The sequence below is a fragment of the Heteronotia binoei genome, chromosome 20, assembly GCF_032191835.1.
Source record: "Heteronotia binoei isolate CCM8104 ecotype False Entrance Well chromosome 20, APGP_CSIRO_Hbin_v1, whole genome shotgun sequence".
NCBI lineage: Eukaryota > Metazoa > Chordata > Lepidosauria > Squamata > Gekkonidae > Heteronotia > Heteronotia binoei.
This window is the reverse complement of record NC_083242.1, coordinates 26,656,005-26,944,362: the sequence shown is the minus strand read 5'-3', so window position 1 is coordinate 26,944,362 and position 288,358 is coordinate 26,656,005. Positions and strand designations below refer to the sequence as shown.

The following is a 288,358-nucleotide window of genomic DNA, read 5'->3' as shown; positions in this document are numbered from 1 at the left end:
GGCTAAAACAGCCCAAGAAAAACGGCTATCGTATAATCAGCTACTAAAAATACAAAGTGGAAAAATAGAACTGAAAACTGCAGAAGAACTGAGTTACAAGTATGATTGGTTTCAAATGCAACAAATAAAAAGTTTGGTGGAGAATGATATTAAAACTGAAGGAATAAGGAAGGAGCAAACAGAAATGGAAAGAGTTCTGCTTGGAGACAATGAGAAATTAATTTCAAAAGTATACAAATTACTTTTACAATGGTCTACAGAAGATGAAGTAGTGAAATCTCAAATGATAAAATAGGCAATTAATGTAAATAAAGAAATAAAGATGGAATCTTGGGAATGTCTGTGGAAGAATTCTATGAAACTCGCAACATGTCATAGTATTAAGGAAAACTGTTTTAAGATGATGTATAGATAGTATATGACTCCAAAAAAATTAGCAAAGATGAACAATAAGATGCCAGATAGGTGTTGGAAATGTAAAAAGCACGAAGGTTCTTTCTACCATATGTGGTGGACTTGTGAAAGGGCTAAAATGTTTTGGCAAATGATTCAGCAAGAGGTTTCTAAGATCTTGGGATATGAATTCAATAAAGTGGCAGAGACTTTTCTGCTGGGATTACAAATGGAAAAATTTCCAAAAGAAGACAGAACTTTAATATGGTACTTGCTCTCAGCTGCTAGGACATTGTATGCGCAGCTGTGGAAGCAAGAAAAAATACCAGAGAAATGGGATTGGATTACAAAAGTTATGTCATGGAGTGAAATGGACAAATTAACAAGAAAATTAAGAGACTATGATTTGGAACTTTTTAAGTTGGAGTGGAAGAAATTCAGAAGATATGTAGAAAAAGAGTGGAAAATAAAAGGACATTGGACAATCTTTGATAATGATTAAGGTTTTTAAAATAAGAAGATAACTTGTGGGGTTTTTTTTCTTTCTTTTTAATAGTTAAGGGTACCTTTAATATTTGCTTCTTTAAGTAATTAGCACTGGTGGGGGTCAAGTAACGGGGGGAGGGGTGGGGGAAAAGTAAGATATGGGGTAGAAAGTTTTTTCTTTTATTTTAAGTTTTTATAAGTTGTAGATATAGTTTTGCTACCATATGTTACTAATAAAAATTGTTTATCAGAAAAAAAACCTTGACAGGGCACCAGAAACGCAACAAATCTGACAACTTGTGACAGCAGCTTCACGGCATAACAAAGCAGCGACAAGATTCTGTAGTAACTATTCCAAAGTTCTGTGGTCTGCGGTTTGCCATGTGCACTTTCAGAAATGATCCCGGTGAGCATTTGCTCTATAACAGAGGTGGCCAGACTTGCTTAATGTAAGAGCTACATCAAATAAATATCAGATGTCTGAGAACAGGAAGGAAGGAAAGAAGGAATATAGATGGGGAGGGAGAGGTAGAAAGAAAGCAACTTTCACTGTACATGCATTCTCCAGACTGCTGACTGGCTTGGCTTGGAGAAGTGATTTAAAGAGAGAAATGCCTTCCCCAAGCCAGCCAACAGGGCAGTGGGGGCTTCAAGAGCCACACAATATGTTTGAGAAAGCCACATGTGGCCCCCGAGCCGCAATTTGACCACCCCGCTCTATAAGAAGAACATGTGCTCTATAAGAGAAGCTGTGTTGGGTCAGGCCCATGGCCCATCCAGTCCAACACTGTGTCACACAGTAGCCAAAACCCAGATGCCATCAGGGCCAGAACTCCAAAAGTTCTCCGACTGTTGCTCCCCACAAGCACCAAGACAGCATCGAGGTTCCAATCTGGACCTTGTGGCTAATACCCACTGTTGGGTCTCTGCTCCGCATGTTTATCCAATCCCCCTCCTGAAGCTGTCTCTTCTTGTAGCTGCCGCTGCTTCCTGCGGCAGCAAATTCCACATGTTAATTACCCTCTGGGCGAAGAAGTGCTTCCTTTTGTCTCCAGGAACAGCTCTGGAAGGAGGCCCATAAATGCCAATAAAGTCCTATTTCCTTGGCTCATTGAAAACATCAGCAAAGTGAATCAGGCTTAAAGCACCCACTTCCTAAACACAGGGTGGAGGAAGAGGACACTCAGTTCTTCCACTACTATACGGAGAAGACTGCTAGTGGAGGAATGGGCCATGAAGTTGTAGTGGACTTACGGGCTGATAACACGCCGCCCCAGGGCTGGGAGGCAGGTGGATCAAAAAACATGTACACACATGCACATCTGCCCTCCATCCCCATTTCAACCACAGCCTGCCTGGGGCTGGATCAAAGCCACCTCGGAAGTGGGGCCTAAATTCTGACGCAGCTTTGAGCCATTTCCTGGCCATCAGGACAACCAGGAAGTGCCTGGGGAGCAGCTGGAAGGTGCATAAGTGTTCCGGAAGCTTCTCTGGGGCACACAGAGTCTGTCCCTGTTCTGGGGGATGGCCACAGGCCATCTAGAGACTACCCACTCTGTTTCTAGCTGGCTCTCTTTGGGGAGGCTTCATGCTGCCCTGAGCCGGACATCTGTTGTTGGCCATGGTGACCCTTCATAGGGTATTCAAAGAAAGAGGCTATGAGTGCGGCCCTGGGGGGTGCCAAATTGGGCAACCCCCCCCTCCCAGAGGTCGGGGGGAGGAATGAGCCAGCGAGCGAGGAAAGGAGAGCATTTCACCCAGTGCATAATTCAGTTGTGAGATTTGGTGGCTATGGGGTGGCCTACTAGCCTCTAATGGGGATGGCTTCAAGATAGGCTTCCCAACCCTCCTGCCCTGGCGGGGGACCCCAGGATTTCCACCCTCTTCCCCCGCTCCCCAAAAAAACGGAAGCGGGGGGAAGGGGGAAACAGCACCGGGGAGCATGGCAAGCTGCCCCATCCTGGAGCGGGCGAGGCCGCCGCGCTGCGCTGCCGCCGCCCCCTCCCCACCCACCGCAGCTGCTCCTCCGAGATGGGCCCAGGCTGAGCCCATCTCGGAGGAGCAGCCAAGAGGCGGCAGCAGCGCAGGAAAAACCAGGGGAGGGCGGAGGCAGGCCAGGAGCATGGCGAGCCGCGAATCTGGGCCCTTCTAGGACCCGGACTTGTGGCTCGCCAAGCCCCCCGCCCGCCTCCACCCCCCCTCCGATTCCACCCCAGAGGCGGAGCGGGCGAGGCCACCGCGCCGCTGCCGCCTCTTCTCCACTCGCCGTGGCTGCTCCTCCGAGATGGGCTCAGGCTGAGCCCATCTCGGAGGAGCAGCCACGGCGAGCGGAGAAGAGGCGGCAGCGGCGCAGCGGCGTCGCCCACTCCGAGACGGGGACGGCTGGCCACGCTCCCTGGCGCCGTTTCCCCCCCTCCCCCTAGCTCCATCCCAGTGTTTCCTGGCTCCACCCCCAAAGTCTCCTGGCTCCACCTCCGAAGTCCCCAGATATTTCTGGGGTTGGACTTGGCAACCCTACTTCAAGAGGAGGTTAGATATGTGGGTGGAGAAAGGGTCTATTAAACATCCAGAACTTAAGAGTCTGTTGGATCAGATGAAAGGAAGCATCAAGTCCAGCATTCTGCTCTCACAGCGGCTGATCAGTTGCCTCGAGGAAACCCACAAGCAGCATTACTGCAACAGCCCCCCCCCCCTGCCCCTGGTTCCCAGCAACTGATACAAAGAGGTATTCTGGTTCTGGAAGAAATAGATCTCCATCACAGCTAGTAGCCTTTGATAGCTCCATTCTCCGTGAATCTGACAGCTCCCCTTTGAAAGCCTTCCAAGTTGGCAGACATCACCAAATCCTGTGGCAATGAGTTCCGCAGTTTCACTGTGAGCTGTGTGAAGAAGCAGTTCCTTTTGTGCCACCCTTCAGGCTCAGTGGAGGACCCCAGGGTTCTAGTATTAGGGGAGATGGAGAAAAGCGGAATTGGTGCAGAATTGTTTTCTGTGGCCCCAGAAGGTAGGACTAGAACCAACAGGTTGAAATTAAATCAAAAGAGTTTCCGGCTCAACATTAGGAAGAACTTCCTGAGAGTTAGAGCGGTTCCTTAGTGGAACAGGCTTCCTTGGGAGGTGGTGGGCTCTCCTTCCTTGGAGGTTTTAAACAGAGGCTAGATGGCCATCTGACAGCAATGCAGATCCTGTGAACTTAAGGGGAGGGATTTGTGAGTTTAGAGTGATTCCTCAGTGGAACAGGCTTCCTCGGGAGGTGGTGGGCTCTCCTTCCTTGGAGGTTTTTCAAAAGAGGCTAGATGGCTATCTGACAGCAATGAAGATCCTGTGAATTTAGAGGGGGAGGTGTTTGTGAGTTTCCTGCATTGTGCCAGGGGTTGGACTAGATGACCCTGGAGGTCATAGAATCATAGAGTTGGAAGGGTCCCTCCCAACTCTATGATTTTATGATTCTCTGTCCACTTTCTCCACACCAGGCGTAATTTTTTAGACTTCCATCTTATCTCCCTTTACTCAGCTTTATTTCTAAGCTCAACTGCTCTTAAGTGTTTTAACCACCGAACCAGTTTGGTGTAGTGGTTACGTGCGCAGACTCTTATCTGGGAGAACTGGGGTTTGATTTCCCACTCCTACACTTGAAGCTGCTGGAATGGCCTTGGGTCAGCCATAGCTCTCGTAAGAGTTGTCCTTGAAAGGGCAGCTGCTGGGAGAGCCCCCTCAGCCTCACCCACCTCACAGGGTGTCTGTTGTGGGGGAGGAAGGGAAAGGAGATTGTAGGCTGCTCTGAGACTGTCCTTGAAAGGGCAGCTGCTGGGAGAGCCCTCTCCAGCCCCACCCACCTCACAGGGTGTCTGTTGTGGGGGAGGAAGGGAAAGGAGATTGTAGGCCGCTCTGAGACTGTCCTTGAAAGGGCAGCTGCTGGGAGAGCCCCCTCAGCCTCACCCACCTCACAGGGTGTCTGTTGTGGGGGAGGAAGGGAAAGGAGATTGTAGGCCGCTCTGAGACTGTCCTTGAAAGGGCAGCTGCTGGGAGAGCCCCCTCAGCCTCACCCACCTCACAGGGTGTCTGTTGTGGGAGAAGAAGATAAAAGGAGATTGCAAGCCACTCTGAGACTTTGATTCAGAGAGAAGGGTGGGGTATAAATCTGCAGTCTTCTCCTGCCCCCCCCGCCCCTAGCCACCTTGGCCATCATTCACAATGATGTCTAAATGGAGCCTTCATATCTGGAGGCAGTGTGCCTGCAAATGCAAGCAGCCAGTGGGAGGCTATGGCTAAGGGGGAACACAAATTATACTTGGAGTGGAGAAAGGGAAAAGGAAGCTTTGTCAGCTCTGGGACTATCCTCAGTTAAAGTCGACCTCCAGGATTGTCAGAAAGTTGGCTTTATTGATAGAGTCAGTAGCAATACAAGCCTGTGTCATATCTGGCTCTGTGTGGTGGCCAGAGTTTTGTACTCCCTCTAGGGCCATTACGCCGCCCGCCAAATATCACAGTGCAAAAAAGGCCACTCAAAGCAATACAAATTGGTTCACACCAACATCATGCCCCTTCTAGACAAGAAGCAATTTGAGCTGGCTCTGGGATGAGATAAGGCGGCCTTGGGAAGGCAGCTCAGATCTTCTCCACAGGGTAGAAATAACGACTTACAACCGTTACACAGACGGAGCAACGCAGGTACCGTTCCCCCTCCCCCCAGATTCCCAAGACAAAAAAGCAAGTCCGAATACAGTAAAACCAACATGGCACGGCCCTTTGACAAGTTTACCTGACTGCTATAAGAAGACAACGAAGACTGCAGATTTATACCCCGCCCTTCTCTCTGATTCAGAGACTCAGAGCGGCTTACAATCTCCTTTCCCTTCCTCCCCCACAACAGACACCCTGTGAGGTGGGTGGGGCTGGAGAGGGCTCTCACAGCAGCTGCCCTTTCAAGGACAGAGTCTCAGAGCGGCTCACAATCTCCTTTCCCTTCCTCCCCCACAACAGACACCCTGTGAGGTGGGTGGGGCTGGAGAGGGCTCTCACAGCAGCTGCCCTTTCAAGGACAGAGTCTCAGAGCGGCTCACAATCTCCTTTCCCTTCCTCCCCCACAACAGGCACCCTGTGAGGTGGGTGGGGCTGGAGAGGGCTCTCACAGCAGCTGCCCTTTCAAGGACAGAGGCTCAGAGGGGCTCACAATCTCCTTTACCTTCCTCCCCCACAACAGACACCCTGTGAGGCGGGTGGGGCTGGAGAGGGCTCTCACAGCAGCTGCCCTTTCAAGGACAGAGTCTCAGAGCGGCTCACAATCTCCCTCCCCCACAACAGACACCCTGTGAGGTGGGTGGGACTGGAGAGGGCTCTCACAGCAGCTGCCCTTTCAAGGACAACCTCTGCAAGAGCTATGGCTGACCCAAGGCCAATCCAGCAGCTGCAAGTGGAGGAGTGGGGGGGGGGGGAATCAAACCCGGTTCTCCCAGATAAGAGTCTGCACGCTTAACCACTACACCAAACTGGCTCTAGAACTTGGTAGTATCCAGTGAAGCTAATGAGCAATAGATTTGTTAGAAGGAGGGATGTCTTAACTCCGTGGAAGTTAATAGCTCCAAAAGGAGATTGGACTAAATCGTTATGGAGACCAAAGGGAGCCTCCACAATCCGAGGTAGTCAATCTGTGAATGCCAATGCTGGGAGGTAAAGGCAGGGAAGGCCTTGACCTCCATGGTATGTTCATTGGCACTCCAGCTTGTCTATTGTGTGGGAAAGGATGCTGGACTGGTTGGACCAGCTGTCTAATCCAGTGGAACTCTTGCTGTGTTCTAATGGCTTCTGAGCCCATTCACCGGGCCTTCTGGAGCTCTGGAGCACCGGGCCTTCTGGAGCTCAGATAGGGTTGCCAATTCTGGAGTGGGAAATTCCTGGAGATTTGGGGGTGGAGCGTAACGGTATACAGTCCATCCCCCAAAGCAGCAATTTTTTTTCCAGGGGAACTGATCTGAAGATCTCCAGATGCCACCTGGACATTGGCAACCCTACTATTATGGGAAACAGGAGGGTAGACTAGATGGACTGGTGGCCTTATCGAGCAGGGCCCTTCTTACGTTTGTTTGGCATAAGGTAGGAAATATGTCCAAGACCCTCCAATCTGTATGACTGAGTGGAGATTTGAATCCAGGCCTCCTTGGATCTTACCACAAACGTGGCGCGCCAGCCACTCCTGTTACGCATTTGCTTTTTCCGTACCGTACAGCAAGACCCGTTTTGCCTTTTCATGCTGCAAACAGAAACCGGTTTTAAGAGGATCTTGTTTGCTGCATGAAAGAGATGAAGCGAGTTGCAGCCCCGGGGCAGAGAGTGTGAAATCCGACGGAAGCCCCGCGCAGAGAAGAGGAGAGTGAGAGCGGCATAAGGCTAGTGGGGAATCGGTCCAAGTCAAAATAGCTTTCCTGCATTTCCAAAGCCGCTTGGTGCTTCCGGAGCGCGTGCTTTTAAAAGAAAGATTCAGGCATTTTTTAAAAGAACGATTCTGGCATTTTTTAAAAGAAAGATTCAGACATTAAATGCCAGGCTCAAACTTTCCGCAGAAACAGCCTACAGAAACCGCACTCAGAGCCCCCTGTGGCACAAGCGAGGCACGCCCGTATTTGGAAAGGCGCTTGGGAACAGCACACTCTGCCCTGGCTTGCTAGAACGGGTGAATTATACAGGTCATCTTCATTCAGAATTGCTTGCTACTCGCTGGGGTTCCTTCCTGCCAATAAGCAGAGCTACTGTTACAGGCAAGGCTGTAGCCGTTCCTAAAACTGCTCGGACCGTTTTAGAATCCAGGGACTCGTCTGATGGACTTTTATTGCCTCCGACGGATGGCTGAACAACCAGGCTTCCCCTGGAGCTCTGTAATTAAAATGGGATAAGTGGTGGGGTGGGTAATTTCAGCACCTTGTAATTGACAGCGCTTATCTTTGGCTGCGTCACTCACCCCAAGGGATCTCGAATAAAGCTCAAGAAGTTTGCAGAGGAAACTTTCCCCGAAGGTGTTGACAATTTGCAGGATGCTGTTGCAACCTTATCCTTCTTCGAGTGAACCCCGCTTAGGGTTGCCAATCCCCAGGTGGGGGCAGGGGATCCCCCGGTTTAGAAGCCCTCCTTCCACTTCAGGGCCATCAGAAAGCGGGGGGAGGAGAGGGAAATGTCTGCTGGGAACTCTATTATTCCTTGTGCAGACTTGTTCCCATAGGAAATAATGGAGAAATGGTTTGCTGGAATCTGGGGCTCTGGGGGGGGGGCTGTTCTTTGAGGCAGAGGCATCAAATTTTCAGTATAGCATCCAGTGCCTTTCGCCAAAATATAATCCAAGTTTCAAAAGGAGTGGACCAGGGGGTCCAATTCTATAAGCCCCAAAAGAAGGTGCCCCTATCCTTCATTATTTCCAGTGGTGGGAAGGCATTTAAAAGGTGTGCAGTCCCTTTAAACATGATGGCCGACCCTGCTTAGTTTCCAAGCTCTGCTGAGCTGAGGCTAGCCTGGGCCATGCAAAGTACGGGGGGGGGGGGGGCGGTCCTGAAGACAGAGTATTCTAGCATCTAATGACATTTTCCAGAAAATGTCCTTCAAAGGAACAGTCGTTTACCATGGACAAGGCCCAGAAAATCAGGATTGTGGCCAGCAAACAAGGACTGTTGGAGCATGTGCTAAGGGAATTGAAAATCTCAGATCCTGAACCTAAAATCAGGACTGAAACATTGCAGCAATTCTTCTAGCACAGGGGTGGCCAAACTTGCTTAATGTAAGAAGACAAAGAAGATGAAGAAGATATTGGGTTTATATCCCACCCTCCACTCCGAAGAGTCTCAGAGCGGCTCACAATCTCCTTTACCTTCCTCCCCCACAACAGACACCCTGTGAGGTGGGTGGGGCTGGAGAGGGCTCTCACAGCAGCTGCCCTTACAAGGACGGAGTCTCAGAGCGGCTCACAATCTCCTTTACCTTCCTCCCCCACAACAGACACCCTGTGAGGTGGGTGGGGCTGGAGAGGGCTCTCACAGCAGCTGCCCTTTCGAGGACAACCTCTGCCAGAGCTATGGCTGATCCAAGGCCATGCTAGCAGGTGCAAGTGGAGGAGTGGGGAATCAAACCCAGTTCTCCCAGATAAGAGTCCGCACACTTAACCACTACACCAAACTGGCTCTCCTATGTAAGAATAAACAGCAGATGTTTGGGAAGGAAGGAAGCAAGCAAGGAAGGAAGGAAGCAAGGAAGGAAACTTTAAATACATTCTCCAAGCCACTGGCTGGCTTGTCTTGGAGAAGTGATTTAAAGAGACTCCAAGCCAGTCAGCAGGGTGTTGGGGGCTTCGAGAGCCACACAATATGTGTGAAAGAGCCATATGTGGCTCCCAAATCACAGTTTGGCCACTCCTCTCCTAGCAGTAGGTTTTCATTTGGCTGCGTTTAGGAGGTCTCTCTCTCTCTCTCTGGCCGTGTTTTGCTTCACTCCCCTGCTTTCCAGATGGAGTGGATGTTAGTTAGGGAAGAAATTGAAAAATGAGCCCGGTGACCTATCAGATGTGGATGATTAATTGTTTGGAGATTGCAGTCATGATTACAGAGCCTTTCGTCTCAGGTGACGCTAATTAGGTTTCTCACACTTCTGCAGATCTCCGTGATGCCCCCACGTGAACATCACGGCTAACGGCTTCGGCTGGGGCTGCAAAGACCAACCGCCTCTGTTTTATTAGCAGTGGCAGAGCAGTATTTTAACGATTCGGCTTCTTAAAAATTAAAGCAAACATACAAAAAAAAGAATCATTATGCAACAGAGATCAGTAAATACCCAAACTACTGTCTTAGTTGAGGCTCAAATTCCCAGCCTCAGACCTGGTTTGGGGAGATGTTTGGCGCTCTTCTAGTTGCCATGGAGATAGAATTCTACCCGTATCCAGTTGCTAATTGAGGTGTGCTTTGGGCTGCCGGAATCAATACAGGACAGGCATCCTGCATCTTTTGTGGGTGATTCAAAGAGAGGTGTCTCAGATAGACAGTTTGTTCCGCCAACATGATGGGTCCTGAGAATTATTGGACTACGGGGGGCGTTTCTGAGAATGGCAAGGTTCAGCCAAGGTGACAAACTGGGGGCTGTGGATATGCCGTAGAATTCCCATTCTGCTCATGGGCACCACAGTTGGCTGAAGTCCTCTGCCCTTCCTGCAGGGTTGCCAGGCTGAGTGTGATGATGTCACTTCCAGGAAAAACCTGAAAGCAATGGCGGTAGCTCTAAGAATTGCCGGAAACTCTATGGTTTTTGTTTTACCTTGACCGCCCCCTTGGAGCCGCAGAGGGCAATGGGAGCTCAGGGCACGGGATCCCTGCCTTGACTGGAGGCACTTAAGCCCCACCTTAATGCCCTGACCCAGAGAAGAAGAAGCCCAGAGCTCCCTGAGCAGCCATGAGAAGAGCTTTCTTGGCTCCTGTGATAAGGTTGCCAACTGTGGGTTGGGGAATTCCTAGTGATTTGATGGTAGAGCTGGGGAAGACCTGGTCTTGGGGAGGGGGGAGGCCTCAGCATAGTATGATGCCATAAAGTCCGCCCTCCAAGGCAGCCATTGTCTCTGGGGAGAAACCAACAAAATGGGATCACAGTTCATATTACAAAGAATAAGAGAAACAAACACTGTGATGTACTGGCCAACAATGTTTAGTAAAGCCTTTTTAGAAAAACTATATTATTGTTGTTGTTGTTGTTTTGTTGTTGTTTGTTATTGTTATTTATTTATTTATATTCTGCCCGTTCCCCCATAGGGGCTCAGAGGGGAGTACATCATAAATAACAAAATCACAACATCATAATAAAAACCAATTACAATATTCGGTACGACAATAATCTTTTTATACATTAAAACAGCGCGAGAAAGGTCCATTCTCGCTTTACGAATTTTAGTAAACCTTGTCAGCCGGTACACAGAATTTCCAGTGGTTGCTACAGCTACCCCGGGAGTTTTACTGAACATTTTTAGCCAGTACAAGTAGGAGCGTATGATTCGTTTATAGATTTTTATTTGAACTGGGCCTCTCTGCAGTAAATTTTAAAAGATGGATGCATAAACAGCGTGTACCCCTTTAAGAGTTTCCCGGTGTGGAACTTGTCACATCTGGAACCACATTAGCATTGAGAGATCATTCTATGGAACAACCTTGTCAGAAGAAAATTTCCTATTTAGAAGATTGAGACCAATGTGGATTGGTTCATTGGCCTTAGTATATAGTTCATCTAAAAAGGTTTTATGAAACATTGCTGGCCAGTACATCACAGTGTTTCTTTCTCTTATTCATTGACTGATTTCACACTAGGGCTTGTTCTGGGCGGAGAGCCCCTTTGCCCCCAGTGGTTCTCTCGGTTTTTGCACGAGCTGCTCCGGAGCTGCGAGTTGGCGTGCCGGTTTTCCGCAACGAGCAGAAACCGCTTGTAGGAGAGCCAGTTTGGTGTAGTGGTTAAGTGTGCGGACTCTTATCTGGGAGAACTGGGTTTGATTCCCCACTCCTCCACTTGCACCTGCTGGCATGGCCTTGGGTCAGCCATAATTCTGGCAGAGATTGTCCTTGAAAGGGCAGCTGCTGTGAGAGCCCCCTCAGCCTCACCCACCTCACAGGGTGTCTGTTGTGGGGGAGGAAGGGAAAAGAGATTGTAGGCTGCTCTGAGACTCTGTCCTTGAAAGGGCAGCTGCCGTGAGAGCCCTCTCCAGCCCCACCCACCTCACAGGGTGTCTGTTGTGGGGGAGGAAGGGAAAGGAGATTGTAGGCCGTTCTGAGACTCTGTCCTTGAAAGGGCAGCTGCTGTGAGAGCCCTCTCCAGCCCCACCCACCTCACAGGGTGTCTGTTGTGGGGGAGGAAGGTAAAGGAGACTGTGAGCCGCTCTGAGACTCTGTCCTTGAAAGGGCAGCTGCTGTGAGAACCTTCTCCAGCCCCACCCACCTCACAGGGTGTCTGTTGTGGGGGAAGAAGGTAAAGGAGATTGTGAGCCGCTCGGAGACTCTTTGGAAAGGATGCCGGGATATAAATCCAATATCTTCTTCTTCTTCTAAGAGGGTCTCACTTGCTGCGGAAAAGCAGCACGCCAACTCACAGCTCCGGGGCAGCTTGTGCAAAAACATAGAGAAGCACTGAGGGTAAAGGGGTTCTCCACCGGAACAAGCCTCGTGCAAAATAGGTCATTGTCTTTGGGGGAACTGATCTCTGTAGACTGGAGATCAGTTGCAATGCCAGCAGATTCCTCAGGTCCCAGCCGCAGGACAGGACATCTACGTTTGTGGCCTGCGTCGCAAACATGCTGGCCTGTGGGGAGGGACAGTGGCTCAGTGGTAGAGCATCTGTTTGGGAAGCAGAAGGGCCCAGGTTCAATCCCCGGCATCTCCAACTAAAAAAGGGTCCAGGCAAATAGGTGTGAAAAACCTCAGCTTGAGACCCTGGAGAGCCGCTGCCAGTCTGAGAAGACAATACTGTCTTTGATGGACCACGGGTCTGATTCAGTATAAGGCAGCTTCATATGTTCATATGTTCACCTCAGAGGGAAAATGGAACATAAATGTAAAAAAACCCAAAACCCAAGAAAGAGAGGGATGAGAGAAGCTGTCTCTATGAGGATTCAGCGTCCCTGTGCAATTATTAATGACACAGCAGGTTGGTCTCCCGCTGATCTTCACACTCTCTGGGCGGCTCTTTAATGTTCTACATGCTTAATGTTCTGTGTGGCAGCAGATTTAATAGGTTGAGCCAGCACTGCAATCTGGGCTGTAGGCAAAGGTCTGGTCCGCAGCCTTGAAGGGGAAGAAGAAGAAGAGGAGGAGGAGGAGGACGTCTGAAGATCCCTGTAGTCCTTCAAAGTGTTTTGAGTGATTGGCATTCCTTGTCTGACTGTCATCAGCCCCCTCCATGATGGAGCAAGGCAATTCCTCCTAGTGGGGGTTCAACATCCCACCCAGGAAGCTGGTCTGTTCCACAACAGCAGGCCTGACCCTCCCCCTGTAGTGTATCAAGAAATGTCATGCGACCCGACGGGGGGGGGCAACTGTCCCCGCCTATCTCCAGCTGTGGCGGGAAGTTCAACGGGGCTGGATTGGCCCAACCAACCCAGTAGGCTGTACCCGGGATTGTACATAAGCGGGACCCGGCCCGCGTGTTCGCTCTCTTGCAACGTGCTCCTAATAAACCATGTTGCCCTACTCTCGTCTCCGCTTCGAGTACGTTACACTGGCGACGAAGATGGGATCCTAGCCGCAGCGGCTACGACGGAGATCTGGGCAACAAGCGACTGTCGCCGCCATCATGGCCAACCAAAGCGGAATCACCGGCTACCTCGAGCCCTTCGACCCAACCAATCCAGAGGGATGGGAGTCCTACGCGGAGCGGGTCGAGTTCTACCTCCGGGCCAACAAGATCACTGACGCCGGAGCGAAGAGGGACGTTCTCATGAGCGTCTGCGGGCCTGCCACGTTCGAGATCGCCAAGGGTCTCTCGGCACCCGCCCGTCTGGCAGAGAAATCCTACGACGAGATCATCCGACTCCTCACGGGACACTTCTCACCACAGCCTTCGCGGGTGGCTCGCAGGTTCCTGTTCCACAAACGGGACCAGATCGCGGGCGAGTCCGCCGCAGACTACCTGGCGGCCCTCCGTAAACTCGCCGGGAACTGCAACCTCCCCCAACTGGAGGAAGCCCTGGCGGACAGATTCACGTGGGGCCTCCGCGACGAGAGGCTCCAGCAGAAGCTCTTCGCCAAAGAAGAGCTTACTCTCCAGGCCGCCTTCAGCGAAGCGGTGGCATGGGAACGAACCGCACGAACGTTTCCCCGGGCCAAGATGGAAGCTGCCCACCACGGAGAGCTGGACCAAGACGGCCCCGAGGAGGAGGAAGCCCATCAGCTACGCCGCCCAGCCGGGCCACCCAACCGAGCGACCCAACGCCCCCGAGCGACCGACCGACCACCAGCGTCGGAGAGAGCCCCGGCCACCAAGTGCGCCAGCTGCGGCGGCCCCCACGAGCGGAGAGACTGCCAATACCGGACCTGGGACTGCAGGAGCTGCGGAAAGACCGGCCACATTGTCAGGGCTTGCCGAGCCAAGCCCAACCGCAGGAAGCCGACCGCGTACCACGAGTCCGCGGAGTCCCACGCGGTAGACTCCACGTCCCTACAGGTACTGAACTTGCCCCACGATTCCCCCGATAAAATCAAAGTGGCGGTCCTTATAGAGGGGAACCCCTGCCAAATGGAGGTGGACTCAGGGTCCTCCATTTCCCTTATTGCGGAAGAAACCCTAAGAGAACTGTGTCCCCGCCAGCGGCTGCAACTTCGGCCGGCAGACTTCATACTCCGGGACTTCCAGAAGAACCCGGTGCAAATTGCGGGGTGGGCGCGGGTACAAGTCGAGCGGGGGTCCTTCCACGGCCCGCTGGACATCCTGGTGGTTAAGCGCCAGCTGGCCACCCTGCTAGGTCTAGCCTGGTTCAAACCCTTGGGAATCCGCGTGGAGGGGGTGGGCCAGACCATAACGCCCCGGGGGTTCGGGGAGATTTGCAAGGAATTCCCCGAGGTATTCGATGGGTCCCTAGGGAGCTACCGGGGGCCGCCCATCTCCCTGCCCCTAGACCCCACGGTCAGACCGATTCGGCTCAAGGCCAGGAGGGTTCCGTTCGCCTTGAAACCTAAGATCGAGGCAGAGTTAGACCGCCTCACGGCACAGGGCGTCCTGGAGCCGGTGGACTACGCCACCTGGGAAACCCCCATCGTTACCCCCATCAAGCCAAACGGGGAGGTGCGGATCTGTGCCGATTATAAATGCACCATAAACAAGGCACTACAGGACAACCCCTATCCAGTGCCGGTGGTGAGCCATGTCCTGGCCGCCCTAGCGGGGGCTAGGATATTTGGGAAGCTAGACCTGGCCCAGGCCTACCAGCAGCTCCCAGTAGACAATAAGACGGCGGAGGCCCAAATGATCGTGACCCACAGGGGGGCTTTCCGGGTAAAGAGGCTTCAGTTTGGGGTTAGCGTCGCTCCGGGGATTTTCCAGAGCCTAATGGACGCTCTCCTTAAAGGGATCCCAGGAGTCCAGCCGTTTTTCGACGACGTTTTAGTCGCCGCCCCGGACCCCGAGGAATTCGGCAACCGCCTTCAAGAGGTGCTCCGCCGGTTCCAGGCAGCGGGGCTCAAGGTCAAGAGAGAGAAATGCTTGCTGGGGGTTCCACGGGTAGAGTTTCTGGGGTTCGCCGTTGACGCAGCAGGAATCCACCCCACGGAAGAAAAGACCCGAGCCATCGTGCAAGCCCCGGCTCCCACTTGTAAAGCGGAGCTCCAAAGCTTCTTGGGGGTGCTCAACTTTTACCACTCCTTCCTCCCCCACAAGGCAGCCCTGGCGGAGCCCCTTCACCGGCTGCTGGACAAAAAAGCCCCTTGGGTTTGGGGCAAACGACAGGCCGCGGCGTTTCAGGCGGTCAAGGACGTCCTGGTGTCCAATGCGGTGCTCCACCATTTTGACGAGGCCCTCCCCGTCATCCTGGCCTGCGATGCGTCGCCGTATGGGGTGGGAGCAGTCCTGGGGCACCAGCTTCCGGACGGGAGGGAGGTACCGGTCGCATATTACTCCCGCACGCTCACTTCAGCCGAGCGCAACTACGCGCAGATAGATAAAGAGGCCCTGGCAATCGTGGCAGGGGTCCGAAAGTTCCACGAGTATCTATATGGGAGAAGGTTCACCATTGCCACGGACCACAAGCCCCTCTTAGGTCTACTGGCCCCAGACCGACAAACCCCCCAAATACTCTCACAGCGCGTGTTGAGGTGGAACCAATTCCTCAACTCATACACGTACACACTGGTTCATAGGGCCGGCAAGGCTATGGGACACGCGGATGCGCTTAGCCGTTTGCCGCTTCCGGAGACGGGTCCGGACCCCGCACCCGCACACCAGGTCATGATGATAGAGAGCCTCCCAGAGCCGCCCCTCCACGCAACGGAGGTGGCCAAGGCCACCCAGAAACACAAGACACTGGCACGGGTGCTCGACTGGGTGGTGAGGGGGTGGCCAGAGGGAAACATGGGGGAAGAATTCAAGCCTTACAAGGCGAGGAGGGAGGAATTAGCCGCACACAAGGGCTGCATACTTTGGGGCAGTAGGGTAGTGATTCCACCTCCGCTCCAAAAGCGTGTTCTAGAATCCCTACACGAGACTCATCCCGGCATAGTGCGAATGAAGGCTCTGGCCAGGAGCTACGTCTGGTGGCCGGGAATGGACGGGGAGATCGAGGGCTGGGTCCGCGGGTGCCAGACCTGCCAGGAATCCCGGCCCGAGCCGCCCAGCGCCCCCGTCACTAGGTGGGAGTCCACCCGGAAACCATGGTCGAGACTCCATATCGACTTTGCGGGCCCATTCCAGGGGCAGACCTTCATCATAATAGTGGACTCCTACACCAAATGGCTGGAGGTCATCCCCGTAGGGTCCACCTCGTCCACAGCCGCGATCAGAGCTCTGCGCAGGGTCCTATGCACACATGGCATCCCGGACACCATAGTCTCTGATAACGGGGCCGCCTTCACCTCAGCCGACTTCCAGGCGTTCCTGCAAAGATACCTGATCAGGCACATAAGGTCGGCTCCCTTCCATCCGGCTACCAACGGCCAGGCGGAGCGGATGGTCCGCACAACAAAGGAGGCCCTCGGCCGAATTGTACAGGGGGACTGGGACCACAGGCTGGCCGCGTTCCTCTTCGATAATCGGATCACCCCTAACCCGGTCACAGGAGTCAGCCCGGCTGAGCTCCTCATGGGACGCAAACTCATAACCCGGCTGGACCGGCTGCATCCCGACCGGGCTTCAGACACCCGCGGGAGCCCCGAAGTCCGAGACGCCGCCCGGGGCTTCTTCGCGGGCGACCCAGTTTTCGCCCGAAACTATGCAAGGGGCCCCGATTGGGTGGCGGGGCGGGTACTGAGGGTAACCGGGTCCCGCCACTACGACATATCAACGGAGGGGGGCCAGGTACTACGGCGGCACATTGATCAGTTGAGGCGCCGCACCCTTCCGGAGGCCCCCACGGACACGGACGAGGCTATATCCAGCGAGGAGCCTAACGGAGACCGCCTAGATGACGCGATCCCAACATCCGTGATGCGGGCGCCGGAGGTACCGGAACCGACCGAAACCGAGGGATCCGCGGAACCGGACGGGCCGCCCCCGTCCACTCCAGGACCTACCGAGGCACCATCCTCGGCGGCCGCGCCGCCGCCACCGGGACCCCCCAGACGGTCCACTCGGGAGCGCCGGCCCCCCGCATACTTACAGGACTTTGTACATTAACCAGGGGGGGAGGGGTGTAGTGTATCAAGAAATGTCATGCGACCCGATGGGGGGGGGCAACTGTCCCCGCCTATCTCCAGCTGTGGCGGGAAGTTCAACGGGGCTGGATTGGCCCAACCAACCCAGTAGGCTGTACCCGGGATTGTACATAAGCGGGACCCGGCCCGCGTGTTCGCTCTCTTGCAACGTGCTCCTAATAAACCATGTTGCCCTACTCTCGTCTCCGCTTCGAGTACGTTACACCCCCCATACAAGTCAATTGTTCTATCACAGCTATGGAAGTTCTTACCATAAGTGGCAAATAGTAGCTCTCAGAATCACTGAAAACTCTGTGGTCAAACTAGGGTTGCCAAGTCCAATTAAAGAAAAATCTGGGGACTTTGGGGGCAGAGCCAGGAGACTTTGGGGGTGGAGCCAGGAGACATTGGGGGTGGAGCCAGGAACAAGGATGTGACAAGCATAATTGAACTCCAAGGGAGTTCTGGCCGTCACATTTAAAGGGACAGCTCACCATTTTAAATGCCTTTCTTCCATAGGAAATAATTAAGGATAGGGGCACCATCTTTTGGGGCTCATAGAATTGGACCCTCTGGTCCAATCGTTTTGAAACTTGGGGGGGTATTTTGGGGAGAGGCACTAGATGCTATACTAAAAATTTGGTGCCTCTACAGCAAAAAATAGCCCCCCCCAGAGCCCCCAATACCCACGGATCAATTCCCTATTATTCCCTATGGGAATTGTTCTCCATAGGGAATAATAGAGTGCCTAGTAGACATTTCCCTCCCCCCCCCACGCTTTCTAAAGGGGGGGGGGGAGGACCTCCAAACTAGGGAATCCCGTGCCCCCTCCCTCTCTCACACACACACTTACCAGATCTTCCTCCGGACAACTCTACTTCCCGTGAAAACGAAAGCAAAGAAAGGGAGGGGCCGTTCTCCGAAGCCCTTCCTGTTTCCTCCTTCCTGCCCAGCCTTAAAGGGGCAGACATTTACAAACTGCTCAGGATCTCTTCACCAACATGAACCCTACAGGTATGTTCTCCCCCCACTCCACCCCCCACTCCCCCCACCCCCCGCTTCCTGATTTCTGGAGACTGGGGGATGAAGCTGCGAACCCAGAAGTCTCCCGCCAAAGTGGGGGGGGGGGGGAGCCTAGGTCAAACTGTATAGTTTCTGGCAATTCCTAGTGTAGTGTATCAAGAAATGTCATGCGACCAGACGGGGGGGGGGGCAACTGGGCAGTCCCAGGAGCCCCAGCGCCGGGAGCCAGTTCCCCGCCTATCTCCAGCTGTGGCGGGAAGTTCAACGGGGCTGGATTGGCCCGACCAACCCAGTAGGCTGTACCCGGGATTGTATATAAGCGGGACCCGGCCCGCGTGTTGGCCCTCTTGCAACGTGCTCCTAATAAACCATGTTGCCCTACTCTCGTCTCCGCTTCGAGTACGTTACACCTAGAGTTACCCTTTTTAACTCCCAGGGTAGCTGTAGTAACCACTGGAAACTTTATGGTTTTACCCTTGAGTTCCCAGAGATTTCTAGAGCTATTCTTAGTAACTTCCTTTTTTAGAGGAAGTGATGTCGTGCTGCATAAGACATTGTGGGCCCCCATGGACTGATCAGCAACCCTGCTGGTTGTCAGGCACTTCCTGGCAAACTTGAGATTGACATTCTTGGTGGGTGTTTAGGCCTCATCTTACCCACATGGTGAATATCCTGTGCTTGACTGGGGGACTTGACTCTTCTCTGGACATTCTTTCCCCTGACAGACTCTTCAGAAAGCCTGTTTCTGTGTTTGGAGGCAGAGGTGCTAGAAGGGGGAGGACCCTGGAAGTTGAATTCCCTGGCCAAGGAAGTTAAATATCAAATCACAATTAGGAGGCAGCACTGAAGACGGACTACCTAGGAAAAAACCCTGGCAGGGCTGACAAGACTGAAGCAATGCCAGGAAATGTCATCCGACACGATCGACTCTTGTCGGGCCCGGAGCTCTAGCGGGAAACTCTGCCAACGGAGTGCAGTAAACAGCTTGCTACTCCTGAGTGGCAACTAGCCCAGGACAGGGTAAGCGAGAGCCGATGATGTAATGTAGAAATTGCCAAAAGAAGATGAGGAGAGACAAATTTAGAGGAGGAAAAAAATGGTTATAAAAAGCACGCCGGCAAACACAGAAGAGAGAGCATAACGAGGAGCTCGTAGCTCAAGGACAGAAGAAGAAGAAGAAGAAGAAGAAGAAGAAGAAGAAGAAGAAGAAGAAGAAGAAGAAGAAGAAGAAGAAGAAGAAGAAGAAGAAGAAGAAGAAGAAGAAGATATTGGATTTATATCCCGCCCTCCACTCCAAAGAGTCTCAGAGCGGTTCACAATCTCCTTTACCTTCCTCCTCCACAACAGACACCCTGTGAGGTGGGTGGGGCTGGAGAGGGCTCTCACAGCAGCTGTCCTTTCAAGGACAGAGTCTCAGAGTTGGCTTACAATCTCCTTTCCCTTCCTCCCCCACAACAGACACCCTGTGAGGTGGGTGGGGCTGAGAGGGCTCTCGCAGCAGCTGCCCTTTCAACCTCTGCCAGAGCTCTGGCTGACCCCGCGCCATGCCAGCAGGTGCAAGTGGAGGAGTGGGGAATCAAACCCGGTTCTCCCAGATAGGAGTCCGCACACTTAACCACTACACCAAACTGGCTCTCCCTAGATAGAGTGCATAGTTTGCACACAAAAGGTTCTGATCCGGATACATCCCAGTTAAAAGTATCTGTGAGCAGACAAGTTGCCTAAGACTTCAGGGTTAAACTTTGGGCTGGGAATCCAGGACAGCAGTTTAGCAGGATGTCATTTCTAGAGCTGCTCGAACACAGAGAAGTCTACCACTAAATCATTGTGAGCTTGTAGGAGTTTCAGGTCCCCCGTCATGGCAGGGGATCCCCTACCCTGAGTTCCTGTCCCCTCCCCCCAAAAGTAAAAATTAAAAAGTAAATAACTGAGACTTAAAAATAACTCACCTCTGTCCCCACACAATGATGTCACTTCCAGGGAATACCTGGAAGCAACAGCAGTAGCTTTCGGAACTGCCAGAATCTCTATGGTAAAATCATAAGAGTTTCTGGTGGTTCCTAGAGCTGCTGCCGTACTCTCTGAAAGTGAAATCATCATGCTGGCAACATGGCACCCCGCACCTTGTCCTCACTCTCACCCCACACCATGTCCTCACGGTTGCCTGGCAACTCTATGACTTCATAACAGAACCACAGGGAGATCTCAATCTGGTGTAGTGGTTAGGACTCTAATCTGAGAGAACTGGGATTGATTTCCCTCTCCTCCACATGCAGCATCTGGGTGACCTTGGGTCAGTCACAGTTCTCTCAGAGCTGTTCTCTCAAGAGCCGTTTCTGTCAGAGCTCTCTCAGCCCCACCTACCTCACAGAGTGTCTGTTGTAAGGAGCAGAAGGGAAATGAGATTGTAAGTCACTCTGAGACTCCAAGTGAAGAGCGGGGTATAAATCCAATCTCCTCCTCCAACTCCTTGTCTTCTTCTAGCAGAGGAGGCCAACCAGTGAACCCTTGCTATGCCCAGGGGTCGTTTTGTAGAAAAATAGGTGGAGACGCTCATTCAAGGATTATTATGCAGCTGCACCTACTATTCAGTGGACAAGACATGGAGGAGGAGGGGGAACCCTCAGAAAGGTTCAGGAGCTGCTCTTCTGTGAGGTCCTGCTGAATCCGAGGTCTGGCTCTGCCAATGGACACAGTGAGCTAGGTGATGGAACCTGATCCCCAAATAGAACACCCAGCTCCAGTTTCCTGACTGGCTTGAGTAGGGTTGCCAAGTCCAGGTTGAGAGATTCCTGGAGATTTGGCAAAAGGGAAAGTGGAGTTTGGGGTGGGAAAGGACCCCAGTGGAATATAATGCCATCAGTCCACCTTACAAAGCAGCTATTTTTCGAAGAAATCTGGGCTTGTCACCTGGAGATCTGTTGCAATTCCAGAAAATCTCCAGGCCCCACAAAGAGGTTGGCAACCCGAAACCCTAGGAATCCATTCTTTGCTCACTATAGATGGTCGGTGTATGAGCCAAACCGGACGTCCTCCAACCCCTCTCCTGGAGACGTATTGAATAACCCTCTTTTCTTCTGGTTCTCCAAGAAAAGAAAGCATTGGGCTTTGGTTACATTTAATTTAAAAAAAAAAAAACTGGCCATTTGCAGCTCGTTGTCTCCCATCCCATTAAATGGGTAATGTTGATTTATAGCACTCGGGTGTTGTGAATTCCTTGTATATCCTTCGCTACGGATGCCATCTGTTAAAAAGCATCACTGCGTCGCCGTGCCATGTGCTAAGAGAGCTGTAACAGAAAACATTTTCTCACAACACCACTGGATGTGGTGTCATTCTCTCTCTCTCTCTCTCTCTCTCTCTCTCTCTCTCTCTCTCTCTCTCTCTCTCTCTCTCTGCATACTTTCAAAGCTATCTGATACCCCAAGGCAATCTGCATTGACTCAACAAAACTGTGGTTTATACTGGGGGGAAGCAGACAAGGCTGCAAGCAGCTGGAGTTTGGGGGAGCAGGACTGGGGTCCCGTGCAAATTCAGGGCTTAATCTGAAATCAACAAGAAAGTCCTCAGCAGGCTACGTTTGCCCCCTGGATGCTCAATTTTCTCATGCCCATTACAGCACATTGGGATGAGAGCCAGCAGAATAGTGGATCACTTCTCTTGAAAACACAAGCTCTTTGGCAAGGAACAAATTGCAGATGGAAGCTGGCTGGCTCTCTCCCTCCCCTGCCACTTGTAATTCTGCCTCTGCATCCCATGTGAGTTTTTTTTTTTCTTACCTAGCCCCCTGTGGCCTTCCTTTTACTTCACTGCTGTCATGCTAATTGTCAATATCCGTACTGTCCATTGGACTGTTTGGGGAAATTCCGTAGCTTCAATGAGCCTCAGCCAATGGCAAAGGGGGCTTTAATTGCACCTGAACTAGGACTGTACCAACAAGGATGCAGGGCCAGTGCTAGGGTTTTTGGTGCCCTAGGTGAGCTGCCCACTAGCGCCCCCCCCCCCCAATTTAAAAAACAGAATTGTAGGAGAAATGAAGAAACTTGAACCTATTTATTTTATTGCATTTATATCGTGTCTTCCCCTAACGAGTTCAGGGTGGCTAACAACATTTTTAATTTACAGGGGGTTTTTATTTTAAATTTTAATTTTTTAAATAAAAAAATAGTCAGAGTAAACAATAAAAATTGTGAGAATACTACTTGATCCTTATAGCTGGGGGTGCAAGGGCCAAGACCTTCACATGACGATTTCTACTAGATCCTTTTAGCTGGGGGTGCCAGGGACAGGACCTTCACTTGACTATTTCTACTTGGTCCTTTTAGCTGGGGGTGCCAGGGACGAGACGTTCACATGACCATTTCTACTCGATCCTTTTAGCTGGGGATGCCGGGGACAAGACCTTCACACGACCATTTCTACTCGATCCTTTTAGCTGGGGGTGCCGGGGACAAGACCTTCACACGACCATTTCTACTCGATCCTTTTAGCTGGGGGTGCCGGGGACAAGACCTTCACACGACCATTTCTACTCGATCCTTTTAGCTGGGGGTGCCAGGGACAAGACCTTCACATGACCATTTCTACTCAATCCTTTTAGCTGGGGATGCCGGGGACGAGACCTTCACATGACCATTTCTACTCGATCCTTTTAGCTGGGGATGCCGGGGACGAGACCTTCACACGACCATTTCTACTCGATCCTTTTAGCTGGGGGTGCCAGGGACAAGACTTTCACATGACCATTTCTACTCGATCCTTTTAGCTGGGGGTGCCAGGGACAAGGCCTTCACATGACCCCTTCTACTCGATCCTTTTAGCTGGGGGTGCCAGGGATGAGGCCTTCACATGACCATTTCGACTCAATCCTTTTAGCTGGGGATGCCAGGGACAAGACCTTCACATGACCATTTCTACTCGATCCTTTTAGCTGGGGGTGCCAGGGACAAGACCTTCACATGACCATTTCTAGTTGATCCTTCTAGCTGGGGGTGCCAGGGACAAGACCTTCATATGACCATTTCTACTCGAACCTTTTAGCTGGGGGTGCCAGGGACAAGACCTTCACATGACCATTTCTATTCGATCCTTCTAGCTGGGGGTGCCAGGGACAAGGCCTTCACATTACCATTTTTACTCGATCCTTTTAGCTGGGGATGCCAGGGACAAGACCTACACATGACCGTTTCTAGCCGATCCTTCTAGCTGGGGGTGCCAGGGACATGGCCTTCACATTACCATTTCTACTCGATCCTTTTAGCTGGGGATGCCAGGAACAAGTCCTTCACATGACCATTTCTACTTGATCCTTTTAGCTGGGGATACCAGGAACAAGTCCTTCACATGACCATTTCTATTCGATCCTTTTAGCCGGAGGTGCAGGGACAAGGCCTTCACATGACCATTTCTACTCGATCCTTTTAGCTGGGGGTGCAGGGACAAGACCTTCACATGACCATTTCTACCCGATCCTTTTAGCTGGAGGTGCAGGGACAAGACCTTCACATGACCATTTCTACCCGATCCTTTTAGCTGTGGGTGCAGGGACAAGACCTTCACATGACCATTTCTACCCGATCCTTTTAGCTGTGGGTGCAGGGACAAGACCTTCACATGACCATTTCTACCCGATCCTTTTAGCTGGGGGTGCAGGGACAAGGCCTTCACATGACCATTTCTACCCGATCCTTTTAGCTGGGGGTGCAGGGACAAGACCTTCACATGACCATTTCTATTCGATCCTTTTAGCCGGAGGTGCAGGGACAAGGCCTTCACATGACCATTTCTACTCGATCCTTTTAGCTGGGGGTGCCAGGGACAAGACCTTCACATGACCATTTCTACTCGATCCTTTTAGCTGGGGGTGCAGGGACAAGACCTTCACATGACCATTTCTACTCGATCCTTTTAGCTGGGGGTGCAGGGACAAGACCTTCACATGACCATTTCTACTCGATCCTTTTAGCTGGAGGTGCCAGGGACAAGACCTTCACATGACCATTTCTACTCGATCCTTTTAGCTGGGGGTGCAGGGACAAGACCTTCACATGACCATTTCTACCCGATCCTTTTAGCTGGGGGTGCAGGGACAAGGCCTTCACATGACCATTTCTACTCGATTCTTTTAGCTGGGGATACCAGGAACAAGTCCTTCACATGACCATTTCTATTCGATCCTTTTAGCCGGAGGTGCAGGGACAAGGCCTTCACATGACCATTTCTACTCGATCCTTTTAGCTGGGGGTGCCAGGGACAAGACCTTCACATGACCATTTCTACTCGATCCTTTTAGCTGGGGGTGCCAGGGACATGGCCTTCACATTACCATTTCTACTCGATCCTTTTAGCTGGGGATGCCAGGAACAAGTCCTTCACATGACCATTTCTACTTGATCCTTTTAGCTGGGGATACCAGGAACAAGTCCTTCACATGACCATTTCTATTCGATCCTTTTAGCCGGAGGTGCAGGGACAAGGCCTTCACATGACCATTTCTACTCGATCCTTTTAGCTGGGGGTGCCAGGGACAGGACCTTCACATGACCATTTCTACTCGATCCTTTTAGCTGGAGGTGCAGGGACAAGACCTTCACATGACCATTTCTACTCGATCCTTTTAGCTGGAGGTGCAGGGACAAGGCCTTCACATGACCATTTCTACTCGATCCTTTTAGCTGGGGGTGCCAGGGACAGGACCTTCACATGACCATTTCTACTCGATCCTTTTAGCTGGAGGTGCAGGGACAAGACCTTCACATGACCATTTCTACTTGATCCTTTTAGCTGGGGGTGCAGGGACAAGACCTTCACATGACCATTTCTACTCGATCCTTTTAGCTGGGGATGCCGGGGACAAGACCTTTTGCATGCGAGAAAGATTCTCTGTCACTGAGTTATGGCTCCCACCCCGGGGCTCTGTTAAAGCAGAGTAGGAAGGGTGAGTGGCAGCATCCAACTTCAACAGGGGCCAGTTTTTAGAAACTGTAATTAGTTCTTCTTCAGCTTTTACAATCGGTTAATTTATCCCTGCCGCATTTCGAGGAGCACACTGCGCTGGCGCCGTCTGCTTTTGCATTTCCTGATGAATGCAAAACCGGCTGGGCAGTGCCTGTGCTCTACCAAGCCCGCTTTCCATTGAAGAAGGCAGGCTTCAAGGAGCGCACACAAGCTGTGCATGGGGAGAGAAGGTGCCTGGCGGCGCCCCCTAGGCCAGGAGCCCCTACTTGGCCTACTCCCATGCACCAGCCATGTCAGGATGCCATACCTATACAGGGGCAGTGTTAGCCAATAGGTAACAGGGGCGGCTTCCTTAGGGTCCCCCGCTGGATAAGTGACAGCCCCCCAAAGAAGGGGGGAAAGATGAGCAGGTTCCAGCTGCTGCTTGCACCTGCCCCATCTGGAGTTTGGGCATCTCTCTTCTGGTACCAGCGATGGCCCCTGCCCACCTCACAAGGACACCCCTGATTTGGACACCCCTGAATCCATCCTCTTTCTTGGGCTGTTCAGGATGATCCCCTGAGTGGTTTGTGACAAGACAAAGCTTCATTTTGGGAGGTAGCGGTGCACTGTGTAATGAAACTCAAAGTCTGTTGAGCAAGAACTGTAAAGAAATTACCAGCAGAGTGCCTTGCATTAAAAGATCAAGATATGTGACCTGAAATGTTTTATTGAACGAGGGAGAGAAAAGGTCAAGTGGAATCAGGTGTAGGATGCCCCATTTTGACCTGGAAACAACAACATGGTGGGCAAAACCGGTCCATCAGCCAGAAGTTTTAGAAATTAAGGATGAGGAAAACAGCCATTTGACAAGAATCCAGAGGTGTGAATCTTGCAAACTCCTCTCTCTGCCTATATTTGCCATCTCATGACTTCAAGGTGGCCTGGTTGTAAACCTGTTCATGAATATTGAACATACGAATTGGAAATCAAGACAACAGCTGCAAACTTCCACAACACTGTCCGAACCCTGGCCTCCAAATTTGCAGACGGCATATAAATTTGGCCACATTCGGGTTTTCCAGCTTCTTGTGGAGAGCTCCCAGAATGATGAATGATCTCCAGGCATCAGGGAGCAGTTCCCGTAGAGGAAATGTGGTCTCTTTGGAGGTGGAGGGTGGTCTCTATAACAAGGGTGTCAAACTCATTTGTTATGAGGGCCAGATCTGACATAAATGAGACCTTGTCGGGCCGAGCCATGCGTCTCATTAAATGTAATGCCAGGTGGCAGAGATATAAACTTTATAAGGCACAGGCAAACACAACTAAAGATTTTTTTACAACCCCAAAACGTTAGCACTCAGTCTTATGTTCTTATAAGGAAGTACTTCTTCACCCAAAGGGTGATTAACCTATGGAATTCACTGCCACAGGAGGTGGTGGCGGCCACAAATATAGCCACCTTCAAGAGGGGTTTAGATAAAAATATGGAATACGGGTCCATCAGTGGCTATTAGCCACAGTGTGTGTGTATATATAAAAAATTTTGCCACTGTGTGACACAGAGTGTTGGACTGGATGGGCCGTTGGCCTGATCCAACATGGCTTCTCTTATGTTCTTAAAGCATCTCAGTGGGATCCAGGACACTGGGCAAAGGAAGCTCTGGCTTTTTCTTTCCTTCCGCAAGGGACCAAGAGGAGGAGGAGGTACCCCTAGCCAATAGAAGGAAAAGAGGTTTGACTCAGTAACTCTGCTGTGCAATTGAGAGAGCCTGGCAAAGTAAGCTCTTCCCCCACCCTCCCCAAGGGAGGAGCCTCAGTCAATGGAGAAAATAGCTCTGTAGCTCCTGTGCAATTGAGCGAGCCTTGAAAAGCAAGCCGTGATGCAGCAGGAAGCAAGAGAGAGGGAAAAGGGAGGCAGACAACAGGCAGTTGCTTGGGAGCCAGATTGGAACCCTTCGAGGGCTTGATTCGGCCCCCAGGCCGCATGTATGACACCCCTGCTCTATGGCATTATGCTCCAGTGAGGCCTCTCTCTTTCCTAAACTCTGTCCTCCTTGGGTCCCACTCCAAATCTCCAGGAATTTCCCAACCCAGACTTTCCCAACTTAGGTCAGATAATCTGTCATAATAAAAGTAGCAGGCACACACACGTTTATGTATAGAGTCAGTAGCTATGAATAGAATCAACTGCATCAACATTTGTTTTGCATTGGACATCTGTTGTCTGGTCCCCGGTGGAAGCTGGGTTTTCAGGTAGCTGGCCCAAGGTTGACTCAGCCTTCCATTCTTCCAAGGTCGGTAAAACGAGTCCCCAGCTTGCTGGGGGGGAAGTGTAGATGACTGAGGAAGGCAATGGCAAACCACCCCGTAAAAAGTCTGCTATGAAAACGTGAAAGCAACGTCATCCCAGAGTCAGAAACGACTGGTGCTTGCACAGGGGACCTTTCCTTCCTTTCCTTTCTTCCCAATACAGATCCAAAGCAGATTATGGCAGCATTTCCTCCCTCCATTTTGTCCTGCCACCACCCTGCGAGGTAGGTTGGGTTGGACAAGAATGACTAAAATGACTGAGGAAATGGAACACCTTCCCTATGAAGAAAGGTTAAAAAGGTCAGGACTCTTTTAGCTCGGAGATATAACAATTGAGGGGTTACATGATAGAGGTTTACAGAATTAAGTATGGGAGAAAGAAGGTAGACTAGCCCCATAGTGCAGAGTGGTAAAGCTGCAGTACTGCAGTCGAAGCTGTCTGCTCATGACCTGAGTTCAATCATGGCGGAAGCTGGGTTTAGTAGCAGGTTCAAGGTTGACTCAGCCTTCCATCCTTCCTAGGTCGATAAAATGAGTACCCAGCTTGCTGGGGGGGAAGTGTAGATGACTGGGGAAGGCAATGGCAAACCACCCTGTAAAAAGTCTGCCATGAAAATGTTGTGAAAATGTCCAGAGTTAGAAATGACCGGTGCTTGCACAGGGGACTACCTTTTTTAAGAGAAGGAAAAATGTACTTTTCTCCCTTTCTCAAAATATAAGACCTTGTGGGCACTCCATGAAATTAATGAGCAGTGGGCTTAGAACAGATAAAAGGACGTCCTTCTTCACCCAAAGTCATTAACAAGTGGAATTTGCTGCTGCAGGAAGTGGTGGCAGCTACAAGCATAGACATCTTAAGACCATAAGAGAAGCCATGTTGGATCAGGCCAATGGCCCATCCAGTCCAACACTCTGTGTCACACAGTGGCCAAATATATATATATACACACACACACACTGTGGCTAATAGCCACTGATGGACCTCTGCTCCATCTTTTTATCTAACCCCTCTTGAAGCTGGCTATGCTTGTAGCCGCCACCACCTCCTGTGGCAGTGAATTCCACATATTAATCACCCTTTGGGTGAAGAAGTACTTCCTGCTATCTGTTTTAACCTGACTGCTGAGCAATTTCACCGAATGCCCACGAGTTCTTGTATTGGGAGAAAGGGACTTCTTCCTCTGCTTTCTCCATCCCATGCATAATCTTGTAAACCTCTATCATGTCACCCCGCAGTCGACGTTTCTCCAAGCTAAAGAGCCCCAAGCGTTTTAACCTTTCTTCATTGGGAAAGTGTTCCAACCCCTTTAATCATTCTAGTTGCCCTTATCGGGACTTTCTCCAATGCTATAATATCCTTTTTGAGGTGCGGTGACCAGAACTGCGCACAGTACTCCAAATGAGACCGCACCATCGATTTATACAGGGGCATTATGATACTGGCTGATTTGTTTTCAGTTCCCCTTCAAGAGGGGATTGGAGAAACATCTGGAGCAGAGGTCCATCAGAGGCTATTAGCTACAAGCAGGTCCAGCTCTAGACTCTCTGGTATCCCGGGCAAGGCTAACTTCTGGCACCTCCCTCCACATTGATAACATCACTGAGTCCAGGGGAGGTGCCCAATCCGGTGCCCCCAGAAGGCTGACACCCTAGGCAATTGCCTAGTCTGCCTAGCGGCAGGGCTGGCCCCGGCTACAAGGTATGGAAGGAACACTCTGTCTGGGGCAGTGATGCTGTCTTCTTGGTGCTTGGGGGGGGGGGGCGCAGTGGGAGGGCTTCTGGAGTTCCGGCCCCACTGGTGGACCTCCTGAAGGCACCTGGGTTTTGGCCACAGTGTGACAGAGTGTTGGGCCGGATGGACAAAAACTAACCAGCGCTGCAAATATATCTTGCTCCCCTTTGTGTTTTGGAATATCCCCCAATTATTGGTCATCTGCCTTCTTATCTATCAACTCTCCACGTTCCACAATTGCGTAGATGTAATACTATCCCATCAGCAGTTACGTATGGCAGATATTAAAAAATCCCACTCTCGTTAAGACTTTGTACGTGCAACTTAAAACAAGTGGATTCGTTGTCTCATATTCTTCTTTACTGCTCCCGTTATGATACTACACACTTGAGGTTTCTAGACCCAGTTCTGCTCAATATGACAAGATGCTCAGAGGCTGCAAAGGTTTGCCGTCTTCTGAATGTCTTGTCATCTGAAATAACTGGAAAGGTTGCTTATTCTTGGGTATGGTAATCAAGGATCGATTGTCCAACATATAGCTGTATATGACTGCCTGTTATAGCATCCGAAAGACTTGTTTTACTGCTTCTCAGTTTTAAGATTTTCTGTCCTAACTTGTGTCTTGATGTAATTTTTTATACTGAACATATTTAGAAGAAGATGAAGATATTGGATTTATATCCCGCCCTCCACTCCGAAGAGTCTCAAAGCGGCTCACAATCTCCTTTACCTTCCTCCCCCACAACAAACACCCTGTGAGGTGGGTGGGTGGGGCTGGAGAGGGCTCTCCCAGCAGCTGCCCTTTCGATGACAACTTCTTCCAGAGCTATGGCTGACCCAAGGCCATTCCAGCAGGTGCAAGTGGAGGAGTGGGGAATCAAACCCGGTTCTCCCAGATAAGAGTCCACACACTTAACCACTACACCAAACTGGCTATTAAGACAATTGTCCATCCTAATTCTTGTTGTAGTACAGATTTTATCTTCTGCATTAAAGATTTTATAGGGTTTTTTTTTTTTAACTTGGTCTGGGATCATAAATAAACTGACTGACTGATGTATTTTGTTATTTCTGTATTTCTTTTTTGCCTTATTTATAATCTGATATATGCCAATAAAGGCTTGTGCTTGCTTGCTTAGCTGGATGGGCCAGTGGCCTTATCCAACATGGCTTCTCTTCTGCTCTTCCGTCCTTACATCGACTGTTCTCTGCCATTCTGCAGCATGAAAAGTCTAAAGCAATTTTAGGCAGCGTCCGAATCAAGTTCTCCTGAGCAAAAATGTTCAAAAATGCCCCCATGCGTTGTTCACAAATTTTGCTGCCCACCTTCACACAGGCCCCAGCCGTTACAGGGGAGGGGGGGCTCTGGGGAGCCAAACCCCCCCTCCAGACCATGCCCTAATCCATCTGCCTTTGGAGCCTGAGAGTGGCCCATGCATTATCTAGACGACACCCCAGAGGTGATTAAAAGGATCATCCATAACATCATATTCCCCGATCTCTACAGGAGAAAAAATATATAAATAATGCTTTAATCACATCTCCCATCACTCTCCTGAGGCAGGGCTGCCAGCCGTACAAACAGGCGAGTGGTCGCGGGAAGCTTTTTGGAAATTAAGTTACACGATTATCTAATCTTATCACCGGCAAGTCATGATGATAAACTGAAATGTACGAGTTTCGGTAATTTAATGCTATCCATGTAACTGTTTTTCAAGGTCAGAACTAGAGGGGTTTCTCTCTTTCTTCCTCTCTTTCTTTCCTGCCGATGGAAACAGAAGAGCAATGAGCCTTCCCATTACAGTTGCCAACTCCAGCCTGGGGAATTCTTGGAGATTTGGGGGGGAGACCCTGTGGAGGGGGGAATCCAGACCAGTGTTCCCTCTAAGCTGAGCTAGTGTGAGCTAGTTCACAGTTTAGTGAACTAGCTCACCAAACTGTGAACTAGCCAGTTTGGTGTGGCGGTTAAGTGTGGTGACTCTTGTCTGGGAGAACCGGGTTTGATTCCCCACTCCTCCACTTGCACCTGCTGAATGGTCTTGGGTCAGCCATAGCTCTGGCAGAGGTTGTCCTTGAAAGGGCAGCTGCTGTCAGAGCCCTCTCAGCCCCACCCACCTCACAGGGTGTCTGTTGTGGGGGAGGAAGATAAAAGAGATTGTGAGCCGCTCTGAAACTCTGAGTGGAGGGCAGGATATAATTCCAATATCTTCTTTTTCTTAGTCTCCAGCTCACACACTTTTCTCTTAGATCAGGAAAAGTACTCCCAAAGTCAAATAATTTATGCAGTAGCCAAATCAGTCACTCACACTTTAATGCCAGTAGCTCATGAAGTGGAATTTTTGCTCACAAGACGGCAGACTTTTTATGGGGTGGTTTGCCATTGCCTTCCCCAGTCATCTACACCAGGCATGTCCAACTTCGAACAGGTCATGATTTATTTTTTCTGGATAAAAGTGCTGGTGATCTATCACAATGAAAATTAAGTTTCAAATTAGTTTCGAATTAGATTTTAACCCATCAAAGTTGGGTTCCACTCCCCCCCCCCAATTTACAATGCACCTTCTGTCATTTACTGGTAAGCAAAATAAGCAAAAACAAAACAGAGAGACGAAGGTCCAGAAAGAACTGCGAACAGTTTTTATTAAAGTTTTATTGTTATAACTTTCTTTAACTGTCTTAATAATAATAATAATAATAAATTTTATTTCTATCCCGCCCTCCCCACCTCGGCAGGCTCAGGGCGGCTAACAACACTTTATAAAAACATACAATAATAGATAAAACTTTTAAATTTAACAATATAAAAACATTAAACTTAATAACATTAAATCCAATAATCCAATACATACGGTTAAGTAACTTTGACTGACAGTGCTGATGGTGTTTAACGCTAGTTCTGCCAGTTTATACACAGCGGTATAGGTCTTTAAAACCGCATTGGCGGATCCTTGATTAACAAACTTCTTTAGCAGTCCGAATGTGCAAGTTTAAAAAGGGTGGTCTTGCAGGCCCTGCGGAACTGATCAATGTTCCGCAGGGCCCGCACCTCCTCGGGGAGTTGGTTCCATAGGGCAGGGGCCGTGATTGAAAAGGCCCATGTTCTAGTATTCTGGTATTTACTCTCCTTCGGCCCAGGGATAGTCATTAGGTTTTTCCCGGCTGACCTCAGTGCTCTCTGGGGTTCATATGGGGAAAGACGGTCCCTCAGGTAGGCGGGTCCTCAGCCATATAAGGCTTTAAAGGTAATGACCAACACTTTGTACTGGACCCGGTATGTAATCGGCAGCCAGTGCAGTTCACGCAGCCCCAGCCGTATATGCTCCCGTTTCGGGAGCCCCAACAACAGCCTGGCTGCCGCGTTCTGCACTAGCTGCAGTCTCCGGGTCCGGCACAGAGGTAGCCCCAAGTAGAGGGCATTACAGTAGTCTAATCTTGAGGTGACCATTGCGTGGATCACTGTTGCGAGGTCCCGGCGCTCAAGGAAAGGGGCCAACTGCCTTGCCCGCTTCAGATGGAAGAATGCTGACTTGGCAGTGGCTGCTATCTGGGCCTCCATTGATAATGAAGGCTCCAGTAAAACACCCAGACTCTTTACCTGGTGCGCTGCTTTTAATGGCGCACCGTCGAAGGCCGGGAGAGCTATTTCCCTTCCCAGAGCGCCGCAGCCCACACAAAGGACCTCTGTCTTCGCTGGGTTCAACTTCAGCCCACTCAGCCTGAGCCATGTCGCAACAGCCTGTAAAGCCCGGTCGAGATTCCCTGGGGCGGAGTCGGGCCGGCCGTCCATTAGTAGATAGAGCTGGGTGTCATCTGCATATTGATGGCAACCCAGCCCAAACTGCCGGGCAATCTGGGCAAGGGGGCACATATAGATGTTGAACAACATCGGGGAGAGCACTGCTCCCTGAAGCACCCCACAGTCCAGTGTGCGCCTCCGGGACCGCTCACCCCCAATAGCCACCCTCTGTCCCCGACCCAGGAGAAAGAAGGAAAGCCATTGCAAGGCCGACCCCTCAACCCCAATGTCGGCGAGGTGGCGCGTCAGTAGCCGATGGTCGACTGTGTCAAATGCAGCCGACAGATCTAACAGCATCAGCACTGCAACGCCGCCTCGATCCAGTTGCCGTTGGAGGTCATCCACCAAGCGACCAACACCGTCTCCGTCCCATGGCCCGGCCGAAAGCCAGACTGACATGGGTCTAGGACAGAAGCGTCATCCAGAAACCTCTGTAGCTGCAATGCCACAGCCCTCTCAATAATTTTACCTAAAAACGGTAAATTAGACACCAGACGATAGTTCACCAATTCGGCCGGGTCTGCTGTAGCTTTTTTCAAGAGAGGGCGGACCAAGGCCTCTTTCAGGGGTGTTGGAAAATGTCCCTCTAGGAGGGATCTGTTTATGATGTCCCATAAAGGACATCTAAGCTCCCCCTGGCAAGCTTTAATCAGCCAAGAGGGGCACGGGTCCAGATCGCATGTTGTCGGGCGAGCAGCAGAGAGGATTCTGTCGACTTCCTCCAGGCTGAGTGGGTCGATAACTTCCTTTAACTTTTATTGAGGCCAACGCCATGCTGGGAATTATTAGGAAGGGAACTGAAAACAAATCAGCCAGTATCATAATGCCTCTGTATAAATCGATGGTGCGGTCTCATTTGGAGTACTGTGTGCAGTTCTGGTCGCCGCACCTCAAAAAGGATATTATAGCATTGGAGAAAGTTCAGAAAAGGGCAACTAAAATGATTAAAGGGCTGGAACACCTTCCCTATGAAGAAAGGTTGAAACGCTTAGGGCTCTTTAGCTTGGAGAAACGTCGACTGAGGGGTGACATGATAGAAGTTTACAAGATAATGCATGGGATGGAGAAAGTAGAGAAAGAAGTACTTTTCTCCCTTTCTCACAATACAAGAACTCGTGGGCATTCGATGAAATTGCTGAGCAGACAGGTTAAAACGGATAAAAGGAAGTACTTCTTCACCCAAAGGGTGATTAACATGTGGAATTCACTGCCACCGGAGGTGGTGGCGTCCACAAGCATAGCCACCTTCAAGAAGGGGTTAGATAAAAATATGGAGCAGAGGTCCATCAGTGGCTATTAGCCACAGTGTGTGTGTGTGTGTGTATATATATATATATATATTTGGCCGCTGTGTGACACAGAATGTTGGACTGGATGGGCCATTGGCCTGATCTAACATGGCTTCTCTTATGTTCTTATGTTCTTATTGAGTAATTTGTGTTAAATGTAGGTCAAGTATTGATCCCACACGTTCCCCAGAGAGCACTGAGATCGGGAACTCAAAACCTCCTGGTTGTCCCCGAGCCAAAGGAAGCCGTTTGAAAGCTACAAGGGACAGGGCCTTCTCCGTAATGGCTCCATCCTGGTGGAACCAGCTGCCGGAAGAGGTAAGGGCCCTGCGGGACCTTGCCCAATTCCGCAGGGCCTGTAAGACAGCCCTCTTCCGGCTGACCCACAACTAACAGGCACTGAACTTGAACTGAGTGTAGCTGTAAGACCGCTGTATGATTTTAATGTTTACGTATATAACAAATGTCTAGATTTTAACTATATAAATTATGAAATGTTAACTTTTTAATGCTTAATTTTATATTTTATGTTAGTTTTTATATGTTGTAAGCCGCCCTGAGCCACCTAGTGGGAAGGGCGGGATATAAATTACAAATAAATAAATAAATAAAATCCAGGCTGATCTTGTACAATCTTTAAAACTTTGCTCTTGCTAATTATTGAGACGTCTGAGCCGGCATTTCATCCACCAGCTTTTTGAAGTTAGGTGAATATTGCGTGAGGATCAGTCTCAGGAAAATCCTGGAGATGTTCATCCGTCATGTTGGAACGCTGTGCACTCTTTGTCATTTTCAGATGGGAAAACCCAGATTCACACAAATAAGTTGAACCGAAACAGGAGTGTACAGCTTCACTGCATCTTCTCAAACTGGGAAATTTGTCTCTAGGCATTAGCTTCCAAAATGATTCTTGCTCAGCACGGGTCTTGAGAAGAATGTCATTTTTAAGGGTTACTATTTCGTTTTCAAGAGATGCCTTGTTCAATTAGTAATGTTTACTGATAGCAGCTGCAGTTTCCTTAATGTCCATATCTGCTTTGAATGGGTATGACAAGTACTCCACAACTTTTTCATTTCCTTGGAAGTCACAGAATCTTGTTTCGAATTCCTGGATAACAGAGCAGATTTCTGTCACATCCTTCTCGTTCTGAAAAACAAAATTTGGATATTGTCCCAGATGGTCCTGCATATTAGGAAAATGATCAAAAGTGTTGTTTGCAAGGTCAGTCATCATTAGCTTAAATTTGCTCTTGTAGGATGAAACTGTACTCATCATCTCGCCAATGCATTTGTTTTTACCTTGTAGTTCAATGTTCATATCACTTAGTTTGCCTGTAAAGTCAGCGAGAAATGCCAGATCACACAACCACTCCTCATCTTCCAGCTCTGCTTTGTCATCTCCCCTCTCCTTCAAAAACCTTCTCATTTCATTCAGCAAATAATGAAATCTTTGCAGAAATTTGTGCCTACTTAGCCATCTTACATCTGTGTGCAAAATGATTTCTGCTGCCCCTTCATCAAGAGTAAGATTGAAAAGCCATCTTTGAAGTGATCTTCCACGAACTGAATTTACAATTTTGAAAGTGATGTCCAGGACGGTCTTTGTATTGAGTCTCTTGCTTGCCAAAACTTGCTGTTGAATGATGCAGTGGTACGAAAGGAAATCTGGAACGTCGTCATGCTGTCTACAGAAGCCTATGAAGCCGTTAACCACACCTGTGATTGCTCTTGCTCCATCAGTAGTGATGGAAACAAGTCTATGCAATGGAAGAGTACACTTTGTCACAAAAGAATGGAAAGAGCTGAATATTTCCTGACCGGTAGTTCTCCCTTTTAAAGAAATCATTCCAAGTAGTTCTTCTTTAACACATAAGTCTTCAAAAACCATCCGGATAAAGACTAGTAACTGGGCTATGTCTCTTATGTCTGTAGATTCGTCCAGTTAGAGTGAGAAAGCAACACAAACTGAAACATCCTGCAACAATTGTTCAGTTGTGTCTCCACACATCTTTTCTATTTGCCGCATGACGGTGTTTCTTGACAATTGTACATCTTGAACAGCAGCTTATGATCTCTTTCTTATTCTTAAATCCTTCACAAAGATTGTCTGCTGCTTCAAGAAAACAATCTTTTACAAATTCTCCTTCAATGAAAGGTATGCATTTCTTTGCGATCAGGTTGCTGACCTTGAAGGATGCCATGGTTGCATTGACGAAATGTGACTTTGGCTTCGCCATCAGCTGTTGCTGTGCAGCCAATTTAGATTTAAGTTCTTTGAGCTTCAGTTTACGAATTTCACTTTTTGGGTGGAAAATCAGCATCAAACTTATTGCTATGCAGAGCCTTATAATGATGCTCCAGTTTACCATTTTTGGGCAAGGATACAATGGCGTTACAAAGTGGACAACAACACTTGTCTTTCACCATGATGAAGAAGTAGTCCATTTCCTATTCATCATGAAAGTAGTAGGTTTTGCTCTTCTTTGGAACACTCATCTTCGTTATACTAGGGTGGCTGGGGTGCTAAGTTAACACTGGCTGAATCTGGTCCAAAACTGTCACTGTCCCAAAGTATTAAAGATCAACAGGAACTGAAGACCTCTGGATGATGCCAAAACCACACATGCAGTTCTAAAAGTAAAAAAAAAAAGTCATCATACTGGCACCAATAATCAAATACCACCACACCAAACAATCATCCAAAAAACTCAAACACCTGTCCAGCAAACCATGAGACCAAGTGGGGCTGGTGATCTACCTCTGACCCTTCCACAATCTACTGGTAGATTGCAATCTACCTGTTGGACATACCTGATCTACACTTCCCCCCCCCCCCCAGCAAGCTGAGTACTCATATTACCGACCTCGGAAGGATGGAAAGCTGAGTCAACCTGGAGCCGGCTACCTGAACGAGATTGCGCTGGGATCGAACTCAGGTCGTGAGCAGAGGGCTCCGACTGCAGTACTGCAGCTTTACCACTCTGCGCCACGGGGCTCTTAAGGAAAGCTTTAGTTGCTACCAAAAGACTGATAATTAGTTCACAACAAATTTTGGGAATGTTCAATGAGTCCCAGATGTTTAAAGTTCTGGGGTGAGAGGTAGTTGATAGGAGATAATATTCTTGAATATTTGAAGAATGCCCTTCCAAAATGTCTGTAACACCGGGTATAATATAATAATAATAACAATAATAATAATAATAATAATAATATTATTATTATTATTATTATTATTATTATTATTATTATTATTATTATTATTTAAATCCCGCCCTCCCCACCTAGGCAGGCTCAGGGCAGCTCACAGACATAGAAAGTGCCATGAATTACAGTAAATACATTATACGATAAAATACAATAAAATACGTTAAATTAATTAATTAAAACCACAACAGATAAGGTGCTATAATACAAAACGATGTATATCAGATGGCTGGATGTCATTTCAGGATTCAATCTTATAGGCCATTTGAAAAAGGATAGTTTTACATGCCCTGCGGAACTGATTTTAGTCCCGCAGGGCTCGAACCTCGGCTGGTAGTTGATTCCACCAGTGGGGAGCCGTTACTGAGAAGGCCTGCTCTCGAGTTGTTTTCAGTTTGGCCTCCCTTGGTCCAGGGATTTTTAAGAGATATTGTGGGTTCCACGCAATGATGAGGCGAGGTGGTAGTGAGCATAGCTCTTTATTTAGTACAGCATCATATAGGGCTGCACTCAAAGACTAACTCCTGAGTCAACAGGGCCAACTAGATATACATTCCAGGTTCCCGTGCTAGCGTCCTATTGGACCATTCAGACCACCAGGGGGCCCATGATTGGAGCAGGGATTTGGATCCTACTTCTCACTGTTCCCGATTCCCCAAGCTCTGTCCTACAGGCTCCAATGAGCCAGGCAAGAACTCCATACAGTAGACACATTACCAATCACATATATAACACCAAGCATTCCCACCAGCAGTGGGCATAGGTGCCAAGTTGACCGCAGTTTTCCCAACAAAGATGGACTTAGAGGTGGATGCAAGACAAACCGGTGTTAGATACCAACGGCGAAGAATTTTGAATGATTGCAGTCTAGTGCTGATCACTGGTGAAGAAAATAAGGATGAAGTGTATACCACAGGCCATTGCTCAGATGACAGTGAGATATTACAGAACCTGGGACTTCTGCATGCCAAGTAGAAGATAGAAGAAGAAGATGATATTGGATAAATATCCTGCCCTCCACTCCGAACCTCAGAGTCTCAGAGCGGCTCACAATCTCCTTTATCTCCCTCCCCCACAACAGACACCCTGTGAGGTGGGTGGGGCTGGAGAGGGCTCTCACAGCAGCTGCCCTTTCAAGGACAGAGTCTCAGAGCGGCCGACAATCTCCTTTCCCTTCCTCCCCCACAACAGACACGCTCTGAGGTGGGTGGGGCTGAGAGGGCTCTCACAGCAGCTGCCCTTTCAAGGACAGAGTCTCAGAGTGGCCTACAATCTCCTTTCCCTTCCTCCCCCACAACAGACACCCTGTGAGGCGGGTGGGGCTGGAGAGGCCTCTCACAGCAGCTGCCCTTTCAAGGACAGAGTCTCAGAGCGGCCGACAATCTCCTTTACCTCCCTCCCCCACAACAGACACCCTGTGAGGTGGGTGGGGCTGAGAGAGCTCTCACGGCAGCTGCCCTTTCAAGGACAACCTCTGCCAGAGCTATGGCTGACCCAAGGCCATGCCAGCAGGTGCAAGTGGAAGAGTGGGGAATCAAACCCGGTTCTCTCAGATAAGAGTCTGCACAACTTAACCACTACACCGAACTACACAAAACAGGTACAAACTACACAAAACAGGTGCTCTGCCACTGAGCCAATTTCATCTAGAATCTCTCATGTACCATACAGTCTGCCCTTCAAAGCTGCCATTTCCTTTGCGGGGGGTGTGTGTGACAGATCTCTGTAGTCTAGAAAGCAGTGAGAATATCAAGCCCCACCGGGAGGTTGGCTACTACTCTACTGCAACACCACCACCCCCCCCCCCCGCAAATTAAAGTTTCTTTCTCAGTTAAGTACATTCTAGCACTTGCTATTGCACAAAGAGCTTAGAAAAATAAATGGCATTCATTTTGTGGAACTTCAACCCGGCTCATAAAAGAGCAAATGTCCACATGCAAGTGAGCATAAAAAGGAACTTTGTATTCATCAAATAAAACCTCAGGGGGGGTATCTGAGGTTTGGTTTTGGGGGTAGCTAGAGGTCACAGTAAGTATGATGTCTGTGTTGCGGGGGGGGGGGGTGCTCTAGTTCTTTCAGATTTTGGTAAAAACCTTCTGAGCAAGCAGCTGTAAACAGGGACTGAGGTAAAAAGAATAACTCCTGTAACTTCCTTTCCACCCTAAAGTTTAACTGAGCATGCAGTCCAAAAGAATCCCTTCGTCACTGCCGGTTCCCGCAAAAGCCCACGCAACCATCTGTGAATGTTGGACTCAACAGGTAAAAAATTAACAGTGTATTTAATGATAAACCCTTGCTCAGAACAGAAAACAGCGGGGGGGGGGGGTCACCGAGGGTAGCATACATATGAGGTATGCATGAATACACTTTCTGTTTTCAGGTGTGATCCAGATGACCATTTTCATGCACATGCCGCTTTATTTCCTTTTTGGCAAATTTGCCACCTCTGTTGTCCTCCTTTAGGGCCACATTTTGTGTGTGTGTGAAACAGATATTTAGTCTCTGGGAGGCCCGCTGAGTTACTTTAAGCCCACTTCATAGGGCGGGAAGCAGAAACAACTGGGCCAAAGGCAGAGGTTGTTTCTCCTCAAGCCTACGATCATCTGACACATTGGGTTGCCAACCTCCAGGCAGGTAAACCAAGTAATATCCCATGAACTGATAACTATGAATATATAATCACTACATTATGTATTCTTAATCACAATTTATGCAGATTTCATAAAAAATACTTTTCTATCGTAGACAATATGTCACTACATTCCAGCTACCAGTATCTACAAAGATGAATCAAATGGTCAACCAAAAGTCCAATTCATGTCTTAATCTCTCAGTGGATTAAAGAAGATGATATTGGATTTATACCCTACCCTTCACTCAGAGACTCAGAGCGGCTCACAATCTTCTTTATCTTCCTCCCCCACAACAGACACCCTGTGAGGTAGGTGGGGCTGAGAGGACTCTCCCAGAAGCTGCCCTTTCAAAGACAGCTCTGTGAGAGCTGTGGCTGACCCAAGGCCATTCCAGCAGGGGCAAGTGGAGGAGTGGGGAATCAAACCCAGTTCTTCCAGATAAGAGTCCACGCACTTAACCACTACACCAAACTGGCTCTCCTTGTGCTAAAAAAATTAGTCCTTAATTTTCAATATGTTGGATGCTGGATTGATGGAAGGACACTCGCACTCCGTCTCACGAGTCTGCTAGCCTGGGATTCCATTCCCTGAATGCTTTTCCAAAATGTCACCCCCTATGTCTGTTTTCATGTCCTCAGACTGGACTTCTTTATTCACTTGCACAACTGTGAACAACTTGCTTGTAGCATCAGTGGGAGTATCCATTTCCAGTCCTCACAGAAGTTGCTTAATTAAGACGCAAAATACAGCTTATAATTTCACAATAGCAACCAGGCGGGGAGGGGGTTGCCCTGTTGTCGTTGTTCAGTCGCACAGTCGAGTCCGACTCTTTGCGACCCCGTGGAAAAAGTCACGCCAGGCCCTGCTGTCTTCCACCATCCTCCGAAGTCTGCTCAAATTTGGGTTTGTTACATCAGTAACACTGTCCAGCCATCTCATCTTCTGCCGTCCCCTTCTTCTTTTGCCTTCTGTCTTTCCCAGCATCAGGATCTTCTCTAGGGAGTGCTTTCTTCTCATTGATGTTGATTTTCAAGCCTACTTTTGTGCTTTCCTTTTTCACCCTCAACAAGAGGGTTGTCAAGGTAGACAAAAACAGATGTTAAATACTTTAGAGTGTTGTTAAGTACTCAAGTCTTGTGTCACCCTGGGGCTTTTCTTTCATTCTATAGCTGAACAGACTCCCTGCAAGGCAGATTTGTGTCTTGATGTTCATCACTGTCAAACTGGATGACGTGGGGCCTGCCCGTTCCAAACTGGGTGATGCACCAATGCATGGATGTCTGCTGGCACCATTGATATGGGATGGCACACCAGGTGGGCATGGAGATAAAAGCATCCCCCCCTACATACAGGATGGGGATACACTAGTCTGTATAGTCAAAGCAAAGGTATTCCCAGAAGTCCTGTATGGCTGTGAGAGCTGGACCATAAGGAAGGCTGAGAGGAGAGGAATAGATGTTTTCGAGCTGCGATGCTGGAGAAGACCCTTGAGAGTAACTTGAACTGCAAGAAGATCAAATCAGTCAGTCTTAAGGGAAATCAACCCTGACTGTTCCCTGGAAGGTCAGATGCTGAAGCTGAAGCTCAAAGACTTTGGCCACCCAATGAGAAGGGAGCACTCCCTGGAGAAGCCCCTGATGCTGGGAAAGATGGAAGGCAAAAGAAGATGGGGACGGCAAAAGATGAGATGGCTGGACAGCGTTACTTATGAATTTGAGCAGACTTTGGTGGAAGACAGGAGGGCCTGGTGTGACTTTGTCCATGGGGTCACAAAGGGTCAGACACGACTGTGCGACTGAACAACAATAACAACAAAATTTCAAACCAGCCCTTGAAGAGTGATGAAAGTCTGGTTCCACCCTAAATGACATCATTTCATATTCTAATCCCTTCAATATCCAATTTGCTGCTGACCTTGGTTACCATCTCCATTGGAAAGTGTGATATCAGAGGGGATTTGAGGTTGCATGGAATGGAGTCTGAAAAGCTTAATTCATGATGGTTCTTGAACTAGGCGGGGGGGGGGAGGACAGAGACTGAGCATCCAGAGGGGTTGCCAACTCCAGACTGGAAAATTCCTGGCGATCTGGGGGTGGAGCCTGGGACAGGACCTCAACAGGGTATAAAGAATGACAAATGACAGGAAAAACAGCAGAAGAAAGAAGGGAAACTATATAAAATAAAAAGAGACTTCTGATTTTCTCTGTGACAAATATAAGTATCATTATCAAAGATTTCAGGGTTTCACGGCTGGTAACATCATTAGGGTTTGTAGAATCTTTCGGGCTCAAGTGCCGTGTTCTACTGGAGAAAGGTTTTCTTCCAGAACGAAACGTCTGGAAGAAAAACTTTCTCCAGTAGAACACGACACTTGAGCCCGAAAGATTCTACAAACCCTAATAAGCATCATTATAAATTTTCTCTTACTCTATGCTTCAATCATAGGGTTGCCAGTCCCCAAGTGCGGGGGGGGGGGGATTTCCCAATTTTGCAGGCTTCTGCTTGCTGCTGGACAACCCCACTCCCAACAGCCACACTCTGCTGCAACATCCCCAATGTGATGGTATAAGTGACGTCATCACATTGGGAACATCATGCATGGTGATATCACCCCACTCCCTCCCAGAAAACTCCTTCCTGCCCCCCCTGCAACCCTAGGTGACAAAAAGGGCTCTTTTTTTCCATTGTCACCAGGCACCCAGGCTTAATTCCACCCAAAGCTAAATAGAAGCCAGCAACAGGACTAGTGTGATCCAGGTGCCAGCCTCCAGGTGGGTGACGGGAGAAAACCCTAAGGTTCCGTGATAACCAGCCTCCAAAGAAGCAAGAAGACCAGGCCTCAGATTCAGTGGGAGCTCACAGGAGCACAGCTCCTGAACCTTTCTGAGAGTTCCACCTCCTTGTCCATTGAATAGGAGGTGCAGCTGCATAACAATCCCTGGATGAGCTCCACCACCTGTTTTTCTACAAAACGACCCCCGATAAAGACACTTACACAAATATACAAAACATACTTCTATGCGATTCCAAACTCTCTCAGACAAACCATCTTATAAACTTACCCTGATATACAGGACACCTCAAGTGAAAACAAAGAAAGGACACAATCTAGGACGTTCATAATAAACAGTCCCGTGTAGTCAACATTCAGTCCTTCCACATTCAAAGGAATCTTCGGTCCAGTTGCTCCTGAGGAGAGCCTCCAGCTGAGGCCTGGGAATCCCCCAGAAATACTGCGGCTCTCCAGACAACAGAGATCAGTTCCTTGGACTAAATGACCTCTTTGGAAGATAGACTATATGGTACTGCACCCTACTGGAGTCCCTTCCCACCCCAAACGCTCCCCCCTTCCGTGGCTTCACTCCCAAAATCTCCAGGTTTTTCTCAGCCTGGAGTTGGCAACTCTAGCCAGTGCTCAGTCTCGGAATATGCGCAGTCATGCTGTTCTCCAGCGTTTTGATGTCTTTCAATGAGGCCATTCTCAGCCTGTAGCAGAAGTGGCCAATCTGTGACTCGGGAGCCACATGTGGCTCTCTCACACATATTGTGTGGCTCTCAAAGCCCCTCCCCCCCCCCATCGGCCAGTTTAGAGAAGGTATTTGTCTCTTCAAATCACTTTTCCAAACCAAACCAGCTGCCAGCTTGGAGAATGCATGTAAAGGTAAGTCATTTTCTGCCCACCTCCCCCTGCCTTCCCTCATCTATTTTCCTTCCTTCCTTCCTTCCTTCCTTCCTTCCTGCCTTCCTTCCTGCCTTCCTGCCTGCCTGCCTGCCTGCCTGGTGTAGTGGTTAAGTGTGCGGACTCTTATCTGGGAGAACCAGGTGTGCGGACTCTTATCTGGGAGAACACTCCTAGCCAGTACACAAAGGAGTTAATACCAGGTTATCCAGTCCTGATTTTATCCTTACAACCTCCCTGTGAGGTACGCTAGGCTGACAGAGAAAGAGACAGACAGACAAAAAGAGGGAGAGACAGCATGGGGTAGCAGTTAAGAGTGTTGGCCTAGGACAGGGGAGGCCAAACTGTGGCTCAGGAGCCACATGTGGCTCTTTCACACATATTGTGTGGCTCTGGAAGCCCTGCCCAACCCCATCGGCAGGCTTGGGAAAGGCATTTCTCTCTTTAAATCACTTTTGGCAAGCCAAGCCAGCCAGTGGCTTGGAGAACGTATGCAAGTTAAAGTTGCTTTCTTTCCATCTCTCCCTGCCTCCCCATCCATTTGCTTTCCTTCCTTCCTTCCTTCCTTCCTTCCTTCCTTCCTTCCTTCCTTCCTTCCTTCCTTCCTTCCTTCCTTCCTTCCTTCCTTCCTTCCTTCCTCCCTCCCTCCCTCCCTCCCTCCCTTCCTTCCTTCCTTCCTTCCTTCCTTCCTTCCTTCCTTCCTTCCTTCCTTCCTTCCTCCCTTCCCTCCCTCCCTCCCTCCCTCCCTCCCTTCCTTCCTTCCCTCAAACATCTGTTGTTCATGTCTTATGGCCCCCAACCATTTACTCTATGTGGCTCTTACTTTAAGCAACTTTGGCCACCCCTGTAGCAATGTCAGGTTATCATCTCCAAGAGCAGGGCCTTCTCTGTGGTAGCCCTGAAGCTAGGGAATACTCCTCCTTGAGAAGTTACTTTGTCTTCTTTGCCCAGCCTGATCAAATAGGTCACGCTCACGCTGAGATTGTTTGACAGTGGCTTCCGTGACCAGGGCTACTGTCTGTCCTTTCCCCCAGCCAGCATTGTTCAGCAGCTGCTTCTGACTCGTCTGTATTTGGATGGCAAACCCGGCCGAAGAGAAACAGAAAAGAAAGAGAAACAGAGTTATTAGGTCACTTCCAGCCACAGGCCAAACCCAGAATAGTCCTCTGCCCACATCACTCCCTGGGGGCCTTCTGTCCAATCCAATTTTCAATGAGTCATGGGCCGCCTGGGCTACCCGGAATTGCCATTTGGAAACAGAAATGGAAGGCTGGCAAATGGCAAATGTTTCCCCTTTTGCTGAGCTTCCCTGCAGAAGTTTCCCTGATGACCAGTTCCGGAGTCACTTCTTCCGCACCTGAGCAAGGGAACTCTGACTCTCAAAAGCTGATACCCCAAAAACTTTGTTGGTCTCTCAGCTGCTGCTGGACTCTGAGGGTTGCTGGCTCAGGGTTGGGAAATACCTGTGGATTGTGGGGGCGGAGCCTGGGCAGGGGAGGAAGGTCAATGGGGTAAAATGCCACAGAGTCCATTTTTCAGATCCAACTCAGGAAATATCTGGGGACTTTGGGGGTGGAGCTGGGAGCAAGGGTGTGCCAAGCAGAACTGAACTCCAAAGAGAGTTCTAGCAATCATACTCAGGGCCAGCCCTCCCACTAGGCAAATTAGGCATTTGCCTAGGGTGCTGGGCTGGGGAGGGCACCAAATTGGGCCCTCCCAGCCCAGTGCCATAGGCAAATGTCCAAATTTTGCTGCCTGGCGCCCTCCCCCCCAGTCTCTGATGACTCCGATCATCAGAGAGCGAATGGGGATGGCGCCCGGGAGTCACACAGTCCCTGCAGCATTCTCTGAGCATCAGGTGCTCAGAGAACACTACAGAGACTGCGCGCCAACCAGGCACCCTCTCCACCCACTGGTCATCAGAGAGCGAATGGGGAGGGTGCCAGGCCAGCGCACAGTCTCTGTGGGGAGGCAGCGAGGGTGGGGAGGCAGCAAGCCTGCCTGGTGTGCCCCATGCCCTAAGGCCAGCCCCGATCACATTTAAAGGGTCCATGCTCCTTTTAAATGCCTTCTCTTCCCTGGTCCAATCTTTTTGAAACTGGTGCTGTGCTGAAAATTTAGTGCCTCTACAATAGCCACCCCCAGAGCCCCAGACACGCACAGATTGACTCTCTATACAGATTGACTGGTCTTCGTAGGGTATAATGGAGTGCCCAATGGACATTGAAACTCCCCCCACACACACACTTTTTGATAATCCTGAAGTGGATGGAAGGCTTCTAAACTAAGGCATCCCCTGCCCCCCAACTGGGGATTGGCAACCCTACCTCCAAAAGTAGCCATCTTCTCCGGTTGTCTCTCTGTTGTCTGGAGATCAACTATAATAGCAGGAGATTTCCAGGTTCCACCTGGAGACTGGCAACCCTCCAAGCTGTTCTTCTGAAGACCAACGTGGCTGAAACTCTCTTCTATGTTGCATTTTCTCTCTCACACACACTAGTCCTGGCATCTCTTTGCCTTTACTCAGCAGACATCCTTTGGCACTGCAAATCGAGTTCCCTTTGCCAAGGGGGTGGCAGCAATAGCCGGCAATTTCCCGAGGACTCCTTTCGATTACATTTTGCTTCCAGTTGCCTGAGCGTTAGTTCCACATCTCTGTGGCTAATAGTTCTGCTCATAGTCAAATACCCATTAGCACAAAATCAACACTGTTATTTTGCCTGTCTCCCTGTGTCGTTAACCTATTTAAAGGCTGCGCACACCAAAGATGCTTAATTATGGACTTAATGACATTGGATGCCTCCGTGCGCTCCAAAAAGGGGAGATGCTTTTTCATTTTTGTGCTGTTCTTCAAGCTTTTCTTTTTCAAAATTGTCCACTTTGAATCAGAACTCACTTGCTGCAGAGTGTCATGGGTACTGGGGACCCTGCAGAAGAAGCTGAGCCTGCAGAAGAAACTGTGCCCCTACCACCTGCACCAGTGCCCCTGCCTCCTGCTGGAGAGGATCCAAGCCCCCCTGCCTCGCCCTCTCGGGTGGCTCGTGTGCATGACCGCCTTTGTCAGGACCTCAGGGATCGGAGGAGGGTGGCACGCTCACGAGCAAGACACTCCCTGAGCCCTGAGTTTTGAAAGGATTCTGGCCCTTCTAGGAGTGAGGATGTTTGAGTCTCAGCAGGATCCTGGCTGCCTCTCTGACCCAGCAATTAGCCCAAATAGGCAACAGACAGCAGAGGGCTATATAGCTGTGGGCTTTGGGAGGAGGCTTTGTGGAAGCAACTAGTCACTTACCTGATGTTCTAGCATCCACTTTGGCTTTTGACTTTGGCTTCTGGACCCCCTGACTTTGGTTTTGACTTCTGGACCCCCTGACTTCGGCTTCTGAACCTCTGACCTGATACCTGTGATTCGGTTTTGGCGCCTTGGACCCTCTTTGCTCACCAGCTACAGACCTTGGACTGCCCCTGGACTTTGCCTGACCCGGCCCCAGCCCGTGACACAGAGTTTCCTTCTTCTTTGTCTCCCCCCCACCACCCTTCCTCGCATCCTTTAAACGGGGGGGGGGGGGAAATGATGGTTCTCAAAAGCAGATTGTCCCATTTAAAGATATATGTAGTGGGTTTTTCCTCCAAGCAGCAGTCCTCATTCTCCCCTTCTCTACTGCATCCCCCTCCCAAAAAACAAACAACCCCTGAAAGGTAAGTTAGGTTGAGAGGGAATGACTGGGCCGAGGTTGGCCATGTTGCCAGCTTCAGGTTGGGAAATTCTGAAAGATTTGGGAGGGTGGAGTTTGGGAATGCTGGAGTGAGTGACTCAGCAGCTGTTAACAGACGGGCAGTTTGGGGCGCATGGGAGGCATTCCAAATCAAGCCGGCTCAGAATGAAGCATCCTAAACCGTCCACACGCTCCACTGCAAGCCGTTCCCATCCTGTCTGTGGGGTGACTTGGCACAATTTGGAGTACTGTGTACAATCCTGGTCACCGCACCTCAAAAAGGATATTATAGCATTGGGAAAAGGGCAGAAAAGGGCAACTAAAATGATTAAAGGTTTGGAACACTTTCCCTATGAAGAAAGGTTAAAATGCTCGGGGCTCTTTAGCTTGGAGAAATGTCGACTGCGGGGTGACATGATAGAGGTTTCCAAGATAATGCATGGGATGGAGAAAGTAGAGAAAGAAGTCCTTTTCTTCCTTTCTCACAATACAAGAACTCGTGGGCATTCAATGAAATTGCTGAGCAGTCAGGTTAAAACGGATAAAAGGAAGTCCTTCTTCACCCAAAGGGTGATTAACATGTGGAATTCACTGTCACGGGAGGTGGTGGCAGCTACAAGCATAGCCAGCTTTAAGAGGGGATTGGATAAAAATATGGAGCAGAGGTCCATCATTGGCTATTAGCCACAGTGTGTGTGTGTGTATATATGTGTGTGTGGGGATTGGCAACCCTACCTTGAAAGTGCAGCTGCTGTGAGAGCCCTCTCCAGCCCCACCCACCTCACAGGGTGTCTGTTGTGGGGGAGGAAGATAAAGGAGATTGTGAGCCGCTCTGAGACTCTGAAATTTGGATTGGAGGGCGGGATTTGGCTTGCCAATCACCAGGTCCCAGCAGGGGTTCTTCCACTTTCCCAGGCTCCTTCCCGCCCCCAGTCAGCTGGCCAGCGGGAGGAAACCAGGCTCCCACAGGATCATGTGCCTTTCCACCTCCGGAGGCTTCAGTCTCCAATTGGAAAGGGTTCTTGGGATGGGGTGTCTGTGTTACTTTGAAGAAGTTGGCAGCAACTCATGAGTAGAGAGGCCAATCCGTAGCTTCAGAGTCACCAGAAATGGGGAGGGGGACGGGGGGGAAGGGAAACGTCTGCTGAGCACTTCATTATTCCCTATGTGGAGATCGATTCTCATAGGGTATAATGGGGAATTGATCTGGAGGTTTTTGGGGCTCTGGGGGGGTTGTTTTTTGAGGTAGATGCACCAAATTTTCAATATAGTATCTAGTGCCTCTCCCCAAAATATCCCCCAAGTTTCAAAACGATTGGACCGGGGGTCCAATTCTATGAGCCCCAAAAGAAGGTGCCCCTATCCTTCATTTTTCCCTATGGAAGGAAGGCATTTCGCTGTAAGCTTTATCTAAGCCATTGCTTCTTCCAATATCTTACCCATCTCTTCACACAAAAAAACTAATTTGATCTCTCACACACCAACAAGGTGTGTGAGATATTAAGGTACCATTCATTGTTGGTGTGTGAGAGATAAAATTAGTTTTTGTGTGTGAAGAGACGGGTAAGATATTGGAAGAAGCAATGGCTTAGATACAGCTTACAGCGAAACAGGGGGGAAATAGACCGGTTTTGCCCGTCAGCTTTACTCCCTTGCGGGAACTAATTTGTGACTTTGAAGAATTTTCATACCTTTGTGATTGTGGTTTTCCGCTTAATTAATTCATAAATATTTTTTGGACATAATTTCAGTTTTTTGTATCGGTCTGTCAAGGGTTAACTCTGTTACAGGAGTCAGTAGTACACGGTGCCTACACTTCTCTCTTCGTATCCTGTATGGAGGTTGGCAACCATGATGGCTCTGAAGCCAGGCTTTCTCACTCTTCTCCAAAATATTGCTGAGTGGGTTGCAAATATTACTCCGTCTGTCAGTCTTGGATATATAATTTTTTCCCCCCCCAATAAATCCATCTAACATTCTGAGGCTCTTCCCTGCTCCTCGTGGTCTGTTTTCCGCCCCCTCGTGAGCTCTGCGTTGCCTTCGCTTTCGGCGGGGGCTGTAATATATTTTCTCAACACTACCTTTTAAATAATTTTTGTGCGTGTCTGTGATAAAAAATGAAGGGAGGCCAGACTCTGAACTTGATTGGTTATTGCTCTTGGTTTAAATCTTATTTCCCTGGTTGTGGATCTGTTCTTTTTCAGTTTGGGGAACGTATCTCCCCCCCGCCCCTGCCCAGCCCCATCCCCTCGCTGTGTATTTTATAGAGTGGCAAGATGATTTAAAAAAAAAAAAAAACCATGCAAAGGTAATAAAAATGACAAGGAAGGAAGTTATGAAAGTGTCCTTGACATTCGGAGAAATATTTCATAGGTATTAGACAAAAAAGACCCTCTCTCATGGCCTTCCTAAACGTTCTACAGATTTTTCTGCAATGATCGGTCATTAGAAGCTGTAGACATGATGGAAAGCTTTTATGATAAACACACTGACTGATTCTGGCTTTGGTGAAAAGGATTCAGAACAGGGGTACGAGCTGAGGTTCTCGTGGGTATACATACATACGCGGCTTGTTTTGTAGTAAAAGCCCAGCAGGAATTCACCCCTGACATCACCATTGTTCTACATAGGGCTTTTTTAAATAGAAAAAGCCCAGCCGGGACCCATTTGCATATTAGGCCACACCTCCTGGTGCCAAGCTAGCTGGAACTATGTTTCTGTGCATTCCTGCTCAAAAAAGCCCTGAATACATACATGCATGCATGCATGCATAGGCGGGGTGTGTGTGTGTGTGTGTCTGTGTGGGAGCACATACGGCCGGGGTTGCGCGGACTGCACTGGCTGCCAATTACATACCGAGTCCAGTACAAAGTGTTGGTTATTACCTTTAAAGCCTTACATGGCCAAGGACCAGCCTACCTAAGGGACAGTCTCTCCCCATATGAACCCCAGAGGGCACTGAGGTCAGTGGGAAAAAATAAAATGGCGATCCCTGGGCCGAGAGAGGTCCAGCTCCAAAACACCAGAGCTCGGGCCTTTTCAGCTGCGGCCCCTGCACTGTGGAACCAGCTTCCGGAGGAAGTGCGGGCCCTGCGGAACCTGGACCAGTTCCGCAGGGCCTGCAAGACCGTCCTTTTCAAACAAGCGTATATCGACATCGACTGCTGAACTGCTGTGAATAAAGGATCCGCCATCTACACTATTATCGAACCATTTAAACTGGCAGAATCAGCGTCACAGAATTAACCACTACTACTGCCGGATAAACTTAAATTAACTTAAATTATGTATTTTAATCTATTAACGGGTTTTTATATGTCTAATTTTTAATTGTTAAATTCACAATTTTTTATCAATGTAAATGTATAAAATGCTGTTAGCCGCCCTGAGCCGCCTAGGCGGGGAGGGCGGGATACAAATAAAATCTATTATTATTATTATTATTATTATTATTATTATTATTATTATTATTATTATTATTATTATTATTATTATTATTATTATTATTTACACCCTATTGACCCCTCTGGAACAAAGGGCTGCTGACAAACAGCAGGAAGCTCATGGGTAGGTTGCCAACTTCCAGGTGGAGCCTGGATATCTCCTGGGATTACAACTAATCTCCGGACCACAGAAACCAGTTTCCCTGGAGGAGACAGATGCTTTGGAGAGTGGAGTCTGTGGCATTCTGCCCCACTGAGGCCCCTACACTTCTTAAACCCCACCCTCCCCAATTCCAGCCCCCAGAACTCCAGGGATTTCCCCATCCAGAGTTGGCAACCCTAGTTATGGGCAGGGTTACAAGGAACGGCCTGCCAACTAGCTGAAGACTCACGTGGGAAGTTATCATCAGTAACGTAGCAACATGGCCAGATGGTTTTTTTGCCTACAAGAGCTGACGTCACTGCCTCATGCACCTGGAAGAGACATCAGTGCATCACAGGGGATGCTCTAGCATTCAGTACAAACTCTATGGTTTTACAATAGAGTTTTTGCTGAATGCTCAAGCTTCCTGTATCGCTTCTGGTTTAACTCCACCAGGATGCCATGTGTTTCCTCCCTCTGGTCAATGCCTGAGACACAGACAGACTAGAGAGGTAATTTCCTAGATAACTGCTCTGTCTAAACAATAACAGCATCATCTGTGCTGCTACATCACTTTCATGGAAAACCCGGAAATGACATAGGACAGGGAAGAAGAAGAAGATGAAGAAGATATTGGATTTATATCCCGCCCTCCACTCCGAAGAGTCTCAGAGCGGCTCACAATCTCCTTTACCTTCCTCCCCCACAACAGACACCCTGTGAGGTGGGTGGGGCTGGAGAGGGCTCTCCCAGCAGCTGCCCCTTCAAGGACAACTTCTGCCAGAGCTATGGCTGACCCAAGGCCATTCCAGCAGCTGCAAGTGGAGGAGTGGGGAATCAAACCCGGTTCTCCCAGATAAGAGTCTGCACACTTAACCACTACACCAAACTGGCTCTCCATTGGCCAAGCTGGCTGGGGCTGATGGGAGTTGTAGGCAAAAAAACATCTGGAGAGCTACTGTTGGCCACCCCTGACATAGGATATGTCTAGGAGTCACATAGAACTCTACAGAGCTGAGTGATTCCTAGAGCTAAGCTATGTCATTTGCAGGTTTCCCCCAGAAGTGACACAGCAGCGCAGAGGATGTGGTTGGTTCCATTTCTCCTGTTGCCGCTTTGAGCAGCAATGATAACTCAAGACAGCTGTAGTCTGGAGAAGAAAGGACTTTGGCTCTGTTCTTACGTTTATTGGCCCTGTGTTCGGATTCAGGTGGCGGTTCAAGGAGTATGCGTCCTTCTGTTCCACCCTGCATACTCTGCAGCATTTCCACTGGCAAAGGAGGGAGGAAGAGCCTTTCATCATGACTGAAAAGGGTATGCTGGTAACTCTCATGGACAAAAGTCATTGGGGGTGGGAGCGGCAGTAAGGGGAATCAGGCAACCCTGGTAGGATCCAGCCCCATATATCTGGTAACCTGATCTGTGCAGTCTTATCCCCTGGGGAAAGAATCACCTCAAGAAATGTCCTTTTGTGCATGGACTCTCAGCAGCACAGCGAATAGGCCTGTCAACTCCAGGTTGGGGGATCTCCAGGTCTTTCCCAACCCAGAGCCATCAACCGTACAATCTTGTAGGCCAGTCACTCTTTGACAGCCTAAACTTCCTCACAGCCACGTTAGTCCAACTGTAGGAGCAGGAAAGAGTAAAAGTCCAGGAGTACCTTCAAGGCTAACAAAATTTGTGGCAGGGGACGGGCTCTCGTGAGTTCTTCATATCTGAAGAAGTGAGCAGTGACTCAGGAAAGTTCCTTCCCTGCTGCTTTCCAGATTGTTGTGAGGATAATCTGGGGGTATATGTCACTACGGTCCTTGGAGGAACATGTGGGACAATCAAATGAATCTGCGTAATTAGTACATCCATTGTGTCCTCACACGCCACATGGTTCCCACAGGCAAGGGTTTTCCATCTTCCAAAACAGAGAGAAGCCCATGTATTTGCTGTGTTATGTATTGCATCTCGCTGGGTTATTATTGCCTGAGCTTAAGACAGGAACATCTTGCAAACCAGGATCCTGGAAGAACTGGCCAATCAGGATGCTAGGCATGTAACAACTTGTAACAAGGAGATGCAAATGAAGGATTCTGGAGTGAGCCAATAGGAGTACCTGTTGCCTGCTTGCGGGGGGGTGGGGGGGTTAACCATGGCCAGAGTATATATAATGAGTGAAATCCTTGTGTTGTAGGTGACTGTTTCTTCTTGCAATAAAGTGCTCTTGTTTGATTCAGAGCTGGCTAAACTCACTTTACAAGAACCAGATTGGGGAGGGCAGCCTGTAGCAGCAGAAAAGAGCAAGAGTCTAGCAGCACCGTCAAGACTAGCAAAACTGGTGGCAGGGGACGGGCTATCGTGAGTCATATCTGAAGAATCGAGCAGTGACTCATGAAAGCTCCTTCCCTGCCATTTTCCAGATTGTTGTGAGGATAATCTGGGGGTGGGAGATCCGTTTATGCCACTATGGTCCTTGGAGGAACGTGTGGGACAATCAAATGAATCTGTGTAATTAGTACATCCATCTGTGTCCTCAAAATATGCCACGTGGCTCCCCCAGGCAAGGGGTTTCCCTCTCCCCAAGCAGAGAGGAGTCCATCTTTGCGGCACCGGCATCCAGCCACACAAAACCGTCACAGACTTCCAAAGCAACAGGCTTCCGCATCTCATTTGCGGCCCGTCAGGCAGGATGACACCGGATCAACGCAGTCGGCAGCTGCGGCTCAGAGAACAAACAGCAACATTTATCTCGATTCAGCAGCAAATGTTAATTACGCAAATGGGTTTCCATTTACCCTGAGCGCGTTTGCACCAGCATTTTGTAAAGAGATCATGAGAAAGGATATTATAACACCACAAGGACAAGGGGCTGCGTCCTAGGTCAGGAGGATGGCCAGGTTCGTCTGGAGCAGTGAAAGAAAACGGGCCCGGAAGCACCTCAAGAGTGCACTTTATCAGATGGACAGAGGGTAAGGTTGCCAACCTACAGGTGTCAGCTGGAAATCTCCTGCTATTACAATTGGTCTCCAAACGGCTGAGATCAGTTCCCCTGGAGAAAATGGTTGCTTTGGAGGTTGGCCTCATGGCATTGTACTCTGTTGAGACCCCTCCCTTCTCCAAACACTGCCTTCCCCATGCTCCACCCCCAAAATCTCTAGATATTTCCCAACCCAGTGCTGGGGCAACTCTATCTATCTATGACTGCTTCCCGAAGAAGAAGAAGATATTGGATTTGTATCCCACCCTATACTCTGAATCTCAGAGTCTCAGAGCGATCACAATCTCCTTTACCTTCTTCCCCCGCCCCCACAACAGACACCCTGTGAGGTAGGTGGGGCTGAGAGGGCTCTCACAACAGTTGCCCTTTCAAGGACAGAGTCTCAGAACGGCCTACAATCTCCTTCCTCCCCCACAACAGACACCCTGTGAGGTGGGTGGGGCTGGAGAGGGCTCTCACAGCAGCCGCCCTTTCAAGGACAGAGTCTTAGAGCGGCCTACAATCTCCTTTACCTTCCTCCCCCACAACAGACACCCTGTGAGGTGGGTGGGGCTGGAGAGGGCTCTCACAGCAGCTGCCCTTTCAAGGACAGCGTCTCAGAGCGGCCTACAATCTCCTTTCCCTTCCTCCCCCACAACAGACACCCTGTGAGGTGGGTGGGGCTGGAGAGGGCTCTCACAGCAGCTGCCCTTTCAAGGACAGAGTCTCAGAGAGGCCTACAATCTCCTTTCCCTTCCTCCCCCACAACAGACACCCTGTGAGGTGGGTGGGGCTGGAGAGGGCTCTCACAGCAGCTGCCCTTTCAAGGACAGAGTCTCAGAGAGGCCTACAATCTCCTTTCCCTTCCTCCCCCACAACAGACACCCTGTGAGGTGGGTGGGGCTGGAGAGGGCTCTCACAGCAGCTGCCCTTTCAAGGACAGAGTCTCAGAGAGGCCTACAATCTCCTTTCCCTTCCTCCCCCACAACAGACACCCTGTGAGGTGGGTGGGGCTGGAGAGGGCTCTCACAGCCGCTGCCCTTTCAAGGACAGAGTCTCAGAATGGCCTACAATCTCCTTTCCCTTCCTCCCCCACAACAGACACCCTGTGAGGTGGGTGGGGCTGGAGAGGGCTCTCATAGCAGCTGCCCTTTCAAGGACAACCTCTGCCAGAGCTAAGGCTGACCCAAGACCATTCTAGCAGGTGCAAGTGGAGGAGTGGGGAATCAAACCCAGTTCTCCCAGATAGGAGTCCGCACACTTCACCACTACACCAAAACGGCTCTCCTGAGCAGAAGACGTAAGTGTTAGGCAGAGGTCTCCAAACATTTTGAGCCTGTGGGCACCCTTGGAATTCTGGCACAAGGTAGTGGGCGTACAACAACAAAATGGCTGCCAAAGGAGGCGGAGCCAACCACAAGATGTCATTGATTCCGGTTATGCATAACTCTAATAGCAGCTCTTCAACATTTCAGGCAGAAGTTCTGTACACTGGTATTTTTTAAAATGAACGTATAGTTTTAAAATATTTTCTTACGGGCTCACAGCTTACATCAGTTACACAGTGAAGATCCTTGCGCTGGGGTAGCTGCCGCAGCCAAAGCAATTTTAAATTGCAGAACCAATCAGATCTCCAATTGCAGTCAGAAGCCTTGCTGGGCAAAAGCTCCTCCCACTTCCTAAAAGGACTTGGAAGGCGCCAGGAAAGGGGTTAGTGGGTGCCAAGGCACCCGTGGGCACCCTGCTGGGGATCCCTGGGTTAGACTAATCTCAGGAAATGGCATCACCATACCCATCACGGGTAGAGAACGGTTGTGACGATCGCTAAAGTAAGACCATCTTTATACCATAGTTACATGTTATTCTTTTGTGGAATTTTGCCTTTTTAAAATCATTGCAAAGCCTCTTTTTTTCTTTTTTGCATTTTTATAGGTGCATGTGTCTGTGAGTGTTTGCATGTGTGTGTGTGTGAGAGAGAGAGAGAGAGAGAGAGTGGGCGTTTTCGCACTTACCTTAAGCCGGAGCGACGTCCCTCTTCACCGCGCAGCGTCCGCACGGTTTTCGCACTAATTGCTCCGGAGCACCTGTAAGAGCCGTCACAAATGTAAACCGTTTTTTGGCGGTTTACATTTGTGACGCAAAAGCCGCGGGACTTTGCGGCTTTTCCAGGTGCTCCAGAGCAATTAGTGCGAAAACCGTGCAGACGCTGCGCGGTGAAGAGGGACGTCGCTCTGGCTTAAGGTAAGTGCGAAAACGCCCAGTGACAGAGAGAGAGAGAGCACATCTGGAAGTCATGGTGACTTCTGGTGACAGACCTCTATATTCAGAGAACCGCTGAATAAATCCTGCCTCTGCCTCCCAGGCCTGGTATTCAAGGAGGTCTCCCCTCCAAGTACTTGCCAGAGTCGGCCCTGCTTAGCTTCCGAGATCCGACGAGATCATTGGGCTTGCCTGGGCCGTCCAGGCCCGGGCTGCAGAACCTCTTTTGAAGACCTTCTTTAGGTGGAACGGTTGCTTCAATATTTTCTCAGAGAAATCAAACTGGGCTTTTTTTCCCTGGACATACTGTCAAGTGGTAGCATTACCTCATTAGCCCATAATCCTCCTCTCTTTGTCTCCTGGCAGCAGGTATTCATCGCTGTGGTCATTTCAGCCACCGAGTTGCCGAGGAGTCAGCGTTTGGTTCCAAACGATACCCAGTCCTAGCAGGACAATAACTACAAGCTCATCCTACATGTCCAAAGGGATTGGTATTTATGGAATGAGATGACTCAAGACCAGGCACGACGGATGGAGTCTTCATGGGGCCGGATCCCCAGCTGGTCACAGGAAGGGAACCACCTGTTGCCAAGGAGATTACCTCATCCCTGCCTTCGGAGGCAGGATTTTTGCTGCCCAGGGTGGCGTCCGATGTGTCATCTCTGCCCAATTCTCGGTGCCAGGTTTGCTAACAGCCTGTCATCTGCGACACCGCTGTTCAAGTGTCTCTTTCATCCTTTGCCAGCACAACATTTTAAGATGAAACCACATCTCGTTTTGGGTTGGTTTGGCTTTCTCTCTGCCGTCACGGGCGGGGGGGGGGGGGTTAGCGAGAGGCAGGAGGAGAAAAAAGCGAAGCAAGAACAATGAGGAACGATTGGAAAAGGCACAAAGGAGACGGGATCCGCTCACTGTGCTCCCGTGGTTGCTTGTTAGCGACAGACGGAATCTGCCCGAACCAAGTCCAAACCGCTGGCACGTCTAGCTGATGGCTGGCTGTTCTGGCAGCGGTTCCTTCAGGGCCTCAGGCAGAAAAAGGATGCCCCCAACATCTGCTACCTGAGCTCCCTAACTCGAGGTGCCAAGGAGTGAACCTGGGAAACGCTTCCTGCCAAACATGTGCCCCGCCATTGAGCCGCAGGGCTTTCAGCCTCGCTAATTAGACTGTGCTCTACCAATGAGCCACTGCACCTCTGGATAAAATTTAATTGTTTAATTCATCCATTGATTGGTACTCCACCTTCTTCCCCAGTGAGGACTCAAGGGTCTTGCATCATTCTCCTTGCCTCCTCTCAACAAACCTGTTAGCTTGCAAGGACATAGAGTTGCAAGAGCCAAGGACAGCATTAGGGACAACAAGCCACAGTAGCAATGTCTACAGGCCCTGCTGGATTAACCAGTTATGCACTTTGTTTAACAAACATGACATAGAAACATAAGAAGAGCTCTGCTGGATCAGACCAATGGCTGTTAAACCTCCAAGGATATTGGTTGGCCACTGTGTGAGACAGGATGCTGGATTAGATGGACTAAGGGAGAGAGCACAGATAGGGTCATCAGGTCCCCCAGCCACTGTGGGGTGGGATGCCATATCCTGTGGTTGACTCCCATCCCATCAGCACAGTTGAACAGACTGAGTTTGACTGCTGAACACATTTCTGCCAAAATGCACGACATCCCGGGTACCAATTGAGACCGTCGGACCGATCTCCTTCAGTACAGATGGCTCTGATTGGCTCCACCATCTCAGGGAGAGAAAGGCCTTGTTCAACCTCTTCTGCTGGAGATACCTTTACAGGGCTTTTTTTTTTGTAGAAAAAGGCCAGCAGGGACTCATTTACATATTAGGCCACACCCCCAGATGCCAAGCCTGTCAGAACTGCGCTTCTGCTAAAAAAAAAAAAGAAAAGAAAAGCCCTTCTTGGAGATGCCAGGAAAGGAAATGGAGATTTTCTGCATGCTACTCAGGTCTACTTTGAGACGCCGAGGTCTACTTCAAAACACTGATAGTTGTTCTAAGCTATGTTATCTATGATTACTTCTTTTTTTTTTTCAAATATACCTTCACCCAGAAGAACATTTCTAATATAATTTTAACAAAAAGAACAAACACTTTCTTGGCTTTTAAATCAGCAGAGGATAAGCGATTGTGCAGAGTAAACCAATATACTTCCTGCGATATTGAATAGAGACTATATGAAGTTTGGGGCGGGGATGTTTGACGTGGGAATTGGGGTCCCAAGCATGTTCCTATTTTTGTCTATGAAATTTTGTAGGGAAGATATTTTAACTAGGTCTTTTTCTACTAAAAGAAAATCTTCAGGAATGAGCTCAACAGGATAATATAAGGTAATTGCACATAATATATAGGGTTTATGGAACTATCTCAGTAACCCTTACGCTACGTTGAGTCCAAGATTGCAAAACAGAACCCTTTTTTCTGTTCTATTTGTTGTTGTTCAGTCGCACAGTGGAGTCCGACTCTTTGCGACCCCATGGATAAAGTCACGCCAGGCCCTCCTGTCTTCCACCATCCTCCATAGTCTGCTCAAATTCATGTTTGTTACATCAGTAACGCTGTCCAGCCATCTCATATTTTGCCATCCCCTTCTTCTTTTGCCTTCTGTCTTTCCCAGCATCAGGGGCTTCTCCAGGGAGTGCTCCCTTCTCATTTGGTGGCCAAAGTATTTGAGCTTCAGCTTCAGCATCTGACCTTCCAGGGAACAGTCAGGGTTGATTTCCCTTAGGACTGACTGATTCGATCTTCTTGGAGTCCAAGGGACTCTCAAGAGTCTTCTCCAGCACCACAGCTTCAGCATCTGACCTTCCAGGGAACAGTCTGGGTTGGCTTCCCTTAGGACTGACTGATTCGATCTTCTTGGAGTCCAAGGGACTCTCAAGAGTCTTCTCCAGGGAGTGCTCCCTTCTCATTGGGTGGCCAAAGTATTTGAGCTTCAGCTTCTGCATCTGACCTTCCAGGGAACAGTCTGGTTGATTTCCCTTAGGACTGACTGATTGGATCTTCTTGCAGTCCAACGGACTCTCAAGAGTCTTCTCCAGCACCACATCTCAAAAGCATCTATTCTTCTGCGTTCGGCCTTCCTTATGGTCCAGCTCTCACAGCCATACATTACTACTTTACCTTTAAACAGATAAAGTTCTACGTGTACTGTTAAAAATAATCTAGCTCTTTCTGTCCTGCAGCCAGTTCATGAGAAATGACTGGGGAAGGGGGTGCAGGGACTAAGCGATAAGTACAAGACACTTCCCATTGAGTCATTTGCCCTCCAAAATATTCCACCCACGCTGGCAGTGGTGTACAGCGCCGTTAAGTTGCAGCCACCTTATAGCAGCCATTTAGGGTTTTCAAGGCAAGAGACAAGCAGAAGTGGGTTTGCCCTTGCCTGCCTCTGCCTAGCAACCCTGAACTTCATCAGTGGTCTCCCATCCAAGTACTAACCAGAACCAACCCCTGCTTAGCTTTGAAGATCTGATGAGATCGGGCTAGCCTGGGCCATCTAGGTCAGGGCGTTCCATATGTGCCCATTCAGAAATAGCTGCCACCCATCGTTTGACTTGGCATTGTTTTGTGATTGGCCCCGCCCACCATGGCAGCCATTTTGTGGGCGTACCCACTGCCTTTTCACAACATTCTAAATTCATTCACAGGTTCAACAAGGCTAGATACTAGGGTAGCCAGTGGGGAAGAATCCAGAGATCTCCTGGAATTACAATTGATCTCCAGACTATAGAGGTCAGTTCTGTTGGAGGTTTGTGTTTGGAAAATCAATTTTAATATCCCAGACAGTTCAATGGATCGTTGGATCGAAAAGAGATTTAAGCGCCTTTTAGTATAAAAGCAAAAACATAACTTTATTTCTATAGGGATGGGGAACTGGGATGGAAAACAAGAAAGACTAAGAGCTATATCCTATCACTATGAAAGAAACATGGCTAAGAATGGAGATCACTCCTTCTTCTTGACCTCTTGGATACCTAGACAAAGGAAGTCACCTGACTAACTGACCAATTAACGCAAACAAACAGTCTTTTCCTCACCTTTCTTTCGATTGGCAGGAAGATCCTCTTCCTAGGCCAGGCAGACAATAGAGAACAGGTAAACATAGCCCCATGGCACAGAGTGGTAAAGCTGCAGTACTGCAGTTGGAGCCGTCTGCTCACGACCTGAGTTCGATCCCAGCGGAAGCTGGTTCAGGTAGCCGGCTCCAGGTTGACTCAGCCTTCCATCCTTCCGAGGTCGGTCAAATGAGATCCCAGCTTGCTGGGGGGAAAGTGTAGATGACTGGGGAAGGCGATGGCAAACCACCCCGTAAAAAGTCTGCCGTGAAAACGTGAAAGCAACGTCACCCCAGAGTCGGAAACGACTGGTGCTTGCACAGGGGACTACCTTTACCTTTAAACAGTTTTAACCCTAAAATGACTGGAACTTAGACCATTGCAAAAGACATGCAGAACGGATACAGGATTCCAACAAGTTCCCCTAGAGAAGATGGCAGCTTTGGAGGGTGCACCTTATGACAACTGAGGCCCCGTCCCTCCCCAAAACTCACCCTCCTCAGATATTCAGGAATTTCCCAATCCAACCCAGAGTTGGACCCCTGCTTTTACCACCACAAAACACTGCCTTTCTGGGGTGGAATTTACCTTGCTTTCCTGTAGCTTTAAGACTGCCCCTTGCGTGGTCTCAAAAGGCATACAATCGCCATTTAAGATTTCTGAAATCTGCGCTGACCTCAATGGGATTATTTTGCCTGGGCCTTCGTCACCAATGCAATTTGCTTCCACGCTCCGGATAAAGCCTTAAAAATCCATTTTACCCTGTGCTTTGCTTTTCTGAAGGTGACGGAGTCAACTCAAATTCCCACAGTCCCGTTACCGGCAAACACTGAAGCCCTGGCAGAGATTAAATGACATTTTCAAATAATACTTGCTCCTGATAAATGGTCTCTCTCTCTTTTTTCACCTATTGCCAACACAAAGCATTTCAGCAATAAATAAACATTATTGGAGACTATCTGCCATTGAAGTCCTTTAGCAATGGCGCGTGCTGACGCTCTCTTTTTTATCCCTTTTGCTTCTCAAAAGAAAGTGGCCCATGCCACACTGGGCTGGACTGCTTCAAACTGATCTACTTGGGGCTACCCTTGAAAATTTCCCCCCCAACTTAATTTCATTTAAAAGTCATGGTTGTTGACTGATGTTAGTCTCTAGAAACATATTGGTCTTTTAAAAGGCATTTTGTTTACTTCATTAATTTTGGACAGGTTGCTGACAAAGTTATTGAGGTCCTAACATGGCCCAGATCATCATCATCATCATCATCGATATATCTAATTCTGAATTTCTAGGATACTGAATTTCTAGAATAGAGACTGAAGCCATGAAGTGACAAGATCGATCTTTCTATAAACCCAGGGTGGGGGACAGGTTTGCAGAAAAATCTGAATTGTAAAAAGTACATGGAGGAGTTAAAATCGCCCCAAATAACCGAAGCAGTACCTGTGGCTTTAAGAAATGAATGCTCTTCGAGCAGCCATTGTGGCTGTTGCTGGGCAACCCCACCATTATTGCTAGCTTTGGTTTCAGTCAGTAAAATGAAGGGGATGGGCAGGTTTTTCCAGGCTGTTTTGGCCCTTAAGAGAGGGTGGTTAAGTGCATGGAGTCTTATATGGGAGAACCGGGTTTCATTCCCCACTCCCCCACTTGCAGCTGCTGTAGGGTCACCAAGTGCTTTGCGTGCAATGAAATGACATCACCCGGAAGTGATGTCATCAAAATAGCGGCGCCCACACGGGCCACTCTAGGTACCATAGGGTTTTAAGCTCCCAAATGGCTAGAGTATCCAGGAAAATCATAGAGTTTTCCTGGAAACACCTAGAGTGGCCCTCATGGGCGCCACCATTTTGATGACATCACTTCTGGGTGACGTCATCACGGCAGTGATGCAGGGGGAGGTTCTCCCCGCCGGCTCAATGTGGGCTAGTGGGTTGGGAACCTCCCAGGCAGGGGATTCCCCGCCCGGACCGGGAGCTTGGCATCCCTAAGCTGCTGAAATGGCCTTGGGTCAGCCATAGCTCTCACAGAGTTGTTCTTGAAATGGCAGCTTCTGTGAGAGCTCTCTCAGCCCCACCCACCTCACAGGGTGTCTGTTGTGTGTGGGGGAGAAGGTAAAGGAGATTGCGAACTGCTCTGTGATTCAGAGAGAAGGGTGGGATATAAATCCAATATCTTCTTCTTCGGGACCAGGCCCGGCAGCAACCACCAGGTGACTTGATACTATGCAACTAGGCCCAGCTCCTGGCTGTCCTTATACAGCAGCCCCCCCACGAAAGCCAACATGGCATGATGGTTAGCGTTTTGGACTAGGATCTGGGAGACCAAGTTCAAATCCTGAATGTGTTGTGGAAGCTCGCGGGTGCCCAGTCATTCTCTGCCTCACCTATTCTCAGAGTTGTTGTGAGGATAAGACGGGGGAGAGGAGAATGACGTAAGCGGCTCCAAATTTCCATTGCGGAGAATGGTGGGGTATAAATGAAATAAATAGTAAATTTGGTTGAAGATGGGGGCAGTTAAAAAGGCAGAGTGGTCAGTCAGTGGGTGGGCAGGAGAAAAGGAAGTAGGAAAGGCAGAGTCGCCAGCTCCTAGGTCCGGGCGGGGGGTGGGGTCCCCTGCGTTGGAAGGCTTTGGCTCAGTGCTAGCCAGCTGGCCCGTGGGGAAACCTCATCCCCAAGCAGTGATGTTGTGCTGGGGATAGGGGTCCCAAATCCCCCGCTAGGCCTGGAGACCCCCGATTTGGAGCCTCCTCCTCCCGCTGGCCATAAAAGGGAAAGCGGGGGGGGGAGGGGGAGAACGGCAGCCCTTCCCACCCAGCCCCGATCGCAGCAGCCAGAGCTCTTCCGTTTTCTCAGGCTGCTTCCCGCCCCCAGTCAGCTGGCCGGTGAAGGGAGGGGAGCCCAGCCACGCCCCCAAAGGACCATGTGCCTTTGCACCTCTGGAGGTGAGTGAGTTCTGTCCCCTGCATCAGATTTCCCAGAAAGGGGGGGGGGGGCGGGGTGGAGGGGGTGGAGAGGGAAACGTCTTCTCATAGGGTATAATGGGGAATTGATCTGGAGGTTTTGGGGGCTCTGGGGGAGCTGTTTTTTGAGGTAGAGGCACCAAATTTTCAATATAGTATCTAGTGCCTCTCCCCAAAGTATCCCCCAAATTTCAAAACGATTGGACCAGGGGGTCCAATTCTATGAGCCCCAAAAGAAGGTGCCCTTATCCTTCATTATTTCCTATGGAAGGAAGACATTTAAAAAGGTGTGCTGTCCCTTTAAATGTGATGGCCAGAACTCTCTTGGAGTTCAATTATGCTTGTCACACTCTTGTTCCTGGCTCCGCCCCAATGTCTCCTGGCTCCACCCCCAAAGTCTCCTGGCTCCACCCCCAAAGTCCCCAAATATTTCTTGAATTGGACTTGGCAACCCTAGCTGGGGACGTCACGCTGTGATGCTTTGGGGAAAACTCTATGCTTTAAAAATAGGGTTGCCAATCCCCAGGTGGGGGCAGGGGACTCCCCAGTTTGGAGGCCCTCCCCCCACTTCAGGGTCAGCAGAAAGCAGCTGGGGGGGACTTCTGCTGGGCACTGCATTATTCTCTATGGAGACCCATTCCCATAGGGTACAATGGAGAATTGATCTGCAATATCTGGGTCTCTGGGGGGGAATGTTCTTTGAGACAGAGGCACCAAAATCGCAGCGTAGCATTTGATGACTCTCCTCATAATAGTTTCAAAAGAGTTTCAAAAGGATTGGACCAGGGGGTCCAATTCTATGAGCCCCCAAAGAAGGTGCCCCTATCCTTCATTTTTTCCAGTGGAGGGAAGGCATTGAAAAGGTGTGCGGACCCTTTCAATGTGATGGCCAGAAATCCCTTTGGAGTTCAATTGTGCTTGTCACAATCTTGCTCCTCACTCCACCCCCAAAGTCTCCTGGCTGCACCCCCAAAGTCTCCAGATATTTCTTGATTTGGACTTGGCAACCCTATTTTAAAACCAAAAAAAAAAAACAACAACCCAACAACAAAACAAAACAGGAGTCGATTGCACCTTTAAGACCAACTTAGTTTTATTCAGAACGTAAGCTTTCGTGTGCAGGCACACTTCTTCAGACGAGGAATGAGGTACAGTAAGCAGAGCCACACATAGCTGGTTGGGTTTGGAATGCCAAGTGGTACAAAGTTAAAATCCAATAGCAGAATAGTAAAACTGACAAATTCAGAAAACCTTGGATCTGGTTTGCATTAGCGTGGGAAACCATAAAACAGTAACATGTCAGAATGTGAGAATGCCTGTTAATTATTCTATTGCTAATAAACCTGGGTCAAAATGAGGGCATTTCTTTCCCAGAAGTTTTTCCTGTCCAACTAATGTACCTTTTAGCATGTAACATAAATATATACATCATTCTAGTTTGCCATTAGGAAAAAATGCATTAAAATATAGTGGAAGATGGGTTTAGTATATGTAATGAGCAGTGTTCCCTTCAGGCTGAGTTAGCATGAGCTAGCTCACAGATTTTTAGCCTCCAGCTCACACGTTTTTGTCTTAGCTCAGTTAAAAATGGCCCTAGAGCACAATAATTTAGCAGTAGCTCACAACTTTAATGCCAATAGCTCACAACTTTAATGCCAGTAGCTCACAACTTTAATGCCAATAACTCACAACTTTAATGCCAGTAGCTCACAAAGTAGAGTTTTTGCTCACAAGACCCTGCAGCTTAGAGGGAACATTGGTAATGAGATAAACAGCCAATATCCCTTGTTTGAGTATGTCAATACAAAAGCATTATTCTGATACACTATCCTAAAAGAGAAATACATTGGAATACTGTGGATATATCGCCATACTTGGTGAAAGCGGGTTTAGAATATGTAATGAGATTTAAAAAAACAAAACAACATCTCTGTTCAATCCTGGGGAGATGTTTGCACCAAATTTCATAATAGTTTGTAATTCAGCAATTCCCGTCTTCATTCTGTTCTTGAAGTTCTGAGAGCGGGTTTAGCATCTGTAATGAGATAAAAAAAAAACCAATATCCCTGTTCAGTCCTGGGGATGTTCCAAGTTTCATAATAGTTTGCAATTCAGCAATTCCCCTCTGCATTCTGTTCTTGAAGTTCTGAGAATGGGTTTAGCATCTGTAATGAGATAAAAAACCAATATCCCTGTTCAGTCCTGGGGATGTTCCAAGTTTCATAATAATTTGCAATTCAGCAATTTCTCTCTCCATTCTGTTCTTGAAGTTCCTTTGCAGTAAAACAGCTACTTTGAGGTGACCCATTGAACACTTTGGAAGACCAACACGGCTGCCTACTTGGATCCCCAACAACAGAGTTTTTGCCTCAAAATCAGTGTCACAGACAATGTTCTGCTCACCCTGGAACACCTCCCAAAATCCCACCCCCGCTGCAATGGTAAGTGGATCTGGCAACTCTAAGGGGAAGTTAAGGGTTTGAGGGTTGCCAAAACCAAGGAAAAAGGAAATAGTGTGGAGGGGGGGAGGGATACAGGAGAAAGTGAGAGGCCACCACAAATGTTTATAGGGCAACAAGGCCCAGATGGGCGGTCAGCAGAGCTTTCCCAGGGAGACGCAGTCAGAGGGAGGGAATGAGGGAAACCTGAAGACGGGGGTGGGAACATAAAAGTAGTTTGGCTGGCAAGTGGGAAAGAGACAAGGAAGAAGATACTAGATTTATATCCCGCCCTATATTCTGAATCTCAGAGTCTTAGAGTGATCACAGTCTCCTTTTCCTCCCCCCACCCAACAGACACCCTATGAGGTAGGTGGGGCTGAGAGAGCTCTTAGAGCAGCTGCCCTTTCAAGGACAGCTCTGTGAGAGCTATGGCTGACCCAAGGCCATTCCAGCAGCTGCAAGTGGAGGAGTGGGAAATCAAACCTGGTTCTCCCAGAAAAGAGTCCACGCACTCAACCATTACACCAAACTGATTCTCAAGCAGAAAAAGGGGGGAGGCTATGGGGCTTTCAGGAAAGAGAATGTAGAAGTGGTGTATGGGGATGATGATATTGGATTTCTATCCCGCCCTCCACTCCGAATTTCAGAGTCTCAGAGCAGCTCACAATCTCCTTTATCCTCCTCCCTCACAACAGACACCCTGTGAGGTAGATGGGACTGAGAGGGCTCTCACAGCAGCTGCCCTTTCAAGGACAACCTCAGCCAGAGCTACGGCTGACCCAAGGCCATTCCAGCAGGTGCAAGTGGAGGAGTGGGGAATCAAACCCGGTTCTCCCAGATAAGAGTCTGCTCTTTCAAGGACAACCTCAGCCAGAGCTACGGCTGACCCAAGGCCATTCCAGCAGGTGCAAGTGGAGGAGTGGGGAATCAAACCCGGTTCTCCCAGATAAGAGTCCGCACACCTAACCACTACACCAAACTGGCTCTCTTATCCATTCCCTACAACTCCTTGTGGGTTTTCTGCCTGTTTCCCAGTAATACAGGCTCTTTTACATCCCATCCATATCTGCAAAATTCTCTTTTCTTCCAGCCCAAAGAGATGGCTCTATCTTCCTGCCAGCCAGAAATCAAATTCCTCTTGTCATTTCTTCGAGACTTTGTTGTTTCTTGCCGATTTCCCCCTTTAATAAAACCAGCCGAAGAAGAACATTCAAGCAGCACTTGCAGGCATAGGCCAGGTCTGAAATTCGATTTGGCATTAGCCACATTCCGGCTGCCTCTCCTGAGTTGTTTCGAGACAGAGATCGAGAGAGGAAGTAAGGCCTAGTGGACACATGATAAGATTAGGAGCCTGCAGAACTGGGGATAATTCTATTGACCTACATTCCAGAGCTCTGTAGAATCACATTTGCACGTGTGGCTACAAAAGGATTGGAAGTTCATTAGATGGAGAAAGTACAAAGCCTTTTTTTATATCTCTCCCCCAGAAAAATCCCATATATTTCAAATCTACCAGTTTGCTAGCAATAACACCACTTGGTCTCACAAAGGAAACCCTTCGGAAAGCTGAAGATAAAGAGGAGCTCTGGCTGCTGCCCAAATTCTGATCCAGCCCTCCCTCTAAAGCAACCGAATCCAAACTTTTCGGTGACCCAGAAGTCCAAATTCACTTAGTGTGGGGACCAGTGTTCCCTCTAAGTTGAGCTAGTGTGAGCTAGCTCGCAGTTTTTTTGTCTCCAGCTCACACATTTTTTTGTCTTAGCTCAGGAAAAATGGCCCCAGAGCAAACCAATTTATTCAGTAGCTCACAATACTCATGCCAGATGCTCACAAAGTTGAATCTTTGCTCACAAGACTCCACAGTTTAGAAGGAGTATTGGTGGGGACCCAGCCAGTCCAGAGTTTTTTTGTCACCCTTGACAAACCTTGACCTCGGCACCCGTCTACTTAAGCACTCCATTTTCTACAGTGCCCAACCAGATGTTTTTGAGAAACCAACAAACTTCACACAAAGGGTGCACTTTCCCCCATTATGAACCTCAAGGAAATGGCATTTTGTCCTTCCACATGGAGGTTAGAGTTCAACCTCTGACCAACGTCTTCTTCTCCATTATTCCCTTTAATCCCCCCCCCCTAAGATTATAAGACTGAGCGCAGAAGAATAGATGTTTTCGAGCTGTGGTGCTGGAGAAGACTCTTGAGAGTCCCTTGGATTCCAAGAAGATCAAATCAGTCAGTCCTAAGGGAAGCCAACCCAAACTGTTCCCTGGAAGGTCAGATGCTGAAGCTGAAGCTTAAATCCTTTGGCCACCAAATGAGAAGTGAGCACTCACTGGAGAAGACCCTGATGCTGGGAAAGACAGAAGGCAGAAGAAGAAGGGGACGGCGAAGGATGAGACGGCTGGACAGCGTTACTGATGTAACTAACACGAATTTGAGCAGACTTCGGAGGATGGTGGAAGACAGAAGGGCCTGGCATGACTTTGTCCATGCATTTGCAAAGAGTCGGACTCAAACTGTGTGACTGAACAACAAGATTATAAGATACTCATCCTAGTAACAGGACATGTTTTACTTGATCAATGTGTATATAGCGGGAATTAAAAATACCAACTAAGGCAGGCGTGTTGAACTCATTTGATATGAGGTCTGGATCTGACATAAATGAGACCTTGTTGGGTCAAGCCATGTCAGGTTGGGCCGGGCCATGCATGTACCTACTTATGATTCGATTGAAGAGATATAAACTTTATAAAGGACACAGACAAACACAAAGAGTTTTAAAAAACATTAAAACATCCCTTACAAATTAGCACTCATTAGACTTTGATAAAAATGCCCTCATAAGCAATCATAATCAAGTACAACTCTTGGTGGCAAGATCGGCATGCGGCAGCTCTGCTGGCAGGTGAACTCCCCTGTCACTTACATATCTGCTCAGCAGCTCTCTGACCAATTCCTCACTCGCAGTGGCTCTGCCCTTGGGCTTCTGGTTTCCTCTGTTCAAGAAATCAATTCCCCACAGGCTGCTGTGTGAGCACATTTTGATCGGCGACTCCCTCCAGTTTCCCTTGCAGCTTCCGGATCTCCCAAAAACAAGAGCAAGAAGCCACAAGGAAAACTGGAGGGAGCCCTGGATCAAAATGTGCCTGTGCAGCAAGTGGTGGGGAATTGACCTCTTGAGGCAGAGAGAGCAGAAGCCCCGAGCAGAACAACTACTAGTGAGGAATTGGTCTCCTTCTCTCTCTCTCTCATCTCCCTCTGACCTTCTTTAATTCTAACTGCCAACACCAGAATAAGGGCCAGAGTCAAATATTGCCAACTGGTATTCAGTTCTTAAATTTGGATTTATTCTCATAATGATATCAAAGAATGGGATTATTCTGCTCATAGGCAGGTTACCTAAATTCCATCTGAACATCCCAAGCAGGGAGCTGAGATCTGGAAGGATTAGGGTGGGAGAACTCCAGCAAGAGTACCAGTTTGGTGTAGTGGTTAAGTCTGCAGACTCTTATCTGGGAGAACCGGGTTTGATTCCCCACTCCTCCAATTGCACCTGCTGGAACGGCCTTGGGTCAGCCATAGCTATCACAGGTTTTGTCCTTGAAAGGGCAGCTCCTGAGAGAGCTCTCTCAGCCCCACCCACCTCACAGGGTGTCTGTTGTGGGTGAAGAAGATATAGGAGATTGTAAGCCGCTCTGAGTCTCTGATTCAGAGAGAAGGGCAGGGTATAAATCTGCAGTCTTCTTCAGTCTTCTTCTTCAAAGCAAGTGACAAGCAGAGATGGCTTGCCTTTGCCTTCCTCTCAGGGGTTGCCAGCCTCCAGGTTGGGCCTAGATATCTCCCAGAATGACAACTGACCTTCAGGCAACACAGATTAGGAGAAAATGGATGCTTTGGAAAGGAGACACCATGGCATTATACCCTGCTGAGGTCCTTTCCCTTCCCAAACCCTGAAGTCCTTTCCCTTCCCAAACTGGAGATCCAGTTTGGTGTAGTGGTTGAGTGTGTGGACTCTTATCTGGGAGAACCGGGTTTGATTCCCCACTCCTCCACTTTTGGCATGGCCTTGGGTAAGCCATAGCTCTGGCAGAGATTGTCCTTGAAAGGGCAGCTGCTGTGAGAGCCCTCTCAGCCCCACCCACCTCACAGGGTGTCTGTTGTGGGGGAGGAAGGGAAAGGAGATTGTGAGACGCTCTGAGACTCTTCGGAGTGGAGGGCGGGATATAAATCCAATATCTTCTTCTTCTCTCCCAAGACTGCACACCGCCCCCCCCCCCAATCTCCAGGAATTTCCCAACCTATAGCTGGCAACTGTAGGCTGTTGCCCAGTGTGATTTCTACTGGCACCATAGTAGTGAGCAGGGGTGGAATTCTAGCAGGAGCTCCTCTGCATATTAAGCCACAAACCCCGATGTAGCCAATCCTCCAAGAACTTACAAGGCTCTTTTTTGTAAGCTCTTGGAGGATTGGCTACATCAGGGGGTGTGGCCTAATATGCAAAGGCGCTCCTGCTAGAATGCCACCCCTGGCGTGAGCCTTGGGATCCCTGAAAGGTCAACAAAATTGCAGTGAGACTGAATTTCACATATCAGTTTGAACAAACCAGCCAGTTTCTTAATCTCCAAGCTTCTCGTGTCTTCGCATTGATACCCGATCTACGCTGAAGCGGAGCTAGGGTTGCCAATCCCCAGGTGGGGGCAGGGGATCCCCCGGTTTGGAGGCCCTCCCCCCGCTTCAGGGTCATCAGGAAGTGGGGTGGGGGGGAGGGAAGTGTCTGCTAAACACTCCATGATTCCCTATGGAGACCGATGCCTGTAGGGTATAATGGTGAACTGATCTGCAGGTATCTGGGGGAACTGTTTTTTGAGGTAGAGGCACCATATTTTTAGCATAGCATCTGGTGCCCCTCTTCGAAATACCCTCCAGGTTTCAAAAAGTTTGGACCAGGGGGTCCAATTCTATGAGCCCCCAAAGAAGGTGCCCCTATCCTTCATTATTTCCAGTGGAGGAAAGGCATTGAAAAGGAGCATCATCCCATTAAATGTGGCCAGAATTCCCTTTGGAATTCAATTATGCTTGTCACAGCCTTGTTCCTGGCTCCACCCCCAAAGTCTCCTGGCCCCACCCCCAAAGTCTCCAGGCTCCACCCCCAAAATCCCCAGATATTTCTTGAATTGGACTTGGCAACCCTAAGCGAAGCAATTGCAGGAAGGCCGCATGGGTTCCCCAACACAAAACGGAGGAGCAACAGGTAAGCAAATGCACACTTTTGAGCTTGTCCTCTTAACGACTCTGTGTTCCTGGTCCTTCCTATCCCCTGAGAGTCTGAAAGGGGATCAGAACAGAGGGATGGATTTATCACCAGCGAGTGAATAGAAGCAGTCAGTGTGCTCAAAGGCAGTGCAGAGAGAAGCCAGGCCACAGCGAGGCCGGCTTTTGAGTCAAGGGTGGCTACTATAAAGACAGGGCTTCGGGGAACAGGGGACTGAGCTGTGTGTTCCTTTTATTTCCCACAACTTCAGTGAGGACTTGGGACCTGAGATCAGTATCTTCCTTCTTTGGATTTCCAGGAACTTCGCAAGTTATAATATAACCAGTATGACACCTCCAGGGGGAGAAAAGAGGGAGGAAAAAACAGAACTGGGCTGGTCAGTTTGAGTCCAAATGTTGGAGCACATTTTATTCAACTGAATTGCTCTTTCAACAGGCCTCGTTTTGGGCAGGAGCTCCCCCCCCCGCCGCCCCCCCCCCCACACACACACACATGCTTCTGGGCTCCATTGTGAGAATTTTGCTGAACTCTAAGATTTGACAAACTTTCTAATATTTTTCCTTACAAGAAATGGGAAAATAACCAAAACCTATAAAGCAGACTGATGGGAATCTTCCTCATGCCACAGCGGCCCCGTAGGAGAGAGTAATTTAAGAAGTATGATAAGGTTTTATGATGACAATTCGAATTCAAGAAGCATTGTAAGGGAGATGCAGAGCTGATATAATTTAGCACACCTTCCGGTGGTGTCCGGTAGTGTCAGGGGCACTGAGAGATCCACTACAATTCTTGGGGGATGGCCCCATCTGGAGGTTCTAAAGAAACAAAAGGGGGGGGGAGCACAGTAAAAATATCTCAAATGCAACAAACCCAAACACTGTGTTCAATGATGCTGCAAGAAATATATAATTATGTACAAAGAAATATATTCAACAAATACTGATACTGACACAATCCTTTCTGTATGCAATAAAGACCTTCTCACTCAAGCAGTCTCTTCATGTTGTTCACTGTTTTCAGATGAATATATATTCCTGGAAAGTAGCCTCAAAATATAATTCCAGACAAGTAACCTCAAATTATAATCCCTCACTACGCGATTTCCAGATTTTGAAGCGCGTTTCAGTCAGTGGCCCTTCATCAGGTAAGGTATATTTCCTTCCAGGGAAACTCTTTCGTATACTCATTCCAAACACTTTCACAGAAAAAAATTTAAGCGTAGATTCCTTTCGGGGTCCCGATGAACAATGTTACACAGTGTCCCGCCCAGCCCGGGCGAGGACTACGCAAGGGGGACCCCCCCCCCGGCGCCTGCCAGACACTCCCAGCCCCTGCCGCCGCCCTGAGAACCTCCCATGGGGGGATAAAGGGAGGGAAGGAGGAGGTCGGGGAGGAAAACTGGCCGGTGCTTATGGAGGCTGCCTCCCGAGAGAGAGCGACAGGAGCCGCAGCACAGCCAGGAGGGGAACGGGGGCCTGTGGTGAAGTAACCTGGCACCCACCCCTGTTTCTGAGACCTCCGGGGAACGCCCCAGAGTGCCCGGGAGGGGCGGCGGCGACGGCCGGGGGAGACCGGGGGAGGTACCCAGAGCGTGACACACAGTTTAACAGCTTCCCACGATTCAGAATTCTTATCTGGAGGTGGCAACTCCCAGGGACCCTTTCTCCAAAGTGACTGAAATGCAGGCTTGGGAAAGGGAGGTGGGTCAAGATGGAGATTTGGGAACTGAGTCCCTCCCCGACAGATGCCTGTCTTATGCCTGGTATCTTCAGGGAAAGAGGGAGACGTTTTGAAGGACGGGGGCGGGGGTGGGGTGGGAACCAAAGAACTGGAGGCCAGCTTGCTGCATTGATTCTTCCCTCTTTGGGAATACATAGCCTATGTTTTTAATCTTTAAAAGGTGTCCATGGACTGACTAACAAGGTTAGGCCTCTGCCGTTAGCTGTCAGCACAATCAACCTTGTTGCTCAGACCAGAGAGGAAAGGGTTGGAGGGGGGGAAGGAGGGAAATAATTTGATCTGGAAATGTTAAAGAGTTCGTGTCCATAGGGTTGCCATGTTCCTACATACAGTGGTGGAGATCCCACTTCCAGACCCTGCCACAGCTCTATTGGCTGGAGGGGAGAAAATGAGATTTTAAAAAGTGATGTTGTACCAACAGTGGGACCTCAGCTCCAGGGCAAGCTGGAAGTGACATCATGCCAATCTAGGAATTCGATTCAGTGGGAATCAGTTTGGTGTAGTGGTAGGGTTGCCAAGAAATATCTGGGGACTTTGGGGGTGGAGCCAGGAGACATTGGGGGTAGAGCCAGGAACAAGGGTGTGACAAGCATAATTGAACTCTAAGGGAGTTCTGGCCATCACATTTTTTTTTTTTTTTTTTTTTTTTTGGAATTTGAATAATTTTATTTCACATATATAGTCAAAAATAGTCATACATATATTCACACATACAATACCAACATATACTTACTACCTAACAAACACACCTAACAAACCCTACCAAACAACACATGACAGACAACCCCCAACAACACTTAGAGGAGCGATGAGTCAGTAAAAGATTTACAATTTCAATATTTCCCTATCATTTCAAATCCTAGCGTCTTAGCCCATTCATACATCGGGCTCCATGTCTCCTTACATTCTTCCATATTTCCTCCTTTCAGTCTACAAGTTAGTGTATCCATTTCAGCTGCTTCCATTAATTTAGACAGAAATTCATTCTTATTTGGAGTTTGCGGCTTCTTCCAGTATTTCGCATACAATATTCTAGATATTGTTATAATATGCAGTAACAATCTTTTGGCTTTTTTGGGTAGTGAAGTTTGACAAATGTTCAATAAGTATAATTCAGGTACATGAGGGATTCTTATTTTTAACATCTTTTGCGTCCAGATAGATATTTGTAACCAATATTTTTTAGCGTAATCACATTTCCACCACAAATGATACAACGAGCCCTTAACTTTTGCGCATTTCCAGCATTTATCTGAACTATTTGGAAACGCTGGCCATCACATTTAAAGGGACAGCACACCTTTTTAAATGTCTTCCTTCCATAGGAAATAATGAAGTATAGGGGCACCTTCTTTTGGGGCTCATAGAATTGGACCCCCTGGTCCAATCGTTTTGAAACTTGGGGGCTATTTTGGGGTGAGGTACTAGATGCTGTACTGAAAATTTTGTGCCTCAACCTCAAAAAACAGCCCCCACAGAGCCCCAGATACCCATGGATCAATTCTCCATTATTTTCTATGAGAATAAATCTCCATAGGGAATAACAGAGTTTCCAGCAGACATTTCCCTCCCCTCCCCCCCGTTTTCTGACGACCCTGAAGCGGGGGGAGGGCCTCCAAACCGGGGGATCCCCTGCCCCCACCTGGGGATTGGCAACCCTATGTAGTGGTTAAGTGTGTGGGCTGTTTCCCCTCTGCACTGAATGAGGGCTTGGGATGCATTTCGTCCAACTCCTCAGCAGAGGTTGCCTACCATGGGTGGCCGTACCGGCGCTTTGCTGCTGATAGCATAGCCCTCGGCAACACAGCAAGCAACCCATGGAGGCGGGATCACAAAATAGAGTTAGAGCTCCTCTGGGAGAAGAAGGTGACCATTGTGCAGGGGTCATTTGGTAGAAAAAATAGGTGGTGGAGTTCATCCAGGGATAGTTATGCAGCTGCGCCTACTATTCAATGGACAAGGTAGCTGGGAAGGAGGAGGTGGAACTCTCAGAAGGGTTCAGGAGCTGTGCTCCTGTGAGCTCCCGCTGAATCCGAGGCCTGCCATTGTGCCAGTTGTCATTGGAGCCCTTGGAACAGAGTCTAGAAGTCTCAAGAAACACCTGGACACTCTGGGCATTGAGCAAATTACACCAGCTCAGCTTCAGAAGGCCGTGTCACCTGGAACAGCAAGAATCCTGATAGGTCAGGGGTGGCCAACAGTAGCTCTCCAGAAGTTTTTTGCCTACAACTCCCATCAGCCCCAGCTATTGGCCATGCTGGCTGGGGCTGATGGGAGTTGTAGGCAAAAAAACATCTGGAGAGCTACCGTTGGCCACCCCTGCTGTAAAGATACGTCTGCAGTTCCCAAGAACTTGGCTAGATCTTGAATCGTAGAACACCATCTATTGGGATGGACATTAACTGCATTTTTGCAGTTTGGTTCGTGGCTGAACCATGAACTGAACTACAAACCGATATGTCAGTTCACGAACTGGTTCATATTGGTTCATGATCCCTGCTTTCTGCTCCCCACCACTTCGGGCGGGGAGAAGAAAGCATGAGTTTAAATTGCTATGAGTCATTTACACCAAACAGCAGGAAGCTCTTCATAAACCAGCACAAACTGCCACAAATTGCCTTAAAATTTGTGGAAGTTCATAGAGGCGCCTTTAGTGCATGAACATCACTTCAAGATCCACAAACTAGACCAAAAAAATTTTAGACCACAGATTTATAGACTACAGATTTATACCCTGCTTTTCTCTCTGAATCAGAGTCCAAGAGTGGCTTAAAATCTCCTTTATCTCCTTCCCCCACAATGGACACCCTGTGAGGAGGGTGGGGCTGAGAGAGCTCTCCCACAAGCTGCCCTTTCAAAGACAACTCCTCTAATAGCTATGGCTAACCCAAGGCCCTTCCAGCAGCTGCAAGTGGAGGAGTGGGGAATCAAACCTGGTTCTCCCAGATAAGAGTCCGTGCACTTAACCACTACACCAAACTGGCTCTCTGACGATGACTAACTTTAGTTTGTGTGCTCATCCCTAACCACCTATCCGTCAAATATCTGACTGTGACAATTCATAATAATAACAATAACAACAGATCAAGTACCACACAATCTGTTTATAAATTCTGACTCATTTTTTTTTCTGTTCAGGCTTTCTGAACTTCCTAAGGGCCATGAATAGAAGAAGAAGAAGAAGATATTGGATTTATATCCCGCCCTCCACTCCGAAGAGTCTCAGAGCGGCTCACAATCTCCTTTCCCTTCCTCCCCCACAACAGACACCCTGTGAGGTGGGTGGGGCTGAGGGGGCTCTCACAGCAGCTGCCCTTTCAAGGACAACCTCTGCCAGAGCTATGGCTGACCCAAGGCCATTCCAGCGGCTGCAAGTGGAGGAGTGGGGAATCAAACCCGGTTCTCCCAGATAAGAGTCCGCACACTTAATCACTACACCAAACTGGCTCTCCAAATAGGTGCTGTTCTTCCTATATTTAGAAGGAAATATCTATATAAACCCCATTGTTGTACAACTGACAACAGCAGGCACCTGTTGTGCTGTTGAGAAACTAATTCAATTCTACATTTAATTGTGTATTTTTTTAATAAAAATAAAATAAAATTATCCGAATGGCTTTCCTCCTGAATGGTGTGTGTCAAACTTAGCTCATACAGAACGCTTTTGTGCGTCAGCCGCGTTGAGGGTCTATATTTCACATACTCCCAGGGAGCCTTCTCATGTTCCATAATCTCCATATATAAGCGTCTCCAAGGTCTCGTTACGGCAAATTGGAATTGCAATTTTTAAGCGTTTTTAATGGAAGGCAAGGTCAGTAATGTGCATTGTTAAAAAAAAAATATTTTGTGAAAATTGAGCATCGCTGGAGGAGATCTATGTACTCGGCATTTATGGCTTTTCTCAAAAAAGGACAAAGCGTCTGGGAAAAGAGGAAGCAGAAGCAAATGCCTCGCTTTTAGTCAGCAGAGAACAGGGGGGAGGCAGCTGATGGATCCCAGCGACATCCATGCTAAACGCTGTCCTCAACTCTCACAGTTTGCAAGAGGATACGGCGCAGGAGTGGAAATGTGGCGCAAGTGCGGCCCACTGGGGAGTGCTGAAGAAGAAGAAGAAGATATTGGATTTATATCCCGCTTTCCACTCCGAAGAGTCTCAGAGCGGCTCACAACAGCGGCGTCACTAGGGCGGGGCCAAGGGGGCCATCGGCCCTCTCCCAGAGCGTTCTCATTGGCCCCAGGCACTGACCCATGCCCCCCCCCAACAGGAAGGGGCTGGCCCTGGGACTAGAACGCTGCTGCTGTGTGTGGGCTGGCCGGGATTCTGAAACCGGGGCCGCGCTACCGCCGGCTCAGCTAAAAGCGTGTGGGTGAATGGGGGAAACTTAAATGCTGCAAAACTGGTATCTTGGATTACGGGGGCTGGTCACGTGACCAGAGGGGGCTGGTCATGTGACCAGAGGGTGGATGAGGGAGGGGCCATGTGAAGTGGGCGGGGTTGTGTGCGGAGGGGGTGACGCAGCCCTCCAAAAGGGGTGATGCCCAATGGGGGGGTGTGACTTGAATCAGTTACACCCCAGGGTGCAACCCACCCTAGTGACGCCTCTGGCTCACAATCTCCTTTCCCTTCCTCCCCCACAACAGACACCCTGTGAGGTGGGTGGGGCTGGAGTGGGCTCTCACAGCAGCTGCCCTTCCAAGGACAGAGTCTCAGAGCGGCCTACAATCTTCTTTCCCTTCCTTCCCCACAACAGACACCCTGTGAGGTGGGTGGAACTGGAGAGGGCTCTCACAGCAGCTGCCCTTTCAAGGACAACCTCTGCCAGGGCTATGGCTGACCCAAGGCCATTCCAGCAGGTGCAAGTGGAGGAGTGGGGAATCAAACCCAGTTCTCCCAGATAAGAGTCCGCACACTTCACCACTACACCAAACTGGCTCTCCAGTGCTGCATAATCTCCAGCAATAATGACCTCTATGGTGAAATCAAAGTAGGTTTATTTATTAAATGAAGATGTTACAGGTCAATCACTTCATCTTGATGAGGCTGGGGCACTCGGCTCCAGACCATCACAAGTTTGAAGCATTAGGCAGCTTTTTCTCTACCAATGAAGCATCCCACCCCCACCCCCACCCCACACATTGTTATCATAACCAGCTCAAGCAAGTTGCCCCTGAAGCAAAAATCTCCAAGCCGTGGCCTTCAACTCAAAGCTGTACTATGCATTTAGGGTGAGAAAGTTACTTGTGTAGTAATGCAGGCATAACACTGTTGATAAAGCACCAAGCAGGTTAAACATAGCAATTTCCTACTACAGCAGTTCCCACTACAGCAGGAGTGGGGAACATCCGGCCTGAGGTGATGGCCCTTGAGATCACTTGGTCTGGCCCTCAGGGATTGCTGGGCTGAGCCGAGCCTCGTGGCGGCCTCTAAATAAAAAATCCTGGACCTAGGCATTTGACTAGGGCAGCGGGCCGGGGGTTTGTTTGTGTGCTAAATTAGGCTCTCCCCACATGACTTCAAACAGAAAAACAATTATTTGCATTAATTTTGCTGGCCTGAATTGTTCTCCCTTGGCGGACCACTGTTTTTTAAGTTGATAATTTTGTATGGCCCACAAATGATGTTATAAATATCCAAATGGCCCTGGGCAGAAAAAAAAGGTTCCCCACCCCTGCACTACAGCATTTGTCTGACCCTCAAAATGGAGGTGCTTATGGCAAGAAGCATTCAATGGAAGAGCCTCTGTTTTGCATGCAGAAGTTCCAAGGCCAGCCCTAGACCAGGCAGGCAGGCAGGCAGGCAGGCAGGCAGACAGACAGACAGACAGACAGACAGACAGACAAATGGATGGATGGATGGATGGACGGACGGACGGACAAGATAGACAAGGCAGACGATAGATAGATAGATAGATAGATAGATAGATAGATAGATAGATAGATAGATAGATAGATAGATAGATAGATAGATAGATAGATAGATAGATAGACAGACAGACAGACAGACAGACAGACAGACAGACAGACAGACAGACAGACAGACAGACAGACAGACAGACAGACAGACAGACAGATAGATAGATAGATAGATAGATAGATAGATAGATAGATAGATAGATAGATAGATAGATAGATAGATAGATAGATAGATGATAGACAGACAGACAGACAGACAGACAGACAGACAGATCTGCCACCTCCAGTGGCCAGTCTGAAGCCTTACTGCGCAAACATTGGGCTGCTTCCAGGAAAGCTATCAGCAAGCATGTGCCATGGTGCCCTGCTGGGGATCCTTGGAGTAGACCAGTGGATTTGACTCTATATGATGCAGCGCTGTTAATAAAGGGGCTGTGGCCCAGTGGTAGAGCATCTGTTTGGCGTGCAGGTTCAATCCCCAGCATCTCCAATTCAAAGGAGGTGATGAGAAAGACCTTTCTCTGCCTGAGACCCTGGAGAGCCGCTGCCAGTCTGAGTACGCAAGACTGACCGTGACGGACCGAAGGCCTGATTCAATAGAAGGCAGCTTCACATGTTCAGAGGGATGTTGTGGCTCAGTGGCAGAGCATCTGCTTGGCAGGTCAAAGGTCCCAGGTTCAATCCCCAGCACCTCTAGTTAAAAGGATCAGACAGCAGATGATCTGAAAGGTGGTCATGGCTCTAGGTGGAGCGACTTCCCCGCTCCCCTCCTCCTAAGGTTGCCAGCTCTGGGTTGGGAAATTCCTGGGGATTACTGGGGGGGGGGGAGTCTGAAGAAGTCTGGGTTTGGGGAGGGGAAGGACCTTAGCTGGCTACAGTTCCACCTTCAAAAGCAGCCATTTTCTCCAGGTGAACTGATTTCTACAGCCAGGAGACTGGTTATAGTTCCATCCAGGTGGGATGGCGAGAAAAAAGCCAAAGGGCTCCGTGTATGATCAACTTACACACACTCCTTATAGTCGATGTGTCCTTCAATAAAGTCAATTTCACCGCTCTTATGTTGCAATTCCAGTTTATTATAGAGGCAAAAAACAATATGCCTTGAAAAAAGTGTGGACTATCCCAAGCGTCTATACATTCCCACTCAATACGTTCTCTTTCTTAGGCTGCTTTCAAATGACATTTCCGCAGCCGCTTACACAGAGCCGTTTAGAAGATATTGGATTTATATCCCGCCCTCCACTCCGAAGAGTCTCAGAGCGGCTTACAATCTCCTTTACCCTCCTCCCCCACAAAAGACTCCCTGTGAGGTGGGTGGGGCTGGAGAGGGCTCTCACAGCAGCTGCCCTTTCAAGGACAGAGTCTCAGAGCGGCCCACAATCTCCTTTACCTTCCTTCCCCACAACAGACACCCTGTGAGGTGGGTGGGGCTGGAGAGGGCTCTCACAGCAGCTGCCCTTTCAAGGACAGAGTCTCAGAGCGGCCTACAATCTCCTTTACCTTCCTTCCCCACAACAGACACCCTGTGAGGTGGGTGGGGCTGAGAGGGCTCTCACAGCAGCTGCCCTTTCAAGGACAGAGTCTCAAAATGGCTCAATCTCCCTTCCTCCCCCACAACAGACACCCTGTGAGGTGGGTGGGGCTGAGAGGGCTCTCACAGCAGCTGCCCTTTCAAGGACAGAGTCTCAAAATGGCTCAATCTCCCTTCCTCCCCCACAACAGACACCCTGTGAGGTGGGTGGGGCTGAGAGGGCTCTCACAGCAGCTGTCCTTTCAAGGACAGAGTCTCAGAGCGGCCTACAATCTCCTTTCCCTTCCTCCCCCACAACATACACCCTGTGAGGTGGGTGGGGCTGAGAGGGCTCTCACAGTAGCTGCCCTTTCAAGGACAGAGTCTCAGAGTGGCTCACAATCTCTTTTACCTTTCTCCCCCACAACAGACACCCTGTGAGGTGGGTGGGGCTGAGAGGGCTCTCCCAGCAGCTGCCCTTTCAAGGACAACCTCTGCCAGGGCTATGGCAGACCCAAGGCCATTCCAGCAGGTGCAAGTGGAGGAGTTGGGAATCAAACCCGGTTCTCCCAGATAAGAGTCCGCACACTTAACCACTACACCAAACTAGCTTCTTTTCTCCATTCTGTCTATCTGCGTGACTCTTTAGTTGTGGCTGAATCCCCAGGTGGGGGCAGGGGATCCCCTGCTTCAGGGTCATCAGAAATTGTGGGGTGGGGGGAGGGAAATGTCTGCTGGACACTTTATTGTTCCCTATGGAGACCGATTCCCATAGGGTATAATACAGAATTGATCCATGGGGCTCGGGAGGGGGGGCTATTTTTTCAGTTGGAGGCACCAATTTTTTCAGCATAGCATCCAGTGCCTCTCCCCAAAATACCCTCCAATTTTCAAAAGGATTGGACCAGGGGGTCCAATTCTGTGAGCCTCCAAAGAAGGTGCCCCTATCCTTCATTATTTCCAATGGAGGGAAGGCATTGAAAAGGTGTGCGGTCCCTTTCAATGGGATGGCCACAACTCTCTTTGGAGTTCAATGATGTTTGTCACAACCTTGCTCCTGGCTCCACCCCCAAAGTCCCCAGATGTTTCTTGAATTGGTCTTGGCGATCCTACTTCAGGGTCATCAGAGGGAAATAATAATAATAATAATAATAATAATAATAATAATAATAATAATAATAATAATAATAATAATAATAATAATAATAATAATAATTAAAAAAATTATTTATATCCCGCCCTCCCCGCCGAGGCGGGCTCAGGGCGGCTAACAACATTTCATAAAATTATACAGGGTTTAAAATCACATTAACTTTAAAACATTCCAATTAACAGATTTCCAGGTGCTAATTCCAATTATAAGTGATAATAGCGAAGTCACCCACAGCGGTCTCTCAGCCAGCAAAGGCCATCCTGAAAAGGGTGGTCTTGCAGGCCCTGCGGAACTGGTCAAGGCACCGCAGGGCTCGCATTTCTTCCGGGAGCTGGTTCCATAGGTGTGGAGCTGCGATGGAGAAGGCCCGTGTACGGGTGTTTTGAGGTTTGGCCTCCTTTGGTCCAGGGAAAGTCAGCTGGTTCTTCCCTGGGCTGGGCACTCCATTATTCTTTGCTCTGCTGGGCACTCCATTAAATCTCTGCTGGGCACTCCATTATTCTTTATGGAGACTGATTCCCCATAGGGTATGATGGAGAACTTGATCTGTGGGTATCTGGGACTCAGAGGGGGGGGGCTGTTTTTTAGGTAGAGGCATCAAACTTGCAGCATAGCATTCAGTGCCTCTCCTCAAAACACCTCCCAAGTTTCAAAAAGATTGGACCAGGGGGCCCAATTCTATGAGCCCCAAAGGAAGGTGCCCCTATCCTTCATTATTTCCAGTGGAGAGAAGGCATTTAAAAGGTGTGCGGTCCCTTTAAATGTGATGGCCCTTTGGCGTTCAGTCGTGCTTGTCACACCCTTGCTCCTGGCTCCACCTCCAGAGTCCCCGGATATGTTTTGAGTTGGACCTGGCCAGGGCTTTTTTTGTAGAAAAAGCCCAGCAGGAACTCATTTGCATATTAGGCCACACACCCCTAGCCGGAACTGCATTCCTTTGTGTTCCTGCTCAAAAAAAGCATTGGTTCTGAAGGTTCTTTCTTTCACATGTGGTGGACTTGTGAAAAAGCGAAAGAATTTTGGAAGATGATACAACAAGAAATCTCCAAAATTTTGGGTTATGACTTTAAGAAAACTGCAGAGACTTTTTTGCTTGGATTACAATTAGGAAAATTTCCAAAGGAAGACAGGACTTTAATTTGGTACTTGGTCTCAGCTGCTAGGCCATTGTATGCGCAGCTGTGGAAACAGGGAAAAATACCAGAGAAATGGGATTGGATTGTGAAAGTTTTATCGTGGAGTGAGATGGACAAATTAACTAAAACTTTAAGAGACTATGATTTAGATGTATTCAAAAAGGAGTGGAAGAAATTTAAAGGATATATGGAGAAAGAGTGGAATGTAAAAAGACATTGGACAATTTTTTAAGTATTAATGAGAAAAGAAAAATATTGAACTTTGATTGGTTAGCGGTACCTTTATAATTGAATTCAAATTTATAACTTCGGGGAAGTCAAATATTGGAGGGAGGGGGGAGTTGAAATATCATATGGGTTAGCATAGAAAAGAGACAATTAAATATTGTAACCATATGTTATTAATAAATTGTTAAAACACAAAAAAAGCATTGGATCTGGCAATCCTAGTTTTATGGGTTCTCCAGGTTCCACCCCCAACTACAGCCCCGTCTCGCTCCTAAGAAGCTTTTAAAAACATCTTTTCAGAACGTCGTCGCACAATCTATGCAGCTCCCCTGCCAAGCGCAGTCAAAAGAAAGCAGAAATTAAGAGACAGGAAAAGGCTGAGACGGCTGCAGCTTCAGGTTTACCCAGCATAGCAATTATCCCAAACACTTCTGTGACTCACTTGGGTGTAGTTTTGTGGCTTGGGTCGGTCCGGGATTTGGCCCCAGCCCTAGACAAGATATAACATCGATGTTTTCCTGGCTGGCCCATCACTGTGTGGTTATTGTCTTTCCAGGGGCCTTAAGAAAACAAAAAAATAACCCGTTTCTACCTTGAAAAGAAAACAACATAAATTGCTGTGTACGTGTGTGTGTGTGTGTTTTGAACCAGAGGATCCTACTGAACGAAAACAAAACCAAATTATAGCAGAACTCTTTCCAAAAACAGACTTTTGCACATGTGTTACAGACTTTCGGTCATCTCCAGGGCATCGGGGGACGGGGGACAGGTATCAACCGGAACAGCAAAGTCTGCAGCTTACAGTGTGCTGCGTTGCATAGGTATCAACAGCTTTTGAGGAAGGGCAGCCACCATTCCCAGGGCTTTTTTATATATATAGCAGAGCTCCTTTGCATATTAGGCCACACACCCCTGGAGCTTACAGTAGGCCCTGTACGAAGAGCCCTGTAAGCTCTTGGAGGATTGGCTACATCGGGGGGGGGGGGGGGTGGCCTAATATCAGGGGTGGAATTCCAGCAGGAGCTCCTTTGCATATTAGGCCACACACCCCTGATGCGGCCAATCCTCCTGGAGCTTACAGTAGGCCCTGTACAAAGAGCCCGGTAAGCTCTTGGAGGATTGGCTACATCAGGGGTGTGTGGCCTAATATCAGGGGTGGAATTCCAGCAGGAGCTCCTTTGCATATTAGGCCACACACCCCTGATGTGGCCAATCCTCCTGGAGCTTACAGTAGGCCCTGTACGAAGAGCCCTGTAAGCACTTGGAGGATTGGCTACATTGGGGGGGGGGGGTGGCCTAATATCAGGGGTGGAATTCTAGCAGGAGCTCCTTTGCATATTAGGCCACACACCCCTGATGTAACCAATCCTCCTGGAGCTTACAGTAGGCCCTGTACGAAGAACCCTGTAAGCTCTTGGAGGATTGGCTACATCAGGGTTGTGTGGCCTAAGATGCAAAGGAGTCCCTGCTAGTGCCCTGCTTTTGCAAAAAGCTTCGTCCAAGCTTCAAAAAAAATCACAAAAAGTCTTAAGGATCCAGCTGCTTCTACTTCTGTCCTTCTTCCAGTATGACTACAAGCTTCCTACCATCCATGATTCTCACTTGTGTTGCTATTCCCTCAGGGCTTTTTTGTAGCAGGAACTTCTTTGCATACTAGGCCACACACCGCTGATGTAGCCAATCCTCCTGGAGCTTACGGTAGGCCCTGTAAGAAGAGCCCTGTAAGCTCTTCTTACAGGGCCTACTTACAGGGAAAAAGGCAGCTTCACGTGCTCACATGACTAAGCAGGACAGAACATGATTTGCATGCGAAAGACCCCCCCCCCCCCGGTTTCCTTCTTTTTTATTTTTAAAATCTCCTGGAACTCCCAGCTAAAGCTTCTGAGCAGCTTTACGGTGAGAATGATCAGCAAAATAGGTGCAGCAAGGGGCTTTCAAGGCAAGTGAGAAGCAGAGGTGGTTTGCCGTTGCTTTCCTCTGCAAAGTCTTCATGGGAGGTCTCCTGGCCAAGTACTAACCCTGCTCGGCTTCTGAGATCTGAGAAGGTCGGGCCAATCCCATGCTGCTTTCCCTTACATAATCAGCACTATTGGGAAAGGCTAACGACAAGATAAATGCTACCGTTTCACAAAGCATAAACCTGCAACCAAGTTATTTGTGAATTTCCTGCACTGAACAGGGGTTGGACTATATGACCCCTAAGGTACCTTCCAACTCTATGATTCTCTTATTCTACGTTGATTCAATGGGTATGCAGACCAATCGGGCAATCCCCCTAAATACTATTGTCTAATTTTTCAATCCATTCAGTTGCAGCTGGGGAGAACTCAAAGAGCTCAGTCACATCTCCGTGGAAAGCACAATGCTCGCATTCCCGTGGCAGTTGGAAAATAGTTTGGTGGGCTGCACCACAATTGAATTCGGGTCCTGGTATTTCGCCCCATTTAAACAACAGGCCTACACAACTGTCAAAGGTAACTGCACAACTGCCAAAGTCACAGATTAAGAAAATGCCCTCATTTAAAATGCCTGAGCCGCTGAATTTAATGGGTAGCAAAAAGATGCGGAGGGGGGGAACCCTACAGACATCTCCTGCTAGCCATCTCCTGTTATTCTTATGAGGCCTTCCCCTCATAAGAATATCAGAAGAGCCTTGCTGGATCAGACCAGTGAGGGTCCATCTTGTCCAGCATCTCCCTAATTGTAGGGCCAAGAGAACAGATAAGTCTTTATATAATCACAGAGTGGGAATGGGCCCTAGAGGTCATCTAGTCCAACCCTCAACTCAATGCAGGATCAGCTTAGAGCATCCCTGACCAGGGTTTGTCCAGCCGCTGCTTAAAGACTGCCAGTGAATGGGAGCTCACCACCTCCTTAGGCAGCTGAACTAATCTTACTGCAAACAGGAACAGCTCCCCTCCCTCCTCTAAGTAAAAACCTTTCAGATACTTCAAGAAAGCCATCATGTCCCCTCTCAACCTCTTCTCCAGGCTGAACGTTCCCAAGTTCCTTAGCTCTAGATTGGGAAATATCTGGAGATTTTTGGGGGGGGGGGGGCGGGGGGAGCCTGAGCAGGACTCAATCTCAAACAAGGCCTTACTGTTCTTTTAATTTCTCTTCCAGGTTGTTTCCCTCCCCCACAACCCTCCTGCCAGTCAACCACTGATCTCCAGCCAGCCTGCAGGGAAAATGACCTCTTCAAATTAGGGGGGAGAGACCAAGAATGTGTGTTGTTTCCCTGGAAACCTGGCATGCCAACCTTCCCTCCAGAAAATGGCCACAATAGGGCATAGAGGCCAAGGCCTTCCCCAGGGAGAATCAGAAGAGCCCTGCTGGATCAGACCAGTGAGGGTCCATCTTGTCCAGCTTCCTGCCTCACACAGTGGCCAGTCAGTTCCTCTGGAGGGCCAACAACAGGGCACAGAGGCCGAGGCCTTCCCCTGATGAGAACATCAGAAGAGCCCTGCTGGATCAGACCAGTGAGGGTCCATCTTGTCCAGCATCCTGTCTCAAACAGTGGCCAGCCAGTTACTCTAGAGGGCCAACAACAGGGCAGAGAGGCCAAGACCTTCCTAAGAATATCAGAAGAGCCTTGCTGGATCAGACCAGTGAGGGTCCATCTTGTCCAGCCTCCTGCCTCACACAGTGGCCAGTCAGTTCCTCTGGAGGGCCAACAACAGGGCACAGAGGCCGAGGCCTTCCCCTCATAAGAATATCAGAAGAGCCTTACTGGATCAGACCAATGGTCCATCTAGTCCAGGATCCTGTCTCACAGAGTGGCCAACAAGTAGCCTTCCCAAGCCTCCCGCCCTGGCGGGAGAATACTGGATTTTCAGCCTCTTTTCCCGCTTTCCATAACTCTGGAAGCGGGGGGAGGAGGGGGGAATGGCGCCAAGGAGCATTTGCGTCGTCCGGGGAGGAGGTGCTGAGCCTGGCAAGGGAAATCTTGAGAAGGGAGGCTGGCTCGCCAGCGAGCGGGTGGAGGTGGCTGCCGAACGCAGGCGGGTCTTGACGGACTCCAATGCCCGATGCTTCTCCTCCTCCCTTCCCTTCCCACCCAGCCCCGTTGCAGCAGCCGTTCTTCCTTTTCGCAAGCTGCTTCCCACGCCCAGTCAGCTGGCTGGGGGGGGGGAGGAGAGAAGCCCCGCCTGCAAAGGACCATGTGCCTTTGCACCTCCGGAGGCTTGATTGCAAGGCTCCACTTTGGGATGGTGTGACTGCTGCTGTAAAGAAGCTGGCAGCAACTCGTGAGTAGAAAGGCCAGTCCCTCGCTTCAGTTGCCAGAAAGGGGGGGGGGGAGGGAGGAGGAGAGGGAAACGTCTTCATTATTCCCTATGTGGAGATCAATTCTCATAGGGTATAATGGGGAATTAATCTGGAGGTTTTGGGGGCTCTGGGGGAGCTGTTTTTTGAGGTAGAGGCACCAAATTTTCAATATAGTATCTAGTGCCTCTCCCCAAAGTACCCTCCAAGTTTCAAAACGATTGGACCAGGGGGTCCAATTCTATGAGCCCCAAAAGAAGGTGCCCCTATTCTTTGTTATTTCCTATAGAAGGAAGACATTTTAAAAAGTGTGCTGTCCCTTTAAATGTGATGGCCAGAACTCTCTTGGAGTTCAATTATGCTTGTCACACCCTTGTTCTTGGCTCCGCCCCAATGTCTCCTGGCTCCACCCCCAAAGTCTCCTGGCTCCTCCCCCAAAGTCCCCAGATATTTCTTGAATTGGACTTGGCAACCCTACCAACAAGTTCCTCTGGAGGGTCAACAACAGGGCACAGAGGCCGAGGCCTTCATAAGAACATCAGAAGAGCCCTGCTGGATCAGACAAAAGGCCCATCTAGTCCAGCATCTTGTCTCACTCAGTGGCCAACAAGTTCCTATGGAGGGCCAACAAACATGGCATAGAGGTCAAAGACCCTAATATTGGATTTCAGAGGCTTAAGACAGGCAGCAACCTCATATGTTGATATTTTGTGGTTGATTCCTACATTTTATCTCAGAAATCAGTCAAGCCATCTGAATCCACATGCATAGCACTTAGTCCCGTTTTGCCTTTACATTTTTTATTATTATTATTGTTATTATTATGACCATCTTCTGAGCATTTCCCCTCCTCTGTCATATCTTCACAATGACCCTGTGAAGTAGGTTTGGCTGGTAGAGTGTGGTCACCCATTGAGATGTTTGTCCAAGAAGGGATGTGAACCCAAGTCTTCTAGGGTGGTGTTTCCCATTAGCAGGGTCATGACCCGGTATTGGCCAAGGAAGCCTCAATACCGGGTCACAAGAAAAGACAAAGCTAGCCCTGCCCCCAGCAAAGTCTGAGTTCTGCTCTGCTTCCTTCCTTCCCCCGTCTCTCTGTTGTGCAGAGAAAAGCTAGCCTTGAAGACTGACACAGGCTGCAAAGCCTGAGCTCCATTTGGCCTTCCTTCCTTCCCCTGTCTCTGTGTTGTGCAGAGAAAAGCTAGCCTTGAAGACTGACACAGGCTGCAAAGCCTGAGCTCTATTTGGCTTCCTCCTTCCCCTGTCTCTGTGTTGTGCAGAGAAAAGCTAGCTTTGAAGACTGACACAGGCTGCAAAGCCTGAACTCCTGTTTGGCTTCCTTCCTTCCCCCATCTCTGTGTTGTGCAGAGAGGAGCTGGGCTGCCTCTCCTTCCTTCTCCCCCACCTCCCAGCGTTTAAGAGAAAAGCTGGAGTCCACTGACACTTTAGACCCATGAAGTGTTCTTCAAGGTATGAGCTTTCATGTGCCTTGCAGTATGTTCTTTCGGGGAAATTTCTAGGGCCTTCTATTCCTTGGCTCCATCATCAACCCCAAGGAAGACTGCACCCAAGAAATCAGAAGGAAGTTGAGCCTGGAAGGGCAGCCATGAAGGAGCTAGGAAGGATGTGTTGCTGGTGAGCAGACCAAGATAATTCATGCTATAGTACTTCCCATAATTATGTATGGATGTGAAAGTTGGATGATGAAGGAAACTGACAAGAAGAATGTCGATTGGCACTTTGGGGTCACTGATTGTCATTGATCACCACTTTGGGGCAGCAATTTTTCTCCTGGCCGCTTTGGCCAGAGATCCTGGAGGTTTTTTGCCATCTTCTGCCAGGTTTTTTGCACAGATCAAGGGATACTGGGTGTGTGTGTGTGTAGGGAGGAGTTAGTTGTGAATTTCCTGCATTGTGTGTGTGGGGGGGGGTGGACTAGATGATCTTGGAGGTCCTTTCCAACTCTATGATGCCTTTGAAATGTGGTCTTGGAGAAGAGTTTCAAGGATACCATGGAGCACCAAAAAAAAGTGAGTTCTAGATCAAATCAAGCATCAGCAGCACCATGAATCAAACAGATTTAGTACTGAAGTGGTTCCCATTAATGAACAAATTCTGGACAGACTTACCTGATTGTATTTTGAGATCTTAAAAGGACTGCTTCTGTTTTTCTTTGTTTACTTTCCCCCTCTCCCATAATGCCTAAAGAAATTACAATCATTTGCTGTTCTATTCTGTATGAAACAGTCATAAAATTATACTCTTTCCGTTCACGTTGTATTCCATTCTTGGCGTATATCCCCCTTGTAATTGTACATATTTTTATTTTGTACTTGCTGTTTAAGATGTCTGCATCTATGTTGTTATCGCACTTATGCTGCTATATGCTGTTTGTCAATCTAGAGTCATATTTATGTCAATGTTTTTTTAACTCTCCCCAGAAGCCAAAATGTCTGAACGGAGGCTATCTTACTTTGATCACACGATGAGAAGAACAGGACCACTGGAAAAGGCAGCAAGGTTTGGAAACGTTGAAGACGGAAGGAAAAGAGGAAGACCCAAAAGGAGTGGGATGGACTCGATCAGGGAAGCCCCAGTGGCCCTCTATTTGCAAAACTTAAGCAAACAGGATGTTTTGGAGGACATATAATAATAATAATAATAATAATAATAATAATAATAATAATAATAATAATAATAATAATAATAAATTTTTATTTCTACCCCGCCCTCCCCGCAAAGCGGCTCAGGGCGGCTAACAGTAAGTAATATATTAACATAAATAGTAAAACATTAGATTAACAATTAAAATTACACATAAAAACCCGTTAATTCAATTAAAATACTTAATTTACATTACATTATATATATATCTGGCAGTAATAGCTGTTCTGGCGCTGATTCTGCCAGTTTAAATGGTGTTAAAGATGGCGGTTCTTCGTTCATTGCAACTCAGCAGTCCGTATCATTATAGGCGCGTCTAAAAGTGACTAGCGCGTCAGAAGTGACTTGACAGCGCTTAGCACCCACACATTTTTAGTCTGAAACCATGACACCACATAGTCTCATGTAAGGTTGCCAAGTTCCCCCCACCCCCCACCCTCCAGGGCAAGTGACATCATTGTGCCGGCAATGGCGCGTGCCGGCTGCTCTAGGCATTTCCAGGAAACTCTATGGTTTTCCGGACGGTCTAGCATTTTGGGAGGGAAAAACTCTATGGTACCTATTGTACCATAAAGTTTTCCCTCCCAAATTGCTAGAGCGTCCGGGAAAACCATAGAGTTTTCCTGAAAATGCCTAGAGTGACATCGGGGGGAGGTTCCCCCCGCTGACCCAGTGTGGGTCAGTGAGAGAACCCCCACCCAGACCAGGGCCTTGCCAGCCCTACCGCATGTATAAGATACCCAGGAGAGCTGAAGGCAAAGTTGGCATACCAGGTGTCCAGGAAAACAACACCCGCTCCTGGTCTCCCCCCCCCCCCCCCCTAATTTAAAGTCCAAGCATCATCCCAACCAACCCTGAACGGTACACGGCTCTGTATGCTGAACAAACAGGCAACTTTCTGCAGTAACTGACAGGCAAAGGGAAGACAGAGCCATTATTGTTTTCAATGAAACAGCCGCTGGTTCAAAGGCAGGGGATCAAAGGTGGGGAAAGGAATATTAAAACGACATGGACTGTAGAGCAAAAACACAAAGCAAGGAGAATTAAAAGAAGGGGCTTCACCAAAGTGGAGAGGCACATGATGTTTGAGAAGTCCCACCATATCAATAAAGAGAAGCGTAATGAAATAATGGGCTAAGAGCAGAATAAAGAGAGACGAATGCTCTCTCCGAGTGTCGTTTGCAGAAGCGCAAATGGGCCAGAACAAATGTTTGCTTTCCGCTGATTGGCTCCTCGGGGAAACTGGCTGCTGGCGTTCTGGCTGTGGTCTCGAAGCTATGCGCAGGGAAGACGGCAACCCAAATTGGGGTGGTTTTTAATCCGAGAAGGGACAGGCTTTTAACGTTAGGGTAGGTTGCTCAAGCATTTTGCCATCCAGTTGGGATTATATAGGGTTGCCAACTCCCAGGTGGGGCCTGGAGTCAGAGATCTTCTGGAATTACAATCCTCCCAAAATTGCAGCTTATCTCTAGATGACAACAAGCAAGTCTCCTGGAGAAAATGGATGCTTTGAAGGGTGGAGTCTGTGGCAGTGGATCCTACTGAGGGGGTCCCTGCCCTATGCAGGCTCCGTCCACAAACCAGTCCAGCCATCCTAAACCAGACCCAACACGATAGCACCTCAGAGACCAACAAGATTTTGAGGGTATGAACTTTTGGGGAGTCAAAGTTCCCTTCCTCAGATATGAGATCTCTGGGAAGGAAGCTTTGACTTATGGAATCTTCTAGTCCAGGGGTGGCCAACGGTAGCTCTCCAGATGTTTTTTGCCTACAACTCCCATCAGCCCCAGCTAGTATGGCCGATGGCTGGGACTGATGGAAGTTGTAGGCAAAAAACTTCTGGAGAGCTACCGTTGGCCACCCCTGCTCTACTCCAACCCCCTGCACAATGCAGGAAATTCACAAATACTTCCACACACACACAGTGTCCCCTGCTCCATGCCCAGAAGATGGCCATAAAAACCCTGGATTCAGTTTTTGAATGTCTGGACTGTTTTAATTGACTTTCAAGCTCTCTGTTAACTTCTAACTTATCTTTCTCTATCAGCTACTACACGTTCAGTTGTGCTTTACGATGAGGCTACCCATTCTTTTAGATTATCGTTTTGTAGCCTGCTTTTTTAGAGCCCCGTGGCACAGAGTGTTAAAGCTGCAGTACTGCAGTCGTAAGCTCTGCTCACGACCTGAGTTCGATCCCCGGCGGAAGCTGGGTTTTCAGGTAGCCAGCTCGAGGTTGACTCAGCCTTCCATCCTTCCGAGGTCGGTAAAAGGAGTACCCAGCTTGTTGGGGGAAAAGTGTAGATGACTGGGGAAGGCCATGGCAAACCACCCCATAAAAAAGTCTGCCATGAAAACATTGTGGAAGCAACGTCACCCCAGAGTCAGAAATGACTGGTGCTTGCACAGGGGACCTTTCCTTTCCTTCCTTTTTAGAATATGTGGGGTGGGGTTTTTGGCTTTTTGCTTACATGTTATACTGCTTTATAGCATCATTTCCTAACATTAGCAGTAGAAAAAAGCAAGTGGTCCCTTAAACTAATAAAATTTGTGGTGGGGGTGAGCTTTTGTGAGTCACTGCTCTCTTCTGCAGGTAAGTCTCTGAAGAATAGCTCCTCCCCTGCCACAAATTTTGCTAGTCTTTAAGGTACTCCTGGACTCTGGCTCTTTTGTACTTCTAAAGACAGACTAACGTGGTTGCCCGTCTTAATCCGTCTCTATGGAAGGCACCATATTTAGCTGCACAGACTCAGACATCCATCAACCTTGTGAAGGTATCTGAGGAAGTGAGCAGTAACTCTCGAAGCTCATCCCCTGCCACAAATATTCTTATGAGCTGTGCCAGTCTCACTCTCAATGGGGACCTAAAGGGGCCTACATCCTTCTCCTCCCCCCGCCCCCGTTTTATCCTCTCAACAATCCTTTGAGGTACATTTGAGAGCCAGTTTGGTGTAGTGGTTAAGTGCGTGGATTCTTATCTGGGAGAACCGGGTTTGATTCCCCACTCCTCCCCTTGAGGCTGCTGGAATGGCCTTGGGTCAGCCATAGCTATCGCAGGAGTTGTCCTTGAAAGGGCAGCTTCAGGGAGAGCTCTCTCAGCCCCACCTACCTCACAGAGTGTCTGTTGTGGGGAGGGGAAGAGAAAGAAGATTGTAAGGCTCTCTGAGACTCCTTCAGGCAGTGAAGGGCTGGGTATAAATCTAATCTCTTCTTCTTCTTCTTCTTCTTCTTCTTCTTCTTCTTCTTCTTCTTCTTCTTCTTCTTCTTCTTCTTCTTCTTCTTCTTCTTCTTCTTCTTCTTCTATAGGTTGAGAGGATGCAAATGGCCCAAGATCACCCAAAGAAGGATAGATGTTGGAAATGTAAAAACCACGAGGGTTCTTTTTTTCATATGTGGTGGACTTGTGAAAAAGCGAAAAAGTTTTGGCAGATGATACAACAAGAAATCTCTAAAATTTTGGGATATGACTTTAAAAAAGTTCCAGAGACTTTTCTGCTAGGACTACAAATAGAAAAATTTCCAAAAGAAGATAGGACTTTAATTTGGTATTTGCTCTCAGCTGCTAGGACATTGTATGCACAGTTGTGGAAGCAAGAAAAAATACCAGAGAAATGGGACTGGATTATGAAAGTTTTATCATGGAGTGAGATGGACAAGCTAACAAGAACTTTAAGAGACTATGATTTGGATCTGTTTGAAAAGGAGTGGAAGAAATTTAGAGAATACATAGAGCAAGAGTGAAATGTAAAAAGACATTGGACAATTTTTTAATGTGAATGGGAGAAAAGAAAGACATTGATTTCTGATTGGTTAGGGGTGCCTTTTTAATTGAACTTAAGTATATAATTTCGGCGGAAGTCTAGTAATGGAGGGAGGGGGTGTGTGAAAATATCATATGGGTTAGAGATAGTAAGGACATAAATTAAATATTGTAACCATATGTTATTAATAAAATTGTTTAAAAAGAAGCTCACCCAAAGAACTTCCATGGTAGAGTGGGGATTTGAACCTGGGTCTCCTCGAACTTTGTTTGACACTACCTTGCATATAAATGGCAGAAGGAAACAGTGTAATAGAGGTGGGGAACGGGTAAAAATGCAAATGAAATAACTGGGAGGGAAATGCTCACAGCCAATATGTATAACAATGAAAAGAAATGCAGAAATACGATAAGTCATACGTCCCTCATAGATAACTACCTGCTTACATGGACTGCCGCTCGATGCTTTCCAATGGTGAGGGAAAGAGGAGCTTCAAGAACCGAAAAGGGAACCTAAAACTGAACAGGGGTGAGAAAGGCTTGGAACTGCAAGAGTCAGTGGGGGTCAGAGAATTCAATTCTCCTTAATAGAAATCAGCCTTGATCTGGTATGCGCAGGAACCAGCCAAGAGAAGCCAGATTCTGCCTGCCTGGATTTCCTTATCTCTCCCCTGACGTGTTTTTCGGGAAGCAGAAGTGAAAAAAAGGAGACTGTGGGAGGCAGACTGAAGGCCGGTCAAGAAGTTCTTCACCTCGGTACCACCCCTACCCACCCGATCGGCACATCCTGCCGTTATTCCCAGTGACTCAGGAAGTCTGAGGTCCAACCAGTGAATCACGGCTTCAGTAGAGACCTTTGTCTTGGAGGATAGGGGGAGGGGGGCGGAGGAATTAAAAATACACCCAAACCCACAAATATGAAGAGGAAACAAAAGGAGGTTGTGTGGAAGGTCACGGCACAAGCTTTGTTGAGACAGAAGCTAACTTTGTACTTGGAGACTTTGACAGGGAACGCAGAAGGGCGGCATAAGCTTTCTTGCCATGACAATCTTCACCTAAATTAGCAAAGAATTAGCTGAGGTGGGAAGGGAGAGGAGGAGACCAAGAGGCCAGTCAGTCCATGAAGAGCTCGTCTTGCTTCCATCACGGAGCTCAGCCAAATATGCAGGAAGACTCTCCAGGTTTATCTCTCCAGGTTTTCTCTTCCTCTTTATTGATCCATTTTTCAGGGCTTTTTTGTAGCAGGAACTCCTTTGCATATTAGGCCACACCCCCTGATGTAGCCAGTCCTCCAAGAGGTAACAGTAGGCCCTGTAAGAAGAGCCCTGTAAACTCTTGGAGGATTGGCTACATTAGGGGGTGTGGCCTAATATGCAAAGGAGTTCCTGCTACAACAAAAAAATGTGAATTTGATTCATTTATATCTGGCTCTCATTTTGGGCAGGAAGCTCTGACTTTTATTGGGCTCTTTCTTTCTTTCTTTCTTTCTTTCTTTCTTTCTTTCTTTCTTTCTTTCTTTCTTTCTTTCTTTCTTTCTTTCTTTCTTCCTCTTCCCCCCCCCCCAATACTTCCTTCTGGGCTCCATTGTTCAAACTGTTAGCCAAAATGCCCTCAAAACGAGGTTGGGGAATTAGTTAGGTGGGCACCTGGCTCACTAGGAATCTTTTTACCAATATATACCAGGCTCAACCATCCAGAAGGTAATGCTCAATAAAAGGACTCTAATTTAATAAAACCAATTGTGATTTATTTAGAATAATAGTTCTTCCACACAAGATAAAAATACAATACAATCACACATTCACACAGGCCTAAGAAACACAGATAGATTGCTAGGGGAACATATAAGGGTAAACAGACAGGGTAATATTTACCATCGTAGTCTTCGAGGAAGGTTCCAATGGCGACATAAGAGGACAGGGGAAATGGACCCAAAACTGTGGCCAGAATTGGGGATGGATCTAGACAGCGGAACTGGGATACTGTTAGATGCACACATGAGTGGAGTTGGGTCAGAGGTTAAATAGACTCCCTTAGACCCCTTAGGGGATGGGAGGTGACGGGGAGGAGAGATGGGAGGCTCTGTGATGACCATGAAGGCTGGACATTAGCAGAGCCAATGGTGAGTCCTTTGGTGACATCCAATTGGGTGTCAGCTTTAACCAATGAACTTCACCTTAGTCCTGTGAACCTGGAAATTTCCAAGTTGCAATATGGCCTAAGGCGGCTCCAAGGTGTTAGACTGGGGTAAGAATGGGAATGGCTGGATACTTAAGGTTAAATGGGATTATCTGAAAAGGTGATAATAGGGAATCAAATACTGGCCTAGGTATCACCCGGTTTGGACAAAAGACTTGTTTATGACAGGAGATGTTCTTCCTCTTTTCCCATCATCTTCTGGGCAGGGGCCCTTGTCTAGGGCTTTGCCAGACAATCAGGAACATTAGTTGAGCTGTTAATCCATTCATGGGGCAGATGGGTTGCTTGCGAGCCAAGGGTGACACAGGGTGTGTACGTGAGCCTTCCACTGTGAGGGAATGAAGTCCAGCCTGGCAGGAAGATGGACTCTGGTGGTGTTAGCCCTTGGTTCATGGAAAACAGGCTATAAACTGCTTGCCTTTACAGTTCATGGTGGTGTGGCTTCTGCCACTGCAGTGGCCAAGACTGGGCACACAAGGAGTAGCTGGCAGCTCATTTGTAGAATGCTACTCCTAGCCAGTAGACAAAGGAGTCAATACCAGGTTATCCGGTCCTGATTTTACCTCACAACCTCCCTGTGAGGTACGCTAGGCTGACAGAGAGAGAGAGACAGACAAAAAGAGGGAGAGACAGCATGGGGTAGCAGTTAAGAGTGTTGGCCTAGGACAGGGGAGGCCAAACTGTGGCTCAGGAGCCACATGTGGCTCTTTCACACATATTGTGTGGCTCTGGAAGCCCCGCCCAATCCCATCGGCAGCCCCACCCACCTCACAGGGTGTCTGTTGTGGGGGAGGAAGATAAAGGAGATTGTGAGCAGCTCTGAGAGGGAGGGTGCGATATAAATCCTTCTTCTTCCTTCCTTCCTTCAATTGGACTAGATGACCTTTGAGGTCCCTTCCAACTCGATGTTTCTCTGTGTTCAAAAGCTGTTCAAGTGAATAGTGAGACCATGATCTGCTTTCCTAGTCAGGTAAACTTCTTCCACAGCAGCCTGTGTTTTTAACCCCCCTTCCTCACCCAGTATCCAACAAAAGAATCATATCTTCTGCGGCTTCTTTTATTTCCATTCTCTCGCTAGCAACGAGGAGCTTCAATGCAACTCCAGTCAACCTTAGCAAAGCTGTTATAGGAAAGCGGTGACTGACCAGACCTGCAGGGTGGAAGGTGGGGGTGGAGCTTACGACCAGGATGGCATCTGCGGGAAGAATTTTCGGGGGGGAGGGGGGGGGAGCAAGAGAGAGAACAAAGCCGGAGACCGGTGGCTTCTGTTTTCCTTTTGTATGATGTCTGTTCTTGTTAAACCAGCCTGAACTGCAAACTGACAGATACGGACAGTGCTTAACGTCTATTCAACTGGAATAAGCAAACAGATATATGGAAAGGTGCCGGGAATTTTGGTTGCCACGTCCTGCCTGACCACCAGTGGAGGGTGGGTTATAGGGTTGCCAGATCTAGGTTGGGAAATTCCTGGAGATTTGGGGGGGAAGCTGGGGGAGGACAGGGACCTCAGTGGGGTGCAATGCCATAGAATCCTCCAGAGCCTCCATTTGCTCCAAGGGAACGGATCTCTGTAGTCTGGAGATGAGCAGTAATTCCAGGGGATCCCCAGGTCCCTCCTGGAGTCTGGCATCCCTCAATGTGGTGTAGCAGTGAGAGCATCAGACTACGATCTAGGAAACCTGGGTTCAAATCCCCGCTGTGCCATGAAAGCTCGGCCAGTCACACACCCTCAGTCTAACCTTCCCCATCGGGTTGTGTTTGTGTCGATAAAAACAGCTGGAGAAAAAGACAGTGAAAAAGTGGGTTATGATTATCCAAATAAATAAACTGTCTCGAACTTTTGACTTTTAAACTTTCTTATTCTGGAAATCTTGTTGGTCTCGAAGATGCTCTGGTTTATGGTTTATTAGATTTATATCCCACCCTCCCTGCCGAAGCAGGCTCAGGGTGGCTCACAACCAGTAAAATCACAATAACATTTTAACACATAATTACATCATAATTAAAATTTAAACATTAAAACGTTATGGATTCAAATCTAGCTCTTCTGCTGCAGATCCGTACCAGCTTCCTTCTGAAATGAAACTCAAAACCTGTTCTTTCTTCACATACATACCCACACACATAGATCTGTCCCCTCCTCTTATCCGCCAGTTTGGTGTAGTGATTAAGTGTGCAAACTCTTATCTGGGAGAACCGGGTTTGATTCCCCACTCCTTCACTTGCACCTGCTGAGATGGCCTTGGGTCAGCCATAGCTTTCATAGAAGCTGTCCTTGAAAGGGCAGCTGCTGTAAAAGCACCCTCAGCCCTCTCAGGGTGTTTGTTGTGAGGGGGAAGGTAGAGGAGATTGTGACCGCTCTGAGACTCTGAGATTCAGAGTATAGGGTGGGATATAAATCCAAAATCTTCTTCTTCCCTTAGTCCTTTTCTCCGCACTCTGACAGATAAGGTTGCCACCCTCTAGGTGTGGCCTGGAGATCTCCTGGAATTACAACTGAGCTCCAGACTGCAGATAACAGTCCCCCTGGAGAAAATGGCTGCTTTGGAGGGTGTGCACTGTAGTATTGTGCCCATGGAGATCCCTCTTCCTCCCCGACCCCCTCCCAGTCTCCACCCCCCAAATCTCCAGGTATTTCTCAAGGCAGAACTGGCAACCTTAAGGGACAGATATTCACAGAGCTGTGTCTCTGAGGAAATACCAGCTGACTCTTCTGACGCATCGCTCTAACAAAGAGAGGGTCAGCTACAACCACAGCATTTCGCAAAAATTGAGCAAAACGGCACCCTGGCAATTAGTCAGTGCCATAATTAGCATTAGCTTTAACAGCGGCAGGGGGAAGTGAGGACGGTCTTGCTGGAAGCAAGCTAGCAGAGCAAGCTGAGCCCCATCTGTTCTCTGCTTGTCCTCGTCTCTTGCAGGTATTAGAACCCCGGGGCATGGACCCAGGGACCCAGGCCTTGGGGTGAGCCCAAGGGCTTTTTCCCTGTGGTTCACCGTCAGAGCCTTTGGAGGAGCCAGTTACTGGATCCCAGCCAGGCCAAGATAGATTGGTCGGATCCAGCCAGCTTTTCCACTGTTGAACAAAGAATGGAGAAGTCTCCGATGACTCTCAAAAAGGTTATTCTGGCAATCATGGGACCAGCGTGGGCAAAGGCCGCGTGGCCCTAGTGGGAGGAGGAAGTCAGTCGGGCCGGAGTGAAACGGCTGGCTGGATTTTTTAAAATTATTATTCAGTTTATATCCCGCCCTCCCCACGAAGCAGGCAGGATCAAACCCAGATTTCCTTTACTTGACTCTGCTTCTTTCTGATGGTTCCCGGTTTATAAACTTCACATTTCTGGGATCCAAGATCACTGCAGACGGTGACTGTAGCCATGAAATTAAAAGACGTTTGCTCCTTGGAAGGACAGCTATGGCGAACCTGGGCAGTATAATAAAAAGTAGAGACATCAGCCTGCCAACAAAAGTCCGTATAGTCAAAGCGATGGTATTCCCGGTAGTAATGTATGACTGTGAGAGCTGGACCATAAGGAAGGCCGAGTGCAGAAGAATAGATGCTTTTGAGCTGTGGTGCTGGAGAAGACTCTCGAGAGTCCCTTGGACTGCAAGAAGATCAAATCAGTCAGTCCTAAAGGAAATCAACCCACACTGTTCCCCTGAAGGTCAGATGCTGAAGCTGAAGCTCAAATCCTTTGGCCACCAAATGAGAAGGGAGCACTCCCTGGAGAAGATCCTGATGCTGGGAAAGACAGAAGGCAAAAGAAGAAGGGGACGGCAAAAGATGAGATGGCTGGACAGCGTTACTGATGTGACAAACACGAATTTGAGCAGACTTCGGAGGATGGTGGAAGACAGGAGGGCCTGGTGTGACTTTGTCCATGAGGTCGCAAAGAGTCGGACTCGACTGTGTGACTGAACAACAGCAAATGCCCAGGTGACAGAATTCCCCATTTTGTTAATTGCACCAATTCACTCTGGAATCTGCCTTGAGAGAAAAGTGGACTATAGATAGTGTAAATAAAACATTTCAAGTAATCATGGTGGGGCATTTCTCCATGTTTACAAGCCCATTCTGACATATTATGTGGCTCTCAAAGCCCCCACTGCTCCAATGGCTAGCAACTTGGAGAATGCATTTAAAGTTGCTTTCTTTCCACCTTTCTCTCCCCATCTATTTATTTCCTTCCTTCCTTCCTTCCTTCCTTCCTTCCTTCCTTCCTTCCTTCCTTCCTTCCTTCCTTCCTTCCTTCCTTCCTTCCTTCCTGTCTTGTGGCTCTCAAACATCTGTTGTTTATTCTATGTGGCTCTTATGTTAAGCAAATTCGGCCACCCCTGCCTTTTAAGTTGCCGACAGGGATTCAAAAAGAACTCTAGCCACTGCAATTTATTTTTTTTTACTCCTTTTGTCTGTTGGGTGCGAAGTGATTAACGACTATTCTCTGCTCAAGATCATAGAGCTTTTTAGTGGATGAAAGGTATATTAAATAAATGCGATTTCTATTTTATTGCTCACCTTGTTGTTCTGAGATGCAACTGAAGTGCCGTCAAGCAGGAACTCCTTTGCATATTAGGCCACACCCCCACGGTGTAGCCAATCCTCCTGGAGCTTACAGGAAGCCCTGTACGAAGAGCCCTGTAAGCTCTTGGAGGATTGGCTACATCAGGGGAGTGTGGCCTAATATGCAAAGGAGTTCCTGCTACAAAGAAAGCCCTGCTGTCAAGTCAGAGCAGCCCAATTGTGGTGACCCCATCAAGGCAAGGGAGAAGCAGTGGTGGTTTGCCATGGCCTCCCTCGGAAGAACCTCCCTTGGTGGTCCCACTTCCAAGCACCGGCCCTGTTCAGCTTCCAAGATATGGCAAGATCAGGCTATACCATAACACCGTCCCTCCCCAAAAAGTAAGATGTGTGTGTGTGTGTGTGTGTGTGCGTGTAAATGGTACCTAGTCACTTTCAACTTAGGGTGACCTGCTGAATTAAAGACCTCCCAAACGTCCTACTGTTGACAGTCTTGCTCAGGTCATGGAGAGTGAGGGCTGTACATTCAATTCATCTCACGTTGGGTGATATGTGATTTCACTGCTGCCCCCAGCTGTGAAGAGCCAGCGGTGGTATTGTGGTGAAGAGCAGCGGACTCTAATCCAGAGAACCGGGTTTGATCCCCCCCCCCCCTTCCACATGCAGCCGGCTGGCTGACTTTGGGTCAGACACAGTTCTGTCAGAGCTCTCTCAGCCCCACCTGCCTCACAGAGTCGTCGAGGGGAGAGGAAGGGGAGGTGATTGTGAACCTCTCCAAGACTCCTTTGGGTAATGAAGGGCGGGATATAAAAACCAACTCTTCTTCTTTCCTTAGCATTATTGTCTTTGGTGTAGCAGTTAAGTGTGCGGACTGTTATCTGTCAAGTCAACCGAGTTTTTCCCCATTCCTCCACTTACAGCTGCTGGAATGGCCTTGGGTCAGCCATAGCTATCGCAGGAGTTGTCCTTGAAAGGGCAGCTGCTGGGAGAGCCCTCTGAGCCCCATCCACCTCACAAGGTGTGTGTTGTAGGGAGAGAAGATATAGGAGATTTTAAGCCGCTCTGATTTAGAGAGAAGGGCGGGGTATAAATCTGCAGCCTTCTTCTTCTTTTCTGGTGACTTTTGTCTTCTCATAATGTGTCCAAAGTACAATAGACTCACTTAAGTCGTTTTAGCTTCTAAGGAGAGGACAGGCTTGATTTGATCAAGAACCCACTGATTTGTCTATTTGGCAATCCATTAAAAAAAGCAATATACAGATATTAAAATCCTGAACAGCAGGAAGTCAATATTTTACAATCAAGAGCCTGCTGAAATCTAGATTTCCATCCCAAACATAGAGAAACTACAACAGGAACATTGACATCAAACTAGATTCACCATGTTTCAGGTACCTCCCTAGCTGTGGAATCCAGAGCTGGGACAAATTATATTTGTGGTTCAGGGGCCAGATCTGCAAGATTATCCCTATTCAGAGGGGAAAAAAATTACATGCAAATAATAATTTAAAAAATAGGCATGACAGAAGAAAAGAGGAGAAACTTCCCTCAAGTGGAAGAGCAGAATTAATCCCAGAAAAATGCTAAACTATAGAACTAAATTCATTTTACTGAATTTATCAGCTTTCCAAAAAAGAAAAAGGCATACTTGAGGCAGATAATTCCTTTAAGAGCTCATTGTTGGCTTGTGTTTATATTGGGGAGTGTAGCCAAAGATAATATTCATCTGACGCAGGAGGACGTTGACAAGGAGAACTTTTGAAGTGCCGCTACACACAGATCACTCTTTTAACCACGAACTTATAAGAACATCAGAAAAGCCCTGCTGGATCAGACCAGTGGTCCATCTAGTCCAGCATCTCATCTCACACAGTGGCCAACCAGTTCCTCTGGAGGGCCAACAACAGGGCAGAGAGGCTGAGGCCTTCATAAGAACATCAGAAGAGCCCCGCTGGATCAGACCAGTGGTCCATCTAGTCCAGCATCTCATCTCACACAGTGGCCAACCAGTTCCTCTGGAGGGCCAAAAACAGGGCATGGAGGCCAAGGCCTTCATAGGAACATCAGAAGAGCCCCGCTGGATCAGATCAGTGGTCCATCTAGTCCAGCAACTCATCTCACACAGTGGCCAACCAGTCCCTCTGGAGGGCCAACAGCAGGGCATGGAGGCCGAGGCCTTCATAAGAACATCAGAAGAGCCCTGCTGGATCAGACCAGTGGTCCATCTAGTCCAGCATCTCATCTCACACAGTGGCCAACCGGTTCCTCTGGAGGGCCAACAGCAGGGCATAGAGCCGAGGCCTTCCCCTGATATTGCCTCCTGGCACAGGGATTCAGAGATTCAGTGCCTCTGAATGCGGAAGTTCCCTTCAGCCACCAGGGCTAGTAGCCATTGATAGACCTGTCCTCCATGAATTTATCTAATCCCCTTTTAAAGCTATTTATTCCTAAAGCCATTACTACATCACTATTCATTTAGTACAGATGGAGAAAACCGTGCTGAAATAGATGGGGCAACTCAATCCACTATAAAAAGAGATATTTGAAGCACTGTTCAACATCTGACCTACAACAGAAGCACATGTGAAAAAGACCGCCCCCCCCCCCCCCCAAAAAAAAAGACAGGCAATTTTAGAAGTACTTGTGCCTGGTTTTGAAATTGTCCGGTGGCCACATATGCAGGTGAAAATCATATTCAGCTTTCATGAGTTTTCCACATCAGTGGTAAATAGATGCATTTTGTTCCAACAAAGTAAGATTTGGCCCATGGAAGTTAGGAAGATTTGGCCCATGGAAGTTAGGAAGATTTGGCCTAGGAAACATTGTTGGTTTTTAAGTTGATCCTGGACTTGAATTTTGTTCAGATACAATCAGGGGTGGCCAACGGGCGCTCTCCAGATGTTTTTTGCCTGCAACTCCCATCAGCCCCAGCCAGCATGGCCAATGGCTGGGGCTGATGGAAGCTGTAGGCAAAAAACATCTGGAGAGCTGCCGTTGGCCACCCCTGCTCTATTGGAACAGAGAACCAAGTTATCCCATCTATGCTTAACACACCCAGAAGCATGACTATTTTTGGAGAACGCGAGGGTTGTCAACTCTGGGTCAGGAAATATCTGGAGATCTGGGGTGGAGACTGAGGAGGGTGGGGCTTGGAGAAGGGAGAGATTTCAATGACATGGAATCTACATTCCAAAGTGGCTATTTTCTCCAGGTTAAATGATCTCTGTTGCCCAGAGAAATCCGTAGCCGCTACCTGGAGGGTGAAGTAACCAAAGAGAGATTGCAGCCAGGACAGATAAATAGAAATAAACAGGACCTTTTTTTTGTAGCAGGAACTCATTTGTATATTAGGCCACACACTCCCTTATATAGCCAGTCCTCCTGGAATTTACAGTAGGCCCTGTACTAAGAACCCTCTAAGCTCTTGGAGGATTGGCTACATCAGGGGGTGTGGCCTAATATGCAAAGGAGTACCTGCTACAAAGAAAGCCTTGGAAATAAAAAATAAGAACTGTGATATCTTTACGAAAAATTAAATAAAGATTTCATGTGTTTGATAAATATTAATACTTTTCTGTATGTCCACAAAGACATAAATATCAGTAAGTCAGACAACAATATATTTGTTCTATATGTTTTCTATTTTACTGTTTTAAATTGTAGCAAATTGATGCATTTTTAAAACCAAACTCTATGTTAGATTTTATATGTTGTGAGCCGCCCTGAGCTGCTTCGGTGGGAAGAGCGGGATATAAATTGAAATAAACTGAAACTGAAAACTGAAATATGAACAAATACGGTCCACTCTTCTGCTGCTCTTCTCTATTGTTTGAGTCTGCTCGGTCTTCCTTCACCTCAAGCGTCATGCGGCGCAATGAAAGTGTAACAGCTCATGAAACATTCTTTATGTTCTTCTTACTCTTGTATTAAGTTGTAGACAAATGGCATAAGAAGCCACGATTCTGCGGACAAGCTCACTCAAACACTTTTTCCAGTAGGCTTCCTCAGAGCACAATATGCATAAACCGGGGTGGCCAAACTGTTGTTCAGGAGCCACACGTGGCTCTTACACACATATTGTGTGGCTCTTGAAGCCCTCGTCACCCCATCAGCTGGCTTGGCGAAGACATTTCTCTCTTTAAATCTCTTCTCCAAACCAAGCTTGGAAAATGCTTTTAAAGTGAAAGTTGTTTTCTTTCCATCTTCCCTCCCCCATTTGCTTTCTTTTCCCTCCCTCCCTCTCTCTCCCTCCCTTCCTTCCTTCCAGCATCTGACATTCATCTCTTGTGGCTCTCAAACATCTGACATTTATTCTATGTGGCTCTTACGTTAAGGAAGTTTGGCCACCTCGGATGTAGACTCTGCAAAATCTTTTCCCGCTCTCAGCTGCCAGGCTGCATGTTCTCTCTCCTAGGCCTAGAGAGCTCTCAAAATCGATAGCTCTCAGAACTGAGGTGCAGAGCACCAAGCAAGGCAGAACTGGATGGCTGATATTCTTCCATTTCCCAGCCTTAACTGCATGCATCGGTTTTCAATCTGAAGGCCTAGGAAACGGCATCTCAGGCCTTTGCGTAACCTGCCTGGAGTCCCTAGTGGAGAAATGTGGGATTGTCTTTCATTTATTAACCCGATATTTATACCTTTTCTTCTCAACGTGGTTTAGGACCCCATTCTCCCCTTCCTCCAAGTTATTATCCTCACAACAATTAATCTGTGAGGCTGATGTGAGTGGCCCAAGCTTCCAGGGTGGCTGAGGGGAACCTCCACATCCAGAGGCCCTGATTCTCTCTATCCCAGGGCCAAGAGGCAACATCAAGGGAAGACCTTGGCCTCTCTGCCCTGTTGTTGAACCAACAGAGGAGCCTGTTGGCCACTGAGTGAGACAGGATGCTGAACTAGAAGGACCACTGGTCTGATCCTGCAGGGCTCTTCTGATGTTCTTGTGAAGACCTCAGCCTCTATGCCCTGTAGTTGGCCCTCCAGAGGAACTGGCTGGCCACTGTGTGAGGCAGGAAGCTGGACTAGATGGACCCTCACTGGTCTGATCCAGCAGGGCTCTTCTGATGTTCTTATTAGGGAAAGGCCTCGTCCTCTATGCCCTGTTGTTGGCCCTGCAGAGGAACTGGCTAGCCTCTGTGTGAGACAGGATGCTGAGCTAGATGGACCACTGGTCTGATCCAAGAGGCCTCTTCTGATATTCTTATGGCAGAGTAGGGATCAATCCTCTCATTTCCCCAATCCTAATTCAACATGGCCTGACCCAGATGGCCTGATGTCATAAGATCTCAGAAGCTAAGCAGAGCCAGCCTTGCTTTGTACTTGGACGGGAGACCCCCCAGGAATTGCAGAGCTGCTACGCAGAGCCGTCTCTTTGAAAAACCCATGGCCCTGCCATCATTCAGTCTGCAACTTGACAGCACTTTATTTGCATATACACAGTCCAGCGTTTCTGACTATTACATCACACTGGTTTTAAATAGAGATAAGGATTTTTGCTCCCTTGAAGGAACCATACAGTGTCTTTGGGGGGGAGGGGTCTTCAACAGTGATAAGCACTGGGGGGTGGAATCCTAATGAGGGAGCTGGGGTTGCCACTATGGTTGCCAGACTCCAGGTGGAGCCTGGAGACTTCCCAGAATTACAACTGATTTCCAGACGACTGTCATGCCTGCCCCTGCTGACTCAGAGCAGGTGCCTGCTTCTGACCCCGCCCCTGCTGTGCAGATGCCTTCAGCAACAGAGGACGTAAGTCCTGAAGGAGCCAGCCAGCAGCAGGGGCCACCTGAAACCAATCTGGCCACACCAGGTACTAGCTCATCTCCCCCAGACTCACCAACACCTGGGGCCCGCCTGCGCGAGAGGAGACGCCTGGAATTCAGGAACAGGCGTAGAGAGGCGCGCATGCGGGCTAGAAGAGATCTGAGCCCGGAGTTCTAACGAGCCAATTAGCCAGCAGTATATCTGGGATCCTGGCCTCAGGCCAAACTGTGCTGGCAACAAGCGAACACCCTTGGATGTGTCTGCGTCTCGCACCCCTTGCTTCGGAAAGAACCTGTGCATTCCTGACCCGGCCTGACCCATAGACTGGTATTCTGGACTCTGGCTTTGCTTATCGGACTGGCTTAGGTATCGTTTGATCTCGGCTTTGCTTCCCGGCTTCTGACTCTCGGCTCTGTTTCCCGGCTTCTGACTTTCGGCTCGGCTCCCCGGCTTCTGACTCTCGGCTTCCCTGACCAAGCTTCCGTCTCACCCTCCAGCCTGCCTGTTTACGTTATCAATCAACTGGACTGTTTTACGACCACTCCCTGTGCTTCGCCTGGGCTGTCTGCGAGAGGTCCTGGCTCGTTGCCAGGACGATAGCAGCCGCAGCTTCGTGTCAGAGACTCGGGCCGTGACAACGACAGAGATCAGCTCCCTTGGAGAAAACGGCTGCTTGGGAGGGTGGACTTTATAGCTTTATACACAGCTGCGGCCCCTCCCCTCCCCAAACCTCACTCTCCCCAGTCTCCAACCCCCCCCCCAAAAAAAAATCTCCAGGTATTTCCCAACCAGGAATTGGCACCCATGGAAGCGGGTTGTAGAGATCTGCTGGAATTACAACGGATCTCCAGGTGACTGAGATCAGTTCCCCAGGAGAAAATGGTGTCCCGGGTTTACTGATCTCTCTCCCCATCCCCCCCAGCCCTGCTCTCCCAACCTCTCTGCCCAAATCTACTGGGATTTCCCAGCCCGGGAAGAGCCTGTATTTTCCATAGGTGAAGTTCAAGCCACAGCTTTTCTGGAGTAGTAAGCATGAAGAACGACCTTCCAAGACCCTGGAGAGCAGCTACTGGCCAAAGCAGGTGACCCAACTGGATGGACCATTGCTCTGACCGGTATGAAGCAGATCTATAATATGACACACACAAGTACATGCAATGCGGCCAGACACAATGTCCTTTGCTGTTTAGAAACAAGCACACTGCCTGTTAATGGCATGATTTTAAAAAAGAGGAACCACAGCAGATGTTTTGAGAACGGACTGCCCTAACCTGGGTAGCCCAGGCTAGCCCGATCTCATCAGCTCTTGGGAGCTAAGCAGGGTCAACCTTGGGTTAGGACTTGGATGGGAGACCTAATAAGTCCAGGGTTGCTATGCAGAAGCAGGCAATGACAAACCACCTCTGGGTGTCTCTTGCCTTGGCCCAAGCTAGCCTGATCTTGGAAGCTAAGCAGGGTTGGCCTTGGTTAGGACTTGGATGAGAGACCACCAAGGAAGACAGACAGTTGCTCTGCAGAGGCAGGTAATAGCAAACGACTTCTGTTTGTCTCTACTTTGACTTGGATGGCCGGGCGAACAGGAGTGTGTCAGAGCTTGGAGGCTAAACAGGGTTGGCCCTTGTTGGGATTGGACGGGAGGCCACTGAGGAAGTCCAAGGTTGCGATGCAGAGATAGGCCATGGCAAACCACCTCTTGCCCTAAAAGCCCTACAACTGGGGTTAGCATGGCCAATGGCTGGGGCTGAAGGGAGTTGAAGGCAAAAAACATCTGGAGAGCTACCGTTGGCCACCCCTGCCCTACAGGGTCACCCCAGGTCCACTATGACTTGATGGCACTTTTCCACCACCACCGGTGGTATGACCACACCTGACCGAGCACCTGTATCAAAGGACAAAATCTATGTGGGATGAGCATATGGTCAATTTTACTGATTAACTAAATACATCCGTTTGGGGCCTATTTGGCCATCTGTCCACTCTTCCTCCCCCTTCGCACACAGACATTCTACGCCCCATGATACATACCGGGCTTTTGTGGTTTTGTGTGTTTACATTTCTTTTAAAAATTAATTTCTTCATCTACTTCTCTAGAAAGGCCCAATTCCCCAATCAAAAGGGCCGGCCCTACCATTAGGCGAACTAGGTGACTGCCTAGGGCACCAGCCTTCTGGGGGGTGCCGCATTGGGCGCCCCCATGTCATTATCAGTGAGGGGGGGGGGATGCTAGAAGCTAGCCTTGCCTAGGTTGCCAGATAGTGTAGGGCAGTCCTGCCAATCATAACCTTATTTTGGAGGGCAGAAAGAGAATGCTACGTCCGTTTTGAGAATGGACCTCCCCTCTCACCCCCCAAAAAGAGAGAAAATGCCTTCTGTAAGTAGGGATGCCAACCTCCAGGCAGGGCCTGGTGTTTCCCCAGAATCGCAACTGACCTCCAGATGACAGAGACCAATTCCCCTGGCACAAACGGCAACACCAAGGGCACACCCCGCAGCGTAGCATCAGTTCTACATGCAACTCCTCTTAGGTCGCGGCCCCCCCCACCCCGGCCAACAGCGGGGGATGGGGGTAGGGTTTCCAGTTCCAGGTTGGGAAACTCTTGGAGATCTGAGGAGGACCGGCCCCTCCGTGGTGTGCAATGCCATTGACCCCCACCCACCCCCCATCCCAAAAGCACCCGTTTTCTCCAGGAACTGATCCCTGTAGTCTGGAGACAAGCTGAAATCCCATGGGAATCCTCAGGTCCTAACAGAAGGGCCGGCATCCCTAACAAATTCTCCCTTTCACAGTCACTCACCCCCCCTCGGGGAATCTCCCGGAATCTCCCGGGGCAGGGCTGGCAACGGCAAAAGGAGAGCCCAACGCTCGCTTCCCCCGGACCGGCCTAACACCTCGCCAGGCTCTTGTCGGAGATCTCTTTTCCCCTGCCTCACCGTCTCCCCCTCCCTATTGCCCGCCCCCAACCCCGAACCTTTGGGGATCGAACCCTCTCAATTGCCCCACTCGGGACTGCAGAAGAACTGAAAGGAAACGGGGGAGAGAGCGAGAGCGGGAGAGCAGCGCCAGCTTGAGGGTCGAGGCTTTTTCTCCCCCCCCCCCTCTTTTTTTTTTTTTTTAATGTTGCAAGCTCCTGTCTCTCCGGAACGATTTAGCCAATCTCTCCACTCTGACGTCGGGATGCGCGGCGCTCGCTGCCCCCCTATTTAACACACCCACCGAGGGCCGCGCTGCCTCCTGGCTGGACCGCGCAAGCCCCTCCTGCCTTCGGTGTGGCTGGAAAGGGAAGGAGGCGGGGGGGCTCCGACTGCTGCACCTGCCGGGCACCGCTCGCTCTTTCGCCCTCGCCGCCTTCTCTCTCCCTTCTCCCCGCACGCCCTCCTTTTGAATAGGGTTTTTTTTTTTTTTGCAAGCCGCCCCGATGCCCCCCCAGAAGCTGCAAGAAGCCGCCGCCGCCGCCGCTTCTTTTGTTGCGCTTTTCCCTCCCGGGTTTCTTTCGCCCTCCAGTTTGGCTTCCCGGCGCTGAGACGCAAGAGACCTCTCGCCAGCTCGCTTCTTGCAAGAGCGCGGATTGTTCCTTCGCCGGATTTTCTGCCTTCCTCTCCTCTCCTCTCTCCCTCCCCTCCTTCCCTTCCCATCCACCTTCTCGGAGGTTCCCCCCCCCCTCCTTTCTGTCCCTGGGCTGGGCAGAGCGAGGCGCCCCCCCCCCCCCCAAGCGAGCACGCCGCTTTCTCGCGTCCCGGGCTTCGCTTGGGGAGGCCGACTCGGGAAACGTGTCCAGGAGGCAAAAAGACGGGTTCCAGCTTCGCCGAGCGGGGAGTCCGGCAGCCGGGAGGAGAGAAGGGGAGAGGCGCCTTCCTGCTTCTTGCCGCCCACGGCCCCTTTTTTTCCAAAAAAAAGAAAAATTCCATTTGTGTGCGGGCGCGCAAAAAAAGATCTGGAAGGAAGAGACGAGAGGACCGCCGAAGGCGCTGTGGATGCGGCTTGTATTCTAACCCCCCCCCCCGCGCATCTTTTCTCCGGCAAGCCTCCGCCCCCCCCGCGCCGCCGCCGCCGCCGCTTTGAAGGCTGCTGATTTCCCGGCTCGCTTCTCCCGCGGCGCGTAAAAGCTCTTTTTTTGGTTGTTGCAAGCCGGGCGGTCCGATGCTCGGCGTCGCGTCCAAGGCGCGGCTTCCCTTTTGGGGAGAGGGGCTCCTCGCGTCCTGAATTCAGCCGCTTCGCCGCGATGAGTTTGTGCTGAAAGGGAAGGGGGGGGGCGCGGCAGCCGTCCGTCGCTTGCTGGATCGGAGGGAGTCGAGTCCGGGCTGCTTCTCTCGGCGGGGAGGGAGGGAAGGAAGGAAGGAGGCATCTCCCGGTCGCTTTTGCATTTGCGCCCTTGGCTTGTGTATTTTTTTTTTGCATTTTTTTTTTTGTTGCATTTCTAAAGCTTATTTTTTTTCCCGGCCCGGGAAAGAAGAAGAAAGGGAGACCGCCGCTCCCCTTGAGCGCGTCCAGGCAGGGTCGTCGGGAAACCCCGCGGGCGTTGGAGATTTTCAAAAAATCTCTCTCTGTGTGCGTCTCCATCCATCCATCCCGCCCTCCCTCCCGCTCGCCTTTGCACTTTCCGCCGCCTTCCCCCTCCCGCCTCCGCCGCGCCATGAAACTGCTGCTGGTGCGCCGGTTCCGGCTGCTGATCGTGCTGCTCTTCCTGCTGGCCTGCACCCTCCACATCATGGTCGACCTGCTGCCCAAGCTGGAGAGGCGGGCGGCGGCGGCGGCGGCGACCGAGGCCGAGGGAGGAGCGGGCGGCGGCGGAGGCGCTTCGGCCGGCTGCTCGTGCTCGCACGCCAAGGCGCCGCCGGCCGGAGAGGCGCAGGACTGGGCGAAGCAGCAGCAGGAGCCGCAGAAGGGCGCCTCCGAGGCGGCGGCGGCTGCGGCGGGCTGGCCTAGCAAGCACACGCTGCGCCTCCTGCAGGACTTCAGCAGCGAGCCCAGCTCCAACCTCAGCTCGGCCGAGAAGGGCGCCGACGGGCCCGGGAGCCACAAGGCGCTCATCCCCGATGGAGGCGGAGGAGGCCTCCAGCAGCAGCACTTCCAGGCCGGCCGGCGGGCCTCGGGTGGCGGCGGCGGCGGCGGAGGAGGCCTCCAGCAGCAGCAGGCGCAGGCGGGCCAGGGCTCCAAGCTGGCGGCCCTCTTCCAGCAGCCGCTCTACCGGCTGGCCGCGCCGGCCCTGGGCGACCGCGACGTCCTCTTCAATGTCAACAGCGACATCCGCTTCAACCCCAAGGCGGCCGAGAACCAGGACTGGTGAGTGGGAGGAGACCCCCCCCCCCTGCATCACTGCCCTCCTCAAGGGGGCCTGGGCGAGGGTGGGGGCGCGCGGGCTCCGTTTTGGGGCGGGGGGCAGCTTGTCATGCTCAGGTCTCCCTCCCCCCCCCCTCGCAGGAATTAGGCTTGTTTCAGGAGGCGGGGGGAGAGATGGCCTTCCAATGCCCCCCCTCAATGCATTTCCTCCCCTCCAAATTCAAGCAAAACTTAAAGCACCAATTAAAGATTTGTCTTCCATCACTGTAACCCACCCTTCGTCACTCCCTTCTCAAGGGTGCCTGGGCGAGGTTAGGGGCGCACTGGTTCCATTTTGAACCCGGAGGGGGGGGAGAGTTTATCATACTGATGTCGCCTCCCCCCTCGCAGGAATTAGGTTTGTTTCAGGAGGGGGGGAGAGATTGCCCTCCAATGCCCCCCCCCCATAATGCATTCCCTCCCCTCCAAATTCAAGCAAAACTTAAAGCACCAATTAAAGATTTGTCTTCCATCACTGTAACCCACCCTTCATCACTCCCTTCTCAAGGGTGCCTGGGCGAGGTTAGGGGCGCACTGGTTCCATTTTGAACCAGAGGGGGGGAGAGCTTATCATACTGATGTCTCCTCCCCTCCTCGCAGGAATTAGGTTTGTTTCAGGACGCGGGGGGGGGGGGGGGGAGATGGCCCTCCAATGCCCCCCCCAATGCATTCCCTCCCCCCATAGAAGTTCTTTTCGAGGTAGCAGTGGGCTGATGGGAGCCCTCCCCTCCAGTTCAAGCAAAATTTAATTAAAGATTTGTCTTCCATCACTGTAACCCACCCTTTCCTGCCCTCCTCAAGTGTGCATGGGCTAGGTTACGGGGTGCACAGGTTCCATTTTGGGCTGGGGGGGGCCCTGAGAGGGAGAGTCCTCTGCAATGCCCCCCCCCCCATAATGCATTCCCTCCCCCCATAGAAGTTCTTTTCGAGGTAGCGGGGAGAGATGGGAGCCCTCCCCACTAATTCAGCAAAACTTAATTAGAGCACCAATTAAAGATTTGTCTTCTTCCATCCACCACCCCCACCCCCTCCACAGAAATTAGGTAAGGGTCTGTGTCAGGTTGCATGGAAAGATGTCTCCCACCGCGCTACAAGCCCCCCACCTGCATTACTCCCCTACCCAAAAAATTAGTTATTTTCTCAATAGCAGTGACTGTTTTCCCCAATGCAGCAAAACCCAATTACTTTGAAAGTAACCCTGGCTGATTCCCACCCCACGCAAATTAGGTTAGGGTCTTTTGGGGGTCCCTCCACCCCGCACACAATAGGTTTGGCATTCTTCCCTCTCCCCATGAAAAAAAAAATCCTTTCCAGGTATTTGTATTTTTGAGTTCCCTCAAAATTGGGCGGGGGGGGGGTTGGACTAGATGACTCTGGAGGTCCCTTCCAACTCTATGATACTAGGTAGCAATGGCTAGTTTTGTTTCTCCAAGCTGCAGAACCCAATTATTCTGAAAGTAGCCTGGGAGGGTTTGTTTCCTGTCCTCCCCCACCCCCATCAAAATTAGGTGAGGGTCTTTTAAAGTTTGTATTGGCTGGTGGGCCCCTCTCTGTGATTTGCCTTCCCTCCTCCTCTCCCAGTGCTTCCCAAAATGGACAAGGGATATACACTGACTGCCCCCCCCCCAAGAATATTAAATAGCACTGATGATAACCTCTTTCCCCTTCCCAGTCAAAACTGAATAAGAGTTTTTCTGAAGCTGTTGTGCTTCCCCCCCCTTTCTTCCCTCCAACATCCCCCCCAAGAGAAGGCTCTTCCATTGGTTATTCTCCACCCCCCCTCCCAGTATTGTCATCTTTCAAAGGTAGCTTTGGTTAATATCTGCTTCTCCCCCCCTCACACTTCCATCAGCTGCTGGAAGAAATCCCCCCTTTTCATCCCCTCTCCCAAACAAAAAATGAAAAGGAGACTTAGGCTGGCCTATTTCTGATTCCCCCCCACCCCAAACTAGATGGGGTAGAGTCTGTCAGATGGAGCATGGGCCACTCTTCAAAGGGTCAGGAGGCTCCTCTAATGTTGCGCTGCTTAATGAAAAAAAGATTATCTCTCCCCCCCCCCCTGCAAAATGAAAATGGATAGGAGGTCTTTCTAAGCCTGCCTGCTCTCTTCTCCGTGCCCTCCCCTTCTTGCCTTCAAATTCTGTCCCCATGCGCACAGATTGGATTGGGGGTGTTGTTCAAAAATAGGATGGACTGCTACCTTTCCAATTTCAGTTTTAACCTACTGAGTGTAGGGATGCAGAGAGAGAGAGAGATAAGCAGGTGGATTTCTCCTATCCCCCCTCCAATAACTGTGCCTCCCCTCTTCCTCCCCTTTTTTAAAAAAAATGCAGTTTAGACAGGGTAAGTACAGTAATTTTAAAGGTATTGGCAGATTTAATTCGCTCAAGGCAGACAACCAGGCGTGATTTTTTAAAAGATGTCTTCTCCCCTCCCCTTCCATCTGTCTGACTGCCATCCATAGCATGTTTGAATGGAACCTGCTGATGAAATCCATCAAAGAAGCCAAATTAAATAACTATCAGACGGATAAAAGGGGTTCAGCTTGGCCTTTCTGATTTAGTGTTCTTCCCCCCCCACCTTGTGGTTGTATACCCTGCCTTCCTATGTTTGCTAGATTTATTTTCATTTTAACTTTGTGAGAACAGGCTGATATAATTCCCCTCCCCCCCAAAAAAAGGGGGGGGGGGAACCTAGGCTTTCTAGATTCCAAAATCTGAATCACTAGGTTCCTATTATTCCTTAGAGCCTGCTGGTTTTGCCTTCAAAGCCGTAAGACGTGTGTGGGCATCCTTCTACCAAACTGTGCCTCTCTCCAGAAGATTTCTTCTTCCCCTAAAGAGCCAGCAAGCGAACTTATGGGGGTGGGGGGAGAAGAGAGGGTCCTATTTAGATTTTGTCAGAGAAGCTGCCATTTAAAAGAAGCAGCAGGTCATTCTGAAATTAAATTCTAGAGGCACCCCTCTCAATGCCTTAAAATGGTTTGGGGAGGGGGCTTTCTTGGATTGCGTGAGCAGCTTTGAATGGGTGGGACAGCCCCACCCCTCTTATCGGGTTACAGATGTTTAAAGAGTCCTAGTGTTGGGGACAAACTTAAAAGACGTAGAAAAACATGGTTAATGAGAGGCCTTCCTTCTCCTTTAAAGCCCCCCCTTCCTTCTCCACCCATTAGAACTGGAGACCTCTTAAATATAGTTACTTAGTTAACCCCTTCTCAGCTGCCAGAAACTAGAAAAAACTGAATGAGATCTATACTCTCCCCCCTCTTTTTGTCCTTCGAGATTATTCTTGCCTCTGTCATCAAAGAGTCCAAGGTGTCCCTAAGTATTTTTGGCAAGGTGTCCAGATGCTTTTTGTTTCAAGGGAACGTTATTAGCTCTGAAATACAAAACGGGTTGGAATCATGTGAAGGGAGATAGGTTGTCTTCCCGCACTTCCAAAAGGACGTACCCCTGATCTTGGGACACGTTTTTAAGTCATGCCTTGTTTCAAAACATACCTCCTCAGTGAAATCTCAGTGGTACATCAAATAAGGAATGAGGAGTGTGGGGGCAGGGTTTGTGTCCTTCCAAGGTCTGAAAAGGCTCCTACTCCTTTAAGAAGAGTCGCAGAAGGGAGGATTTTATCTGACGTGGCTTCTCCAATCACTGTGCTACAATGAAGTGGTGTCTGTCCTGTTTTATTTGGATATTTATTCCCCTTTCCACCTCAGTGGGAACACAAAGTGTGTACATTGTTCTCCTTTCCTCCATTTTGTCCTCAAAAAACACTGTCAGGCAGGTTAGGCTAAGAATGTGGGAACGACCTGAAATCATCCAGCGAGCTTTCATGGCAGAGTGAGAATTTGAACCCAGGTCTCTGGATATAACACTGGGCTGGGCAGCTTTGAAAGGAGTACAGGAGGCCTTGAACTCTCCTGTCCTTCCGAAGTAACCTCTGAATTTGTCTCCCAAAGAGCTGGGAAACCCTCAAATTGTCTTCTCTCAAAACTTCCCAAGGACTCAAACTTTTTTGACGGGTGGGGGGAAACACCCAGATTTTGATAATCTATTTTGATAATACCAGGGTGCTCCATTCTCTGTAGAACACATTTGGGGCTTGGCTTCTTCCTTCTGGTGTGACACGTTCCTACACAGTGTCTCTCCATGTCAATGAGTGTGTTAAAAACTAATTTTTATTTGTTTGCTTCATTTCTACCCCGCCTTTCTCCTCCGTGGGGCACTCAAAGGTGTCTTACCCCCTTCTCTTGTCCTCCATCTTACGATAGTAACAACCACCCTGTGAGGGAGGCAAGGCTGAAAGAGTCACCCACCCTACAGGCTTCCATGGCAAAGAAGGAATTTGAACTTGGGTCTCTCACATTCTAATTTGACACTCTAAGCACTTAGTTGGGAATCCTTATTTTACAGCAGGGCTTAACTGTCTTGGCATTTGAGCAAGGGCTACTGGCAGTTTTTGTCTGGGGAGGAAGAGAAGCAGCTCTGCCCCTCATACCCAGGTTTGAATCCAGAGGTTGCTATGGAAGCTGGTTGGATGATATTGGGAACCAGTTACACACTCTTGGCCTTGCCTATCTCACAGGGTTGTTGTGAGGATACAGTAAAGAAGAGGGGGATTTTGTGAGCTGCTTTGGGTTCTCACAGGGGAGAAAAGTGCCATATAGATGAAGGAAATAAGATCTACGGTACAATCCTTTCCTTCAGTGGAATCAAAGATGAAAATCAGTCAAATTTTATATCAAATATAACTAGGACATCTATATCAGGACCAGTGTTTCCCTCTAGGACAGGGGTGTCAAACATGCGGCCCAGGGGCTGAATCAGGCCCCTGGAGGGCTTCTATCAGACCCCCAAGCAACTGGCTCTTATCTATTTCCTTCTCCCTCTCTCTTGCTTCCTTCTGCATCTCAACTTGCTTTACAGAGCAAAACCTCGATTTTCTCCATTGGTTGAGGCTCCTCCTGGTCCCCTGAGGAGGGAGGGAAAGAGCCAGAGCTTCCTTTGCTCAGTTCCCTGGATCCTATGGGAGAGATACAAAGAAAGCACCCTTAAGACCAGGGGTCCTCAAACTTTTTAAATAGGGGGCCAGTTCACTGTCCCTCAGACTGTTGGAGGGCCGGACTGCCGTTACTGTACAAGGCCGCGGGCCATCAGTTCTCCGTCTTCTGCATCTCTCTCCCTTCCTCACACCACACACCCCGGCCTGGGAACTCACCTCACCTCGGTATCACCTCACACTCTGTCTCCGCCACCTCAGCCCAGTGCCGGAAGTGTGCGTTGCTAACGCGAGTTTAGGTCGAACGTCACTTCCGGTCTGATTTTGCCATAACCTGGCGGGCCGCATAAACGTCCTCAGCGGGCCGCATCTGGCCCGCGGGCCGTAGTTTGAGGACCCCTGCTTAAGACCAATGAGTGCTACTGTGTTAAGCATATTTTATTTTAAGGTGTTTTAAAAAAAATCTTTAGTAATGTTTGTTCAGGTCCTTTAAAAAGTATATATCTCTGCTCGGGGGGGGGGTTGTAGCAGGAACTCCTTTGCATATTAGGCCGCACACCCTTGATGTAGCCAATTCTCCTGGAACTTACAGGGCTGTTCTTACAGGGCCTCTTGGTGGATTGGCTACATCGGGTAGCATGAGTTAAGGCATGACTTTTTAAAAAATCCCCGTGTCTGCTACCTAATCTTAAATAGGTACACCCATGGCCTTGCCTGACAAGGTCTCATTTATGTCAGATCCAACCCTCGTAACGAATGAGTTTGTCACCCCTGCTCCAAGATGAATTCGCTCACAGTTTTTAACCTCTGGCTCACACATTTTTCTCTTAGCTCAGAAAAAACGGCCCCAGAGCAAACTAATTCATGCAGTAGCTCACAACTTAAAAGCCAGTAGCTTACAAAGTAAAATTCTTGCTCCCAAGGCTCCACGACTTAGAGGGAGTATTGATCAGGACTGTGGCTTCTTAGTGCCCTTCAGCCAATGAGAGTTTCTCGGGCTGAGCCACTGGATCCCAGGATCTGTTTTCCAGCGAGTGATCCGAGATGGTCTGGAAACCAGGTGACAGAGGTGATCTTGAATTTCTGCCTGCTAATTCCTAGAAAGCTGGGGTTTTGCATTCAAGTGTTTCTTGACTTCTGTCCTTTCAAAGGATTGGAGGGCCCCCTAGAGGCCCCCCGCGGACTTCCATGGGTTCCTGCGACCCCCCCCCCCCCTCTTTTGAGAAATGCTGATCTGGAGGAAAGGGGTGGTAGTGTTTCATGAGTCTGCAGTAACCGCAATTATAAGATAAGAAGCAGGAAAGCAATAATCTAAACATTGAGAAGATGACAGGTCTTACGTCTGGCTGATGAGACCAGGGGCGGCCTCAGCCAATGGTCCAGAGGGACAGCTGGCCTGAGCCGCAAACTTGAAGGGACCCTGACCACTCACAGCTCCTCCCACCCAAAAGGAAAGGGGCAGGGGAAGAAGAGCAGACTCCTGCGGCCACTTGTGGGGCGGGACAGTGGCTCAGTGGTTAGATTGCTGGGTGAGGTCAGAATCCTCTCTGTGCCAGAAAGCTTGGGTCAGTCACACACTCTCAGCTCCACCTCCCTCACAGGGTCATTATAAGGTTAAAACAGGAGGTGGGAAGTGGTAAGCCACTTTGGGGTCGCTATAGAGATGTATGAAAGAGCCACATGTGGCTCCTGAGCCACACTTTGGCTGCCTTTGGATCAAATCAACACAATAAGATGCTTGCTAACATTGGCTCAGAGTGACCTCGTCTCTGGAAGTATGGCAGCAGGTAATTAAGGAGAGCAAGGCCTTTTTGGTGGTTACCCCCTCCTGGCAGAACTCACTTCCCAAGTATATTGACTGGACTCCTCCCCTTTGTTGCCGTTTGGTGCAGAGAATGTGGCTGTAAATTGTCAGTGAATATTTGTGTTTTTTTAATTTATTGTGCCATTTATAATTTGCTGTTCTCCTCGAGACTCAAGGGGTATTACACAAACTGATTGAAACAGGAAGGAATGATGCATCTAATAAGCAATACAATAAGACCGTATTGCAGAAATTGTTTGTTCAGTCTGCTGTGAGTTGGGGTGGTTTGTTTGGTTGTTTTTGAGCTTTACGTCTGTGGATGAAGCACACCTTTGAAAAGGAAGAAGGCCAAGGAAATAGGGAAGTTGCCGGGCTTTTTTTGTAGCAGGAACTCCTTTGCATATTAGGCCACCCCCCCACCCCCCGATGTAGCCAATCCTCCAAGAGCTTACAGTAGACCATGTAATAAGAGCCCTGCAAGCTCTTGAAGGATTGGCTACATAAGAGGGGTGTGGCCTAATATGCAAAGGCGTTCCTGCTACAAAAAAAGCCCCAGGCAATTGTGAATGTGTTATTCCTCCCCTCCCTTCCCATGGCACCAGAAGTCAAGCCAAGACAGAGGTCCTCTTGAGTTAATGGAAGGGTGGACCAGGGTTTTGAGATCTCTGCTGTCTTAGATGGGATGATGCTCCCTTTGAAAAGTCAGGTTTGCAGCTAGGGAGTGCTTAGAAAACCAGGTGCCTGTGGTGGTTTGGAGAGAGGTCTGGAGACCAAGATCGATGAGGAAGGGGTGAAGGAGCTGGGTATGTTTAGTGTGGAGAGGAGATGACTGAGAGGTGATATGAGCACCATCTTCTTGTAGGGCTGTGATACAGAGGACGGTATGGTTTTCTATGGCTCTCGAAGGTCGGTCCAGAACCTGCAAGTTGAGATTAAATCAAAAGAGTTTCTGGCTCAACATTAGGAAGAACTTCTTGTTAAGATCTTTGAAGCTCTGCTCTATTGTAAAATGTATGATGGTTTTACAAAGCACGTAGAAGCTTGTTAGTGAAACAGGGGATCAAGTACGGCCTTGTTGCGTTCCTTGTGCTTTGCTGCACTGGATTATTTCATCTTTAAAATTTGCGAAGACGTCCTGGAGCGTTGGGACTCTCTAGAAGAACCTACCTTTGCCATGACTTGGACTACTCTTCTCATCTTCTTGGTGTTAATTCGCCTATAAAGGGACTTGAGTTTCATGATTCATTTCACTTTATATGTTTGGTTGCTGCATTTATAAACATTTGTATCATTTGTAATATTTTTTGAGGCTGGTTTTTCATGGAGGTGTACACCTTGTTCCCTGCTCGGTTTTTTGAATTCGGCAGATCATGAGAAGGAGAGCAGGAAGGGTTGCATCAGAGCTTCGTCGCCGTGGCCCTTTCTTACACTCCCAGGGAAATGCTGATTGACTCGTTTGGGCCAGGCCGCAATTTTCTTCAGGCCGGTTTTGCCGGGGATCCTGGAGAGGGGGAATTTGGCTATCTTCTGGGCTTGGAGCAAGGGTCACTGGGTGTGTTTGTGTGTGTAGGGGGGAAGTATTTGTGAGTTTCCTGCATTGTGCAGGGGGTTGGACTCGATGACTCTGGAGATCCCTTCCAACTCTGTGATTCTGCTTCTTCTCATTTTTGGCTGGGTGCTTGGCTCAGTCCGATCTAGGTACAGTGATGCAGCCCTTAATATCTAGACTGGACTATTGCCGTTGGAGCTGCTCTTGAAGAGTGTTGGGAAGCTGCAGCTAGTGTGGAATGGTGGTTGTGGCCAATTATTGCGATCACATGACTCCGATATTGCAGAAATTACATTGGCTACTGATCCATTGCTAAGCCCAATTCAAGGTGTTGTTTTTGACCATTAAAGCCCTATGTGGCTTGGGAGCAGGGCATTTGAAGGATTGTCTTCTACCTTTCATTCCTGCCTGGGATCTAAGATGACCATCCCATCAACCAAAGAAGCTCATTTGGGGGGTACAGAAGAGAGGGCCTTTTCAGTGGTGGCCCTATGATTATGGAACAACCTATGCAGGGAGGTGTGCCTCCCTCCCTCACTCTCAGTCTTCAGAAGGCACCTGAAGACGGTTTTATTTAGGATGGCATTCAGCTCATTTTAATTCTTCTGCCTACTGGCAGTTTAAAATTCCTGATTTTAAATTAGCAATTTTATTGTGTTTTATTGTTATTTATCTTGTAATCCAGGGGTGGCCAAACTTGCTTAATGTAAGAGCCGCATAGAATAAGCATTCCATGTTTGAGAGACATGAACATTGGTTTTTTGAGAGCCCCTAAAATATCAATGTTGGATGTTTGAGAGCAGGAAGGAAGGAAGGCAAACAGATGGGGGAAAGGTGAGGTAGAAAGAAAGCAACTTTAACTGCATTCTCCAAGCCGCCATTGGCAGGCTTGGCTTGGAGAAGTGATTTAAAGAGACAAATGCCTTCTCCAGGCTGGCTGATGGGGCCATGGGGGCTTCAAGATCCACACAATGTACGTGAGCTACATGTGGCTCCCGAGCCATCCCTGTTGTAAGCCGTCTCGAGTTCCTATAAGGTAGAAAGACGGCTAATCAGTGTTGTTAATAAATAAGACTGTAGTGAAACGAAAGATATAAGAGAGCAGTGGAATATTAACTCCTCTTACGAAACGAGAGACTGAGCGTGAGAGGTTGCACAACGACTGCTGGCATGGGTTGTTTAAATTAGGGAGGTTTTAAATATTCCCCACAAGTCATTTTTCAGCTTTGAGATTGCGGTCTGATACGTTGCAGGCTTTAGGCTCTGCTGTAATTTTTCAACGCAGGCTGTGGTATGCTTTGAACAGGAACAGCTGACTCAGGGACCCAAAAAAAAAAACACAAAAAACCATGCCTCTTTCCAGCATCCTGACATTCTTGTTGAAACAGCTGTGCAATGGTGTGAAATACCTTCTCCTGATAGACTGCAGCCCAGCATGTGTGGTGTTCCGGTTTCATATTCCATCTTCGGACGGGTTTTTGCAGGCGGAAGAGGTGAAAGTTTTCTGGGGCTTTACCACTATCCCCTTGAACATAGAAAGATAGCACGTCAAGGAGGGATGGGGCCTATGCTGAACCTTTCTCTTTGGTGTGCCAGTTTTCTGTATGCAGGGTGTCCCCCAACTCCACTGGGATACATGAAGAGCATGGCATCTCTTCCCCTACAGCCTGAAATGGTTTGGCCCAGGGCCTGGCCGACACCATAAGACAATGAGAGAATGGGCTGAACCACTGCTGGAAGGGTAGGAGTCACATTCTTAATGCTCCTCTGGGTACAAATTCCCTGCAAATGGAAAAGGTCGTGCATCAGGACAAGAGCTAGCCTAGCAATGCACATGTTTACATTAATGTGTGGGAGACTGAAAATTTGTTCCCCCCCAGAGTATGGAATGGTTCAGTCCTTTCTGCCAGGGAATCACAGTGGCCATCTTGTTAACTTCTTCATCCCACTCCGTGCATAGCTCAGGCCCAAGGACGGCTTTCCTACGGGGTGCCAAACTGCCAGTTTGGTGTAGTGGTTAAGTCCGCAGACTTCTTATCTAGGAGAACTGGATTTGATTCCCCACTCCTCCACCTGCACCTGCTGGAATGGCCTTGGGTCAGCCAGAGCTGTGGCAGGAGTTGTCCTTGAAAGGGTGTCTGTTATAGAAGAAGAAGAAGATATTGGATTTATATCCCGCTCTCCACTCCGAAGAGTCTCAGAGCGGCTCACAATCTCCTTTCCCTTCCTCCCCCACAAAAGACACCCTGTGAGGTGGGTGGGGCTGGAGAGAGCTCTCACAGCAGCTGCCCTTTCAAGGACAACCTCTGCCAGAGCTGTGGCTGACCCAAGACCATGCTAGCAGGTGCAAGTGGAGGAGTGGGGAATCAAACCCGGTTCTCCCAGATAAGAGTCCGCACACTTAACCACTACACCAAACCGGCTCTTATATGTGTGTGTGGGGCTGGGGGAGATAAAGGAGATTGTGAGCCACTTTGAGACTCTGAGATTCAGAGCAAAGGGTGAGATATAAATCCAATATGTTACATTCTTATTAGCCACGGAAAACACACTGCTCACTAACTCGCTTCTCTGAGGTAGCTCCATGGCAGGATGTTCTTAGTCACAGGCCCAAGAAAGAAAGGCCATCCCGTGCCAACCAGGCAAAGCAGGGAAGCAGCAACCAAGAACCAACCTCACAGGCTGACAGAAGAACATATGAACGTATGAAGCTGCCTTAAACTGAATCAGACCCTCGGTCCATCAAAGTCAGTATTGACTACTCGGACTGGCAGTGGCTCTCCAGGGTCTCAAGCTGAGGTTTTTCACGCCTATTTGCCTGGACCCTTTTTAGTTGGAGATGCCGGGGATTGAACCTGGGACCTTCTGCTTACCAAGCAGATGCTCTACCACTGAGCCACTGTCCCTCCCCGTTCCAGCAGAAGAATAACTAGCGAGAGGGAGCCATCTTTTCAGGCATCCTGGAATCAGCCCATGAGCCTCCTTCACCGCTCGGGGAACACTTAGCTAGTTTGGTGTAGTGGTTAAGTGTGCGGGCTTCTATCTGGAAGAACCAGGTTTGGTTCCCCACTCTTCCACTTGCAGCTGCTGGAATGGCCTTGGGTCAGTCATAGCTCTGGCAGGAGTTGTCCTTGAAAGGGCAGCTTCTGTCAGAGCTATCTCAACCCCACCCACCTTACAGAGTGTCTGTTGTGGGGGGAGAAGATTTAGGAGATTGTCAGCCGCTCTGAGACTCTGATTCAGAGAGAAGGGCGGGGTGTAAATCTGCAGTCCTTCTTCTTCTCCAAGACTTGTTGTTTTGTCATGCTTATTGCCGTAGTGATGGTGTTATCAAGTCGTAGCCAACGTACGGCGACGCCATAGAGTGTTCAAGGAACGAGAGAAACAGAGGAAGTTTGCCTTTGCTTGCCTCTGTGCAGCGACCCTAGACATCCTCGGTGGTCTCCCAACCAGGCCTCGCCCTGCTTTGCTTCCCGAGATCTGGCGCAATTGGGATCACCCGAGTCATCCAGGTCAGGGTGTTGCGATAGTAAGAGAGGGAAAGTTATCGATCCTGGGCTCTTCCTCATCTGTTTCATAACCTTTTGGTGGGTAATGATTAAAATCAAGTTGAGAAACGTCCTTTAGAAAAGTCATGTCTGCCTCCCCACCAGCAACTCAGTCTGCAGTAATTCAGAACGGTTCCTAAGAACATCAGAAGAGCCCTACTGGATGAGACCAGTGGTCCCATCTGGCCCAGCATCCTGCTTCACACAGTAGCAAGCCAGTTCCTCTGGGGGGTGGACAACAGGGCATAGAACTGAGACTTTCCTCTGATTAGGACATAAGAAGAGTTCTGCTGGATCAGACCAACAGTGGTCCATCTAGCCCAGCATCCTGCTTCACACAGTAGCAAGCCAGTTCCTCTGGAGGGTGGACAATAGGGCATAGAACCGAGACTTTCCTCTGATTAGGACATAAGAAGAGTTCTGCTGGATCAGACCAACAGTGGTCCATCTGGCCCAGCATCCTGCCTCACACAGTGACCAACTAGTTCCTCTGGATGGCCAACGACAAGGCTTAGAGTCTGAGGATTTCATCTGAGGGATGGTGAAGGCTATGTGGAAGAGTCTGTACTTAGCATACAGAAGGTCCCAGGTCCAATCCTGGGCATCTCCAGTAGAAAGGACCAGGCAGCAGGTGATGTGAAGTACCCTCTGTCTGAGACCCTGGAGAGCAGCTGCCAGTCTGAGTAGACAAGACTGACCTTGATGAACCAACTCAGTATAAGGAAGCTTCATATGTGTGTTCATTATGGTACTCCTTCCACAAAGACATTTCCCCCTCTCCTTCAACTTCTGGCCTTTAGGTAACAGGCAAAGGTGGTTCTCTTCCATAGAACTTTCAGGGCAAGGATGTTGTGTGTTTCAAATTACAGCATGGGGAATCCATGAGGAATTGAGGGGACATTTCTCCCTGTGACTTTTTCCTTCAGTAGATGCTCAGCTGCCCTCAGAAGATTTTCAAACAGCCCAGGTACTGCTGTAGTGGGACCTCCCACTGCTTACTTAAGGATGTGCAATCTGATAAATCCTAATTGGCATTTTTCAAATGTATTCCAGATTCAGATACACAGACCAGTCATGCGATCTTGAATATTCCTGGAACTGTTCAGGAATATCCAATGCCAGTGTTTTGAAGCACCAGTGCCATTTCAGTGGTTTAAGTTGAAGGGTGATTTTGACCCTCCTCTCAGGTTCCTGGGCCGGGACAGCCATAGTTTCTTCAGGGAAGAAGAAAACAGATAGCTAGAGCGCCTCAGAAAAAAAGAGGTGAAGTCATTCCTCTGAGGGTAGGAAGTGGAAGAGGTATGTCAAATATGATGACCTCATCCTCTTCCCTCCCTTTGAGGCAAGATTTTCCCTCTGATTCTCTGGCCCCCTCTGACTGAGCAGCCTTATTTATCTAGTTTCTTCTTTTGTGAAGAATAATGCCTGTCCCACCCTGTCAACAAATGATATTCTGCTGCTGGCTCAGACCAGGAACTTGAGGAAAGAGACAAGGTCTCCCTCTAACTTAAATTAATGAAATAGCACTCTAGAGGCTTTTTAAAGTTCAAAAATAACAAAAGTATTTTATTCAGCATAGAGGGGAAAGGTCAGGTGAAATCGGGGTAAAGGGTATGGCCCTCTCTGACTGAGCAGCCTTATTTATCTAGTTTCTTCTTTTGTGAAGAATAAGGCCTGTCCCACCCTGTCAACAAATGATATTCTGCTGCTGGCTCAGACCAGAAACTTGAGGGAAGAGACAAGGTCTCCCTCTTTAACTTAAATTAATGAAATGGCACTCTGGAGGCTTTTTAAAGTTCAAAAATGACAAAAGTATTTTATTCAGCATAGAGGGGAAAGGTCAGGTGAAATAGGGGTAAAGGATATGAAGGGTTTTTGTTTGCTTGCTTGGTTTTTGCAGGTTTCCTGGGCAACAGGGGGGGGGGGGGCAGGAGGCCCCTCACAGGCAAACAGGATCCCACCATAGGGGGAGTTTGCCAGGAGCTTCTGCTGGGATTCTCTGGTTTGACATGGGTTCTTTTGGGCTTGCACTGCCACATTAGCATTGGGTTCTGCTTGGCTTCTGAGGTCTGACATTGGTTCTGTGGGGCTGGACTCCCTATTTGGTTATTTGTCAGTCTATTTGGCTTGGATTCTGTGGTTTGGTGTTAGATATGTTGGGCTTGCCACATCAATCTGTGGCTCTGCTGGGATTCTCTAGTAATGTTGGTTCTGTTGAACTCATTGATTCTGTTTCCATTGGGAGGCTTTTGGCCACTGGTTGGTTGGTTGGCTTGGTGTGTTTTGGGCTGTTCTTTGCCCTGGACAAAGCATGGATGACTCGGGGGGGCACCTTGTTCAGGGACCCATAGAATTGGACTCCTTGGTCCAATTCACTTGAAACTTGGAGGCTCTTTAGTGGATAGGCAGGCCCCATTCTGCTTCAGTTTTAGGGGCATTTGCTTGACAAACTGCTCTTCCAGCCACCTGGAGGGATCCCCGATAGAGAATAATGTACCAACATAATTTTGGAATCACCGTGCCCCCCCCCCCCAAAAAAAACCCCAAATACAAAAAGTGAATCGATATTGAGTAAACTGGAATGCTGATAATTATGCCTTCAATAAAGACTGGGGTTGAACCAGATGACCCTAGAGGTCCCTTCCAACTTTATGATTGTATGAGAGCCAGTTTGGTGTAGTGGTTAAGTGTGCCGACTCTTATCTGGGAGAACCGGGTTTGATTCCCCACTCCTCCACTTGCACCTGCTGGAATGGCCTTGGGTCAGCCATAGCTCTGGCAGAGGTTGTCCTCGAAAGGGCAGCTGCTGGGAGAGCCCAGCAGGGTGTCTGTTGTGGGGGAGGAAGGTAAAAAAGATTGTAGGCCGCTCTGAGACTCTTCAGAGTGGCGGGCAGGATATAAATCCAATGCCGTCGTCTTCTTCATGACTGGATATGAAGAATACCAGTGTCTTTTTTTCTGGTGAATAGGGCAGTACTCTAGGATTCACCACAGTCCCTGAAGTTTAATAATAGAGTTTCAGGCAAATCCTAGAGCAGGGGTGTCGAACTTATTTGTCATTAAGGCTGGATCTCATATAAATGAGACCTTTTTGGGCTGGGCCAAGTGTGTCATCATAAAATGTAAGGCCAGGTAGAGGAGACATAAACTTTATAAAGGACCCAGATAAACACAGTTACAGGTTTATTTATTTATTTTAAAAAGCTTTAAATAAAACATGCTTAAAAGATTAGCACACTTGCAGTATTTTATTTAACCATCTCTGATAACTGAAGGAAGTAAGAGAGAGGGAGAAGGAAGCAGACTTGCTTGCGGGCCTGATAGGAGCCCTCCAGGGCCTGATTCGGCCCCCCGGGCTGCATGTTTGACATTCCTGTGACCTAGAACCTTGTACTGATGCAATCACGTCGTTTTTGCCAGAAGTGATGTCGTCTGCTAGTGTGACATGGACACTCCTCTTTTGGCACCCCAGTTCCTCCCCTTCTACTCAGTCCTCTCTAGGCTATTGCAGAGTAATTTCCTCCTTCCCTCCCTTTTCTGCATATGTAGGGAGTCACCCACACCCCCATATATCAAAACCTCTGTCTCATCTGCAGGTGGACTTGTTTTGCCATCAGCTGATAGGCAATGAGTCATGACAGTTGGTATTAAAGGTATTTCTTTAATGCTAGGGACAGCTGTTTCGAAAGAGTTTAGTTTCTCAGCTGGGCTCCTGCTTCTTCCTTGGTGTGTCCCACTGTTGTTGTTGTTGGTGGTTTTAATTCAGCAGTTTTAAGTGTGTTTTTCTAATAACCTGTATTTGGTGAACTACCTTGGAGACTGTCCGTTGGGAAATGGGACGTGGAGATTGGAATAAAGTAAATAACGTACAGAGATGAAAAAGCAAAGTGTAGACTTCTGAAGTATCAAATACCATAATATATCTAGTATCTGATGAAAGGAGCATTGACTCTCCAAAGCTTATACCCTCCCCCAAAATCTTGTTGGGCTAATGCTTCCAAGGTTTTATTCTAAGCAACTGGCATATTGCCCCCACCTAAGGTTGCCATTCTCCAGGTGGGGCCTGGAGATCTGGAATTCCAAACGGTCTCCAAATGACAGAGATCACCTTCCTTGGAGAAAATGGCTGCTTTGGAGGGTGGCATTCTGCCCTGATGAGGCCCTGTCCCTGCCCTAGCCCGTCCCTATCCAGGCTCCACCCCCCCAAAAAACCCCCTCCAATAATTTCCTGGTCTAGAGTTAGCCGCCCTCTCACCACTCCTGCAGCTGGCCTTGTAAGCAAAAGCAAACAGGAAAGAAGAAAAAGAAGAAGGAAGTTGAACATAAGTATAGAGAAATATAGGGAAGACATGGAGGTAATAGAAAAGGAAGGAAGAGGCGGAAATTCGAAAAGGACAGAAGGAGCAAGGCAGACGTACCTTGACAAAAATGGAAAAGGAGACCCATTATTTTTTTTGGGGGGGGGGCACTGTGTCTCTTTCCTAGATAGTAGTTGGCTGTTCAGCCCCTCCCCCAACTTGGTTGTCATTCTGGGGGCCAGAGTTTGGCCTCTGTGGGGACACGGTGACCCTAAATCACATTGCCACTCACTTCCATATTGTGAACTCCATATTGTGGTTTTCAACTGCGAGCCTTTCTGTCATGGGTGCTGGGGACCCTGCAGAGGAAGTTGAGTCTGACGAGGAAACTGTGCCCCTGCCACCTGCACCAGTGCCCCTGCCTCCTGCTGGAGAAGATCCCAGCCCCCCTGCCTCGCCCTCTCGGGTGGCTCGTGTGCGTGACCGCCTCCGGCAGGACCTCAGGGATCGGAGGAGGGCGGCACGCTCACGAGCAAGACGCTCCCTGAGCCCTGAGTTCTGAGAGGATTCTGGCCCTCCTAAGAGCAAGGATGCTTGAGTTATGACAGGATCCTGGCTGCCTCCCTGAGCCAGCAATTAGCCCAAACGGGCAACAGCCAGCAGAGGGCTATATAGCTGTGGGCTTTGGGAGGAGGCTTTGTGGAAGCAACTAGTCATCTCCCTGACATCCTAGCATCCACTCCGGCTTGACTTTGGTTCCTGACTCCCTGACTTTGGCTTTTGACTTCTGGACTCCCTGACCTCGGCTTCTGGACCTCGGACCTGCGATACTTGTACACTGATTTGGATTTGGCGCCTCAGACCCTCCTGCTTACTGGCTACAGACCTCGGACTGCCTCTGGACTTTGCCTGACCCGGCCCCAGCCGTGACACTTTCCAAGCTGGACTCTGAAGAGATGGCTCAGAAGTACAAATATAAATAAATCGCTTACCAAAATGGCTGCTTCACATAGGGTTGCCAACTTCTCCAGCATGGTCAACGGCTGGGGCTGATGGGAATTGTAGGCAAAATACATCTGGAGAGCTACCGTTGGCCACCCCTGGCATAGGGTCTACCATCCAAAGCAGCCATTTTCTCCAGGGGGGTGGATCTCTGTCATCTGGAGAGCAGCTGTGATTTGGGGATATCTCCAGCCCCACCTGGGAATTAGCACCCCGACATTCACAGCTGCACCATTCCCTTCAAAAACTACAAGTCTTGAGAAGCTGAGGAAGCTGGACCCTGCAGAAGTCTAGTCAGGGAACGAGAGTCTTCAGGCTAATTCTTGGACAGGTGGAGGACAGAATGGACAGGTCTGAATAATAGCAAAGCTTTAAGGATCCTGGGAGTTGTAGTCTGGCAGAACCGAGGCCTGTTCTGTTCTGCAGGTTTGTTTTTCTTATGAGAGGAGGAAGGAAGGCCAAGCAGCCAGCTGGAAAAGAGAAAGCGAGAAAACAAATAACGCCATCCTTTGCAGAGTTCCTCCAGTGTAAGCGCCTTGGTTTCGGTGGCCTTGGACTGATTTCTCTCAAAGGGCTGTGGAGGAAGATGTCAGTTCAGGGGCTGAGGAGAAGACAAATTCAGGAGACAAAATTCAGATGCGTTCTGTTTGAAGTGAGGGGACACAAGCCTGTCTTCCTTTTTCTTTGCTTGTTTCATACTAGAATGCACTTTTGGCAGAGTTCAGTGTACGTCAAGGAAGGTTTTAGATGCCAGCCTCCAGGTGGGACCTAGGGACCCCCTGGGATTGCACCTCATCTCCAGATTGCAGGGATCAGTTCCCCTGGAGAAAATGGATACTTTGGGGGGTGGACTCTGTAGCTTTGTACCTCACTGATGTCCCCCAGCTCCCTCCTCAAATTCCTCCCTCCCTAGGCTGCCCCCCTCCCCCCCCATAGAAAATCTCCAGGAATTTCCAAGTTCAAAGTTAACAGCTCTACATACCAATATTCCCCCCATAATATATTAGGATAAAATGTTGAAAGGTTGAAGGCAACGATTCATTTTTCTTTAATGTCCATTTAGACATAAAAGTTTGGTGCAGTGGTTAAGTGTGCGGTGTAGTGGTTAAGTGTGGCGAGAGCCAGTTTGGTGTAGTGGTTCAGTGTGCGGACTCTTATCTGGGAGAACCGGGCTTGATTCCCCACTCCTCTACTTGCACCTGCTGGAATGGCCTTGGGTCAGCCATAGCCCTGGCAGAGGTTGTCCTTGAAAGGGCAGCTGCTGTGAGAGCCTTCTCAACCCCACCCACCTCACAGGGTGTCTGTTGTGGGGGAGGAAGGGAAAGGAGATTGTAGGCCGCTCTGAGACTCTGTCCTTAAAAGGGCAGCTGCTGGGAGAGCCCTCTCAGCCCCACCCACCTCACAGGGTGTCTGTTGTGGGGGAGGAAGGGAAAGGAGATTGTGAGCCCCTCTGAGACTCTTCGGAGTGGAGGGCGGGATATAAATCCAATATCTTCATCTACCTCACAGGGTGTCTGTTGTGGGGGAGGAAGGGAAAGGAGATTGTGAGCCGCTCTGAGACTCTTCGGAGTGGAGGGCGGGATATAAATCCAATATCTTCAGCTACCTCACAGGGTGTCTATTGTGGGGGAGGAAGGGAAAGGAGATTGTGAGCCGCTCTGAGACTCTGTCCTTGAAATGGCAGCTGCTGTGAGAGCCCTCTCCAGCCCACCCAACTCACATGGTGTCTGTTGTGGGGGAGGAAGGTAAAGAAGATTGTGAGCCGCTTTGAGACTCTTCGGAGTGGAGGGCGGGATATAAATCCAATATCATCTTCTTCTTCTATCTTTCCTGCATCTATTTGCAGAAGGCTGATTGCTTATTAATTCCAATACATACAATTGCGTGCGTGCCCACACACACAGCACAATTTATTTATTTTTTGACACTGCACAAATTGTCTCTAGCTGCACGTTGGAACTACCTCCCATGTTCCCTGATCCTGTCCCTGAGTCATAAAAGAAAAGATCGATTTTATTTCTGAAATGTCAAAGGACAGTCCCGATTGGCCCCATTCCCAGATACCTGAGCCCGGGTGAAGCGTCCCTCTCTTCCCTGTTGGGGCCCTGCTGGGACTCTGCCATTGAAGAAGGCAAAAATATATCTTGCTGCACGTTCGAATAAACGGCCTCCTCTGTTCCCGGAACCTATCATGAAAGTCATGAAATAAAAAAATTCTATTTTATTTCTAGAATGTCAGCTGTTAGCCCTATTTAGCCCTGCTCCCGGACGCTTTGAGTCTAGGCCAAATGTACCTACCTTCCTTGTTTGGGCCCTGCTGGGTTCGTGCCATTGAAGAAGTCAAAAATAGACCTACCTGCATATTATAGTAAACCACCTCCCCTGTTCCCTGAGTCATGAAAGAAAAGATTCTGTTTTATTTCTGCGCTATCAAAAGATAGCCCTGTTCATCCCCTCTCCCAGACGCCCAAGCCCGGGTCAAGTGTACCTGCCTTCTCTGTTTCGACCCTGCTGGGTTTGTGCCGTTGAAGATATCCGGATGTATACAGCCCAGCACGTTCCGGCTTAGTTTTCCCCTACTGTGCCTGTAGCGTTCTATGTGCAGGACTATTTGGAAATCAAAACGGCACGTCAGGAAAATATTTGAACATCTGACTCGCCTGCCTTCCAAAATGGTACAGCCCCTGGAGGGCTTTACCCTACATTTCTTTGTTTCCAGCACTTTACCTTTCCCTAGATTTTTTTGTAATAACGACACAACTTTGTTATGAGTCCCCGTTCTGCTTTTCTGGCGTGTTCCGTTTCCACTCTGGAAGATGGAGCCAAGCCTTCCGCCGGGCAGTCGCGTTCTTTTGATTCAGTGGTAGCTTTAACTGTGAGTTGCTAAACAGCCAGCAGTGCAGGACACATATTTCAGGGAGCCCGTCTGCGCTTCGGTGCGGCTGCTCTGCACGCACACAGCAAAGAGAAATGAGAATGTTGCGAGCATTATAATAAACTCAGTAGCAGATCACATGTCTGCAGGGCTTTTTTTGCAGCAGGAACTCTTTTGCATATTAGGCCACACCCCTCTGATGTAGCCAATCCTCCTGGAGCTTACAGTAGGCCCTGTTCTAAGAGCCCTGTAAGCTCTTGGAGGATTGGCTACATCGGGGGGCGTGTGGCCTAATATGCAAAAGAGTTCCTGCTACCAAAAAAGCCCTGCATGTTTGGGTTGTGGAAAGTCCCAAGTGCCATCTCTGACATCTCCAGTTGGCAGGCTCTCATATAGAAGATGTTGAGAAAGACCCCTTTATTCCTTCCAGATGTTGAAGAACAGCTGCCAGGCAGACTGGTCTGGGCAGGGGTCATTTTGTAGAAAAAGAGGTGCTGGAGCTCATTAGCGCAACTCATTTGTGATGCCACACACTCCCGACATCACCGGAGGATGCACTAAATTATATCAGCTCAGCACCTACCTTAAAATGATTCTTGAGTTAGAATTGCCCTAATAGAACCTGACTCCCGTCATACTTTATAAATGACTTTCTCCTACGTGGCCACAGCGGCATGATGATTTCTGTTGGTCTGGTTTATATGTTTTGGTTATTTTCCCATTTTTGTGGGAGGGGGAAATATTAGGAAGTTTGTCATATCTTAGAGTTCAACAAAATTCTCACAGGGGGTGTAATGGTCTAGTGCAGGGGTGGCCAACGGAAGCTCTCCAGATTTTTTTTTTTTTGCCTACAACTCTCATCAGTCCCATCCATTTGCCATGCTGGCTGGGGCTGATGGGAGTTGTAGGCAAAAAAAATCTGGAGAGCTACCGTTGGCCACCCCTGGAGACCTATAGGCTCCAGAGAAGCCTGTCTAGGAGTTACTACAGAAAGCCTACATCTCCCAGGATTCCCTCTGTCCCTCTGATTGGGTGGCAAGGTTTTAGAGGGAAACTAGCCCAGCGAGGGGTGGAACCTGAGAGGAGGTCCTTTCTGGAAAAGGCTGCAGGAGAGAAGGCAGCAGGAGAGATCCCTTACCCAAGGGGGTGAGTTCTGGTATTAGAGGAAGGGAATGTCTAGGTAGTTGTGTCAGGGCTTCTGCTTATTTGCACTCCTCTTTACTGTATGTGTGTGTATGAATGTATATGTGTAAGAGCCCCGTGGCGCAGAGTGGTAAAACTGCAGTACTGCAGTCCTAAGCTCTGCTCATGACCTGAGTTCAATCCCGGTGGAAGCTGGGTTCAGGCAGCCGGCTCGAGGTTGACTCAGCCTTCCATCCTTCCGAGGTCGGTAAAATGAGTCCCCAGCTTGCTGGGGGGAAAGTGTAGATGACTGGGGAAGGCAATGGCAAACCACCCCATAAAAAGTCTGCCGTGAAAACGTGAGAGCAACATCACCCCAGAGTCGGAAACAACTGGTGCTTGCACCTTTACTTTTCTTTTGTGTATATGTATGTATATGTGTGTGTGTGTGTGTGTGTGTGTATATATGTATATGTGTGTATATATATGTATATATATGCATATGTTTGTATATATATACATGTGTATATATGTATATGTATGTATGTGTGTGTATATATGTATATATATTCACTGTTTTTATCCACTTACTATTTGAGAAATATAAACAAACTTGTTGTTGTTCTCTTGCTTGGGTCCTTGCATCTTCTTGGTCACAGTTAAGAGGTATTTACTCCTAAGGAAGGTCCAGGGGTGGCTGGGTGCTCTGGGCTCTCCCGTGTAGACCCTGACCAGAGTGGTGGCAGCCAGTAGAAGGCCCTCCTAGGCCACAGTTGTGTGACACGGGGTTTGAACAATGGAGCCCAGAAATCAAGTATTTGGAGGGGGGGTGGCCAAGAAAGAGCACAATAAAATGTAGAGGTTCCAGAGCTCCACTCCTGTGAGCTCCTGGCCAAAATGAGGCCTGGGCCTGGGCTAGCCGGAGCTAGATAGGCCAGTGCCCTGAGCTGGCCCAGGCTGGTCAGATCTCAGAAGCTAAGGAAGACCAGCCCTGGTTAGTATTGGCTTGGGAAACCACCAAGGAAGTCCAGGGTTGCTACACAGGCAAACCGCCTCTGAGCATCACTTGCCTTGAAAACCCCTCGAGCGAGGGAGGGGTCACCGTTTGGTGTGACATGACAACACATCCGAGCATCACCAGATAGGCCAGTGAGTATAAAACAGGACTCGGTTAGTTTTCTGTCCCTCTAGGAGCCAGTCCCTTCCCCCCCGCCCACCTGCACCAGACTCCTAGATCGTTTAAACACCAGGCTCATTTTTCCATGACTATATTTTTTAATCATTGCTATCAAAAACTGCTACTAAGTCTTCATGGTTTGTTATAATTTTATTCAAGCTATAATAAGTCAGAGGTGTTGTGGTATGTATGTAAATATGGGGCAACCCTGGCTATCATCATAATAAAAACCTCATACTGATGATGATGATGATATATTATTGCAGAAGATATTAGGTGCCACAATGTAATTTGTAAACCTGGTATCTCAAGGGCGATACCAGTGACCTCAAGCGAGAGACTGTGGCTCAGTGGTACATTGCATTCATGGCATGTAGTAAGTCATAGAATCATAAGAGTTGGAAGGGACCTCCAGGGTCATCTGTGCACAATGCAGGAAACTCACAAGTTCCTCCCCCTAAATTCACAGGATCTTCATTGCTGTCAGAGGGCCATCTAGCCTCTGTTTAAAAACCTCCAAGGAAGGAGAGCCACCACCTTCTGAGGAAGCCTGTTCCACTGAGGAACTGTTCTAAGTCCTCAGTTCAATCCTTGGTGCCTCCATATAGTGTTTTTGGCCACATCAGTAGTTGTATGGACTTTCTCCTTTTTCTCACATATAAAGTTCCTGTTTCCTCAGGGAGGGGAGAGATGTCTGCTCTCCCTGTGTTTTGCTCCCTCTAGTGGCTGATTTGATATTACATCAGTTTATGTCCTGCATATCCCCTGCAGGTTTAAACTGCAGTTTTTTACGCTGGATATAAACCAGTGTAATAATGAATCGATCACTAGAGGGAACAAAACTCCCCCTCCCCCCAAAAACCCATGAACTTATAAACAAAGAAAAGGAGAATGCAGAAAAGACCTGTGTTTCCCCAATGGAGCAAATAACAACTCCTGAGGATTGTTTCATGTTGGGAATATAGCACAGGGTTTAAGTACCATATCACCTTGCACTTTGGTCCCAATCTGAATAGGACCTCCATATGCTTAGGAATTAAGTTTCAGCATGGAACTCCCAATGCATATCTGGTTGATAGGCCATTGGCTGGACCCATAAACAGTATAACATGTAGTCAAGTCCCCTAAGAATCTTGGGAGCTGAGGCCAGGACACAATTGGATAAACATATGGAGTAGAGGTCCATCAGTGCGTATTAGCCACAGCGTATTGTTGGGGGGTGACGCTCTGTATTCTTGGTTCTTGTGGGGGGGGGGCACAGTGGGAGGGCTTCTGATGTCCTGGCCCCACTGGAGGACCTCCTGATGGTGCCTGGTTTTTTGGCCAGTGTGTGACAGAGAGTGTTGGAATGGACGGGCCACTGGCCTGATCCAACATGGCTTTTCTTAGGTTCTTACAAAGCTAGATGCACCGGTGGTGTGTGAATATTATGTTGTCCAATCAGAGATGTCCTCTTTCTTTACACTGCGTACATGTTCTTTGGCTGCATAGGAGTATCAAAAGAGTTGAGTTTCTTTGTTGGCAACTCTTTTGAGCCCTCTTCCTCAAAACAGCATAAGCAAAAGCGGTGGTCCCAAAGAACAAGGAAACCAGAAATCTGGCCTGAAATTCAATCAAGGGGCTTTTTATTGTTTTAAGACTTGGTGTTTTGACCTACATAGTGCTTTCTTGGCATCTCTCGTAGCCTGGAAACGGTCCCGTCCTCCTTGCGCAAAGTGCATTGCTGGCATTTCCACGAAACCTAATATTCTGCCGTCTCTCTGCTTGTTTTCTCTCGGGTAGGCAAAACGAAGGCCATGAGGATGAAGAATTCTTACCCACCGGAGAGGCGGCCGTTGATTCCTACCCAAACTGGCTCAAGTTCCACATTGGCGTGAATCGATACGAACTGTACTCCAGACACAACCCGGCGATCGAAGCCTTGCTGCAGGACCTGGCAACTCAGAAAATCACAAGCGTCGGTGAGTTGATGAACATGCAATTCCCAGCAGAGGGTTGCTCTTTTCTCTTTACTGCTGCTCACATTTGTGTATCAGGAGGGTCTGCGGCTTAGGGGTAGAGCATCGGCTTGGCATGACGAAGGTCCCAGGTTCAGTTCCCAACATTCACACCAGGGGTGGCCAAACTGCGGCTCAGGAGCCACATAAAGCTCTTTCACACACATTGTGCGGTTCTCAAAGCTTCCACTGCCCCATTGGGCAGCTTGGAGAAGGCATTTCTCTCTTTAAATCACTTATCCAAGCCAAGACATCAGGCAGCTTGGAGAATGAATTTAAAGTTGCTTTCTTCCCACCTCTCTTCTCCCCCTCCATCTCTTTTCCTTCCTTCCTTCTTTCGCTCCCTCCCAGCTCTCAAACATCTAATGTTCATGTCTTGCCGTTGTCAGACCTCTGACGTTTATTCTATATGGCTCTTATGCTAAGCAACTTTGGCCACCCTGATCCACACAAACATTCTTTTGTATATAAGGCTGTTAAAGTTTTTTTTTTTTTCCCTTTGTATTTCGGTCATGGTATGTGGCTCTTGGCATTCTAGGTCGCAGTAGACAAGGCTGACCTTGATAGATTGAGGGTTGAACTCAGTAGGTGACTTCATGCGACCAACTGTGTGATTTCGGTAGCAGAGTGTCTGCATTGTATGTAGAAGGTCCCAGGTTCAATCCCCGGCATCTTCAGCCAAAAAGATCAGGTAGCAGGTGATGTGAAAGACCTCCATACGAAACCCTACCTTGCTGCTGCCATACAGAGCAGACAGATTTGGCTTAGTGGAGTCACGCGTATATGAACTAGGGATCCCACAATCCAAATGCAGCCAAATAACCATCTCTGGTGGCCCACCAGGTCCTTGTAGGAACCCTCTCCGTTTTGCCTGTAGCTAACCCTGCGAAAACAGAGGGTCACCAAACATTTGGCAGGCTACGAACAGAGCTGCCAAATTTGGACTGACTCCTGTAGCTGTTCCCTTTCGCAAAAGGTTGGTCTTCTGTGATCAAGAAGGCATAAGAACATAAGAGAAGCCATGTTGGAGCAGGCCAATGGCCCATCCAGTCCAACACTCTGTGTCACATAAGAGAAGCCATGTTAGATCAGGCCAATGGCCCAACCTGTCCAACACTGTGTCACAGAAGAACATAAGAGAAGCCATGTTGCATCAGGCCAATGGCTCATCCAGTCCAGCATTCTGTGTCACATAAGAGAAGCCATGTTGGATCAGGCCAATGGCCCATCCAGTCCAACACTCTGTGTCACATAAGAACATAAGAGAATCCATGTTGGATCAGGCCAGTGGCCCATCCAGTCCAACACTCTGTGTCACATAAGAACATAAGAGAAGCCATGTTGGATCAGGCCAATGGCCCATCTGGTCCAACACTCTGTGTCACATAAGAACATAAGAGAAGCCATGTTGGATCAGGCCAATGACTCATCCAGTCCAGCACTCTGTGTCACATAAGAACATGAGAGAAGCCATGTTGGATCAGGCCAGTGGCCCCTCCAGTCCAACACTCTGTGTCACGTAAGAACATAAGAGAAGCCATGTTGGATCAGGCCAATGGCCCATCCAGTCCAACACTCTGTGTCACATAAGAACATAAGAGAAGCCATGTTGGATCAGGCCAGTGGCCCATCCAGTCCAACACTCTGTGTCACATAAGAACAGAAGAGAAGCCATGTTGGATCAGGCCAATGGCCCATCCAGTCCAACACTCTGTGTCACATAAGAACAGAAGAGAAGCCATGTTGGATCAGGCCAGTGGCCATCCGGTCCAACACTCTGTGTCACATAAGAACATAAGAGAAGCCATGTTGGATCAGGCCAATGGCCCATCCAGTCCAACACTCTGTCACATAAGAACATAAGAAAAGACATGTTGGATCAGGCCAGTGGCCATCCGGTCCAACACTCTGTGTCACATAAGAACATAAGAGAAGCCATGTTGGATCAGGCCAATGGCCCATCCGGTCCAACACTCTGTGTCACATAAGAACATAAGAGAAGCCATGTTGGATCAGGCCAGTGGCCCATCCAGTCCAACACTCTGTGTCACATAAGAACATAAGAGAAGCCATGTTGGATCAGGCCAATGGCCCATCCGGTCCAACACTCTGTGTCACATAAGAACATAAGAGAAGCCATGTTGGATCAGGCCAATGGCCCATCCGGTCCAACACTCTGTGTCACATAAGAACATAAGAGAAGCCATGTTGGATCAGGCCAATGGCCCATCCGGTCCAACACTCTGTGTCACATAAGAGAAGCCATGTTGGATCAGGCCAATGGCCCATTCAATCCAGCACTGTATCACACAGTGGCCAAAAAAACCTGCCCAGCTGCCATCAGAAGGTCCACTAGTGGGACCAGAGGTGGTTTGCCCTTGCCTGCCTCTGCATAGCAATGCTTAACAACCCTGGTGGTCTCCCATCCAAGTATGAACCAGGGGAAGCCCTGCTTAGCTTCCGAGCTCCGACAAGATCAGGTTAGCCTGAGATTTCCAGGTCTGGGCGACACGAGATTACAGACAAGAAAATTCTGGCTTCCTTATTGTTTACAGCTAATAAAAGAAGTTTCTGCGTTTGGAAATGGGAGCCAGTAAAGTCAAGCGAAGCCAGTATATGTCAAGCGCATCACACCTATTTCCTCATCACGCCCCAAAGCAAACAAGGGACTGCTTACGTTAACGTGGCGCAGAGCTTCTGATTTCAAGGGCAGGGTGGTCACCAGAACTTTGCAGTGCCCCAGCATGCAGATGGCGCAGAGAAGTTTCCACTGCGAGGAAACCTTTTCTTGTAATTGTTGCTTTGCAGCAGGCACAGTAAGAAATCTTGCTGAGAGGCAGAGGGGCCCAGTGAACAAAGCCTTTGTGCCAGATGCCTGTATTGACCAACTGCTGTTCCCACTTTCTGTTCTTGGTAGGTTGCTGCCCCTATCCTTCCATGCCATTAGCAGGGCTTTTTTCATAGCAGGAACTCCTTTGCATATTAGGCCACACACCCCTGATGTAGCCAATCCTCCAAGAGCTTACAGGAGGCCCTGTTCTAAGAGCCCTGTAAGGAATTCTAGCAGGACCTCCTTTGCATATTAGGCCACACACCCCTGGTGTAGCCAATCCTCCAAGAGCTAACAGTAAGCCCTGTTCTAAGAGCCTTGTAAGGAATTCTAGCAGGACCTCCTTTGCATATTAGGCCACACACCCCTGGTGTAGCCAATCCTCCAAGAGCTAACAGTAAGCCCTGTTCTAAGAGCCCTGTAAGGAATTCTAGCAGGACCTCCATTGCATATTAGGCCACACACCCCTGGTGTAGCCAATCCTCCAAGAGCTAACAGTAAGCCCTGTTCTAAGAGCCTTGTAAGGAATTCTAGCAGGACCTCCTTTGCATATTAGGCCACACACCCCTGATGTAGCCAATCCTCCAAGAGCTAACAGTAGGCCCTGTTCTAAGAGCCTTGTAAGGAATTCTAGCAGGAACTCCTTTGCATATTTGGCCACACACCCCTGATGTAGCCAATCCTCCAAGAGCTAACAGTAGGCCCTGTTCTAAGAGCCTTGTAAGGAATTCTAGCAGGAACTCCTTTGCATATTAGGCCACACACCCCTGATGTAGCCAATCCTCCAAGTGCTAACATTAGGCCCTGTTCTAAGAGCCCTATAAGGAATTCTAGCAGGACCTCCTTTGCATATTAGGCCACACACCCCTGATGTAGCCAATCCTCCAAGAGCTAACAGTAGGCCCTGTTCTAAGAGCCCTATAAGGAATTCTAGCAGGACCTCCTTTGCATATTTGGCCACACACCCCTGATGTAGCCAATCCTCCAAGAGCTAACAGTAGGCCCTGTTCTAAGAGCCCTATAAGGAATTCTAGCAGGACCTCCTTTGCATATTTGGCTACACACCCCTGATGTAGCCAATCCTCCAAGAGCTAACAGTAGGCCCTGTTCTAAGAGCCCTGTAAAGAATTCTAGCAGTACCTCCTTTGCATATTAGGCCACACACCCCTGATGTAGCCAATCCTCCAAGAGCTTACAAGGCTCTTAGAACAGGACCTACTGTAAGCTCTATGGACTGGCTATGTCGGGGGTTTGTGGCCTAATATGCAAAGGAGTTCCTGCTACTAAAAAAGCCCTGGTTATTAGCATGTGCTGCCAGTTCTGTTGTTTAGGTGGAGGATCTTGAGAAGTTACCTCTTAAGGTGGGGAGTCAATATACTTTGTGGCCCCGTGGCGCGGAGTGGTAAAGCAGCAGCACTGCAGTACTGTGGTCTGAACTCTCTGCTCATGACCTGAGTTTGATTCCAGCAGAAGCTGGATTCAGGTAGCCGGCCCGAGGTTGACTCAGCCTTCCATCCTTCCGAGGTCGGTAAAATGAGTCCCCAGCTTGCTGGGAGGGAAGTGTAGATGACTGGGGAAGGCTGTTTTTCAACGAAATGATACCAAAATTGTAGGGGTTCTAGTGCTACCTATCCACTGAACACATGCCACGTTTCAAGTGAATTGGACTATGAGGTCCATTATATGCATCCCTGAGCAAAGTGCTTCCAGCCATTCCACTTTCAGAGCTGTGAACTGGTAAGGGAGGGGGGGAATGGGCCCCACCACCACAAAAGATGGTGTAGATGACTGGGGAAGGCAATAGCAAACCACCCTGTAAGAAGTCTGCCGTGAAACGTTGCGAAAGCAACGTCACCCCAGAGTCGGAAATGACTGGTGCTTGAAGAAGAAGAAGAAGAAGATATTGGATTTATATCCCACCCTCCACTCCGAAGAGTCTCAGAGCGGCCGACAATCTCCTTTCTCTTCCTCCCCCACAACAAACACGCTGTGAGGCGGGTGGGGCTGGAGAGGGCTCTTACAGCAGCTGCCCTTTCAAGGACAGAGTCTCAGAGCGGCCTACAATCTCCTTTACCTTCCTCCCCCACAACAGACTCCCTGTGAGGTGGGTGGGGCTGGAGAGGGCTCTCACAACAGCTGCCCTTTCAAGGACAGAGTCTCAGAGCGGCCTACAATCTCCTTTACCTTCCTCCCCCACAACAGACACCCTGTGAGGTGAGTGGGGCTGGAGAGGGCTCTCACAGCAGCTGCCCTTTCCAGGACAACCTCTGCCAGAGCTATGGCTGACCCAAGGCCATTCCAGCAGGTGCAAGTGGAGGAGTGGGGAATCAAACCCGGTTCTCCCAGATAAGAGTCCGTGCACTTAACCACTACACCAAACCGGCTCTCTTGCACAGGGGGCCTTTCCCTTTCCAATATACTTTTGTCTCTGGGGTTGATCCATGTAAACAGATGCACAGAGATGCTGGGGCGTCTGCCTGAGACCCAGACAAAACCCGGCTTGAGTGGAAGCAAGCACCTTCTCTTCTTCATTTCTCCCCTCTTTTGGAGGAGGAGGAGGGGCCATGGGTGGGTTGGCTAAGACTGCCCCCGCAGGGATGCCCACACAGCGTCTGGCCTGCTGGTTCGTATGTGGGAGTCGCTAAGAAATATTTGGAGCTGTTGATAAACGCTTCTTGGACAAGGAGCTCTTTCTTGGTGGACTCGAAGAACAAACAACTTCTTGGTTTTTAAACTGGCAGAAGCGACAGAAGCAATCTGTTGCCTTTGCAGAGGCAACGACTGCAACCTCAGCAGAGCAGAGCCTCTTGCAAGGTATTACTGTGTGCAGGCAGCAGAGCTCGGACCGTCATCCCGGGAGCAAGAATTTGGGTGTTCTGAGTGTGTTCTTGCAGTATAGGAGGGTATGTGACCTCTTAGATGAGGGATGTCAAACATGTGGCCCATGGGGCCGAATCAGGCCCCCAGTCAACTGGGTATCATCTGCTTCCTTCTCCCTCTCTCTTGCTTCCTTCTGCTTGCTTTCCAAGGCTTGCTCAATCCCACAGGAGCTGCACAGCAAAGCCTCTATTTTCTCCATTGGCTGAGGCTCCTCCTTTGGGGAGAAAGGTTAGCTTGCTTTGCCAGGCTCTCTCAATCGCACAGCAGAGCTACTGAGCCAAGCCTCTCCCTTCTGTTGGCTGAGGCTCCTCCCCCTCCGGATCCCATGGGAGAAATACAAAGAAAGCACCTTTATGAGCAACGAGTGCTAATGTTTTAAGCATGTTTTAATTTAAAAAAAAATCTTTAATTGTGTTTGCCTGTGTCCTTTATAACGTTTGTATCTCTGCAATCTATTCTTAAATAGGTACACACATATCTTGGTCCGACATGGTCCAAACGTGGCCCAGCCCGACAAGGTCTCATTTTTGCCAGATTCGACCCTCATAACAAATAAGTTTGTCTTAGATGTTAGGGAAATCTACATTCAGGTGTCTCTGTGGATTATGCATGGTTTTGTTTTCAGAGGGCAGACGTGTTGGTCTGCAGTAGAACAGCTAGATTCAAGTTCAGTAGCGCCATGAAGACCCAACAAGATTTTGAGGGTATGAGGTGTTCACCCCAAGCATCTTGCTAGACTTTTAAGCTGCCAGTGCTCCAGTTTAGCTACTATGTATGGTTTTGTTTATTACTTGCTATTAATCATGGAACCCTTCCTAAATACTCGAATCTACATTGTAGGCTCGCAGGCAATTTGTCCACCTAGCTGAGTTCAGTTTGATTAACTGTGGGTCGTCTTTCTTAGCCCTTCTCTTGGAGGCTCAGTGTATAAACTCAGAAAGAAGGATATGGGGAAGCTTTCCTTAGACTGTAGCACAGCAGATGAGAGGCAACATATCAGAAGAGCCCTGCTGGATCAGACCAGTGAGGGTCCATCTGGTCCAGCATCCTGTCTCACACAGTGGCCAACCCGTTCATCTGGAGGGCCCACAACAGGGCATAGAGGCCGAGGCCTTCCCCTGAGAAGAACATCAGAAGAGCCCTGCTGGATCAGACCAGTGAGGGTCCATCTGGTCCAGCATCCTGTCTCACACAGTGCCCAACCAGTTCCTCTGGAGGGCCAACCACAGGGCAGAGAGGCCGAGGCCTTCCCCTGATAAGAACATTGGAAGAGCCCTACTGGATCAGACCAATGAAGGTCCATCTAGTCCAACATCCTGTCTCATTCAGTGGCCAACCAGCTCCTCTGGAGGGCCAACCACAGGACAGAGAGGCCGAGGCCTTCCCCTAATAAGGACATTGGAAGAGCCCTGCTGGATCAGACCAGTGAAGGTCCATCTAGTCCAACATCCTGTCTCATTCAGTGGCCAACCAGCTCCTCTGGAGGGCCAACCACAGGGCAGAGAGGCCGAGGCCTTCCCCTGATAAGAACATTGGAAGAGCCCTGCCGGATCAGACCAGTGAAGGTCCATCTAGTCCAACATCCTGTCTCATTCAGTGGCCAACCAGCTCCTCTGGAGGGCCAACCACAGGGCAGAGAGGCCGAGGCCTTCCCCTGATAAGAACATTGGAAGAGCCCTACTGGATCAGACCAGTGAAGGTCCATCTAGTCCAACATCCTGTCTCATTCAGTGGCCAACCAGCTCCTCTGGAGGGCCAACCACAGGACAGAGAGGCCAAGGCCTTCCCCTGATAAGGACATCAGAAGAGCCCTGCTGGATCAGACCAACGGTCCAACTAGTCCAGTATCCTGTCTCACACAGTGATCCACCAGCTCCTCTGGAGAGCCAGTAATAGGGACCCCCACACTCCCAGAAAGTCCCTCTCCTGCTGTTGGGTCAATCTGACCTGGCAGCCCTAACCGGCCTCTCTGCACATTAAAGATCTGAGTGCATGGATGGTTGTAGCATCTCTGTTGACTCCCAGTTCATGCGTCTTGAAGTTCCTTGCAGTGTGGTGGAGTCTGTCACATATGGTGGCCACTGAAATAGATTCTGAAGCGCGATAGAACATCACTGGGCAGTTCTGGCCTTTCTTCTGATATGTCTTTAATTGAAAAAAACAAATTCTGTCCTGGCCCATGAAAGGAGGAAGGCAGGTTTTTACAGTACAAACAAAGATGGAATGCAGAGCATGGAGTGGTCTTTTGAGGCAGCAATTTTTAGTACTGAGAATATGGCTGTTAGCCGGTGGGTCCCTGTTTTTGCCAGTAAAATGTTGTAGGATGGAGGGCCCAGGCTAGCCCGGTCTCGTCAGATCTCAGAAACTAAGCGGGGCGGTACCTGGCTGGGAGACCACCAAGGAAGTCCAGGGTTGCTGTGCAGAGGTGGGCAGTGACCAGCCACGTCTGAACATCTGTTGCCTTTAAAAACCTTTGGGGGTGGGCTGCCATAAGGGCCAGTTTGGTGTAGCGGTTAAGTGTGCGGCCTCTTACCTGGGAAAACCGGGTTGGATTCCCTACTCCTCCACTTGCACCTGCTGGAATGGCCTTGGGTCAGCCATAGCTCTTGCAGAGGTGTCCTTGAAAGGCCAGCTTCTGGGAGAGCTCTCTCAGCCCCACCCACCTCACAGGGTGTCTGTTGTGGGGGAGGAAGATAAAGGAGATTGTGAGCCGCTCTGAGACTCAGATTCAGAGTGGAGAGTGGGATATAAATCCAATTTCTTCTTCTTCTTAGAATCATAGAATCATAAGGTTGGAAGGGACCTCTAGGGTCATCAACCCCCTGCACAAGGGACGGTGGAGGGACGGTGGCTCAGTGGTAGAGCATCTGCTTGGGAAGCAGAAGGTTCCAGGTTCAATCCCCGGCATCTCCAACTAAAAAGGGTCCAGGCAAAGAGGCATGAAAAACCTCAGCTTGAGACCCTGGAGAGCCGCTGCCAGTCTGAGTAGACAAGACTGACTTTGATGGACCGAGGGTCTGATTCAGTAGAAGGCAGCTTCATATGTTCATATGTTCACTCACAAACACTTCCCCCTAAATTCACAGGATCTTCATCACTGTCAGATGGCCATCTAGGCTCTGTTTAAAAACCTCCAAGGAAGGAGAGCCCACCACCTTCCGAGGAAGCCTGTTCCACTGAGGAACCGCTCTTAACGGTCAGGAAGTTCTTCCTAATGTTGAGCCAGAAAATCTTTTGATTTAATTTCAACCCACTGGTTCTGGTCCTACCTTCCAGGGCCACAAGAAACAATTCCACACCATCCTCTATATGACAGCCCTTCAAGTCCTTGAAGATGGTGATCATATCACCTCTCAGCAGCTTCCTCCAGGCTAGCTTCTCTTCTTAAGAACATAACATAAGAGAAGCCATGTTGGATCAGGCCAACGGCCCATCCAGTCCAACACTCTGTGTCACACAGTGGCAGAAATTTTTATATATACACACACACTGTGGCTAATAGCCACTGATGGACCTGTGCTCCATATTTTTATCTAAACCCCTCTTGAAGGTGGCTATACTTGTGGCCGCCACCACCTCTTGTGGCAGTGAATTCCACATGTTAATCACCCTTTGGGTGAAGAAGTACTTCCTTTTATCCATTTTAACCTGTCTGCTCAGCAATTTCATCGAATGCCCACGAGTTCTTGTATTGTGAGAAAGGGAGAAAAGTACTTCTTTCTCTACTTTCTCCATCCCATGCATTATCTTGTAAACCTCTATCATGTCACCCCTCAGTCGACGTTTCTCCAAGCTAAAGAGTCCCAAGCGTTTCAACCTTTCTTCATAGGGAAAGTGCTCCAGCCCTTTAATCATTCTTCCTCCTCCTCCTCCTCCTCCAGCTGAGACTTGATGGTGCTTTCCACCACCCCCACCATGGGATAAAGTTCTGGAACCCGTGCTGGGGATCTGTGTCTTGAGAAATGTTTAGAGGATGGAGAATTTCAAAAGAGGGGAAGCGACTGTTCTAAGTGCAGTGTTAAAAACAATTGTGCGGAAAGCGTAATCCTGGGCCAAGGTAATTCTAACCAAAGCTAAAATCTGTGACCCAGGGTATATCTTGGAAATAGGAAAGGTTTGCATACTTCTTATTGTGCATAATTGTTTCCATGACTGGCCAGAGCAGAGCCAGAATACGGATGCTGGAGTCCTAAGTTCACTTACTGGAGAACAAGCCCTGATGAGTTCAATGTGAGGAGGAGCTGTGGTATCCGAAGAAGGGAGCGGTGACTCATGGAAGCTCATACCCTGCCACAAATTTTGTTAGTTTTTAATGTGCTGCTGGACTCTGGCTCTTTTCTGCTGTGGCTCAGCGGTACAGCACCTGCTTTGCACGCACAAGGTCCCAGGTTCGAGCCCCAGAATCTCCAGTCTAAAGGATCAGATGCAGAAAGGGAGAGCTGTTAACTGGAAGAATCTCTCTGGCATGCAACAGACGTTCAAGTGTTGGGTCTGTGGTTCAGAGGAAGAGCCCCTCCGCTTTGCACGCAGTAGGCCTCAGGCCCCAGCAGCTTCCGTTTAAAGCAGGGGTGTCGAACTCATTTGTGATGAGGGCCGGATCTGACTTAAATGAGACCTTGTTGGGACGAGCCACGTCAGGCTGGCCCGTGTGTGCACCTTTTTTAAGATTAGATAACAGAGATATAAACTTTTTAAAGGACACAGAGAAACCCATTTTAAAAAAAACACAAGATAAAACATGCTTAAAACATTGGCACCTATTGGTCTTAAAGGTGCTTTCTTTGTTTTTCTTCCACGGGAACCAGGGAATTGGGCAAAGGAAGCTCTGGCTCTTTTCTTCCTTCCCCAGGGGACCAGGAGGGAGAGGAACCTCAGCCAAGAGAAGGAAGAGAGACTTGGCTCAGAAGTTCTGCTGTGTGATTGAGAGAGCCTAGGAAAGCAAACTGTCTCTCCCCCCCCTTCCTCCCCAAAGGAGGAGCCAATGGAGAAAATAGAGACTTTGCTCTGTAGCTCCTGTGCAGTTGAGCAAGCCTGGCAAAGCAAGCTGTGAGGCAAACGGAAGCAAGAGAGAGGGAGAAGGAAGCAGATGACAGCCAGTTGCTCGGGGGCCTAAGAGGAGCCCTCTGAGGGCCTGATTTGAACCCTGGGCCCAGTCTTGTCAGACTTGAACCCCGGGTCGCGTGTTTGACACCCCTGGTTTAAAGGGTCTTGCAGGGGGTGCTACGAAAGACCTGAGGAGAGCCGCTGCCAGTCTGAGCAGACAGTCCTGACCTTGATGGACCAAGGGTGTGATTCGATACAAGGCAGCTTCATGTGTCTTCAGTGTGATTTACTTCTGAGTAGGCATGCAGTAGGAAAGGTGTCGGCAGGCATCATGGTGCCCTCAGGCACTACATCGCCAAACTGGTGGAGAGGATTAGTTGTTTCAGGCCTCAGGCAATGGAGGTGGGGGCAGAAGAAGCAGGAAACAATTGACCCTGGGGGTGCCAGTTCGCAGCGGGGAACAGGGGATCCCCTGATTTTGTGGGTTCCTGCCCCTCATTGCTGGCTGACTGGGGAAAGTCCCGTCCCCAGCATGTCCCCGATGTGATGTCATGCGGAAGTGATGTCATTACACCGGGGATGCCGTGCAGTGATGCTCTGGTTTGGGGGGAAACTCTATGGTTTGAGCCCATAAAGTTTGCCCAAAAAACAGTGTCCCTGGCATGATGATGTCACTTCTGCATGAAGTCATCACGTCTGGGAGGTCACGTGCTGTGATGTCACCCCACTCCACCCCTTTCGGAAAGCTCCCTCCCATCCCCCTGCCAGTGAGGAGGTAAGATTGGGCAACCCAGATTGGTGTAGTAGTTAAGTGCGTGGACTCTTATCTGGGAGAACCAGGTTTGATCCCCCACTCCTCCATTTGTAGCTGCTGGAATGGCCTTGGGTCAGCCATAGCTCTGGCAGAAGTTGTCCTTGAAAGGGCAGCTTCTGGGAGAGCTCTCTCAGCCCCAACCACTTCATAGGGTGTCTGTTGTGGGGGAGGAAGATAAAAGAGATTGTGAGCCACTCTTGTGATTCGGAGTGGAGGGCAGGATATAAATCCAATGTCGTCATCTTACTACATTGTAATATATAATGAAATGGCATTTATTCTATGTGGCTCTTAAATTAAGCAAGTTTGGCCATCCCTGCCTCTTCGCGTTGAGTAATTCCCAAGGCCCCCCAAGCTTTGGTGGGTCCACCAAATGACCCCTGACCTTCAGTGACCTAGCCTGCACTGGTCCCTTCTTCTGCTGTGTGGTCCTGGCAAGATTGTCCCTGGCCCCTCTTCCGTCATCATCCCAGTTTTCTATTTGTTTTCTATTTATACTGTATGAATGCATGCCCACTGTTGTAGGCTGTTCATTTCATGTCAATAGAATTTTGTATACACTAGTCAAGAGGGTTTGTTTTTGCACAATATTTTGTATTTTTGTATTTTACATATTGTGCTGCCACTGTTCTTTTGCATAGCTTCTGCTTCAGGCTTGCTCTACACCAGGGGTGGCCAAACTTGCTTGATGTAAGAGCCGCATAGAATAAATGCCGGATGTTTGAGGCAAAAATTTTTATTAGTAACATATGGTAGCAAAACTATATCTACAACTTATAAAAGTTTAAAATGAAAGAAAAAACTTTCTGCCCCACATCTTACTTTTCCCCCACCCTCCCCCCGTTACTTGACCCCCGCCAGTGTTATTTACTTAAAGAAAGCAAATATTAAAGGTACCCTTAACTATTAAAAAGAAGAAAGAGAAGAAAAGAAAAAAACCCCAAAAGTTATATTCTTATTTTAAAAACCTTAATCATTATCAAAGATTGTCCAATGTCCTTTTATTTTCCACTCTTTTTCTACGTATCTTCTGAATTTCTTCCACTCCAACTTAAAAAGTTCCAAATCATAGTCTCTTAATTTTCTTGTTAATTTGTCCATTTCACTCCATGACATAACTTTTGTAATCCAATCCCATTTCTCTGGTATTTTTTCTTGCTTCCACAGCTGTGCATATAATGTCCTAGCAGCTGAGAGCAAGTACCATATTAAAGTTCTGTCTTCTTTTGGAAATTTTTCCATTTGTAATCCCAGCAGAAAAGTCTCTGCCACTTTATTAAATTCATATCCCAAGATCTTAGAAATCTCTTGCTGAATCATTTGCCAAAACATTTTAGCCCTTTCACAAGTCCACCACATATGGTAGAAAGAACCTTCATGCTTTTTACATTTCCAACACCTATCTGGCATCTTGTTCATCTTTGCTAATTTTTTTGGAGTTATATACCATCTATACATCATTTTAAAACAGTTTTCTTTAATACTATGACATGTTGCAAGTTTCATAGAATTTTTCCACAAATATTCCCACGATTCCATCTTTATTTCTTTATTTACATTAATTGCCCATTTTATCATTTGAGATTTCACTACTTCATCTTCTGTAGACCATTGTAAGAGTAATTTGTATACTTTTGAAATTAATTTCTCATTATCCCCAAGCAGAACTCTTTCCATTTCTGTTTGCTCCTTCCTTATTCCTTCAGTTTTAATATCATTCTCCACCAAACTTTTTATTTGTTGCCGGATGTTTGAGAGCCTCAAGACATGAACATTATATTTTTGAGAACCACGTGACAGGAAGGATGGCCAGTAGTCACCGAGAGCTGCATCCTCAACTAGACTAAATTTTGGCCTGTGTGCAAAGGGGGAGGGCAGTCGGGAAGGTAGGGGGCATTGACAAAGGGGGTCCTTCTGAAATAATGGGAACGCTGAGTGGAGTGCCAGAGGGACAGGAAGCTCTCGTGGGCAGGGTAACATCAAACCTAAACTAGCCGAGTGATGCTCGTGGAAAGCAGAGAGGATCCATATCTGAAAATGTGCTGTGGGGAGGACATTCCAAGGAACGCAGGGTGCCACAGTTGGCTTGCCTTTCCTTTATTTTATCCCCACCGTAACCTTGCTATGTGAGTCTGGCTGAAAGAGAGTGACCTACCCAGTGTTAACCAGCTTGCTTCACAGCCAAATTGGAATTCGAATCTGGTTCCCCTCAGTTCTGGTCCAACACAATGTATTGGGGAGGGACGGTGGCTCGGTAGAGCATCTGCTTGGTAAGCAAAAGGTCCCAGGTTCAATCCCCGGCATCTCCAACTAAAAAGGGTCCAGGCAAGTAGGTGTGAAAAACTTCAGCTTGAGATCCTGGAGAACCGCTGCCAGTCTGAGTAGACAAGACTGACTTCGATGGACCCAGGGTCTGATTCAGTATAAGGCAGCTTCATATGTTCATATATTCATGAGGAGGAATGGTGGCTCAGTGCTAGAGCATCTGCTTGGTAAGCAGAAGGTCCTAGGTTCAATTCCCAGCATCTCCAACTAAAATGGGTCCAGGCAAAGAGGCATGAAAAACCTCAGCTTGAGACCCTGGAGAACCAAGGGATAGTGGCTCAGTGGTAGAGCATCTGCTTGGTAAGCAGAAGGTCCCAGGTTCAATCCCTGGCATCTCCAACTAAAAAGGGTCCAGGCAAGTAGGCATGAAAAACCTCAGCTTGAGACCCTGGAGAGCCACTGCCAGTCTGAGTAGACAAGACTGACTATGATGGATCCAGGGTCTGATTCAGTAGAATGCAGCTTCATATGTTCATAGGCATGTTTTCTCAGGGTACAGGTGGGCCACTGAGTGTTAAAGGGAGAGGGGGAAGTTTCCCTTCTCCCATCCTTCATACAACTCTGTGTACCCACAGGGATGATGATGCAACGTCACTTCTGGGTTTTCTCTGGAAGTGACATCACACCATTGGTATGATGGCAATTTTTTTGAAAAAAATCCTCCCACCTCCTCTCCCAGCAGTGATGGAGATTGCCTGTGGGAGGTCTCCAACCATAGCATTGCCGTTTCTGAGTGAGACTGAAAGAGTGATTGGCCTTACCCAAATCAAATAGTGGGCTTCCTTGTTCGCCTCCAGCCCTTCCACTGCCCTGTGTGCTAACCACGCATCAGACTAAGCTGAGTTGGCGAACAGTCCAAGTTAACAGCCCAGTTGCAGGGACTCGAAAGCTGTGAAAGGAAATGTTTGTACTCTTAGACGGAAGTTGCTATAGCAGTGCAAGGTAATGTTTATCCAATGTCACATTTTTCACTTCGCACCGCCACATGCGTTGCAGTATAATGTTCAAGTAATTAGAGAGCCGCAGCTTTCGAAGGAGGGGGATATTAAAAAAAAGACCAGGTGATTCTCGAAAACACAAGTCAGGGCTGGTTGGTAGCTGAGCATAAGACTCTGCTTGGGAATTGATGGGTGCAAGTCCATGATGACATCTCCTAAGAAACTGTAGGTTTTGTTTTAAAACAATTTTATTTAGTAACATATGGTAACAATATCTATTTTTTGCATCATTAATAACTTCTTTTTATCTATCTCATATATTACTTTCTAACCACCTCTCCCCCCGTTACTTGACCCCCGCCGGTGTTATTTACTTAAAATACTAATATTTAAAGGTACCCTTAACTAATAAAAACAAAGATTAATATTCTTCTTCCTTCTAAGACTTAATCATTATCAAAAATTGTCCAATATCCTTTTATTTTCCACTCTTTTTTCTACATATCTTCTAAACTTTTTCCACTCCGTCTTAAAAAGTTCTAAGTCATAGTCTCTTAAAATTCTTCTTAATTTGTCCATTTCACTCCATGTCATAACTTTTACAATCCAATCCCATTTTTCTGGTATTTTTTCTTGCTTCCACAACTGCGCATACAGTGTCCTAGCAGCTGAAAGCAAGTACCAAATTATAGTTCTATCTTCTTTTGGAAATTTTTCCATTTGTAATCCCAACAGAAAAGTCTCTGCAACTTTCTTAAATTCGTATCCCAAGATCCTAGAAATTTCTTGTTGAATCTTCTACCAATACTTTTTTGCTCTTTCACAAGTCCACCATGTATGGTAGAAAGAACCTTCATGTTTTTTACATTTCCAACATCTCTCTGGCATCTTATTGTTCATCTTTGCCAACTTTTTAGGAGTCATATACCATCTATATATCATTTTAAAACAGTTCTCTATAATACTGTGACACATCGAAAGCTTTATAGAATTCTTCCACAAATATTCCCAAATTTCCATCTGTATTTCTTTATTTACATTAATTGCCCACTTAATCATTTGAGATTTCACTACTTCATCTTCCGTAGACCATTTTAAGAGTAATTTATATAATTCTGAAATTAATTTTTCATTGTCTCCAAGCAGAACTTTTTCCATTTCTGTTTGCTCTTTTCTTATTCCTTCAGGTTTAATATCATTTTCCACCAAGCTCTTTATTTGTTGCATTTGGAACCAGTCATATTTATTATTCAGCTCTTCAGCAGTTTTCAATTCTATTTTGCCACTTTGTATTTTTAATAGTTGATTATATGACAACCACTTTTCTTCACCCGTCTCAGCTGTTATTTTTATTACTTCTGCTGGCACTATCCATAACGGTTTTCTCTCATCCCCATATTTCTTATATTTCATCCATGTATTTAGCAAATTGTTTTTAATATAATGGTGAGAGAAAAAACCATCCATCTTTTTCTCACATAGTACATATAAGCATGCCAACCAAATTTATTTCCATGACCTTCCAACGCTAAGAGTTTTTTGTTTAACAGCATCACCCATTCTTTTACCGACACACTCGATGCCATCGATGGCGGCGGCGGTAGGACCCTTGCCCCTCCTGGCTGATTAAATCTTGCCAGAGGGAGCTTAGATGTCCTTTACGGGACATCATAAATAGATCCCTCTTAGAGGGGCGTTTTCCAACGCCTCTGAAAGAGGCCTTGGTCCGCCCCCTCTTGAAAAAATCAACAGCAGACCCGGCCGAATTGGCGAACTATCGACCGGTGTCTAATTTACCATTTTTAGGTAAAATCATCGAGAGGGCAGTGGCGTTGCAGCTACAGAGATTTCTAGATGACGCTTCTGTCCTAGACCCGTGCCAGTCTGGCTTCCGACCGGGCCACGGGACGGAGACGGTCTTGGTCGCCTTGGCAGATGACCTCCAACGGCAACTGGATCGAGCCGGTGTAGCAGTGCTGATGTTATTAGATCTGTCGGCTGCATTTGATACGGTCGACCATCGGCTACTGATCCACCGCCTCGCCGACATTGGGGTTAAGGGGTCTGCTTTACAATGGCTCTCCTCTTTCCTCATGGGTCGGGGACAAAGGGTGGCGATCGGGGGTGAACGATCCCAGAGGCGCACACTAGATTGTGGGGTGCCTCAGGGAGCAGTCCTCTCCCCGATGTTATTTAACATCTATATGCGCCCCCTTGCCCAGATTGCCAGGAGGTTTGGGCTGGGCTGCCACCAATATGCAGATGACACCCAGCTCTATCTGCTAATGGACGGCCGGCCCGCCTCCCCCCCGGAAGACCTGGATCGGGCGTTACAGGCTATTGCAACGTGGCTTAGACTGAGTGGGCTGAAGCTGAATCCGGCAAAGACAGAGGTTCTCTGTGTGGGTCGCGGCGCTCCAGGGGGGGAAATATCCCTCCCGACCTTCGATGGTGTGCAGCTAAAGGCGGCGCAGCAGGTGAAGAGTCTGGGTGTCTTACTGGAGCCTTCATTATCAATGGAGGCCCAGATAACAGCCACTGCCAAGTCAGCTTTCTTCCATCTGAGGCGGGCAAAGCAGTTGGCCCCTTTCCTGGAGCGTCGGGACCTAGCAACGGTGATCCATGCGACGGTCACCTCACGATTGGACTACTGTAACGCCCTCTACATGGGGCTGCCTCTGTGCCGGACCCGGAAGTTACAGCTAGTGCAGAACGCGGCGGCCAGGCTGTTGCTTGGTCTCCCAAGATGGGAACATGTACGGCCGGGGCTACGCGAACTGCACTGGTTACCGATTGTATACCGGGTCCAGTACAAAGTGCTGGTTATCACCTTTAAAGCCCTATATGGCCGAGGACCAGCCTACCTGGAGGACCGTCTCTCCCCGTATGAACCCCAGAGAGCACTGAGGTCAGTAGGAAAGAACAGACTGACTACCCCTGGGCCAAGACAAATTAAACTACAGAACACTCGCTCTCGGGCCTTTTCGGCCGCAGCCCCACATCTCTGGAACCAACTCCCAGAGGAGGTGCGGGCCCTGCGGAACCTTGATCAGTTCCGCAGGGCCTGCAAGACCACCCTTTTTAAATTAGCTTATGAATAACTGGAAATCCGCCATCAGCATCAACTAGAAGAGTGTCAAGGATAGCGTTATAATATGTTTTAGTTAATTGTTTTAATTCAGGCTTTTAAGGTTAACTTAATGTTTAATTTAATGTTTTCAATGTAACTGTTTTATTGTTGGTGCACCATGGGGCACCGTATTGTTAGCCGCCCTGAGCCTGCTTCGGCAGGGGAGGGCGGGGTACAAATAAAATTTATTATTATTATTATTATTATTATTATTATTATTATTATTATTATTATTATTTTATCCACACTAGACAAACTGCTTCATGATATAGTTTTAAATCTGGTAATTGGAATCCTCCTCTCTCTTTTGCATCTGTTAAAATTTTCATTTTGATCATTGGTTTCTTCCCAGCCCACACAAACTCTGAAATTTTCCTTTGCCATTTATTAAATTGTTTACTTTCACAATTGGAATAGTTTGAAACAAATACATTATTCTTGGCAGAATATTCATCTTAATTGCAGCTATTCTGCCAAGCAATGACAAATTAAGTTTATTCCATTTTATCATATCTTCATCCACTTTACGCCATAGCTTCTCATAATTGTTTTTAAACAAATCAATATTCTTCATTGTTATCTCCACATCCAAATATTTTACCTTAGAGGTAACTTCACAACCCGTTAGCTTCTGCAGTTCCTTTTGTTTGCTTACTTGCATATTTTCACATAAAAGTTTTGATTTTTCTTTATTAATATAAAGTTCCGCCAGTTCTCCATATTCTTGTATTTTAACTAACAACAAAGGTGTTACTTGTATGGGATTTTCATTTATAAACATTATATAATCTCTTCCATCAACCACAATTTTATTAATAATTTTACTTTCTCTCTTTTTTTTCAGTTGCCAGGCCAAATACTTTCAGGTTTATTTGCTCCCTCAAAAGATTTCTGCTGTAATCTTTTCAGATTTCATTCCAGTTCTTTATTTAACAAATGTCTCATTTGTGTTTGTAATATTGTAATCTCCCTCATAATTTTCTTTTTCCCTGGTCTTTTTCTCAGTTCCCCTTCTTTTTTCTTTATTTCATTTTGAATGTCCAACATCTGTTTTTCTTTTGCCCTCTAATTGGGGAGGGACGGTGGCTCAGTAATAGAGCATCTGCTTGGGAAGCAGAAGGTCTCAGGTTCAATCCCTGGCATCTCCAAAAAGGGTCCAGGCAAGTAGGTGTGAAAATCCTCAGCTTGAGACCCTGGAGAGCTGCTGCCAGTCTGAGAAGACAATACTGACTTTGATGGACCAAGGGTCTGATTCAGTAGAAGGCAGCTTCATATGTTCAATCAATGCTCCTCTCATTACTGCTTTATAAGCATCCCACACCGTCTGAAATTCTATATCTTCTTGATCGTTTATTTGGAAGAAAACTTTAGTTTCATTTTCTAGAAATGTCACTGTTTCTTTATTCTGTAGTAAATCTTCATTTAACCTCCATCTTCTCGACTTTTTAGACAATTTTGTAATCTACATTATTGGGTTATGATCAGCCCCTATTTTAGGTAAAATCTCTATTTTCTTTGTTATAAGGCCTAAATCCTTAGTGCCCCACAACATGTCAATTCTGGAAAACGTATTATGTCTTGCTGAAAAAAAGGTATAGTCCCGTACTTCAGGGTTAAATTTTCTCCATATATCTTCCAGGTTTTCTTGTTTGACCAGTTCAAAAAAAGACTGGCAATTTTCCTTTTTTATTATTTTTTCCCCAGATCTATCCTATTCTGGATCTATCCTATTCTGGATTCTGGTCCCCCATTATCAAAACTTGATCATATGTCACTTCATCAAATTGTTGTATAATGTCTTTTTAAAAAGCATCCTTTGCTCCATTTGGTGCATACAGTCCCAATAACAACGGGTTTTTTGCATTTAATATTATTTCTACTGCTACAAAGCTTCCATTTTTATCTTTAAACACTAATTTCGGCTCCAATTCTTGTTTAATATAAAAAATCACTCCCCTTTTTTTCTGTTCAGCCAATGAATGAAATTCTAGTCCTGATTGCTTATTCCATAAAAAATTGTAATCCTTTTGTTTGATATGTACTTCTTGAAAACAAATTATATTACAATTTTGCTTTTTAATCCAATGAAACGTTGCCTTTCTTTTTTGTGGTGAATTTAGTCCATTTACATTCCAAGATAATAATTTGTAATCCATCATGGTGCAAATTCTTCACAAAATCTACACAGTTTCTGTGTGTTTGTAATTATAATCCTTTTTCCTTGAAGTTCAAAGCTCAAACCTTCAGGTATTATCCATTTATACCTCATTTCATTGTCCCATAATTTTTCTGTCAATTTCTTGTGTGCTCTTCTGTCATTTATCACTTGTCTTGGCATCTCCTTCATAATTCTTACTCTACTGCCTCCCACTATCAATGTCTTTTCAAAGTTTTTATTCATGATCTTTCCCACCATTTCTTTTGTCATATATCTTATAACCACATCTCTTGGTAGATTATTTTTTTTTCATAAAGTGAGTTCACTCTATGCATATAGTCATACATATTTCTAGTCCCTTCAAGATCTTCCTCCAAAAATTCCGCAATTATTTTTATTATATATTCTTTCAAATCAGTTTCTTCATCCTCAGGTACTCCTCTCAGATGTATCTGGGTCTCCATCAATTTGCAGTCATGAATTGCCACTTTTTCTTGTATTTTTAACAGGGTGGAATCATGTACTTTCACTCTCCCTTCCACCACTTGCACTTTCTTTGATGTTACTACAGTCTCATTTCTGAAATCTTCTATATCTTTTTTTAGCTCTTCAGTATCTTTTCTAATTTCTTTTTTGGAAGCAGTTATCATCTCCTTCATCCCTTTCATTATCCTGGCTTCCATTGCATCTAATTGGTCCTGCATTTTCTCCAGTGAAGCAGTCCTTGCTCGGGTTTGCTTGTGGTCTGACATGTAAAAACACCGAAAATTTTGACCTCACCAAATTAAATTTCAACTATCAGGTTTAAAAGAGTGAAGCTTGCTTTCTTCAATAAGCCTAATTTCGCCGTCCTCAGAGCCTCCTGGGCTCAGATATTAATTTTTAAAGTTTTTATTTTCTCCAAAATGGCGGTCGCGACTTTCTGCCTCACTTTAAAAAGAAATTTTCTTTTTTTTCTAGAGGCTTCTAAAATAGTTATTAACAATAATGTCCAATAGTATTTACCTCATAAATGTCACCTCTGTCGGCTCTCCAATTTTTAATGTCCCAAACACTTTAAAAATTTTATTTAAATTTTAGCCTCCTTGCAGTGGCCGCCGATGTTTTTCTATGGTATTATAGTCCTAGAGTAGGCTGGCTGCTTCGATGATTTCCCTTTTCCATCCAATGCTTCCTGCTTTACTTGCCACCAAATCCCATTTTCGCTGGTAGAGAGATCTCACGATACTTGACATATTTCCTGTGTTGACTGTGGAAGCTGCAATTCTATGACGATGGGGCTTTTTCTCAAAAACCGCAAGTAGACCAAACAATAAATTCCTTTCCACTTTTTAGCACTGTCCTTTAAATTTACAAAGTCCAAATTTTGCCCCTTCTCCCCTTCTTCTTCCAAGCTTTCTAGATTTCAATTTCCCACCTTCTGATTTTATTTTAATTTTAATTAGTCCCGGAATGAAAGATAACGATCTGTACCTTTTCTGTAGTTATCCAGATCAACACCGGTCTTGTGTAGCTTTAGATGTTTAGTAGTACCAAAGAAGATTAGGATCCTGTCGACCTTATGTCAAATAAATGACTCTGGAAACTTCTGCAGATGATGAAAATGCAACTCGTCTCCAGAGACCCCTCAAAAGAGCCCCCCTCCCCGGGACTCCCTTTTAACCAAGGTAAATCTCCTCAAAGTTTCCTGTGCATATCTTGGACTGATCTCTGACTGAGAAAAGTAGGCAGTAGGCATTAAATTGCCTTCCACTACCCCGAACAGAAGTTCCAGCCTGCTCCCCTTCTGAGAAGCAGTTCAGCTCGGCATTTTCCAACCCCGGAAGTCAGGAACTGTAGGGGTTTTTTTAAGGCATTGAGCATTCCACTGAGAGAACTCTAGTTCCCAAAATGCTGCAGAGTAGGAAAGACCAGGACTTACTTCATACGGAATGCACCAAGCATAGGCCTCTTTGGCTGCAATCCAAAGGATCTTTCCTTGGGAGTAAGCCCCATTGCGTAAAAGGGGACTTACTTCTGAGTAGACCTTCTTAAGGTCGCTCCCTTTATGTTGTGTGTGTTTGTGAGATTCTTGGCCATTGAGCCAGGGGTAGAGCATCTGCTTGGCATGCAGACTGTCCAAGTTCTACCCCTGGTACCTCCGCCTGTGACCCAGGAGAGCTGCTGCCAGTCAGAGCAGACAATACTGACGTGGATGGATAGGGCTGCCAAGCTGCACCAGCTACCTCCTGGGAGGAACTGGGGAACAGGGCTTGGGATGCCAGCATGCTGACATCACGTCTGGTGGTAAGGAACAAATATGACATCTTTAGACACTCTAGCATTTACAACTCTGTGGTTTTACTATACAGTTTTTACCAAGATGCTAGAGTGTTCATATCGCTTGCGGTTTTCACAGAGAGTGTTTTGAGCATGCTGGCATGCTCTCCTTCTCCCCCCATTTCCTCCTATCAGCACCTCAGGTGCTGGGAGGGGGGGCAGTGAACCGGGATGCTGAGAACTCTATTGATGGGCCAGTGGTCTGATTCAATATAAGGCAGCATCAGGTACAGTTGCCAACTCCGGGGTGGGAAATACTGGAGATTTTTGAGGAGGGTGCGGTTTGGGGACAGGGGGGACTTCAGCCAGGTAGAATGCCATAGAGTCGACCAAAGCGACCGTTTTCTCCAGATGAACGGATCTATGTTGTAATAATGGGAGATCTCCAGCTACCGCCTGAAGGCTGGCAACCTTAGCATCCGATATCGTTATAAGCAGGATAATTGGCGCTCAGTGGCTTTGTCTCAGTGGATTCTGGGAGAATTACTGGGAGTATTGGGGGTGGGAGTATTACTGGGCTTTAACAAATAGTAAGGGAGAAAATTGGGTTGTATATTGGGAGGGAAGAAGCCAGCAAGAGTCATTGTCTGCTCCATTATTTGAGTGGCATGGTTAGATGCAAGCCAAGAGCAGAACTCCAGTTTTATTGCTTGCAGACAGAACAGTGACAAGATTGCACATCATCTAAAGTCAGAGATTGCCTCTTCAAGTTGTGCAGTAAAAAAAATTCCATCTCTCTCGCTCTCTCTTTCTGGTCACATGCAAAAATTCCTATCTTCTTCTTGTTTTCCTTTTTTGTCCCACACCAAGCTCTGAGAGCATAATTAGATCTTGAATATTATTTCCCATTGCACATTGGCAGAGCATTTGCAAGAGAAAGGTGAGAGCACCGGAACTCAAAGGCGACAGCACATTCTGCAAGCGTAATTACCCGAAATTAACACACAGAAATGACCATAATTAGCAATTTCTTGGGTGCAATTTGAAATTTACATCTATAATAATGCCACCTGCGTGAGCCAAAGACTTGTTTAATTAGAAACGCCATGTGGCATAGGACGGCAAGATGCCACTTGTTAATGAGAAGAGGCCTCTGCTTCCCTGGAGCAAAAATTAACTGGAGATTTGCTCTGGATTTCTAAGGAAGAAGAGAACCTTTTCTTTCTTGGCCACCAAAGCGCATCACCGGATTCTGTTCATTTCTAAAATCCATGATGCATTTAGTGCCCTGGCGTGGATGGCTGAGGCTAGCTTGATTTTATCCCATCTTGGAAGCTGTAAGATTTGCAAGTAACACTCAAGTAGACTTCTCTTTCATGAAGATAAGGGAAGCTTTATTAGCGATTTGTTATAAGCGTTCTTTCCCCTGCTGGGGCATTGCCAGGAATAACGAATGTCAAGCAAACTGTTTTAAAAATAGCCTTGCACTCCCTCCCCCTGCCTACACCCAACATTCTAGTCAAAAGCACTAAAAAGACATGATTCTCTAGTCTAACCAAAACACTACATTGCTCCAAGAAGTAAGGTGTTATCAGAAGGCTGTGACCAGATGACACATGTGGGAGGAGTTAACATATGAGTGTTTCCAGATCCTAGACAATTCACATGGGAATGAGTTTCATGTTGTAACTCAGTTCTCCCAAGGACGAGAGTTATCCCCAGATGGTCAGATGTGAAGGAGAAGGAATGGGCGGAGTGGAGGGGGGAGAGAACAAGGGAAAGAGACAGAAGGGGTGGGAATAAGGCTTTTTTTTTAAAGGCCCAGCAAGAACTCATTTGCATATTAGGCCACACCGGTGACACCAACCCCGCCAGAACTGCATCCCTGCTCAAAAAAAGCCCTGGGTGGGAGCCATGGCAAACAATATACTTCAGTAGTCAGCTTTGTGATTATGATAAAGGCAACCTTGCAGTCTATAATAGCGCTGCATGGCAGAAAGCCAGGAAGGGTTCTGACAGAAGCTAAGCAGGGATGTCCCTGGTTAGTAAGTACTTGGACGGGAGACAACCAGGGGAATTCCAGGGTTGCTTTGCAGAGGGAGGGGATGGCAAACCACCTCGGATGGTCTTTGCCTTGAAAACCCTGTAAGGCAACACTTTTCATCACCATGCTATGTCACAATGACAACAACAACAAAACCCCATAGCGGTTACCATTACAGAGACAGTAAGCGGCCCAGTTTTCTAAGCTGCACTTTGGTGTGGTACTTGACAGTGCTCTTGCCCACCCGTGTTTACAGCATGCGCCAACAATCACGGTCAGCCCTAGCCACCATCTTGTGCCACCTTTGTAAAATTAATTGTGCTTCTGGAAGCATGGCCAGCCCCACTGCACAGCCGGATCAGATGCAGAGCGATGGATATTCCTTGAGCCAAACTAGAAGTGAAAGGGTGTGTGACACTTTAGTGCAGGGGTCCTCAAACTTTTTAAATAGGGGGCCAGTTCACTGTCCCTCAGACTGTTGGAGGGCCGGACTGTTGTGGTGGCTGCCGTTACTGTACAAGGCCGCGGGCCGTCAGTTCTCCGTCTTCTGCATCTCTCTCCCTTCCCCACACCACACACCCCGGCCTGGGAACTCACCTCACCTCGGTATCGCCTCACACTCTGTCTCCGCCGCCTCAGCCCAGTGCCGGAAGTGTGCGTTGCTAACGCGAGTTTAGGTCGAACGTCGCTTCCGGTCTGATTTTGCCATAACCCGGCGGGCCGCATAAACGTCCTCAGCGGGCCGCATCTGGCCCGCGGGCCGTAGTTTGAGGACCCCTGGCTTAGTGTTTTTGACTCTGCTCAATTCTCCCTGTCCTGAACCTCCAAGTCGACTCTCACTGGTAGTTTGGGTTTGCAGGAATCAGCATCCTTGCCCTTGGGGATCCTGTTTTGTGTGTGTGTGTTGTGTTATCTGCTTGGGTGGTCTACTGGTTGTCTAGGCAGTCCAAAATGGCTGTTGAGATTTCATGAGGTAGTCTGGTGAGAACACGAGAGGAGCTATTTTAAGGTTATTTCCTCTGTCGCAAGCTTTTCTTAAGCTTTTGTTTCCTGCCCAGTCTATAGATGTGGACAGCAACACCTCCTAAATTGCCACGACGACATGTCCATTTTTTGAGCCACAGTGCAGCAGAAAGTCAACTTAAGGAGTGAGTCCATGCCCTTGAGAAAGTACAATTTGATGTGGGAATAGAGTTGCCAAGCGCCAGGTGGGACACAGAGATCTCCCAGAATTACAACTGATCTCCAGATGACAGTGATCACCTTCCCTGGAGAAAATGGCTATTTTGGAAGGTTGACTGTATGCCATTATGCCCTACTGTGGTCCCTTCCCAAACCCATCCTTCCAATCTCTAACCCCAAATTTCCCAGTTTCAAGCAAGAAACCTTATGTGGAAAAGCGATGAATGGTACTTCACCTTTACCACAGCTGTCCCTCATGTCAACGTGCCAAACATTTGTCCACAGGAAGCTGACTTATCCTGAGGTGGAGCGTTGACCCACCTGGCTCAGCATTCTGGCTTCCAGTGGCTTCTGCCAGTGTCTCTAGGGAAGAAGGATCTTTCACAACGCTTTCAAACACTCAACATGAGATATCAATCTCAGGTTGCGTGTTGCCTCAGCCACCTACCATTAGTTCTTTTTCTTAGAAACCATCTTGTAATATCATGTGAGAACTCTTCGAGACCTTCTGCTGAGTGACTACCCTTGGGGGTCTTTTTCTCTTCTTGTTTTGCAGACACCACTGTTAATGTAGTTTTCTGCTGTTTCTTGTGCTTGTATTTTCTTCCCTCTCTCTGAAAAAGAACTTTCTGAGTTTTCTGCAGATCTTCAGATTCTCTTGGGTTTGCAAGAATCAGCATCCTTCCCCTTGGGGATCCTGTTTCGTGTGTGTGTGTTGTGTTATCGGCATGGGTGGTCTACTATAGACAAGATCAGTGGTGCTGTCTCTGGTTGTCTAGGCAATTCAAAATGGCTGCTGAGATTTCATGAGGTAGTCTGGTGAGAACACGAGAGGAGCTGTTTTAAGGCTATTTCCTCTGTCCCAAGCTTTTGTTAAGCTTTTGGTTCCTGCAAACCTGGGGGGGGGGGGGACACCTGCCCCCTTTTGGTGTCGGTTTGGTGTAGTGGTTAAGTGTGCGGACTCTTATCTGGGAGAACCGGGTTTGGTGTAGTGGTTAAGTGTGCGGACTCTTATCTGGGAGAACCGGGTTTGATTCCCCACTCCTCCACTTGCACCTGCTAGCATGGCCTTGGGTCAGCCATAGCTCTGGCAGAGGTTGTCCTTGAAAGGGCAGCTGCTGTGAGAGCCCTCTCCAGCCCCACCCACCTCACAGGGTGTCTGTTGTGGGGGAGGAAGGGAAAGGAGATTGTGAGCCGCTCTGAGACTCTTCGGAGTGGAGGGCGGGATATAAATCCAATATCTTCTTCTTCTTCTTTTTCCCTCTGGAATTAGGCTTACCACACCTGCCTTAGTTTGCAGCCTCCTTCACTCGTACTGCAGGGAAGGCCTTTGTGGATGCGGCATCACTTTTGGTCACCATATCTGCAGCACTGTAGGAATTTTCCACACTCTCTATAAGATCTCGATAAGATGGGGGGGGGGGGAATCCTTTAGTGTTGCATGCTGCTCCCCCTTGACCCCTTAATGATCCCAGGATTGGCTGGCTCAAATCTGGTAGGGTTTCCAGTCCTCAGTGTGGGCAGGAGATCCCCTGGTTTGGAAGCCCCCTCCCCCCGCTTCAGGATTATCAGAAAGTGGTGGGGGTTGAATGTCCACTGGGCACTCCCATTATACCCTGTGAAGACCAGTCTCCATAGAGTATAATGGAGAATTGATCCCTGGGTATCTCGGGCTCTTGGGGGGCTGTTTTTTGAGGCAGAGGCACCGAATTTTCCACATAGCATCTGGTGCTTCTTCTAAAAAACACCGCCAAGTTTCAGAAAGATTGGGCCAGGGGGTCTAATTTTATGAGCCTCAAAAGAAGGTGCCCCTATCCTCCCATTATTTCCGATGGAGGGAAGGCATTTAAAAGGAGTGCGGTCCCTTTAAATGTGATGGGCAGAGCTCCCTTCAGAGTTCAGTCGTGCTAGTCACAATCTTGCACCTGGCTCCACCTCCAAAAGTCCCCAAATATTTCCTGAGAGGGGCCTTCCAACCCTGTCGGTTATGAAAACGTTCCCTGAAAGTAGGAATTTTGGAAACCAACGGAGTGTGCCATCCCAAGTTTTAAAAAAAGGGCACTGGGGCGAAAGAATGTAATCAAAGGTTTGACCGCAAGCCAGTCGGAGTAATTCAAAACCATCTGGAGTGCAGCCCGGAAATCCTTCCAGTATTTTTTTTTTCCACCTGAAAGCAGAGGGTAATGGAACCCCAGCTCTTTTCAAGTTCGTCCGTGACTTCTCCTCCAACTTTGGTTGGGGAGTCGAGGTGGTCCACATGTGTGTTTTGGTTAATCTTTACTTATGATTACTTATGTAATCTCTTGCTTTCTGTTCTTTGTCAAGGGTTTTGCTTGAGTTTTTTTCAAATGTTTGCAGATTAACTGTAACATTTGCATTTGAATGTACTTCTGATGCCGTGCAAATGTTCTGGGCGATCTTTCCCAGAGTAAACTGTACACTGCTGGAAAATTATAAAGGTTTTTTGGAGGGTGGGGGAGAGAGGAGAGCAAGAAACTGCTTCCCACATTAATACATACCTTGCGGCTTCTGAAATGCATAGATCGTGCCTCTTGATTGGAAGACCTCTTTGAAATCTTTGCGCTGATCTCCATTTTGAGGACTCCTTCCACTGCCTTTCCTAGAAATTGCTAGTAGTTGATGACTTTGGTGTCCTTGTGAGGTTTCCTCGGGAACTTTGGCCCTAATCCTGCGCACAGTCAACCTTTAAAGTGGGTTGTTTGTTTGTTTGTTTTAATAGGAATTGAAGTTTCAGTCCTGAACATCTCCAGACATGGGAACAGAGCCTTGGGCATATGAACTGCTTCTTATTTTCTGTAATACTGTGAAAAGGGAGCGGGAAAAGCAGAATTATTTTTTGCTCTTCTCCACAGAAAATAGAATAATGGTCCCAGTAACCAGAATGCAAACTGAGTTCAGATGAGGCCAGCAGGGAAACCTCTAAGCTTGATATGTAGGCAGGGTGCATTTCCACAGGTCTGTGTAATTTTCATTCTTAATCACCAGCTGTACAGTGGCCTGATTTGTATAGAGTCTATGATAGGGATGCCAGCCTCCAGGTGGGACCTGGAGATCCCCCAGTATTACAGCTCATCTCCAGACTACATAGGGTTGCCAAGTCCAATTCCAGAAATATCTGGGGACTTCGGGGGTGGAACCAGGAGACTTTAGGGGTGGAGCCAGGAAACATTGGGGGTGGAGCCAGGAGCAAGGTTATGACGAGCATCATTGAACTCCAAAGGGATTTCTGGCCGTCACATTGAAAGCAACTGCAAGCCTTTTAAATGCCTTCCCTCCACTGGAAATAATGAAGGATAGGGGCACCTTTTGCAGGGGCTTATAGAGAAGGACCCCCTGGTCCAATCTTTTTGAAATATGGAGAGTATTTTGAGGAGAGGCACCGGATGCTATGCTGAAAGTTTGGTGCCTCTACCTCAAAAGGCAGTTCCTCCAGAGCCCCAAATACCTGTGGATCAATTCTCCATTATACCCTATGGGAATCGGTCTCTATAGGGAATAATGGAGTGCCCAGCGGACATCCCCCCCCTTTCTGATGACCCTGAAGTGGGGGGAGGGCCTCCAAACTGGGGATTGGCAACCCTAAGACTACAGAGATCAGTTCCCCTGGAGAAAATAGATGCTTTGGGTGGAGGACTCTGTGGTATTGTACCTCACTGAGGTCCCTGTCTTCTCCATCCCCAAATACCAGGGGTTTTACAGTCTGGATCTGGCAACCCTACCCACCCATCCCTCACAGGTGACTGGGGGGACCTGGCAAGCCTAGTTGAAGTGGGGCTTAAGCCTTCCCTGCCACATCAGTTTTCCCAACTGAAATGGCTGCGCAGAGAATATAGGTCAGCCAATGACTGGCACTTTGCTGGAGAGAGAGTGTGGGGGCAGGGGAATTGGCATTACAGGCAATACGACGTCTCCTCCAGGGGGAACCGGAAGTGACATCATGTTGCTCTAGGAATCTCTGGAAACTCTGTGGCAGAACTATAGAGTTTCCAGTGATCCATAGAGTGACATGGAGTTGCCTTCAGGGAAACATCCCATTGTGTGTGATGCCTGTTTGTTTGTTTTTAAATTTCCTTTGTGGTGTGAAGAGTGTGTCGCTGGCAGAGGTTATGAGAATTGGGTGAGGTTGTAATATTTTTATTGACACTTTTCTCCAAGGAACTGGTGAGCTACGTGTTTCTTCCCCAGCCCTGCCTTCACAATGACCCTGTAAAGTAGATTAGGTTGTGAGAGCGTGGTTGGCCAAAAGCTACCCACATTGCTTCATGGCCAGTGGGAGAACTGAATCTGTTCCTCCACACCCTGACCACCGTCACAGCATGCCAGCTGTCAGAAGTTTCCCCAGTTTTAAAATCCTTTATTCAAATAGCACAGGATCTAATGCAAGGGGATTAATTAACTAAAAAGTAAATGGTATCAGGTCCCATGGAATAGATTTGCCAGTCCTATTTGTGTCTCTTTGTTGGAGGATTGCTCTTTTGCATAATTTAGAGAGAATATACCTTTTTGTTATCTAGAAATATTAACGTTTAAGAAGCTGCTGTTTCATTGGCCAGCCACTAAACAGAGGGCTCCAAGGAGATGACTCTTAATTGGATCTCATGTAGCATTACCAGTCAGCAGCAGGCAACTGGCAGAGACATGGGGGGGTGCCATCAGCACTAGGACGTTACATCACTTCCAGGGAAAAACCAGAAGTGATGTCATGCCCCTCTAGGAATCACTGGAAACTCTATAGTAAACCCTGGTAATTCCTAGACTGGCATGATGTAATGCTGTCATGCCAACTGTGATTCCCCCCCCCCTTTCATTTTTCTTCAGCGAGCCGACAGAGCGGTTTTTGTAGTGCATGTTCGAAGTTAAAGTGGTGGTATTTACTGGGGGTTCTGATTTTACTTTTTGTTCGTTTAAAATTCCCCTGGAGGCTGCTAAAACAGCCCAGCAGACGATCGCTAAAGCAGGGATTCCCTCGCCCCCATTTGGGTGGAGTAGACGATTCTGCAAGCCTCGTTACACAAGGAAGGGTCAAGGTTGCGCAGCCTTATCGATTCCAAGCAAAGTGCTTAATCAAACAAAATACTCACCCACTCATTCAGCCGTGTCTGCCGCCTCCGGACCACTCTGTCCTGCACCAGCATCTGAGTCACGGTGGGTTCCTCAACTGACCACGACTTGTCTGAGATCTAAGGATGATGCTGGGCTTGTGGTTTGCAGTGAACCAAACATAGCACAACACAGGTTAGCCAGTTCCGAGTTGGGAAATCCCTGGAGATTTGGGGCAGGAGCCTGGAAAGAGTGGAATTTGGGAGGGGGGCTTCAGTGGGGTAGAATGCTATGAAGTCTGCCTTCTAAAGTGACATTTTCTCCCAACGAACTGATCTCAGTAGTAGGAGATCTCTTGTAATTCCAGATCTCCAGGCCCCACCTAGGGACTAATTAGCTGCATCTGAAGGACCACAGTGAACTATGAAAGCGAACAGAAGAAACACCATGCCAAGAAAGATAAATTTCATTCAGTGGATTTGTAATTTTTAAAATTTGCTATACGAATCTCTATATGGGCAACTCACTGTAACGAGTAATAAATATTATCACAATATACCTCAGGTTCTTTCCATGAGCTACAATGAAATCTTAACACAGCTCCAAATGCAGCCAGTTTGGTGGGAGAGCCAGTTTGGTATAGTGGTTAAGTGTGCAGACTCTTATCTGGGAGAATGGGGTTTGATTCCCCACTCCTCCACTTGCACCTGCTGGAATGGTCTTGGGTCAGCCATAGCTCTGGCAGAGGTTGTCCTTGAAAGGGCAGCTGCTGTGAGAGCCCTCTCCAGCCCCACCCACCTCACAGGGTGTCTGTTGTGGGGGAGGAAGGGAAAGGAGATTGTAGGCCGCTTTGAGACTCTGTCCTTGAAAGGGCAGCTGCTGGGAGAGCCCTCTCCAGCCCCACCCACCTCACAGGGTGTCTGTTGTGGGGGAGGAAGGGAAAGGAGATTGTAGGCCGCTCTGAGACTCTGTCCTTCAAAGGGCAGCTTCTGGGGAGAGCCCTCTTAACCCCACCCACCTCAAAGGGTGTCTGTTGTGGGGGAGGAAGGGAAAGGAGATTGTAGGCCGCTCTGAGACTCTGTCCTTGAAAGGGCAGCTGCTGTGAGAGCCCTCTCAGCCCCACCCACCTCACAGGGTGTCTGTTGTGGGGGAGGAAAGTAAAGGAGATTGTAGGCCGCTCTGAGACTCTGTCCTTGAAAGGGCAGCTGCTGGGAGAGCCCTCTCCAGCCCCACCCACCTCACAGGGTGTCTGTTGTGGGGGAGGAAGGGAAAGGAGATTGTGAGCCGCTCTGAGACTCTTTGAAGTGGACAGCGGGATATAAATCCAATATCTTCTTTTTCTTCAGATGGGTATAGCAGATTCTCGAAAGTCCCTTGTGAGTTCAAGATGAATCCAAGCGGCCGACTCCCCTATTCTGGAGTGGGAGGAGTTTCTTTATTCTTCCTCAGGTCTGCATGATTTGACAACAGCGCAGAAGCCTGGAGTCATGCAGTCTGACAGAACAAAGTCACTTCTTCCCAACTGCAACGGCTGTCTAGTCAATTTCAGATCAGCCAAAGGGTTTCTTTATTTTTGTTCCCTCTGTGTGAGAAGGGAGGGAGGAGGAAGGATGTACCTGGGCACAAGAGCGTGTACATTCAGGCTTCATGTTAGGGTTGCCTGGTAAACAACAGGAGACAGGGGAGGCGGGAACTTATAGAAGGAGATGGGAATAAGTCCAGAAAAGGGCAACTAGAATGATTAAAGGTTTGGAACACTTTCCCTATGAAGAAAGGTTGAAACGCTTGGGGCTCTTTAGCCTGGAGAAATGTCGACTGAGGGGTGACATGATAGAGGTTTACAAGATAATGCATGGGATGGAGAAAGTAGAGAAAGAAGTCCTTTTCTCCCTTTCTCACAGTACAAGAACTCGTGGGCATTCGAGGAAATTGCTGAGCGGATAAAAGGAAGCCCTTCTTCACCCAAAGGGTGATTAACATGTGGAATTCACTGCCACAGGAGGTGGCGGCGGCTACAAGCATAGCCAGCTTCAAGAGGGGATTGGATAAAAATATGGAGCAGAGGTCCATCAATGGCTATTAGCCAGTGTGTGTGTGTGTATATATTGGCCACTGTGTGGTACAGAGTGTTGGACTGGATGGACCATTGGCCTGATCCAACATATGGACATATGAAGCTGCCTTATACTGAATCAGACCCTTGGTCCATCAAAGTCAGTATTGTCTACTCAGACTGGCAGCGGCTCTCTTATATTCTTATGTTATGTTTTTAGGGTTTCCAGATCCATTTTAAACACAGGCAGGAGGTGGGGAGGTTCTATGAGCTGTAAGTGTTACCCCTGAGGCGCCAACATCACCGGAAGTGACATCACACACTGTGCCTACATCAGCCAGAAGTAACGTGAACATGTCGGGAGGCAACATTCTGTTTTGGGGGCAAAACTCTATGGTAATATTGTCCTCAAACCATAGAGTTTTCCCCAAAAACCAGAGTGTTGCCCCTGGCATTCTGACTTCACTTCCGGGTGCTGTGGCGGGAAAATTTCCTCCTGCTGGCCAGTGACAGGTAGGAGCCCACAAAACCAGGGGACAACCCCCACTCCCAGTTGGAGAATGGCAAGCCTAGATGGGAAAGACAGGAACTTTGGGGGTGGACAGTTGTCGTCCCCAACAAGGTGACGCGACTTCCGGTGTTACCAGGAAGTGATTTAACCATGCCGCTACATGGAGGGCCTTCAGATTATGTTGACCATATCCCCCGGTATAGTGGGACATCTCCTCCCCACCCCTGCTGATGCTGCCTGCCTAAATAAATGCTGAGATGGGATGCTCTAGCACAGTGGTTCCCAGGGTCAGCAGGGTGGGGGCATTGAATTCAGGGGCCCCACCCCCCGCAGCACCTCCTCCTCCATGCCCCCCCCACGGCTCCTCCTCCTCCCTCGGTGCAAGTTTTAGGCCAGGGGAAGGCTGTGGTGAAGCGCCTCCCCAGCTCTTTAAAGGCTGACCCCTGTCCCCCCTCCCGCCAATCACCTGATTGGTGAGGAAACCATGGCAGCAGTGCGAGTGACCGGCTAAAAAGCCACGCTGCACTTGCCTCCTTCCCACTTCCTTCTCCAGCCTTAAACTTGTACAAACGGAGGGAGGAGGAGAAGCTGCGGAGGCAGCATTGCTGGGGGGGGGCAGGGGGCTGTGCGGCCCGTTTGCCAACATGCCACGGACCAGTACCAGTCCACAGCTCGGGGGTCAGAGACCCCTGCTTTAGCAAGTTGCTCCAAAACTGTGTGGAATCCCCAGAGTTTGGGGCGAGTGCTAAAACATCCCCCCAGCAAAATGGCATTGCTTGCAGGTCATGCCAGAAATTGTGTCATTGCATCAGAGACTACAGTTGAGCCCCCTCCCCATTTCTCCAGTCAGCTTCCTCCTGCCCCCCCCCCCACCGAATGGCGGCAGGCAGCATTAGCAGGGGTGGGGAGGAGATGTCCCGCTGTACCTGGGGATCTGGTCAACCTAATCGAAGGCCCCCTCCGTGTGTCTGGGGCGTCTCCACATAATTCGCAGGAGAGTTACCAGAGATGAGCATTGGGCCTTACTTGCATTTCAGTGCCGTATTCTTACAAGGGGCTTTACCTGACTTCTTAAATCAAGTGAAAAGCCATCAACAATCTCATTTCTGTTAAACGCCCCTGAAAAAATCGGGCCTACTCAGCACCACCAGCTTAATCTAATATATGTGAAAAACTGCCTGTTTCTCCTCTGCCTATTCAGTGCAAAATTGCTTAATGCCCTTTAATTTCTAATTATTTATTTGTTCCTGTGGGATGGGTTGGCAATGCACGAGAAGTCCAGGGTCAACAAAACAGCTAAAGCTGGAGGGATTGTTTTTTTGCTCTGGTGGAAGGGTAATTAAACCGGGTAGATTTGCATAACGTTTTTTTGTCGCGCAAAGTGGCGGGGAGAATAAAAGTGGAGGGGGACAGATTACAGGCGTGTGACCACTGGCAGTAAAGCTCCAGCGGAAGTAATTAAAAGGATGTGTATCTAATAGCATCTGCTAGCGGAAAGAAAATGGTGTGAGAGCGCGGAAGACTTGTTGGGGTGGGGCATACGTGCAAAATATAATGTGGCATTTAAGGCTGAACTTAAGGCTAAACTCTCTCTCCTTGGCATCTAGGCCTTTTGTTAGCTTCTGTGAAAATGGGGGGGTTTCTCTGACCATTTGCACAAAGGAGTGTTAGAAAAGAGAAGAACGACGTATTCTTAGCCAACCTACTGAACGTCTAAGGGAGGTGCTATTTAAAAGTCAAGGTGTGGGTAATTATTGGGTGCATTTTCTTTTGTCTGCTGAGAATGAGGTAGAACTGGCTGATGCCTTACATGGGGAAGGTCCCTGATTCATTCCCTGGCCTTGATTTAGGATGTTTGATTGTACTTAAAGGAGTTCAGTTAACATAAGAACACTGGAGGATCCCCACTACATCAAACTGGTGGTCCATTTGGTCCAGCATCCTGTTTTTACACAGTGGCCAAACATGTCCTACCTAGAAGGCTAATAAAAATAGAGGGCAAAGCCTTCCCTTCATATTGCCTCCTACAACTGGTATGGAGATAGGGTTGCCAGATCCGGTTGAGAAAATATCTTGGCACTTTGGGGGTGGAGCCAAGAGACTTCCCCAGTCCCTAAAATAAATAAATAAAATACAGCAGTGCAGTTCCCCTGAATACAGTCTTCATTTCCTTGACCCCGAGCAATTGCACTTCCACTAAATGAAAGTGAACACACACACACAGAGCAGCCAAAATAAACAGTTTGCAAGGGCACACTTTTGTGATCTCACTTGGCAGTTTACTCAATAGAGTTGCTGAATGTAACCATCTGCTGTATTTCAACCATCTTCTTCAGATTGACAGGAAAATGAAAAGAGAGTAGCCTAGGGGGTGGAGTTTTCCTCCGCTCCATAATCAAGTTCCAGTTAACTCACAGCTTCTGAAACCAGTGCAAAACAAACAGAGGGGCTGTACTGACTTTGCTTCCTTTCTCACGTGGTTCACACACTCACCAGAAAGAGCTCCGCTTTCTCAGTCTACCCATGCAGCTTTCCTCCAGCTGAGATTTAAAGGCACGCACACAGTCCAAAACACAAGCAGTTTGCGTTGCCAAGGTTTAAAGGTGCATTGCGGCTGTTGGGGTGAGGCATCCCCCTGCTGACCAGCTGGCTGGTGGCAGAAAAGAGCCTGCAAAACCAGGGGATCCCCTGCTGAGACTTGAGGGCTGGCAAGCCTATACTGAGAAGTTGACTCCCACTGGAGATAGAGCTTCCCTTTAGTCATCATGTACATTACCCACTGAGGGATTGCTCCTCTGTAAACCCAAATCCCTTTTAAAGCCCTCTGTGCTTGCTTCCCCCTGACCTGGATAGGCCACGCCAGCCTGAAGCTAAGCAGGGTAGGCCCTGGTTAGGACTTGGATGGGAAAGATGTATGCTTGCCAGTTCCCAGGTCCCGGCAGGGGTTCCCCAGGCTTTTGGGGTTTCTCCCCACCCCCAGACAGCTGCATGGCTGCAAGAGGTCCCCAGTGCAGTGATGTCATCTGGAAGTGGCATCATCATTCTGTGGAGACACTCTGGTTTGAGGGCCAAACTCTATGAGAGCCAGTGCCATTTCCTCAACCCCAAGCAACTGCACTTTCACTAAATGAAAGTGAACACACACACACGGCAGCCAAAATAAACAGTTTGCAAGGGCACACTTTTGTGATCTCACTTGGTGTAGTGGTTAAGTGTGAGGACTCTAATCTAGGAGAACCGGGTTTGATTCCCCGCTCCTCCACCTGCAGCTGCTGGAATGGCCGTCGTTGAGCCATAGCTCTCTCAAGAGTTGTCCTTGAAAGGGCAGCAGCTGTAAGAGCTCTCTCAGCCCCACCTACCTCACAGGGTGTCTGTTGGCGGGGAGGAAGATAAAGGAGATTGTGAGCTGCTCTGAGATTCGGAGTGGAGGGCAAGATATAAATCCAGTATCTTCTATGGTTTGAAGCTGGTTTCACCATAGAGTTTTTCCCTTAAGCTGCCCTTAGCACTTCCAGATGACACCATCACATTGGGGGTGTTCCATAACGCCCTCCAAGTGGAGCGACAAGGGGACCTGGCAACCCTACAAGGAAGTCCAGGGTTGCTACGCAAAGGCAGGCAGTGGCAAGCCACCTCTGTGGACTCTGGCCTCGAGTACCCTATGGGATCACCTTAGTCATCTATGACTTATGAACATATATGAAGCTGCCTTATACTGAATCAGACCCTGGGTCCATCAGAGTCAGTATTGTCTACTCAGACTGGTAGTGGCTATCCAGGGTCTCAAGCTGAAGTTTTTCACGCCTATTTGCCTGGACCCTTTTTAGTTGGAGATGCTGAGGATTGAACCTGGGACCTTCTGCTTACCAAGCAGATGCTCTGCCACTGAGCTACCATCCCTCCACTTGACAGTACTTTCTACTACCACCACCAATCATGCTTGTGGCCGTCACCGCATCCGCTGGTGGTGCATTCCCCGACTTAATTCCCCATTATGGTGTTACGCTATGCTGTTAGCCATCAGCCACATGCTGTTTACCGCCTATGTCTGTAAGATTGTTTACTGTGCTGCTCCTGTTTTGTAATGCCTGTTCTAATGATGTTATTTTAACTCTTGTCATTTTATGGTTGTAATCCACCCTGACCCCGCTTGCAGGATAGGGCAGGGTACAAATCTAAAAATTAAATTTAAATTAAATTAAATTAAATTAATTGCTGAATACGGAAGGACTTCCTTTTCTCCACCCTGTTGCCAACTTCTGCTGTGAAAACAGGATAACCTCCATCCCTTGCAAACTTGAGCTCCCTAGAGCAGGGGTGGCCAACGGTAGCTCTCCAGATGTTTTTTTGCCTACAACTCCCATCAGCCCCGGCTGATGGGAGTTGTAAGCAAAAAAACATCTGGAGAGCTACCGTTGGCTACCCCTGCCATAGAGGATGGGTAGGAATGCACACAGGGTTGCCAACCTCCTGTTGGGGCCTGGACATTTCCTGGAGTTACAACTCGCCTCTAAACAACGGAGATCATTTTCCTAGAGCGAATGACCGTTCTGGAGGGTGGACTCTATGGCATTCTAATCCTGCCATCCCCTCTTGAAACCTTCCTCCAGGCTCCGCCCCCCCAAAAAATCTCCAGGAATTTAGCAACCCGAGGTTGGCAACCCTGCAAACAAGCAGCTCTATAAATGCCTCATTCTCAGGCATGAGCAGCTGTAGTCAAAAGACTGAGCCCTCGTCCTTGTAACCTCTGTCAGGCAGGGAGTAGACGGTGGATCTGGAAAACGGTTGCTCCGTCAGCAGCAGGCTGTTTGGAAAATACAGCAGGCGGGGAGAGTGAAAGAGAGCAGATTCCATTTCAGCCCTCTTATCTACAACCGGAGAGTTGCCAGTTCGAGCCAGCCGAGCGTAGGATTGATGAAGGACTGCACTTCGTTCCATGTCAACAGGGTCGAAGGACTTGCTTTCGACCAAGAGAACTGGAACAGTTTAAAAAAAAAAAAAAAAACAGGGAAAAGCTGTGCTTGTTGTATGCCAAGTCTAGAGAACAGCGGAGTGGCTGTGAAAGAACAACTCGGGTTTAACTAATCTCATAACTGTAAGACAGTTGGTAGAATCAAGCGCCCCCGCATTGGAGGCTGTGCGGGATTAAGGCCGGTTTTTCTCTCGTGGATGCCCAGATTCAGGCAAGGAGTAGGCACTGCTTTTGGCAATGGGAATCGGGACTGGTAGGGCAAAATTATTTTTTGTACTGTTCCACTGAAGGAAGAAGAAGATATTAGATTTATATCCCACCTTCCACTCCAAAGAGTCTCAGAGCGGCTCACAATCTCCTTTACCTCCTCCCCCACAACAGACACCCTGTGAGGTGGGTGGGGCTGGAGAGGGCTCTCACAGCAGCTGCCCTTTCAAGGACAGAGTCTCAGAGCGGCCTACAATCTCCTTTCCCTTCCTCCCCCACAACAGACACCCTGTGAGGTGGGTGGGGCCTGAGCGGGCTCTCACAGCAGCTGCCCTTCCAAGGACAGAGTCTCAGAACGGCCTACAATCTCCTTTCCCTTCCTCCCCCACAACAGTCACCCTGTGAGGTGGGTGGGGCTGAGAGGGCTCTCACAGCAGCTGCCCTTTCAAGGACAACCTCCACCAGGACTATGGCTGATCCAAGGCCATGCCGGCAGGTGCAAGTGGAGGAGTGGGGGAATCAAACCCGGTTCTCCCAGATAAGAGTCTGCACACTTAACCACTACACCAAACTGGCTCAAAGCCAATTGCCGATGTACTGCTCTGGCCCCAAAGATATCTGGATGTCCTCAACCAGGGCCTTTTTGGTCCTGACCCCAACCTGGGGAAGCTCTCTGCCAAATACCATCAGGGTCCCGCAGGATCTAATGCGTGAGACCAAAGGATTCATATCTGACAGGAAAACCAGCTTTTCATTGTCAGGAAAGTGATGTATTTGGCTTGAAATTCCAGATAGAAATCTGCTTCTTAAGTCCGAATATATAGGGCAAACCATTATGTAGTGGTAGAGATCTTCCACTGCGGTTTCACATATACATACACATTGTTCCTCTGGTTTCTTGGTGTATCTTCCAAACAGCAGTTCTGTGGGTATGGTCTGAAAACGGAGTGCAGTAAATGCCAGAGTGCGGGGCGGGGTGCACTCAGAGTGCGTGTGCCCTGCCTTCCAAGAGCAGCATGGCAGCGTGCGTGCACTCTGAGATGTGCACACACGCTGCCATGCTGCTCTGAAAGCAAGGGAAGGCAGACTCCAAGGAGCATGCATGCCAACCCCTTGTACCCCCTCTGCCACCACCCACCCGCAGGCAGCGGCAAGGGCGAGCATAGCAGGGAAGGGGCACTGCCTGACCCTGTGGGACACGCTGGCCTGGGGTATACAAATAAACAAGGACTAAGCCTCATAATAAACCATTGTGGAAATAGCAGGTGCCATGGTGTTTCTAGATGGCTTATGTTCTAGGCCCTCATAAGTACCGTATTTTTTGCTCCATAAGATGCACCTGACCATAAGACGCACCTAGTTGTTAGAGGCGTTTGTGTGAATTTAGAGGCGTTTGTGTGATTTTTTTGCAGTATTCGCTCCTTAAGACGCACACACTTTCCCCCCCACTTTTTTTTGGGGGGGGGGAGTGCGTCTTATGGAGCAAAAAATACAGTAGATGCCATAAGTTTCTAGGCCCCGTGGCTACTGGTGCCTGGTATTTGTCTTGAGGGCAGGGTTTAGAGACCGCCCCCCCCCTTTGTGCAGCATTAGCCTGTGGAGTTACACTCTGCATGCCATCCCTGCAAGGTAGGACAGAACCCAGTTTCCTGTATCTAACGCCTGAAAATCTACCAGTGGGTTAAGGTATAATAAATTCCGCTGAACAAGTGCCCCCCCCCCCACCGTAGAGAGAAGCCGTGCGTGAAGCAAGAGAACATTAAGACCCGACATCGCTGCATTTTAATGCTGACGGCAGTATAAATGTCTTTGCTTTTCCTCTACAGATGGATAGCTGTGACATTTCACAATATAAAGAAAACGTTTTGTGGTGTCGGTCGAACCATATGGTGCGGATAGTTATTAATTTCCTTTCTCCCCCCCCCCCCCCTCTTTCTCTCAAGCAATGAAGTCGGGAGGCACCCAACTCAAGCTGATCATGACCTTCCAGAACTACGGACAAGCCTTGTTTAAGCCGATGAAGTAAGTGCCAAATCTCGTTACAGCCCTTTAGAAGGGATAGCTTTGCTGACGGGTTCCTTTAGATGCTTCTGGCAGGGGTCATTGAGGTCCTTGGCTGAGCTAAGATGAAAAAATGAAAGTTTTGGATGAACGTACAAAACAGTGGACTGCAGAAGCATTCACAAATGGAGGCTTAAAATTCGTTGTGAAATCTGCATGGGGAGAATGCTCATTGGCATTACAAATGCCTCTTGTCCACTTCCTTTTTCTCTAAAAGTATAGCAAGTCCCGGTAATGGGTGAAAAAAAACACACACTTTTCTGCTCCTCGCCACCTCTGGCTTGTTGTTTTGTTTGTTGGTTTGGTTTTGTGAGCATTACGAGCATTTGGTTTTGTGAGCATTAGTCTGAATACGAGGGGGGGGGGAAGCAGGAGGAATTTTGTGAATACCTGGTGGGTTAATCCCATGGTACAGTCCCATGTTTTTATAGGGTGTTTTTGTTTTCTAAACTAAATAGCCTTCTTTTTATGGTTTTACACGTGTGTGGGCTAAGTATATTCTGACAGAATCTCCCCTTGCGGTCTCCAAATGATTGACAATTCTTTTTCATATTTTGCTCGTAAGGACATAAGGGAAGCCATGGTGGATCAGGCCAGTGGCCCACCCAGTCCAACACTCTGTATCAGTCAGTGGCCAAAACCCAGGAGCCATCGGGAGGTCTACCAGCAGGGCCAAAACTCCAGAAGTCATCCTACTGTTGCCCCCCCTCTCCCCACCAAGCACCAAGAATACAGAACATAACTGCCTCAGACAGAGTGTTCCCTCTATATCTTGTGGATAATAGGCACGGATGGACTTCTGCTCCAGGTGTTTATCCAATCCCCTTTCAAAGCTATCTAAACTTGTAGCCACCACGACTTCCTGTGGCAGTGAATTCCACGTGTTAATCACCCTTTGGGTGAAGAAGGACTTCCTTGAGTGCCCTTCGTTTGCAGCTCTCAAGAATTACTGTATTATGCCCCTGTTAAGTAATCACTCCCCCCCCTCTCCAAAAACTGGTTTCTTCCTACTCAGAGATAATGATTTGAAAATAACATTGGGTGTGGCTAAATCCTTTGGCTAAATCAGTCCTTTTAAACCTTGACTCCAAATAGGATATCTGAGAAATATTCTGCTCTTCGAGATCATATATCTGTGAGCTTCTAGAGATGAAAGGAACGGTTAAAAAATACAGATGTGTCTGCTCCCTTTCTCTACAATCCTGCCAGTTGTTTTTCAAGCTACAAGTTCTATTTTTGCCAAGGGTATGGGGGGGGGGAAATAACCGAAATTGGAGAAATACTCATTCACTTGAGGTTAGCTCCCAATGGAGCCTGTCCTTTCGGTGAGATAGAATGCCCAGTCCCTCTCCGTCATATTTCCTGCTAGGGCAGGTAACAATTGCATTTCCTTTTCTCCCCATTTTCTGATACCAGTTTTGAAGCTCAGGAAACAGAAAGCAAATTAGACTTAGAATTCTTGTTTGGTAGGAACTGAATGCTGTTGGTGGTCTCCTCTCTTCTTTCTGTCCCGCACTGCTGCTAGAACCCCCCACAAAAGTGTTGCAGAGGAATGGGAGCTGAGATACAAATCAAACCCAGGTTTTTCTTTGTGGGGGTGGGGGGCGGTTTGTACCTAACTCAGAATGAGGAATTTTTGGCTCCTTTGCTTAAAAATCTGTCAACATTGGTAGTTGTTTGGGGGGAGGGCGTGCCTTCTGTTTGCATTTTTTTTTCTTTATGCATGTGTGTGTATGCATGTCCGTGGCCTCCACTGGCTGCCTATAGAGTACCGGATCCGTTTCAAGGTGTTAGTTTTGACTTTTAAAGCCTTACGCGGCCTGGGACCAACATACCTGCGGGACCGTCTCTTCCCGTATATGTCCTGGAGGTCACTTCATTCGGCCTCCCAAGACCATTCCCGGCCCAAGAGATGCTCGTCTTGCCTCCACCAGGGTCAGGTCCTTTTTGGTCCAGGCCCCCAACCTGGTGGAATCAGCTCCCTATGGAGATCCGGGCCCTACCTGGCTTGTTAGTCTTCCGTAGGGCCTGTAAAACGGAGCTGTTCAACCAGGTTTTCAGGTGAGGCAGCGGGCATCTATTCATTAGAACGGTTGGCCTCCCCTACTGTACTATCCTACTGCGTTGATTTGCTGTACTGCTTGGACTATCCTGTTGGACTATCCCGGAGAGCCGGTTTGGTGGTGTGGTTAAGTGTGCGGACTCTTATCTGGGAGAACCGGGTTTGATTCCCCACTCCTCCACCTGCACCTGCTAGCATGGCCTTGGGTCAGCCATAGCTCTGGCAGAGGTTGTCCTTGAAAGGGCAGCTGTTGTGAGAGCCCTCTCCAGCCCCACCCACCTCACAGGGTGTCTGTTGTGGGGGAGGAAGGTAAAGGAGATTGTGGGCCGCTCTGAGACTCTGTCCTTGAAAGGGCAGCTGCTGTGAGAGCCCTCTCCAGCCCCACCCACCTCACAGGGTGACTGTTGTGGGGGAGGAAGGGAAAGGAGATTGTAGGCCGCTCTGAGACTCTGTCCTTGAAAGGGCAGCTGCTGGGAGAGCCCTCTCCAGCCCCACCCACCTCACAGGGTGTCTGTTGTGGGGGAGGAAGGTAAAAGAGATTGTGAGCCGCTCTGAGACTCTTGGGAGTGGAGGGCGGGATATAAATCCAATATCTTCATCTTCTTCTTCTTCTTGTACTGAATATTGTAATTAGTTTTTATTACGATGTTGTGATTTTATTGTGATTTTATTATTTAGGATGTACTCCGCTCTGAGCCCCTATGGGGGAATGGGCAGAATATAAATAAGCAAATGATGATGAAAACACATTTCATGCATCTGATGAAGTGGGTTCTGGTCCATGGAAGGTTCTGCCTTTGCAGTGTCGCAAGATTTCTTTTTGCCTCTTCTGTGTGTTGGCTTCAGAGGAGATCTGAGGCCTTAGTGGAAGAAACAGCAGGCGTTGGTGGGATTTTAATGAAAGTCTGGCTCCAGATTGACTGTAGAGAAGGCTGCCTTCTCATTCATAAAAACAGAAGTGTGTCTGATTCAAGCGGATTGTCACAATAACCCGATTTGTTCTAATACCGTATTGAAAATTTATGTGGATTTCGAAGGCTTTTATAGCTGCTGTCGACGATTCTCTGGCTTTGTTGATGGCGATTCTTGCATTTTGTTGCCTATAAGCCGTACGCGCATCTTTCCGGTTATAGGCCATTTATGTGCCATAGTTGCAAAAATAATGAGAGAGAAAAAATTGCAAATTGAACATGAAGCCAAAGCAGCTGATTTGCAAATAGATGAAGGGGGCCATTTCTCTGAAGGTGGAAACTAATTGAATCCAACCACCACACCTCTTTGAAATTCACTCTGGACCCTGCATCGGAGCTGTTTCAATATATTTTGGGAAGGTAGTTGTGTTGGTCTGTCATAGAAGAGCTAGATTAAAGAGCCCCGTGGCGCAGAGTGGTAAAACTGCAGTACTGCAGTCCTAAGCTATGCTCACGGCCTGAGTTCAATCCCAGCGGAAGCTGGGTTCAGGTAGCAAGCTCCAGGTTGACTCAGCCTTCCATCCTTCTGAGGTCGGTAAAATGAGTCCCCAGCTTGCTGAGGGGAAAGTGTAGAAGACTGGGGAAGGCGATGGCAAACCACCCCGTGAAAAGTCTGCCATGAAAACGTTGTGAAAGCAGCGTCACCCCAGAGTTGGAACTGACTGGTGCTTGCACCTTTACCTGTGTTGGTCTGTCATAGAAGAGCTAGATTCGAGTTCAGTAGCACCGTAGAGATGAAGAACAGTGGCAACATAGGAGAGTTCTAGATCAAAGCTCCCTTCATCAGACACAAGCAGGAATGGAGATCTCTGAGTCTTTATATCCCAGTCAGAAGGCGGCGGGAGGGGGGGTTGTAAAGTATAAAGCTTGTGAAGGATGCAAAGTTGCCCTGTGTGTTGTGATCAGCTTGATCAGAGCAGAGAGGAAAAGGTGATTATAAGATGTAATGAACCTTTGCATCCTTGACACACATTCCTTACAACCTCCCTTTCCTGTACTCAAATCTGGACTGTTCCAGACCAGCAGGCCTCAGATTCAGCAGGAGCTCACAGGAGCACAGCTCCTGAACCTTTCTGAGGGTTCCACCTCCTCCTCCCCACCTACCTTGTCCATTGAATAGTAGGTGCCGCTGCATAACAATCCCTGGATTAGGAGAGCGGGCAGCCACCCAGCCAGTCACCAGGGGCTTTGCCACACCCCCAGCAGCCCTCATTAACCCCTGGAGAAGCCCATGCCGCCCTCGCTCCACTTCTTATGTGATTTTCAGTGGCAGGTGGCTTGCTGACCTTTTGACTGCGGGCAGCGGCCCAGGAGAGCTCCAGGCAAGCGAGGCCTGCTTGGGCTGGCTGGATCTCTAGCCAGCCCTAGCAGGCCTCGCTCGCCCGGGGCTCTCCTTTCTAGCATCGGGTTGCGTTTGGCTGGGGGGGGGCATAAGCTAATGAGTTATACTAATGAGCTCCCCCACCTCTTTTTCTACAAAACGACCGCTGCAGACCAGTATGGGTTGTATTTGGGATCCCTTCCCAGGCTGGTTCCAGGTCTATGTAGGCCCTGGGCAAAAGAGTATAAGAAAGCCCCCATTTTTCATCCTACTGGAAAGAAAGGCAGGGTTCAAATGAAGTTGTGGAGGAACATGCAGACCTTCTTCAGCTCTGCCCTCCTAGATTTTCCTCAACACCTGGAGAGGCTTTTCTTCTACTCTCAGGGTTACCCACCTCCACCACCCATCTGTTTGTGCAGAATTGCCCGCTGGGAGACTCAGGGCTCCCAGCTTCCTTTCCAAGTTCTGAGGCTTTGCCCCTGTGTCTGGCGTAGTGGTTACATGTGCAGGCTCTTACCTGGGAGAACTGGGTTTGATTCCCCACTCCTCCACTTGCAGCTGCTGGAATGGCTTTGGGTCAGCCGTAGCTCTGGCAGAGGTTGTCCTTGAAAGGGCAGCTGCTGTGAGAGCTCTCTCAGCCCCACCCACCTCACAGGGTGTCTGTTGTGGGAGAGGAAGGTAAAGGAGATTGTAGGCCACTCTGAGACTCTGTCCTTAAAAGGGCAGCTGCTATGAGTGCCCTCTCAGCCCCACCCACCTCACAGGTTGTCTGTTGTGGGGGAGGAAGGGAAAGGAGATTGTAGGCCGCTCTGAGACTCTCTCCTTGAAAGGGTAGCTTCTGGGAGAGCCCTGTCCAGCCCCACCCACCTCACAGGGTGTCTGTTGTGGGGGAGGGAGGGAAAGGAGATTGTAGGCCGCTCTGAGACTCTCTTCTTGAAAGGGCAGCTGCTGTGAGAGCCCTCTCCAGCCCCACTCACCTCACAGGGTGTCTGTTGTGGGGGAAGAAGATATAGGAGATTGTAAACCTCTCCGAGTCTCTGATTCAGAGAGAAGGGCAGGGTATAAATCTGCAGTCTTCGTCGTCTTCTTCCCAGCTCGTGATCACCATGGGGACAATTTACAGACTTGTGCGCCCCTGGAGGAATACCTATTCGCCCACTGCCTATCCTCCCCCTGGCACGCCTTTTAAAATAGCGTGTCCGAGATAGTGGAGGTCTGTGTGGTACAGAGAACCACAGCCAGCCTCAAAAGCTATAAAACACATATCAAAAAGAAAATGTTTACAAGCATACCTTTAGCACAGCACCAAATTGAGCAAGGGTTACAAAAGAAAGAGACCTCCTTCCTGTTGTGAGGAGTTTTTTTTTTATCATTATCTCTCCTGTTGGATATATTAGCATTTAAACGAAGATGAGCTAAGTTATGTCCGGAAAGCAATTGCACAGACCTGGCCACCCCCCCTCCCGCCAACCTATTCTCTGTCCAGAGGGAAAAGGTTTAAAATGCAAAGGGGAGGTTTTGCTCCTTTCAAACGTCTCCAGGGAAAAATGCATTTCTTCACCGAAATCTCGAACCCTGAGAGAGAGGTTAGAAAAAGCCCAGGGGCTTGGTGAAGATTTACACCCTGAGCCTAGATTAAGGCTGAGAGACAAGGCCCACTGGCAGCTCTCATTGGTTGGCAAGTGCCCACCTAAGCCTGCCCATGATGCCAGTCCTGGCCCGTTCTCACACGAGCCCTGGCTGCTGTTAGAAGCTCCTGCCCTGTGCTGCGACCCCCCCCCCATGTGATAGCAAGATGCTTCCCCCCTCCCCAGCTTTCTGTGACAGCCTGCAGTTGCCCACAAGTAGCCGGGGACAAGATGGGCTCTTGCGTGCACGCCAGTTTGCTTCCTCCCCCTCCTCCCTCCTCCACGGCTTCCGCCAGCTCAGCAAAATCAGCTCTCAATCAGCTTAAATCTGGTTTAACGGGGTTACGGTGGAAGGCCGGGCGGCCTTAATTTATTTGCTGGGATTTGCGAGGAGAGGTCAAGACCATTTAGAAACAGCTGTGTTTCTCCAAAGGAGAATTTTTTTTTTTTTTTTTAATGTGTGGCTTGGAGCTGGGTTTTGTTTTTTGCCCCTCGACCCTCCTCTCCCCACCCCACCCTCAGTTTCTTCCTCACAGAAATCCAACATTTCCTGGTAGTTCCCATCACACGGAAGAGATCAAAAGATAATTGAAAAGATGTTCCCTGATAGAGGGATGTCCCCACCACTGTCGCCATACCTTTTTGAAAATTAAAGCAAATCCTCCAGGCGAGAGTCTGCTGCCTTTCTTAAAGCTGGCCACAGCCTCGGCCTCCGCACTTTCGCTCTCTCTTCTGTGCCTCTGACATTCCAATCTTGACTCCCCATCCAAACCAAACAGAGAACTAGAAGGTCTCTCTCTCTCTCTCTGACATACACTCTCTCACTCTCTCTGACACACACACACTCTCTGACACACACTCTCTCTCTCACACACACACTCTCTCTCTGACACACACACACTCTCTCTCTGACACACACTCTCTCACGCTCTCTGACACACACACTCGCTCTCTCTCTGACACACACACTCTCTCTCTCTCTGACACACACACCCTCTCACTCTCTCTGACACACACACTCTCTCTCTCTCTGACACACACACACTCTCTTTCTCTCTCTCTGACACACACACACACTCTCTCACTCTCTCTGACACACACACTCTCTCACTCTCTCTGACACACACACTCTCTCTCTCTGACACACACACACTCTCTTTCTCTCTCTCTCTCTGACACACACACACTCTCCACTCTCTGACACACACACACACTCTCTCTCTCTGACACACACACACACTCTCACTCTCTCTGATACACACACACACACTCTCTCTCTGACACACACACACTCTCTCTCTCTGACACACACAAACTCTCACTCTCTCAGACACACACACACACTCTCTCTCTCTCTGACACACACTCACTCTCTCTGACACACACACACACTCTCTCTCTCTGACACACACACACTCTCACTCTCTCTCACACACACACACACTCTCTCTCTCTCTCTCTCTCTGACACATACACACTCTCTCTCTTTCTCTCTGACACACACTCGCTCTCTCTGACACACACACACTTTCTCTCTCTGACACTCTCTCTCTCTCTCTCTCTCTCTCTGAGAACGCTCTGGGCACAGGGCCAGACTCCCTGAGTTATCCGAGGTCCATCAGGGAGAGAGAAGGCTGACTTGGCAGGGGCATCGAATGACACTCTCTGGCATCCTGGCTTCATTCTCCGCCACTACTCCATGCTGGGAAAGCGTGAAGCATGTTTTGTTTACCAGTTATCGAATATTCACTCGGGTACTTCCAAAAATTCTCCTCGTCCAAATTCCTTCCTGCATCGGGTAGCTCTAGATTACCTAGCCTTCTTTCCAAAGTTAGAGCAATGCTCTAGGAATCCTTCGTTTAACTGTCCATCATTTTTAAGGTGTGGATTTTGCATAGAGCGTTGCCCATGCACAGATTGCCATAGGTTTTGTCAACACGTGACCGCATGAAGCTGCCTTAGACTGAACCATACCCCCTTTGGTCCATCAAAGGCAGTCTTGTCTGCACAGACTGGTAGAGGCTCTCTGGGTGAGGTCTTTCCCATCATCTCCTACCTGGTCCTATTAACTGGAGATGCTGAGGATTGAACCTGGGACCTTCTGCATGCTTGACACCCCTGGCCTAACCAGGGGAGGGTGGGCAAGCCCTGAGAAGACTGGGAGATGGGCACGGTGTGGGTGGGGAGGAGAAGGACAGGTGACTAGGCAGTGGGGAGGATAAGGCAGGCGGGTGAATGGGGAGGGCTCAGTCTCCAGGCCCAGATCATTCTCGCTGCTTTCCTCTGCACCCGCTCCATTCAGTCCACAGCCTTCAGGAAATGAGGCCTCCAGAACAGCGCACAGAACTCCAGGGGCGGCCTGAGCAACGCAGTGTACAGCAGGACTATGTATGACGTCTTGCATTTCAGTTCCCTTAAAGAAAATGGCTGCTTTGGAGGGTGGACTCTGTGGCACTGTATTCTGCTGAGGTCCCTCCCCTCCCCAAGTCCCATCCTTCCCAGGCTCCGCTTCCAAAATCTCTCCAGAGAAAGTCAATGGTATATGCCAGGGGTGGCCAGCAGTATCTCTGCAGATGTTTTTTTTGCCTACAACTCCCATCAGCCCCAGCCAGCATGGCCAATGGCTGGGGCTGATGGGAGTTGTAGGCAAAAGACATCTGGAGAGCTACCGTTGGCCACCCCTGATATATGCTTCCATTCTGGAATTAATTTGGAAAATCCTCCTGGTTGAACTGGAGTTTACCGGGGTGAAGCTGGGACAGGACACTGTGCAGGTAGGCATTCAAGAGTAACCATGATTCGAATGGGAGAAATATACACTCCATCCACGGTTCTTTGTCACACTGGAGCAGCATGACGGAGTGTTGGCAGCGTGGAGCGGAACGCTGGGAATCCGCTTTCTATAGGCGAGCCGTTTGCATTAGTGTCCCAATGTGTTTTCCTGCTTTTGATGTTTGTAGGGTAACTCTCAAGAAGGCAAGTGGGAAAACGGGCTGGGGAGGTGTGCAGAGCGATCAAAATAGATGTTTTCTTCATATTGACACTCCGTACGTCAGGTGAGATTCAACTGAAAACCAGTGGGCTAGGAGGGCAGTAAAAAGGAGCAAGGAGGATGTGGATGAAGTAAGTCTTTGGAGCGAGCCCAGCCGTAATGTGGTGTTTGTTGCGCAATGGCGTGCTTTATCACGCTGAGCTTAGCAGAAAAGTCACTCAAGGCGGTTGCAGGTTTAACGGAGCCATTCAGTCTCAGCACCAGGGCATCGCTGAAATAATAAACTCGTTTCCTCCTTTTGTTTCTGCCATATGGAAGTGCAATTATTAGTTCCTTAAAGTGGGTCCGTAAAGCAAGCTGGCAAGGGGAAGAGGGGGGGGGGGAGAATAAATGCTTTAGCATTCTGGGTCCCCATGCCAAATAGGAGACTGTATGAATAAAGGCTTCAGAAAACAGGTGCTGCTGGATTTTGAAATGAGGCTCAACAGAGCTGGCATAAATGCAGGGCTGGAGGGGGACAAAGAGGTGAAGGCAGGGCCCCCCAACATGGTGGCACCCACTGACACCTTGGAGAGCCAGTTTGGTGTAGTGGTTAAGTGTGCGGACTCTTCTCTGGGAGAACCGGGTTTGATTCCCCACTCCTCCACTTGCACCTGCTGGCATGGCCTTAGGTCAGCCATAACTCTGGCAGAGGTTGTCCTTGAAAGGGCAGCTGCTGTGAGAGCCCTCTCAGCCCCACCCACCTCACAGGGGGAGGAAGGGAAGGAAGGGGGAGGAAGGGAAAGGAGATTGTAGGCCGCTCTGAGACTCTGTCCTTGAAAGGGCAGGTGCTGTGAGAGCCCTCTCAGCCCCACCCACCTCACAGGGTTGTGGGGGGAGAAGATAAAGGAGATTGTGAGCTGCTCTGAGACTCTTCGGAGTGGAGGGCGGGATATAAATCCAATATCATCTTCTTCTTCTTTCCTGGTACCCACCAAGTGCTTTTAGAAAGTGGGAGGGGCTAGGGGAGTAGGGCTTCAGACGAGATACTTTGTATGACCTAAGTAGGAGGCAGCATCATGGCGCGGTTAGACTGATAGGCCTGAGAAAGCTGCCTTTAGTATTCCCTCTTAGCCATGGAGTTTGCCTCAAAGGTTGTCATTAGAAAACGGTGTGGAAGGAAGAGGCTGCTTTCTACGGAGTCAGACGGCTGGCTCATCAGGCCAGCATTCAGAAAGGCAAACAGCTCTCTGGGGTCTTTCCCATCACCGGCTGCTAGATCTCTTCAACTGGAGATACCGGGGATTGAACCTGGAACCTTCTGCATGCTAAATGGATGCTCTGCCACTGAGCCACAGCTTCCAGGCACACCTGAAGCTGCCTTATATGGAGTTAGAACTTTGGCCCATCAAAGTCCATATTGCCTTCTCTGACTGGCAGCAGCAAGCCAATCTCAGGTCACTGTCTTTTTCCTCACCTACAACCCAAGCCTTTTAGCTGGAGATGCCAGGGATTGAACCTGGAACCTTGTGCATGCCAAACAGAGGCTCTTCCACTGAACCACGGCCCCTCTCCAGTCATGTATGCTGCTGTGAGCTCCCTGAAGTAAAAGCAGAACCAAAAAAAAAAAAAAAGCTAGACAGGCAGAAAACAGGTTACGGAGGGCTTGGGGTGTGGTTGGGGAGGGACAGTGGCTCAGTGGCAGAGCATCTGCTTGGTAAGCAGAAGGTCCCAGGTTCAATCCCTGGCATCTCCAACTAAAAAGGGTCCAGGCAAGTAGGCATGAAAAACCTCAGCTTGAGACTCTGGAGAGCTGCTGCCAGTCAGGAGAGGGACAGTGGCTCAGTGGTAGAGCATCTGCTTGGTAAGCAGAAGGTCCCAGGTTCAATCCCTGGCATCTCCAACTAAAAAGGGTCCAGGCAAGTAGGCATGAAAAACCTCAGCTTGAGACTCTGGAGAGCTGCTGCCAGTCAGGAGAGGGACAGTGGCTCAGTGGTAGAGCATCTGCTTGGTAAGCAGAAGGTCCCAGGTTCAATCCCTGGCATCTCAAACTAAAAAGGGTCCAGGCAAGTAGGCGTGGAAAATCTCAGCTTGAGACCCTGGAGAGCCGCTGCCAGTCTGAGTAGACAATACTGGCTTTGATGGGCCAAAGGTCTGATTCAGTATAAGGCAGCTCCATATGTTCATATGTACGTGAATGTGAGCTTCTAAAACACCTCCATGTTTTAGAGGTTGTTGGCAGTGGTTCTTTCAAACTGGGAGAGAGTGGGCCAGTGGGTTTTTACTCTGCTATATGTTACAGTGAGCTTTCTGGTTGCTTTGTGGCGAGGCCAGCCAGCTTCAAAGAACCCTAAATTTGAGCCAAGCTTTGGGGATCCATTACCAGAGCCAAGCTCTTTCTTGCATTTCCCAAACTGGTTTGTTGATCTCTGAGCGCAGTCAAAAAGTAACGTGATCTGTGCGTGCTCTGTGCTCGCAGTGCTCGAGCTGAGCTGTGGTTCTAGCACGCAATTACATTTATTTAGAACAGGTCTGTGCTGACTTTCGACCCAACTCGGAGTCCCCTGGGCAGAAGACATTAAAACTCATCAAGCGTTAAACAATTTAAAACATTATAAATAGCATTTAAAATGCAAAGAAGAAGAAGATGATGATATTGGATTTATATCTCGCCCTCCACTCTGAATTTCAGAATCTCAGAGCAACTCACAATCTTTATCTTCTTCCCCCACAACAGACACCCTGTGAGGTGGGTGGAGCTGAGAGGGCTCTCACAGCAGCTGCCCTTTCAAGGACAACTCCTACCAGAGCTATGGCTGACCCAAGGCCATGCTAGCAGGTGCAAGTGGAGGAGTGGGGGAATCAAACCCGGTTCTCCCAGATAAGAGTCCGCACACGGAACCACTACAGCAAACTGGCTCTTCCACTGAGCCACAGCCCCTCTCCAGTCATGTATGCTGATATGAGCTCCCTTTGGTGTCTTAAATCAAACTGAAGTCTGGAAAGAAAGGCCAGGAGAACACTTCCGCGGTGAGTAAAACACCGACATGCCACAATTATTTCATCTCTTGGAAAGTCTGCCTCCGTCGTCCTGCAATAATTGCCCATAAAAGGTCTCAGGGTTAAACCAGTTCCATTTACAAATCCCACTGCCCAATGTAAATATCACTAGTTTCAAATGAATCAACCAAAATGAAATATTTAGAACAAACTAAACAGGCATGAACACATAAAATGGAGCAGGGCTAAGTATGGGCGTCCAATGAAGGTCATGGGAAGTAGGTTCAGAATGGATAAAAGGAAATCCTACTTTACACTGAGAGGGATTAAAATGTGGAATTCACTGGCAGAGGCTACTAGGCATGGCTGAGGGGAACCTCCACATCTAGAGGCCCTAATCCTCTGAATCCCAGGGAAGGCCTTGGCCTCTGTGCCCTTTTGTTGGCTATCCAAAGGAACTGGTTGACCACTATGTGAAGCAGAATCCTGGACTAGATAGACTACTGGTCTGATCCTGCAGGGGTCTTCTGATGGTCTTCTGAATGGTTACTGAGGGAACGGAAAAACAAAACAGGAATATCCACAACCATTCTAAGTCCCCAGCCTTCTTCTGTGGGCACCTTTGGCATTCTGGCACAGAATGATGGGTTTAACCCCAAAATGGCTGCCCTAAGAGGTGGGGCCAACCACAGTATGGCTGTCACAGAAGGCGGAGCCAACCACAAATGTCAAGGGGTTAAAGTACGCATGACTATAATAGTAACTCTTGAGCATTTCAGGCAGATCTCTGTAACAGGATGCCTTTCAAAATAAACCTGATGTTTTAAACATTTTCTTCTATATACGCAGCTTATCTTCACATAGTGAAGATCCTTCTGCTGTGATGGCAACTGGTGCCCAAGCAACATTTTTTTAAAAAATCAAAGCCAATAGCCAATCAGAAGCCTTGCTGGGCAAATGCCCCATCTGCCCCCACTCACTTTCACCAGGAAGGGTGTCAACAAGCCCCATGGCACCATCAGGCACCATGTCGGGGGCCCCTGGCTTTAAGTAACAGAGCTGTTACAATTTTTGCCATTCTGGTTCTATGAGGGAAGGCAGAATTGTCAGTTTGGCTGGGATTAAAACCTCATGCAGATCACAGGGAGGGTTGGTTTGAAGGACTGGCTATGAACTGGGAAATGATCCCAGATATTTGGGGAGAAAAGGAGCGGAGAGCCCTGAAACAAGATGTCTGAAGGAAAGATGCAAAGTTGTCAGTGGTTTAAGAAGGAAGAACTGAGAGGAAGACTAAATGAAGAAAGAGACCTGGAAAAAAGTTCCCAGAATAGACGGAGAGCTAAAACAAGAAAGGGCTTATATGGAAGGGGGAATGAGTGGTTGAATTTCACTTATTAATTTCCACCAACCAGCAAGTTTTTAAATTTCCAGCCTTCTTATTGTTTTACACTTTGGGTTCCTAAATCAAGCTGAAGTCTGGAAAGAAAGGCCAGGAGAACACTTCTGCGGTGAGTAAAACACCGATACGCCACAATTATTTCATCTCTTGGAAGATCTGCCTCCGCCGTCCTGCAATAATTGCCCATAAAAGGTTTCAGGGTTAAACCAGTTCCATTTGCAAATCCCATTGCCCAATGTAAATTCCATCTCTAATTTCAAATGAATCAACCAAAATGAGAATGCATCCAGAAACTCCAAGGGAGTTTTTAGCAGAGCCGAAAATGCATCTAAACAACAATTAGCAGGGAGCTTTGTTTAATATGCTGCAATTTTACCCACATGTTGGGATTTCTCACACCCCACTTGTTCAAAATGCTACCATCTGGCTGACAGACAACTCCTCCAGACCAACCACAAGCCAGGAGCTACGGTTAGCAAGGTCCTGTTCTGTGTTTCATTCATTCTGAAGGCCATTCTACACCATTCAGTGAATGAATATTGGATCTTGGAGACCTGGGTTCAGATGCCGTTTCCACCATGCAAGTTCACTGGTTGCCTTACGTAAGGAAGGGCCTGTGTGGCTCAGTGCTAGAGAATCTGCTTGGCATCCAGAAGGTGCCAGGTTCAATTCCCAACAGCACCAATTAAAATAGGGTTGTCAAGTCTTACCTTGCTCCAGGTGGGGGATTTTTTGACGCCCGTTTTGTGTGTGCAGCACAATGATGTCACCTGGAGGTGACATTATCATGCTGGGCACATTGCGCACATGACACTCTAGTAGGCAGGTAAAAACTCTATGGCACCATAGAGTTTTTAACCCGATTTTTAGAGCGTTGTGTGCATGACATGCCCAGCACGATGTTGCTTCCAGGTGAAGTCATTGAAGAAGATAAGAAGAAGATATTGGATTTATATCCCACCTTTCACTCCAAAGAGTCTCAGAGCGGCTCACAATCTCCTTTACCTTCCTCCCTCACAGCAGCTGCCCTTTCAAGGACAACCTCTGCCAGAGCTATGGCTGACCCAAGACCAGGCTAGCAGGTGCAAGAGAGGAGTGGGGAATCAAACCCAGTTCTTCCAGATAAGAGTCCGCACACCTAACCACTACACCAAACCGGGCACCGGGCATGTCACGGTGTCCTGGATCTCTTTGGGGGCGGGGCTCCCCCTGCAAGCCTGTTATGGGGTGGAGGGTTGGAGGCCCCAAAATCAGGGGGAACCCTGCCCCTGGGAGGAACTTGAGAAGTTTAAGTTAAAATGATCAGGTAGAATCTCATCCTGAGTCCTTGGAGAGCTGCTTCCAGTCAGAGTAGACTAGAGGGCCCCAACTTTTTAGAGCCTGCAGGCACAACTGGAATTCTGACACAGCATGGTGTGTGCAGCAACAAAATGGCTACCACACCATGGCTGCTGCAGGAGGTGGAGCCAGCCACAGAATAAGAACATAAGAGAAGCCGTGTTGGATCAGGCCATTGGCCCATCCAGTCCCGCATTCTGTGTCACACAGTGGCCAAAACCCAGGGGCCATCAGGAGGTTCACCAGTGGGGCCAGAACACCAGAAGCCCTCCTACTGTTGCTCCTCCCCCAAGCACCAAGAACACAGAGCATCACTGCCCCAGACAGAGTATTCCATCTCTACCTTGTGGCTAATAGCCATAGCTTAACTTCAGTAACACAGTGTAGATAAGGGGTGTCGAACTCATTTGTTATAAGGGACAGATCTGACATAAAGGAGACCTCGTTGGGTCGGGCAGGGCTGTGTCGGGCTGGGCCGTGTTTGTTCCTATTTAAGATTAGGTAGCAGAGAGATAAACTTTTCAAAGAATGCAGGCAAGGACAAATAAAGATTTAAAAAAATAAAAATAAAATAAACTTTAAAAAAACTGAAAACCTGCTTAAAACATTAGCAATTGTTGATCTTAAAGGTGCTTTCTTGGTGTCTCTCCCATGGGATCCTGGGAACTGGGCAAAGGAAGCTCTGGCTCTTCCCCCCCTCCCCAGGGACCTGGAAGGGGAGGAGCCTCAACCAATGGAGAAAACAGAAGTTTTGCTCTGTAGCTCCTGTGCGATTGAGCAAGCCTGGCAAAGCAAGCTGTGATGCAGAAGGAAGCAAGAGAGAGGGAGAAGGAAGCAAACAGGAGCCAGCTGCTCAGGGGCCTGCTTCGGCCCCTGGGCCGCATGTTTGACACCCTTGTAGATCTTTGTGCTGGAGGCTGCTGTCAAAGCAACGTTTAACAAAAACTGCACAGCCAATCAGAAGCTTTGCTGGGCAGAAGCCCTACCTGGCCACACCCACTTCCTAAAAGCACTTGGCATGCACCAGAAAAGGTGTTGGGTGTCATGGTGTCCATAGACACTATGCTAGGGACCTTCTGGGGTAGACAATCCCATTTTTGATGGACCAGTAGTCTGACGTGACAAAAGGTCACTTCATGTGTAGAAGTAGGTCAAAAATGCTGATATGTACCATAAGAAAATGAAGATGTACTTTATCCAGTGAAATTTGCACTGGGCCAAATACTCACTTTGAAATTAGCATTACCAGCACAACTAACCTGACTGCGAATTTTTTTCCCCATTACGTTCAGGTTGTTTTAATGTTTTAAAAAAGGTAAAAGTAGTCCCCTGTGCAAGCACCAGTCATTTCCAACTCTGGGGTGACGTCGCATCATGACGTTTTCATGGCTGACTTTTTACGGGGTGGTTTGCCCTTGCCTTCCCCAGTCATCTACACTTCCCCCCTAGCAAGCTGGGGACTCATTTTATTGACCTCAGAAGGATGGAAGGCTGAGTCAACCTTGAGCTGGCTACCTGAACCCAGCTTCCACTGGGATCGAACTCAGGTCGTGAGCAGAGGGCTCCGACTGCAGTACTCTGTGCCATGGGGCTCTAAAGGTAAAGGTAGTCCCCTGTGCAAACACCAGTTGTTTCCAATTCTGGGGTGATGTCGCATCACAACGTTTTCACGGCAGACATTTTTATGGGGTGGTTTGCCATTGCCTTCCCCAGTCATCTCCATTACCCCCCCCCCCAGCAAGCTGGGGACTCATTTTATTGACCTCGGAAGGATGGAAGACTGAGTCAGCCTTGAGCCGGCTACCTGAACCCAGCTTCCGCTGGGATCAAACTCAGGTCATGAGCAGAGAGCTTGGACTGCAGTGTTACCACTCTGTGCCACTCTGGGGAGAGGCTGTGACTTTGTCGGTAGAGCATCTGTTTTGCATTCAGGTTCAGTCCTCACCATCTTCAGGTGGTAGGTGATGTGAAAGACATCTGCTTGAGACCCTGGGGAGTGGCTGCCAGTTTGAGCAGACACTACTGACCTCAGTGTGCCAAGGTTGAGGAGACGCTGTGACTCAGCAATAGAGCATCTGTTTTGCATGCAGTAGATCTCAGGTTTAGCCCCCAGCCGTCTCCAGTTGAAAGGTCCATGTAGTCAGTGATGCAAAAGACCCTTGCCTTGAGACACTGGAGAGCTGTTGCCAGTCTAAGTAGGTGATACTGAGCATGGTGGACCAATGGTGTGATTTAGTATAATGCAGTGTCATGTGTTCAGCTTTGCACAGGAGTAAACTGGGGCACAGTGGAAGTCCTTTGAAGTAGCACACAGGTCAGCTGTGAGAATCCAAATCCTTTGAAAATGGTTTCTTAAAAAATCCCAGCTCTATCCTTGTATAGATGTCTGGTTTTGGAAGAAACTAACTGTACACAAGGCATCAAACCAATGCAGCAGCAAACAAGTTGCCTCAGTTTTAAAGGGCTACAACAGGGGTGTCAAACTCATTTGTTATGAGGGCCGGATCTGATATAAATGAGACCTTGTTGCATGTCAGGCTGGGCTGGGCCATGTCAGGCCAGGCCATGTGTATACCTATTTAAGATTAGGTAGCAGAGATATAAACTTTACAAAGGACACAGACAAACACAGTTTTAAAAAACACCTTAAAACATGCTTAAAATGTTAGCATTTGTTGATTTTAACAGAGTTTTCTTTGTATCTCTCCCATGGGATCCAGGGAATTGGTCAAAGGAGGCTCTCGCTCTTTCCTTCCTTCCCCAGGGGGCCAGGAGAGGGAGAATCCTCAGCCTATAGAAGGAAGAGAGGCTTGCCTCAGTAGCTCTGTTGTGCAGTTGAGAGAGCCTGGCAAAGCAAGCTATTCCTTCTCCCTTCCTCATCAAGGGAGGAGTCTCAGCAAATGGAGAGAACAGAGGCTTTGCTCTGTAGCTCCTGTGCGATTGAACAAGCCTGGCAAAGCAAGCTGTGATGCAGAAGGAAGCAAGAGAGACAGAGAAGAAAGCAAATGATAGCCAGTTCCTCGGGGGCCTGATAGGAGCCCTCCGAGGGCCTGATTTGACCCCCGGGCCGCATGTTTGACACCCCTGGTCTAGAAGGAATTGTTATACATCATGCCAGTTTTTCCATCATGTTTAAGGGGGAGGGGGGACAGTTTACACACCACCAGTGACTCCTGGGTTGGTAAACCAGTAATTTCTTGTAAGGATGTTGGTGTCAAACTGTCACTGTATGCAAAATCCTGATGCTCCAGAGTCCAGACATATTGTGTGACAAAGGTCATTCAATGGGCAAAATTTAATCATAACATTAAAGTCCGTGATGCGTGTTTGGGATAAAGCACCACCAAATCTCTCCAGAAGAATCAGAATCAGGAAACGCTCTGGCAAGGTTTGATGGAAAGCGATAACGATGCAGGCTAACAATCTAGCAGGGCAATCTGGCACATGATTGCAAATCCACGCATCACTGGGTATTACACTGTTGGTACGCTCTAGTGAGCATTCACAACTGGTCTGGCTCGCACAGGAAAATCGGGTTGCAAATGATTGCCATGGTGCATCGATCACACAAAATCCATCGATGAGGAACTACTCAGCCATGTGTGAGACAGGAATGCTGGACTAGGTGGACTGCTAGGGCTGTCCTGATGTTCTAATCAAGGGAAGGCCTCGGCCTGTCTGTCCTGTTTTTGGACCTCCAGAGGAACTTACTGGTCAGTGTTTCAGACAGGATGCTGGACTAGATGGACCACTGGTTTGATCTAGCAGGGCTCTTCTGAGGATCACATAAGGGGAAAGCCTCAGCCTCTGTGCCCCATTGTTGGCCCTCCAGAAGAACTGGTTGGCCACTTTGTGAGAAAGGATGCTGAACCAGATCTGATCCGGCAGGGTTCTTCTTATATTCTTATGAAGGCCTCAGCGTCTATGCCCTGTTGTTGGCCCTCCAGAAGAACTGGTTGGCCGCTTTGTGAGAAAGGATGCTGAACCAGATCTGATCCGGCAGGGTTCTTCTTATATTCTTATGAAGGCCTCAGCGTCTATGCCCTGTTGTTGGCCCTCCAGAAGAACTGGTTAGCCGCTTTGTGAGACAGGATGCTGAACTAAATCTGATCCAGCAGGGCTATTCTTATATTATTATGAAGGACTCACCCACTCTGCCCTGTTGTTGGCTCTCCAGGTTGGCTACTTTGTGAGACAGGATGCTGGATTAGATGGACACAGGTCTGATCCAGCAGGGCTCTTCTTACATTCTTATGAAGGCCTCGGCCTCTCTGCCCTGTTGTTGGCCCCCCCAGAGGAATTGGTTGGCCACTGTGTGAGACAGGATGCTGGACTGGATGTGCCTCTGAGCTGATTCAACCTGGCTCTTCTTATGTTCTTACGATGTGTTGATGCGGGTAGCGATTGAAAGTAAAGCCACAAGCGTTCTGATCTTGTACTTGGAAAGTCTTTCAGCTTGTGAGGTCAAACACAAGGGTAGGGTTGTTAACCCCCAGATTTACAGTCTGTTCCCAGACTGGAGAGATCCTTTCCCCTGGAGGAGATGACCGCTTCGGAAGGAAGGTCCTGTGGCATTATGCCCCCCCTCAGGTCTCACTCTCCATACCCTGCCCTCCCCAGGCTGTACCCCCAAATCTCTTAAGAGTTTCCCAAATCAGACCCGGCAAGCCTGGGTTCCTGAGATAGGACAAAATCAGGGCAGGACCAGGGCTGAGGTGAGGAAGGGAAATCGGGCGAGATTGAATGGGAAAGTGGGCAGGATCCAATCCCTTGAATTGCCCCAAGTTAAAAGTAAAGCCCTGCTGTGCTGGACTCAGGGTTGCCAGCTCTTGGCTGGGAAGCACCTGGAGGTTTGGGCTGGTGGAGCCTGGGGAAGGGAAGCAGTTTGTGAGTTTCTTGCATTGTGCAGGGGGGTTGGACGAGATGACCCTGGAGGACCCTTCCAACTCTATGATTCTATGAAGTACTTCCCCGGGGCACAACGCCATCATGTCCACACTTCAGTGCAAACATTTTCTCCAGGGGAATCGATCTTGGCCATCAAGATCTGTTGTAATCAGTGTTCCCTCTAAGCTGAGTTAGTGTGGACTAGCTCACAGCTGTTTCTTAGCCTCCGGCTCACAAATTTTCGTCTTAGCTCAGGGAGGATGGCCCCAGAGCAAACCAGTTTATGCAGCAGCTCCCAACTTTAATGCCAGTAGCTCACGAAGTGGAATTTTTGCTCATAAGACTCCACAGCTTAGAGGGAGCATGGGTTGTTATCTGGGCTTTTTTTGCTTTTTTTTAGGAAAAGCCCCGCAGAAGCTCATTTGCATTTTAGGCCACACACTCTGACTCCAAGTCAGCTGGAACTGCATCCCTGCTAAAAAACAAAAGGAGCCCTGGTTGTAATAGCAGGAGATCTCCAGATGCCACCTGGAAGTTCACAACCCAAGCCGAACATTCAACACTATTTTTTTTTTGTCCTTTGTTCACACTTTGCGCTCACAAGGCCCATCTGGGAGGCAACGGAGGTGGCAGGCTGGCTTCGCAAGCCGTTATTTACCCTCCACCCGCGCTCCTTCCTTTCAAGTCTCTGAGCAGCTTCTCATTTCCGCAGGCTGATTTAGCAGCCCTCCGCATCCTGCTTGCAGACACGCCGTCCAAAACCCCAAAGCAAACACAGAGAGAGCAGCGAGGCTTGTAGGGAATGGCAGAGCCAAACGTCAAGGCTTCCGGGGATCTGGGTTCAGGCCGGCCAAAGGTGGAGTGCGGGAGCTTTGCCACCTTCAGCTCTGGAATGAGGCCCGGATCTTTAGCTGGCCGCAACGCTGTTTTGCAAGCTCAAATGTTTACTTCCCTGAGCCTACAGCAGGTCCCCCACCCTGTAATTGTGGCCCGGCTCTGCCGAGGAAGATGCCAGCAGAGAAATTGCAGGCTGTAGTGGAAGGCTGTTATGGCGAAGGCAAGGCTTCTGGGACAAGCTAGGGTTGCCAATCTCCAGCTGGCGCCTGGAAGTCTCCCAGAATTACAACTGCTCTGCAGATCAGCTCCTCTGGAGGGTTGATTCTGTGGCATTAAACCACACCAAGGTCCCTTCCGAAACCCCATCTTCACCAAGCCCAAATCTCCAGGAATTTCTCAATCCAGAGTTGTCAACCCTAATGAGAGCTTCCAGGGAGACTGAGAAAACGGCTCACAAGACAAAAGTGGTCAAAGCTGGATGTGCCAAGTGGGCAGGTCTGGAGAGCCTGTTTGGTGTGGTGGGAGAACCGGATTTGATTCCCCACTCCTCTGCTCGCACCTGGTGGAATGGTCTTGGATCAGCCATAGCTCTTGCAGAGCTGTCCTTGAAAGGGCAGCTTCTGGGAGAACTCTCTCAGCCCCACCCACCTTATAGGGTGTCTGTTGTGGGGGAGGAAGGTAAGTGAGATTGTGAGTCACTCTGAGATTCAGAGTGAAGAGCAGAATATAAATCCAAAATCTTCTTTTTCTCCTCCTCCTCCATTGCCCTGGTAGTGTCTTATGGAGGGGTTTGGAGGGACAGGCTAGAGTTAGGGTTGCCAACATCCAGGTGGGGCCTGGAGATCTCCCAGAATCGCAGCTGATCTCCCAGATCAGTTCCCCTGAAGGAAATGGCTGCTTCAAAGGGTGGAATCTGCCATTATGACCCAGACTCTCCAGGGTCCACCCCCAAATCTCCAAGAGCTGGCAAAATGAAGGCTAGTGGATATATTTTGAAATGTCAGAGAGATCCTGTGTTCAGATCCCCCATTAGCTTTGTGAGGCTCAGTTTTTAATCTGTTTTATATATTGTAAAATGCAAATCAGTCTCTGAGGCAGCTTACAACAAAACAGATATGGCAGAACAACCGGAAGCATGAAAACATCTTTCACATAACTTCCCTGGTGGGAGAGGTCACGATTCGTTCCACCAACTCATGTTTCTTTAAGCGCATCAGTCACCAAGAGGAGTTTTGCTGAGCATATAGTTACCAGTTCTGGGATGGGAATTTCCAGATGATTTGGGGAGGGGAGACTGGCAGGGTGGGATTTGGGGAGGAGAGGCAGGGGCCTGTGCAGGTTACAGTGCCGTAGAGTCCACCTTCCAAACTAGCTGTTTTTCTCCAGGGGGATGGATCTGTATTCTGGAGATCAGTTGTAATTCTGGGAGCTCTCCAAGGAACTACCTGGCCGGCTCTCTCCTTCCTGTAGCCCTCCCTCTTCCAGCGACTTTCACTATTTCTCCACCTCGCAAGGTGGTTGTGAGCTTCAACTGGGCTTTCTTGCTAGCAGGGGTGTCAAACATGTGACCCGGGGGGGGCCAAATTAGGCCCCCAAGCAACTGGCTGTCATCTGCTTCCTTCTCCCCCTCTCTTGCTTCCTTCTGCATAACAGCTTGCTTTGTCAGGCTCTCTCAGCCACACAGCAGAGCTACTGAGCCAAGCGTCCGTTCCTGTTGTCTGAGGCTCCGCTCGGTTCTCTGGAGAAGGAAGGAAAGAGCCAGAGCTTCCTTTGCCCAGTTCCCTGGATCCTATGGGAGAAATACAAAGAAATCACCTTTAAGACCAAGGAGTACTGTTTTAAGCTTGTTTTAAGGTGTTTTTTAAAAAATCTTCAATTGTGTTTGTCTGTGTCCTTTATAAAGTTTATATCCCTGCTGCCTAATCTTAAATAGGTACACACATGGCCTGGTCTGATGACCTGACACAACAAGCTCTCATTTCTTTCAGATCTGGCCTGAGAGCCAGTTTGGTGTAGTGGTTAAGTGTGCGGACTCTTATCTGGGAGAACTGGGTTTGATTCCCCACTCCTCCACTTGCACCTGCTGGAATGGCCTCGGGTCAGCCATAGCTCTGGCAGAGGTTGTCCTTGAAAGGGCAGCTGCTGTGAGAGCCCTCTCCAGCCCCACCCACCTCACAGGGTGTCTGTTGTGGGGGGAGGAAGGTAAAGGAGATTGTGAGCCGCTCTGAGACTCTGTCCTTGAAAGGGCAGCTGCTGTGAGAGCCCTCTCCAGCCCCACCCACCTCACAGGGTGTCTGTTGTGGGGGGAGGAAGGTAAAGGAGATTGTGAGCCGCTCTGAGACTCTTCGGAGTGGAGGGCGGGATATAAATCCAATATCTTCTTCTTCTTCATAACAAATGAGTTCGACTCCCCTGTGCTAGAGAGTGGAGCTCAGAGACCCGACTTCAGATCCCTGTTTAGCTCAGCAAGTGAGCTTCAGCCAGTCGCTCAGCCCATACTGCTGAGTGAAATTGTGAAATTGCAAGGATGCATTTGGGCAGAACGCTGTTTGGTGAATTACCAGAGCAGGTCTTAAGAACTCAAAGGGACTCTGGCCGTTGATTAAGATAACAGGCACTGAAAGCTGGCCTTCCTGGGTGAGCCGGAGGAGGGTGGGTCTTTCCATGCTGTCCAAGAAGAGAAAGAATCCATGCGGAAGGGAAAGCTGTTTGCACAGAGGCCAAGCTGCAGCCTCCGATTCGTGTTTTCCTGGCACCCGGGACGTTGTCTGACACCTCGCAGGCGGGCACGGTACCATCCAGGCAGATGGATACAGCTCCGTTGGCAGGCGAAGATGCCTGTCTGTTTGTCTCGTGTGGGTGAGAAGGTCAGAAATTCCGAGCCGTGCTGTGAATGGCTGAACGAGTACCCTATTTTTATTTTCACGGCTGGCGCTTACGGGCTTCTGCTGAACGGGAAAAGGGCGGGTGGGGGGGCACTTCTAAGGTCATCTTCGGAAGACGTTTGTTCTGGGTTCAGCTGGGCTGTTGCCGTATCCCTCCCTCTGTTTGAGGGTTGATCTTTGGTTGCGTCATGAGTAGTACTGGCAAGCTTGTGGAATTTTGCAGTGACACCAGCCCAAAGTGAAATGTGTTGTAGTCAGGGCTTTTTTTTTTTTTGTAGCAGGAACTCCTTTGCATATTAGGCCGCACACCCCTGATGTAGCCAATCCTCCAAGAGCTTACAGGGCTCTTCGTACAGGGCCTACTGAAAGCTCCAGGGGGATTGGCTACATCAGGGGGGGTGTGGCCTAATATGCAAAGAAACTCTTGCTAGAATTCCACCCCTGCATACCCCTGATGGAGCCAATCCTCCAAGAGCTTACAGGGCTCTTCGCACAGGGCCTACTGAAAGCTCCAGGAGGATTGGCTACATCAGGGGGGGGGTGTGGCCTAATATGCAGAGGAGTTCCTGCTACAAAATAAGCCCTGGTTGTCGTTAATGCCTGCTGTGAATCTCTGATAATGAGTGCATTGGCTGTTCCAGGGTTGGTGGAACTCACACTTTGGCAGCATTATAAGAACAGGGAAGTGACTGACTTGATTTCTGTATTTGTTTTCCTTGTCTCTTTTCACTGTCGGGCAATAATCGAATTGAGTTGGATGGGTGTATGGGCATAGGGAAGAAACCAAGTATTGACAGGATTTTTCTTTATAGTGTACCCTTGATTTTATACCAAATGTTTATAGTTTTAAATGGCATTTCCTTTTATTATATAATTGTATTGCCTCCTACTTCCTACTGCCTAGATTCCTATGAAGAAATGCCTGATAAAGGTTTCGGTTTTCTATTTGTTTGTTAAAAAGAGAGCCAGTTTGGTGTAGTGGTTAAGTGTGCGGACTCTGAACTGGGAGAACCAGGTTTGATTCCCCACTCCTCCACTTGCACCTGCTGGCATGGCCTTGGGTCAGCCATAGCTCTGGCAGAGGTTGTCCTTGAAAGGGCAGCTGCCGTGAGAGCCCTCTCAGCCCCACCCACCTCACAGGGTGTCTGTTGTGGGGGAGGAAGGGAAAGGAGATTGTAGGCCGCTCTGAGACTCTGTCCTTGAAAGGGCAGCTGCCGTGAGAGCCCTCTCAGCCCCACCCACCTCACAGGGTGTCTGTTGTGGGGGAGGAAGGGAAAGGAGATTGTAGGCCGCTCTGAGACTCTGTCCTTGAAAGGGCAGCTGCCGTGAGAGCCCTCTCAGCCCCACCCACCTCACAGGGTGTCTGTTGTGGGGGAGGAAGGGAAAGGAGATTGTAGGCCGCTCTGAGACTCTGTCCTTGAAAGGGCAGCTGCTGTGAGAACTCTCTCAGCCCCACCCACCTCTCAGGGTGTCTGTTGTGGGGGAGGGAGATAAAGGAGATTGTGAGCCGCTCTGAGACTCTTGAGTAGAGGGCGGAATATAAATCCAATGTCTTTTTCTTCTTCTTCTTCTTTGCCTTTTAAAAAAATACTCCAGAGGATTGACGGTGCACCTTTCAATATCGCTCCTCGTCTTGCAGTGCGGTCCTAATCAGAGTTATACCTTCTTTTAAGCCGGATGAAGCCACGGGCTTAGAAGGGCATGACTTTGCTTAGGATCATGCTGCAAAGCAGAGGTCCCCAACTGTCGTGCCTGTGAACAGAGCCAGCCCTGCCCCTGGGCAAACTAGGCAATTGCCTAGAGGGCGCCAGCCTTCTGGGGATGCCAACTTGGGCACCCCCCATGTGACTCAGTGCCATTATCAGTGGGGGAGGGGGGCACCAGAAGTTAGCCTTGCCAAGGGTGCCAGACAGTCTAGGGACAGCCATGCCTGTGGGCACCATGCTGCCTGCCAACACCTTTTGTGGTGCCCACAAATTGCTTTTAGAAAGCGAGGAGGGCTTTTGTGGCTGGCTCTTCCTCCTGTGGCAACCATTTTATGCTTGCGCCCACTGCTCTTTCTCAGAATTCCAAGGGCGCCTGCAGGCTCAGAAGGGTTGGTGATCCTTCTTGTAAGGCCCTTGGGGAGCTTATTGTGTCTGGATCCGTTGTAGCAGGTCAGCCTCTATTCTTGAGCCACCAAAACTCAGAGAGCCGCGCTGAAGATATGCTTTGTGTGTGCGTGTGTGTGGCTGCATTCAATTAGCTGCAGTACACATTCTTACAAATGTGCGCACGTACTCGAAAGTATCAAAGGTGGAATCTGTTATGGTTATTAAATGGGAAGTTCATTAAGTTTCAATTAAAGGGTGTTGTTTTGCAGAAACCTGTAAAGTATATGGTAGCGAACGGTGGTTTTTTTTCCCTTCCCCCTGCGGAGCGAAGCTATTAACTTGTGCAGCATCCTGGCTTTTCAAAGACGTAACATCTTCATGCGAGGAGATGAAACCATAAATACGGGACGGAATTTAATAAACGTGCTGTCGAGAAGCTCTGCTGGAGGAACAAGAAACTCCTCTTCAGACGGAAGGGGCCTCTGCCTCTTCCCTGTGACTAAAACCAGTGATTATAATTGTGAGGAGGTTGTTCGTATATGTATTTTTATTTAATTTCGTTAAAATGTTAGCATGGGTGCCCCTCCCCTTGGCAAAGCACCTGTTCAGCTCTTCTAAAGGTCAATTCCTAAGATCTCCAGTTAAAGGATTTGTGAGAGCAAGAAGTAAAGAAAGGAAATGCTGGGAAATTCTTGTTTGCTTAATGTTAGAGAATTAAGATAAAATAAAGTCATTACCCCCCAAGGCCCTAATAAGCATAAGAACATAAGAGAAGCCAAGTTGTATCAGGCCAATGGCCCATCCAGTCCAACACTCTGTATCACACAGTGGCCAAAAATTTATATATATGTACACACTGTGGCTAATAGCCACTGATGGACCTCTGCTCCATATTTTTATCTAACCTATTTTATCTAATCTAATTTTATGCATGTAGCCACCACCACCTCCTGTGGCAGTGAATTCCACATGTTAAGCATAAAATTCACAGTAGAGCAAAACAGTCATTAAAGTAGCAACAGAGTGCCACAATCTTACAACTGACCAATCAGCATTCATCTTACTCGAGAGCCTATTGAATCAGTCCACATTGAAATGTGGCTAGATCAGGGGTTTCCATAGTAGAAAAAGCCCAGCAGGAGCACATTTGCATATTAGGCCACACCCACTGACATCACCATTGTTTCACACAGGACTTTTTTGTAGAAAAAGCCTAGCAGGGATTAATTTGCATATTAGGCCACACCTTCTGACCCCAAGCCAGCCGGAACTGTGTTCCTGTGCGTTCCTGCTCAATAAAAGCTCTGGATGCAGCCACAAAAAAGGCTGCCAAAAATGGCTGCCATGGGAGGTGAAGCCAGCTACAAAATGGCTGGCAGAGCTTACCTTAAGTCACACAGTGGGAATCCTTGTGCTGTGGTGGCAGCTGCCGCCATAGCAACGTTTTTAAAAATCTGAGCAGCTAATCAAACCTCGAGTGGCCAATCACAGATCTTGCTGGGCAAAAGCCCCACCTGGCTCCACCCACTTTCTAAAGAGACTTGGTAGGCCCTAGAAAACGTGTCACATGGGCTCCATGTTGGGGCACCTCTGGGATAGATTCTTGAAGAGTTCCAAATGGAGGGAGGGGCACTCAGCGCCTGGCTCCCCTAATGCCAAGAACGGCCGCAAATGGGCTTGCCAAATGGCAAGTCAGTTCCTCGTTGTGCTTTATTCCTCTTTTTCTCTTCAAAGTCTGAGGCTATGCATAGGCTACACCCCCACAAGGAAATTTCCACTGCAATCATATGTAGAGTTGTTTCAGCAGGACCGGATCTACATGTTTTTTGAGGGGGGGGGGGGCGAAATTAAAAAATGGCGCCCCCCTTATGGGCCCATTCTATGTTATGGGCTCGTAGAACAGAATGGACTCCATACCCAATTTGGTGCCATCAGAGGGGGGGGCACCAAATTGGGTATGGAGTCCATTCTGTTCTACGAGCCCATAACATAGAATGGGTCCAATAAGGGGGTCCAGGACAAGCACCCCCTCTACCCTCCCCTAGATCTGGCCTGTGTTCCAATCTAAGCCCATGGGTTTCTGTTGATTTACCCTGGTGTAACCCTGGTGTTTGCACAGGGGACTACCTTTACCTCTTAACTCTGGATCAAATTGCGCTGTTAGATACTACTGGCGTCGGCGGAGAATAACATCTCCTCGTCTTCCTGTTGAGCTTGGTGTGGTAGTTCCACCCTCTCGTTGTCCTTTAGCCACGCCCACTTAGGCCACGCCCCCTCAGAGCACTACCTGTGCCTTTAAAAAAAAAAGAAATAAACATGAGCCATGTACCAGCCTAGCCACTGAAATCTTTATCACATTTCTGCACAAGCCAGAGCTGAATCACATTGAAATAGACTAAGGGACTGGTCTATTTTAAGAGCATAGATTGCTTTTCTTTTAATGCATACTCCATAAGCTCGGCAACAGATGATGTTTGATGGCTTCATGTTTAGAAACAATTTTTTAAAAAAAATACTAAATACAAACTCGTCCTTTTCAAATCGTCGGCAGCCGAGTCGCCGGATCCTCCTGGAATTAATTTTCTACCTAGATGAAGAACTCAACCGTTCCTCTTCTCCTTGCTAGCTGGGGATGGTTACCTAGATACCCTGCGCTTCTAAAGGACATGTGTGCCAAAAGCCATTTTAAATAGCTTGATTTGTCATCTAAATGCAGACGTCGTCGGCTGGGATCGCTGGCTGGCTGAACGCCGAAGACGCCTCTTGGCACAGCAGATAGCAATTTGCTTTACTGGTTTCTGGCCAGATTTCATTTGTCCAGAGCTGAATTTCCTTCGTGATCCAAGGAAGCCTCGCAAAAGAAGAAATGCCTTGATTGTTTCCCACGTATAGGATGGTAGAAAAACCGAACATTGACTTTTTGTGTCTGTATGTGTCAGGGCTGCCAGACACCTGGCAGGCAGTGGGGTCTTGCCATCTGGGAAGGCCCGTCCTGGCATGGCAGTGATGTTCCCAGTGACACATTAGCATCACTTTGAGTGTGTACTGGAAGTGACATCATGTCACCGATAACACAGGCTGTTCTGGTATTCGGCAGAAAGCTCTATGGTAAAATCAGCTCCTGCCATAGAGTTTTTGCACAAATACCAGAGCATCCTGCATCACCAGCAATGCACACCAGTAGTGATATTGCCAGGCCTCCACCTACTGACTGTGCGTCTCTCTGCCTCCCACCAGTTGCCGGGGGAATCTGCCAACTCGTGTGTGTGTGTGTGTTGTCTGATAACAACCCCACTAGGCATCTGATGATAACAAAACATTAAAATCTAGGACAGGGGTGTCCAAACTTGCTTCATGTAAGAGTTACACAGAATAAAAGTTAGATGTTTGAGAGCCGTAAGACATGAATGTCAGATGTTTGAGGAAGGAAGGGAGGGAGGGAGGAAGGATGGCAGGAAGGAAGGAAGGAAGGAAGGAAATAGATGGGGGAGGGAGAGATGGAAAGAAAGCAACTTTCAGTGCATTCTCCAAGCCACTGGCTAATCGGGCAGTGGGGCTTCAAGAGCCACACAATATGTGTGAAAGAACCACATGTGGCTCCCGAGCTGCAGTTTGGCCACCCCTGATCCAGGCAATATAATAAGACGGGGCTCCCCAATCTTTTTTGAGCCTGTGGGCACTTTTGGAATTCTGACACATTATAGTGGATAAGACCACAAAATGACTGCTACAGTCATGCAGTGTTCTGTGGTGGCAGCTGCTGCCAAGCAACGTTTTTTTTTTTTTGTTTGTTTGTTTGTTTTAAAAAAAGCTGTATAGCCAATCAAGTCTCCAGTGGCCAATCAGAAGCCTTGCTGGCAAAAACACCACCTGGTCCTGCCCACTTTCAAGAAAACACTTGGTGGCACCAGGAAAGGTGTCTGGCACCACTGCGCCCACCAGGTTGAGGACCTTTGTTATAAAGCATGCAGGGCAGTCCTACCCCCTTTTAAGCCCATGTACTTTAGTGGGCTCAGAAGGATGTAACTCTGGTTAAGGATGCTCAGGATACATCAGATCCATGTTGGTCCGAAGCAGGGGTAGCCAAACTTGCTTAACACAAGAGCCACATCAGATGTTTGAGAGCTACAAGACACGAATGTCAGATGTTTGAGAACCGGAAGGAAGGAAGATGGGGGAAGTGGAGGTGGAAAGAAAGCAACTTTAACTCTAAACGCATTTTTCCAAGACAGCAGAAGGCTTGGCTTGGAGAAATGGTTTAAAGAAAGAGATGCAATCTCCAAGCCAGCTGATGAGGTGGTGGGGGCTTCAAGAGCCACACAATATGTGTGAAAGAGCCGCATGTAGCTCCCAGGCCACAGTTTGCCCACCCCTGGTCTGAAGCAATAGAACAAAGTCTGGTGGCTCCTTGAAGACCAACTAAGTTTTATTCCAGGTGTGAGCTTTTGTGTGCAGGCACACCATTTGGCATTCTAAACCTCTCCCTACTAGATAATTTTACTATAATGTCATTGGATCTTAAATTTGTACCAGTTTGCATTCTGAGCCACTGACTACTAGCTATGCGTAGCTTTGCTCACTGTACTGGATTCCTCGTCTGATGAAGTGTGCTTAGAGAGCGCACGAAAGTTTAAGTTCTAAATAAAACTAAGTTGGTCTTAAAGGTGCAACTTGACTCCTGCTTTGTTCTACTACTTCAGATCAACACAACTGACTACTTGGATCTTCCTCAAAGTGAAATGAAACTTACCAGTCCAGGCCTATAAAGCAGAGGTTGAACAGCAAATTGGCATCCAAGCAAACAATATAATGAAATGTTTTAACAGATGGAGCACAACAATGGGGTCAGATGATTGCTCTTAACCCTCCATAATCAAGAAGGATATATTTAAACATCTGTCGCCAGTTCTGACATATTTATTTGACTCACTTTTTCCCTCTCTGGAATTGAATCTGAACAATGATGACCTTAATAAGCTTAGCTTGTTATTCCTGTTTGCACCTGTGAAAATATTTTGTTATATTGCAGGGGTGGCCAGCGGTAGCTCTCCAGATGTTTATTGCCTACAGCTCCCATCAGTCCCAGCCATTGACCATGCTGGCTGGGGCTGATGGGAGTTGTAGGCAAAAAACATCTGGAGAGCTACCATTGGCCACCCCGCTATATTGCATGCTTGCAGGGGTCATTTCATAGAAAAAGAGGTGTTGGAGCTCATTAGCACAGCTTATCTGCATATGCCACACACCCTCGTGTGCATATGCCACATCACCTTATCTGCATATGGCACATCACCAGAAGGTGGACTGAATTAGCTCTGCATCTACCTTAAAATGCTTCTTGAATTATCATTATCCAAATAAAGCCTTTCTTCCATCACACTTTTAAAATTACTTTCTCCTATGTGGCCACAGTAGCATGATGAGGATTTCCATCTGTCAGCATTGTATATTTTGGTTATTTCCCCATTTTTTTGTGGGGGAAAACATTAGAAGGTTTGTCAAATCTTAGAGTTCGGCAAAATTCTCACAGGGAGTATGAGCGATGGAGCCCAGAAGCAATATGGGCAGCGGGGTTAAGAAAGAAAGAGCACAATAAAATGTTGAGGTTCTGGAGCTCCACTCCTGTGAGCTCCTGCGCAAAATGATTTGCTGTTCAACCTCTGCCTTATAGGTGCGGACCAGTAAGTTTCATTTCACTTTGTCTGAGAAAGTGAGCCTGCAAAGGAAAGCTCACCCTTAGGATCAGTGTTCCCTCTAAGCCGGGTTAGTGTGAGCTAGCTCACAGGTTTTTAACCTCTGGCTCACACATTGTTGCCTTAGCTCAGGAAAAATGGCCCCAGAGCAATCTAATTTAGGCAGGAGCCAAATTGCTGGCTCACAACTTTAATGCTAGGAGTTCACAAAGTAGAATTTTTGCTCTTAAGACTCCACAGCTTAGAGGGAGCATTGCTTAGGATAAATCCAGGGCTTTTTTTTTTTAGCAGGAACACACAGGAATGCAGTTCCGGCTGCCTTGGTGTTAGGGGTGTGGCCTAATATGCAATGAGTGACCCAATGGCGCAGAGTGGTAAAGCAGCGGTACTGCAGTACTGTGATCTGAACTCTCTGCTCACGACCTGAGTTCTATCCCAGCGTAAGCTGGTTCAGGTAGCCGGCCCAAGGTTGACTCAGCCTTCCATCCTTCCGAGGTCGGTCAAATGAGTCCCCAGCTTGCTGGGGGGGGGGAGTGTAATGACCAGGGAAGGCAATGACAAACCACCCCATAAAAAGTCTGCCGTGAAAACATTGTGAAAGCAATGTCACCCCAGAGTCAGAAACGACTGGTGCTTGCACAGGGGACCTTTCCTTTTCCTAATATGCAAATGAGTTCCTGCTGGGCTTTTTCTCCCCCCCCCCCCCCCAAATAAGCCCTAGATAAATCACACTTTGAAATAGTAGCGGCAGCCTCAGCCCCAAGCTGTCCTTTGGTGCTAACATGTCTCCAGCATCAGCTGTGAGAAAAGACACACACACATGCATGGTGTCAGTGATATGGGAACATTCCCATATTTGAGCAAAAAACTCTATGGTAAAAAGGGCTTCTACTATAGAGTTTTAGCCCAAATAGCAGAGTATGCCCGCGTCACCAGCAACCTAATGACATCACTCGTGGCGTGTTCCGGAAGTGACGCCACCATGATGTCAGTGATTCTGCTGAGACGCTGATGTAGACCTCCCCTTCTCCCAGTAAGCCCCCCCCCTCCCATTTGCCAGCTCCGTTGCCCAGCACTGGACGGCAGGACTTGGACTAATGGATATAACCGACAGCGAAGGAGGTTGCATCTGTATTTGAGGAAGGTCAGGCTTGTTCGATAATGGAACGGTCTCCATTGTGAGGTGCTGGTTTCCTCATTGTTGGAGGTTTAAAGTATCAATTGGCTTGCCAGATGACAAGCTGGAATAAGTCCAGAGGAGGGTGATGAAAATGACGAGGGGTCTGGAGACCAAGTCCTATGAAGAAAGGTTGAAGGAGCTGGGCATGTTTAGCCTGGAGAGGAGACAGCTGAGAGGTGATAGGATCACCATCTTCAAGTACTTGAAGGACTGTAATATAAAGCAGGGGTGGCCAACGGTAGCTCTCCAGATGTTTTTTGTCTACAACTCCCATCAGCCCAAGCCAGCATGGCCAATGGCTGGGGTTGATGGGAATTGTAGGCAAAAAAAATCTGGAGAGCTACCGTTGGCCACCCCTGATATAGAGGATGGTGTGGAATTTTTTTCTGTGGCCCTGGAAGGTAGGACCAGAACCAACAGGTTGAAATTACATCAAAAGAGTTTCCAGCTCAACATTAGAAAGAACTTCCTGACCATTAGAGGGAGGTGGTGGGCTCTCCTTCCTTGGAGGTTTTTAAACAGAGGCTAGATGGCCATCTGACAGCAATGCAGATCCTGTGTATTTAGGGGGAGGTATTTGTGTGTTTCCTGCATTGTGCAGGGGGTTGGACTAGATGATCCTGGTGGTCCCTTCCAACTCTGAGATGGATGGATGAACCGATGGACCACCCTGTGGTGATTTCATGCTCAGAGGCTCCTTCACCTGGTCATACATGGAACTCCACACACTTCTCAGCAGTTCCATGAAACTCAGTAAGCAGTTCCCAATTTGCAGCCTTCTTAAGGAAATCCCTTTTTTTGTGTCCGAGCATTGTGTCCAAGCATTTTGCTGGATTTGTAACAAGGCTTCATTTCACACACATGCCTCCGCCCGCCGCACCCCTTCCCCACCCCCCTGTTGAGTTTTTAATTGCCGTTCGTTCCTCGGTATTTCATATGGCTGGCCTCCAACATTCATAGATGGCCAGTCCTGCGATTTATTACTTGCTGTAAAAACACCGTTGTCGGTTTTGTTTTCTGATTAGCAACATCGGATGCCTGGTCGGTCAACGCAGGTGTTCCTCGTGGTTTCGTGACACAATGGGATTGTTTATAAGTTGAATATATCGAGGGGAACATCTCATCATAACCTTTCCCTTCCTGCACGCAAATCCAGAGCTTGCATTTATCTCCCAGGTAGCGATTAAATTCTTTTGGTGACACGCAGTATATTCTGCAAATACCTTGGCTGTAACGTATTGAATATATTTATCATGTTGGAAGCCCACAGTATATTCTGCCTATTGTGCCCATAGCACTTCATATATAAATAATGCAAAGTGTGTTGTTAGAGGGTTTTTAAAACTCCCCTTAGCTTTTCTAGGGCTATTATGCCATTAAGGGAGGGAGAGGACTTCTGGTGTTTCCCAGCTCCGGACACACTGGAGGTTTAAAATAAAGATGGTTTCCCATGGTCAGCAATGCTGTATGCAGAACGAGTTAATCTGTATAGCAAAAAAAAAAAAAAATCTGCTACAAGGGTAGAATTTGCAGCATTAATTACTGCATTTTGGGAACCATCTCAGAAGATCTGCTCAGAAGTAAGGATTACCAGCTCTGGGCTGGGAAATACCTGGAGATTTGGGGTTGGAGCCTGGGGAGGAACAGGGTGTGGGGAGGGGGAGGGAGTTTGGCAGAGCAGAAGGCCGCCAAGTCCACCCTCCAAAGCAGCCATTTTCTTGACCTCTGTCATCTGCAGGTCAGTTGCAGTTCTGGGAGGTTTCCAGTCCTCACCTGGAGGCTGGCATCCCTAAGTAATTTCCATGTTATTCAATGCGGTTTTCTCCCAGGATTGTAGCTTAATCCATGGTTGCCAGGTCCCATCTTCTCCCCAGTGGGAGTGACGTCATCACTTCAGGGTGCAGCACCCCCTGCCCCACCCCTGCTTTCCCCCAACCATTTAAAGAGAACCTTCCTTTTAAATCAGGGGTGTCAAACATGCAGTTCGGGGGCCAGATCAGGCCCCCCAAAGGACTCCTAACAGACCCCCGAGCAACTGGCTGTTATCTGCCTCCTTCTCCCTCTCTCTTGCTTCCTTCTGCATCGCTTTTCCAGGCTTGCTCAACTGCGCAGGAGCTACAGAGCAAAACCTCTGTTTTCTCCATTGGTTGAGGCTCCTCCCTTGGGGAGGAAGGCGGAAAGGGAGAGCTTGGTTTGCCAGGCTCTCTCAATCGCACAGCAGAGCTACTGAGCCAAGCCTCTCTTTCTTCTATTGGTTGAGATAGATAGATAGATAAATTTATTGTCATTGTTCTCAACAAAAAGAGAGCAACGAAATGAGGTGCTCTTCCACAAAACATACCAACACATCAAACACACATATTCATATTCATACCATTTAAATACATCTAAAACCATTTAAACCATTTAAATATATCTAAAACAGATAATCCTTCATAACCCTGCATTTAGCCTAACCACAGCACTTGGATAGAAACTGTCCTTAAATCTGTTTGTCCTAGCCTTCAACACTCTATATCGTCTACCTGACGGTAAGATCTCAAATAGCAAATGGCCCAGATGTGAAGGGTCCCTTAGGATCATTTGTATCTTCCTTTTACATCCCATATTATACAGATCCACCAATGAGGGGAGAGAACATCCACAAATCTTTTGTGCTCTTCTCCTCCCACCCCCACCCCCCGCCCCAGTCCGCTGGGGAAGGAAGGAAAGAGCCAGAGCTTCCTTTGCCCAGTTCCTTGGATCCCATGGGAGAAATACAAAGAAAGCATCTTTAAGACCAACAGGTGCTAACGTTTTAAGCATGTTTTAAGTTTTAAAATATATATATATATATATATTTGTTTGTCTGTGTCCTTTATAAAATTTATATCTCTGCTACCTAATCTTAAATACGTACACACATGGCCTGGCATGGCTTGGCTTGGCCCAACCCAACATGGTCCGGCCCAACAAAGTCTCATTTATGTCAGATCCGGTCCTCATAACAAATGAGTTTGACACACCCCCTCCCCGTGCTAATGTTTTAAGCATGAAGTGTTGTTGTTTTTAAACCCTTTAATTGTGTTTGGCTGTGTCCTTTATAAAGTTTATATCTCTGCTACCTGGCAATACATTTTATAGCATACATGGCCCGACCCGACAAGCTCTCATTTGTGTGAGATCCGGCCCTCATAACAAATGAGGGTGTGAACTGGCAGAGACTGACCAAGAAAAAGATCTTGGGGTCATGGTAGAGAACTCACTGAAAATATCAAGACAGTGTGCGTTTGCAATAAAAAAGGCCAATGCCATGCTGGGCATTATTAGGAAGGGAATTGAAAACAAATCAGCCAGTATCATAATGCCCCTGTATAAATCGATGGTGCGGTCTCATTTGGAGTACTGTGTGCAATTCTGATTACTGCACCTCAAAAAGGATATTATAGCATTGGAGAAAGTCCAGAAAAGGGCAACTGGAATGATTAAAGGGCTGGAACACTTTCCCTATGAAGAAAGGTTGAAACGCTTGGAACTCTTTAGCTTGGAGAAACGTCGATTGCGGGGTGACATGATAGAGGTTTGCAAGATAATGCATGGGATGGAGAAAGTAGAGAAAGAGGTACTTTTCTCCCTTTCTCACAATACAAGAACTCGTGGGCATTCGATGAAATTGCTGAGCAGACAGGTTAAAACGGATAAAAGGAAGTACTTCTTCACCCAAAGGGTGATTTAACACGTGGAATTCACTGCCACAGGAGGTGGTGGCCACCTTCAAGAGGGGTTTAGATAAAAATATGTAGCAGAGGTCCATCAGTGGCTATTAGCCACAGTGTGTGTGTGTGTGTGTGTGTGTGTATAATTTTTTTTTGGCCACTGTGTGACAGAGTGTTGGACTAGATGGGCCACTGGCCTGATCCAACATGGCTTCTCTTATGTTCTTATGTTCTTAATGAGTTTGACACCCCTGCTTTAAATTATTGGGGGAAAGCAGACACCATGCACACCTGCTTGGCAAGCTACAAATTCACTGCTTGTGGAACGGCCATGCCCGGCCCCTGATTTTTTCAAGCAGGGCCATAGATGATTGTTGGGGCAGGACTTCTGGGGGTTTGGTATTCTTATGAGGAGAGGGGTTAGGCTCCCCACACCCCTTTCTCGTTTTGCATCACAATTCTCCCTCAGAATCAGCCCCCCCCCCCACACACACACACCTGGGGACTGGCATCCCTCAACTAATTGTTGTGGCATGTCAAGCACTGAAATCGTGACTCGAGGCGTTAAAAACCAGTGTTGTTGTTTTTTCCCCCGCCTTGTTTCCCTCAGGGAGGGAAAAAACACATTTGAGGGAAAATGGGAACAGACAAAGTAATTGTTTGATATATTTTATTCTGAAAAAATTGATAATCCTCCCTCTCCGGAGACCCACTCAAGGTGGCTCACGGTGTCCAATACGATAAAAATCACGACAGCACAAGTCGTATCTTGAAAAGAAAACTATAAAAGCCCAGCCAGAACATCAAAAAGTGTTTTGTTTGTTTATTCTGCCTTTCACCCCAGTGGGAACCCAGTGCGGCTTCTGTTATTCTCCTTTCCTCCATTTTACCCTCACAACAACCTTGTGAGGTAGGCTAGGCTGAGAGTATGTGAGCGGCCCGAGGTCTCCCAGAAGGCTTCCACGGCCCCAATGGGGATTTGAACCTGGATTTCCCAGATCCTAGTCCAACACTTTAACCATTACACCACACTGGCATCTTGGAGCACCCTCTCCTTTGAGGTGCTAGGTTAAAGCATTGAGGTGCTAGGTTTAAAACATTTCTGCCCGCCCAGTGGATTTGCCAACCTCTAGGAAGGTGCCTGGATCTCTCCCAAAATTAAAATTGATCTCCAAACAACAGAGGCCAGTTCCTTTGGAGAAAAGGGCTGCTTTGGAGGGGTGAACCTACAGTGTTCATATCCAGCTGAGGCCCCTCCCCAGGCTACCCCCAAATCTGCAGGATTGGCCCAGCCCAGAGCACGGGAAGCCCTCCTGCCCAGGCTTTTAACGGAAGTCCCATCCCACCATACTGCCTGTTTCAGGATGTTGTTTCTCTTTAACTCGTTTCATGTATACCCCGCCATTCTCCCAAGTGGCGATTCAAAGCAGCTCACACCGTTCTCCTTTTCTCTATTTCATCCTCACAACAACCCCGGTGAGGTAGGTGCGGCTGAGAGCATGTGACTGGCCCAAGGTCACCTGGCAAGCTTCAAGTGAGGATTCAAACCTGGGCCTTCCAGATACTAGTCTGACTCTCTGGCTGTATGACCTTGCAGCCTCTGTTTCACCCGACGGATGTTTCCATGACCGCACTTGAAGATTTTTTCTTTTCCCTGTTTTCTGGTACAGAGGCACAGGGCGTGTGTGAGCGCGCATGCGTGTGTGGGGTTTTATGACACTAGACCGGGATGCCTTTAGTGCTGCCCTGGCTGCATTGGCTTTATTCAACCGTTGTCTTAATTTGCAGTTGCTTTACTGACTTATAAGTAGAGGCATTTCTTAGAGGAAAAGGTGTTCTGTGATGGGACATAAATAACAATGCCCCTTCATCTGAGTACTTCTATTACTACTCGGGGGATGGTTTTAATAGATTGCTTTCAGTCGTTTCGAATGTATTCATCCAAGCAGTTAGTTGGCTAAACATGCCGGCCTTAGTAGAAATACGTGCCAGTAGGTGCTATTAGTTAAAGCAGGGCTCCCCAACCTGTTTGAACTCGTGAGCGCCTTTGGAATTCTGACACGGGGTGGTGGGTACATCGGCAAAATGTCTGCCACAGGAGGCCCAGCCAACCACAAAATGGCTGCCGCAGGAGGCGGAGCCACATATGCAGAGGAAGCCAAAGTGCTGGGGAGAAGAGAGGTGATTGAATAAATGCACTGAGAAAGGCATGAGAGAGAATAAAACCAACACCGTGAAGCCAGTCTTGCCGCTTAAACAAAGTTATTTTAATTTCTCCAGCCACTCAGATCTTCCTTGGCCAATCAGAAGCCCTTCTAGGCAAGCGTCCCAACCTCTTTGTAAAAACACTTAATGGGCAGCAGGAAAGGTGTGAGAGAGTGGCATGGTGCCCTCGTTGGGGACCCCTGAGCTAACGAGTTGAGGGCAAGTGTTTCAAGCGGCCAAGAATCACTCGTTCTGTGTGGCAAGAGATGTATTTATTTGAAAACAAAGCTTGCGTCTCCCTCCCCTCCGACCACAGCAGCTTTCAAAAGAGCTATGAATTGATTGGGATAATGTTAGGGAAGCACTAATTGCAGCATTTCCCCCCATCTGAAAGGTCACGATGCATTAATTGTGGATTGAATTCGCTCCCATGGGGGGGGGGGGGGGGACATACTTGAAAGCACACCGAGCCACGTCTCTTTTAAACGCCATCGCAAGACGGCACTGCAGTTTGCCGCCTGTCAAAAAAAGAGAGAGAAAGTCAGCAACGCGGAGGCATCTTCCTCCCCCTTTGCCAATTGGAGAAAATCAGGGAAGCATTGTCTGCCCTGCAAAGAGGATCTCAACTCTCTAGAGTTGCGGCTGACCAGAATTGGTTGTTGTACCAATAAAAATAAAATGGCATTGTGTAAGGGGAGAGTGTCGAACGGGGAGGAGAAGGGTGGTGGTTTGTCTGGCAAAGGGGAGGGAAGATCACGCTCCAAGGAAAGGCAATCATCGTTTCTTTCACAGCAGAGGTTCTCTTTCCAGCAATGGAGCACTCTGCTTCCATCTCTTACAGCGTTCGTCTCTCCAAGATCTGTTCTCTTCACAAGGATAACACCAGGGGTGGCCAAACTGTGGCTCGGGAGCCACATGTGGCTCTTTCACACGTATTCTGTGGCGCTCAAAACCCCTACCGCCCTGTCTGCAAACTTGGAGAAGGCATTTCTCTCTTTAAATCCAAAATCTCTTTAAATCCAAAAGCCAGTTTGGTGTAGTGGTGAAGTGTGCGGACTCTTATCTGGGAGAACCGGGTTTGATTCCCCACTCCTCCACTTGCAGCTGCTGGAATGGCCTTGGATCAGCCATAGCCCTGGCAGAGGTTATCCTTGAAAGGGCAGCTGCTGTGAGAGTTCTCTCAGCCCCACCCACCTCACAGGGTGTCTGTTGTGGGGGAGGGAGATAAAGGAGATTGTGAGCTGCTCTGAAACTCTTGAGTGGAGGACGGAATATAAATCCAATGTTGTCGTCTTTTTTTTTCCAAGCCAGCCAGCAGCTTGGAGAATTCATTCAAAGTTAAAATTGCTTTTTTTCCACCTCTCCCTCCCCCACGTAATCAACAATCAACGTGGGACTACTTATTATGAACTTTCTAGATTGTGTCCTTTGTTTTCCCTTTAGGTGTTCTGTATATCAGGATATATTTATAAGATGGTTTGTCTGAGAGTGTTTGGAATAATATAGAAGTGTGTTTTGTATATTTGTATAAGTGTCTTTATGCTTCTTTGGAGGCTAGTTATCACAGAACCTTATGGTTTTCTCCTGTCACCCACCTGGGGATCGGCAACTGTAGCAGTGATTCAGTTCCTTCCTATGAGGACACTGTTCTCCTTGGAGGTGTTCAGCTGACCCCAATGCTCTTTTCGCAAACCCTCTGAATGTAAAAGCACTCAGCATGTGGCCAAAACACCATAGAACAGCAAATCCTTGTGTTTTAGGAGAGCACCCAAAGTGGTGTGGGCTAGAGGTGGAAAGCTGTATATAGTTCTGATTTTTTTACGGTCGCTTACGACCTCTCCTCACATACGCACAGGAGGATTAAAATAAAACTAAAGGCAACCACTGACGATATGAATTCCTCAAAATCAATTGAATTTCATAAACATGGATTAAAAAATATTGGCCAAGGAAATATTGGCTGAGAATGTTGTGACCCTTCCCCCAGTCTTCCCACCTGTTGCTAGGTAGTAGGGTTGCCAGCTCCAGATTAGGAAATTCCTGGAGATATGGGGGGTGGAGCCGGGGGAGGCAGGGTTTGGGGAGGGGAGGGAATAGCGCCATAGAGCCCACCTTCCCAAGCAGCCATCTCGTCCAGAGTAACTGATCCTGGTTGTCTGGAGATCAGTTGTAGTTCCAGGAGAACTCCAGGTGTCACATGGAGAATGGCAACCTCACTAGGTAGCACCCAGCAACCAATGGGAGGATTGGGGGAGGGCACAACATCATTATTTTTAAAATGCAGCCTCATGTACTCGCCAGAAGTTCTTCCTGGAAGGGACAACAGGTACTCTAAGAATTGCTGGAAATTCTATGTTTTTTTATGGCAGGATATGTTTTTAATGTAGTTTAATGGTGAAAACCATAGAGTTTCTGGCAATTCCTAGTAAGTATCTTTGTCACTTCCAGCAAGTATCCCATGCTGCAAAAGAGGGAAAGGGAAAGGAAGATCCCACCACCACTCCAAGTAGTGGCAGGAAATGGGACTTGAGGGCGGGGAACCCCCCGCTCCCTCCGGGAGTTTGGCAGCCCTGCCAAGAAGAGCAGCATTTCTCTTCCCTGTCAGTCATATTTTTATTAGCTGCTCTGCTGTCCTTTGCATGTTGCCGCGATGCCCAGCTGAACAATCGCCCCATTCATTTTTGCTCTCTTTACCTGTCAGCGTTGCCTTTGTCATTTGTTGCTTTATTGAAGTGGGTGAATGAGGTACAGACCTTCAGTTCCCTTTTCACTCTCCTACTCCCCGCACATTTTTTGCCGGAGGCCTTATCGGAGTGACATTTTGTGATCCGTAGAGCACGAAGATTGTACAGTGTGCATTGGGAACGATATCTCGCCAGACCATTTCTTGTTTCGCTTGGCGGCAGATGTTTTCTATAAAAATAGATGTTGTCCTGAGCATTGAAAAAGATGGGAGGAAAGAAGGGAGGGGAACCCGGTCTGCCAGGAAAATGCCAAGGGCTGAGTCCACACACTATTAGCTATTGCACCATCATGTGCAACAGCAATCATTCCAAATGAGTTGGTCGGTGCGCCAAGGAAAATCTGGCCCCAAACAATCGCTATAGTGCAATATCCCATGAGCTATGGATGCAGCCCCATTTCCACCCTTTCAGTTTTATTTCCCCTTTGTATATATTGAATTCCTGGATTCTTTATTTCCATCCACTGTTTCCAGTTTCCGTTCATATATTGGTTCCCACAAAACGTTTGATTTTTTTGTTTCAACATTAGTTGTATGCTAATAAATTGGCATGCACAATAGTAAATATTCACTGGAATGATCCAGGGCCATATGCGGCAACAAAGGTTGCAAGCTCCGGATTGGCATTTTGGGAGGTGGGGCCTGGGGAGGGCGGGGTTTAGGGAGGGGAGGGACCTCAGAGAGATAGAGTGCCATAGAGCCCATCTTTCAAAGCAGACATTTTCTCCAGAAGAACAGATCTCTGTTCTCTGGAGATGTTGCAGTTCCAGATCTCCAGGCCCCACCTGAGTTTTGGCAACCAAGAAACAAACTAACCGTGGATTAATAACAAATAGTTCTTAGAAACTAAGAAATCTCTAGGGTTTGTAGAATCTTTCGGGATCAAGTGCCGTGTTCTACTGGAGAAAGTTTTCCTTCCAGACGTTTTGTTCTCAGCTGCGGAGAACATCCTCAGTGGCGTTGCAGCCGGAGCAGGCGCTCTGACCTTGGCTGCTGTGCATTGAGTGGGGCCAGGGCTGCTGGAGAGCTGCTGTTTCTAGGCTGGAGGGGGTGTGATGAAAGGGCAATTGGTTTGTGGATGTGCCCATTGTAAGAAACCTCTATTTTGCAATAGTGGTATATCCAAAATCATCAATAATTAATGTTATCATTAATGTTATCTTTAATTATTTTGGATATACCGTTGTTGCAAAATAGAGATTTCTTCGCTTCTAAGAATTGTGAGCCCATTGGCGCAAGTGGTAAAGCTGCAGTACTGCAGTCCAAGCTCTCTGCTCATGACCTGAGGTTGATCCCAGTGGAAGCTGGGTCCAGGTAGCTGGCTCAAGGTTGACTCAGCCTTCCATCCTTCCGAGGTCGGTAAAGTGAGTACCCAGCTTGCTGGTGGTGGGGGCGGAGTGTAGATGACTGGGGAAGGGAATGGCAAACCACCCGGTAAAAAGTCTGCCATGAAAACGTCATGCTGCAATGTCACGCCAGAGTCAGAAACGACTGGTGCTTCACCTATTTAAGAATTGTTACTTCACAGTTTGTTTGTTTGTTGGCTGCATCTCGTTCTGTGGATTGCTTTGGTTTTCTTCCTCCAGGAGGCTGGCAACCCTAGCTCTCGATTTGATCCTTGCCAGTCTGCGCAAAGATGAAGCCTGCTTCGTCCAAGTCAATAGTTTCCCCCTCCCATTGTTGTGACCCTTGGCCATGCATTAAAGAACATTAATAGCAGCAGTAAAAAAAAAAAAAAAACAAGTTCAAAGGGGTGTGTGCTTTATTGGGAGATGGCATCTCTGAGGAATTAAACATACTGAGCCCTGGGGGGTGATTATTTCTCAGCAACCACATGCCCGCTGTCACGGATGGCATAATTACCAACCGTCTTTTGGAATTTGAGGAGAGGCAACCTGGGGAAGGACTGCGATCTCTCCACTCCTAGCCCAACAGCCAGTTGGTTAGGATGCAAGATTAGGATCCAGGAGACCTAGGTGTGAATCCGCGCTCTGCCGTGGAAGCTCACTGGGCGACTTTAGGACCAGCCATACCTTCCCATCCTAACCTTCCTCACAGGGTTATTGTGTGGGTAAAACAGAGAAAGTGGGAATGTATTGAGCCACATAGGGGAGAAAAGTGGGGTAAAAATAGTGCATATTTTTTGTAGAAAAAGCCCAGGAGGCACTGATTTGCATATTAGGCCACACCCTCTGATGCCAAGCCAGCCGGAACTGTGTTCCTGCTCCAGAAAAGCCCTGAGTAAAAATGAAATAAATGAACCCTGTAGCTGTTTCACCACTACGGGAGGAGGCCTTGCGTCTGCGGTAGATTGACATGCAGAAAGTCTCAGGTTCGATTCCTGGCATCTCTCATTACAAGGCTCAGGTAGCAGGAGGTGTGAAAGACCTCCCCCCGAGACTCTGGGGAGCTGCTGTCAGTCGGAGACCAGGCTGATCTTGGTAGACGGGGGCCTGAGTCAGTCGAAGAAGAAGACTGCAGATTTATACCCTGCCCTTTTCTCCGAATCAGAGACTCAGAGTGGTTTACAATCTCCTATATCTTCTCCCCCCATAAGAGACACCCTGTGAGGTAGGTGGCGCTGAGAGGGCTCTCACAGCAGCTGCCCTTTCAAGGACATCTTCTGCCAGAGCTATGGCTGACCCAAGGCCATCTCAGCAGGTGTAAGTGGAGGAGTGGAGAATCAAACCCATTTCTCCCAGATAAGAGTCTGCACACTTAACCACTACACCAAACTGGCAGCATCATTTTGGGGGGGGGGGGGGTGTTTGGAGGTCAAAGTAGAAAAGACCAACCTTGATAGACAGAGGTTCTGATCCCATATAATGCAGCTGTGTGCATTCCTACTGCCTCATACCCACCCTGCTCTCCCTCAAAGCTCAAAGGGCTATGCATCCTTAGCCTAACAAATAGGCCAGCCCCCCCCCCCCCTTGCTTTCCTCTTGGAGCAGCAGCTGGAAAGCTGAAATTAAAAAAAAACGGCATCACTAACATTGCTGCATCCCTTCCAGGTAAAACTCATAAGTGACATAGGGCAGCTCTAGAAATTTCCAAGAACTCTATGGCCGCAGGAGTGATATAAGTGCTCTAGAGCAGGGGTGGACAAGGGTAGCTCTCCAGATGTTTTGGCCTACAACTCCCATCAGCCTCAGCCAGCGTGGCCAATGACTGGGGCTGATGGGAGTTGTAGGCAAAAAGCATCTGGAGGCCCAGCCTCAAGGTCCTCTGCCAACCCAGCACCTGGATATGACAGAGACCACAGTCCTTCTTTGGGAGACCCCTGGAGGATTCGCACCCTTGCCAACTGTACGCCCAGAAACTGGTTTCCCCTCCTGCAGCCTTCTGGGAAGCCAGCCTGAAAAACTTCCTGTCTCTCGAGGAGGCCTCCTCAGAAGTGCTGCTTCCAGACAGGAGGGGAGGGGGAAGGAGGACTAGACTAGGCCAAAGCCTTGCCTAGAGTTTAAGACTCCTCTAGCCAACTCCCAGACAAGCACAGGCCTAAAATGATGTTTCTCCACATAGGGTTTCTCTCTCAATTGCCAGTCAGCTGGCCGGGGAGGGGGGAAGCCCCACCCCCAGCAGTCATCTGGGGGCCCACCTGGAAAGAGCCCAATTTGGGAAAGGGCGGGATATAAATCCACAGAAAAAGAAAGGAAAGAAAGAAAAGAAAGAAAGAAAGAAAGAAAGAAAGAAAGAAAGAAAGAAAGAAAGAAAGAAAGAAAGAAAGAGAAAGAGCAGGTGCCGACAGCTCCCACCTTGCCAGAGGAAATTATGCCTCTTGCAGGGCGGGATCATGCAGTGTCTGCTCTTTCCAAGCAGGTGCTGCCAGCTCCCACCTCACAAGAGGCGATTCACCTCTTGCAGGGCAAGAGCCGGCAACCCTCACTCCCCTCTTTCCCTTTAAATCATTGAGGGGAAAGCAGGGGGTGTGGGAGCTGCGTCAGGGACGTGATGATGTCACTGACTGATGTCATAATGTCAGGGATGGCCGCACCCCTCCCAGAATGCCCCCCAAATCCCCCTGCCAGGGCAAGATTGAACCTGGCAGCCCTAGCCTTCCCACGGGTTGGCAAGCTCAGCCTGGCAGTCCTCCTAACAAAGCTCATAAAGGTTATTTTGGGGAAAGGACAGGAAAGCCAGCTCTGGGTTGAGAAATACCCTTGAGTTTGGGTTTTTTACCTCCTAGGTATAGGGCTGAATAGCTCACCTGCCTAACGGCCCCTTGGCAACGCAGAACCTATTCGCGAGCTAGGTTTAAATACTCCTGGGAAGACTCCATAAAACTCCCTATGCCAACAGACTGTGCACTTGTGCGTGTCCACATATAGAAACTTTGGAACATGTGTGGGAGAGCCAGTTTGGTGTAGTGGTGAAGTGTGCGGACTCTTATCTGGGAGAACGGGGTTTGATTCCCCACTCCTCCGCTTGCACCTGCTGGAATGGCCTTGGGTCAGCCATAGCTCTGGCAGAGGTTGTCCTTGAAAGGGCAGCTGCTGTGAGAGCCCTCTCCAGCCCCACCCACCTCACAGGGTGTCTGTTGTGGGGGAGGAAGGTAAAGGAGATTGTGAGCCGCTCTGAGACTCTTCGGAGTGGAGGGCGGGATATAAATCCAATATCTTCTTCTTCTAAACTGTACTTTTTATTCTGACCTGCGCTCCATACTCATTGACCCCTGTTTGAGTGAGTAAACAGCAAAGTCCAACAAATGTAAAATTGCCTTCTTGTTGTCAACTCGGAACCAATTGGTAATTGAGGCTGTTGCAGATTTTTTATATCTAATAATAATAATAAATTTTTATTTATATCCCGCCCTCCCCGCCTAGGCAGGCTCAGAGCGGCTAACAACATATTCATACAATAGTTATACAAAAACTTTTAAAACCAACGTTATCTTAAAACCATTCTAATTCACATTTAACATAATTTAACAGTGACAGTGGTATTCCGGGTGCTATTCTGTCAGCATAATGGCGAAGATCACTGAGGCAGAAGTCACTTAGGCAGATCCATCAGTTCAGCGATCCTTAATCAGCAATCCACAAAGGCCAACCTAAAAAGGATGGTCTTGCAGGCCCTGCGGAATTGGTCAAGACTCCGCAGGGCCCGCACCTCTTCCGGGAGCTGGTTCCATAGGCATGGAGCTGCGATGGAGAAGGCCCGTGCGCGGGTGTTCTGCAATTTCGCCTCCTTTGGTCCAGGGATGGTCAGCTTGTTCTTCCCTGCTGACCTCAGTGCTCTCTGGGACTCCTACGGGGAAAGACGGTCCCTCAGGTAGGCAGGTCTTCGACCATATAGGGCAGGGGTCCTCAAACTACGGCCCGCGGGCCAAATGCGGCCCGCTGAGGATGTTTATGCGGCCCGCCGGGTTATGGCAAAATCAGACCGGAAGTGACGTTCGACCTAAACTCGCGTTAGCAACACACACTTCCGGCACTGGGCTGAGGCAGCGGAGACAGAGTGTGAGGCGATACCGAAGTGAGGTGAGTTCCCAGGCTGGGGTGTGTGGTGTGGGGAAGGGAGAGAGATGCAGAAGACGGAGAACTGACGGCCCGCGGCCTTGTACAGTAACGGCAGTCCAGCCCTCCAACAGTCTGAGGGACAGTGAACTGGCCCCCTATTTAAAAAGTTTGAGGACCCCTGATATAGGGCTTTAAAGGTAATAACCAGCACTTTGTAGCGAACCCGGTATGTAACTGGCATCTAGGAGGCGCTTAATGTATTTGCAAATTGCCATGTGATGGATGGACTTGGTTCCCTGTTACCTTCGATCCCATGCCAATAAAGGTTATTATTGGAGATTTTGGGGGTGGGGCTTGAGGCATGATGCCCTGGAGTCCAACTTCCAAAGTGGCCGTTTCCCCCAAGTGAACTGATCTCTGTCGCCTGGAGATCAGTGATGAAAGCAGGAGGTTTCCGCCACCCCCTGGAAACTTCAAAACCAAGCATAAACTGTGAAAAAAATAACGGGGGGGGGGGGGGGACTCAGAACACAACTTGATAATCTAATTACAAAATTTTAAAAACAAAAACTTATGAACTAAATAGCAATAGCTTAAAGATACACAACGCAAGAAGTGAAATATCAAAAATTCGTCCTGATTGCAATAAAGTGACAACTAACAACCCTATCAAAATTACATTAATTCATTTATTCGAGACCTTTTAATAACGTCAATTTCCAGCTTCTTAAAAAGTCATGACGATTCATCCGTTCCATGAATTAAAGTGCTGGTGCTCTAGATATCATCCCACAGGAAAAGTTTCTATGTTTTCAACATACTATTTCAGTCACACCAAACTTTATGGCTTCCAGTATTCATACAGGAACTTTTCAAGGGTGAAGTTGAAGTGGGTATGCAGCAAGCCTCTAACAGGAACGCGCCTTTTACTTCTGTTTCAGGGGAAACCCTTCCTCAGAGAGGCATATCCCACTGTGTCATCTATCACTTGCGCACAGCACTCAGGCATGGAGAAAATCTCCTAGCTTTTTGTCTTAAAAATTTTGTAATAGATTATCAAGTTGTGTTCTGAGTTTTTTCCGTTAATTTTTTTCACGGTTTATGCTTGGCTTCGAACTTTCACTGTGATACTCCAGGCGTCCCAACCCCCTGGAAACTGGCAACCCTAGCTGTTGGCCCCACCGCAGGACCCTTGGGGAGAAGGGGCAAGAGGCAACCACTGCGCTTTTCTCAGTCCTCCAGCCGGCTTCCTCCGGTCTCATTAGAGGCCCTTCATCCGGCAGAAAGCTGACGCAATCGCTAACCGAATGGGTTTCTGTTCAGCTCCTTGCTGTCTTTAATTCCCAGGACGTTATGGCCGCCATCCAGGAAGCCCATTTATAGAAGCAATTTAGCCAGGCCCATCAATAGACCGGAGCGGGAGGGGGAGGGTTGAACTGTGCAGTGGAGAGACGGTCGCCATTCAAAAGGAGAGTGATAAACAGTGATTCATGTTGTGATGTTTGCACTTCTGTGGGGGTGAAGGGAGCCATGGAAGCTGCTTTGATCTCCTCAGGCAGAAGGACAGTATGCCCATGGACTAGATATATATTTATTGTGCGTATTCGCTTTATTTATATCCCGCCTTTCTTCCCTATAAGGTCCCAGAGCAGCTTACGTTGTTCCCCTCTCCTCCTCACAACGACCCTGTGAGGTGGGTCAGGCCATGAGCGAGTGACTGGCCCAGGCATTGGAAAGGAATTGTGGGTAATGAGCAAGCAGCACGTGGGAAGCTGGGAGCATCCAAATTCAACTCCCAGCTCAGCTCAGGGGCTTCAGAGGTGTCCTTTGGCCAGCTATCACCTATCACAGGGGTGGCCAAAGGTAGCTCTCCAGGTGGGTTTTTTTTTTGCCTACAACTCCCATCAGCCCCAGCCAGCATGGCCAATGGCTGGGTCTGATGGGAGTTGTAGGCAAAAAACATCTGGAGAACTACCGTTGGCCACCCCTGACCTATCAGGATTCTTGTAGTCACTCTCCCACCCCCCACCCCCCACTGTATCTATGGTCATGACTGATGTAGTTGTACAGCAGCTCTTTCTAGTGTTCTCCAGTGTTCATAGAATCATAGGCTGCGATCACACACACTAAATACACTTTCAGTCCACTTCCAATGTACTTCCCAACTGCAGCTTACCGTGTGAACTGGCAAAATCCAGTTTGAAAGTGCATTATTTAGTGTATGTGACTGCAGCCATAGAGTTGGAAGGGACCTTCAGGGTCTTCTAGTTGAACCCTCTGTACAATGTAGGAGATTCATAAGTACCTACCCCCTATACCAGAGGTGGGGAACCTTTTTTCTGCCAAGGGCCATATGGATATTTATAACATCATTTGCAGGCCATAAAAAATTATCGACTTAAAAAACAGTGCTCCGCTGAGGGAGAATGATTCAGGCCAGCAAAATGAATGCAAATAATTGTTTTTCTATTTGAAGTCATGTGGGCACACACACACACACACAGTCCACCGCCCTAGGCAAATGCATAGGTCCAGGGCTTTTTTGTAGAAAAGGCCCAACAGGAACTCAGTAGCATATCAGACCACATCCCCTAATATTAGCATATTAGGTGACATACTCATTAGCATATTAGGCCACACCATCTGGGATAAGCAAGTGCAAACTGAACTGTGGCAGTAACTTTTCCAGGCCCTGCAGCAATTCTGGCCAGCCAGCCAGGCCTGAGGTGTCAAGAGTCACTCATCTTTGTTCCTCTTGCCATATGTATCCGAACAGCTAAACAATGCTAATGCTGTGCTTTGCTGTGCTGGCTTTGAAGCTTGTTGCTGCTTATCTGAAGGGAGGCTGGCATGTCTGGGAACTGGCTAGTTACTACGCAACCAAGGTCAGGAGAGATGTAACCAAGGGGCTGATAACGAACACCTGGGGTGATGAGACCATAGTAGTGAACCTGCGTAAAATCCCCCACCTTAGCTTGGCGCGCTTGACTTGAATTATAATGGTCAGGGCAAAGGTTTATAAGAGCAAGGAACTGGCAGGAGAGTCAGTTCTGACAAGGCCCATATCTGCTCATGATGCTGGAATAAAGATCTTGAACTACACTTGTCTTTTCCTTGCCTCTGGGTCTGTCATTTTGTCAGAACTCACATTACCCCTGATCGGCCCAAACCCAGACCAACGATGGCTGGTGAACAGGACCCAGCTACGGGGACAACCAAAACCACCGAGGAGGAACCAAAGCCTGAAGGGCCACGGGTCACTCCTGCCACAGTGATGGTGTGGAAAAAGGACTGGGGTTCCATGGATTTCCGGTAGAGTATTATCGGAGATTTGAGAGAGGATCCCCAACAATGCCACCGACTCTTGGGACTACAGCAGTCCTATCACCCATGGGGGTTTCAAGGCGAAGAGAGCGGAGGGGAGTATCCCCGGGCAAGCGGTATGGGGAACAGCACCACCGATTGGGTACAAGAAGCCCTCGCAAGTCAGAGCACCCAGCTCCGCGAGGAGATGCAAGCCATGCAGACCTTCATGATCCAGGAGATGCACAGTCTCACCCGACAGGTGCAAATGGTGGCGGAGTGAGTCCCAGCTGCACCCCGACAACTGGTTCCAGCGGGGGGCGAACAGCCACTGATTCCTGCAGGAGGAGAACCATTTCAAACTGGGTCACATCCCGGGAAAGCTGAACTTCCTAGCAGATGCTCTGTCCCACCTCCCCCAACACGACAGCAAGAGGGAGGAGGTTATTGACTCACTGTTCATACCCTTCCAGCTAAGCGCACTGCTCACCACGCGTGCGCAAAGTCGGAAGGAGGCGGTGGCCCCTGACGAATTCCTAATGGAATTTAAAGCAAGCGACTCTGGATAACCCACCGGGGGGGGGGGGGGGGCTTACAATTAATCAAGGCAGAGGATGGGCTTTGGCGGAAGGGGGAAAAACTGTATGTGCCCTGTGTGTCTGTCAATCACATGAACATGTGAAGCTGCCTTATACTGAATCAGATCCTTGGCCCATCAAAGTCAAAATTGCCTACTCAGTTTGGCAGTCACTCTCCAGGGTCTTTCCCATCACCTCCTACCTGTTCCTTTTAGCTGGAGATTCTGGGGATTGAACCTGGGACCTTCTGCATGCCAAGCAGATGCTCTACCACTGAGCCACCGCCCCCCATACACAATTCGAAGACACAAAGTTCATTCCTCAGCCAATTCGAAGACACCAAGTCCGTTTTTTTCTTCCAGCAAACGCATTAGGTGCCTCCTTCCTGGTCTCTCCTGTGCCCTGCTAATTGTTGGGAGGTTTTTCCATCTCCCTGCTGTGGCAACAGGCGTCTCCATTGCTCAGCTGCCTCCTTAAACCATCAGTGCCATCAATCAGAAGCATGATGCTGCAAACTGCTTGCGGAGAGGAGAAAATCCGGGTCTAAGTATCTAAATAAAAATAGATATTCTCTTATCCTGTGCTACCTTTTGTCCTGTGATTCTTTTAATTGGCTTTTCCAAGGCTTTATGTTGCCAGTTTTTAGGCTTTTCTGTATATCTGACACTGTTTTCAGTTCTTTTATTGCAGCGCTTTCTATATCTTTAGGCTTTTGCCATTTGTAATTTTTTAGAATGCTTATTGTCTGCTGACAGGGAGGTGGGGCATAAAAAGGAGGGGAAGTTTGGAAGGGCAGCAACTTGGCCCAATGGTTTGGTGAGAAATAAGCTTGGCCCTGCCTTCCTTTGCCTTAGCCAATAAGGGGGAGACACAGAACTGATGGGCATGCCTGCTGCTTTTTTCTCCTGATCTGAGCAAAGTGTCAGGTAAAAAGATGCTTCCTCTGACCCTTGGCCAAATTTTTGTGGCAGTTGCCAGGCCAGGGTGCAAGATCACTGGTGTACAGTGCGAAAATGCAATCAGCAACCAAGTTGTATGATATGGAAACTCGGCTGCCCAGATTTGGGAAACTAGTATCCTCCCATGTCTCTGTCTTCTGTTTCCAGGGAGATGGCGTTAGCAGGCAATTCTCTCATGGTCAAACTTCCCTCTTCAGAACCCCTTACTTAACAACAGTCTTTAAGTCAGTTACGCCGAAGGATTAGGCATACAGCATAATAGTTGGTTGAATATAAGTCTTATAGATCTATCAGCTGTTCACGATAAACATCAGATTATACTGCTATATAAACCATACAACAAGAATGTATTAATAAATACATAAGAACATAAGAGAAGCCATGTTGGATCAGGCCAACGGCCCATCAAGTCCAACACTCTGTGTCACACAGTGGCAAAAAAATTTATATCCACACATACACTGTGGCTAATAGCCACTGATGGACCTGTGCTCCATATTTTTATCTAAACCCTTCTTGAAGGTGGCTATACTTGTGGCCGCCACCACCTCCTGTGGCAGTGAATTCCACATGTTAATCACCCTTTGGGTGAAGAAGTACTTCCTTTTATCCGTTTTAACCTGTCTGCTCAGCAATTTCATCGAATGCCCACGAGTTCTTGTATTGTGAGAAAGGGAGAAAAGTACTTCTTTCTCTACTTTCTCCATCCCATGCATTATCTTGTAAACCTCTATCATGTCACCCCGCAGTCGACGTTTCTCCAAGCTAAAGAGTCCCAAGCGTTTCAACCTTTCTTCATAGGGAAAGTGCTCCAGCCCTTTAATCATTCTAGTTGCCCTTCTCTGGACTTTCTCCAATGCTATAATGAATGTATGAATTGACTCATAAGTAAAGAAAATACAACCAAGAATATAATTCATAAGCAATGAAAACACTACAGGGAAAATCCAATTAATCCGACTGATACAACTTCACCATTAGTGTACAGGACCATTGTCCAGAGCCCATTCTGAGACTTCCAACTCTGTGACTCTTCTACCCTCCTGAAACAGAAGCGTTACCAAAACCCAACATGCCACTCCTTACTGATCTACAGTCTCAAAAATTTGCAGATTTCCTTCGATGGCCCATCTCAAACAGCTAATCGCTCAGTGAATTGAAGTGGGTGGGTCAGTATGTCTCATCAGCAGAAGCAGTCTATGCTGTTTCAGGCTGCAGGTGGGAACTTCCATGTCTAAACTTTGAGCAAGGAAGCTGAAAATAACCCGGTCAATTCCCAGAAGCAAGAAATAAATTGGAATGGAGTTTTTGGAATGGGCCCAAACACCAGCAATGAGACGTTCTCAGTTATGCTTAGATGACTACGACGACTACTACTTCTGTTGTTGTTATTCAACTGAATTACCCTATCCCAGCTAGTGCCAGGCTCTGGGCGATTTACAGCAATAAATGAAATGTAATCATATATATAAAAAAAGTAAAACCAATTAACTAAGATAAATCATAAACCCAACGGCATCCTGTTAATATTCTCCCAAACCAGATTCCCGGACGCAGCACCGGGGGGGACACCCCATTGAGGTGGAGGAGGGAGGTGCCTGCTTGGCACCATTGCTGTTCTAATCAAAAGCCTGGTAGAAAATCTCTGCCTTTCAGGCCCTGCGGAACTGAAGATCTCACAGGGCCCTGATGTTCTTTGGCAGAGAATTCCATCTGGTCGGGGCCAGGACTGAAAAGGTCCTGGCTTTTGTCGTGGGCAGCCAGACCTCTCTAGGGCGAGGGATCACCAAGAGATTACGATCACTACGGCGTAATGCTCTTTCAGGGATAATAATAATAATAACTTTTTTAGCGGAGTGGAGGAGGCAGTCCCATAGATATGTCAGTCCCAAACCACTCAAGGCCTTAAAAGGTCATAACCAAAACCTTTAATCTGACTCTAGACCTATCCACCTGCCTCCTGGACTGCTTCAAATATACAAAGTAAGAGCAAGACTGGATTTTGGCTTTTGAGATGACATGCTTTGAAAAAGAAGCAGATGAGCGCCAGGGGAAAGTTGGCATCCACAGAAACTACATTGGTGGCCACTGAGCCCTAATCCTACATCCCACTGTGACCAGTCAGATGCTTTCCAAAAGCCCATGACTGACATTGAAATGGACACAAGGACCCTTCGGTCTTTACCCAACAATTGGTGTTCAGGTCTACACTGCCTCTGAAAATGGAAGCTCTGTTTAGCTATCAAGACTAATAGCTGAGTAATAGGAAGCAGAGAGTGAGTATAAATGGGCAGTCTTCGCAGTGGAGGACGGTAAGCAGTGGGGTGCCGCAGGGCTCGGTACTGGGTCCCATGCTCTTTAACTTGTTCATAAATGATGTAGAGTTGGGAGTGAGCAGTGAAGTGGCCAAGTTTGCGGATGACACTAAATTGTTCAGGGTGGTGAGAACCAGAGAGGATTGTGAGGAACTCCAAAGGGATCTGTTGAGGCTGGGTGAGTGGCCGTCAACGTGGCAGATGCGGTTCAATGTGGCCAAGTGCAAAGTAATGCACATTGGGGCCAAGAATCCCAGCTACAAATACAAGTTGATGGGGTGTGAACTGGCAGAGACTGACCATGAGAGAGATCTTGGGGTCGTGGTAGATAACTCACTGAAAATGTCAAGACAGTGTGCGTTTGCAATAAAAAAGGCCAACGCCATGCTGGGAATTATTAGGAAGGGAATTGAAAACAAATCAGCCAGTATCATAATGCCCCTGTATAAATCGATGGTGCGGTCTCATTTGGAGTACTGTGTGCAGTTCTGGTCGCCGCACCTCAAAAAGGATATTATAGCATTGGAGAAAGTTCAGAAAAGGGCAACTAGAATGATTAAAGGGCTGGAACACCTTCCCTATGAAGAAAGGTTGAAACGCTTAGGGCTCTTTAGCTTGGAGAAACGTCGACTGAGGGGTGACATGATAGAGGTTTACAAGATAATGCATGGGATGGAGAAAGTAGAGAAAGAAGTACTTTTCTCCCTTTCTCACAATACAAGAACTCGTGGGCATTCGATGAAATTGCTGAGCAGACAGGTTAAAACGGATAAAAGGAAGTACTTCTTCACCCAAAGGGTGATTAACATGTGGAATTCACTGCCACAGGAGGTGGTGGCGGCCACAAGCATAGCCACCTTCAAGAGGGGGTTAGATAAAAATATGGAGCAGAGGTCCATCAGTGGCTATTAGCCACAGTGTGTGTGTGTATATATTTTGGCCGCTGTGTGACACAGAATGTTGGACTGGATGGGCCATTGGCCTGATCTAACATGGCTTCTCTTATGTTCTTATGTTAGCTGTTGATGGAACTCTTTTCCCTGCAGCAGAGATGAGTGCATGTTTATTATACCAACCAGCCTTAGAAAAGTCCCCATATTTTTTTCTTAAAAAAACAAAACATTGCATTTGAGTTGATACAAAGCTGCTAGTGTAACAGGGCTCTCCGCTGACTTCCTTCTCCTTTTAATAGGATCAGGAGGGTGGGAACATGAGGTGGTTGCTTTAGCAATGGCGTGATTTCGCTTCTGAGGGGAAGCGCAGAAACAATGTCATGCTTCTCTAGGAATCGCTGGAAACCCTATGATAAAACCATAGAAACCATAGAGGTTTCCGGCAATTCCAAGAAAGGACTGATGTCATTTTCCCCAGAAGTGACATCACATTATCAAACCAACAGCCATTTGTATTTTTTTTTCTCCCACCGCTGGTCTGAGCAGCGGTGGGAGACAGGAACTGGTGGTCAGAGGACATTCGACCCTGTTCCCTCATCTGCTCTTCTCTCCTGACTGTCGTATCAAGTAGGAGTCCAGTTTGTATACCAAGTCAAACCCTTGACTCATCTAGCTCTGGATTGTCTCCTCTGGCTAAGCTTGAAAGAGAAGCATGTTGGCATGTAGCGCCCCAGGAACTTTCTCAATATATAGCCCTACATATTTTGCACTCGGGAAATGTGGGCTTTCCCTCGAGCATCTGCAACGGTTTCTCTCATACACCTCCCACTCATTTTAGCGCATCTTGGGGGGAAGGAAGTCTCTGATGGGTTGTGTCCTTTGAGGCTGTTCCGTTCAGTTCATTCTGATATTCTCATTTTTATCGCTTTGATTTATCCGTGGGGCTTAGGCCGTTTTATGTTGGATTTTGAACATCTCTCATCACAGAGAAGATAAAAGCTGTGATTTTTTTTTTTAAATATTACTCTGTCAATAAATTTTCCGCCAGACTGATTCACACATTGCAGAAGCACCAGAAGAGTCTGTCTTTGTGATTCTGGCATCAGCAGCCTTTCAGGTTTATATTGAGAAAAAGCAATACACGTAGGAAACGTTTATACTGGGGAAAGATTTATAGGAAGAACTGTCAAAGGATTACAGATTATCTGCTTGATTGATCTTCTGGCTTTCAGTCAATGCAATCTAAATGCATTTTCTTCAGTAATCAGTTACATTTTTAGTGATGTTGAAGGCACCTTATAAATAATTTTATTCTTTAATTATTCTTAACTGATATGGTACCATTGATGGAAGGTAAGGAGACGTCATTCTAGGAAAAGGTACCTGTCATTACTGACACTTGGTTTAATTTAGATTTATTTTATTTACTAGTAATAATGCCCGTTGTGGGGAGAAATACAATGGACACTAGAAATGTGCTATGTGTGAGTGTCATGGCCTGGGGGGGACTGAGGAGGGAAGAGAAAGATAGAGGGAGGCAAGGTATATTGAAAAGGCATCTGTAACCATCAACCTACCTTTACCTGTCCCTCTGACTTCAGCTTTCTGTCTCCTTCCCCCTCCCTGCAGCCTTCACCTAGGAAAAGTGTGGCTTCCATAGACTCCACCATAAAATCTCCAGAAATTTTTCAACCTGGAGTTGGCAACCATAGTCAAGAGTGGCCCCATTGAGTTCTCCCTCAAAGGCCAAAATAGGCCTATAAAGGGCCTACCCGCCACCACTTTTTACTGACAGAACCAAGTTGGTTGGCTAACAAAAGGCACAGAGGGGAAAACGAAGGAAGGTTTCCCAATGACCCAATCTTAAACACAGGACACCATATTCTCTCTCTTTCTTTCTTTCTTTCTTTCTTTCTTTCTTTCTTTCTTTCTTTCTTTCTTTCTTTCTTTCTTTCTTTCTTTCTTTCTTTCTTTCTTTCTCTCTCTCTCTCTCTCTCTCTCTCTCTCTCTTCTTTCTCTCTTTCTCTCTTTCCCTCTCTCTTCGATGTTCTGATGGGAAGGGATGCCATTTTTTTGGTCTGTGTTTTTCTAGCTATTTAGTTCCCCAGGGAACTGTTTAGGAGGAGGAGCCCTCATCCAACCTAGGGAAGGCTTTTCTTCTCTTTTCTGTGAAGCAGTGCCTTAATCCTCAGCCAGTGGAATGCAACAGACCTTGAGTGGCAGTTGATGGGCCAATGGTTGATGCATATCCCTCCGCCAATGGGAGACCTGCATTTGGCCACTCCAGAGGACTTTTATTATAGAGAGGATACACCACCCTATCCCATAAGTGGTCTCAGGGTGGCTTACAACAAGACCCATCGAAGGATAAAAGCAATAACAACTTCCAGTTTGTTTATTTTTTAACCTGTGCCTGGTTGATTTGCGCATCTTGGCCTTCCTTCTTGGCTGCCTACTAATGCTTACAATACTTAGTTGACAAATCAGCTATGGCAGTCTATTAAAACCCTGTTGGCCATCTTAAAATGCCACTAAGATGCTGCCTGCTGTGATATGTCTGGTCATTCTCTAAGAAGAGGCATTCCCTCTTCTGGCCCACACAGTGAGGAATACCTCCTGTGAGAGGGTCTCTGTTGTGATACATGTGGTCATTCTCTAAGAAGAGGCAATTACCCTTTGTGACACACACATTGGGGAAAACTGCTCTGAGAGGATGTCTGCTGTAATAGGTGTGGTCATTCTCTAAGAAGAGGTTTCCCTCTTCTGACACACACAGTAGGGAATACCTCCTCTTAAGAGAGTTGGGATATTCGTAGGCATTCTCTCTCACACATAGCAGGGAATACCTCCTTTTGTGCAATTTGCACTTTCTTCCTAAGAAAATGTTACATTTGCTATAATTTGTTATCCGGATGTTTATTCTTGTACTATATATATATATATATACACACACACACCAAGAAATCGTTAAAGAGTTTACTGGAATTGTTTGCACTGCATAAAAGATAGTTTGCAACACTGGTATTTTATTTTGGGAGTATGATAACTGTGTCTTTTGTAAGCAACTCACTGTTCTTAAGACATCATTATATTTATTGAGATGGATAAGAATTTTTGATCACATAGTTAAATAACTGTACTTTACCTTTTTTGTGGTTTCTGGCAGTCAGAACCCTTCATGGGTTTTTGAGAGGTTTTTACTGAAGGTTTTACTGGAGAGCCAGTCTGGTGTAGTGGTTAAGTGTGCGGACTCTTATCTGGGAGAACCGGGTTTGATTCCCCACTCCTCCACTTGCACCTGCTGGAATGGCCTTGGATCAGCCATAGCTCTGGCAGAGGTTGTCCTTGAAAGGGCAGCTGCTGTGAGAGCCCTCTCCAGCCCCACCCACCTCACAGGGTGTCTGTTGTGGGGGAGGAAGGTAAAGGAGATTGTGAGCAGCTCTGAGACTCTGTCCTTGAAAGGGCAGCTGCTGTGAGAGCCCTCTCAGCCCCACCCACCTCACAGGGTGTCTGTTGTGGGGGAGGAAGGTAAAGGAGATTGTGAGCAGCTCTGAGACTCTGTCCTTGAAAGGGCAGCTGCCGTGAGAGCCCTCTCCAGCCCCATCCACCTCACAGGGTGTCTGTTGTGGGGGAGGAAGGGATTGTAGGCCGCTCTGAGACTCTGTCCTTGAAAGGGCAGCTGCTGTGAGAGCCCTCTCCAGCCCCACCCACCTCACAGGGTGTTTGTTGTGGGGGAAGAAGGTAAAGGAGATTGTGAGCCACTCTGAGACTCTTCAGAGTGGAGGGCGGGATATAAATCCAATATCTTCTTCATCTTCTTCTTCTTTTTTTCCCCCTTTGAGATGATGTCTGCTCTGTGTAGACATTCTCTAAGAAAGAGGCATTCTCCCTTCCGGCACACACAACAGGGAATGCCTCCTCTAAGAGTGTATCTGCTGAGACCAGTGTTCCCTTTAAACTGAGTTAGCGTGAGCTAGCTCATAGATTTTTAGCCTCCAGATCACACATTTTTGTCTTAGCTCTGGAAGGATGGACCCCAGAACACACTCATTTATGCCGTAGCTCACCACTTTAATGTCAGTAGCTCACAAAGTAGAATTTTTGCTCCCAAGACTCTGCAGCTTAGAAGGAACGTTGGCTGAGACAGGTGTGGGCATTCCCCCATATCCCACAAATAGTAGAGAATGCTTCCTTTGATATGTGTGGTTTTTCTCTAGGATGAGATGAGGCATTCTCCGGGAACGCCTCCTCTAAGAGGATGTCTGATGGGATTATTTGTAGACATTTCCCCTTCTCCCACATATAGCAGGGAATGTGCTGTGTTGTGTCTGCTCATTCTCTTGGGAGAGGAATTCCCCTTTCTCCCACATACACAGGGGAATGCTCTCTTGTAAGAGGTTTTCTGCTGCAATAAGGTGTGGTCACAGATTTTCCAGTGTCTCTTCTGATCCTAACTTCTAGTTGCTCCTACCCACAGATATCCTCTTTGAGGAGGCCTGGAAGGGATGGGAATTTATTTAGCCAAGGGTAGCCTCATTTTGACAGAGCTTGGGAGCTGAGCAGGATCAGCCCGAGTCAGTCAGGGCCTCTGTCCTTTTCCCTGGAATGCCCCGTGGATGAGGTTGCTTTGAGTTGGTTACGGTTGGATGGTGCTTTCTTCTTCAGCATCCACCCCCCCCACACACCCATTGTTAAATCCAGGGCTTTTTTATAGAAAAAGCCCAGCAGGAACTCATTTGCACATTAGGCCACACCCCTGACATCACCATTGTTTCACGTAGGGCTTTTTTGTAGAAACCCCCCCCCCCAGCAGGAATTCATATTAGGCCGCACCCCCTGACACCAAGCCAGCCGGAATTGCGTTCCTGCTAAAAAAAAAAAAAAAAGCCTTCGTTAAATCCGAATCAAGGGCACAGTTTCTCTCTGTTTGCTGTATTTGTTATGCGGATAATGATGGGTTTCGGCATGGGCCTGGTACCCGTTCTGCGCCTGGTCGATTTTTGGGCCTCAGCCTCCCTTGCCTGCCTACTAATTTTCTAGAAGAGGCTGTATTTTTAGACCTGTTTTGCGTAGCAGGGCACTCTGACGACTCCAAAACAATCAACCGCCAGGATTTCAGAGGCCCCTGGAATACGTGCTGGATGGCTCTGCTGCATGTATCCATCAGAGCCGTAGCACAGCCAGATGTACACAGCCTCTGAGGTGCATGCCAAGGAGTGTTAGTAAAACCCTTGCTACCGAGAACTACTCTGTGCACAAAGTACACGCAGCGCTGTGCAAGGAACCGCAGTGGCCAGCTCCGAGGCATTCCTTCCGTCTCCGGGCTGCCTCTTCCGTTTAGGAGAATCTGCTTTTAGATTCTCTTGGGGCAGTCAGGATGCCACGCTTGCACAATCCAAGACGACGTGGGTGACGGAGGGAAAGACAATGGCTTGCAAGAAGTCAGCCAGCTCTTCCTCCCTCAGCAGCTGCAGATTTTATTTTATTTTTAAAGAAAGAAACAGGAATTGCTAAAAATGCACGTGGGGAAAGAGAAAGTATGTGAGGCCGTCGGGCCATTTCCATTCCCCAGAAATCCTCACCGCTGTTGTTTTCTCCCAGTTTTTGAAAAATGTTCAAAACCATCACCCCTGACTAATGCTTTGCTTAGGAAGTTCAAACATAGAAACGCCGGAGTAAACGTTCTGGAATACAGTTCCTCTGGTCCAGGGGTCCCCAACCTTTTTGAGCCTGCCGGCACTTTTGGAATTCTGACATGGTCGCTGCAGGAGGCGGAACCAGCCACAAAATGGCTGCCACAGCTTAACTTCAGTAGAAGAAGAAGAAGGAAAAAAAGATATTGGATTTATATCCCACCCTCCACTCCGAATCTCAGAGTCTCAGAGCGGCTCACAATCTCCTTTATCTCCCTCCCCCACCACAGACACCCTGTGAGGTGGGTGGGGCTGAGAGGACTCTCACAGCAGCTGCCCTTTCAAGGACGACCTCTGCCAGAGCTATGGCTGACCCAAGGCCATTCCAGCAGCTGCAAGTGGAAGAGTGGGGAATCAAACCCGGTTCTGCCAGATAAGAGTCTGCTCTTTCAAGGACAGCCTCTGCCAGAGCTATGGCTGACCCAAGGCCATTCCAGCAGGTGCAAGTGGAGGAGTGGGGAATCAAACCCGGTTTTCCCAGATAAGAGTCCGCACACTTAACATCTACACCAAACTGGCTCTCAGTCACGCAAAGAAGATTTTTATGATTTTGATCTGCGCAGCGGATCAAATCTTCAGTAGCCAATCTGAAACCCTGCTAGGCAAAAGCCCTTCCTGGCCTTGTCTGCTTCCTAAAAACACTTCGCAGGCACCAAAAAAGTTTCAGTGGGCACCCTGGCACCCACAGGCGCACCACGTTGGTGACCCCTGATCTAACCCAACATCCTGTTTCTCATAGCAGCCAGCATCGCCTTACAGGATAGCCCACGGGCAGCAGCTTTTGACCACCAAGGGCAGTTGGCTTCTGACTTTTGAAGTTAAGGTGTTGTTTGGTTGGGTGGCTCGCTGGCAAAGAAGCTGCTGTAGACTTGACTACACTGTGTTTTTTTAAAAAAAAAATATATATATAGTTGTGTGCCTTCTGGAGAGCCACTTTGGTGTGGAGAGCCAGTTTGGTGTAGTGGTTAAGTGTGTGGATTCTTATCTGGGAGAACTGAGTTTGATCCCCCACTCCTCCACTTACAGCTGCTGGAATGGCCTTGAGTCTGCCATAGCTCTTGCAAGAGTTCTCCTTGAAAGGGCAGCTTCTGGGAGAGCTCTCTCAGCCCCACCCACCTCACAGGGTGTCTGCTGTGGGGGAAGAAGGGAAAGGCGATTGTGAGCCCCTCTGAGACTGATTCAGAGTTGAAGGGCAGAGTATAAATCTGCGGTCTTCTTCTTCTGACATTTATAATAATAATAAAATTTTATTTATATCCCGCCCTCCCCGCCTAGGCAGGCTCAGGGCGGCTAACAACATTTCATAAACATACAGTATAGTGAATATAAAACTTTAAAATTAACATTATTTAAAAACCAGTCAGTATATAATTAAAATTTATAACTTAATCTGACAGTGACGATGGCATTTTCGACGCTAGTTTCTGTCAGTTTACATAACTTACATAATGACACAGGTCCTTAGACAGGACCGTATTGGCGGATCCCTTTATTAACAACCTTATTCAGCAGTCCGTATAAGCTAGCTTGAAGAGGGTGGTCTTGCAGGCCCTGCGGAACTGATCAAGGTTCCGCAGGGCCCGCACCTCCTCAGGGAGCTGATTCCATAGGGCAGGGGCCGTGATTGAAAAGGCCCTGCTTGGGTGTTCTGAAATTTAATCTCTTTCGGCCCAGGGATAGTCATTTTATTTTTCCCGGCTGACCTCAGTGCTCTCTGGGGTTCATATGGGGAAAGACGGTCCCTCAGGTAGGCCGGTCCTCGGCCATATAAGGCTTTAAACATCATTTACATATGAACCCTTTCTCCTTGGAGCTCAGAGCAGCATGCCGGGATTTCCCCTCTTCTCAATAAACTTAGGAGGTTGGTTAGATGGAGAGAGTTACTGGTAGGGTTGCCAACTCCCAGGTGGGGCCTGATACTCTCTCAGAATCACAACTGATCTCCATTTCTAATGGACAAAATGGCTGCTTTGAAGGGAGGGCCTCTATGGCACTGTACCCCACTTAGGTCCTCCCCTCCCCAGGCTCCACCCCCAAACCTCCAGGAATTTCCCAATCCAGGATTGGCAACCCCAGGCACTGGGCCAAAGCAAGCTTTGGAGCTGAGTAGGGAGCTGATCCCAATTTGCCCTGATCACCGTGTGACGTCTCGGGCTGCCAGCTCTGGATTGGGAAACACCTGGAGATTTGGGGGTGGAGCCTGAGAAAGGCGGGGTTTGGGGAGGGGAGGGACTTATAGTAGGGCAGAATGCTTCATAGTCCACGCCTTCCACAGCAGCCATTTTCTCCGAGTGAACTGATCTCTTTCACCAGGGGTCAGTTGTAATCCCAGGATATCTCCAGCCACCACCTGGAGGCTGGCAACCCAAGTGACACCGTGTTGATTTCATGTGTTTGCGGTCAGGAAATCATCCATCCTTCCTTGGTTCCACGCCAGGTCCCCCCAGCAGAACAAAAGTGTGACCTCGCACGTGAGACTTAAGTCTGTAGGTGGCACAGAATGGGAGGGGAAATCCAGCGGCACACGCTGCAGAATTAGTAATAACCATCTATACTGTCGCCTGGGAACTGCGGGGAGTTAATAGAAAAGCGAAATTTTCTGGGAATATATAGTTCCCGCAGTGATGTAATGACCGCCCCATATGTCAAACAGGCGGCAAGCGAGAAACAATTACTGTTTTCTGTAGATAGCTCTCGCTATTACAATCTGCCCCTTCTTCAAGGCCTCTTTTCAGGGTCAACATTTTCCATGTCAGGAATATGCTTCGCCTCCGCAGGAGATTAAAAGCAAGATGCTGTTGATTAGCTAATTAGAGATCCAGTTTGGTGTAGTGGTTAAGTGTGCGGACTCTTATCTGGGAGAACCAGAGTTTGATTCCCCACTCCTCCACTTGCACCTGCTGGAATGGCCTTGGGTCAGCCAGAGCTCTGGCAGAGGTTGTCTTTGAAAGGGCAGCTGCTGTGAGAGCCCTCTCAGCCCCACCCACCTCACAGGGTGTCTGTTGTGGGGGAGGAAGGGAAAGGAGATTGTAGGCCGCTCTGAGACTCTGTCCTTGAAAGGGCCGCTGCTGTGAGAGTCCTCTCCAGCCCCACCCACCTCACAGGGTGTCTGTTGTGGGGGAGGAAGGGAAAGGAGATTGTAGGCCGCTCTGAGACTCTGTCCTTGAAAGAGCAGCTGCTGTGAGAGCCCTCCCCAGCCCCACCCACCTCACAGGGTGTCTGTTGTGGGGGAGGAAGGGAAAGGAGATTGTAGGCCACTCTGAGACTCTGTCCTTGAAAGGGCAGCTGCTGTGAGAGCCCTCTCAGCCCCACCTACCTCACAGGGTGTCTGTTGTGGGGGAGGAAGGGAAAGGAGATTGTGAGCCGCTCTGAGACTCTTCGGAGTGGAGGGCGGGATATAAATCCAATAACTTCTTCTTCTAATTAGCCAGATTTTTTTTTTCTTTAAGCTTATCAGTAATATCAAGGAAGTCCCATGAAATACAACGTCTCCGGAGGTTTATCTACACAGTGAATCTTTCCAAAGAATGAAGGAGGGGGATAAGAACTGAAAGTCAAGAAATAGCGCTGTTGTGTTGCTTTGCAGATGTAATCCTGAAATTGTCATTTGCTTAGCCCAAGCTAGCCCTGTCTCATTAGCCCTTGGAAGCTACGCAGGGTTGGCCATGGTTAGCATTTGGATGAGAGACAACCTAGGCAGCCAATGGCAAACCACCTCTCCTTGCCCCCAGCTCTGCTCTGGATGGTCCAGTCTAATCCCATCTCATCAGATCTCAGAAGCTTAGCAGAATCTGTCCTAATTAGTACTTGGATGGGAGACCACCAAAGAGTTCCAGGGTTGGTATGCAGAGGCAGGCAGTGCCAAACCAATCCTGAATGCTGCTTGGCTTAAGAACTCCTTGAGGGGTTGCCATAAATCAGGGGTCCCCAACCCCTGGTCCGTGGCCTGTCAGCAACTGGGCCACGGAGTGAGGCAGAGCAGCCTCGCCATCCCTTTTGCCCACCTGGGACCTGGGCGGACGAAAGAGGCAGTGCGGCCTATCTCCAAAGCACCGCCTCTTTCATCTGGATGGGCAGAAGGGGCATCACGGCAGCGACCTTCGCCTACCCTTCATTTAAATGCCCCCCCCGTGGGGGCAGGGAGCAGCATACCCCCCACCACCACCAGTCCATGGAAAAATTGTCTTCTACGAAACCGATCCCTGGTACCGAAAAGGTTGGGAGCCACTGCCATAAATCATCTGCAACTTGATGGCACTGTCCACCACCATTTTGCCCTCACCTGGATGGCCCACGCTAGGCCAACCTTGTTAGATCTTGGAAGCTAAGCGGGGTCCGTACTTGGATGGGAGTACCAGCAAAGAAGACCCTGCAAAGGAAGGCGTTTGCTCCTCACTTGCCTTGAAAGCCCCACGCTGTAGTTGCCATGAGTCGTTTGTGACTTGATGGCACTTCTGCACACACAGATGAGAGTGGTGAGCATAATTTGGGAAGGATCTGCAGAAGCACCAGGAAATTTATTTATTTATTTTTGATTTGATTTGATTTATATCCCGCTCTACCCCACAGAAGCGGGCTCAGGGCGGCTCACAACATAAAGGTTCTAACAGTAAAATTCAAATTTTAAAATACAATAGCAATATACGTAATTAAAACATTAAAATCAATACATCAATCCAACAGTGCGCTATCTATAGACTTCCTTCAGTATTTTGGTACCGGTCAGTTATAGGCCAACCGGAAGAGGACTGTCTTACAGGCCCTGCGGAACTGTCCAATATCCCGCAGGGCCCTGACCTCTTCCGGTAACTGGTTCCACCAGCAAGGGGCTGTGATTGAAAAGGCCCTGTCCCTGGTTGACTTCAACCAGGCATCCTTTGGCCCGGGGATTACAAGGAGATTTTGAGAGCCAGATCGCAGTACTCTCTGGGGAAATGTTTCTACCTGGTTGCCGTGAGCGAAATTCTGCAATATGTGGAAGCACCAGACAATGCTTCCACGTAGGAGTGATGTGTGGCATTCTGAAATGAAATTATGAATAAAGATGCCAAGCAGTAGTTCAGCTCAAAGTCCGTTCCAGACGAAGACCCCAGGATTTATTATCTCAGTTTCAATTTTATAACATCTTCAACAGTGGAATGAGCTTAAATGAATTGTTCTGGACCTCAACGTTCATGGAAATTATTCCTGAATATTTTTACTTAGTATTTGTGAAATTCCAATATTATTGTTATGGCGCTTTCCACCCAATTTCAATCATTTCCCATCTTAAGTTAAATTTATTTCATAGGAATCAATCCTTGATGTGCGTGTGTTACATAGAATGAAGGATTGATTCCTATGAAATAAATTTAACTTAAAATGGGAAATGATTGAAATTGGGTGGAAAGCACCATAACATTAATATTGGAATTTCACAAATACTAAGTAAAAATATTCAGGAATAATTTCCATGAACGTTGAGGTCCAGAACAATTCATTTAAGCTCATTCCACTGTTGAACATGTTATAAAATTGAAACGGAGATGATAAATCTTGGGGTCTTCGTCTGGAACGGACCTTGAGCTGAACCACTGCGTGGCATCTTTATTCATAATTGCCTAGTGTCGGGTTGCTGTTTAAATTTAATCTTTACCGTCACTCCAGTATTTTGGGGGGTTTTTTGGCATTCTGAAATGACACATTGGAAGCACTGCTTCACACACTTGACCTTTCTAAAGAGCTCTCACACATACTGCCTGCCCAGCTGGATATAGTTTCCTTTTTCTTCTTCTCGAGTGCAGAAGGCACATTGCTGGTAGCTCCTGAAGCACAAAGGAAGTGTCATGTTGTTTCAAAGAAGCGTCGCAGCTGCCAAAGTTGCAAGAGAAATGCGATGACTCTGGGAAATTTTTATAATTCCTTGTGACAAGGATTCGATAAAATGGCACCCTGTCTGTCGAGCTCTTCGTATGGATGATATAGATCTTGTTAAGCTCTCTGTGCATGTGGCTGCCGCCGTTCATCATTGGATATTGCACTAATGTGCAATATCCAATGATGAATATTGCACTAATGTGCAATAGCAATGTTTCACAATGGGATTCTTCTGTGTGGACAAGCCAGTCCTTTTGTGAGCTATTGCTGTTGTGCAACAATATTGCAATAGCCAATGATGTGTGGATGAGTCCTGTATGCACGTTGAGAAGGGAACAGTATTTATGAAAAGCAATTTTCTCATGCATAATGCCCAGACTGTCTTACAGAACTTCACATGTGGATATCTTGCGCATGCACTGAAGCAGTGTGCTAGCATGTGTGACTCCACAACGTTCAAGATCCAACATATGACATAGGCGTTACCTTGTTTTTCTACACAAGTAGACTTGCCAATCCCCAGGTGGGGGCAGAGAATCCCCTGGTTTGGAGGCCCTCCCCCCACTTCAGGGTCATCAGAAAGCACAGGGAGGGGAGAATGTCTGCTGGGAACTTTCTTATTCCCTATGGAGACTTGTTCCCATGGAAAATAATGGAGAATTGATCCGCGGGTATCTGGGGCTGGGGGGGCTGTTTTTTTAGTTAGAGGCACCAAATATTCAGTATCAAATCCAGTGCCTCTCCCCAAAGTACCCCCCAAGTTTCAAAAAGATTGGACCAGGGAGTCCAATTCTGTGAGCCCCGAAAGAAGGTGCCCCTATCCTTCATAATTTCTTATGGAAGAAGGGCATTTAAAAGGTGTGCAGACTCTTTAAATGTGATGGCCAGAACTCCCTTTGGAGTTCAATTATGCTTGTCATACCCTTGTTCCTGGCTCCACCTCCAATGTCTCCTGGCTCCACCCCTAAAGTCTTCTGGCTCCACCCCCAATGTCCCCTGCTATTTCTTGAATTGGACTTGGCAACCCTATACACAAATGGGCTTCCTACAACTAAACAAGGAATGCAAATATAAATTAAGATATCCTCTCGATGAGATATCAGACAAGCTGAAGAGATTTCTGGCAGCTTTCTTTTTTGCCCTCCGGCATACATCTGGGCTCCCCGTCCACAATATGTGTGTAATAAAATTGGCCTACTTTACAGGGCTGTTGGAAAGATGACAGGAATAATTAATGTGATGCACTTCAGACTTCTGAGCTGTTCTAGAGCGACATTAGAGAGATTACTAAGCCAGAATTGAGAAACTAATATGTTTTTATTCTAGCACAAACTTGTTTGATCTTGCTGGATTCATGGGGTGTATTATGAGGGAACAGAAATGAATACTGAAGTCCTCTCCCCACACATACATTAGTATAAAATTCATACTGGTCTCTCCCTCTCTTTTTCAGACAGACAAGAAAGCAGGAAACTCCTCCAGACTTCTTTTATTTCTCAGACTACGAAAGGCATAATGCTGAAATAGCAGCATTCCATCTGGACAGGTAAGCCCACGACATGAGAACTGGTTTTTAAAAAATGAACTTGGGGCTATCCAGAACCAGAGTAAATTCTCCTGCAAACCTCCCACATTGCTTGGGAGGGGTCTGAACAGTTTTTTTAAAAGGGGAGGCTGAAACAAAATGGTATCAAGATCCTGTGAGACTATTACCGTTTTCGCACACAGCTTACCTCGCAATCACAGTCCTGTTCCCTCTGCAGCGTCCGGTCGGATTTCCCATTATCTGCGCCGAAGTTACAGGAAGTGCCGCGGCTTTTGCGTAGCAAACATAAACCGCTAAAACCCAGTTTACGTTTGCTACGCAAAAGCCGCGGCACTTCCTGTAACTCCGGCGCAGGTGGTGGGAAATCCGACAGACGCTGCGGAGGGAACAGGATTGTGACTGCAAGGTAAGCTATGTGCGAAAACGGTCTATTTTTCAAGACCATGGCAGCCATTTTGGATGACCTTGGCAACCACAGAAAACACTGGCAGTGTTGTTGGCGGTTGGCCTGCCCTAGGCAACCTAAAACAGTGCACAGGCAGGAAGAAAGGAAAATGAATGGAGCAAAGGCTAAGTGAGCAAGAGGAGAAGCAGAGCCAAAATTAGGGTTGGGAAATCCCTGGGTATTTTTTTTTTTGAGGGGGGGATTACACAGTTTGGGGAGGGGAGGGATGTTAACTGGGTATAATGCCACAGTGCCTGCTCATTTTCAGCCACTTTCTTCAAGGGAACGGTTCTCTGTTGTCTGGAGATAAGTTGCAATTCTGTGAGATCTCCAGACCCCTCCTGGAGGTTGCCAGCTCTAGCTAGAACAGGGGGAGCCGGAGAAAGGAAATTCCCATTCCTTTAGGTCTTATGTGAACATGTAGAACTATGTTGTTTTTAATCAACCCAGTATGTTCAAGGAGGCAGGGGTGACATCTGGGTTGCCAATCTCTCAGTGGCGGCTGGAGAGCTCCTGGAATTATACCTGATCTCCAGACAACAGAGATCAGATCACCTGGAGAAAATGAATGCTTTGGAAGGCGAACTCTATGGCATTATACTCTCTCCTCCTCAAACACCACCCTGCTTAGGTCCCACCCCAAAAATCTCCCAAGTGTTTCACAAACCAAAGCCAGCAGCCCTAGGTGGAACTTATAGCTGGTGGGGAAATCTCTTAAGAACATAAGAGAAGCCATGTTGGATCAGGCCAGTGGCCCATCCAGTCCAACATTCTGTGTCACATAAGAACATAAGAGAAGCCATGTTGGATCAGGCCAGTGGCCCATCCAGTCCAACACTCTGCGTCACATAAGAACATAAGAGAAGCCATGTTGGATCAGGCCAGTGGCCCATCCAGTCCAACATTCTGTGTCACATAAGAACAGAAGAGGAGCCATGTTGGATCAGGCCAATGGCCCCTCCAGTCCAACACTCTGTGTCACATAAGAACATAAGAGAAGCCATCTTGGATCAGGCCAACGGCCCATCCAGTCCAACACTCTGTGTCACATAAGAACATAAGAGAAGCCATGTTGGATCAGGCCAATGGCCCCTCCAGTCCAACACTCTGTGTCACATAAGAACATAAGAGAAGCCATCTTGGATCAGGCCAACGGCCCATCCAGTCCAACACTCTGTGTCACATAAGAACATAAGAGAAGCCCTGTTGGATCAGGCCAGTGGCCCCTCCAGTCCAACACTCTATGACACATAAGAGAAGCCCTGTTGGATCAGGCCAATGGCCCCTCCATTCCAACACTCTGTGACACATAAGAACATAAGAGAAGCCCTGTTGGATCAGGCCAATGGCCCATCCAGTCCAACACTCTGTGTCACATAAGAACATAAGAGAAGCCCTGTTGGATCAGGCCAATGGCCCCTCCAGTCCAACACTCTGTGACACATAAGAACATAAGAGAAGCCCTGTTGGATCAGGCCAATGGCCCATCCAGTCCAACACTCTGTGTCACATAAGAACATTAGAGAAGCCATCTTGGATCAGGCCAATGGCCCATCCAGTCCAACACTCTGTGTCACATAAGAACATAAGAGAAGCCATCTTGGATCAGGCCAATGGCCCATCCAGTCCAACACTCTGTGTCACATAAGAACATAAGAGAAGCCATTTTGGATCAGGCCAATGGCCCATCCAGTCCAACACTCTGTGTCACATAAGAACATAAGAGAAGCCATGTTGGATCAGGCCAATGGCCCCTCCAGTCCAACACTCTGTGTCACATAAGAGAAGCCATGTTGGATCAGGCCAGTGGCCCCTCCATTCCAACACTCTGTGACACATAAGAACATAAGAGAAGCCCTGTTGGATCAGGCCAATGGCCCATCCAGTCCAACACTCTGTGTCACATAAGAACATAAGAGAAGCCCTGTTGGATCAGGCCAATGGCCCCTCCAGTCCAACACTCTGTGTCACATAAGAACATAAGAGAAGCCATCTTGGATCAGGCCAATGGCCCATCCAGTCCAACACTCTGTGTCACATAAGAACATAAGAGAAGCCATCTTGGATCAGGCCAATGGCCCATCCAGTCCAACACTCTGTGTCACATAAGAACATAAGAGAAGCCATTTTGGATCAGGCCAATGGCCCATCCAGTCCAACACTCTGTGTCACATAAGAACATAAGAGAAGCCATGTTGGATCAGGCCAATGGCCCCTCCAGTCCAACACTCTGTGACACATAAGAGAAGCCCTGTTGGATCAGGCCAATGGCCCCTCCATTCCAACACTCTGTGACACATAAGAACATAAGAGAAGCCCTGTTGGATCAGGCCAATGGCCCATCCAGTCCAACACTCTGTGTCACATAAGAACATAAGAGAAGCCATGTTGGATCAGGCCAATGGCCCATCCAGTCCAACACTCTGTGACACATAAGAACATAAGAGAAGCCATCTTGGATCAGGCCAATGGCCCATCCAGTCCAACACTCTGTGTCACATAAGAACATAAGAGAAGCCATCTTGGATCAGGCCAATGGCCCATCCAGTCCAACACTCTGTGTCACATAAGAACATAAGAGAAGCCATGTTGGATCAGGCCAATGGCCCCTCCAGTCCAACACTCTGTGACACATAAGAGAAGCCCTGTTGGATCAGGCCAATGGCTCCTCCATTCCAACACTCTGTGACACATAAGAACATAAGAGAAGCCCTGTTGGATCAGGCCAATGGCCCATCCAGTCCAACACTCTGTGTCACATAGGAACATAAGAGAAGCCATGTTGGATCAGGCCAATGACCCATCCAGTCCAACACTCTGTGTCACGAAAGAACATAAGAGAAGCCATGTTGGATCCGGCCAATGACCCATCCAGTCCAACACTCTGTGTCACACAGTGGCCAAAAAACCCAGGTGCCATCAGGAGGTCTATCAGTGGGGTCAGGACACTGTTGCCCCCCGCCCCAAGCACCAAGAATACAGAGCATCACTGCCCCAGACAGAGAGTTCCATCTATACCCTGTGGCTAAGAGCCACTGCTGGACCTCTGCTCCATATGTATCTTATCCCCTCTTGAAGCGGTCTATGCAGATAGCTGCTACCACCTCCTTTGGCAGTGTTTAGAAATAGGCAGTCCCCAGATAGTGGAATCCAGTCTGTTTCCAAATTGAAGATCTGGGGCCCAAAAAGTGCGTGAGAGGTTACTGATATTTTCAGAGGCTAAATTGGGACATGATGGGGGTGGGGGAGAGTAGTGTCGCTCTATAAAACCCTCTGTAACTTTTTCATTTTTTCCCCTTCAGAATCCTGGATTTTCGCCGCGTCCCGCCAGTGGCTGGTAGATTGGTTAACATGACAAGAGAAATACGGGACGTTACTCGGGACAAGAAGCTGTGGAGGACGTTTTTCATCTCTCCAGGTACGGCCATAAACCTTACTCTTCCTCTGGTTTCCTTGCCATGAAAACAGGAGAAGGAGGAGGGAAAAGGGCTGGGTTCTTCTTTGAGCAGAACCTAAACTGGGTTGACCCTTTCTGCTAAGTCCTGGGGGTTGGATCTCTCAGATCCATTCAGATAGCAGTGGCGCTTTCCTCCCATGTAAGATGCCTTCCCCTATGTGAGAAACTCGTCCCTCAGTAAGCTGTTGTATGTGTCTGGTGGGATACCTGATTTATCTACAGCATTCTCAGCTGCTTTTCAACCCTGATAGTTCTCAGAGCAAGTCACAATAATAAAATGGGTAGATTGTATAGTTCCGATGATGATGGAGAGTTTCTGTTACATCCTGAACTCACTTTTCTTTTATATCAGGGGTGGCGAAACTCGTGGCTCTTTCACACATTTGGGCCCTGTTCCCACAGCATGTTGAGTCTGTGTTGAACTGACCAGGTTCTGTTCTGAATATCTTTGTTCGGATATTATCGATCAGACTGCCGTACTGGAATTCGAATCACTCTGCGGTGAAACCGTCTTCTGCCATCCACACGATGGCACCATGCAGGTTTTTTTCTCCACGGCGGCTAGGCTGCTACTGGGGCTCCCGAAGTGGGAGCACATACAGCCGGGGCTGCACGGACTGCACTGGTTGCCAGTTACATACCGGATTCGTTACAAAGTGCTGGTTATTACCTTTAAAGCCCTATATGGCTGAGGACCTGCCTACCTGAGGGACCGTCTTTCCCCATATGAACCCCAGAGAGCACTGAGGTCAGCAGGGAAGAACCAACTGACCATCCCCGGGCCAAAGGAGGCAAAACTGCAGAGTACTCGTATGTGGGCCTTCTCTATCGTAGCTCCACACGTATGGAACCAGCTCCCGGAAGAAGTGTGGGCCCTGCGGAACCTTGAACAGTTCCGCAGGGCCTGCAAGACCATCCTTTTTGGGATGGCCTTTACCGATTAAATGACAGAGGGACTCGCCTAAGTGATTTTCGCCATCATGCTTATTGGAAATAGCACCATAATGTTAAGTTTAAATTTTAAATTAGACTGTTTTAAAACGAGATACTGATTTTAAATACTTACTGTATAATCTATTGTATTTGATGTTGTTAGCCGCCCTGAGCCTGCTTCGGCGGGGAGGGCGGGATATAAATAAAATGTTGATTGATTGATTGACTTTTATGCACATATGTGCATTGTGTGCACATGTTCATGCGCATAGGTTAAAACATTATGTGGTGATGCAGTTATGCGCATATCGCTAAGTAGTAAACCGGATGTCTGAGGCTCCTTTTGGTTATACATCAACCAAATAAATCAACCAATAAAATTGGTCAAAGGGGCTTTTGAGAAGGTGCCCGCAGGCCGTGGGGCAGGCGCTCCAACTGAGATCATTTGCAAGGGGAACCCCGAGATTTTGACTGCCTAGGGGCCTAGTCCTGGTGACTACGGAGTCCTTCTTATGCTGCCTTCAAAGCCGCGGGGGAGAAGCAGAGAGAGGCAAACTTGGCGACGACGCCTGCAGCAGCCACACCAGGCAATTTGGGCAAAGGGCGGCTCAGTTGCTGGCTGCGTGTGGAGGCTGGGAGGGCTGCAAGCGGGGGGGAAACCGGGGGAGAGCCAGCCTGGTGCCCCTAAAGGTGTGGGGGCCCATAGGCCAGTGCCTGCTTGGCTTGATTGTTAATCTGGCCCTGGGTGTGCAGAAATGGCTATCAGGCGAGCTGTCTTAAAGGGAAATCTCCTGCTGAGCCACTACCCTAGAAGCTGCTGGTGGCCAGGAGAAAGCAAAGCCCAGCCCCGGGAACTCGTAGCAATGCCTCAGGGGCCCCTTTGCCCAGGCCATTCATCAGCGATGCCGGCGGGAAACAGCACCTCCTATGCTGCTGCCAGTTTGCGGGAAGCTGCAGTGGGTGAGCTAATGCCCGCTGTTTGCCCAGCTGATCCGAGCGGCCCTGCAGCGCTCAAAGGCCACCCAGCTTGGCTTGCTCCAAGTCCACCCCTCCCTGGTGACTGTGGAGAAATCTCTCAGCCCTCAGTACCTGCCAGGCTTGCGCTTTGCAGCCAAGTGCTCCCTGGCCTTGCTGTTTAGGCAGCCAGGACTTCTTTTAGTCTCAAATCAGGAAATCATATCTAGTCCAGTCAATGGATCTGGAATATCCTCTCGTTGCTCTCACCCCCAATATATATATCTCACCCTCCAATCTCTCTCTCTCTGTCTCTGTGTCCCTCTCCTTCCTCTCCCTTGCCAGCTTTCTCCCTGGGTCACTCTCCCTCAGTCTCCTCTCTCCTTCTCTCTCCATCTGTCTGCCTCCCCCTTCCCTCGCCCTTGCTCTCCTTCTCCCTCCCTCCCTCCTGCCCCTCTTCTCCCCTGCCTCTCTCCTTCTTTCCTCTCTCCCCCCTTTCTCCTTCCCCTCTCCCCTCCCAGTGCTGCCCTTGTCACTTCCTCTGCCCCTCTATTTTTCCCTCACTCTCTAGCTCCCTGTCCCTTCTCCTCCTCCTTCCACTATCCCTCCCTCCCTCCCTTCTCCTTCTCCCTCTCCTTCTTCCCTCTCTCTCCCTCCCATGGCTCTCCTTCTCCTCTGTCCTTTCCCCTCTATTTCTACCTCCTCCCCCCCTGTCCCTCAGCGCCTTTATCCTTCCTCTATGTCTCCCTCCCTTCTCCCTCTCCTCCCCTCTCTCTCCCTTCCGTGGCTCTCCTTTCACTGTCTCTGACCCTCTTCTTCTCCTCTGTCCTTTCCCCTCTCTCTCTACCTCCTCCCTCCCTGTCCCTCAGTCCCTTTCTCCTTCCTCTATCTCTCCCTCCCTTCTCCCTCTCCTCCTCCCCTCTCTCTCCCTTCCATGGATCTTCTTTCACTGTCTCTGACCCTCTTCTTCTCCTCTGTCCTTTCCCCTCTATTTCTACCTCCTCCCCCCCTGTCCCTCAGCGCCTTTATCCTTCCTCTATGTCTCCCTCCCTTCTCCCTCTCCTCCCCTCTCTCTCCCTTCCATGGCTCTCCTTTCACTGTCTCTGACCCTCTTCTTCTCCTCTGTCCTTTCCCCTCTCTCTCTACCTCCTCCCTCCCTGTCCCTCAGCCCCTTTCTCCTTCCTTTATCTCTCCCTCCCTTCTCCCTCTCCTCCTCCCCTCTCTCTCCCTTCCATGGCTCTCCTTTCACTGTCTCTGACCCTCTTCTTCTCCTCTGTCCTTTCCCCTCTCTCTACCTCCTCCCTCCCTGTCCCTCAGTGCCTTTCTCCTTCCTCTATCTCTCCCTCCCTTCTCCCTCTCCTTCTCCCCTCTCTCTCCCTTCCGTGGCTCTCCTTTCACTGTCTCTGACCCTCTTCTTCTCCTCTGTCCTTTCCCCTCTCTCTCTACCTCCTCCCTCCCTGTCCCTCAGCCCCTTTCTCCTTCCTCTCTCCCTCCCACTCTCTCCCCCCCTTCTCAATTGCTTTCTCTTTCTTCTCCCTCCCTGGTCTCTTAGCCTTCCATGAACCCCAGATTACTTGGGCCCAGGCCCCCTTCTTAGCAGTGGAGCTCTTCCATCTTCCTCCTGACTCGTTCTTTTGGTGCTGAATAAAAACTCCACCTTCCCCCTTCCCAGGGCTTCTTTCCTTCCTCCCATCCTTTCCCTCTTCTTCAGCCAATGGGTCCCCAAGGTAGCCAGCCCGTATTGGAAATGCGGTTCCATTCAAAATGAAAACAATAAAGCTATCCAGCTCGGCAGTTAAAAAGCAGGAGACGGCATTGCTTATACCCCTACCATCTGTGCCGTTTCTGCAAAGTCATATAATCGGGCCTTCAGTCAACGAAAGCAAGAAGAGCGGTACCCTGATCGCTCTCCTGCAGTTCTGCAAAGATGAAATGCTACAAGCAGAACTCCCCAATGGCCTTGACTCCATCCCCAGGGTCTCCGAAATGAGGGGATGGGGAGCCTACGGGAACAAAATTCCAGAAGCCTGATCACTCTGAGACCTGGAGAGCCAGGGAAAGGATCCCAAATTGGGAGAGGCCGTAGCTTAATGACAGAGCCTCTGCTTGGCATGTAGAAGGACCCAGATCCAATCTCTGCCATCTCGGGCTAAAAAGGGATCAGGTAGCAGGTGATAGGAAAGACCTCCGCCTGAGTCCACGGAGAGCAGCTGCCAGTCAGAGTAGACAAGACTGACATCGGTGCACCGGTGGTCTGATGAAGTAGCGGGCAGCTTCTTATCAGTGTGGTGAGCCAGTGAGACTTGTTTTAGACCTCAACAGCCGGCACACTGAAACATGCTTTCAACGCCACTGCTTTTCGCGTCTTGACAGATTGAAGCCCAAGGGGCAGGGCTCGTGTCTTCTACTTTTTTTTTTCGGTCACAGATCTATTTGCTGTACGAATTTAGAAAGAATAACATTGTGCCCATCCTACCCCCCCCCATACACACCCCATGCCAGATGAAATATTTTCCCCTGTGCCAAACTACTCTTCCAAAATTATTAGGGTTTGTAGAATCTTTCGGGATCAAGTGCCCTGTTCTACTGGAGAAAGTTTTCCTTCCAGACGTTTCGTTCTCAGCTGCGGAGAACATCCTCAGTGGCGTTGCAGCCGGAGCAGGCGCTCAGACCTTCTTGGCTGCTGTGCATTGAGTGGGGCCAGGGCTGCTGGAGAGCTGCTATTTGTAGGCAGCTCTCCAGCAGCCCTGGCCCCACTCAATGCACAGCAGCCAAGAAGGTCTGAGCGCCTGCTCCGGCTGCAATGCCACTGAGGATGTTCTCCGCAGCTGAGAACAAAACGTCTGGAAGGAAAACTTTCTCCAGTAGAACACAGCACTTGATCCCGAAAGATTCTACAAACCCTAATGATGTTACCAGCCGTGAAAACCTGAAATCTTTGATACTCTTGCAAAACTTTGAGCGAGAAAATGTCAGCAGAAACAGGGGAGGGGGCTTCATCCGTGACCGATGCCCCCTGGAGGTGTTTTGCTGCCACTGCGCCCACCCTGGTGCCTGCCCCTCACCACCGCCTAGAGGAGCTGGAGGAAATTCAGTGTGTTACTCATTGCTGCCCCTACTGTGCTGAGATAGGTAAAGCTGTCAAGCAAGAGTCCAGTAGCACCTTAAAGACTAACTAAATTTGTGCCGGGGGTATGAGCTTTCGTGAGTCCCCTGCTCACTCCTCCAGACACCAGCAGAACCTGAAAGACTAACAAAATTTATGGCAGGGTACGAGCTCTTGTGAGTCGATGCTCACTTCATCAGATACAGCTAGAATTAGATTCCGTCTGTCCCTATGTCTTGGAGAGTGGAGCGATTTCAGATGCCAAATGGCCATAGCAGGTGTGATTGGATTAAGTGTGATATGTAGAGGGGTATAGTAGGCATGGCGAAATCAGCATCGGTGATGAATCAGGAAGTTATGCCAATAAAGGTTTTTTTGAATAGGGTGAATTTGGAAACCTAGGTCTCCATTTAGTCCAGGAAGATGCATTGTCTTGAGCTTCATTATCAGTTGCAATTCAGCAGTCTCTCTAACCTCAGTGGCGGGACATTTTAACCTTCGAGGACATTCAGAATAGCAGTTCTCTAACAAAGGAATTTCAAAGAGAGATTAGAGAGACTGCTGAATAGCAACTGATAGTGAAGCTCAAGACGACGCATCTTCCTGGACTGAATTGAGATCTAGGTTTTCTATCTCATTACCAGTGCCAATTTCTCCACGCCCTACTACCCCTCTGCAATTCAGACCTGGTCCAAACAAGCGTGCTGTTAACATTCACCTGCCATAGTCATTTGTCTGCTATTGTCATTCAGCATCTGAAGACACTCCACTCTCCAAGATACGACAGATGGAGAATGCATTTAAAGTTAAAGTTGCTTTCTTTCCACCTCTCCCTCCTTCTCCCATCTATTTACTTCCCTCCCTCCCTCTCTCCTTTCCTGTCTTGCTGCTCTCATACATCTGACATTAATGTCTTGTGGCTCTCAAACATCTAATGTTTATTTCCATGTGACTCTTTAAGCAAGTTTGGCCGCCCCTGTAGTAGGTGATGAGAAAAACACTGATCGGGCTTGTGCTGGCAGTCAGAGTAGACAACATAGACTTAATGGACCAATACTCGGACTCAGTGCAAGGCAGCTTCATGTGTGTCTGGAAGCAGGGGCTCAGTGGAAGAGCCTCTGCTTGGCATGCAGAAGGTCCCAGGTTCAATCCCCAGCATCTCTAGTTAAAGCGATCGGATAGCAGGTGATGAGAAAGACCTCCACCTGAGACCCTGGAGAGTCACTGCCAGTCTGAGCAGACAATACAAACTCAGTGGGGCATGGCTCAGTGGAAGAGCCTCTGCTTGGCATGCAGAAGGTCCCAGGTTCAATCCCCGGCATCTCCAGAAAAGCACCAGGCAGTAATAACAGCTGTGGGGGGGGGGGGCACATCCATGCCTCCCTCTTTAAGCAAAGCCCAATTTGCACTCATTCAAAACCCCTAATTAGATTCATCTCACTAACAAAAATGCAGGCAGCTGCAGATAAAGACTGAACTTTTTCTGTGCATGTCTAGAATTCTGTATTCAGAGAGGGATCCTCTGATCCTCATGGGCAGAGATTTTTCTTCCCATCTCTTGTTTTAAGCTGTTCTGTTGCTTCAGCAGTTCAGGTTGGAGCTTAGCGTCAAGGGTCTTGCCATAAATCCCTGTGTACCGATGCTCTGGCGTTCCCTTGCTCTTTCGCTTCACTCATCACTATCTCTTTGCAACCAAGTTATCCAGAAGACTCCACTGGCTTGGCGGTTGCCTAAGAGGCCAAGGTCAGCCAACCAGGGTAGATGCACCTGGGAGGAGGAGGACTGTAGGATCTCCCCACGCGTTTTTCCCGCTTTAGCTTCCCGCTTTCCCTTTGGAGCATAACAGTTATATTGAATGTATGCAGGGCTTTTTTGGTAGAAAAAGCCCAGCGGGAACTCATTTGCATATTAGGCCACACCTCCAGTTCAGACCTTTATTGGCATAAAAGCAATCATGATTCACAATCAAAAGTAGGTACAAAGGCCTGAAGTATAGTAAGAACAATGCATAAAGCAATCAATTAAAATGGCAGCCAGTAATATTAATCAAAAGTGGGCACCCAGAAATTAAAATACAGAAGCATTCCTAGATTTAATTTTATAAGCTTTTTTCTAGGAAATTCGCAACACATGTAGTAATGTGGGGATTAACATCTTCTAAAAAGTAGGTTAGAGTTTTCCTTTTAGCAAATGCATTGTGTTGGAGATATTCAGCTAAAAATTGTCTACGTTGTGAGGCCAAGAAAGGACATTCTAAAATAATATGGGATATAGAATCAAGGACTCCTACTTCACATGGACATAATCTATTTTGGAGAGGTATCTGTCTAAACCTACCAAAACCACACCTCCAGACATCACCCTTGTTTCACATAGGGCTTTTTTGTAGGAAAAGCCCAGCAGGAACTCATTTACGTATTAGGCCACACCCCCTGACAAGAAGCCAGCCAGAACTGCGTTCCTGTGATTTCCTGCTCAAAAAAAAGCCCTGAATGTACATAAGGGAGGCAAAGACTGGTCCCGCCAGTCTTTGCAAGACCTGCCATGCCAGATACAGTTATCAAGGTTCAATAAACTGCTATTATACCAATGGTCTGTTCGATGTTCCTGAGAGAAAGAGGACTTAGGTCACATCTGGGGTGGGGGCATCATTTTAAAAAAGAGGAAGTGGGTTGGCAAGGCTCAGTGTGCCTTTAGGCATGGCAGAGATTCAAAAGAGGTTTCGTTTTCCATTCTGGGCAGATCATGGTAGGAAAAGCTTCCCCGGCTTCCCCAGGGCTTATCCACTGGCTTCCCCACCAATACTCCCTCTAAACTGTGGAGTCTTGCGAGCAAAAATTCTGCTTTGTGAGCCACTGGTATTAGTGAGCCGCTGCATCAATTAGTTTGCTCTGGGGCCATCCTTCCTGAGCTAAAAAAAAAAAATGTGTGAACTGGAGGCTGAAAAACTGAGCTGGCTCACGCTGACTCAGTTTAGAGGGAACACTGGTCCCCAACCTTTTTGAACTTACAGGCACCTTTGGAATTCTGACACGGCATAGTGGGCTCAGCCACAAAATGGCCGCCATAGGAGGTGGAGCTGGTCACAAAACGGTTACTGCAGCTTACCTTTAGCACACCGTGAAGACCCTCTTCCTGCGGTGGCTGCTGCCGCTGAAGCAGTGTTTTTAAAAAGCTGTGCATGGCCAATCAGAATCTTGCTGGCAGAAGCCCCACCTGCCCTAAAAACATTTGGTGGGCTCCAGTAAAGGGGATGGTGAGTACCATCTCCACACACACACACACACCCCGCGCACAGGCACAACCCTGGGGACCCCGATAATCACTGGAGGACTTCCTCCTGGCAAAGAATCCAGAGCCCTGCAAGAAGTATCGGTTGGGTGGCCTGAATGTCAAAGAAGCAAAACAATTCCCAGACAAGCTTGCATCGGAAGTGGGGTGGACTACAGTTGTGAGCCTCCAAGGGGAGCCTGGGGATCCCCCAGAATCAGAGCTGGTCTCCAGAAAACAGAGATCGGCTCCCCTGAAAAAAGAACTGTATCTCAGTGGTGGAGTGCAAGCCTTAACATCATCGCAGAGATACTTGTTAAATGTGCAGATGATACTAAATTGGGAGGGGCACTAACTACAGTAGAAGACAGAGACAGGCTACAGAATGATTTTGACAGGCTGGAAAACTGGGCTGAAATAATTAAAATGAATTTTAACTGGGATAAGTGTAAAGTTCTGCATTTAGGTAGGAAAAACCCAATGCATCATTATAGGATGGGGGAGGGGGAGAGACTTGTCTTGGCAGTAGTATGTGCAAAAAGGATCTTAGGGGTCTTAGTACTGGACTCAGCAGTGTGATGCGGTGGCTAAAAAGGCCAATGCAATTTTGGGCTGTATCTACAGAAGTATACTGTCCAGATTAAGTAAAGTGATGGTATCACTTTACTCTGCTCTAATTAGACTTCACCTAGAGTATTGTGTTCAGTTTTTGAGCACCACAATTTAAGAATGATACAGACAAGCTGGAATGTGATCAGAGGAGGGCAATGGAGATGGTGAGGGGTCTGGAGACCAAGCCCTACAAGGAAAGGCTGAAGGAGTTGGAAGAGGAGATGATTGAGAGGTGATATTAACCACTATCTTCAAGTACTTGAAGGGCTGTTATATAGAGGATGGTGTGGTGTTCTTTGTTGTTGCTGCCCCAGAAGGTCGAACCAGAACCAGTGGGGTTGAAATTAAATCAGAAGAGTTTCCAGATAAACATTAGGAAGAACTTCCTGACAGAGCAGTTCCTCAATGGAACAGCCTTCCTTGGGAGGTGGTGGGGTCTCCTTTGGAGACTTTTAAGCAGAGGCTAGATGGCCATCTGACAGCAATGCTGATTCTGTGAACTTAGGCAGGTGATGAGATGGAGTGCAGGAAGGGTGGCATCAATACGTAGTTCTCATGGCCCCTTCTTACACACCCAAGGATATGCTGTTTGCCATTGGCGTCAGGCAGCAATTTTTCTCCAGGCCAGTTTGTCCAGGGATCCGTCTTCTAGGCATGGAGCAGAAGTTACTGGGGATGTGTGTGTGGAGGGGGTGTGGTATTTGTGACGTTCTTGCATTTTCAGGGGTTTGGACTAGATGACCTTGGAGGTCCCTTTTAATTCTATGGTTCTATGATCTGTTTCAGCAACCCTAAATGGAGCTGTGCAGGGATGGAATTGGTGGGGGTGGGGGGTTTCCACCTTATGCGTGAAGCTGCTGTATACTGAATCAGACCATTAGTCTTGTCTGCTCAGACTGGCAGCAGCTCTCCAGGGTCTCAGGCAGAGGTCTTCCACATCACCTACTGCCCGGTCCTTTTATCTGGAGATGCTGGAGACCAGCTCACAGTCTTTTGCTTCCAGCTCACACCTTTTTGCCTTAGCTCAGGAAAAATGTTCCTAGAGCAAACTTAACTAATATAGTTGCTCCCAGCTGATGCCAGTAGCTCATGAAGTAGAATTTTTGCTCACAAGACTCCATAGTTTAGAGGGAGCATTGCCGGGGGACTGAACCTGTCACCCTCTGCATGCCAAGCAGATGATCTACCACCAAGCCACAGCCCTACCATGTCATTTGCAAAGAGTCTCCCCCCCCCCCCCCGCATACCTAGATATTATGATCCTTGGATCTCTAACCTTTTCTTCCTGTTAGGTTCTTACTTCTTAACCATTTACTTGTGTCAAAAGAATAGAAAACCACTTCGGTGGGAAGGGCGGGATATAAATCGAAATATAAATGATAGATAGATAGATAGATAGATAGATAGATAGATAGATAGATAGATAGATAGATAGATAGATAGATAGATAGATAGATAGATAGATAGATAGAGATGGATGGATGGATGGATGGATGGATGGATGGATAGATAGATAGATAGATAGATAGATAGATAGATAGATAGATAGATAGATAGATAGATAGATAGATAGATAGATAGATAGTATTTAGAATATTAAATTTGAGGGGTTTTTACAAAAAAAAAATCAAACTATGTTGCTACTTTCAAGTTGATGAAGTTACAAAACTGCCTTTTGCCAGGTGAGGTTACTGGTCTGTCCAGTTCCGCACTGCCCACTCAGACAGAGAATGGCTGTCCAAAGTCTTCCACCTTCCCTGGCCCTTGGAAGCAGGAACCCTCTAACTGGAGGTTGACCCTGGGACTCCGTGCATGCAAAACACATGCTGTGCCACTGAGCTGCCGTGTCTCGAGTTTTTAGTGAAATCAGATCCTGCCTTAAGGAATTCCTGTTTGGATAACTACTTAAGTGGTCGGGGACAAGCACAGTTTTCTTCAATAGCTGACCTTCTTTGATGGCTGTCGACCTACCGTAGAAAAACGAAGCAAGAATTTGGAGATACCCTCTCCAAAACAGCCCATTAGCAGGTTTTCTTCTCCGGAACTGTAGCCTAGGGGGAGGCGGGTTGGTTCTTTGGGGGTTAACAATTGCCAGAGCCAATTTTGTCCAAGCATTATTCTCTATCAGACTAGATTATTATTAGTTTTTCCTTTGGGGAAGCCTGGTCAGAAAGCCGAGAGAAACAAGGTCAGTCAATTACACGTTGCTTTCTCTTCGACAAGGGGAAAAAAAATAATGACGAGTGTACTCTGAACGGAACATGAAGAATGGGAATAGGTCGGTAATTATTTAAATGCATTTATACATCCTTTTGCGGTCAGGCAAACTGCTGTAACTCCAGGCTTCTAACGAATGAGTGGTAATTTACTAGTAAAAAGAGACATATTAACAATGCCAGGGCATAGATTTCAGAGGAACCGAAGCTCTCATTGACTCAAATCAATGTTACATAGCATGAAAGTGCTTGGGCTTTTGTTCCTGTTAACTAATTGCAAAAGATTTCTGCCCTCCCTTTTCCTCTAGTAATTTTTTTTTTTTAAAAACACACCTTCTCTGTCCCAGATTCCCATCCCATGACAGATAAAGACATTTTGACGTTTCCTTGGAATGCATTGGGTTCCCATTGATTTTGAAAGCGCAAAAAGATTGCTAGACATGTAGATGGCATAAAGATGAAAGAAGACAGTTGTGTGCAGCAGCTAATGCAGATTTTCTCCCCACCACCAGCACACCACCCTGCATTCTCTTAACAGCATGAGCGGGCAACAAGTGAAAGGTTCCTCCAGTCAAAATTCTATTTGAATTGTGAGCTTCCCCCGTGTTTCGAATTGGCTCATCGCGTGTTGGCGCATGAACATTCTCGACATGTGCATGATTGCAGCTGTGGGTGGATTGTAGTTCTGTGGCAAAGACTGCACTGCAGCGAGAGCTATGCCAGGGTTGTGTCAATTACAGTGCCGTGGGGAGAGGCTGAGGTCAGTTTCAGCCACCAAAGAGGGAAGACAGTCAAGGGACCGGGGGAATCAAGTTCCGAGCAGCATCTCCATCTAAAAATATTAGGCAGGGGGTGATATGAAAGACCACCCTGGAGAGTGGCTGCCAGTCTGAGTAGACAAGACTGACCTTGATGAACTTTTACAGGAAGACTGTTTCAGAGGGAATCCCTGTTGGCCTGTTGTAGAAGAGCTAGGTTGGCCTGTTGTAGAAGAGCTAGGCCTGTTGTAGAAGAGCTAGCCATTGCACCTTAAAGACCAACAAGATTCTGTTTGGGTATAAGTGTTTAGAGCAGGGGTGTCAAACGTGCAGCTCAGGGGCTGACTCAGGCCCCCCCGGAGGGTCCCTATCAGGCCCGCCAAGCAAGTCTGCTTTCTTCTCCTCTCTCTTGCTTCCTTCTGCATCATAGCTTGCTTTGCCAGATATGCTCAATTGCACAGGAGCTACAGAGCAAGGCCTCTGTTTTCTCCATTGGCTGAGGCCCTTCCATGGGGGGGGGGAGGGAAGGAGGGAGAGCTTGCTTTGCCAGACTCTCACAACCACACAGCAGAGCTACTGACCCAAGCCTCTTTTCCTTCTACTGGCTGAGGCTTCGCCCCGTCCTCATTCCCTGGGGAAGGAGGGAAAGAGCCGGAGCTTCCTTTGCCCAGTTCTCTCGATCACACAGGAGAGATACAAAATCTTTAATTGTGTTTGTCTGTGTCCTTTATAAAGTTTATATCTCCGCTACCTGGCATTACATTTTATGACACGCGTGGCCCGGCCCGACAAGATCTCACTTGTGCCAGCCCTTATAACAAATGGATTCGGCACCCCCGGTTTAGAGTGTCAGAGTTTCCTGATGTTGGGAGTTATCTGACATAGGGAGCTTTGACTCTCAGAAGTTCATATCACCCAAAATCTTGTAAGCCTTAAGGTGCTACTGAGGATTGTACTTGTTAGGGAAGACTTTCCGGTTTCCACTCCTGGTTTATTGATCTGATCTACATTTTTTAAAAAAAATTCCCTCCCCCCCCCCCCCCTTATGCTATAATCCTTTGTTTTGTTAGAGTTTCCTTGCATCAGATTTTTCCCCCCTTCCTGCAAAATGGACTCATTCTTTGGTGCTACTTGTGAACAACCAGAACAGCAGGTTGCGCAATACGTGCATATAAACGGCACACATCGTATGCATAAAAAGCCCGCAACACCCGCACGTCTATGCCAGAGCCGTCGGCAAAAAAAAAAAACAAAGCAGCTATAAAAAAGGAATGGCAACAGGGAACACTTTCTCGTCCCAGAGAGCATTTATATTTGACACGCACTTAAAATGCATCCCAAGGAAACATGGAAGATGGGGAACATCTCTTTTCCTTCTGGGTTAATTTCATTTCTGTGACTCAACCTTGGGGCCTCCTGTGTAGGCACATCCCGAGGGGGTTATTGTATCTGAAACAGCAGGGCGCTCCTGTTACCAGTCAAATATATGAAGGTTGTTTGAAGAGAGCTTATAGAAACAGTGCTTTTTGCAGAATTATAAGTTGCAGTTGCGCAAGGATTTTTTTAAAAAAGGAAAATACTGTGTGTGGCTATTGGAAGAAGTCAGGACACAAATGCAGAATTTTGCATTCTTGAGATTATAGAGGTGCAGATTTGTAAAGCTGTGATCTGGCTGGCCCAGGCTTGCTCGATCTTGTCCGATCGTCTTCACCCAAAGGGTAATTAACACATGGAATTCACTGCCACAGGAGGTGGCGGCAGCTACAAGCATAGCCAGCTTCAAGAGGGGATTGGATAAAAATATGGAGCAGAGGTCCATCAGTGGCTATTAGCCACAGTGTGTGTGTGTGTGTGTATATATATATATATATATATATATATATATATATATATATATATATATATATATATATATATGCCACTGTGTGATACAGAGTGTTGGACTGGATGGGCCATTGGCCTGATCCAACATGGCTTCTCTTATGTTCTTATGATCTCAGAAGCAGGGTCGGCCGGGGTTAGGATTTGGATGGGAGACCTCTAAGGAAGTCCCGGCCAGCCACCTCTGAATGTCTCTTGCCTTGAAAACCTCTTGGGGTCGCCATAAGTCAGCTGCGACTTGACGGCACTTTCCACCATCAGTCTCAGAGCCAGTTTGGTGTAGCGGTTAAGTGTGCGGACTCTTATCTGGGAGAACCAGGTTTCATTCCCCACTCCTCCACGTGCGCCTGCTAGCGTGGCCTTGGGTCAGCCATTGCTCTTGCAGAGCTGTTCTCCCAAGAGCAGTTCTGGAAAGAGCTGTCTCACAGAGTGTCTGTTGTGGGGAGAGGCGACTGTAAGCTGCTCTGAGACTTTGAGTGAAGGGCAGGGTATCAATCCAATCCCTCCTCCTCCTCCTTTCCTATGCAGTTATTCCACACCAGGTCAATGCAGAGTCAGTGGGCTTAGGCTGGAGTAACTCCGCACAGGACTGCACTGCAGGTCCCACTCAAGCTCAGCCGCAAATGCCTTTTGCAAGGGCTCTTTGGGCTGCCCAGTCCAGCCCAATGCTTGGGGAATCCTGGTATTTCGTATGATCACCAGACTACAGAGATCAGTTCCCACAGAAAAAAAAATGGCTGCTTTGGTGGGCAAACTGTATGGCAGGGGTGGCCAACGGTAGCTCTCCAGATGTTTTTTGCCTACAGCTCCCATCAGCCCCAGCCAGCATGCTGGCTGGGGCTGATGGGAGCTGTAGGCAAAAAGCATCTGGAGAGCTACCGTTGGCCACCCCTGCTGTATGGCCTTGTATCCTGCTAGAGTCCCTCCCTCCACAAACTCCTATCTCCATAGGCCCTACTCCTGAATCTCCAGGCATTTCCTCAACAGGAGTTGGCAACCCAGATTCAGGAATCTATGACCTGGACAGGCGACCTAGTAGAAATAGTTATGTGACACTTTTGCTAATAAAACCCTCTTTTTTAATATTTAAGTTTTTTTGTTTTTCTGACAAGCAGGGCTTTTTTTGTAGCAGGACCTCCTTTGCATGTTAGACCACACACCCCTGATGTAGCCAATCCTCCAAGAGCTTATAGGGCTCTTCGTACAGGGCCTACTGTAAGCTCTTGGAGGATTGGCTACACCAGGGGTGTGTGGCCTAATATGCAAAGGAGGTCCTGCTAGAATTCCTTACAGGGCTCTTAGAACAGGGCCTACTGTTAGCTCTTGGAGGATTGGCTACATCAGGGGTGTGTGGCCTAATATGCAAAGGAGGTCCTGCTAGAATTCCTTACAGGACTCTTAGAACAGGGCCTACTGTTAGCTCTTGGAGGATTGGCTACATCAGGGGTATGTGGCCTAATATGCAAAGGAGGTCCTGCTAGGATTCCTTACAGGGCTCTTAGAACAGGGCCTACTGTAAGCTCTTGGAGGATTGGCTACATCAGGGGTGTGTGGCCTAATATGCAAAGGAGGTCCTGCTAGAATTCCTTACAGGGCTCTTAGAACAGGGCCTCCTGTAAGCTCTTGGAGGATTGGCTACACCAGGGGTGTGTGGCCTAATATGCAAAGGAGGTCCTGCTAGAATTCCTTACAGGGCTCTTAGAACAGGGCCTACTGTTAGCTCTTGGAGGATTGGCTACACCAGGGGTGTGTGGCCTAATATGCAAAGGAGGTCCTGCTAGGATTCCTTACAGGGCTCTTAGAACAGGGCCTCCTGTAAGCTCTTGGAGGATTGGCTACACCAGGGGTGTGTGGCCTAATATGCAAAGGAGGTCCTGCTACAAAAAAAGCCCTGCCAAGTATCTAGTGGTTAAGGTAAATGGGATTCTGGGGGATGGGTTAAGAACTTACTATGGGAAGGGTGGCAGGTTTTGGGGAGTCTGTTCTGGATTGGACCTGGAGTTTGGATTAATTTTGCAGATGTCTAGGACAGGGTTTCCCAACGGGAGCACCATGGCACCCACCTGTACTTCTCTTGGAGCCTTGAACCTTTTTAGAGTCTGGGGCAGGCTGCCGTAAGGCAGGGCTCATTATTGGCTTCCCTTGTTTAAATAAAAGACCTTTCCACCAGAGTATGAGGAGGACTGGTAAGCAACAGGGCTCTTCTAAGGATGTGATAGATAGAAAGACAGACAATCTTTATTGGCATATCAAAGATAAAGGTACATTAAAAGTTTAAAAATTCATAGGATGTGGTTCTGTTGCCCTGCCAGGGTTTCCTTCTTCCCAGGAGTTGTCATCAGGGGGGGTGTTCCATTTGGCTCCACCTTCTGAGGCAGCCATTTTGGGATTTGTCTGCACCTCTCACGAAAGCCATTTTGAGGTGGCGCTCGTCTCCTCTCAAAATTCAAAAGGTGCCCACAGCTTCAAAAAGGGTGGAGACCTTTGGTCTAGGAAATGAAAGAGTTTTACCTCCTGATTAATTCTGGAGCAAATTTGGGACGCACATGGCTCTCTCGACCCCAGCAGAGCCAAGCTACATTCCAACACTGTCCCTCTGCTCCGTATTGATACAGCTATGGGACTAGCCTTAGGGTTCATCAGTGCACCTTTTCACTTCAAGGTGAAGAAGGACATTTCTCTTCTTTCCCACAGCCAACAACATCTGTTTCTATGGTGAGTGTTCCTACTACTGCTCGACAGAGCATGCCCTTTGTGGGAAGCCGGACCAGATCGAAGGGTCTTTGGCCGCGTTTCTCCCAGACCTGTCCTTAGCGAAACGGAAGACCTGGAGGAATCCATGGAGACGCTCCTACCACAAACGCAAGAAAGCAGAGTAAGTACTGAAAGATGTGTTGGAACCTCAGCAGCCCAGTGGTGGTCAAGCAGATGGCGAATTGCCAGTTGTTTGGTTGCCGTACTGTATTTGAGACATGGTTGAAATCTTTCTTGTTGGTTCATCTCTTGGCTTTGAGAAGGCCCCAGGCCTTTTGATTCTGTTGCGGTGTTCTAAAAGAAAGCAGTGGCAATAAGTGACAGAGCTGGAAGGACTGCTTGCAGGGAGATGTAGGGGCAAACTGGAAGAAGAGATTGGATTTATACCCTGCTCTTCGCTACCCAAAGGAGTCTCAGAACGGCTTACAAATCTCCTTCCCTTCCTCTCCCCACAACAGACACCCTGTGAGGTAGGTGGGGCTGAGAGAGTTCTCCAAGACTGCTCTTGAGAGGAACAGATCTGAGAGTTATGATTGACCCCAAGGTTATACCAGCAGCTGCAGGTGGAGGAGTGGGGATTCAAACCCAGTTCTCCCAGATAATCACTGCACCAAACTGGCTCTCTAGATGTTACAAGCAATGTTGTGTGCCTCCTCTTGTCTTTTCAAGTGCTGAAACAGGTATGGGAGGAGGGCTGTTTTCTTGCTTGAAAAGATATGGGGCGGGGGGGGGGGGGGAGAGATTGCCTGATCCTGCCTAATGTTGCCCGTCTCCCACTATTAAAATTGATCTCCAGGCAACAGAGATCAGTTGCCTTATTTTGGAGGATGGACTGTATTGCATTATATCCTGCTGAGGTCCCTCCTCCCTAACCCAGCCCTTCCTGGGCTCTACCCCAAAAATTCCAGGTATTTCCCAACCTAGAGGTGGCAACCCTAATTTCTGTCACGCCATCAGTATGATCACGATGAGGCATGTCCAAATTCTTCTCTGCTGCCCAGCCAGCTCCCTACAAAGGGGCAAAGGGCTGGGCAAGGGGCAAGCCGAGCGTTCCGATTCGGAACGCAGGAAAAAGCACACAGGCAACCGCTGCCCAGGCAGCTCCCTCTCAAGAGGCAGAGGGCTGGGTGAGGGGTAGGCCGAGCGATGATGTCACTTTTGACATCATCATGTCATGTGCACGGTTAGCGTCCAGGGGCGCAGGGTTCTGCCTGGGACAGAACCGCTAGCGCCGGGCCTGCAAGGAAGCCTATTCCACTGAGGAACCACGCAGGAAGGAGAGACGGTGGCTCAGTGGTAGAGCATCTGCTTGGTAAGCAGAAGGTCCCAGGTTCAATCCCTGGCATCTCCAACTAAAAAGGGTCCAGGCAAAAAGGCGTGAAAAACCTCAGCTTGAGACCCTGGAGAGCCAAGGGTTGGTCGCTCAGTGATAGAGCATCTGCTTGGTAAGCAGAAGGTCCCAGGTTCAATCCCTGGCATCTCCAACTAAAAAGGGTCCAGGCAAAAAGGCGTGAAAAACCTCAGCTTGAGACCCTGGAGAGCCAAGGGATGGTCGCTCAGTGATAGAGCATCTGCTTGGTAAGCAGAAGGTCCCAGGTTCAATCCCTGGCATCTCCCAACTAAAAAGGGTCCAGGCAAGTAGGCATGAAAAACCTCAGCTTGAAACCCTGGAGAGCCGCTGCCAGTCTGAGTAGACAAGACTGACTTTGATGGACCAAGGTCTGATTCAGTGTAAGGCAGCTTCATATGTTCATATGAAGTTCTTTCTATTGTTGAGCCGGAAACTCTTCTGATTTAATTTCAACCTGTTGGTTCTGGTCCTACCTTCTGGGGCCATAGAAAACAGTTCTGCATCATCCTATCACCTCCCAGTTGTCTACTCTCCAGGCTAAACAGCCCAAGCTCTTTCAGCCTTTCCTCATAGGACTCGGTCTCCCGACCCCTGGTAGTGTCTGTAAGGGAGGGGAGAATCTGTTGCAGGAAAGCCCACAATGAACTTTGTATCTGGGCAAAGATTTGAACTTGGTCTTTCCATAGTGCTATGAGGTAGTCTAGTCTGAAGAAGAGGGATTAGTTTAAGGTCACTCACTCAGCTCTGTGGCAGAGTGGGGATTCGAACCTGGGTCTCCCCAGTTATACACTAAATACTGTACCACTCTGTCTCGTGTATTAACACTGCCATATATTACAAGAGACAGAATGCTATGCAAGGATGTTGACTGGAGTGGGTCTCAGTCTTGGCCCATCTACACTGGCTCCCAGTTTGTTTCCTGGCACAATTCAAGATGCTGGTCTTGACCTTCAGAGGCCTATATGTTTTGGCACAAATCAACCTGAAGTTCTGCCTACCCCCTCACAAACCTGACCACTTGTCATCTTTGGAGGCCATTTGGAGGCCCTTCTGAGATTAGGTGGGTGGAAGCTGGGACAGAGCCTTCTGTGTCGTGGCACCCAAACACTGGAACCCTCTCCCCAGCGAAGTCTGTCTGTCCCCCTCTGTTGCTGTCTTCTGTCAGCAGGTGAAGGGTTTTTTGTTTCATTTGGCATTCCCTCAGGGATCCCTCCTTCCTGCCTGTGTTTGTTGTTTTTATCTCTTTGTGTGTAATTTTACCTCTGTCTTGTTTTTATTGATGTGTGTGTGTTTTGTGGCTCTAAATGATTTTAAAATGTCATTTTATTATGTATGTTTTAATTTAGCGGCCCCGGTGGGGGGTAAAAGGCAGGACATGCATTTTGTAAATATATAAAAAGGGCAATATCATGGCTCTTGGTTGGCTCCATTTCCCCATCTCTGTTGTCTTTTCCAGATGGGAGGTTGATCCGGACTATTGCGAAGAGGTTAAACAAACCCCACCTTATGACTCCGGTACCCGAATTTTGGATATAATGGATATGACCATTTTTGATTTTCTCATGGGTACGTTTGTCTTCTCTTAAAAGGAAACCGCTTTAATTCTACCATCCCAGAATAGATGGGATAGAGGCAAAATTGCTGTGATTTCCCCTACTGTCTCAAGTTAAGACTTCTGCCTAACAATATCGTAGCAGCAAAAGTTCAGCAAATGAAGCTTTTTTTCTTACCATCCCTTTATCCCCATGGGCGGAAAAGCTTTCTGTGTTTTAACAATTTATTAATAACATATGGTTACAATATTTAATTGTCTCTTTTCTATACTAACCCATATGATATTTCAACCCCCCCTCCCTCCAATATTTGACTTCCCTGAAGTTATAAATTTAAATTCAGTTATAAGGTACCACTAACCAATCAAAGTTCAATACTTTCCTTTTCTCATTAATACTAAATAATTGTCCAATGATATCAAAGATTTCAGGTTTTCACGGCTGGTAACATCATTAGGGTTTGTAGAGTCTTTCGGGATCAAGTGCCGTGTTCTACTGGAGAAAGTTTTCCTTCCAGACGTTTCGTTCTCAGCTGCGGAGAACATCCTCAGTGGCGTTGCAGCCGGAGCAGGTGCTCAGACCTTCTTGGCTGCTGTGCACAGCTTGGCTCAATGCACAGCTTGGCTCAATGCACAGCAGCCAAGAAGGTCTGAGTGCCTGCTCCGGCTGCAACGCCACTGAGGATGTTCTCCGCAGCTGAGAACGAAACGTCTGGAAGGAAAACTTTCTCCAGTAGAACACGGCACTTGATCCTGAAAGACTCTACAAACCCTAATAATTGTCCAATGTCTTTTTACATTCCACTCTTTCTCCATATATCCTTTAAATTTCTTCCACTCCTTTTTGAATATATCTAAATCATAGTCTCTTAAAGTTTTAGTTAATTTGTCCATCTCACTCCACGATAAAACTTTCACAATCCAATCCCATTTCGCTGGTATTTTTCCCTGTTTCCACAGCTGCGCATACAATGTCCTAGCAGCTGAGAGCAAATACCGGGTGGAAACGCTTTCTGAACTAGTCACAAAGGCAGGGTCAATGAAGGTCATCAAAGACACAATTGGATGCTTCTACACAGGGGTGGAATTCTAGCAGGAACTCCTTTGCATATTAGGCCACACACCCCTAAAGTAGCCAATCCTCCAGGAGCTTGCAAAGCTCTTGGAGGATTGGCTGTATCAGGGGTGTTTAGCCTAATATGCAAAGGAGCTCCTGCTAGAATTCCACCCCTGCTCCTACGTTTACATAAATATTTTCCATTCACACCGAAAACTAGCATCTGAAGGAAAAGGCTCATCTTGAACCTTTCTCCCTGGGTTGGTAGCTTTCTACAGGCAGGGACGTTTTGAAAGGAAGGAAGTTTCAGTCATAAGCCTTGCTGATATTCTAAAACTGGCTGCTGGTTGTCCACTTGATGGTGGCCCCTTGCAGCTGCCTTATAGTGACCCCACAGGGCTTCCAAGGCAAGAGGCATTCAGAGGTGGTTGCCCATTGCCTGCATCCGTTTGCTTCCTAAGTAAATCTCCCCATCGAAGTACTAAGCAGGAGTAACCCTGCTTAGCTTCCAGGAACTGATGGAATCAAGCTAGCCTGGGCCATCCAAGACTGAGCAAAAGGCAAACAGAAGTGATTGGCCATTCCCCGCCTCTACGTAGCAACCCTGGACTTCCTTGGTGGTCTTCCATCAAAGTACTAATCAGGAATGACCCTGCTGAGCCTCCTTAAGTTATAAGAGTCTGAGGAAGGACTTCAGTTTTACACCATCCTCTTATCTTTCGGACATTACTCAAGCGAGGCACAGGTGGGCTTTTTCAAGAGTCCGCTTTTAAGTGGTAGATTTCCCGACTTGCCTGTCCGACCGCGCTGTTGCCCTCGTTCGAGCAATGCCATTGAGACTATCGCACGTATGCTTTTACATGGTAACCTCTTATCAGGATGAGAGGTGTCAAATACTTACCCCATTACTTTCTAAATTCAAACCCTTGCAAGACTATATCGAACTCAGACCGGAAATGTCGCAGACGGTCTTGTTAAGGGATAGTCAGAAACGGGTAACATGTGCGGTAGCAAAATGCTGTGTATTCGCTCTTAGGAAAAGGAATTGTGCGATTAAGGGAATGTAATTGATTTAGAGGTTATTTTTTTAAAAAAACGGCTTTCTGCTTGCTTCAAACTGGCTGGTCCTCGGACCGTAATAAAAAATCGATTGGTTGCTTCCAAGAACTGAGGAAACCAGGCTAGCCCGGGCCATTCAAGTCCAGGCAAAAGGCAAACAGAGGTGATTGGCCGTTGCCTGCCTCTGCGTAGCAACCATGGACTTCTTTAGTAGTCTGACGCTGCTTAGCTTCCGAGATCAGGCTAGTCTAGGCCTTCCGGGTCAGAGCAGTCCTCAGGTTACCTAAAAAAGCCACAACCTGTTCGGCCATATATTTGCCCTTGTTCCTTTCTGAAACGCAGAAGCGCCCTATATTTTCTAGACAACGATGCGTAGTACAGCAATTTCCCTCACTATTAAAAAAAAACCCCAGTGTGTCTCCTTCCAGTATGCTCCGATTTGTTCATAATATAAACTCAGGGTTTCTGAAGAAGCTCCACTTTGCTTACTCTTCAAGGGAAATATAGAAAAGTCCCGTATGAAGACCGACGCTGCCCTTGTGCTACGGGAGAGGTGGAGTCGATAACTCATACGTTTTTTCAATGCCCATTCCACCAAGTACATAGGGATAGGTTTGTTTCCCTGTTTGTAGTTAAACCAATGGCAGACGCGGACGGGGCGTGTTTGGAGAAAGTCTTGGTGGATGCAAGTCCATCTATCTTTAGACAGCTAAATTCTGCCATTACCTTGTGAAGTTCCATACTAAGAAACAAGAAAATTGTATGTCTTGCATGAACTGTTGAATTCTAGGTTATATATGATTTTACATATTATGATTTAAAGAATTTTATATAAATTTGAACTGACTTTGGATTTTGTAATTGGTAAAAAATGTATTTTAGTTATCCTGGATCTGTATAGCTGGGGAAAAGTTCTAAGTATTTTATTGTGTTTATGTATTTTAGGAGGGTTTTCATATGATGTGTTATAGCTTTGATATTGGTCTATGACTGTAATAAAGTTTATTCATTATTCATTCATTCATTCAATCTAGCAAGCCATTTTTTATACATTCTGGGATTTCCCTACCTTTGTTTCTCTTTGTAGGCAACATGGATCGACACCATTACGAAACCTTTGAGAAGTTTGGGAATGAAACCTTTATTATCCACTTAGACAATGGAAGAGGGTAAATAGTTTGTTTCTTTGTTAGAAGAATGTCTGGAGGCTGTAACGAGAGATGGGCAGGCTCCACCCCACAGCACACCTTCTTCACTGTCTGATAGTTCTCAGCAAGGCTTTCTTTCTGGAGGAACACATGGAATGGAAATTCGGAACCTCTGTGGAAACAGAATTCTCCAAGGGGCACCTTGTGTTTCTCCTTCATTTCCCTTTTGAGAATTTCAACACCTTTTTTTTCCAGGGAGGGGGAGAGAGAGACCTGGTCCTCAGTTTCCTCCCCTCAATCTGGGCCTCCCAGCTCCTTGGTGTGACGGTGACCACTATTCAGTACTGCTCTGCTACTGCAGTATGGCTTCTCAGTCACCATCTTGCAGGAGCTAGAATGCTAGATATATCCTTGTTAGCTACAAGTAGGTAGTGAAAGAGCCATAGGTAACACTGATAGGCAGTACCTGACAACTGGTGGGAGAGTTGTGGGTGGTAGGGGTGGGCATGAACCGAACCACAACGCAAACTTTGGCACGAATTTTGTTCCGTTTGTGGTTCACAAAGTTCTTCCGCAAACTCATTGGAGCAGGATGCAGGGGTCTAAAGATGCTACACGCTTCTCAGCTGGTTTTTTTTTTAGGGGAGGCAGGGAGCTTTCTGCAAACCCCATCTAAAAGAACTGTGTTTTTGTGCAATGGTAGATGGTAACCCGGAATCCTGCACCCCACAGGGAACTTAGCAATCTTAGCCATAGAGCAGTTGTAGGGGGGCAGGGAGCAAATTAGTTATTCCTTGGCTCTCAGGGAGGGGAAAGGACCAGTGGCTCAGTGAAAGACTTTATGCTTTGCATGCAGAAAGTCCCAGGTTCAATCCCTGGCATCTCCAGTTAAAGACAGCAAGTGGTAGGTGTTGTGAGAGACATCACCTGAGCCCCTAGAAAGCTACTGCCAGAATGAGTAGACAGTGTTGACTTTAATGGGCCAATGGTCTGATTCAGTATAAGGCAGCTTCATGCAGCATTCATGTGTGAAAAAAAGCTATTTGCAGAGCTGTGTCAATACACATCAGAATGCATTCCCAGTGATTCCTCCTTTTCCTTTCTTCTCCACCTAAAGGTTCGGGAAATACTCTCACGATGAACTCTCCATCTTGGTGCCTTTGAACCAGTGCTGTAGGTAAGCCATCTGCGATGTGGTTAGTGGAGTCCTCGTATTTCTTTGGTGGAGGAAGGCAGGCCAAAAAATTGGGAATCAATAAACAAAAAGCGGGAACAATTTGGTGGTGTGAGCAGGGTTGTTATTTGGGAATTAAGCCCCTGGGAGGGCGATCTTAAAGGCGTTTATAGGAAATAGCTGTGTCATGCTGAGCAGATAGAACACTGGAGAAATACCATCTACCCTAGTGGAGAAATACCATCTACCCTAGAATTTTCCATAGCCACAAGAATGCCCCTCTTCAACATGTTACCAAAAGAGCACAAGGCGGGAGGGAGGGAAAGGTCAGCAGCTGTTTGCTAGGTATATTAAAACAGAATTAATCAGACCCACAAGATCTAAAACCTTATGTTGATTCCCGGAGAACAACAGCGGTGAAGTATTTTTTTTTTTATTCTGACAGAGCTCAAATGGCCCCAAAGGAAGCGAAGCGATTTTTTCAAGCTCTGTAAAACTCTATCAGGCTAAAAAGATTTGGTGCCAGTTAAAAAGAAGGGGAAAATGTTTCAGAGTATGATAGTGAAGTCCCATGTCTACAGCTCTGAAGGCTTTTTTTGTGAAATGGAGACCAGGAGATAGTACAGATTTAAAGATCCTGCAGCATGTAAAACAGATTTCAGGACGGATCAGAAGGTTCCTAAGGTAGCAGAAGATAATAATAAATCCACTCTTTCTTTAAAAATGTTACTAAACCAGGAGCTTCTTCTTTTTTTTTTTAAAAGGATACCTAAAGTAAGGGGGAAGAGTAGGAAATGTTCTAGATGTGTGTACGATGTTATAGTTAAGTTTGAGGTCAAAACAAAATGGTGTGTAACAGCATGCCTTGGGGATCTGGAAGAGGTTAGTCAAAGAACAGTTGTTCAATGCTGTGTGTCAGTATCCACATACAAAGAGCTAGTGTAGCTTCAGGGCATGAGTTTATAAATTGTGAGTCGCCCCCTTCTAATCTCAGTTTTCTTGGTAGCCTTTTTTGTGCGCTGATTCCATTTCCACCTAAAGGTCATGTCTGTAGTGCAGTGATGATAATGTCGCTCTTTGCTTAAGGTTATCACAGACATACCTTAAAAAAACAGCTCTGTAAAGGGAGGACTCCTCTGTCTAAAAAGAAGTGCACCTTAAAATTAGACGTCCATATTACCCAGAAAGCTGAAATTTGGCACATAACTCATAATATTCCATACTGGTCAAATCATCTACAGACAGAACATTTAATGTCCCTCCCTCAAAACGGTGGACACATAGGCGGGCAGTTTGGGGCGCATGGGACACATCCCAAATCGGGCCGGTCCCAGAAAGAGGCATCCCAAACCATCCACACAGTCCCCTGCAAGCCGTCCCCATCCCGTTCACAGGGCGGCACAGGCACGAACAGACAGCTGTCATGCACCATCTCCGTCACTCGGTGCTTTTCCCATACATTTTTATTATTATTATTATTAATTTTATTTGTATCCCGCCCTCCCCGCCTGGGCAGGCTCAGGGCGGCTAACAATCAATAAGACATGACATAAATACAATAATTAAAACACATAAAACACAATTAAAATTATAAAACAGCATAAAAAATTTTTAAAACAACACTAATCCAGCATTTATAGTCTATAACATATATCATCTATAGTTTAACAACAGCAGAGGTGTTCCGGGCGCTGTTACATATTTAAATAGTGGCAGGAATCATTGACGAATCACTTTGTTGGATCCTCCATTCAGTCATCCTCTGTCAGCATTCTGAGAAAGCCTGCCTAAAGAGGATGGTCTTGCAGGCCCTGCGGAACTGATCTAAGTTCCGCAGGGCCCGCACCTCTTCCGGGAGTTGATTCCACAGGCTGGGGGCTGCCACGGAGAAAGCCCGTGCCCGTGTGGTCTGTAATTTTGCCTCCCTTGGCCCAGGGACAGTCAGCTTGTTCTTCCCTGCTAACCTCAGTGCTCTTTGGGGCTCGTATGGGGAGAGACGGTCCTTCAGGTAGGCAGGTCCTCGGCCATATAGGGCTTTAAAGGTAATGACCAGCACTTTGTAGCGAACCCGGTATGTAACTGGCAGCCAGTGCAGTTCGCGCAGCCTCGGCTGTATATGCTCCCATTTCGGGAGTCCTAATAACAGCCTGGCCGCTGCGTTCTGCACTAGCTGCAGCTTCCGGGTTCGACACAAAGGCAGCCCCATGTAGAGGGCATTACAGTAGTCCAATCTTGAGGTGACCGTCGCATGGATCACTGTTGCTAGGTCCCGGCGCTCTAGGAAAGGAGCCAACTGCCTTGCCCGCTTCAGATGAAAAAATGCCGATTTGGCAGTGGCAGCTACCTGGGCCTCCATCGATAGTGAAGGCTCCAGTAAAACTCCCAGGCTCTTGACCTGGCGCGCCACTTTCAACGGCGCGCCATCAAAAACCGGGAGGGGTATTTCCCCCCCCCCCCAGAGCACCACGACCCACGCAAAGGACCTCTGTCTTCGTCGGATTCAGCTTCAGCCCACTCAGCCTGAGCCAGGTTGCCACGGCCTGCAATGCTCGGTCCAGGTTCCCTGGGACGCAGTCAGGCCGGCCATCCATTAGCAGATAGAGCTGGGTGTCATCTGCATACTGATGACAACCCAGCCCAAACCTCCGGACAATCTGGGCAAGGGGGCGCATATAGACGTTAAATAGCATCGGGGAGAGAACCGCTCCCTGGGGCACCCCACAATCTAGTGTACGCCTCCGGGAGAGCTCACCCCCAATTGCCACCCTTTGTCCCCGTCCTTTAGTGGTCATGCGCTTATGCGCACACAAGCTCTCATGCGCTCTGGGGAGTTTTTTGTTTTAAAAAAGCTGGACGCGGCTTGGCGGGTTCACACTGCCAATCCACCTTGCTTGCATGCTGCCATGTCCAGACGCTGAAGAGGTGACTGGCGTGCGGCTCAAAAATTTGCAACCATGTCAACAGTGGTAGGTTTTTTTAGCCGCTCTGGAGGATGGGGTGAGTACGGGATGGGGACAGGCAGCCAAAGTTAGTGTTTGGAAAGGGTTTTCATGTTGGTTTCTGAGGCGTCTCTGAGTCAGCCCAAAATGCCTGTCTGTTATCAATGATATTGTTCCCCCATATAGTTAAGATACTGTCATTCCATCCAGAGAGTTGATGTTTAGAAACACTGTAGCCCAAGTCATTCCAATTCCTGGCATCTTCAAAAAAGGGTCCAGGCAAATAGGTGTGAAAAATCTCAGCTTGGAGAGCCGCTGCCGGTCTGAGAAGACAATACTGACTTTGATGGACCAAAGGTCTGATTCAGTATAAGGCAGCTTCATATGTTCAATTTTCAGAGATGTATCAAAGGGAGACTTCTGTGTGTAAATCCTAAGCATGGGAGTATAAGAAGAGACACACACACACACCCCAGAATGGTTAAGGTATTTCACCATGAGCTAGAAAGCTGAACATTTGGTACGCATACAGCCCGATGTACCCTAGACATTTGAAAATGCCTAAAAAGGAGACTCAAAATGTACTTTAAATCAGAAGGCATATAAGGAATTTTTGCATCGCTAAACAGCTTTGCCCAGTTAGCAACTACTCAGTCAAAGCTATCCATATCCCCTTATTTTTCTTTATTTGTATCATCTCGAGTTGGAGGAGACCACCAGGGTCATCTTACCCAACCCCCTGCAAATGCAAGAACGACAGTTATAGTAACCCCCAACAAATAGGTCTCCAGCCACTACTGAAAAACCTCCAATGATGAAGAATCCATCGCCTTATGAGGAAGACTGTTCCAGTATTGAACATACCTCACTGTCAGGAAATTCTTCCTTAGATTTAGACAAAACTTCCATTGCTATAAGCCATTCACATGTGTCCAATGCAATGGAGAACATATCTGTCCCATCCTTCATTTGGCAACACTTTTAAGTTTTGGAAGGTGATTGAGTTCCTTGCTAGAAGGAAAGCCATTTCCTGTGTTTTCCATTCTTGTGACACCCACTGTGGTTTGAGAGGTGGAACAGGGAGGATGGGGAGATGACGGTTCCAGACCCCATTGTGCCATGAACAGAACATACATCAGGTTTAGTTAGGCATAGGAGGCTACCAACCAGTAGTACAGGAGGATTGATTGTCACACCAATGATGAGACCATCACTTTTGGGAAATAGCGGAAAGTGACATCATGTCATCAGCATGACACTCTAGGATTCAGATAGAATTCTATGGTAATACCATAGTTTTGTCTGAATCGCAGGCAATTTTTCCCAATTTGTGGTGGCAGCATAGACAGAGGCCAAGAGGTCTCCCAAGTTGGAAGTAGGCCCTAACAATACCCAAAACTTTTTCTTTGCCATCAAGTTTCAGCAGATTTATGGTGACCCTGTAGGGTTTCCAAGGCAAGAGATGTTCAGAGGTGGTTGGCCATTTCTGCCTCTGCGTTACAATCATGGACTTCCTTGATGGGCTCCCATCCAAGCACTGACCTTGTTTAGCTTCTGAGATCCGAAAGGACTGCACTAGTCTGGACTGTGCTTCAAATGACCTCTTCCCCCCTCCCCCCCCCACTTTCTTTTCTAGAATAAGGAAATCTACCTATCAGCGATTACAGTTGCTGGCCAAGGAGGAATTCAAACTCAGTGACCTGATGGAAGAATCGTTGATGAAAGACAAAATTGCACCCATTTTGTACAAGTTGCACCTTGAAGCTATGGACCGAAGGCTCCGGATAGTGCTTAAGGCCATCAGTGACTGTATAGAAAAAGAAAGGTATGAAAACGTGGTGGAAACGGACTTTGTCACTGACGTGAACACTATTACAACCAAGAGGTAGTGAAATCACAGGACCATGTTTTTACGAGCTCCGTAGAAGAAGAAGAAGAAAAGAAACCAAACAGTCTTGCGAAAGGCTGTGTATGCCACTTTGTGAATTCAGTGAATTCAGAAATGCGATCGTAATTGTTCTCAAAGTAGCTAAGGGGATAGACTTTGCAAAGGTTGAGGTTGCGGGTGGGAACTTGCAGCCTCTGGGATGCATCTGACCAGCTGGACCATTTTTTGGGGGGGGCCATTGGGGAAGCCCTGCGTTTTCTTCTGATGTGGCCCACGAAGGGCGTCACAGTTGCCGTGGCCTTCATAAAACCTTGCGTTCTCTCGGTCCCAAAAGATTCCTTCCATTATAGCACTGGATTGTTGTGAGTGGAGTTTCCGGTAAGCCCTGCCACACCGTGCTGTTGTAGCAGTTCCTGCAGGGAACTGACATACATACAGAGAGAGAGAGAGAGAAAATGGCATACAGCTGGAGCTTACCATCAACATTGAAAAGGGTTTAGGGGACAGTGATGTGGATGGAGCTGGGCCACCCAAGGGTTAGGCAACTGTGAAAAGAAACAGATTGTTCTGCTTTTAAATCAGTTCCCGAAACAAGTTTCGGAAGATATTTGAGACTGCTAAATGAGCAACACTGGTCTTCTGGCAAATGGCACCCGTTCTTGGTTTTGTACAGAAAGCAGATCTTTATTTAATATTTTGTATTTATATATGAAATAGCAAGCGGGGAGAGGGGAAATGCAAACCTACCTAACCAAATCCTAAGAAAAAGAGGAACAGGGTCATTTTCATGGCTCGCAATTTCTTCTAGAGGAAAACCCATCTAGAGCTAGCCTACACTGTTATAGCCCTTCTGGGACTGTAGCATTACAGAATGTAGGCTGGGAGTGGGGGACGATTGGCCGAATGCTCAGCCGCCTCCAGATAGCATGTGTGTAGAAAATTAGCATGTCAAAGAAGAGGCTGGCCTTGAACTATTATCTTTGACATGCTAGTTTTTGGTTATGGAACGCTTTCGAAATTCTGCTGCTCTGAATCGGTCCTCAGAGGTCCAAATTGCTTGGGTTTGGTTTCTGAAGCGGAGCCGCCCAGTCCATTGTTTCCATTTTTTTTTTAATATTCTGTGGAGTGCTGTGCATGCACGGATTACTGCAGCTTTCAGTTTGTGCGTGCCATTATTATCTATGAACGTGCATTTATAAAACACCACACTTAAAAAAAAAAAAAGCAGTTTTGATACATTCCAATATACAACAGCCCTAAGATTGTTTCGGAGCAGCATTTTACCAGATACCCAGGACAGCATCCAGAAGTTAGTAAAGCACCGTCCACAACAAATTGTGATGCAGTTAAACCAGTGATCATGGAAAGAGTGCCTATTTTGCAGTGTTTTACCAATGCAAATGTGTGTGTCGATATAACGCCGAAGAGGATGGGAAGACATGCAAATGTCTCGGCAAACCACATGCTGCATTCTGGAATTAATTTTTTGAGAACATTCTTAGTTTAAAGCATAGCTAAGGTGAACGGGAGTGCAGTAGAAGGAGAAAACGAAAGGGACTGGATGGGGAGAGGCATACTCTCGTCTTTAGTTTTCAACAAAGTGCGCAAAACAGAGCAAGCATTCCGCCACCTGGGTCCAAAAGCAAAATGGACCTGAAGAGAAGCGAATCATGTTCTTTTCCTTGCCGTGTACACAATCAGCTTGTCATGTCCTGCGTTAACCTTCAAGTTCTCTCTTCCTCCGTATCTAATTTAAATTGCTTCCCTTCCCCGCACACCTACTCTGCGTGAAGACGTCTCCAGGCTCTTTCTTCAAAGCAAAGAGAAAGAGGGGACGACAAACACAAACAAAATTACAAACAAACCGAGTCAGAAAGCGGATTCTGATAATTCGTGCGTCAGTGGGGAAATACTTGAATGTGGTTTTACAAAGCGACGTAAAATTAATGACAAATTGTACTATTTATCCAGACAGAAGCTGCAGCTCTTATCTTTCTAGACAGTCTTAGCAGGGCTGCCGCTTTCCTGACTTTGCTTTTGATAGTTTTTGTGTAAATAGATAATATAACAAGTTTCAAAAAAAAAAATCAAGGGGGGGGGGAGAGAGAGAGAGAGAAATAGCTGCATTGTGCAGCAATAGATTTTACTTTTGCAACATTTTCTTTTCCTCTGTGGATTTGTTTGCAATGTGGTCCCAGTGCAATAAAGATATGGCAAAATGTGTAGCCGGACTGTCCGCGTGAACGTCATTCATTTTTACCTTATACCATCGTCAGAACATCGGTCCCTTTGGCTCCTTGCACAGCAGAACTAGTGAGCCCAGCCTCTCTTCTTTTTATTGGCTGAGGCTCCACCCCCTCCTGGTCCCCTGGGGAAGGAACGAAAGAGCCAGAGCTTCCTTTGGATCCCATGGGAGAAATACAAAGAAAGCACCTTTTAAGACCAATGAGTGTTAATGTTTTAAGGTTTTTAAAAAATATATTTAATTGTGTTTGTGTGCTTTATAAAGTCTATATAAAGCATTGGAAAAAGTGCAGAAAAGGGCAACTAGAATGATTAAAGGGTTGGAACACTTTCCCTATGAAGAAAGGTTAAAACGCTTGGGGCTCTTTAGCTTGGACAAACGTCGACTGCGGGGTGACATGATAGAGGTTTACAAGATTATGCATGGGATGGAGAAAGTAGAGAAAGAAGTCCTTTTCTCCCTTTCTCACAATACAAGAACTCGTGGGCATTCAATGAAATTGCTGAGCAGTCAGGTTAGAACAGATAAAAGGAAGTACTTCTTTACCCAAAGGGTGATTAACCTGTGGAATTCACTGCCACGGGAGGTGGTGGCGGCTACAAGCATAGCCACCTTCAAGAGGGGATTGGATAAAAATATGGAGCAGAGGTCTATCAGTGGCTATTAGCCACTGTGTGTGTGTGTGTGTATTTTGGCCATTGTGTGATAGAGTGTTGGACTGGATGGGCCGTTGGCCTGATCCAACATGACTTCTCTTATGTTCTTATATCTCTGCTACCTAATCTTAAAGAAGTGCACACATGGCCCGGCCCGACATGGCCCAGCCCAACAAAGTCTCACTTATGTCATATCTGGCCCTCATAACAAATGAGTTCGACACCCCTATTCTAAGCCTTCCAAAGTGAAAAGGTACATTTTGGCTGTTGAGGCAGAGCTGGCTGGCAGCAGGGAGGAGCCTGCAACACGGAGTGATCCCCCGCCAGGCTCTGGGGACTGGCAAACCTGCCAGCGGAGCTTGCAATCGGAAATTTCAGATGAGGGAGGGGAAAAGAGGCTAGGAAGGAGTTGGAGGTTGGGATACACAGGAAGGAAACATTTCAGTTATACATAATTCAGTTTAATTTCAGGAGGGGAAGGAGATGAAGGGGTCGTGCCCATGACTTCATGAAAACTGAGGAGTGACTGGAAGAAAATGAGTGTCCATTTCAGTCAGGAATTCTCGGTATGGTCCCCATGGTGACCACTGACACCTTTCCCACTGCCCAAGTTTTAGAAGGTGGGCGGAGCCTGGCTTTTGCCCAGCAAGGCTTCTGATCGTCCATGAGAGATTGGATTGGTTTTGCAGATTATTTTTTTAAAAAATATTTCTTTGGTAGTTGCTGGCAACACTACCCAAGGATCTTTGCTGTGTGACTGATGTAGGCTTCCCAACCGCGCCCCCCCCCCCCGCCCTGGCGGGGGACCCCTGAATTTGCAGCCTCTTCCCCCGCTCTCCAAAAATCCAGAAGCGGGGGCGGGGGGAGAGAACATGCGTGTAGGCATCATGTAGGTAGTTGTAGAGCTCCTGATCCATTTGTAAAATGTGTGCCTTTAAGGCAGCGCAGGAAACAGGAAGGGCTTCATTGGAGAGGGTCAGTAATAGTTTCCATGGAGAACGGCCCCTCTCTTTTGCTTTCATTTTCACAGCAAGTAGAGTTCTGCAGGAAGAAGATCTAGTAAGTATTTGTGTGTGTAAGAGAGAGGGAGGGGGCAGGGGATTCCCTGGTTTGGAGGCCCTCCCCCCCCCTTTAGAAAGCATGGGGGGGAGGGAAATGTCTACTGGGCACTCTATTATTCCCTGTGGAGAATGATTCACATAGGGAATTGATCCGTGGGTATTGGGAGCTCTGGGGGGGGGCTATTTTTGAGATAGAGACACCAAATTTTTAGTATAGCATCTAGTTCCTCTCCCCAAAATACTCCCCAAGTTTCAAAATGATTGGACCAGAGGGTCCAATTCTATGAGCCCCAAAAGATGGTGCCCCTATCCTTAATTATTTCCTATGGAAGAAAGGCATTTAAAAAGGTGTGCTGTCCCTTTAAATGTGATGGCCAGAACTCCCGTGGAGTTCAATTATGCTTGTCACATCCTTGTTCCTGGCTCCACCCCCAATGTCTCCTGGCTCCACCCCCAAAGTCCCCAGATTTTTCTTTAATTGGACTTGGCAACCCTAGACTGATGCTAAACTGTGGTGGCCATTTTGTGGGCTGGCTTTTCCTCCTGTGGCAAATCACTTCGTGGCGGCCATTTTGTAGCTGAGTCCACCATACCATGCCAGAATTCCCAAAGTGCTCAGAAGTTCAAAAAGGTTGGTGAAGCTCTGCTCTTAAGTCAACATGTGATGTCACATTTACATTGTGCAGGCAGTAATTTTGGTGTAGAGGAGCATTCAATCAAAATGGCCACCTATATATCACAGGTAGAAAGTCTCCCCCTGATTTAAGACCTCCTGGGAAAGCCGTGTCGGGGGCCCGCTTATTCAGAGGCAAGGAAGGTGTTACCCCCACCTCCCCTTCCCAAATACTTGCTTCTGGGCTCCATTGTTCAAACCACTTTTGAGAATTTTGCTGAACTCTTAACATTTGACAAACTTTCTAATATTTTTTCCTCCTCCAAAAATGGGAAAACAACCAAAACATATAGCGGACAGATGGAAATCTTCATCATGCCACTGTGGCCACATAGGAGAAAGTAATTTTAAAAAGGATGATGGGAGTAAGGTTTTATGATGATAATTCTAATTCAAGAAGCATTTTAAGGTAGACGCTGAGCTGATATAATTTAACACACTTTCCGGTGATGCCAGGGGTGTGTGGCATGTGCAAATAAGTTATGCAAATTAGTTGTGCTATGCTAATGAGCTCCGGCACCTCTTTTTCTACAAAACAACCCCTGCTTCTCTGGAACACTGTGAAGGTACAACGGAGGGGAACCAAAAATCCAGTGTGCCTCTGATCTCTGTACAGAAAGGATGGAGCAAAGTTTTGGTCACACCCAGCAAAGATTGGTAATGCACCTGGGAGCAAATTTCACCTTAAATGGTCCCTGCCAAACCACTCTTCCTATTTAAGACATCTTGTGCTGTGCCTGACAAAACTGACCACCTTTGCCTGTACATGTGACAGAAGATTCAGTGGCTCTGAAGCGCCTGTCAGAGTTTATTAGATCACCAATCCATGAAGTTAGGAAGAGTAAAGCGAAGGAACACAGAGTCCTTTTGGAAGTTCTGTACAAGCGGGAGGAAATGCTGTTTTACTCAACTACGCTCTCAGTGCTTGGAAATAATCATAAGAAAAGTTTATTGGGTCTACACAAAGATGAACTATCAGGGTTCCCTTCCTCACAACCATATAAAAATAAAAACGAAATATTTTTTAAAATTTAGAAAAGCAAATTGTAAACATTCAAAATCTCACAAATTTCCCAGTTTGACCTTAGCGACAAAAGCAGATAACTAGATCAGATTGGCTGCATAGCATTGCAGATATGTGATCCCTGACTGGTTGGGATGACTCCAGGAGAAATAAAACAGGAAAATGGCTGGGAGAAAGCAGTGGCAGGGAAGGGTGAGTGGAAAACGAGTGGCTATGAACAGTTGCCCATGAATACAGGGAAGACTCAGATTGTTTCAGAAGGTTCCTTACCTGTCCACTACCTTCAGGACAAAAATTGAGCCAGGAAAACATTTGCCTCAGTACTGCAAAGAACACCCCACTGTGTGCAGGCTGGATTTGGCTCGCTGAGGTACCAGAGTTCTGTCAACCTTTTTTAAGCACTGAGGGAAGCTCACACTGGGTGCTTTTACATTTCAATACATTCTGTTTGCCAGGAATGGAATTAATGTTGGCCTTTGGCCATCAGTGTGACATTGAGACCACAGTACCATTCAAAAACAATCTTTGTTAAAGCCAAGAAAGCAGATTAGGGTGGGGGGAATGTTGCACGTTATGCATGGAAGTGCACAAATATGTGACAGGCCCTCTGGGATTCAAGGGCTATGATGTAGGGCCAATTCAAAGTGTGGAAGATTTGCCTTTTAGGGTACGATGGAAAGCTGAGTTCTTATGTGGCTCAGGCAGGCGGCTTGAGGATGTCAGGGAATAATATGTAGGCAAGAAATTTGTGTTGTGTTGGTCACCTGATGGCTTAACACGATGGTACTCACTCCATGGCGCACAGAAAACCACATCCACAATTACCAGTCGGCCAAAAGAGCCATATTTAATTCCATCCCTGGCATGAGGCACATGCCTCAGACAGATGTGCAGCTTTCCCATTCCTCTGGCAACAGCTGTTCCAAAGCAGGATCTACCCACCAGCCAGAAGCATCAAGCAAGGACCTTGCCTGTTTTTCTGAAACGTGGTGCAAGTCACCCACATTGGCCATCCACATGCATCTGGCAATCCCACCAGCATGGATAAACCAGCTTGGATTTTGCATCCCTTTTAGAAGCTGTTTGCATAGTAAAAGGGATAGTAAAGAGTAACTAGAACCTGAGTATGAGATGGAGGAAAACTCCACCCCCTAGACCTCTCTCTCCATAAATTGGTTGAAATACAACAGATTGTTACAGTCAGCAACTCCAGTAAGTAAAGTTATTTATACCATTGCCCCAAAGAGATCACAAAAGTGTGGGTATGCAAAACTGTTTGTTTTGGTTGCTTTGTGAGTGTGTGTGAGAGAGACAGAGTTCACTTTCGCAATACATTTTGGTGGAATTTCAGCTGCTGTGGAACCATTTGAAACCGTTACCCCACACAGTCCCCCCTCCAATATTAGCATTCTGGAGTACAGAGCTTCTGGACATGGGGGTTCTATCTGGCCATCGTGGACCCCATCTACCTCCATGAATCCGTCTGATCCCCCAAGTCTTCTGCACCAGTAAGTTTCACCTCTAATAGAAGCTTACTTAAAAAAAATTAATTATTCCAGGTATGATGTAATACTTCCTTTTGGCTGTCCTGAGCCTACAGTCAATCGAATTCACTATTATTTATTTAGTATTTCTATCCTGTCCTACCCATGAATGGGCTCAGGATGTGTTACATCATTAGTAGCAGGGGTGGAATTTCAGCAGGAGCTCCTTTGCATATTAGGCCACACACCCCTGATGTAGCCAATCCTCCAAGAGTTTACAAGTGTCAAAACCCCCGTAGTTCAAAGAGCACAAACGTTCCACTTTATAAATGGTTGTTTATTGGTCCCTGACTTGAGGCGGGCAACTCGGACCCTTATATAGGTTATCTCAAACCATTATATTTTAAAAAGCAGGCGGGAAGCAAAAGCAGGAAATCTTTTTTTTGTAAAAACAATTTTTATTATTCTACAACATATCACTATTTAATTTACTTCTCTCAAAAGTCAATATGTAGCATCACATTTCCACCTCCCCTCCTCCCTTTCAAGACTTCCCCAGTGTTACAATATAAAAGCAATAAAGGTAATTTAACATTTGAAAAAACTGCTTAAAAAGAAAAAAATAACTTATACTTCTTTATGGTTATTACCTCATTCGATTAATGATCAAATTACTAAATTAAGTCATATTAGCTATCTTATTATAATCTTTTAAGAAAAAACAAAATATTTTCTCATACTCTCATTTTAACTATCATTCTTGTCTCAGTAAATTAAAAATAGCTGATAAACAAGTTATCCATTATCAAATATCACCAAGTGTCCTTTCACTCTCCAATGTTCTTCCACATAGTTCTGAAACTTTCACCAATAATTATTAAATTTTTCCATATCAAGTTCCTTTAGTGTTCTTGTTAATTTGTCCATTTCACTCCAGTCCCATTTTTCATAACCCAGTCCCATTTTTCTGGAATTTTATTATGCTTCCGCAACTGCGCATACAATGTCCGTGCAGCTGAAAGCATGTACCAAAGTAATGTTCTGTCTTGCTTTGGAAAATTTTCTATTTCTAATCCCAACAAAAAGTTTTCTGGTGCCCTCTTCACTTTGTATCCCAAAATCTTTGACATTTCTTGTTGGATCATTTGCCAATATTGTAAAGCCCTTTCACAAGTCCACCACATATGGTAGAAGGACCCTTCATGTTTTTTACATTTCCAACATCGATCAGACATCTGATTATTTGTTTTTGACAGTTTTTTTGGTGTCATATACCATCTATACAACATTTTGTAACAATTTTCTTTTATGTTATTACATGTCGATATTTTCATAGAGTTCTTCCACAAATATTCCCATTGTTCCATCTGAATTTCCTTGTTTATATTAATTGCCCACTTTATCATTTGAGATTTTACCACTTCTTCCTCTGTAGACCATTTCAGTAACAGTTTATATACTCTTGAGATCAATTTTACGTCCTCACCAAACAGCATTTTCTCCATTTCTGTTTGTTCTTGTCTTATTCCTTCATTCCTAATATCCTGCTTCAGCAGACTTTTAATTTGTAACCATTAAATTTGTAATCCAATTCTTCCACTGATTTTAATTCTGCTTTGCCTCCTTGTATTTTTAACAATTGTTTATATGGTAACCATTTCTCTTCCTCAATATCCAAATATAACTTTATTACTTCCGTTGGCACGATCCACAGCGGTTTCCTCTCATCTCCATATTTTTGGTATTTCAACCAAGCTTTAAGCAAACTACTTCTTACATAATGATGTGAGAAAAAAACCATCCATTTTACTTTTCCCATAGCACAAATATGCATGCCAACCGAAAACCTTTCCATGGCCTTCTAATGTTAATAATTTTCTATTTAATAACACTATCCAATCCTTAATCCATAGCAAACAAACTGCATCATGATATAGTCTTAAATCCAGTACTTGGAAGCCTCCCCTTTCTTTAGCGTCTGTCAGGATCTTCATCTTAATTCTTGGTTTCTTGCCAGCCCATATAAGTTCCGAAAGTTTCCTCTGCCATTTATGAAATTGTTTATCTTCTTTCACTATTGGTATAGTTTGAAACAAGAACATTATTCTTGGTAATACATTCATTTTTATTGCAGATATTCTACCCAGGATACTGATTTAAACTCTTTACTGAGAACTTCTATATCTTTTTTAATTCCTTCTAACAATCACTTATAGAAGCTTTAATCAGTTTAGACAATCTAGCTTCCATGGCATCCATCTGTTCTTTTTTATCAGCCTTTTCCCCCCTCTTCTAGTGTCTTGTATCTTATCTGTAATGGTTTTTGGGCTGACATTACTGCCTTCCCATTATAAATATAGGCTTTACAATTGAAGTCACCAAGTTCTTTTAAAATGGTCTGGACTTATAGATTAGGGCATGCCCTTTCAGAAAAGCCCAAAATCGCCGTCCTCCTATGCCCCTGGGTCCAGATATTAATTTTTTAAAAGTTATAATTTCCCAAAATGGTGCTCGATGTTTCTCTATGGTTTAGTCCTAGAGGGGCTTAAAAAAACCTGTAGTTTTCCCTTCCCTTGATGGCCTCTTCCAACCACACTTGCCACAAAGTCTCGTTTTCTATGGTTGTGAAGTCTCACGATGTTCCCAGATGTCATTTCCTGTAATGACTTGTTGATCTGCAGTTCTTCCACTCTTGGGGGGAGTGACCACAAAAATTCCAAACAATATCAGCTTTTGCTTTTTTTTAAGCCTTATATATCTGTTTAACTCAGTCCAAGATTTCCCCCTCCTCCTTCTTCTTTATTATTACAAGATGTTTATGTGTCCAGACATTTGTTTGCCTTCCAAATATTTCCCAATTTAGTCCCGGAGCAACAGATAAAAATCTCTTTACCTTTGAAGTCCCGACATCAAACACACTGGTCTGTTCTCATCCACGATTAATTAGCCCTTAAGAAGCTTGGCACACGTTGAATTTATGTCGATTTAACGACCCCAGATACCCTCTATAGACGTTGGAAGCGGTTCTTCTCCGGAGACTCTTCAAAGCCAAAAAGAAACCCCCCCTGGGATTTCTTGTTAGCCAAAGTACCTCTCCTCAGAACTTTAAGCATATCTTGGCCATCATCTTGCCTAGATGATGTAGACAGCAGGTATTAAATAGAGAATAGAATGTCCAGAATAGAGGGTCTGGTGAGCTCCCCCACTGGAAAGCTCGTCAATTCTCCATGAAATCCAAACCGGTAGCCTGTGCAAAAGCAGGAAATCTTTATTTCTCCCCCAAACGTCCCCTTCCAGGTGCATCTTGGCAATCGGCGTGGCCTTGATATCTCCTAGCAACTCTGCAGCCAGTTGGAAAGAATTCGTATAATTGTTACAACAAATAAGCAGGACCGCAAAAGAGCAAAACAAGAATATTCATTCTTACAGCTTCTTCAGAACTAAAAAAAAATGGCAAGGCACTTGACAGTAAGGCTCTTTTCTGTAAGCTCTTGGAGGATTAGCTACATCAAGGGGTGTGGCCTAATATGCAAAGGAGCTCCTGCTAGAATTCCACCTCTGATTAGTAGGCTGGCCAGTCCCCAGGTTCGGGCAGGCAATCCCCCAGTTTTGCATGCTCCTCCCCACCACCAGTTAGCTGGCCAGTGGGGGAAGCCCTGCCACAACAGCCACAATGTGCTCTTAGATCTCAGGCAGGTTCAGAAGCTTGCAGCTGCTTCTGTTTTGGAAGGTGTGTGTGTGCCTTTAAATCTCAGCGAGACTGAAGCTGGGGGGGGGGGGGGATGAATAGGAAGAGCCATCTGTGTGTGTGATGAGAGAGAAAGAGAGAAAGCAAAATAGCCCAGTCTCTCCATTCATTTTGCATTCCTTTTAGAAGCTGTTTGCATAGTAAAAGCGATAGTAAAGAGTAACTAGAATCTGAGTATGGGATAAAGGAAAACTCCACCCCCTGGACTTCTCCATAAATTGGTTGTAATACAGCAGATTGTTACACTTAGCAATTCCAGTAAGTAAAGCTATCTATACCATTTCCCCAGGGAGATCACAAAAGTGTGGTATACAAAACTGTTTTGGTTGCTTTGTGAGTGTGTGTGAGTTCACTTTCATTTTGGTGGAATTTCAGCTGCTGTGGAACCATTTGAATGCAAAAAAAAAAGAGGAGGAAATAAAGACTATATTCAGGGGAACCGCACTGCTGTATTTTTATTTGTTTGTTTTTAGGGAATGGGAAAGTCTCCCAGCTCCACCCCCAAAGTCCCAGATACGTTGGACCTGACAACACTAAACATTAGGGTTCTAACAGTAAACCAATTTTAAGATCACAATACATTAAAACCACAAAATGTGCCATTGTACCACTATCAGATTCTAGCTCTGATCGGTTTAAAGATATGAATGAGTCTCTATGCTAAGGTCCCTGCCAATATCACTCCAAGTTGATCTGGCAGGCCATTTAAGCAGGAGGGGTCAGGGTGATCCTTGGAGATCCGCCGCCTCAACTAAAAGTCTGGCAGAATAGCTCCATTTTAGAGGCCCTATAGAATTGTAAACCCTGACTGTTCCCTGGAAGGTCAGATGCTGAAGCTCAGACACTTAGGCCACCAAATGAGAAGGGAGCAATCACTGGAGAAGACCCTGATGCTGGGAAAGACAGAAGGCAAAAGAAGAAGGGGATGGCAAAAGAGGAGATGGCTGGACAGGGTTACTGAAGTAACTAACATAAATTTGAGCAGACTTTGGAGGATGGTGGAAGACAGGAGGGCCTGGCATGACTTGGTCCATGGAGTCTCAAAGAGTCGGACTTGACTGTGCGACTTAACAACAACAAAGAATTGTAAAAGTTCCTGCAGGGCCCTGATCTCTACTGGGAGCTCCTTTCACCAGGTTGGGGCCAAAGTTGAAAAGGCCCTGGCCTAGTTGAGGCTAAGCAGACATCTTTTGGCTGGGGATATCCAGCAGATGTTGACTGGGCAAACACAAGGACCTTTGGGGTACGTAAAAGGATCTCTGTCTTCAACAGATTCAACTTCAGCTGGCTCTGTTGTAACCAACCAGCCAC

The 288,358-nt window shown here is 48.0% G+C and overlaps 1 protein-coding gene across 1 annotated transcript; it reads left to right on the top strand.

Annotated features, from left to right (window-relative positions):
- The first annotated feature begins 110,544 nt into the window (after window positions 1-110,544).
- FAM20C (FAM20C golgi associated secretory pathway kinase) lies at window positions 110,545-278,379 on the top strand. The gene is made up of 10 exons (XM_060260735.1): window positions 110,545-111,221; window positions 135,410-135,588; window positions 175,975-176,053; window positions 243,510-243,602; window positions 247,350-247,465; window positions 263,929-264,109; window positions 266,796-266,905; window positions 270,095-270,176; window positions 271,273-271,332; window positions 275,905-278,379. Exons 1-10 carry the CDS (start codon window positions 110,572-110,574, stop codon window positions 276,155-276,157), a joined length of 1,803 nt encoding a protein of 600 aa, XP_060116718.1. The 5' UTR covers window positions 110,545-110,571; the 3' UTR covers window positions 276,158-278,379.
- The last annotated feature ends 9,979 nt before the right edge of the window (window positions 278,380-288,358 follow it).

Bases quoted from the DNA above. Each gene is read 5' to 3' on its own strand.
- FAM20C (XM_060260735.1), top strand. From the start codon at position 110,572: ATGAAACTGCTGCTGGTGCGCCGGTTCCGGCTGCTGATCGTGCTGCTC. The intron at 111,222-135,409 runs GTGAGTGGGAGG...TCTCTCGGGTAG, and splicing joins GCGGCCGAGAACCAGGACTG to GCAAAACGAAGGCCATGAGG. The intron at 271,333-275,904 runs GTAAGCCATCTG...TTTCTTTTCTAG, and splicing joins CCTTTGAACCAGTGCTGTAG to AATAAGGAAATCTACCTATC.